Genomic DNA, 264858 nt, shown 5'->3' on the forward strand with positions numbered 1-264858 from the left:
CTCAGTCTTTCCAGCTTGTCAAGCAGTAAATTATTTATTGAGTACTTCCTGTGTGCCAGGCACTGGCCCAGATCCTGGCGGTGTAGCAAGTAAGCTCTCTCGGAGTTTCTGGTTGGTGGGAGTGGGGCAAACAATCAAGTGAGCAATTAATATGTAATGTATCGCATCATGTAAGTGCTGTTAATAAAGAGCAAGGGGAAAGATTGAAAAAGTAAACTACTATAAAAGGTATGGTTGGGAAAATCTGTCAGGAAGTGACAATAAAATGGACCGGGGTGAAGTGAGGGGGCAAGTCAACTGATTATCTGAGGGCCGAGTATTACTGTGTGAATCAAGTGATAGTAAAGGTCTTTAGGGAGGATGTGGGAAGCCGCATATCCAACATGGTAAAAAATCATTCTGACTGCTGTTAGGAGGACTAAATGGGGCTAAGATACAAAGTGGAAATCAGGAGCCTTTTCTACAAATGGTTTTGGAGGAACTGGACATTTACAGGCAAAAAATAAAATTAAATTAAACAAACCTCCTACCTTAAATAAAAATTCAGTCAAAATGGATAATAGATTTAACTATAAAACGGAAAACTATAAAACGTTTAGAAAAAAAAAGTCCTAAGGACCAAGAGCTAGGCAGTTTTTAGGCTTGCAACCAAAAGCACAATCCATAAAAGACTAAAGTTGATAAATTGGACTTTATTGAAATTAAAAATTTTTTGCTCCTTGAAAGACACAGAGAAGAGAATTGAAAAACAGGCTGCAGGGTAAGAGAAAATCTTTGGAAACCATATATCCAACATAAGCCTTGTATCTAAAATACATAAAGAATTCTCACAACTCAACAGTTACAAAAAAAAATCCAACTAGAAAATGAGCAAAGACAAGAATAGACATTTCACCAGACAGGCTATACAGATGGCAAATAAACACATGAAAGGATGCTCAACATCATTAGCTTTAGGAAAATGCAAATTAAAACCACAATGAGATAATCCCTACACACTGGTCATTAATGGATAAAATAAAAAATAGTGACAATACCAAATGCTGTCGAGGAGGTGGAAAAACTAGATCCACTCATACACTGCTGGTGAGAATGTAAAACGATACACCCATTCAGGGATTTTGGCAGTTTCTTATAAAACTAAACATGTGCTTAGCATATTGTTGCCAGGCAGCTGTGTCTGGGGAGGTCTATCCCTGCACACTAAGTGGAACCTCAACCAGATGGGGGTACATTCTAACTCTGATCAAGAAAGAATTCACAAACTGGTCAGAGGAGTGTATAGGCAAGGAAAGAATTCATTAAAACAAGAGTAGAAGTGGATGGCAGCAGCTGTGCAGGCAGTAGAGAGCAAGGAAGAGCAGAGGGAGGAAAGGAAAGTCTATTGAACTCTTGCTCCACATAGGGCATCCAGTGTCTGCTTAAATCTGCATGGCATGGAAACTAAGCCCCTACAACCCCAGAATTTGAGGGAGCTGCAGAGCACTGGATGGAGTCAGATGTTCTGAGAACTTCCCCAAAGCAAAGAAAGGAGATTTTTCAGGCAGGCTACTAAAAAGCATCATTCTACAGCTACAGTTCCTGTTAGGGTCACATAGGTGATGGCAACTTGAAAGCCCACATCAGAAATCCTTGTAGCCCTTCCCTGCTTGTCTGAAGTAGAACAGAGAAAGTGAAGACTTGTGCTTAAGTCTAGAAAATTGAAATAACAAAGTAACAAAACACCACTGGGAAAAGGGGTCTCTTACCAACCTCCCAAGAGGCATGGGAGAACACAGAGACAGACAAAATGCAATTAAGTTGAGCAGCAAGAAGTCTTTACTTAAGGCAAAGTACACACTCGAAGAAAAAGGTGGTACAGGCAGGCTCAGATAGGAGAGCACTTAAAGCTTAGGATTTGTGTCTTTTAAGGATTTGAAGAATGGGGCAAAGGGCCCAGGCATGGTCGGGGGAGGGACGTAGGCTTGACATGTGGACTCACAATGTCTACTCTGGTGAGAGACATTATGTCACCATCCATAGTCAGTCCTCTAGATATTCTGTAAGATAAACTTAACACAAAGAATTTATTGATTCTATTCTTCTCTAAGGTAGTGGTGACCCTCAAGCTGTGGGGACACACCATTTAGGACTGTTTGCCCAGCCCCAAGATAGATAGGGTTGGTTGCTGGCTAAATACCATAAAGTATGTTAGGAATATTACCTCCTAACTCCCTGCTTTTTAAAGTGGAATCTTAGCCTTAAGATGGAGTCCCTCCTGTTCTTACTATACTATTTATATCTTGGCATTTTTTATCATAGGCAGGAAAAATTAATCATGATGCTTGTCCCATGTCCCTGCTCTACCTCAGCATGACCCAGCAACTGCACTGTTGGGTGTTTATTCCTAAGAAATTAAGACTTCTGTTCACACAAAAACTTGTTCACAAATATTCATGCTAGCTTTATTTCTAGCCAAAACTGGAAATTATCCAAATGTTCATCAGGTGAATGCTTAAACTATGGTCCTTTCGTACCATGGAAGATTACGCAACATAAAAAAAATAAAAGAACTGATACATATGCAGCAACTTCGCTAGATCCCAAGGGAATTATGCTGAGTGAAAAAAGCCAATCGCAAAAAGTTACATGCTATATTATTACATTTATACAACATTATTGAAATAACAAAAATAAAAAAACGAAGTTTAATTACATACATATCGGGGAAGCCATAGACATGGGTTCCAAAGACAGGGACAATGAGTATATTTGTTTTCCTGAACCAGGGAGAAGGGGTAGGTATATGAGACTTCAAAGGAAAAGGGAAGTAATTCACAGGAAAATGAAGAGAGTAAATGTTTGATAAACAAGACATTTGATGGGCCACACAGAAACAGCGAGACAGACAGGAATTTTAACAGACGTAGCCTCATCCCTCCCTGTCTACCACACCTGGCTCACATTATAATACAGCCCTCTGTGGTGATAGCTCTCCTCCGGGAGTAGCTCCTCCATCTAAATTCTTCTGGTACATTGTGGGGTGGGGGATGGTATTGATGCCGGGGTTCTTGTTTGCGGAGCCAAAGAATGAGCTTTACAAACAGCCAAGGTAGGAGAGCAAGGTACAGGCTTTTATTTAGAGATAAAGTGAAGGGACAGAGCTCCCGGCTCACGCCAGGAGGGGACAAGAGAGTCCGTAGTGGTGCGTTGTCTAGGGGGTTTTATAGGCAGTTGAGGATTTTTCGAAAACATGAGAAAATCTAGGGGTGGGGACTTGTTAAGTGGTCCCTGAACATTAAAAATTAACTGTAAGGAATTTCCTGCTTTGATTTCTCTCTGGGACACCGGCGCCTTAGTCTGGGAGCGTATTAAAAGGCTGCCTGCCCAGCCCCCAAGTTGGGCTGAGGTATTGTCTATTTGCTAAAGAATCTTGCCTCTTGAACTTCCTAGGTGTTAAAATGCAATCTTATCTTTAAGATGGAATTCTTCCTGCCTTTTACCATGCCGTCTACAGCTGGGTCTGCAGGCTAAGTTAGTTGCTCAGTTTGCAAAATCACTTCATCAGATCTGAAGGAGAAAGACAGCACATAGGCCTGGGCCTTTTAGCATGCTAAAGAAACGTTACACATGATTATAAATGGTTAGCATAATAAAACATGTGCTACTCTACTTTATCTGGGGAACATTAACTGATTTTACTGAAGAATGATTCTAGAGCTCAATGTTTAACATAGAGTTTTAGCAGGGGGGTTTCCTTGTATGTAGTTACATTGCTCTCCCTGCCCCCTCCAGAGACCCTCACCCTACTCTGACTACATCTGTGGTCCCTGTCTCAGTATCAAAGTATCTTCCTGAGTCTTTTGGGACTTGATGGTTTTCAGTTCAAAATAATTTGCATGTCACAATGGCACATCTTGGGGTGGCCTCCCCTTGGTCCCTACAGGGCTACTGTGCTAGTGCTTCTAAATCCTCTATGTGCAAATGAATCACCTGGGGATTTGTTAAAACAAAAATTCTGGGTCAGTAGGTCTGGGATGGAGTCTGAGAGTTCAATGATTCTAATGCTGTTGATTGATAGACTCTACAAGACCATGTTCTAGAGCCAGGTTATTTTAAATTGATGATTTAAGCTTTAGTAGTTCGGGAGGGTCTTGCCCAGGTAGATGCTGGAGAGGGAGTGTGGGTATTAGAAATGAGGAAGGTATCATCTCTTCCTGGAAACTATCCTAATTATATGACTCACCCTAACCTTCCTTTCTCAACCCTACACACAACCTTCCAGGTTTCCACAGGTAAATGTTTCTGCAAACCAAATCAGAAAACAGTAAGAATTTAAAACTAAAAGTAATCTTAATGAGCATATAGACCAGTCCCCTCTCTAGAAACCCTAGCAAGAAGTGTCAGTTTCTGAGTTTCTGTTCGAAACCTCCAAGAATGGGAATTCATTACCTCAGACACCCTCCCCTTGGTTAAAAAAAAAAGCTCTGTGCTAATTGAATATTTACCCCCCAACATAATATAGGAGTAATGTTTAATGAACTGCACTAATGATATCAACTGTTGTGGTGAGAGAACTGGTTCTTGGGCTGCCTTGATAGCATAGGGGAAGATTTTAGAAAGGAGTTAGGATCTGAATACACAGAAAGAAGATTGTACATAGGTAAGTCTGTAGATGTTGAGAGATCAGAAAAATAACAAAAGCAAAGGATGCAAGCAGGGAAAAGCAGAAATGTCTAATAAAATGATTAGACACTCCCAACAGAGTGCTATAACAGAACAGTGGAAGATAAGACCACCAGGTTAGTGACAAGCTTTGAATGCTAGTCTTAAGACACTGGGATCGTCCACTGTAGTTACTGGAAAGTCAATGAAGCTTTGGGAATAGGATACTTACATGAGAAACATCTTTAAATTCTAGAACTCAAAAAAACTTTCGAGGCCGTCTAATTCACTCACTTCACAGAGTTGCAGAGATGATGCAATTTATTCCAGATTACACTGTTGCATGGGGAGAGCTAGGTTTTAGATAGTGAAGAATCTAGCTGTAATCTGGAGGGTACATTGCACAGGAGAGGCTGGAAGCAGAGACCCATTAGGAGGATGCTGACATCATCAATAATCAAGGTATGAGGATTAAAGTAGTCAAAGGAAAGATTATGATAGAATTCCTAGGATAAACTGACAAGAGTTGGAAATTGATTGAATGTGATTAACAAGAGATAGCATTGATAGTGCTTAAGAGCATGGGGCTGTTTTCAAAAGATGTGGAGGTGGTTCTTGGCCCAGCCACTTATTAGTTATGTGACCTTGGACAAGTTCTTCAACATTGCTAAGGCTCAGTTTCTATTATTTGCTAAATGGAAGTAACAATAGTCACTGCATCATAAGACCATTGTGAGGATTATATAAAGTAATCAACAAAAATTTAACATGGTGTCTGGCACATAGTAAATAATAAATGTCATGTGTTTGGGTTTCTTTTTTAATAGCTATGTGACAGAATTTTATACCTAAGAAACTGAGACAATAATGATATTAAGAGAGATAGGGAAGACCAGAGGGATCCAGCCAGAGGAAGATGAGCTTGGTATAATGCTGTACCTGAAGGAGGGTGATAACAAGAGAAAACATGCAGTAATCAATTGAAGACACTTACCTGGGGGTCAGAAGACATACTAGGCCTAAAGTGAGACAGTGGGGATTAGCTATGTAAAGGTAATCTGTAGGTATTAAAAGGTTTTTTAAAAGGAGCAGTCATTACCATTCCTTTGTTACACAAAAATGAATAAAATAGCCAACATTTATTAAAAGATTGCTCTGTGCCAGACACAAAGTGCTTTATTATAGTAATCTGCACAACTACTTAATGAAGTAAATACTACATTATCCTTATTTTTTAGGTGGGGAAGCTGAGGCTTACAGATAGTGAGTAACTTGTTCAGACAGCTAGAAGAAGTAGATCCAGGACTTAAAGCCAATGCGTGCAGCACCAGAGCCTGGGGTCTAAATCACATGTGTGGTTCTTTGTTATTCAACAGGCTTTATTCCTAGGTCTCATTTTTGTGGAGGCATCACTATGGGGTGCAAAGAAGTAATTTGAGACCAACAAGACAGCTAGCTAGCTTTGCTGTACAGTACAAAGAATAGAATTGATTCAGGTGACTGTCCTGTTATTAATGATTTAAGGAATCAGAGCAACTAATGCATTATGCCCACGTGTGAGAAACAGAAAGGCATCTTGGGTTGCAGGGCAAAGAGAGAACATTCATAGCACTAACTGGGAATGAGCCCCAAGGGAATCTTCACTACCCATAATCAAGAATGAATTATGAACCTTCTCACCTTTGACTCCAGAGTCAAACTGTAAATCAAACAGCAGAATCATTTGGTGAAGGTAATTGCCTCTGTTTCAGAAAAACTACTCATAGGTCATCTGTCTGCTTCTGGCTTTAGAGTATGGATAGGGAAACTACTTCTTCAATCTTCTGAGGGAGGGAGGAGAATTTTGGGGGAAACTTGCCTTTCTTGCTGATTGGGGAGGGAAGTCATGAGAGACTCCTCACAGTCTGGTACACCAACTGTATGCAGCAATCTAATTCCAATTTTACACATGGGGAAACTGAGGCACGGGGAGATCAATTTACCCAAGGCCACAAAACTAGTTAAGTGGCAGAAACTGGCTGTGAATCCACCTTACTCTTGCTCCAGAGCTTAACTACCATACTCTGCACCATAGACTATGTCCTCAGAAATCATAGACTCCCCGGACCCAGTTAAGATCTTTAGGATCACCATGCAACCCAAATTGTATCAGTCATGTTTTTTCTTTCTATTCAACTATATCACCTTCCTTTGACCACCGCCACCCCCCATTCTGATCAGAATGAGCATTAGTGCCATGCTTTTGTTTTCAATATGCGTTGTTTTTAATGTTTTGTTTATATGTGTTTTCTGCTCTTGCATATGAGCAATGATGTTAATACTATTCATCTTTTCTCCTTAAACTCCTTAATCCCATTTATTTTTACATTCTCTTACAAGCCTCTACTTTCTAAACTTAGATACATCAAAGCCTTTAGCAAAAACATAGCCTGTTTACTCCTCACAGTCTCTTTACTTGTCTTGACCCTTGTCTAGCCTTTCAGGTTAAATCTCTCAGTGGAAGGATTACTGTGGCTGAAGAAGCTCAACATTCAGCAGGGATTTAGCATTAATCTCCCTCTTGCTTTCATGTGGTTTGACTCTCCAGGACCCCTACCAGGAGTGTCTGACATGTGCTGCTGTCTTTTGTCTTTACTGATGATGATCATGATACTACACTGGTCAGCATGTCTTGCTCTCCTCCCCTCAGCCTCTCCAGATTGGGGCTACATGTAACATAATCTGTAATTTCTCTAATACTATGATTGTAGTGCTTTTTGTAACAGTCAGGATAGGCTAGGTTGTGGTGTAGAAAAAAATTCAACCCCCAAGAGGCAGTGGCTCAATGTCTTAATCCATTCAGGCTGCTATAACAAAAATACCATAGACTAGCCTATAAACAATAAACATTTCTTTCTCACTGTTCTGGAGACTGGGAGGTCCAAGATCATGGTGCTGACAGATTCAGTGTGTGGTGAGAATGTTGATAGGGGCCTTCTTGCTGTTACCTTGCATTATGGAAGCACAAGGGATCTCTCCAAGGAAGGCTTTCTTGTGAGGACATTAATCCCATTCATTAGGGTTCCACCTTTATGATCTAATCACCCCTCAAAAGCTCTACCTCCTATACAATCACCTGGGAAGTTAGGATTTCAACATATGAATTTTGGAGGAATTGCAAACTTTCAGTCCATCACACTGAACAAGACCAAACTTTCTTGCTTATCCAAATTTGCTTCAGGCTTGGCACCTTTGCAGTTATCTCTCCTCCTATAGTGACTCTGGGAGCCCAGTGTTTTCCAGGGCGCAGTTCTACCATCTCAGTTCAAAGCCTATGTGCACTCTAACATAGTAGAGAAAGCTGGAGAGTCACACAGCAGCTCTTAGAGGGTTGGTTCAGCCAGAAAATGATACCTATCACTGCTCCTTCCAGGCCATTGACCAGAACTAGAACTAGTCAGATGGCCCTGTGTAACTCTAAAGGAGTGAGGAAATACAGGGGAGCACACAGCATTCTGTGAGCGGGAAATGTTTTTGCCTTGTTATTCATGTATCGTACACTGCAATCTTGTCTCTTCCTTTCCTAGTCTAGTCAGAGCCCGTCTACTTGTACCTTAGACTTTAACCTCTACCACCAATTATACTTTAATCCAATTCATGTTCTTTAGTGTGTTTATCTCCTGCCAGATGACCCTGCCTCTGCCCTTCCACTGGCCTGCCTAACACCTGTAATGTTTCCCCTTGATCCCCATGCCTAGTTTTGCATCTAGTCATGTTCCAGGAGCTACCCAGCCAAGAGTGGTCTGGAAAGACCCCCTAAACTTTCTGCAGTTAAAATTGAAGTCATTAAGAGAAGGAAACACTTTCTCTGAAGCGGGGTGAAGAGAGGGAGACAGGAAACACTGACCGGATAAAAGCAGGTTGAACAAACCCTCTGGAAGCCAGGTCCAGGGGCTACCCCTGGTCCACTGTCTCCCTAGGATAGTTTGATACAGGTCGGACAAAAAGACCTCTCAGGAAGAGCCCCAGTGCTCTCTGGTAGAAATGTGTCTTCCTTTTCCACAGTCCACTCATGTTCTGATCAGAATGAGCATTAGTGCCATGCTCTTGTTCTTAATTAACCTCATTATAAGAGTAATACTTAAAGAAACTTAAAAGAAAGATTAATCCTACCATCCTAATAATTATTGTTTGCATACTTTTTTCCAATATCTTTTCCTTTGGGCATCTTGGATTCTCCAGCTGGGACCCTATACATTAGACTTGCCAAAGACAGATTAACAAAAGAAAAACAAACAGGAGTTTATGTGCATATCACATGTGATGATCAACACCAAAAAAGTGATTAGAATTTGGGCTTGCATACCATCTTAGGCTAAACAAAAGAAACGGGGTTTTGCCCTTCCAGGCAGAGGAGACAAGCTATGGAAAGATGACCTGAAGAACTATGGTACACATGTTGTTTGGTAAGGTTTGTTATGCAGATTTAAGTGAGTGCATTCTCCATTAATAAGAGTTGTTAAGAGTCCTACTCTTCCTGGTAAGGGGGAGGGAAATTTTCTTTACAAAAGGAAAACGTGTGTCCTCTTTTTAGAGCTTTTCCTGAGTCTGCTGGTTCTCAATGGCCTTTAGCTCAAAATAATCCTACACCAAAGGGGCATTATTTGGGGTGGTATATTCTGGTACCCTTATAGTTTATCTTTATATATTTGCTTATCTTTATATGTTTGTAAACATACCACTAGCAAACAAGTATTTCTTTTTAAAGGGATGTATCACTCAGAAGAGAACACATAAAGTGAATGACTTGGTCATTTATATTTAAGTAAGAATTCACTTGGATAGCCATTTTTTGTTTTTTGTTTTACTTTAACAACTAGTTGGGATCAGGACACTACAAGTCAGGTACAGAAAATTTAACAGGAGAGCTGGTGGGACTGTGGCTACACAGTAGCATAGACATGCTGTGTGTGATTTTGAAACAGTGACCCGTGGTGAGGAGAGATGTCTATAGGAAAGGGAAATGGGCTGCTTGTCTCTTTGCTAATAATTCTATAAGAATAATCTTAACTAAACTAACATTTATTGAACACTTAGGTGCCAGGCACTATTTTAGGGGCTTTATGTTTATTATTTCACAAACTTTCAGAACTACCCTATGAGATAAGTACTTTTATTCTCAACCTCATTTGACAGAGGAGGAAACTGAGGTACAGAAAGTAACTTGCCCGAGGCAGCACCGCTAATAAGGGGCAGAAGCACAATTCAGACCCCAGAAGCTAACTCCAGACCCCTTGTACTCTCTCAGTCACTGTTCTTTATTGTTTCATGCTTGGCTGAGATTTTGAATTTTAACATTTTTACAAAGCAGTAAAAAATACACCCCTCTGAGTTGACTTCTGCTAATCTGATAGTGAACAACAGAATGTGATTTCCTTTCATGCAACATTTACATTACATTAAAATGGAACATCAGCACAGGACATGTCCTCTTCTTCCAGACCTATGGGCTTATGTCAAATGCACGGTATTATTTGGCTTTTGACTCAGGAGTTTGAAAAAATGTAGGTTGCATGAGGCACTGAGCCCAGAGTCCAGATTTCTAGATAGGAGCTCCAACACAGACACAACTTTACACGTGACTATGGATGATTACTCAGTCATAAAAGGAGGGAAGTGGACTCCACTCTGGATTGGCTAAGGGGCTGCCTAATGCTGAAATCTCATGTCCAAAAGAGTAATCCTCCCATCGGGAGTTTCCAGCACTGTGGCAGAAGGAAAGAGTGAATGTATCTTGAAATAGGCAGACTCTCTGGTGCCCCACTGAGTCACACATATCAAACTGAAATGAACAAAGGAGTATCTACCTGTTCCTGTTTCTGATGTGTGAGGCTGGCAATTAGCAATGGTTACTACGCTTAGATTTTCAACTGGCTCTGTTGCCCCTTCTAAAAATAAGCCACCCGTGTTAGGATTGAGTCATTTTCATACATGGACAAGTGGAGGAAAAAAGTGGCAAAGGTCATAGAGGCTCAATGGATTATTTCCCTTCTGACCACACCTTGTTCCCAACCAGCCCTTTTTTTTTTTAGTTTAGATGAGTTATATACCTTAAATAGAAAACATATTCAACAGTATGTTATTGTGTTTTAGTTTGTTCATATCCTGTTCTCTGTGGATTGGCCTTGTCCTTGGGGCTGGCTTTTTGTAATTTTTTGAGAAATAGAGGTTGATGTTAACAACTCTTGTAACTGCACATTACAGTTTGCAAAGTACTTATATTTACATAGCTTCTTTTGAATAGTCGGCCATCCTCCCTGGTGACATGGCAACCTGAGGATAGTCTCCCAGCATTCTCTAGATAGATCAGACATAATCTATCCTGGGCAAAATTATGAAGTGATTCTGCCTTGCTTTAAGGTAGCCTTCCTATTTAGTTTTTGAGGATTCATTCTCACCTTCTCAGGCTTTGTTTCTTCACCCTGGTTCCCTGTGGCCAATGCCCTCATTTTATTTTCTACTCAAATCTTCTCATTGTGTAGGCCTTAGTCTCCTTAGCTGTAAAATGGGAGGAAAGTTGGGGGAGGAGAGCACTAAAGTTCTTTCTTAATCCAACTTCTTTTTCCAAATCTGCCTTCCTAAGGCACAGTGACATAAATTCCAAAATTAGCTCAGGCTTCTTTCCCTTACCCAGTAAAATGCCCATCCTCTAAGGGCTGTTGATTTCCACTGGCTATTTGGTAGAAAACAGTTCACTAAACAAAATATAAAAGATGAATATTGGATCATATATTTCAAAAAATAATTCTTCCTGGGAATATTATCCACTAACTAGACTTAACAACATTCATAAATTAATGACTGTGAATCATTTGTTCAGCTACTATCCAATGCAGAAGCACCTCAAACCAAAAGTGTTCAAAATGAATTTGTTTTATGTTAAAAAGCTAATTTCCTTCTTGAATTAGGTTTCTTGATTGGTGGAACCACCATTTACCATTTGCCCAAGCCAGAAAACTTTCTGTCACCCTCTAAATCTACTAAATTGTGCCAACCGGATCTCTCAGATATTTTTCACACTCATACGATTGCCATTTCCTTATCTCCATTTTTTCAAATTCCTAAGTCAAAAGTCAAATATCATACATTTGACTTAAGACTGTAGGTCTGAAAGAAGAGGACATATCCTGGGCTGATGTTCCATTCTAATGTAACATGGGATGTGGGGAGGCGGGGAGGCAGAGAGGGAGATTAGATAGATAGAGATAGAATGTGTTGGGGAGGAATAATTTTCCTCTACCCTTAGAGATTCTTCATGCTGGTCTAAGAATCGTCTTGGGACAGCTTGCCTTTGGCCCCTATAATTGCAAAGAGAAAGATCTAAGTAAGATCAGTTTAAGCATATATGCACAAGATATTAGCTGGCAAAGCAGACAAAGTTCTGGATTCCTACGCACAGCCCTCTACCCTTGCTCCACCTTCTCAGCATATTAGTAGTTAGCCTGCAGGCCTCCCAAGATGGAGAGAAAATACATCTGCTTACTATTAAGATTTTACTGGGAGTTGAAATTGAGATAAAAAAAGAACATATGGGGGAAAGGCCCTCATTTTCAAACTAGATTAGTATAGAATGGAGAAAAGGAGGACAAGAATGAAGAGAAGAAAACTATCAGATATGTAGCCACATTTTTGGAAGTCCAGGCTTTGTCTCAAATAAGAGATATGTTAAATAAATGAAAGTAACACTGAGGGCCCTACTCCCTCTAGTCTGGAGCTCAAAGCTGTTGCCCTGAAGACCACCCTATACCACCCCATGAAACAAGTAAATCATGTTGGCTGTGCTGTGGGGTTAGGTGGTGGGAGGCCCAGAGTTTTAGCTTTCCAAGCCTAGTCTGGGAAGTTGGGGTGGGAATGGATGTTAGGTAGCAGGTGGCTCTGAAGGCTACCATCACAATTAGACTTCATACACATCTCATGTAACATCAAAGTCAGAGACCAAGTTGGACAGGGAATGATACCAAAAGAATGAACCCTGAGTTCCAGTAGCTCAAGACTTCCACTTCTAGAGATCAGGCAAGCAAGGAACATTGCTTAGAGACCAGAAGACAGAGAGCAAAGGTCACTACATGGATCCAAAGACCCCATTCACACTCTTCTCCCCCATATACTCTAAATATTCTTAAGGGGAGGGCCAGGAGGGAGAGGTTAGCTGAAAGACTCAGCGTTCTTATCCAAGAGAGACTACTAATCACCTAAAGGGACTGTTTCAATAAAATCTAAACAGAGCTTTCCTTTGAACTAGGTCGTTCTGTGGGTGGGGTCTCAGGAAGCAGGCCAGATTAGGTTTAGACAAAACAAATCAATCAGTTTTCTCTGCTTATCTGAAATCTGTGAGTTAACCTTCAAGCTAAACCTCTGCTGAGATTACCTTCCCTTTGCAAACTCCTTGAGGAAGCCTTCAACTAATCTCCAAATGGAGTTAGGCATTCTTTTGTCCTTACTGTCATTGCACTTTAGACACATTTAGATTGTTGCACTTGCAGATGACTTTAAGTCCGGGAAGAGGAAATCCCAGGGCAAAATACCTCTAAAAACCAAAATCAGTCAAAGGCAGAAATAAAGTTTAAAGCCCATTTATTGCTTACAAACTGCATTCCAGAGCCAGGTCTCTCCTCTGCTCCAGAAGAAGCAAGCCGGCCAGGCAGCCAGCTCCTCCCTTTAAATTCTCAGGTTCAGACACACCCTTGGTTGCCCAGGTTATTACCCACTGACATGGAGATGAACTTCTCCCCACCCCTGAGGATATGCAAATGCACTAAAGCCAGGGGAGATACTCTGGAAATGTTAGTTTTACCCACAATGACCTATGCTTCTGAGGCCTTCTCCCTTACTAGGCTGCTTGTTTTGAGAGCAAGTGTTGTGCCTGGTTCATCTTGACTTTGGCCTAACACCTTCACCTTGTGCCTAGCACAGGACCAAGATTTAATAGGCAACAAGTGTTGACTGAATTGCACTGAATTCTTAAAAATGGTGAATTTTAGAAGTGATGTTTTGGGTCATTGAGACCCTCCCCCAAAATCATATATATAAACTAATTACCATTTAGAAAAATTTGACAATTTCTTATCTCTGAGACAGGGACTGTGGGTGTAGTCAGAGTAGGGTGAGGGCCTCTGGAAAAAACAAGGCAGGATATTTACCAATGTAACAATGTAAAGTCCCTATCCAAACTCTATGTTCAACATTATGCAAAGTCAAGGTCACACTAAGTCTCTAGGGTAAAGATACCAGAGACTAGGAATATAGACATCTTCAGTGAGATCAGTTAAAGGTTAATAGTCCAGAAGCAACTTGGCCTGGAATGTTTGAGTGTTCTGCAAGGATATCTCAGCATAAACTGTGACTTCACTGTAAACAGTCCTAGCAAACAGACAACAATCCAGCCCACCTTGAGAGCAGGGCAGTGGTACAAGTCCACACCCTAAACCCTCAATTCCCAAAAATCCTCAACTGCCTACAAATCCCCTAGACAACACACTACCCCCGGCTCTCTTGTCCCCTCCTAGCGTGAGCCAGGAGCTCTTTCCTCTCACTTTATTTCTAAATAAAAGCCTGTACCTTGCTCTCCTACCTTGAGTGTTTGTGAAGCTCATTCTTTGGCTTCGTGAACAGGAACCCCGGCATCATCTCCATTCCTTTCCTAAAGTGACTGTTAATAAATCCATCAAAATTTCTAAACTAGAATGGATTTGCAATGTCATCCTTGGTGAAATCTACTTAAAGATGCTTTTGGAAATGGATTCTGGGTTTGTCTGCTATTTCCTAAAATTCTCATACTTTTCTCATCTATTTACTTAGGAGACTCAAGTGAGGGAATTGGGAAGAGGCACAAAATTCAGGTTTATTTAAGTTTCACTAGATGCTGATTTGCTCCAGTCGAAAGCAAGTCCCCTCGAATTTGGCTCCTCTTCCACAAGGACAGTGAAGACTTCCTGGATCACTTTACAGATTATTAATTATAAGCATGTGATATCTGGGAGATGGAATTATCTGGGTGATTTTAATTTTTCTGTGCTTTCCTGTATTTAGCAAATTTTCTATATTAAGTATGCATTTTGTCTATAATCTGGGGGGTGGAAACCCAACCAACTCACTGTTCTGCACATGTCTTTTATTCACAGAGTGAACTTCAGCTCTATGTTTAAAAAGTAAACTGAGGTGGGTGGTGGGCCTCCTCTTCTTCCACTAAACTCAACTCAGGAGGTGGAGAGAAAATAGACCTGAACATAAATATGACCAATATACCCATCAAAAACCGCATCAGCTCCTGGGACTTTGCTTCAGCAATATATTCAGCCTCCTCTGTTCGAGGCAGTTGCTGGTGGTCCAAAGTTTGGTGGAAGTGAGGGAGGATGTTGAAAGGGAATAGTTCATCTAGAGGCCTTCTTGCAACTTTAACTTGGACATCTTATCCTGAGACCTTCAAAAGATTTTCAAAGGTATAACTGAGGGCTGAAAAAAGTCCTCTGGCACTTTTCAAGAACCCCAGGTTCCACATCTAGACTAATCTAGACTACTTCACCAAGCACATTCTAGTTTGTAAGGGGTGATGAATCATTATTTCATACTGCCATAGGTGGAGGGCCTTGGACACTGCGAGCCCTCTTTTCCCTTCCTCTTCCAGTGACCTTCTCTCTGTGTGTGGGAAAATGTAGTTTGTGAAACCAGGGAAATTGATTCACATAGAAGTAACTGTAAGGCTCCAGAAGGCTAGACAAACATGGGACTAGTAATTTCAGTCTTCCAGTGATTATAGTTACTGGGTTTAGGAAGAAACTCCTCCCTTCTGCTGCTCTCATTAATGTCCTCACTATTTTTGCAAGACTTAAGAATCTCTTAAAATGAAATTTCTTTCCTTTAGGAATAGAGTAAACATTTACTCTAAAGTCCATAACATGACCTGTTTTCCTGAATGACTTTTAGTCTTTAACAATCTCAGCTTTTGGGGTTAGAGGGGGGTGCTGGGAATTTACCCAGGTAGTTCAGTATAGGAGGTAAGTATTACTACCTACATAATTAGGAATTGACTAACTGCACTCAGTCTCAAAGCCCTCTTCCCTGTCTTTCACTCCCACCTACAAACGAGAATCACAGGATTTGGGAATTGCAAGAAATCTTTACAGCAAGAAATCTTTACAGATTCTGCATCACACATCTCTTCATTGTCAAGAGGAAGAAGCTGAGGCTTACAGTCCTTATTGCGGTCACTAGCACACAGTGGGTATTTATTTTTTTGCTTTGTTTGTATGTTTGTTTCTGGCCTAGGCTGTTTAAAATGACCAGTCCATATGAGAATACAAGGTTTCCAATTTAAAAAGCTGTTTTCTTTCCACTCTCTCACACTGAGTTCTATCAGCTTCCTTTGGACTTACAATGAAGTCTTTACAGCCATAAATTTTCTTTCTTTTTTAACAGCTTTATTGAGATATAATTCACATACCATACAGTTCATCTACTTAGAAGTGTACAATTCAATGGCTTTTAGTATTTTCAGAATCCTGTATCTATCACCACAATCAATTTTAGAACATTTCATTACCTCCAAAAGAAACCCCATACCCACCAGCAGTCACTCTTATTTTCCCTCATTCTCCCAGCCAGTCCTAGGCAAACAGTGATCTTTCATATGTGATCCTTTGACTGGTTTCTTTTATGTAGCATAGTATTTTCAGGGTTCATCCATGTTGTGCCATGTATTTCATTCTGAATGTACTCATCGCTGAACAATAAATATTTCATTATATACATATACGATATTTTATTTATCTATTTCGTCCATCTATTGATGGATATTTGGTTGAATTTATTTTAAACAACTAAATGTGATCTCTGATAGCTAGAAGAACCTTAATATAAAGACATAAATATTTCATATCTTCCTATTTTGAATTTATACCTAAAGAATTTATAGCTAAAGAACTTACATGGAAAACTTTATTATATCATACTTGAAAATCAACAGTTTCTCTTATTTTTCTGATGTATACGATAATGTTATGAAAAGACAAAGCCTTGCCTTAAGTTTTCCAGCTCCCAGGAAAATAGAGGCATATATATGTATATATGGATGGCTTAAGTGACAGCCCTCAGGAAGTGAAAAAAGAAGAGAAAGATCCAGAGCAAGACTCTTTTTTTTCTTGATTTTCAAGTGTTTAGAAAAGAAAGGGCATTTGGGCTCACACTCAACCAGGTGATTGGCATTCCTAACACCCGAACATATACACAAATAATTTAAGGTTAGATGAGGGTGAGAAAGAAAAAGGGACAGCACAGGCCACAGATTTATTCTTGTCTGATTTTGTCAGACTTAGTATTTTCATTATTGCCCCTCTGGGTTTATAACTTAGCCCTCGCCCAACCTCCATACTGTTTTTGAAGATCTCCAAGTGGGTTCAGATTGGGAGACTTTGTGTGGCTAGTTCTGCTTGGTAGGGGTTGAGGGTATTTATGATCCTGAGAGGTAGAAGATTCCCATGCTAAACCCTTGTTTATACAAGTCCTGCTTTCCCTCCCCCAGTTCTTAGAAAATTAGGACCACAAAACTCCTGAGTCAACTACCGAGGAGAGAAGGGGCTTTTGGGAGTGTCTTCCGCCCCATTTAGAAAGGCTAGATGAGTGAACTGAGAAGGGGTTCTCAACTCAGGCCGCCTGAGGCTTGGGTGTTGTGTCATTCCCCACACGTGATGCTCTCACAGGCTGCAGAGATCTCGTACGTCATGGACTTATTCATTCCAATGACTCCACCCCTTTCCCCTCTACTCCCCAACCCCACCCCTCTTGCCCACTCCGCTCTCTTTTAAGACTAGAGGAAAGGAGGGTGACTGAAGCCAGGAAATGACACTATCTTAAATTGGCCGGGAGAAGCAGAGAAACTCGTGTTTGGAATACTGCAAGATATGGCGTTACAGTTTTACATTCCTCCAGAATGCTTTGCACTTCCTCTGTTTTAGGCTATCTTTATTATTATTATCCCCAAATAGTTCTACTTTATGCGAGACCACCTCATCACTTGGGCAGGCTTTGTCCTAGTTTAGGTTGCTTTCCTCTCCCTGTTTCCCACTTCTCTCTGAGCCCGGAATTCTCTATCAACACTGGTTTGAGTCCGGGATCAGCTTCCTTCGTCTTCTAGCTGCGTGACCTTGAGTGAACCACAACTTTTCTGGGCCTACTTTCATCGCCTGTGAAACGGGGGCCAAACGTCTCCCGCACCGCGCCTGCTCTGAGGAACAAATGACAAATCCCTCTGTGAGCTGTAAAAAGCAATCGAAAAGTTAGCTATGTTAATTCTGGGCGACCACTCTTCCAGAACCCTTCCCTTTCCTTTGGGAGCAGCCCGGCAAATCCCGCCTGGAAATGACAGTTCTCGCCACCCTTCTCTCGCAGCCTTCCCCATTGGCGAACGCACATACCGCGCGGCGCAGATAGTTGACGCCACCCGCGCCCCCTCCGCCGGCGCACGGTGACGCACGGGCCCCGCCCCCGGCCGCGCCTGGCCTCCCGCGGGGCTCCGCCCGTCGGGCCGACGCGGCGCGGATCCCGCCCCGCGGGTGACGTGTGGCGCGCGCGGCTCAGCCGCCCCGGCAGTTGGTGCAGCGGCTGTTGGGTTGAGTGCGCTCACCCCACCCCTCCCCTCCTCCGACCGGGGCCCCTAACCCCGCCGGGCCCAGCCCGAGCCCCAGCCCCGGCCTCAACCCCAGTTGGGCCCGTCCCGTGCGGGCTCGTGCCTCCCCTTAAGCCGGCAACGCCCCGGGCCGCCCTCCCGCCCGCCACCATGGAGCTGGAGGACGGGGTGGTGTACCAGGAGGAGCCCGGCGGCTCCGGGGCCGTGATGTCGGAGCGGGTGTCCGGCCTGGCCGGCTCCATCTACCGCGAGTTTGAGCGGCTCATTGGGCGCTACGACGAGGAGGTGGTCAAAGAGCTCATGCCACTGGTGGTGGCCGTGCTGGAGAACCTGGACTCGGTGTTTGCACAGGACCAGGAGCACCAGGTGGAGCTGGAGCTGCTGCGGGACGACAACGAGCAGCTCATCACCCAGTACGAGCGGGAGAAGGCGCTGCGCAAGCACGCCGAGGAGGTGAGGGCCGGCGGGGAGGGCGGGGACCCGGGGTCGCGGGCCCGGCCCAGGAGCGGAGGCGCGCGGGGCCTCCTGGGGGCGTGCCTGAGGCCGAGGGGTCCCCGGGACCCTGGCGGCGGTGGAAGCCGAGGCGGCCAGTGAGTGTCCAGGAGAAGGGCACGAGATGGGGGAGGCAAGGCCCGGGGAGGAAGGCGCAGTCTGGCTGGAGGGCACCTGAGATTGGCTGAGGGCGAAGATTTTAGAGTGTCTAGTTGCCTCTCATAGTTTAGGGAAGTTTTTGACCACCGTAGGGTAGTCTGATGGCGGTTCAAACTTTTACCGTGGTTGGGGGGCGGCGCGCATTTAAACACTTATGTCCTGGATATGTAACTTCCGCTGGTTCCAGTGTCTTTCCTGGGGGTTGCTGCTTTGGCAAGTTAGAGATCTCCCTCTTTCGGTCAGTTTCTCCTTGACGTTTTAACCCTGTTGAGAAAGAGGTTTTATTTATAATTTTTCTTTATGGTGTATGTGCCTTGGTCGGTATTTTGTCGACACCTTGATGTTATATAGCAATACAACGTAAATACTTATTTTACTAGTATCTCACACGAAAGCATTCCTCCATATCAGGTGGTAACCTTGGACAGTTCCCTTTTAAAAACCCTCTGTTTATAAAGAAGACTGGGGTGGAGCAGGGGGCGGGGGCGTTGCGGAGGTGTAGGTGGCTGTTGGCAACCCTTTTCAGACTGCAGTTTACAGGTGCACTTGGCGGGCTGTTGACTCTAGTAGCTCAGCAGTGACCTCGATGCCCTCACCTCGTCTGTGAACCTTTTAAATCTCTGGAATACAAGTGATAGGTCTTTGCTCTCTTGGGGCAGTCAAGGATTTTAGCTTTCATGCTGTGTTGCCGTTATGAAGTGCCCTAGTCATCCTTGTTTCCTGAGGGTCTAGCACATCTGGCTAAATACATGGTGATTGCAGGAAGCTAAATAAATATCGAAGGAAGGCTACGTTATCTTTCAAAAATACTTGAAAAGTGTTTAGGATGTGAGATTTGTTTAGCAGCTCACTTATACCGCTGCTGTTTAAACTTTTTGTTTGTCACATGTATCTTTGTACCAGGTCAAGTAGTTTTTTTTTTTAAGCTTGACTGTAGTGATGGTGTTTGGTTCTGCTTTGTGATCCATTTATCTTAGAGGAATGCCATTGAATTTGTTAAGCAAAATTTACTTTATTTCAAGAATATTTCCAAGTATATAAGGAAGGAGGAGTTGAAAAGATTCTAAGGATAGGATACCATTTCCATAAGTTTATTAGCACTGTTTATAGAAGAGAAATCATGTACTACTTCTGAGATGGCATGCCATGTCCTCATGCTCAGACAGGCCTTTGCCACCTGGGAAATTAACCGCAGGATAGGCCCAGCACACCCTATCACCTTGTATAAAAGAAATGCTCCTTCCAGCTTTAAATGCCTGTCAGTCCATGTAAACATGGGAAAAATGCTAGAGTCACACGTGCCAGAGAAACATCTGCCACAGGTTGCAGAATTTGAAAAAAAAACTAATTGTTAGGCTCTGGATTGTCTATTAACTTCTTGGGTAAATGACTTTTTAAAAATCGGTTATCCAGTGACTTTCTTTGTAATTTACACTTTTTCAAACGTGTCTATAAGTTTTCTATAATGACACCTTTGTCCAAAGGGCCATGACTTGAGAAGAGAGAACACTGATGAAATGCTGGATGAGCCAACTCCCAGACCACAAACATAAAACCACCTTGTTATCAGTCTTCACGTAGGATCATAAATCAGGTTTTACCCAGTAACCGGAAATTCAGTCTTTCTTAGGCCAAAGTAAATGTGTTTTAATTTTCTGTGTTTTATGCAGAAGTGAATTCTATGTTTAATTTTCTGGGAGTGCTTTGTTTGTGGCCTTTAATATGGAGACTAAGAGTCTATTATAGCAAAAGTGCCTCAGGACATTTACATCAAAAGTATTTGAAAGCGTGGAAATGGTTCATCACCAGAAAGTGTAACATAAATTCTGAGTACCCTTGTGGAAATGTAGGAGGGTATGTAGATGCTGAGGATGTTTTAGGAGGTATGAAGTGCTATAATCCCTTGCCTGTAGGAATTCCCAGCAAGGAATCAGAAATTTCATCTTCATTAACATGATATTACTTAATTTGAATACCTTCTGTCTTTTTCTTTGCTTTAATTTGAAATTTTTTATGGAGTTAGCCTGCTGTTTTTGTGAGTCTTTAAAAACAACCTAAAGGAAGCCTGACTTTAGACAGTTTTGTGATAAGTTTCAAATGCCAATCAAGAAGTCTATCATCCTGTGTGATAAGTTTCAAATGCTAATCAAGGAGTCTATCATCCTGTTGCTCACCACTCTCCCCTTTGGGCTCCCAGCTCCAGCTGTGTATCTTTTCATTCCTTAACCAAGTCCTGTTTGATGCCTTCATCCATGCTGTTCCCTTTGGCCTAAAATGCTTTTCCCTCAGGGCTTCACTCTGGCTAGCTCCTCACTTTTGCCTCATCTTAAATTTCACTTCTTCAGCTAGACTTTGCCTGTCCTATGCAAAGTAAGCTCTATGAATCTATGAATAATTACCTTGTAAATCAGTGATTTTTAAAAACAAAAATCTGGATAGAAAATGACCTGGAGGGAGATGTTATTCTTGGGAAGAATATGTTAGTGTTTTTTGTGTTTTGTTTGTGCAAGCTCTGATTCTTTTAAAGTAGACATGATTTGCCTTTGAGTAATAAAAAAAAAAAGGAAAAAGAAAACTTCCCAGATAAGTAAGCAGATGAGTTAAAGAACCTTTTTCTTAGGAAAAAGTGATATTGTGGAGCTTGTTTTCTTATCACCATTATTTTCAAGATGAAAGTTTATTTAGCATGATTGGGTGGAAGGAGATTGCACATAAAAGTGTGCACACCCTTTTCAGCCTCCCTTTCTTCCCTCCTTGCATGATAGAAGCATATATGAAGACAACGGGCTGAAGAGAGGAAGAATATCTTTGCTGGGAGGATGTTATGATTGTGTGATTTTGTAACTGCTTTTCTGTGGCTTTTTGCCTTAAAAGTTGGAGTGATCAAACACAGAGGTATAGATACTACTGAGAATTTTCTGATTTAACTCTTCCCCTATTTAAAGCAGTAACAAAGTTGATATTTTATATGAAGACTTTAATTAAATTTTTTTCTTTGAAAGTGTATGAACACAGGAGTGCTAAGATTCTTGGGCAGGAAACCAGGCATTGGTGTTCAGTGTTCTTTTTATTGGTATAGTTCTTATTCATTCATAGAAAATATTTAATCATTGTTGAGGAAATTGACTTTGATTTGTTTGCAAAATAATTTATAATGACAGTTAAGTTTATCTCTTTAATAAGCACTTTAAAAGGAAATTTTGAACTTCATTGAGTTTTGTAGCTTTTTAGTAAGTGACAGGAGTGCACAGTAATTTGCATAATTATAGCTTAAAATTTTTAAAAATTTTTTATTAAGGTAGTATTGATATACACTCTTATGAAGGATTCACATGAAAAAACAATGTGGTTACCACATTTACCCATATTATCAAGTACCCAACCATATCCATACCACAGTGCAGTCGCTGTCCATCAGTGTAGTAAGATGCCACAGATTCACTATTTGCCTTCTCTGTGCTACACTGTTTTCCCCGTGATCCCCCACACCATGTGTACTAAACATACTATAATTCCCTTCTCCCTCCCTCCCCACCGCCCTCCCTCACCCCTCCCCTTTGGTAACCACTAGTCCCTTCTTGGAGTCTCTGAGTCTGCTCCTATTTTGTTACTACAGTTTTGCTTCATTGTTATACTCCACAAATGAGGGAAATCATTTGGCACTTGTCTTTCTCCACCTGGCTTATTTCATGGAGCATAATATCCTCCAGCTCCATCCATGTTGTTGCAAATGGTAGGATTTGCTTCTTTCTTATGGATGAATAGTATTCCATTGTGTATATGTACCACCTTTTCTTTATCCATTCATCTACTGATGGACACTTAGGTTGCTTCCATATCTTGGCTATTGTAAATAGTGCTGAAATAAACATAGGGGTGCATGTGTCTTTTTGAGTCTGAGAAGTTGTATTTGGGTAAATTCCAAGGAGTGGGATTCCTGGGTCAAATGGTATTTCTATTTTTAGTTTTTTGAGGAACCTCCATATTGCTTTCCACAATGGTTGAACTAGCTTACATTCCCACCAGCAGTGTAGGAGGGTTCCCCTTTTTCCGCATCCTCACCAGCATTTGTTGTTCTTAGTCTGTTCGATGCTGGCCATCCTTACTGATGTGAGGTGATATATCATTGTGGTTTTAATTTGCATTTCCCTGATGATTAGAGATGTGGAGTATCTTTTCATGTGCCTGTTGGCCATCTGAATTTCTTATTTGGAGAATTGTCTTTTCATATCCTCTGCCCATTTTTTAATCGGGTTATTTGCTTTTTGGGTGTTCAGGCGTGTGAGTTCTTCATATATTTTGGATGTTAACCCCTTGTTGGGTATGTCATTTACAAATATATTCTCCAATACTGTAGGATGCCTTTTTGTTCTGTTGATGGTGTCCTTTGCTGTTCGGAAACTTTTTAGTTTGATGTAGTCCCATGAGTTCATTTTTGCTTTTGTTTCCCTTGCTCGAGGAGGTGTGTTCAGGAAGAAGTTACTCATGCTTATATTCAGGAGATTTTTGCCTTTTGTCTTCTAAGAGTTTTATGGTTTCATGACTTACATTCAGGTCTTTGATCCATTTTGAGTTTACTTTTGTGTATGGGGTTAAACAGTAATCCAGTTTCATTCTCTTACATGTAGCTGTCCAGTTTTGCCAACACCAGTTGTTGAAGAGGCTGTCATTTCCCCATTGTATGTCCATGGCTCCTTTATTGTATATTAATTGACCATATATGGTTGGGTTTATATCAGGGCTCTCTAGTCTGTTCCATTGGTCTGTGGGTCTGTTCTTGTGCCAGTACCAAATTATCTTGATTACTGTGGCTTTGTAGTAGAGCTTGAATTTGGGGAGCATAATCCCCACAGCTTTATTCTTCTCAATATTGCTTTGGCTATTTGGGGTCTTTTGTGGTTCCATATAAATTTTAGAACTATTTGCTTTAGTTCATTGAAGAATGCTGTTTGTATTTTGATAGGAATTGCATTGAATCTGTAGATTGCTTTAGGCAGGATGGCCATTTTGACAATATTAATTCTTCCTATGCATGAGCATGGGATGTATTTCCATTTATTGGTATCTTCCTTAATTTCTCTCTTGAGAGTCTTGTCGTTTTCAGAGTATAGGTCTTTCACTTCCTTGTTTAGGTTTATTCCTAGATATTTTATTCTTTTTGATGCAACTGTGAATGGAATTATTTTCCTGATTTCTCTTTCTGCTAGTTCATCATTAGTGTATAGGAATGCCACAGATTTCTGTGTATTAATTTTGTATCCTGCAACATTGCTGAATTCAGATATTAGATCTAGTAGTTTTGGAGTGGATTCTTTAGGGTTTTTTTATGTACAGTGTCATGTCATCTGCAAACAGGGACAGTTTAACTTCTTCCTTACCAATCTGGATGCCTTTTATTTCTTTGTGTTGTCTGATTGCTGTGGCTAAGGCCTCCAGTACTATGTTGAATAGAAGTGGGGAGAGTGGGCATCCTTGTCTTGTTCCCGATCTTAAAAGGAAAAGCTTTCAGCTTCTCGCAGTTAAGTATGATGTTGGCCATGGGTTTGTCATATATGGCCTTTATTATGTTGAGGTACTTGCCCTCTATACCCATTTTGTTGAGAGTTTTTATCATGAATGGATGTTGAATTTTGTCATGCTTTTTCAGCATCTATGGAGATGATCATGTGGTTTTGTCCTTCTTTATGTTGATGTGATGGATTATAGCTTAAATTTATTGATGGTGGTTATTGAGGACTTTAGGAGCTTGAAAAGTGGAATTTCACTTTTGCTTCGAAATTAGTAAATTTAGGTAATGGATATACAGATTACTGATGTATTTTTAATTTTTCTGTATGTTTGAAAATTTTCTTAATAAAAACCTGGGGGGAAAATTTACTGAAGAAGTTGACTGACCTTAAAAAAATAAAAATAGTATTTTTAAGGTCCTAATAATAATTCTACACCCTCAACTTGGAAATGTCTCTATTATACTGATTAATATGAAAAGCTCCATGCCTCAGTCAAACATTTTTGGGGCTATCTATTATGCCAAAAATTAGACATTAGAATTCCTAACTGAATACAATAGTCTAGTATTCAAATTAGTAACTAAATATCACTGGCCAACATTCCTAAATGTACAGTATTTACATGCATGTATTTCTGCATATCAGCTTTTTTTTTTTTTTTTTTTTTTTTTTTTTTAGAGGGCATCTCTCATATTTATTGATCAAATGGTTGTTAACAACAATAAAATTCAGTATAGGGGGGTCAATGCTCAATGTACAATCATTAATCCATCTCAAGCCTAATTCTCGTCAGTCTCCAATCTTCTGAAGCATAACGAACAAGTTCTTACATGGTGAACGAATTCTTACAGAGTGAATAAATTCTTACATGGTTAACAGTACAAGGGCAGTCATCACAGAAACTTTCGGTTTTGATCATGCAATATGACCTATAAACCATCAGGTCAAATATGAATATTCATTTGATTTTTGTACTTGATTTATATGTTCATCCCACATTTCTCCTATTATTATTATTATTTTTATTTTTAATAAAATGCTGAAGTGGTAGGTAGATGCAAGATAAAGGTAGAAAACATAGTTTAGTGCTGTAAGAAGGCAAATGTAGATGATCAGATGATCAGGTGTGTGCCTATGGACTAAGTATTAATCCAGGCTAGACAAGGGCAGCAAGACATCCACGGATGCAGAAGATTTCTCTCAAAGCAGGGGGGGTGAGGTTCTGAGCCTCACCTCTGTTGATCCCCAAATTCTCACCTGATGGCCCCCCTGCGACTGTGCCTGTCTTAGGTTGTTCCTCCCTTGAGGAATCTTACCCGTCTCTGGCTAACCAGTCATCTTCCGGGGCCATACAGGGAAATGTAAAGTTGGTAAGTGAGAGAGAAGCCTTATTGTTTGCAAAGGTTAGCTTTTTACTTCTTTGCAGATTTATGCCCTGTGGCTTCTATGCCCAGCACTTGTCTCGAGGTATCTTTACCACCTGGAGGAATTATGATACTCGGTAAATTCGATATGAGGCACGAATTCTATTTAAAGTTTGTAATTAGGAAGGAAGAAGAAAAGCTATAGATGTAGCATATGAAGGAAACTTGGGAGGATTGATTATTTCTTTGACATATCTTCTTGTATTGTACCTTAAGTATGTATAGGTTTTAAACTACTAACTAATTTGCACACACATATTAACATAATAGGAATATGGTGACATAAACAAAGCAAATCTATAATTACCAGCCATCTCCAGTGAAGCCAAGAAAACCATTTAGGCACCCTAGGCATTTGTGAAAATTTATCTATGATATGATGGATATTTTCCAACTGTACTTGAACCATCAGACAAATTAAAGCAGCCCATTTCTGGGATCTGTTCACATCCCATATGTTCTTTTAACCATAGATAGTCTATAGTCATGAGATTTTGGGGTGCTACAACTTGCACCCCTCCCAACTCCTGGTTGAGTTCCAACAGTACAGATCCAGTCAAATTCGTTGTCTCACTGTATGCACATGCCAGCCTAGACATCTCCCTCCTCCTTCTTATGGCAAGTCCAGGAGACGGTGGGCTGGATGCAGCCACAACCGCAGCATCGTCCGGATCCCTGTGGAGGCTTTTTTGATGATCATCCCCCGGCACGAGTCCTCCAGAGAGTGCTGATGCCGGAAGCTCCTCCTCATATCGTATCTTAGTTCATTTTCTGGGTATCCAAGCTAGGCCTTGATCTTCTGCGTAGAAACAAACAGACCCTTTGCCCACACTTTGACATGCCCTCTATACCACTGTGCAGAACTCATTGGAGGTCAGCACACAGTAACTGCTTTTTTTTTTTTTTTTTACTTAAGAGAAAGGAATATTATCAGAAAAGAGTACCTCCATAGCTGATCATCTGACACCCTTTAAGTGATCAACATTAAGGATATTTAAAGCATGCGTTGATCTTTGATTTACCAATAGTTTTATCCTGTTAAGGAGTAATCCCCCTTTTCTTTCTTTCTTTCTTTTTTTTTTTTTTTAAATTTTTAATCTACACTTACCTGAAGAATACTATGTTTACTATGCTCTCCCCTATATCAGGTCCCCCCTAACAACCACATTACGGTTACTGTCCATCAGCTTAGCAAAATGTTGTAGAGTCACTACTTGTCCTCTCTGTGTTGTGCAGCCCACCCTCCCCTTTGCATATCAGCTTTTTGAATAGAAACATTACATGTATTATTAAACTGGGTCTATGTTTATCTTTTTTATCTCAACCTAATTATTTAGGTAACAGCTGCATTCCTTATGAGTGCTGAGCACGGCAAAAAAGGTGTTTTTAAAATAACTCAGCCATTAGTCAGCAGAACAAAAGAACACATATTTGGCTAGATTCTACTACCACTCTTGTAGGAACCAAAGGTTCTGTATGATTCAAGTATGCAGAGTGTAATTAAAGGAGTCCAAGCAACAGGAACCAAATTTAAGCACCAAATTGGATCAATGACACATACCATAGTAATCTAGTGAGTAGTCCTTAACTCTACTCAGCCATCCTCTAATTTGAGGTATCTGATCCAGTTGGTTAGCTCACACATTTTGAAATTCCCTTTTGTGATTTTAACTAAGTAAAAATGTGAATTTCACTATCAAGGACACATAATGGTATCATACTCACCTGATGCCTACATTCAGAATCTCTGAAAGTAAAGCAAGGGTAAGACCTGTCATAAGAGCCAAACAACGGTTAACTGATTACCATTCAAAAGGCAACACCACCCTCATCACCACCATCACCTCCAAAAACACACTCCCCAAGAGAACAGATTGTTCATTTCAGAAAGTGTCTGAAGTAGGGACTGACGAGGGGCAAGGACATATCTACTCTGACCAGAGCAGTGTGAAGCTTATTCAAATGGTTCAAGAATAAAAAATATTCTTAAAACATGAAAATATGTGTTTTTTAATGTAAAAAGTGTGTTTTTAAGTGTATTTGTTTTATGTACAAAATAACTTCAGTAATACAGAGATCAATGAAGCACTAAAATGCACTTGAACATTCTAAAACTTAGATTTGAATGAAAAAATTAAGATGTAACATAACATTCCAAAAAGCTGCTGAACCAACCGAGAAATTAAGTCAACACTCGAGTCAGTTCTTGGACCAAAAATCTGTAGTTCACTGAGGATACCACAAGATAGTAGTTTTTTAAAAACCACCAAAGTGGCACCACAGAGGGGCTTCACTTTTAAAAGGAGTTTGGAAACTTCAATAAATCACATATATGAGGTCAAATGTTAACTCCCCATGGACCAGCAATTAGTTTTCCTGTACTAACAGATCAACTGCACATATAACTAAAACTATCCTTCCCCTGCTGCTCTACTTCAGTGAAATAAAACCTACATAATAGTGACAACAAATTCCTTAGGACACCAGAGATGACAATTAAGGCTACAAATATGAAGAAGCATAATAATTACTAATTTAAATAACAACTGGGCTAAAGGCACAAAATATACTTAATGTTTATTTACATATGTGTGTGTTTGTATGTATGTGTACACATACACATATTTTTAATTGCTGAATCATTTCAGAGTAGGTTACAGATGTTATAACATATCACTCTTCAGTACTTAAATTATTAATCTCCTAAAAAATGAGAGGATTCTAACGTAACCACAGTGTTATTTACATTTGAGAACATTTTCTAATATCTGCTATACCATTTGAATTAATTTTTACTGCAAGTATATGTCAGTTACAGAGATGAGTAAGCTGTTAATATGTTCATAGTGAACTGATGTCACTCATCTGGAAAAGAAGAATGATTGCAGTTTAGGTTATTTTCTATAACAAATTAAATCTGAGATTTATAAAACAATTCAAATTGGTTAAAATTTTTAGTTTTAAATTACAACAATAAAAATATGAATTTTTCTTCCTTTTGAACTACATTTAATGTTTTCTCTATTAACTTTTTTGTTTTGGTCTTACATGTTTTCCAAGATAGTTTGTTCATGACTGCTTAGTTGCCCCACTAGGGTTAGAGAGCCTGAGAATTTTTTACTTGTAATTTGAGGTCCTACTGATTGGATTCACTAGAGGCGGATAGGTCTAGAATTTTTGTGATTGCGATTCTGTTTTTGTCCTTTAAAATGTATTTTCACTTTTCTTCCTGCAGTTATTTTTAAGGGCTGGGAGGAAACCATGATCTCTCTCTACCCGCGTCCATTCCTATAGGTAGTTAGAAACAGACACAGACACATGGATGATCAGAAAGAAAAAATACTTACTGAGTCAGGCGCTATTCTAGGCCCTGGGAATGTAACCACAAACAAAAAAAACTCAAGGAGGGTAGCCTGTGCTTTCCTGGAGTTTAAATTGTAGTAAAAAATAAACAAGCCAGTTAATTACAGCTTATAGTAGGTGCCACACAGGAAATAAAAAAGGTGATGTGGTAAAGAGTAAAGAGGCAGGGACTTTAGATGGAACAGGAAAGTTTATGAAAGGGTAAGCTGCCCATGCAGGAAATAAGTTATCTCTTAGGAGTAGTTATTTAGGTATGATAATTTAGTCAAAAATATAGTCAGAGTTTATCCTATAAATTATACTTGAAAATTCAAAAAAGTAAGTAACTTTCATCAGTACATTTCTTCTGTTTTCTGTCTTACTCTTTTTTATACCTAACTTCTCAGCAATGTTTGAATTTTTGTCTCTCCTTTAAGCAAATTATATTTTGGTTCTTTGACTTTGAACTCTCAGTTTTCATCTGACTTACCTGACCACTCTGTGGATTCCTTTTACTTTGATGAACACTGGTGTTTCTTCTGAAGTCCTCTTTTAGTTCCCACTCTGCACAGTGTCCAGCTGATATTAACCACTCCCGTGGGTTCAATTATATTTGTTGACTATCCGAAAATGTATATTTCATCTACTCATTTAACAGAAATTTATCAAGTGCCAACTATATGTCTGGTACTGTGTCTGTGAGGGATATAGTGGTGAGTAAACAGACACGATTCTTCCCTCATGGAGCTGAGCTGACATCCTATTAAGAACTGTAAAGGCCAGATGTCTCTCTGGAGTTACAAATGCATTTTACTGTTGCTTATTGGACATGAGTGTCTCCCAGCATGTCCAGAACTGAACTTATCTCCCAAGCCTACTCCTTGTCTGTTCCCTACGTTTATGAGGGATACCACTATCCACCTGGCCAGATACCTGGTCACCATCCTAAACTCCTCTCTCCTGCATCCTCATTGCTACTGTTTCCAACTTTTAAATATTTCTGGAATCTGTTTCTTTCCAGATCCCTTCCTGCTGCTCTGATATGGGCCACCAGCATCTCTTGCCCCAAATCCATACTCCATAGAGCTGGAACTTTGTGTAATTCACACTATACACCAGTGTCTGGCACATAGGAAGTACCTAGTGAGTATTTCTAAGTAGGTGATTGGACAGCTAATACTGTTCCAAAACTGATGTTTGCTTCCAGTATTGCCAAGCCATAAACTGCCCATCACATTATATTGAGATCTTTCCAAAATGGAAATCTGATCAGATCCATTTCCATACTGAAAAGCCTCTACTGGCTCTGTCTAAAGTTTTTGAAATGACTACATTCCTAACATACAAGGCCTTGTAATCTGGCTGCTCCTTATTTTACTAGCCCTATCTTTTCCTTTTTGAGCCAGGTCATTTTGTAAAAAGTATTCTCTCCCAGCCTTCTTAAAAGCTATGTCTTTGCTTGGCACTGTTTTTGTTCTGCTACCTGGCTAATATTACTCCTTTTCCAGGTTGCAATTTGGAATATCTTTTCTGAACACGCAAGTATGGATTGTGCCCATAATATATTTTCCCACGATATACTGTCCTTCCTTGCTCACGACACTTCCAATGTTCTGTCAAACTAACCTATTGCTTTAATTCCCCCACTACATTACTGGGATGCATTAGGTGTTTAATAGATATTTGTTGGTTGGTTGGATGGATAGATGAATGAATATGCTAAAGGTCAAATTTCTAAGCCTAACTAAAGTTCTCTTTTGTGCATTCAAGTTACTGTCCTTACTGTTGGGCCAAATCATGTTAAAACTTCCAAAAAGTTCTTCAATAATTTCTTTGACTTCTGTGTATGCAGAAAAGCCATGACTTCTCCCGAGTATAGTTATTGCAGATACTTTAACTACATTGTCCTATACATAGTAGGTATTATAGAAATATTTGCATTTAAAAACTTGAAATATTAAGATCATTGGAATTGTCAGAAGTATTGTAGGAATTACTTTTGCATTTGCAAAGGTTGGGATTCATAATCTTAAAAGTCAATTCAGCATGATGATTCTCTGATTATTTTGAACTTAACAGTGGCTTTCTGTTGTATTTTTTATTCATTTTAACCACAAATATTTGTTTCTAACTTACTCATTGAGAAATAAGTTAGTCTGTCTGAATAAATTTTCCACACAAATGAAGATTAAGTGCCAAACTTAATTTTAATTATTTGCTTAGAATCTTTTGATAGACATTTCCAGTTAGGATACAGCAGTAGTACTCTAGAACTAACAAATAAAATGGTGAGTAAAACATTTATTTTTGAAGAAAAATTCATTCTAAAGAATAGTAAACATTAAACATTTATTTCTTGGACATTAAAATCTATATTGGTTAAAAGCCTCTGCTGGGATATTCTGATATAAATAAAATTTCTAATTTTACTGATCAGATCCTCAATTTGAATTTCTGTTCAGTTGCCTGTTCTAGCCTTGTTTTTGTTATTGCTACCTTTTATAAAACAAATACCTTTTAAAAAGTTAAACCGGTTGAACAGAAGTGTGGAATCAAATAAACAGGCTTTGTAAAACCAGGAGGGTAACTTTTAAAAAAGACTTGTTCATGGTTCTACTGTAAAAGTAGTCTACTCGGTCTTGTTTGATGTGATTTGGGAAACATTTGACAGAAATTACCAACTCATTTGTGGCTCTGTTTAGTTATAACTCTGAAGAATCCTTGTATCTTCAGTTAGGAATTCAGTCAGTAATTTACTGAATGTTAACCATCTCTAAGTTAGTTGAGAACCAGGAAACGAATAGAGATGATTTCTGAATGGCTAAAATAAATGTCTCAAGCTCTGCAATAAAGTTCATCATCTTGACCTATTTGAAGAAACTTTTAAAAACAAAGTACTATTTACCCTTATTTCAAATGAAACAGTTTCTTTGGTTATAAAAAGCACATTAAGAGGGTATCTGTTAAGATACAAGCACTTAAACATAACAAATGGCTGCTGTCTGAAGCAGGATACTGAAAATTACAGAAAGTAAAATAGAGCAGCGGCCAAGAGCAAGGGCAACAGGGTCAGATGGCCTTAGTTCAAATCCTGCTCTGTTACTTCCTATCTGTGTAGTCATGGACAGGTTTCTTCATGTCAAGACTCAGTTTCCTTATTTGTAAATAGGGATAATAAAACTAACTTTCACATAGGATTGTTGTAAGGATTATACATGAAAAATGAGCTTTTCAAAGTCCCAGGCATTTCATTAATATGCTAAATGTTACCTAAATGTCATCTATCTACCTATCAATCCAATTTATTCCTTTATAAAACAGATGTTAATTAAATACTTTGTACCCTGAGTTGGTGAGTTGGGGTACAAGAATTAATAGTCCAGGGTCCTGCCCTTTAGGAACTCATGGTCTATTGGGGGAGGCTGATACAAATAACTAGAGCAGCCTTATGTAAACATTCTAAACAAATACTGTACCTACAAGGTGCTAAAAGCCTAACTAAACCTGAGAGATGGCTTCACAGAGGCAGGGTGCCATTTATCTGGCTTATGTGTCACAGAGTCAAAGTCTGAGAGGTTTGAAGGTGTGTGACATATTCAGAAAGCTACAAAAACATGACATTTTATTTTGATATATTTAAGTAGTATATATTAGTTTTCCATGTTGTTTAAAAAAACTATACCACATTAAAGATGGTGGTGTGAGAGGAGAGACAGAGGCTTCCTCCTAAAACCTTATACAATTTTAGAAAATATAGTTGGTGCAACTAATCCTGAGAGAGCAACAGGAAAGAAGACTGCGCCAGACTGCATACACCTGGAGAAAAGAGCAGACCTCACCAAACGGGATAACTTACCAGAGCTGTGGCCCGGCGGGACCCAAGCCCTTCTGCCACCCCAGCTCACTGGCAGGAGTAAGAGAAACAGAACAGGGAGGGAGTGGAAGGCCCGGGACTGCTGAATACCTAGCGGTGGAGATCTGCTCTGGGAGCACAAACCTACATTTCATGGTGCTTTCATGATACTCGTGTGATTATGGGGTTAGAAAGCTAATAGAGGCAGAATTCCTGGAGAGACTGAGATTCCAGCCACTTGTGGAAAGCAGGGATCCATATCCGGCTGCTCTGGGACAAAAGCTTATACCTGTGTGACCAGCCCACTGGCTCAGGCAGTGGAGACAAGCATAGCAGCCGGGAAGGAGGAAACAGCTCTTTCCTCCCCCCAGGCACCAATACCGCTCTCCTGCGACCCCTGACATTGCTTAAGGGGCTGAGCAGCTCCAGAGTAGAGCTTCTGGACATGAGAGGGCACCATATATAAGTATGAAATGCCAAAGAAACCTGGTCCAGAGTAAAATTATTAATACAACTCCCAAGAAAGATTTAAATGAGATGGACCTCGTGACTCTTCCTGAAAGGGAGTTCAAAATAAAAATCATTGACATGGTAATGGAGGTAGGGAAAAACATCCAAGAACTCAGGAATGAATTCAGGTCAGAGATACAATCATTGAAGACCATGATGGGGAGGGTATTAAAAGCAGGCTGGATACAGTGGAGGAGATGATAAATTAAATAGAAACTAGAGAAGAGGAATACAAAGAAGTGGATGCACAGAGAGAAAAAAGGATCTCTAAGAATGAAAGCATATTGAGAGAACTGTGTGACCAATCGAAAAGGAACAATATTCGCATTATAGGGACACCAGAAGAAGAAGAAAGAGAGAAAGGGATAGAAAGTGTCTTTGAGGAGGTAGTTGCTGAAAACTGCCCCAATCTGGGGAAGGAGATAGTCTCTCAGGCCATGGAGGTGCACAGATCTCCCAACACAAGCGACCCAAAGAAGACAACACCAAGACTTAAAATAATAAAATAATAATAAAATCATAAAATAAAAGATGAAGGATAAGGACAGACTCTTAAAAGCAGCCAGAGAGAGAAATAAGATCACATACAAAGGAAAGCCCATCAGGCTAACATCAGACTTTTCAGCAGAAACTTTACAGGCCAGAGGGGGGGGAGCATGATGTATTTAATGCAATGAAGCAGAAGAGCCTAGAACCAAGATTACTTTATCTGGCAAGATTATCATTTAAATTTGAAGGAGGGATTAAACAATTTCCAGATAAGCAAAAGCTGAGAGAATTTACCTCCCACAAACCATCTCTGCAGTCTATTTTGGAGGGACTACTATAGATGAAAGTGTTCCTAAGGTTTAATAGCTGTCACCAGAGGAAATAAAACCACAGTAAAGAAAATAGAACAGCTAATTACTAAGGAAATGCAAAATTAAAATAACTATCCCCAAATTCAATCAAGGGATAGACAAAGAATACAGAATATGATACCTAATATATAAAGAATGGAGGAGGAAGAAAAAGGAGGAGAAAATAAAGAACCTTTAGATTGTGTTTGTAACAGCATATTAAGTGAGTTAAGTTAGACTCTTAGATAGTGAGGAAATTAACCTTGAACCTTTGGTAACCACAGATCTAAAGCCTGCAATGGCAATAAGTGCATATCTTTCTATAATCGCCCTAAATGTAAATGGACTGAATGCACCAATCAAAAGACACAGAATGATAGATTGGATAAAAATGCAAGACCCATCTATGTTCTGCTTACAAGAGAGTCACCTCAAACCCAAAGACATGCTCAGACTAAAAGTCAAGGGATGGAAAAAGATACTTCATGCAAACACTTGGGAGAAAAAAGCAGGTATTGCAGTTTTAGTATCAGACAAAATAGACTTCAAAACAAAGCAAGTAACAAGAGGTAAAGAAGGACATTACATAATGATAGATAAAGGGGTCAGTCCAACAAGAGGCATTAACCATTATAAATATATATGCACCCAATACAGGAGCACCAGCATATATGAAACAAATACTCACAGAATTAAAGGAGGAAATAGAATGCAATGCATTCATTTTAGGAGACTTCAACATACCACTCACTCCAAAGGATAGATCCACTGGGCAGAAAATGAGTAAGGACACAGAGGCACTGAACCACACCCTAGAACAGATGGACCTAATAGACATCTATAGAACTCTACATCCAAAAGCAACAGGATACATATTCTTCTCAAGTGCACATGGAACATTCTCCAGAATAGACCACATACTAGGCCACAAAAAGAGCCTCAGTAAATTCCAAATGATTGAAATTCTACCAACCAACTTTTCAGACCACAAAGGCATAAAACTGGAAATGGGTTGTACAACGAAAGCAAAAAGACCCACAAACACATAGAGGCTTAACAGCATGCTCCTAAATAGTCAATGGATCAACAACCAAATTAAAATAGAGATCAAGCAATATATGGAAACAAATGACAACAACAACACAAAGCCCCGACTTCTGTGGGATGCAGCAAAAGCAGTCTTAAGAGGAAAGTATATAGCAATCCAGGCATATTTAAAGAAGGAGGAACAATCCCAAATGAATAGTCTGAAGTCACAATTATCGAAATTGGAAAAAGAAGAACAAATGAGGCCTAAAGTCAGCAGAAGGAGGAACATAATAAAGATCAGAGAAGAAATAAATAAAATGAAAAGAATAAAACAATAGAAAAAATCAATGAAACTAAGAGCTGGTTCTTCGAGAAAATAAACAAAATAGATAAGCCTCTATTCAGACTTAATTAAGATAAAAAGAGAGTCAACACACATCAACAGAATCAGTAATGAGAAAGGAAAAATCATGACAGACCCCACAGAAATACAAAGAATTATTAGAGAATACTATGAAAACCTATGTGCTAACAAGCTGGAAAAACTAGAAGAAATGGACAACTTCCTAGAAAAATACAGCCTTCCAAGATTGACCAAGGAAGAAACAGAAAATATAAACAAACCAATTGCCAGCAACGAAATTGAAGCTGTAATAAAAAAACTACCCAAGAACAAAACCCCCTGGCCAGATGGATTTACCTCGGAATTTTATCAGACATACAGACAAGACATAGTACCCATTCTCCTTAAAGTTTTCCAAAAAATAGAAGAGGAGGGAATACTCCCAAACTCATTCTATGAAGCCAACATTACCCTAATACCAAAACTAGGCAAAGACCCCACCAAAAAAGAAAATTACAGACTAATGTCCCTGATGAACATAGATGCAAAAATACTCAACAAAATATTAGCAAACCGAATTCAAAAATACATCAAAAGGATCATACACCATGACCAAGTGGGATTCATCCCAGGGATGCAAGGATGGTACAACATTAGAAAATCCATCAATATCATCCACCACACAAACAAAAAGAAGGACAAAAACCACATGATTATCTCCATAGATGCTGAAAAAGCATTCGACAAAATTCAACATCCATTCATGATAAAAACTCTCAACAAAATGGGTGTAGAGGGCAAGTATCTCAACATAATAATGACCATATATGATAAACTGACAGCCAACATCATAATAAACAGCGAGAAGCTGAAAGCTTTTCCTTTAAAATTGGGAACAAGACAGGGATGCCCACTCTCCCCACTGTTATTCAACATAGTACTGGAGGTCCTAGCCACAGCAATTATACAAAATGAAGAAATGCAAGGATTGATAAAGAAGAAGTTAAACTGTCACTATTTGCAGATGACATGATATTGTACATAAAAAAAACCCTAAAGACTCCACTCCAAAACTACTAGAACTAATATCGGAATTCAGCAAAGTTGCAGGATACAAAATTAATACACAGAAATCTGTGGCTTTCCTATACACTAACAATGAATTAATAGAAAGAGAAATCAGGAAAACAATTCCATTCACAATTGCATCAAAAAGTATAAAATATCTAGGAATAAACCTAACCAATGAAGTGAAAGACCTATGCCCTGAAAACTATAAGACACTCTTCAGAGAAATTAAAGAGGACACTAACAAATGGAAACTCATCCCATGCTCTTGGCCAGGAAGAATTAATATTGTCAAAGTGGCCATCCTGCCCAAAGCAATATACAGATTCGATGCAATCCTGATCAAATTACCAACAGCATTCTTCAACGAACTGGAATAAATAGTTAAAAAATTCATATGGAACCACCAAAGACCCCGAATAGCCAAAGCAACCCCGAGAAAGAAGAATAAAGTGGTGGTGGGGATCTTGCTCTCCAACTTCAAGCTCTACTACAAAGCCACAGTAATCAAGACAATTTGGTACTGGCACAAGAACAGACCCACAGATCAGTGGAACAGAATAGAGACTCCAGACATTAACCCAAACATATATGGTCAATTAATATTTGATAAAGGAGCCATGGACATACAATGGAGAAATGACAGTCTCTTCAACAGTTGGTGCTGGCAAAACTGGACAGCTACATGTAAGAGAATGAAACTGGATCCCTGTCTACTCCATACACAAAAGTAAATACGAAATGGATCAAAGACCTGAATATAAGTCATGAAACCATAAAACTCTTAGAAAAAAACATAGGCAAAAATCTCTTGGGCATAAACATGAGCAACTTCTTCATGAACATAACTCCTCGAGAAAGGGAAACAAAAGCAAAAATGAACAAGTGGGACTATATCAAGTTGAAAGGCTTCTGTACAGCAAAGGACACCATCAATAGAAGAAAAAGGTATTCTACAGTATGGGAGAATATATTCATAAATGACAGATCTGATAAAGCGTTGACATCCAAAATATATAAAGAGCTCATGCACCTCAACAAACAAAAAGCAAACAGACCAATTAAAAAATGGGCAGAGGAGCTGAACAGACAGTTCTCCAAAGAAGAAATTCAGATGGCTAACAGACACATGAAAAGATGCTCCACATTGCTAGTCATCAGAGAAATGCAAATTAAAACCACAATGAGATATCACCTCACACCAGTAAGGATGGCTACCATCCAAAAGACAAACAAAAACAAATGTTGGCAAGGTTGTGGAGAAATGGGAACCCTCCTACATTGCTGGTGGGAATGTAAATTAGTTCAACCATTGTGGAAAGCAATATGGAGGTTCCTTAAAAAGCTCAAAATAGAAATGCCATTTGACCCAGGAATTCCACTCCTAGGATTTTACCCGAAGAATGCAGCAGCCCAGTTTGAAAAAGACAGATGCACCCCTATGTTCATCGCAGCACTATTTACAATAGCCAAGAAATGGAAGCAACCTAAGTGTCCATCAGTAGATGAATGGATAAAGTAGATGTGATACATATACACAATGGAATATTATTCAGCAATAAGAAGAAAACAAATCCTACCATTTGCAGCAACATGGATGGAGCTAGAGGGTATTATGCTCAGTAAAATAAACCAGGTGGTAAAAGACAAGTACCAAATGATTTCAGTCATATGTGGAGTATAAGAACAAAGAAAAACTGTAGGAACAAAACAGCAGCAGACTCACAGAACCCAAGAATGGACTAACAGTTACCAAAGGGAAGGGGACTGGGGAGGATGGGTGGGAAGGGAGGGATAAGGGTGGGGAAAAATGAATAATGTGGGGTGGGGGGGGCCATGGGGAGAGCTCTGCAGCACAGAGAAGAGAAGTAGTGATTTTACAGCATCTTGCTACGCTGATGGAAAGTGACTGTAATGGGGTTTGTGGGGGGGACTTGGTGGTGGGGGGAGTCTAGTAAGCATAATGTTCTTCATGTAATTGTAGATTAATGATACAAAATAATAATAATACAATAAACAAACAAACTATACCAGTGCTTTTACCACACAGGGCATCAAGAATTAAGGTTGAATAGATAATCAGGATCAGGATCAGAGTGTAAAGGAATGTATTGTCAAATTTGGATTTTTATCTTGAAGTCATCATATACTATAACCATCTATAGTATACTATAACTATAACCAAGGCATCATATACATATACCATACTATGCAGCATGGTTTATAATTGTGATTCACAGTGATTTAGAAAAATGGTTATTACCAATAAAAGACTGCGTTTTATTTGATATGTTTTTTTTTAAGGAAGTAGGTATGTTTGAAATTCTAGAAACTTTTTTTTTCATGACCAATGTAAGTTATCTATTTTAAGCCATGTCCTGCCATAAGCAAAGGGACGGAAGGTAAGTATTCTGGTCATCATTTGATACAAGAAGGTGAGCTTTTAAGGTCTCTGACACTTTTCTGGTCCATGTGCAAAGTAATGGTCCAAACCAGTACTGGGTAGTGGTTCATGTTCTCTTTATTCATCATAACAGCCAGTCAGAAGTGGATTCACTGGAAGGTTATGGAATAGAATATTGTTGCCATCTCCTCAGGGAAAGGGCGTGGACTTGATGTGGAGATGGGGGTAACAATGTATTTGGATCTCTTGTGTTCTACCTGGTGCAATTTCAGGAAGCCATTCAGCATGCTCACTCCCACTCCAGGGAGCATGATGAAGTAGGTGAGGACCTTCCGCGTGCGAGCTGAGTGCTCCTCACCATGGGCCTCACTCAACACAGGCTGCCTAGCTGTGGTGGGCCGTGACCTGCAGCCCAGAAACCCAGGACCCAGCTTCTGCTGCCATTTTCGACCTGAACCCAAGAAACATTTTTATTTAAAATAGTTACAATAAAAATGTTTTGGTGCTTCAATTTTTCTTAAAAATATGGTTATCAGCAATACTTTATTTTTTAGTAATACTAATCAACTGACAGTATTAACATTGTTGACTTTGAAAATTTTCATTCCCGCAACACACTGTAATTCTGTGGTGTTAAGTGCACTCACGTTTTTGTGCAACTGTCACCACCATCCATCTCCAGAATGTCTCATCATCCCAAACTGAAGCTCCGTACCAATGAAACAATAGCTTCATTTCCCCCTTCTCCTAGCCTTTGGAAACACCATGCTGTTTTCTATCCCTATGAATATTACTATCTAGGTACCCCCTAGAGGTGGAAATATACAATATTTGCCCTTTTGTATCTGACTTATTTCACTTAGCATGTTTTCAGGGCTCATTCATTTTATAGTATGTAACCTAACTTCATTCCTTTTTAAGGCTGAATAATATTCCATTCTGTTTATATATGTCTCTTTTCAGATACATGACTTGCTAATAATTTTTCCTATTCTATGGATTGTCGTTTTACTTTCTTGATGATGTTCTTTTGAAGCACTAAAGGTTTTAATTTTGAGGAAGTCCAATTTATTGTTCTCTTTGATTGCTTGTGCTTTTGGTGTATATACAAGAAGCCATTGAGGTCTAAGGTCACAAAATTTTACACCTATGTTTTCTTCTAATAGTGTTATAGTTTTAGCTCTTACACTTAGATGTTTGATCCATTTTGAGGTATTTTTTATTATGGAGTTCAAAATAATTTCTTTGTATGTGGATGGATATCTGGTTGTCCAGCAGTATTTGTTCATGAGACTATTCTTTCCCTGTGAAATTGTCTTGACACCCTTGTTGAAAATCAATTAACTATAAATGTAACTTTTATTTCTGGACTCTAAATTCTATTCCATTACCTATATGTTATATGTCTATCCTAATGCTGATAACACTCTGTACTTACTGTAGTTTTGTAGGAAGTGTTGAAATCAAGAAGTATGTCCTCAAACTTTGTTCTTTTTCAAGATTGTTTTGGTTATTTTGGGTTCTTCCAATTTCCATATGAATTTCAGGGTCAGTTTGTTGATTCTGCAAAGAAACTAGCTGGCATTTTCAGAGATTTTGTTAAATTTGTCAATCAATTTATAAATATTAAGTCTTCTGATACAGGAACATGGGATATCTTTCCATTTATTTAGATCTTTAGTTTCAACATAAATATTTTGTTCTTTTGATGCTATTGTAAATGGAATTGTTTTCTTAATTTCATTTTCTGATTGTTCATTGCAAGTGTCCAGAAGTACACTTCATTTTTGTATAGTGATCCTCACTCAGCCTTGCTGGACTCATCTGTAATTCTAATAGATTGTTGTTTTATTCCTTAAGATTTTTTTTATATGCAGTATCGTCATATGCAAACAGAAGTGGTTTTACTTTTGTTTCCTACCTGAATGCCTCTTATTTCATTTTATTGCCTAATTGCCCTGACTAGATCCTCCAGTACAAAATTGAATAGAATTAACAAGAGTGACATTTTTGTTTTGTACCTGACCTTAGGGGGAAAGTAGTCTTTAACCATGAAGTATGATGTTAGTTGTGGGGGTTTTGTAGATGTTCTTTATCAGTTTGAGGGAGTTCCCTTCTATTTCACATTTGTAGAGTGTTTTCATAATGAAGGGATGTTGAATTTTTATCAAGTGCTTTTTCTATAACTATAAAGATAAGCCAGTGCTGTTCAGATACATTTTTAGTCATAGGTTTTTTTTTTAACATATGGAAATATATTGCTTTTTACAAGACAAGTCTAATTTTATAACTGAGATTAAGTTTGAGTGGTATAAAGTTAATCATTAAAGGCATATGTGTGCACTTGAAAATTAAAATAATTGTTGAAAAACTAAAATAATGACCCTATCCCTTCTTTGACAGAATGGTCAAGGGAAGGGGATATAACATTTCAGTTGTGACATGAAGGACTAAGGAGACCATCAGAGAAGAGGGTCCTAGACAAAGGAGATGAGGCTGTAAGGTAGATAACAGTTTAAAATCAGGAGTCAGCCAGTCTAGAGGAAATAGAGAGGATGAGGTAGGAGAGTCATGGAGAAGCTGATCACTCACTGGGCTTTGTGAGCCAAGGAAGAAGAGTTTGGGTTGTAGTCTAAGATTGTATTCTAGTAGGAAGCCATTGATTATCTTCAATCAAAGCAATAAAATTGTTAAATACACACACACATACATATATTTAAGTATTTACTGTGAAGTCATAATACTGAGGTTTTTTCGGGGAAAAAAGGAAGAATATAGATAAAACAAGATTTGCCATCTGGTGATAACTGTTGAAATTGGGTGATGGTATGTTGGGGTTTATTATACTATTTCCTCTTTAATGCATGTTTGAAAATTCCTATTGAACATTTTTCAATGAACACAAAAATAACTGGGAAGAAATGGTTATCCACTATTTTTTTCTTTATAGATATTTTCTAAATTTTCTTCAGTAATATACTGCTTTTCTTCAGGATAACATTGTCAGATTCTTTTTCTTTAGTAACAGAAGAATGTTTTTATAATAGGTCAATTGTTGAAATACACCACAGTGTTGTGCTTTAAGATCTCTAATTAAAGTCAGAAATGTAAACTATTGATCACATAACTACAGAAACACAAAACTGCATAACGAGGTCAGCAAAGCATTATGTGGCTGATTCAGCAAACTTCACAGTGCTCTACTTTTTCAGGCTTTATCAGTGTAGTAATCAATTCCTGCTTTGATAGCCTCTGTCATAGGCCACTGAGTTTCTCTTCTTGTGTTTTTGGATGAGATGGTGGAAAATGAATGTTCTCTGTTTGCTGCGGTGATAAAGTCACAAGCACTCTGAGGAATATAAGATGTACAGATGGAAGAAAGTGAAGCTCATGTTGAGTAAGTGGTCATGTTCGACTGCATGTATTCAACTGTGGATTGTACTTTGGGCAAGTGAATAAAATTCTTTCACATGTATGGTACTTGTTTATTATTTCATCTAATGGTTTTGTTGTTTATTTACTTATTTTTCCTGTTTATAGACAAAATACATGCCCTTTGTAAAAACAAAACAAAACCAAAGCATTACAGAAATACAGAATCTTGCCTGTTGGAGAACCCTCATTATTAAACAGCTTGATACACATTCTTTCAGATGCCTTTTCATATGAGTTTATTTTAAGTTAATTAGATCACAGTGTATGTCATATGTTGTAACTTGCTTTTATTTTTAACTCATAAGATGTCTTGAACATACTTCCTTGTTTATCCTAAGCAATTGCATCATAACCATCTACAGGCAGAGGGTTGTTAGGAATTGGTTTGAGACCTCAAGGAGAGTTTGAAAGTCAGGACCCATCCTGGATACAGCTGCCCTTCCTGACTACAGTAGGACATAACCCCCAGCCACTTGGAGGAAGGTTCCCAAAGTTACCAATTCTCTAAACTCTTCACTCACACACCACAGGTGTCTTAGACTCATTGGAAGATGTGCTGCTAGGCTGGGCCTCTGTGTTTGGGAAAAGTGTCTCAGGGTGTTTGTGATTACAGTTGCCTCCCTTCCCCCTCAACCCTGTGAGAGAAAACCATTGCTGAAGGGAAACTCCAGTGTATGTGCACGAGAAGGACTCGGCTTTCTTCATTCTTTAGAAACAAGGTGCATACATGCAGAAGGGTATGGAGATTAATATACCATCTATCCACTACCCAAGGTTACTTTATTTCTACTTAAAATATTTATCTTAAGTAAAAGATACAGGGCATTAAAGATAATGTCACCCTCTGGGGTACCTGGTACTGGAACGAGAACAAAGATGACCTGTGGATTTGGTGTATATTCTTCTCTTGTTTTTAGACATTTACTACAGATCTATTGTATCTATAAATTATGTACAGTATTGCTTTGGGATTATTTTGGGGATAAATACTGTTCTATTTTTACATAGTTTTATAGGTTGCTTTGTTTACTCATTGTTTTTCAGACCTGTCCATGATGATACATACATACTTACCTAGATATTTCAATGGCTGTGTATTCCATTAGATGAATATACCACTATCCATTTTTCTATTGATGAAAGTTTTGAGGTGTTTCCTACCTTCCTACATTATGTAGTACAAGCATTCCAGCAATAATGTTCAGTGCTTATGTAGGAGCTTCTCAAAGATACTTACTTTAGAAATAAGGTGCCAGGTATTAAGATATGTATTTATAAACTTAGGTATGGCCACACTGCTTGACAAGGGTGTAGTAATTTATATTCCCACCAGTAGTATATAAGTTATTTCCCTGTATCTCTGCCAACACTTGACACTATCAGTCTTTTTGGTTTCTGTTGCCAATTTGATATGTGCAAAACAACCTCTTCTAAATTGCTTTTCTCAAATCACTAGTGCAGTTGAGTGTATTTTCTTACATTTATTGATGATCTACTTTCTTTTCCTGTGAATTGCCTGTTCAATTTCATTTACTTATAACTTGCAACAACCTGTCTGGATAGATCTAAGTTATACTTGTCCATGGCTTTACAGTATTCTCTTACTTGATTATCAATGCCTGCTAGGACCACTGGGAAAAACAGACTGAGAAACCTGTAGTTTGAAAAAGACCTAAGAGATCTGTCATCCATATAGGGGCTTTGTTTTGATTTTGACTATAAAAGCATTTATGAAACAACCAGAAAAATCTGATTAGTGACTGGATATTCCCTATTTTTTCATTAAGGATTGGGAAACTATTAAAACTCAACAATTCCTTTAGCATTTATTAGCTGAATTTTCTTACAGACGAGAACTTCCCCCTCATCAACTTTTTGGTTACCTTAAGGTATTCTTTGTACGAGAATGATAGGGTAAGTGCTAGGCTCTTCATACACATGATTTCCAAAAGCTCTTCCTTGCTCTTTCCCACTCCCCCACCCCACCCTTTTTTAAAAATAGTATACTGTTCTGGTTTCATAGATGCAATATGAATTTTCTTTGGTTTCTGAGTATATTAATTACAGTTTTCATTTGTTCCTGTTTTTTCTGTTTCCTCAGGGTCCCATTTCTTTTCTGATAGTTTTGGTCTCTTTTAGGTTGGAGCTTCAAGTGCCTGACAACCCTTAGTTATCCCTTCATGTTTTTATTTTAATTTTAATTTTGGTATCATTAATCTACAATTACCTGATCCCTTCATGTTTTAACAGTGAGGACTGAAAAAGGAGGGCCAGAAGCTTTGTGTGCCTGGATGCAGTTTATTGCCTATTGGAAACCAGATTTCAGTATCCCATGGTCTTTTCTCAGAGATATTTGAGTTTTCCCAAAGAAAGCTAATCTCTTTGGGAGTGAAGGGAGAGGAGTGGTAGATAAGCCAAGTTATTTATTATGGGAATCTGGGTGAGGGCAGGAATGTTTGGTGTATAGCTTTTCATGTAATTTCTCTCTTCGTTTAGTATCTGACCTGTATCTCCTAGTCTAGAATCTCCTACTGAATTTATTCAGAACACAAACCTCCTATCTTATGTGTGAGTGGGCAAGGTGGGGCCACCTGGCTGTTCTGGGATGGTGCTGAGACCTGTGAGCGATCTACTAACCAGTGCTTTTACTTACAGTGCATTTTGACTTGCATTCTTTCTTTTTGTTTCAGCCCCACCCTCACCCCAGTTCTTTAACTACATAGTTTCCATAATATGAATCTATCATAATTTGCTATCCACCATCTATTGTTGGACATTTAAATTATATTCCAATTTTAAATTATTACAAATAGTGCTTCAATAAATATCCTTGAACATGCCCCTTTGTGCATATATGATTTTTAATGACAGGGCGCTCTTATTACAAAATTTTGTCACATTTACTTAAATGTCACTAATAATTCTATTCCAAGTTACTCTTTTAACTTTTTATTATGGAAATATTCAGGTATTAGAATAGTATAATGAACTCCCATGCACCTATCACTCAGCTTTAACAGTTCCCAGTATCAAGCCAGTATTGTCTCATGTTTCCCTCCCTAATTCCTCTCAGCATCTCTGCCATAATTTTAAAGCAGACCAAAGACTATATCTCAGTCTATTTCTAAAATATGGAATTTAAAAAAATTTTCACACCTAAAAGTTATACATGATTATTTCTTAATATTTAATTAGTATTCATATTTCCCCAAGTTGTCTCTTAAGTGTAGTTTTAATAATTGGTTGTTTCGATCAGGATGGAAACATGATGCACATATTTTACAAGTAGTTTAATATGTCTCTTAAGTTTCTCTTTATCTGTAACAATTCTCCTTTCTTCCTCCCCCACCCCCACTTGCTATTTACTTTTGAAGAAACAGAATCATTTGTATTAGAAAATTTTCCACATTTTTTGGATTTAGTGGGGGGATCACATCCTTAAGGCATTGTTAAATATGGCCTATCCTCTTCTTGAAAGATACTACATTGGAAAACAATTACATTTTTTATGATAATGCAAATATTTTCCATCCTCCACTCACAAACGAGTGGAGGATAGTATCTTGGTGGATACTTAGCATAAGCCGTCCTATTATTTGGTGGTATTATTTTTTAGAGAACAACTATAGTCAAACCATTTTAAAGGGTTTTTTTTTGGTTTCTTGTTTTTTTACTGCAATAAGCAACAATCTCTAGGGTTTTTTTTTTTTTAACTTCGGGGCTTGCCTTTTCAAAGTATTCATTTGTTTTTTTCCCAGAACAGTGGGGCAAAACAGTGCCTGTAAGCCATCTGGACTTGAAACCATTTTGCTTCATCACAAAGGTTATTCTTTTTAGATTCTGACATAAGTCTGAATTGTCTACTGCTTTTTTTTTTTTAATAGTGTCTAGTTTCTCCCAGGAGAGTTCTGTCTGAAGTTGTGTCAATGTTGTTGCTGTCTGATTAGTTATTGAGAGGTGAAAAGGGTATCTAGGGAATATGTATATATCATACATGCTAAAAAAAGCCCATTCATGGGCTCTTACCTCCCACCTCCAACATCCTGAAAAAAGTTTGTGTGTGTGAGAGAGAGAGAGAGAGACATAAAGACAGAGAGACAGAGGGGAGAGGATGGGGGGAGGAGAAGGATACTCTGTAGCAGTATACATCAGGGATCTAAGAAACTCCCATCCTGTGCTGGGTGGGTGGGTGAGGCTTGCCAGAATTTTCCAGGGGTGAGATGGTTTTATAATTTGAAAAAATTCCCATCTACCACCTGATTTTTATATTGCCCTAATCCCATCATTTGCCAAATGTAGTAGAGGGTGACTAACTACAAAGTCATGCCACTGGCAAGTTAAGTCACATTAAATCAATTATGAATGCCTATAGGTTTCTTATGAGCATTCATTTACTTTTATTTTCTCCTTCAAAATGTCTCTGCCTACATAGGGTAAAGCCTCCAAATCCTATTTGCTTCTATAAAAATACTGTGTTACATGCAAATTATAGTAATAAAAGCAAACCTTCTAGTTGTATTTAGGAGCTCTTTGTTGTAAATAACTTTAAAATATAGGAAAGAATGAGTCTATAAAATGAATCTGTTTTGTAGTCTTTCTACAGGCTTTTTGGAATGGATCCTCACTTCTGTATTCTAGTCCTAAAATATATCACTCTTGTATTTTAGCTTTCGATTTCAACAAATCTAATATACTGTAATGACATATAACATGAATTGTATATAATTAAAATGAAATTATGCCTTCATATTGATTTCACTCTCCCTCAATATCCCATTTGATTCCAGAGTTTGATTTTGATTAACTGCATTTAGAAAAATGTCTATAATAATTTTTGGTTGGAAAAATGGTATGTCAAGCTTTTCTAAGCTGAAATGCAAATGAATTAAGGTTCATGTTTTACTTTTCAGCTATTGAAGTGGTGTAGGTCTGTGATTTGCATTTCATTTCTCCTCTTTCCTTTATTATTTTAATATACATAAAGATCCATGCTTATTGTAAAAAAACGACTACACCACTTGTGAACAGCCATTACCAGCATTTTAATATGTGCCTCCAAATTCTTTTTCCCCATTTATTCCTCCAGTTACCTTCTTTAAGGGCTTTAATCTACTTGCTCACCTCCAAGATAGGTTTTATCAGTTCCACTCTAAATAATAGGATACTTATTTATAAGTAAATATTTCATATGTACACTTGAATACCTCACAGGTAGCTCACTTTGATTAAAATCAATTCAATTATGTTACCCATACTTTCTACTTATCCCTCCCATCCATTTATCCTAGATAAGTAATACCATCATGGGTCAAACCAGAAATCTAGACTTTCCCCTGACCTTTCCTTCTCTCTTCCTCCTCGCATTCTTTCACCAGCCCTGCTACCTCCAAAATATCTTGAATTCAATCTTGCCTCCTTCCCGTTGCTCATAATCATGTCATTTGGACTAGTATGGTAACCTTCTCCCTTCAGGTCCTCTTTTTCTCTTCTGAAACACCCCTTTTCCCTGCCATGGCATTCCCTGCATCCTCCCAGACTAAGCTTTCCAATGTTGCTGGGCAGTCCAGTCTGGGGAGATGTCCCCCAGAAGATGGCTCTTGACTCTGAATGAGAAAGAATTCACCAGCAGGTCAAGCAGGTACAGGGAAAGAATAGTTTAGTAAAGCAAAAGTACATGCTCAAGGAGGGAGTGCACTGTGCTCCAGAGGTGAGCAGGACAGTGGGGTTTGGGTTGGGTGGTCTTACAGCTGGAGTTTAAGCAGGGGGCTGAATATTCGTTGGGATGGGTGGAGTTTTCTTGGAATAGTGAGAGGATTTCTGGGAAATAAAGTGATGCCCCCTTTTTGTCCTTAGATATTCTGCCTTGGACCTGTCCTGCCAAGGGGCATGATTTTTAATATGCTAATGAGCATATAATGTATTCTGAGATGAAGTCAGGGTCAATTTCTCCTCCATGTTGGAAATAGTCAGTTTTGGCAGGTTTGTAATTTATACCCTCATTCCCCACATCTCGAGAGAACAGTTTACATGGAGTGTTTAGAATATAAACAAGCGTCTAACCTAGTTTTAAAACCAGCCAAAGTCCCCAGCCCCCTCCCTGCTCATGTCTGGCCAGCTACCTACAGTAAAGAAGGACGAGTGTCCCCAGCAGCCTTGGTGAGGCCCAGGAACGGTCCCATATGATTTGGTCCTCGTCTGTTTTCCAGCTTCATCTCAGGCCATCATCTCTCCCGTGTCTGTAAGCTTGGCCATTCTGGACTGCCGTGGTTTCTTTCAGCCCCTCTTTGCTTGATGAACTTTTATTTATCTTTAAGGTTTCAATTTAAATGTCTCAGGGATGTCTTAACCTTTTCGAGTTAGTTCCCCATGATACACTTTGTGGTATCTTCTGCTGTTTCTTGTGTCACACGTGATTACAGTGTGGTTGCTTTTGTGTGTGTACTTGAACTGTGTGATTTTTTTAAAGTCTCATTTTGTATTCTGAGTTTGAAATGCTAACTCCTCCTTTTTGGCAGTCCTGCAAGAATCACATCATATACAAGCCCGAGACTGAGTTGTAAGCCAAGGTTCTGCTGTTATCCCATGTAGATGTCACTTGAGTGGTGTTAAAAAAAATTCAAGTAAATTTGAAGATCTAATTGGCTTTTTATTAAGTGACTCATGAATCAGGCATCATCCCCTCTAGAAAGTTAGAGAGGTGTTCTGAGGAGCTGTATAAAATGGAAGGTTTTTATAGACAGGAAGGTGGGGAAAGTTATTAGCAAAAGAAAATAAGGGATTTTTCAGACTAGTGCACTTTCTCTTAGGGGACAGAGCAGGGAGTCTTATAATGCCGGTTACCCCATCTTTTAGGGAAGATGGAGAAGGCTCATGTGACAGATTATTTTATCAGTGATGCTACCCAGAAAATTCCTGACTGACTACATTGCTGGGGGATGTTGAAACTGTAATCGGATTTAAGTTTTAGGCCCTGATTTGGTGACTTGGCCTCAAAGAAGTAACACTATGTTGGGCCTGTGTCTTTCCTTTTAACAGTAGTTACAGAAATGCCAGCCATCCTTTATCAGCATTAACTTCAAATTAAGTGACTGTGAATTACTTGAGATCCTTCAAAGTCCTTTTTTTTTTTTTTGTCAGTTACCCATATTTAATGTCTGTTTTCTTATGTTAAATTTCAAGCACTGGAACATAGGGACCAGGGCTGTCTTCTAACCTAGTATACTCCCAGCATCTTAGAATACTTAAGACAGTAGGGACTCAAATTGCCTGTTGAAAAGATGGATGGCTGAATGGAACCTTATTCGCCCACTTGCTTGCTTTGTGAATCAGAGGAAAGCTTCCCAGCTTATTCTTTGGCTAATGGTTTACCTTTTACATCAAATTATTCAAATTCCAATCTCAAATTACATTTCCCTGGGATGCCGTAATCTATGCCTCTGCCTTTGCATGTGCCTTTACCACTGCCTGGAATGTTTTTATCCCATTTCTTAACTTCCTTTAGAGTCAGCTGAAATGACTTCTCTTTTCTAAAGCAAATTTAGTCACTTATTTCTCGGTTTCTGTTGCCATTTCTACTTGTTTCAGTTATAGTACTTAACATGTTATACTGTTAACTGTTTACTGTGTTTCTTTGATATGTCTATCATGAAAGAAGTGTGTGGATTGGAGGGTGGATCAGATGGGTGAATAATGAGTTTTAGTTTTCTATTTAATGTGTTTACTTTAAGAGCAATCTCATGAATGACATTACTTGATAGTTTGTAATAAATGACTTTATACTGCCTAACTGCTTATTCTGTACTTCTGCTGACATCTGGAGAACAGTCATTGTAAATAGGTGTATCACTTTTATTGTGGCAATTTTTTCTTTGATTAGAAAGTGACAGAATGAGATGTGTTCCTGTTTTTATGTTATCTTAATTAGTTTCTGTATAAGTCAAAATTACAGGAGTATGAAGACTTTTTTTTTTTTTAAAGTAAACTTAGAGTTTAAAACAAGTCAGTCATGTTTGTAGCCTACACAGCTAGTAATGAAGTTCAGAAGTATGCACACGTGCTTCTAGCTTATCTGGGATCTCTTAAGCATAGAAGAGAAGTGGAAAGCCTTGGAGAACTTTTTTTAGTGTAACCCATGCCACCTATTGTGTAGTCATTTTCTCTGCAGTATGAGAGGGTGGTATAGAAAAGGGAAACATTATCTTCTTTATGCTCTACTCCCAACCTCTGTCCAGGAAAAAGAACTCTCCTGTTAAGACCATAATGCCAAACGTTTTTCTGCCAAGAGGCCTCATTTGGCTTCCGATTTAATATTATGGCACCTTCTCTATTTCTGTTACAATTTTCTTTTTCTTAAATTTGTATATCAATGTCTCTTACTTTCACATTATTGCCAAGTGCCATACAGAGGTAGGCCATTTTCTGAAGGTTTTTGTACTTACTATCAGTGTTCTGTTTCCTGGGCTGCTCTACCCTATAGCAATTTCTGTCCACAAAGTTATCTGTCTTATCAGGGATATTTCACAGACCAACAACCCCAAACTAGCTTATTTGATAGATATTTTTCTTGAGTAATAGTTTAGAAAATTTCAGTCATTGATTACTTTTTCTTGATTAGTCTTTGGAAGGATACTAGTAAGTGTTTATCCTAAAAGGATTTCAGTGCCCTGTATGATCTAATGACAAGCCTTATCAGAAATGAGGAATATTTACTTTTCTTGTGTACTAGTGATTAGCATTTTAAATGGCAGTGACAGTTGTACATTTGCAAACCAAGAGGTAATATACATTTAAAATTCGTAATTTCAAGAGCAGAGGGAATTTTTTAATTTTTAATTTTTAATTTAAAAATTTTTTTTAATTTTAATTTTTTATTAAGACCAGAGGGAATTTTTAAAATTACTTTCAAAAATGAACATTTACAGTTGTTATTAAATGGGAGAAAATCATTCTTGATTTCTTTTTAAAACATTTTTTATTAAGGTATTATTGATACACACTCTTACGAAGGTTTCACATGAAAAACAATGTGGTTACTACATTCACCCATATTATCAAGTCCCCACCCATACCCCAATGCAGTGACTGTCCATCAGGGTAGTAAGATGCCATAGATTCACTGTTTGCCTTCTCTGTGCTACACTGTTTTCCCCGTGATCCCCCACACCATGTGTACTTAAACATAATACAATCCCCTTTTCCCTCCCTCCCCACCACCCTCCCACACCCCTCCCCTTTGGTAACCACTAGTCCCTTCTTGGAGTCTGTGAGTCTGCTCCTATTTTGTTCCTTCAGTTTTGCTTCATTGTTATACTCCACAAATGAGGGAAATCATTTGGCACTTGTCTTTCTCTGCCTGGCTTATTTCACTGAGCATAATATCCTCCAGCTCCATCCATGTTGTTGCAAATGGTAGGATTTGTTTGTTATGGATGAATAGTATTCCGTTGTGTATATGTACCACCTCTTCTTTATCTATTCATCTACTGATGGACACTTAGGTTGCTTCCATATCTTGGCTATTGTAAAAAGTGCTGCGATAAACATAGGGGTGCACATATCTTTTTGAATCTGAGAAGTTGAATTCTTTGGGTAAATTCCAAGGAGTGGGATTCTGGGTCAAATGGCATTTCTATTTTTAGTTTTTTGAGGAACCTCCGTATCGCTTTCCACAGTGGTTGAACTAGCTTACATTCCCACCAGCAGTGTAGGAGGGTTCCCCTTTCTCGCATCCTTGTCAGCAGCATTTGTTGTTCTTAATCTTTTCGATGCTGGAAATCCTTACTGGTGTGAGGTAATATCTCACTGTGGTTTTAATTTGCATTTGCCTGATGATTAATGGTGTGGAGCATCTTTTCAAGTGTCTGTTGGCCATCTGAATTTCTTTGGGGAATTGTCTGTTTCATATCCTCCGCCCATTTTTTAATCGGGTCATTTGCTTTTTGGGTGTTGAGGTGTGTGAGTTCTTTTTTTTTTCTTTTTGGTATCATTGATGTACAATTACATGAGCAACATTATGATTACTAGACTCCCCCATTATCAAGACCGCACCACATACCCCATTACAGTCACTGTCCATCAGCATAGTAAGATGCTATAAAATCACTACTTGTCTTCTCTGTGTTGTACTGCCTTCCCCATGCCCCCCCACCCCCTACATTTATGTGTACTAATCGTAATGCCCCTTTGTCCCCCTTGTCCTCCCTTCCCACCCATCCTGCCCAGTCCCTTTCCCTTTGGTAAATGTTAGTCCATTCTTGGGTTCTGTGAGTCTGCTGCTGTTTTGTTCCTTCAGTTTTTTCTTCTTGTACTCCAAGATGAGTGAAATCATTTGGTACTTGTCTTTCTCTGCCTGGCTTATTTCACAGAACATAATACCCTCTAGTTCCATCCATGTTGTTGCAAATGGTAGGATTTGTTTTCTTCTTTGGCTGAATAATATTCCATTGTGTATATGTACCACATCTTTATCCATTCATCTACTGATGGGCACTTAGGTTGCTTCCACTTCTTGGCTATTGTAAGTAATGTTGCAATAAACATAGGGGTGCATATGTCTTTTTGAAACTGGGATCCTGCATTCTTAGGGTAAAATCCTAGGAGTGGAATTCCTGGGTCAAATGGTATTTCTATTTTGAGTTTTTTGAGGAACCTCTGTACTGCTTTCCACAATAGTTGAACTAATTTGCATTCCCACCAGTGGTGTAGGAGGATTCCCGTTTCTCCACAACCGTGTCAACATTTGTTGTTTGTCTTCTGGATGGTGACGATCCTTACTGGTTTGAGGTGATATCTCATTGTGGTTTTAATTTGCATTTCTCTGATAATTTTTTTTCTCATAAGACCATAGGAGTCCATCAAAAGTCGCTCAGTAAAAGATGTGGAGCATCTTTTCATGTGCCTGTTGGCCACCTGAATTTGTTCTTTGGAGAAGTGTCTGTTCAGATCCTCTGCCCATTTTTAATTGGATTATTTGCTTTTTGTTTGTTGAGGTGCATAGCTCTTTATATATTTTGGATGTCAATCCTTTATCGGATCTGTCATTTATGAATATATTCTCCCATACTCTAGGGTACCTTTTTGTTCTGTTTATGGTGTCCTTTGCTGTACAGAAGCTTTTCAGCTTGACATAGTCCTACTTGTTTATTTTTGCTTTTGTTTCGCTTGCCTGGGGGGATATGTTCATGAAGAAGTTGCTCATGTTTATTTCCAAGAGATTTTTGCCCAAGTTTTTTTCTAAGAGTTTCATGGTTTCATGACTTAAATTCAGGTATTTGATCCATTTTGAGTTTACTTTTGTGTATGGGGTTAGACAATGATCCAGTTTCATTCTCTTACATGTAGCTGTCCAGTTTTGCCAACACCAGCTGTTGAAGAGGCTTTCATTTCCCCACTGTATATCCATGGCTCCTTTATCATATATTAATTGATCCTATATGTTTGAGTTAATGTCTGGAGTCTCTATTCTGTTCCACTGATCTGTGGGTCTGTTCTTGTGCCAGTACCAAATTGTCTTGATTACTGTGGCTTTGTAGTAGAGTGAAGTTGGGAAGCAAAATCCCCCCTGCTTTATTCTTCCTTCTCAGGATTGCTTTGGCTATTCTGGGTCTTTTGTGGTTCCACATGAGTTTTAGAACTATTTGTTCCAGTTTGTTGAAGAATGCTCTTGGTATTTTGGTATAGATTGCATTGAATCTATAGATTGCTTTAGTCAGGATGGCCATTTTGACAATATTAATTCTTCCTACCCAACAGCATAGGATGAATTTCCATTTGTTAGTATCCTCTTTAATTTCTCTTAAGAGTGTCTTGTAGTTTTCAGAATATAGGTCTTTCACTTCCTTGGTTAGGTTTATTCCTAGGTGTTTTATTCGTTTTGATGCAATTGTGAATGGAATTGTTTTCCTGATTTCTCTTTCTGCTAGTTCATCGTTAGTGTATAGGAATGCCACAGATTACTATATATTAATTTTGTATCCTGCAACTTTGCTGAATGCAGATATTAGATCTAGTAGTTTTGGAGTGGATTCTTTAGGGTTTTTTATGTACAATATCATGTAATCTGCAAGCAAGGAAAGTTTAACTTCTTCCTTACCAATCTGGATGCCTTTTATTACTTTGTTTTGTCTGATTGCCATGGCTAGGACCTCCAGTATTATGTTGAATAGAAGTGGGGAGAGTGGGCATACTTGTCTTGTTCCCGATCTTAGAGGAAAAGCTTTCAGGTTCTTGCTGTTAAGTATGATTTTGGCTGTGGGTTTGTCATATATGGCCTTTATTATGTTGAGGTACTTGCCCTCTATACCCATTTTGTTGAGAGTTTTTATCATGAATGGATGTTGAATTTTGTCAAATGCTTTTTCAGCATCTATGGAGATGATCATGTGGTTTCTGTACTTCTTTTTGTTGATGTAGTGGATGATGTTGATTAATTTTTGAATGTTGTACCATCCTTGCATCCCTGTGATGAATCCCACTTGATCATGGTATATGATCCTCTTAATGTATTTTTGAATTTGGTCTGCTAATATTTTGTTGTGTATTTTTGCATCTGTGTTCTTCAGGGTCTGTAATTTTCTTTTTTTTGTGGTGTCTTTGCTTGGTTTGGTATTAGAGTGATGGTGGCCTCATAGAATGAGTTTGGAAGTATTTCCTTCTCTTCTATTTTTTGGAAAACTTTAAGGAGAATGGGTATTATGTCTTCTCTGTATGTCTGATAAAATTCCAAGGTAAATCCATCTGGCCCAGGGGTTTTGTTCTTGGGTACTTTTTTTATTACAGCTTCAATTTCATTGCTGGCAATTGGTCTGTTTAGATTTTCTGTTTCTTCCTTGGTCAGTCTTGGAAGGTGGCAGTTTTGTAGAAAGTTGTCCATTTCTTCTAGGTTATCCAGCTTGTTAACACATAGGTTTTCATAGTATTCTCTAATAATTCTTTGTATTTCTGCAGTGTCTGTAGTGATTTTTCCTTTCTCATTTCTGATTCTGTTTGTGTGTAGATTCTCTTTTTTTCTTGATAAGTCTGGCTAGGGGTTTATCTATTTTGTTTAATTTTTCGAAGAACCAGCTCTTGCTTTCATTGATTCTTTCATTCTTGATTTCTTATACAACTTGAACATGCAGTGAATTTGAATGCATAGTTTTTTGTTTCATATATTTATCTCCCTGCGAAAGGATCTGTCTTTCTAAGATCTCAAAGGAGTTCACAATTCCAAAAAGCTTAAGATCCACTGTTTTAGTGTAAGAAAGGGGAAAACCTATATGCCCTTTTAAAAGACAGCATTTAGTTTTATAGTCTTAAGTTATCTGTTTACAGTAGCCTGAAGGAAAGGCCTGGGATTATGTATTTTCTTTGGAATATTTTCATTATAGCTTGTGCTGGTAAACTGAGAAACAAGAGATTTCTATTTGGAGATAAATTGCCCTGTCAACCCAAGCACTGTCACATCATTTTGAAAAGAAAAAATTCTCTTCCTTTTGCCATATTTGCTTAAGGTAATATAGATATAAAGCGTCAGTAGTCATAATAAAATGTGAAAAATTCTGAAGCTTGAACCATGTAGGTAGGTCTAAGTAATGATTGTAGAGTAAGCATATAGTAGTGACCACTAAACTTAAGGATTATTCATGCCTCTCTCTAACCAAAATTGGGTCTCTAAGACCAGACATGCAGCTGTGTGTCCATGATGTTTCCTCTATCAGTCAGAAAGGACTTCTGAATAGGCTGAATAGTGGTAAAGTTTTGTGGGTAAAATTGTAATATTCCCAGAATATCTCGCCTGGTTTTAGTACATATGCATATCAATAGGAGCTCAAGGGTGGAGAGAAATATGACTTTAGTGTATTTGCATCATTCCTCAGGGGTGGAGAGAAGTTCATCTCCATATCAATGGTAATTACCTGGGTAATGGAGGGCTTATCTGTACCTGAGAGGTGAAGGGGAACACCAGTTTTGCTGCTGCTAGAGCAGGAATGTGAGAAGTCCCCAAACTGCAGTTTGTAAGCAATAAATGGATTTTTAACTTTATTTCTCCCTTTGACTAATTTCGGTTTTTAGAGGTATTGTGTTCCAGGATTTCCTTTCCCCAGACTTAACAGTTTGTAGGTTTTTTTTCAGCTTTATTGAGAAATAATTGACATAATGTACAACATTGTGTAAGCTTAAGGTGTACAGTGTGATGATTTGATATATGTATACTTTTCAAAAATTATTACCACAATAAGGTTAGTTAACACAGCCATCACTTCATGTAATTACAGACTGTGTGTGTGTGTGTGTGTGTGTGTGTATGTCTATGTGGTGAAAACTTCTAAAAGTCTACCCTTAGCAACTTTCAAACATGCAATACAGTAGTACTGTTAACTGTAGTCACTGTGCTGTATATTATATTCACAGAACTTACTTATCTTACAACTGAAGTCTTTACCCTTTGACCACCTTTACCCATTTCACCTTCACCCAGCTCCTGCCCCTGGCAACCACCAATGTAAGTGGTAGAATTTTTTGTTAGGAGTTTAGTAGCATAGCATTTTAAGTGTTAACTTGGTAAACATTTGCTGTATATTCTTTAAGATAGCACTTTATCCATAGCACAAATGGAGCCTAAAATAATTTCTGGTTACTTACCTAGATAAAGCAGGTCAGTTAGCCAAGAGAGCATCATTTTCAAAGCAGGCCAAAAAATAATTACATTTTCGCATTAATTCTTAGTCTTTGTTTAATTTCTACACAAAATGTTGAAATAACTTGCTCAGACTTCATAGCAACATCCTGTTATATAGTTGCTGCTTTTCTTTTCAGTATAACATTTATATCATCTTCTTGTATGTAATTTGTAACCAGTGAACACCCTTGGATGGCAAGGATAGTGTAATACTTAAGCAGTCATATTCCATGTGTCTACCATATAGTTTTTTCAATGAATTAATTAATTCTTTGTATTGGAAACAGCAGCACACAAAAACAAACTAAATTCTCTACCCTCATGGAGCCTACATTCTAGTGAGGCAAGGCAAATGGTAAATAAGTTACTAAAACATATAGTATATTAGATGAGGTAAGTGCTATAGAGAAAAAAAGCAGGAAGGGAAAGTAAGGGATGGGTACTGCACTTTTAAATATGATGGGTAAGGAAAGTTTTAGTAAGAAGGTGACATTTGATCAAAGATGTTAAGGAGGGAGCAAGCCATTTGGATATCTGGAGGAAGAGAATTCCAGGCAGTAGGAAGCAGGTGTAAATGCTTAGATTATAGGAGGAATTGCATGGATGCTTGATCAGTGTGAAGGAGGTGCTGGGGATGGGGAGAAAGAGTCGTACAGGATGATGTCAAATAAGTAAGAAGATGGTGGATTGTGTTGGTCTTGGGAGGCTGTGGTAAGGACTTTGAAAGAATGTCATCAGAGGATTTTGAGCAGAGGAGTAAACTGATCTGACTTACTTTTTAAGGGGTTTAATTACTCTATTTAGATTGCATTGTACAGAGGGGCAAGAGTGGAAGTAAGACTAGTTAGGAGGCTGTTGCTGTTGCATTAACCCAGGCAATAGATAATGGTGGGTACAGACCAGAAAGATGGTGGAGATGATGAAAAATGGTCAGATCTAAAGATAGATTTGCTGATGGATTGCATATGAGGTATTAGAGAAGGAGATGGGTCAAAGTTGACTCCAAAGTTTTGGGCCTGAACAGTTGACCACAGTAATTTAATGAGCTGCGTAAAATGAGGGGGAGCAAGCTTTAACGTGTTAAGGTTAGGATGTTTATTAGACATTCAAATGAAGTTGTCCATTAGGCTGTTGGACATGCAAATATGGAACTCAGGTCTGGGCTAGAGACTCAGCTAGAAATTTGGAGGTTTTCAGCATATAGTTAGTATTTAAAGCCATGAAAATGGATGAGATCACCAGGGATTAAGACTAAACAACAAAGAGAAAAACTTTTCAGGGATTGAACTTGCTGATGTTAAGAAGTTGGGGAGAAGAGGAAGAAGCAACAAAGAAGACCGAGAAGGAGCAGACAGTGAGATAGAAGGAAAACAGAAGAAGTCCTGGAAACCAAATGAGAAAAAATGTTTTAAGGAGGAATTAGTAATCAGTTGTTAAATGATGGTGATATAACAATTAAGATAAAGTCAAAGATTTAATGATTAGATTTAATGATAATCCTTGACAAGAACAGTTTTAGTAGATTAAATTTATTAGTAGAACTATTTCTAGTACATGCTCTTTTTCTTAGGAATTTAAACTCCATGGTTCAGGTAATCTGGAAGATTAGTCTATTAATCAAATAATTATTAAAGAAATATTCACTGATATTCCATCATTCTTTACTTTTCTGTTTTATACATGTTAAGTAAAAATTATGTGAAAAATTGTGTCTTGCACTCAGATAAACATGTAAATATACTAAAGGATTTTATGTGTTTGGAGTAGGATATATGTAGTTCCTTTGCAATTCCTATTATATGGAGTGGAAGCACTTTCATAAACAAATTATCTTGTCAAATTTTCCCTTTTGTATTTGGAACTTTTAAAACTTAATTTTTTAGGAAAACTAAAAATCAGCCTAAGTTCATGATTCTGAGATATTTTAAGTAGTTAATGCCTAATTGTGATTCTTCATACCAAGAAATACAAGAGTTGATAATATTAAAAAATTTCATTTCTTTAATGAAAATAACATATTTTTCTTTATTAGAAATTCATTGAATTTGAAGACTCTCAAGAACAGGAAAAAAAGGATTTACAGACACGAGTGGAATCTTTAGAGTCTCAAACAAGACAACTTGAACTCAAAGCAAAAAACTATGCCGACCAGAGTAAGTAGAAACACCTCTCCTAAGCACACATCAGAGTGGGCTCTTATGGTGCAGTGGCTCCTCCTGACGGTTCACTAGGGCTTCAGATACATCTTGGAATTGTCATCCCTGAGTCAAGAGTGAGACCTGAGAGCTAGGTTTAGTCTTCCTTTGTTCACATTTTCACATGTTACCCATTGCAAGATAAATTCTAACCGAAATAAGCAGGTGACGAGAGGCAACAAAGGGCCAGGCAGTTTATTTGAGCGCAATCCTGGGCGAGGTCCACCAGTCTGTGCTAATACAGGCTGGGGAAGTCGGGCACAACCAGACAGGCGGGGAGTTTTTAAAGAAGGTAGGGGGAGGCAGAGCTTAGATTTACAGTGGCGCAAGGATTGGCTAGCCTAAGGCACATTTTTCAGGTAGGGAGGGGGCAGCAGCCGGGGACTTTGGCACATCATCAGTGTCCGATGTGCTCACCCCTCCCTCTGGTGCCTCCAACCTTACATTCTAGCCTTTTGGTTATAATGGGCGCCATCTCGATCTGGCTACTTCTGACTGAGGAGGGGTGGCACAGGTAGGGTTGAGGTTGGTGGGAGGCCAGAGGAGGCTTAGAGGGAAGGGGTGAGTACTGATGTACCCACATGGTCTTGTTCACTTCTACTGTCTACCTTCTCTGTTGGTGGCCAGAGGTTCTAGCAGATATGTTGTCTTTGTCTCTCAGGACAGATGGATCTAGCATGATCACCTAGGCTTTGCCCCGTGTAGTACTGTAGTCCGGACGATGAGAGACAGACTGAGGCTTGTTCGTAGCAGGCAACCTGGACAAAAGAATGGAAAGATGAGCATTGGGCGGGACAAGGGGGTATCTTTCTTAGGAGTGAGAAGTAAGGTAGGTAGGAGAGGTATCCGGGGGAACTTGAGATAAGAGAGTATAAGCACTGGGGGTGACTGGGTGAAGAGTGACTACAGCTTTGTTGATTATCTGCAGGTCTTGAACAAGCTGGTAGGCCCCCGATGGCTTCTTGACTGGAGGGATTGGAGTGTTCAGGGAGAATTAGTTGGTACCAGAAGCCTTTGGGAAAGAAGATGGTTAATGATAGGTAGGATGCCCTTGCGATGGGCTTGGAAAATAGGAAATTGGGGTCTAGAAGGAGAGGAGGATGGGTCTTTGAGGTGGATGAGGACTGGAGCATGATGGGTCAACACTACAGGAGTAGAGGTGTCTCAGACTATCGAGTTAATGCCGGTCGACGGTACAGGAGGGTCTGTGGAGGGTTCAGGGCTACAACTTATATTGGCTAAGATGATGAGTGAGCTCGGTTGACGATGACTGAAAGGCAGGGAGATAGAGGCACCAAGCTTGGAGAGGAAATCTCTCCCTAACAAAGGGAAGGGACAGGATGGAATGACTAGAAATGAGTGGGTAAGAGGATGGCTCTCAAACATGTAGCCTACTGGACCTGTCTCTAGAGGCTTAGAGGGGGTTCCCGTGACACCCACGACCGAGACCTGGGAAGGATGTAAATGCCCGTGAAAGGAAGGTAAAACAGAGTAGGCAGCCTCTGTGTCTACTAAAAACGAGATGGACTTACCTGCTACCCACAGCGTGGCCCTGGGCTCGGCAAGGGTGATAGGGGTGTTCGAGTTTAGGCATCGGCTTAGCAGGTCTGGAGGGGAGTCCCTCAGGGGGGCCTGCCTCCCACGAGACTCTGTTACCAAAGGATGACCTTCCCCAACTGGGCACTCTACTTTCAAATGACTTCTCTTACCACAAAATGGGCAGGTTTTAGTCGGCTTGTTTGTTGGGTTGGGGCATCTCTTTGCCCAATGGTCTTCTTGGCCACACCGGAAGCAGGGTCCCGGAGGCTCACGAGCTCCGGACCAGTCTTTGGTGTGATGAGACTCCTGTCCTGTTGGCTGCAGGGCTGCCGCGAAGGATTGGTTTTGGGACACTGTCCTCCTCTCATGTTCTTTATTATGGGTATTAAAGACTTTAAAGGCCATGATTACCAGGTCAAGGAGTGGAGTCTGGGGTCTCTCTTTTGCCTTTTTAATTTACGTCTTATGTAACTAATACTTGCTCTGGTGAAATCTAGTTCTTTACTAGTTTATGAGTAATAAAACGGTGACTATAAATGACAAAAGACTTACAAATGACAATGGTTAAAGATCTGATGAGAGCTTACTGTAAGACAGTCGAGATAAGGAAATTTGGATATTTTTCTAACACAGAACATTCAATAACAAAGTTTAGCATTATTCTCTTTGACTTACTTTTTAGGTAATTTAGCAGGTAATTTTATATCAGATAAATAAGCCAAATTGGCTAAATACTTTCTCTAATGAGAAAAAATTCCTCTGACATGTTCCAGGGGCCCTCTGGAAAATATCAGAGTTAACTAGATGTAAAAGCACCTTTTTGAATTTGAGTTTGGGAAGCTGTTAAAGTTTTTTTTTTTTTAAGGTATTTGTCTAAATAGAATCATAAGTTACTATGAAACAATACTTATCTATTTAACTAGAATGACAATAAAAGATTTTAAAGGCAAATACAGAAGGTTACACAGTTATTAGCAAAGCTTAGCTTTTAGTGTTTTCATATTAAGATCTTATTATCTTAAATATTCAGACAACTCATTGAGACTTTAAGCATGAGAAACTGTTTTGATAAAACAATTAGAGAACTCTGCAATCTTTCAACATTGAGAGCAGACTAACAGTTAAGAAAACTTTGTCTTTTTAACTGAAAACAAAATTCAAATTTTGCTGTGTACTTGATACTGAGATTCATTTGCTTTAATTTTATATAGCATGACCATATCAATTCTTCCACAAACTTTCTACTTCCTTTTATATTGTGTTCTCTCTCTTTAAATACATAGCTGTACTTTAGAACAATTACTTTCTTTTACCCTCAACAAAATGAATTTCTATTCTTTATACTTTCTCTTATTAAAACATACATCCTTTTACCAAGTAGAGAGGTTTTCTTCTTTAAATAGCTTTAATTAGACTTTAAAACTATTAGGAACTTTAATTTTCAGTGAACACTGACAAGTGAGCTATTGTAAACTATTGCACTAGCATTCTTTAGATTAACAAATTCATGAACACACTTTATGATTCCTGACACCATGTGCTTTACAGCATAATCTCTAAGCACAAAATATGTCTACTTAACTTAGCAAAACTCTAAGATTTTAGGTCACCACAAAAATTTTCAGGCTGCAGGCAGGCACACACACTGCAATACACAATCACTAAGATATTTACTTGCTACGCCTAGCTCACCGACCCCCAACAACCATGCCAGACCACTTTCAAAACCGTGGGTGTGTGGTGTAGGGTCGGGAGAGAAAGGAGGCAGGTCTGTGCTGGGAGGAGTCTTGTCTGTGGCTTCCAGAACCGGAGGGCGGGAGCAGCATGTTCTGGTGGGGGAAGAGGGCAGTGAAGGCGGAAGGAGAGGGGGAGGGGTGGTGCAGCCACCAGAAGAGGAGAGGAGCAGGAAGAATGTAGGACTTTAAGATGGCAGCAACACGGGGGAGGACAAAGAACTTAAAGATGGTGGCAGAGAGGGGTGGGGGTAGCGAGCTGAGAGAGGTGGGAAACCAAGGTTCTCCGGCGGATCTGAAAAGGAAGAAGGACTGGGCAGAGTAAGAGGCTGACAATCTTTAACTGGAGATCGAGCCAGGAGAACCTGAGTCGTTGAACACTTAACATAAAGGTCTGGGCGGGAGTGCAAAATCCAAAAAGCCTGCACATATGGGATTTCACCCTACTTTCCGCTCTGGTGGCAATAATTAGTCAAGTCAGTGAGGAGGCCAAAATCGAAAGGTCCCTCAGGGAGCCAGCGAGATCGATTGTCCAAGGGATACTGAGGCCCAGCCTCAGAGCAAAGAAAGACTAGCTTCCATTTGCGAACTTCCTGGGACAAACATAGAGTAGCCAAATTAGAAATGAGACACTGCGGCGGGGTCTGAGCCTCTGCTTTCGAGGGCTGGTTCCCCATGTCTGCGCCACTCCCCAACTAATCCTGCTGAGAGGAGTGCCCAGCATCCCAAGTGCGCCAAGTCAGGGGAGACAGCCTGGGAGCCTGGGTGAGGGACATCTCCTCCACCACAGGGCCAGGGGTGGGCCAGATGCCCGCAGCGGATGGGCTGGATGCCCAAGGGGCCGGATGCCCCAACCTGGATGTAGCTACAATTTTGAACGGACCCGGTGAAAATGGGTTAGGAAGGGAAACAGTCTGGGGGAAACTGAGGGACTCACTGGAAAATAGTCCACGCAGTGGAGAGCAGGCTGAGGTCCCGGGTTGGGGAAGGAGGGGGCAGGGCTGCCGATGGCCAGTCGGGGCCCCTTGCTCAATTTCCTTCCTGGGTTTTGGCACCAAATGTAAGATAAATTCTAACCAAAAAAAGCAGGCGAGGAGAGGCAACAAAGGGCCAGGCAGTTTATTTGAGCGCAGTCCCGGGTGAGGTTCACCAGTCTGTGCTAATAGAGGCTGGGGAAATCGCGCACAACCAGACAGGCGGGGAGTTTTTAAAGAAGGTAGGGGGAGGCAGAGCTTAGATTTACAGCAGCGCAAGGATTGGCTAGCCTAAGGCACATTTTTCAGGTTGTGAGGGGGCAGCAGCCGGGGACTTTGGCATGTCATCAGTGTCTGACGTGCTCACCCCTCCCTCCGGTGCCTCCAACCTTACACCTGTAGCTACAGAGAAGACTAAGTCAGAGTTATCTATAAGACTTTTTCTGCATTTCAGTTCTCAGATTTGTTTGTAGTTAACCTTATGCTCTATCCATTGTGCAGGATTCTGTGCATGTAGATCACTTCTTCTAATTTTGATCAGCCACTCAAAGTTCCATTGGTTCCTGTGTTGCTTCGAGATTTAAAAATGTAAGAAAAACTCCCTAACTTTGAAGTATGTATAAAGAAATTACTGAACTCTCTTTTTCATTCCTTTTTAGTGGAAAACTGAGGGCAGTTAGGGAAACAGAATATCATTTTTCACTTCCTTTTTAATATAATTCCACTTATCATTCTTGATTTTAAAATAATTATTATTTCAAACCCCAAGGATGAATTCCCCTTTTTGACTAATAAAAGTGGACCTAATTAAGTAGAAATTGGAAAAAGAAATAGGGAAAACTTTGTGGCCTCTTTTCTTTTTTTTTTCCTAATTCATTTTTTATTTAACTATCATTGATATAGAATCTTACATTGGTATCAAGTGTACTACACAGTGGTTGAACAGTTACCCGTATTATTAAATCCTTACCCCCACTAGTGCAGTCACTATCTTATCTGTCAACATAGGAAGATGTTATAGAATCATTGACTGTATTCTCCATGCTGTACTACTATCCCCATGACCAACTTATATTATGATTGAGAATTTTTGTGCCCCTTTATCCTACCCTAACCCCTCCCCCATGGTAACCACTAGTCACTTCTCTTTTATTTTTTTTCTATTTCTTGGCTTTTAATGGCACTCCTCTGATCCCCCCAAAATGGGGGAACACCCACACCTTAAAGGGATGGTAGAACAGTCCATTCCCAGGATCAGAGAGAAATGCAAAAATGGGGTCACCTGGATTGTTTTCTGCCATGAATGTTGCCAGTCTGTACCCATACCCCTTGTTTCTCTACTTTTGGTTATGAATGTTGGGGTTACCACTGCATTTAGGGGAATACTGTGTTCTTTGCTTTCCTGATATCTTGTTCTGAGATACTTCAGTTCAGTCTTTCAACCAAGAAAATAGACTTGTGGTGTTTCTTCTGTTGAACTTTTAACAGTCTCTTTAGTAAATACAGGTAGTTGAGTAATTGTTTTAAAAGCTCAACAGATGACAGGTTTCTTTTCTAGAAATAAGGCATTTCTTGACAACTTTATCATGTATAACAGATCTTTTGTTTTTTTTCTTTTTGTTCTTCCAAGCTTCTGGTTAGAGAAAAAGGAAAAAAAATGTGTCTAAATTCCATCAGTGTTAATTCCCTGTGGCAGAGATGAAGAAAAATACTATAATAGTTCAAAAAATAATAATACTAAAAGCTCTCTACACAAGACTAAATGTAAAAGTGTACATAGTTGTAAAAAAAAGGAGTTTTTAAACAAGTTTATTTTCTATGCACTTAAAATTTAAATGATAGAGGTTAATTAATAAATATGTCAAGTTTATTGCTGCACAAGGTTGTTGGACTTCCTTCTGGCTCTGACAAGCATAGAGAAATGGGGTGGGGTGGTGTGGCTTGTGACCTAATTCCAAAGTGCCTTCCACAATACTTTATTTTATTTTATTTTTTATTTTTACTTACTTTATTGGTGTACAGTCTTGTTTTAGTTCAAGTATATGCAGCAGTGATTCAACAGTTGCCCAAATTATTAAATCCTCACCCTACTAGTACAGCTGTCTGTCAACGTAGGAAGATGTTACCATTGGCTATATTCTCCATGCTGTACTACTGTCCCTGTGATCAAGCTATATTATGATTGAGAATTTTTGTGCCCCTTTATCTGCCTCACCCTCCCCAACCACCCACCAACTGACCCCCCCATGGTAAACTTCTTAGTGTCTGTGAGTCTACTGCTGTTTTGTTCTTTCTGTTTTGCTTTCTGTTTATATTCCACAGATAAGTGAAATCATATGGTATTTGTCTTTCTCTTACTGGTTTATTTCACTGAGCGCAATACCCTCTAGATCCATCCGTGTTGTTGCAAATGGCAGTATTTCTTTTCTTTCTATGGCTCAGTAATATTCCATTGTGTATATGTACCACATCTTCTTCATTCATCTACTGATGGACACTTAGGTTGCTTCCATATCTTGGCTATTGTAAATAATGTAGCAGTAAACATAGGGGTGCATATATCTGTTCAAATCAGTGATTTTGTTTTCTTCAGGTAAATTTCTAGAAGTGGAGTTAGTGGATTGAATGATATTTCTTTTTTTTGTTTTTTGAGGAACTTCCATACTGCTTTCCACAGCTGTTGCCCAATTTATATTGCCACCAAAAGTGCAAGACTGTTCCCATTTCTGCACATCCTCACCAACACTTGATATTTTTTTGTCTTTTGGATAGAGGCCATTCTCACTGGTGTGAGGTGATAATCTCATTGAAGTTTTGATTTGCATTTCCCTGATGATTAGCAATGTGGAGTGTCTTTTCATGTGCCTGTTGGCCATCTGTATTTCTTCTTTTGAGAAGTATCTGCTCATGTCCTCCGTCCATTTTTAAATTGGGTTATTTCTCTTTTTTTGGTGTTAAGGCATATGAGTTCTGTATGCATTTTGGATGTTAACTCCTTATTGGATAAATCATTTACAAATACATTCTCTCATGCTGTAGGTTGCCTTTCTGTTCTGTTGATATCCTTTGCTGTACAGAGCTTTTTTGTTTGATATAGTCCCACATGTTGATTTTTGATATTGTTTCCCTTGCCTAGGGAGATGTGTCCAGGAAAACATTGCTCATACTTATGTTCAAGAGATTTTTGCCTATGTTTTCTTATAAGAGTTTTATGGTTTCATGTATTAACATTAAGGTCTTCGATCCATTTCAGGTTTACTTGTGTGTGTGGAGTTAGACAGTAATCCAGTTTCATTGTCTTGCATATAGCTATCCAGTTTTTCCAACACCAGTTATTGAAGAGTGTCATTTCCCCATTGTATACCCATGGCTCCTTTATTGGATATTAACTGGCCATATATGTTTGGGTTTATATCTGGGCTCTCTATTCTGGTCCATTGTTCTATGGGTCTGTTCTTGTACCAGTACCATACTGTTTTGATTACTGTAGCTTTGCAGTAGATCTTGAAGTCAGGGCGTATAATCCCCCCAGCTTTGTTCTTCTTTTTGATGATTGTTTTGGCTATTTGGGGTCTTCTGTGGTTCCATATGAATTTTAGAACTATTTGTGCTAGTTCACTGAAAAGTGCTGTTGGTATTTTGATAGTGATTGCATTGAATCTGTAATCTGCTTTGGGCAGGATGACTTCATGGCCTGTTCTCATGTTTAATTCAGGCATAGCTCTCCAGTTTTCCCTCCCAGCATTGCAAACTTTCAGAATCCTAGGAAACAAGAGCTGGCCAGTAGTTATTCTTCTTACAACACCCATTAGAGATACATAGTGACACCTGCTCTTAAGGGACTGGCATTGATGATGGAAAACATTCATTACCAGGCTTCAGAGTGTGCACGTTAACTGACTGTTCCTTCCAGTTCTCTGAAAGAACTTACTTGAGCTAAACCTAGATCACTGGTCAATCTGGAGTTCAAGCATTGTAGAATTCAACGAGAAATCCCATGGCTATTAAGTAGATGTCATAGATGGGAACCAGTGGATGCTTGGTAACAGAAGCCAACTCGAGTGAAACAAAATGGGCCATGTGTCTCATCTTTATACCTTTAGGCTTGTAGATAACTAGAGTGCTGTAGCCTTCCTTTGTTAATTGAGCCCATCAAGTGACTTCTTCTGTGTGCAGCTGTAGCAATCTTGAGGTCCTGCATGATGGACTTCTCAATATATACGCTAACAAATATATTACTGGAGTCACATTACTATGAGTATCACTCATCTATGGAAACAGTCTTGTAGCAGTTGCAAGGTTTTGGTACATTTCAAGAGTTGAGCATTCCCTATTCAAAGAAAAAGAAAAATTAGTTTTGGAGATGATATTTTAATCCTAACTTGATTGTATTTTCATATCAGGGATTATATGGTTTTAGAGCTGAACACTAAAGATACTGTTGACAGAACCAACCTCTCATTGTTCTACCTATTAACTTTTTCTCTTGATTTCTGAAGAGCACCAAATTTTTGATAAGGAAATTTTCTTTTGACTTAGGAACTCCTTGGCAGAGTCCTTTGATGTATTAGGTAACTGATTCTATGATAAGGGAAATATTAAAGAAAAAATTACTTGTATTCAAAATTGCATTTTTGATATCAAAGTACCTTAAAACATCTCATACATTCAAAGGAGATACTATTGTTTTTTCCAAAAAAATAAATAAATGAATTACTGATTTTTTTCACATACACTTTATCCCTCCTTACTAAACTTAAAAATCCTGCTTCCTGTTCCTTTCTAGTAAATGTAACAAAATACAGTAGTCTCTTAATTAAGATTTGTCATCCAGTCAAGTAAGTCATGTCCAGTTCTTTTTGGAATTGACATGTTCTGTGGTATCCACCCTCTCATTCCTCTCTCAGATGTACTCATTACTATGTTTTCCATCTTAATACAAAGTAATTTTAAAGAATAAGGTATCGTTTAAAAATGATTGATAATTCTCTAGGGAAGAGTTGAGGAAATTATTCACTAAGTAATGGATATAGTCTTAAGTGAAATTTGATCTGAAAATTTTAGTTTTGTTATTAATATACTGACCTACCAGGAATTTCTCCTTTGGGAAGTTGCTATACTATTTTGAAATAAAGTTTGGTGTCTAAATAGTTAAAGAACTTAAAACTGTGGTTAATCAAAATTGACCATTCAGGTGCACAAAGCTAATAACACTAAATCTCATGGTCCATAAACTGAGGCTATTAAGAATATTTATTTATTTATCTCTCCATTTATCTATCTATCTATCTTTATTTATTTATTATATATGTATGTATGTATGTATCATTAATCTGCAGTTACATGAGGAAAGTTATGCCTACTAGACTCCCCCCATCACCAAGTCCCCCACCACATACCCTGTTACAGTCACTGTCCATCAGCATAGTAAGATGCTGTAGAATCACTACTTGTCTTCTCTGTGTTGAACAGCCCTCGCTGTGCCTCCCTCCCACATTATACATGCTAATCATAATGCCCTCTTTCTTCCCCCTCCTCCCCTTATCCCTCCCTTCCTAACCATCCTGCCCACTCCCTTTCCCTTTGGTAACTGTTAGTCCATTCTTGGGTTCTGTGAGTCTGCTGCTGCTTTTGCTCCTTCAGTTTTTTTCTTTGTTCTTATACTCCACAGATGAGTGAAATCATTTGATACTTGTCTTTCTCCACCTGGCTTATTTCACTGAGCATAATACCCTCTAACTCCATCCATGTTGTTGCAAATGGTAGGATTTGTTTGTTATGGATGAATAGTATTCCATTGTGTATATGTACCACATCTTCTTTATCCATTCATCTACTGATGGGCACTTAGGTTGCTTCCACTTCTTGGCTATTGTAAAAAGTGCTGCGATAAACATAGGGGTGCATATATCTTTTTGAATCTGAGAAGTTGAATTCTTTGGGTAAATTCCAAGGAGTGGGATTCCCAGGTCAAATGGTATTTCTATTTTTAGTTTTTTGAGGAACCTCCGTATCGCTTTCCACAGTGGTTGAACTAGCTTACATTCCCACCAGCAGTGTAGGAGGATTCCCCTTTCTCGCATCCTCGTCAGCAGCATTTGTTGTTCTTAATCTTTTCGATGCTGGGAATCCTTACTGGTGTGAGGTGATATCTCATTGTGGTTTTAATTTGCATTTCCCTGATAATTAGTGATGTGGAGCATCTTTTCATGTGCCTGTTGGCCATCTGAATTTCTTCTTTGGAGAAGCATCGGTTCATATCCTCTGCTCATTTTTTTAATCAGGTTATTTGCTTTCTGGGTCTTAAGGCATGTGAGTTCTTTATATATTTTGAACGTTAACCCCTTGTTGGATATGTCATTTACAAATATATTCTCCCATACTGTAGGATGCCTATTTGTTCTGAAAAGCCCCTTATTTTTTAAGAAAGTGGTGGTAGGTGGTAATCTTAAGGATCATCAGTACCCTATTGTTTTGAAAAACCAGAACTGGGAGTATATATTTTTTTTAATGAAAACAAATGTAAATGGATGTATGTCAGAGTATATTTGTTCTTTTTCTATACTAGAAACAGAATATCCAGATAATTTAAAAATAATTCTATTAATTTTTGTTTTTTAATGAGTTTTAAAAAATTTTTTATTAAGGTATTATTGACATGCACTCTTATGAAGGTTTCACATGAAAAAACAATGTGGTTACTACATTCACCCATATTATCAAGTCCCCACCCATACCCCAATGCAGTCACTGTCCATCAGTGTAGTAAGATGCCATAGTTCACTCTTTGCCTTCCCTGTGCTACACTGTTTTCCCTGTGATCCCCCACACTATGTGTACTAAACATAATACAATCCCCTTCTCCCTCCCTCCCCACCGCCCTCCCACACCCCTCCCCTTTGGTAACCACTAGTCCCTTCTTGGAGTCCGAGAGTCTGCTCCTATTTTGTTTGCTTCATTGTTATACTCCACAAATGAGGGAAATCATTTGGCACTTGTCTTTCTCTGCCTGGCTTATTTCATTGAACATAATATCTTCCAGCTACATCCATGTTGTTACAAATGGTAGGATTTGTTTGTTTCTTATGGATGAATAGTATTCCATTGTGTATATGTACCACATCTTTATCCATTCATCTACTGATGGGCACTTAGGTTGCTTCCATATCTTGGCTATTGTAAATAGCGCTGCCATAAACATCAGGGTGCATATGTCTTTTTGAGTCTGAAAAGTTGAATTCTTTTGGTAAATTCCAAGGAGTGGGATTCCCAGGTCAAATGGCATTTCTATTTTTAGTTTTTTGAGGAACCTCCATATTGCTTTCCACAGTGGTTGAACTAGCTTATATTCCCACCAGCAGTGTAGGAAGGTTCCTCTTTCTTTAATGAGTATTTTTTAAATTGTTGTTATGACCCAACATTTGTTGTTGCTTTTGTTTTTTTAACTTACTAAATGTTTTAAGTGTTCATAACATCTGTTTTTAAATAAGCACCTAAGGCCACAGAAATTATTTGATTATGATACCTATAGTAGAAGGATAGATATAATTTTTTCTGTTTGTGCTCTTTTTTGAGTGCTATATGATAACAGTATCTTGTCTAATTTCCATTTTTTTATTTGTATAGTACTTTACTGTCTCTTATTTTAAGAGACTTAGCTCTGATTGACGTGTTTTATGGCACATATCCATTTAAAAAGTAGCCACAGTAAAAGTCCATGTTCTGCTTTGTAAACTACTTCCTTGAAGAAGGGAAATTTTGGTTGTAGTTAACTTGCTATTTGAGAGACAAGATAATGTCAGAGACTTGAAACTGAATTAAAGGATACACTTTACAGCTTTTGATAATGGGAACTATGTCAGGTTGTGGTATGATTTCACAATGGGAGAAGTTGTATCTATGAAAATATTGTTACAATTTTGTGGTCACGTTTGATTTTGAAGATTTCTTGTTGCTCCCTTCAAAATTTGACTACCTAAGACACGTTTTTGGTTTTTCCAACATGAATACGGCATTTCAACAATGCTGTATGTTATTTCTTATCTGGCGGTAACAATAACATCCTTGGTAGTTAACATTTTGTGAAACTTAAGGAAGACTCTAAAGTATATGTGGAATGGAATAAGGAAGTTGTGGACTGAGAAAGGCATATTGGTGCCTTTCAGTTATGTAAGGAGTCTACAGTTAACCTTGCTATGGTGTGTCAGTAATGGCTTCTTTGTCAGAAAATATTTATATTTATTAGTTCTGTTGTGTATTGAGTAATTCTCTCTTGTAAGCCAAATATTATCTTGAATGAGTCAAGTACATAGATATTTTAATACAGTTAAAAATATTAAAATACTACTATATGCCTAGCATTCAGCCTACGTATTCTTCTACCATACCAGAAGAACATGGTGTGTTAATTACAGTCAAAGGAATCATAGTTTTGTTGGGGGGAGAGTTGTTTATGACCTTTTAGTCTTTTTTCAATATATACCATGTTTTTATATCATTGTAGATAGAGTGTACATATAATTTTGTATCTTTTTCTTAACATTATCAAAAATATTTTCCTTGTATAATCTTTAATTATTATTATTTTTTGAAGTATCATTGATATGCAATTTTATCAAATATAGAACAGTGGTTCAACAGTTATCCATATTATTAAATCCCCACCCCCTCTAGTGCAATTATTATCTATCAACATAGTAAGATGTTACAGAATCATTGACTGTGTTCTCCATGCTGTACTACTATCCCCATGAGCAATTTATAATATGATTGACAATTTTTGTGCCCCTTTATCCCCCTCACCCTCCCTATAATTATTTTCTTAAGTATCTGCCTACATCTATCGTCTAGAAGCTGTGCCATCTATTAACAATTCTTATTTTCCTTGAGGAACTATGCTTTCTCTTTTTCTCCAAATCATTTAATGACCATTTTGTTTCTTTGCCTTGGCTACTCAGAAACGCAAAAAAACTTAGAAGTGCAACCATAATGACTGGTTTGGGCCTTACCTGGTTGGCATATTTAAATTGTCTTCCTTGATCACATTTTATACATATATATAATAATTGTTAAATATATTCTTATAAGCTATCTCAAATCCTCTGTGGAATGAAGTGAATCAAGGTAAAAATAAAGGTAAATTTTTAAAAACCCAAAAATTTATTCTGCTGGCTGTTTGGACATTTTTTCCCAATGTTGTGAATCATAATGCAGTGGGTATTTTTCACATTACAGATTTTTCTCCCTTTTGATCATTTTTTAGAACGTATTTAAGGAAGTGGACAAGGAATATGAACATATTAATCTTTCTTGGTATATAATTTGTTTAATCAGTTTTTAATGTGAATAGAATTGGAGAAGTAAAGTTTAGTAGCATATTTCATTTTGTTTACCATAACTTATGAATTTGAATCATTTTTTATAACATTAGCATGAAGAGCTGATACAGAACCACTTGCTATTGGATTTTCTCTTGGGAAAATTCTGTTGCCTTCAATCCCCTTTCCTTGAGTTTGTAATAGATGACTTTTCCCTTGAATTGTGGGGAAGATGGCAGATTTTGTTGACAGTAATATTAAGCTACTTAAAGATTCTTTTCTGATTCTGCCCTTCCTTCCTTTGAATAAAAATCCATTTTTAAAAATTAAATGAACTTAATGACATTTGTGGTAGAACCTTATACTCTGACCCTTTAACCCTTTCCGTCCTCCATATAACATTCATTTGCTTTTTAAGTTTAGTATCAAGATTGTCATCTAATACCTCCAAGCCTTTACCTTGAATCATTGGAAGGAAAATACTTCTTTCTTTTTTGGTCATAAAAGTTAGCATACCACTAGATGGAAAGTATGGTAGTGTAATCATTAACTTAGTTTTATTTTAAAGGAATAAATGTCTTAAAACAAACTTCAAATTTGGTGATTATTTACAGGCAAAGTGTCAGTGATGTGGTTGATAAATTGAGAATTTTCATAACACGAAAGAAAAATAAACCATTTTGAAATTACCAGGTATAGTTTCATACCATAGTTAACAGTTGAAAGGGCCTGAGTATTTTGTCACTTTTTTAAATCACTTAAAAAAAATACCTTCAGGGCAGTAAAAAGCTCTATCAGCCCCTTTGTTGTGCTTTAGAAGTGGCAATGAATGTTAATATTCTGAAAATTTGGGTAATACTTTAATAGGTGGCTTTTTAAGTTTTAATTTTATCTTGTTAATTCTTGTATATTATTTTTAGAATTAAGTAGATAACTGATTGTATTTTCATTGGAAGCATATTTTTAAATAAGACAGTTTTAACAGTTTCAGATTCATAAGTCATGATTTTTAAAAATGGCAAAATGAAATTCACTATACAGAAAGTTAAAGTTCTAGTCCATTCAACTCAAATATAATTCTTTGCAATATCAAGAATATCTGCATATTTAATAAACTTTATGTAAGGGTTTCTTTTTTCAGAGTCTATATATGAGATGGAAAGAAGAAAGTTAGGCAGAAGATAATCTATGCAAACGCTAACATTGTATTACTTCTGCTTCATTAGGTAACAGCCTATGTCCTCTTCATATCTGTTCTATGTTTTAGTGTCTGTATTTGGATACTTTCATTTCTGTAGTTGGTGTTGTCTGTTGAGGACTTAAAGCTGTAATACCAGTTCACATCTAGAACTAAAGTTTTAATAGAAAATTTTATGAGTAAGGGTTAAAAGAATTATGGAGATTTAGCTTAGAGAACAGAATAAAGATGAATGATTTAATTCTCTTTTAAACATGAAAGGATGGGTAAGGAAGATACCAAGTTGTTTTTCTGTGATTTTGGAAGATTAGAGAAAATGAATTTGCTGGTTTTAGATGGTCATGATATTGTCCATGAAGGTGAGAGAGAGGAATATGTGCTGAGGGAAAGCATGGACCCTCCCTCCATAGAGACTTGAGATAGTAGAGTAGTCGGCGTTCTGTCGTGGATGGCTTAGTATCTTCAAGACAGTGACTAGGTCAGACCTTACAACTGGGGATTCTTTTAAGTTTTCCTACCTTTTTTTAAAGGATATGATCATTGATTCATGAGAATACTTCAGCATTTCATATTTTGTCATTGATTAATAATATATATCTGTAAAAATCTTTCGAAATTTAGAGACATGGTGAAGGATTTAGTTGGCAGAGGAGAGGTTTTAATACTGCTTTGATGTGGTAGTCTGAAATATGTTTGATCTCAAGTCAGCATTTGATTCTTGACTACCTGTTAAGACTTTTGATCCTAAATTGCTCAAAGAAAAGCTTCCGAAAGACCAATGTCAATCTTCTGAGGCCAAGTAATAGTTGGATTATCTGCCTTCCAGGAATAGTAAGAACTGATGATTCCTTTTGAGAAGGCAAATGAGTTGGATATGGCGTGCTAGCAGGTCTGTTTCTCTTTCTTCCCCCCATAGGCCTATCAGCAGTCTGATGGGGCAGAAGACAACAGAGATGGAAGGTGTTCCAAACTTGGCAAAGGCCATCAATCTAAGGAGGTAAGCTCTGATTTTGAGCAGGCAGAGCAGGTGGCTCTTCCTGCCTTAATCATATCCTCTTGCTATTTGGAAAGATGGATAGAAAGAGCCATTAGCTATTACAAGGGGAAGATTTTGATTTAGTCTTTTGATTCTTCTCTTTCTTGTCCTTTCCCCCCTTTTTCTTTTTAGATGCCTTGATATTTTTTTTCTCCCCAGAATATTAGCAGTTAAAAAAAAAAGGCAGATTAGTTACCTGTTGTTTTGGCATAGGGAAAAAAAGAACAAAATCTTGTTTCTTTCTAGTTAATCTTAGACTGTGGCTAGTTTGATGAATAAAATGATAACGTTTTAAGGTTTTTTTTCCTGACATAATTTTGAGGTTTGGGTTCAGATGGGAAGTATTAAACAAGAAATCATCTCTTACTACATTTCAGGTCTAATCAATGACGTAGGCATAGGTTAGCTTCCTGTACTGGAGGCTTTCAGGAGTGTCCGCCGTCCCTGCCCAGATGGGCCTTTCTTTCCTGCTTTCCCCTTCCCTTCTACTTCCCTTTTCTTTTCCCTTTATTGAGTGGCATTCAAGACTTGGAAGAGATGGCTCTTCCCAGCATTTAAAGGTATTTCTTAGTTAAACACTATACATCTCATGTGACTTAGGCCTTGAGAAAATGAAATCCAATGACTATGTTGTGCTGACTAGTTTTTAGTATTTTCAGAAAAGAGTGAGAAGTTCTGAGTTTATATTATATGATCTTGGAGGTTAACTTAAATATCTAAAAAGATAATATTGTTATTTAGAACCACAGTACAGGTAAAGAAAACATGAAATTCAGAAAGTCATGGGCAGTTTCTGTCAAGGCACCTGCTGGAGGTATTAGATTGGAGAAAATAATCAACAGAAAATCATCCAGAATAAAAAAGACATAAACTATTTTTAAATAATCATTGGGGTAATGATCATTTAGAATGCCTTTTTGGAGGACTTAATCCATGTTTATAAGCTAATGTATGAATTAAAGTAACTCTAGTTGCTGTAGCAAATAAGTCAGAAAAAACATGTATAATGACTCAAATGTTATTTCTTGTTGAAGTAAAGTTTAAGATGGAATTTCTAACAGGTGGGTAGCTCCTGTGGAGAAAGAAGGTCTTTCCAACTTGAAGTTCCAAGTGTGTCATACTCACCTGTATCAAGTTGGAGGAAGGGGAAAGGGAACGGATGTTTGTGTGGGAAGTTCTTATTGGGCCAGACCCAGGAGTGGTGCACATACCTTTTGCTTCTACTTCATTGGCTGTAACTCAGAAACTAACTATAGAGTCTGGGATATGTACTCTAGCTATGTGTCTTAGGAAAAATAGGAAACTGCTTTGGTTAATATCTGGTCAGTCTTTGCCTTAGTAGGTGGTATATGATTTTGCTCAAGTGTTGAAGCAAGGGAGTAAATATACCTAAAGCTTACTAACCAGCTGCCTATTCTGTCTACTGTGAATTATCTGAGAGAGAAAAGATGAGGAAATTTTAATGAAATCAGCATTTACAATTTGTGCTCTTTATAATCTGAATTTTAAATAACTTCAAGGTTGCTCTGGATTAATTTTTATTTCCATTTAAAAACTCTTCATTGCATATTCATTCATTCAACAAATATTTAGTAAGTTTTGATATTTTCTTTTTGTTCCCTTATCTTTTGACCTCCCATCTTTTCCTTTTAAAAAATAGGTTACTATTACATTTAAGATGTAATTTTCTGATGCTTGTGTTAGGGGATAGGTTTTGAATGACACTCCTCCCTCCAAAATATAATTGACATGCCATAAAACCCACCATTTTAGAGTGTACAATTACGTGGATTTTAGTATACACACGAGGTCATGCAACCACCACCACTATCTAATTCCAGAACATTTTCATTATTCCAAAAAGAAACCCCATACCTGTCAGCACTCATTTCTCATTTCCTACTTCCCCGTAGCTCCTGGCAACCACTAATTTATTTTCTGTCTCTATAGATTTCCCTATTCTGGACATTTCATATAAATTGAATTTTATAATACATGGTCTTTTCTGACTGGCTCTTTCACTTAGCGTAAGGTTCATCCATGTTGCATCATATATCAGTACTTATTCCTTTTTAGAGCAGAGTAACATTCCATTATATTGGTATATTACATTTTGTGACCACTCCCTCCCACAACCCTGCTCCCCTTTAATTACCTATATATACAGCTAGTCTCAGAACTAGAAACATCCCAAACTCTAAATTGGCTGCCTGAAAGCGTATATAGTTTTACAGAGTTGAACATAATGAACAACCACTTTGGGAAGATATCCCTTGGTTTTCTAAGTGGCATCTTGTCTTGTTTAGTTCTAAATTCATAAATGGGAAAATAAGAATATTTGAACCATCTTTGCAGTGCTATGGTTGTCTGTTAGTAATAGGTAAAATATTCTTGTTTTAATTTGTATAATTAGTTATCAAAGATACATCTGCATATAACTATACAAAATAACAAACCTGTTTCATTTTAATGAGCTAGAGAAAGAAGTCATTTAAGGGCCTTCAGTGACTGGTGAATAGGCTATAATTTATTCATATAATAGAGTAGAAAGGAGGATGGATTGGATAATACTTATACTAGAGGATGTGATTGTCATTTCTACAGATTCAAATCTTATGTAGGTAGATATTTTAACCATAAGATAATTTGCCTACTTTTATTTTAAAATTTGGGGTGGATAGAATGTTTTAATAGCTATGACCAATGAATTACCAGATAACACCCAGGGATGATTACTTAACATAGTCCCTTAGATCACATGAACAAAAAAATGTTTTAAGAAGGTAGTAAAGATAAAGGTGTTGAAACTTCCTTTTCAGATGGAAGTCAATTTCTGAATCATTGGTTAGGTTTTGCTAACAAGATAAATATGTTTATGACGACAGATTTTTTCTTCCCCAAGGAAAATTAACAGTGGGAATGAAGAATACATTAAAATTTTTGGAGGGACATTTTGTGCCACCCAGACTTCATGAGCAAATGAAGTGTCTTATCCTAAGAAAGACCTCTGGACTTGACTAAATAGTACAAACATCTAGCTCTATAATAAGAGTAGAAAATACTTCTTAAATATAGTTGTTCCAAATTTTATTTTGTACTTTCATGAGATAACACTCTCAAGTTAGCAGATAATTTTATCATACTGTAGTACACCATAAGGTAAAATTATCTTCTCTAGGGGTGTAAAATAGTAAAAATGGATATGAAAAAGAATAAACTTTATATTATTATATCTTGCTTTAATAAAATAGTACATTATCTCACAAAATGCCTTATACAAAGTTATATTACTAGTCATTTGTTTTTGTTAGTTTTCAGATGTTCAGGTTTTCCACTGCTTATTTCCATGTCTTTCTGCATTGCCAGCCTATTGTAATTAAATTTAAAACATATGGTACTAAAAGGGAATATTTGGAGGCAAATAGAATGGGAAATGGTCTAACTATAGAGAGTTTTCTGTTTCTATCTTAAAGATAAATAGGTGGAAGAACAGTCAATTTTAGTTTTGTCTTTTTGTGAATGATACCACTTAAGAACACTTTTCAGTCTTGTTAGGGTAGTGGTTGTATTTGTGAAATTTTGAAAAACAGTTATTTTTAAGTGGTCGAAGATACCATTTGGGTTTTAAAAAGTAATAGTTATGTGTGAGAGATAAAACGAAATGCAATAATGATGCATCATTCCAACAAAAAGTATAGGTTGCAGTAAATTGCAGGACCATCAGTGTTGTTAACTTATATTTTCACATGAATGTGTTTTACCTTTGGTCTGGATCTTTTGCTGCCTGAGAAAATAAAATCGGTTGTGTTAAATATACTTACATAAAAAGTAAAAAATATATATATAAAAATATATTTATAAAAAGTTAAGAGTACTAGGTATAAGCATACTTGTCATATATGTATTAACATACATATATGTATGTTAAGCATACAGATGAAAATCATCTGTCAGCATTTGGTTCTGTAATATGCAACAATACTAACTGGACATGCCACTTTTTCTGAATTAAGAAAATTAACTTTTGTGCCTAATTGAAGTGGTGAACATATAAGACTTGTAACTTTAAGACTGTAGATCTTAGGAAAATAACAGCTAGGAATAAACTGTGGTACATCCATACAGTGTAAAGTTATTCAGCACTAAAAAGAAATGAGCTCTCAAGCCATGAAAAGACATGGAGGAACCTTAAATTCATATTACTAAGTGAAAAAAGCCAGTCTGAAAAGGCTACATACTGTATGATTCCAACTTTATTGCACTCTGAGAAAGGCAAACTGTGGAGATAGCAAAAGGTAAGTGGTTGCCAAGATTAAGGTAGGTGGAGCCCTGAGAGTTTTTAAGGCAGTGAAACTATTCTGTATGAAACTATAATGGTAGATGCATGTCAGTATACATTTGTCAGTTCTGCAGAATATTCAACACCAAGAATGAATCCTAATGTAAACTTAAGAAACTTTGGGTGATAATGCTGTGTCAGTGCAGTTCACTGATTGTACCAAATGTATAACTCTGGTGTGGAGTAGGTAGTTGGGGAGGATGTGTGTGTGGGGGAGTGGGTATATGGGAACGCTATACTTTATACGAAGGTTTGCTGTGAACCTAGAAACTGCTTTAAAAAAGTATTAAAAATAATAACAGGATAAAGGAGCAAGACATTTATAACCATATGTAGTTTGCATGTGCTAAATGCTCTTTTTTGTGTGATATATGCTTGCTAGGGAAAACAGATACAGATCATTTCTATGAGATCAGTAAGTGTATTTTGAAAGAGGTGGTTAGAGAATAGGTCGCTAGTTTAGCAAATGTTATTTTTTAAGTAAAAGTAAGAATATGATGTCAAATGGAAGTTAAGCAGAAAGTCTAGTGGGTTAGACAGTTGGGAATGGATGGAGGCTTAAGGAATTTATAGGGAAGGATAATCCAGAATGCTTAAGGGGAACAAAATGATTAATTGAACTTGAAGAAATTTCTGTAGATGAAACCAAGCCAATCTGAGCAATAGGTCATGTTCATTTAGGTAAATACAGGAAATCTGTGGCAATCAGTGGTATGTTAGGGCTTTATGTTTCCTTCCCCACAATCTTGCTATTAAGTATAGTACTTTACAACAAAACTACACAAACCAACATTGATTAGAAAACTGTCACAAAATCAGTCAGGACCTGTTTCTGTAAGTAAGCTACAAGCCCAGTCTGTCCAAGTCACTTGATAAACGTCTCGTGTAAAAGCTTCTCTCCAAGGTTAACTTAGTGATACTTTGTTCCTGCATTAGTCTGCGTAGGGCTGCCATAACAAAATACCACAGATTGGGTGGCTTAAAATAACTGTGAAAAATTTATTTTCTCACAGTTCTGGAGGCTGGAAATCCAAGATCAAGGTGCTGGCAAGTCGGGGTTCTTCTGAGACCTCTCTGCTTGGTTTGCAGGTGGCTGCCTTCTTTCCGCCCTCATATGGCCTTTTCTCTGCATGTGTGGGGAGAAACCTCTGGTGTCTCTTCCTCGTCTAATATGAACACCAGTCCAATTGGATTAGGACTCCACCTTTTGGCCTCATTTAACCTTAATTACTTCCTTAAAGTCCCCATCTCCAAATATTGTCATATTGAGGGTTAGGGGTTCAACATATGAATTTGGGGACAGTTGGGGGTCAGGAGACCAGAGTTCTCCATGGAAACAAATGGTGGTGTGGGTTGTCATAGTAGTTCCTAAAGTATCTTGTAGACCATAAGTATTTTTTTTTCTTCCTTTCTTTCTCTACTTTTTTTTTTTTTTAATATAACAGGAAATCATTGAGTGGTTTTGAGCAATCAGTCAGATCTGACTCCACCCAGGCTACTATTTTGAGCATACTGGGAAGTGAAGGCTAGAGTAGAGACATAGAATGTAATTTTGATAATCCAGGCAAAAGATGTCTTGGGCTAAGGTGGGAGTCATGGAGGCAGTAAAAAGTTCAGATTCTAGATTTATTTTGAAAGAAAAACAGAACTTGCTGTTAGATTGGATATGCAATCTGAGGAGACAAGAAGAGCCAAAGGATTCCTGAACAAGTTTTGCCCAAGCAAAGAAGATTTATGGGAAAGAGCAGGTTTGAGAGAGACGATCAATTTAGATTTGGCTGTGTAGATATCATAGTGGCATCATACTGCACATTGTGTTGTATTTTTTATTTTCAGATACAGCACTGTATATTCAATATCCTCCCATTCAGTTCTAGGCACCATCCCATTTTGCTGCATATAAATATACTTTATTCCTTTGAGCCATACCTTTAATGTATTCAAAAAAACACCTGTGCCAGGCACTGTTCTATGCCCTTTACAGATAATAACTCACTTAATTCTAGTATTGGCTCTGATATACTGTCATTATTCCTCAATTACAAATAAGGAAGCTGAAGTCCAGAGAGATTAATATACCAGAGATAACATAAATTGGAAGTAGCAAAGCCACTGCATTGTTGTCCATTATATGAGTGTCACAATTCACTTCATCAACCACCTGATGCTAAATTTGTGGGTGGTTACTATAAGACATATTGCATAGAACATGCATTTTCACTTCTTTGGGCACTGATATGTTTCTGTAGGATAAATAAGAATAATAATACTGGGTCAAAGGATACACACATCGCTTATTTTGATGTCACTAATATGACTGTCAAAACAGTAACTCTAATTTATCCTCCCATAATGCCCATCTTTTTTCCTTCTCCTCTTGTAATTCCCCAATCTGGTAACCTTTTTGTTCATTTTCCTGTAAAATTTATGGTCCTGAATAGTCTGTTTAAATCCTTTGCCATATGTTGAACTCATAGCAGTTGCTGGAGAACATAAAGAATAATGAGTATTGAAGCCAAGAAAGTGCCTATGCGAGTAGGTACAAACAGTGTTTGGACTGGGTGAGTGGAGCTGCACCAGGCCACCAACTCCTTTGGAAGGCAGCCACTGTCCTGACCTCCAACACTTTAGATTAGCTTTAGATTAATTCTGTGCATCTTTTGAACTTCGTATGTTTCTGCTTCTCTCCCTCAGTATTCTTTGTATGAGATTTGTCCATGAAGTGTGTAAAGCAATAATTTATTCATTCTCATTGTTAGTGCCATACCAGTATGTTGAATATTCTATACCAGTATGTTGATGTACATTTGGATTGTTTCCAGGTTTAGATTATTACAAGTAGCGCTGCTTTGGCCATTGTTTTAAATGCCTTTTGGCAGACATGTATATGCATTTCCTAGCAATGGACTCATTTTGTCATGGCTGGCAACTATTCAGCTTTATTAAATCTTGCCACAGTTTTCAAAGCAAGTATACCAGTTTATACTCTCAGCAGCATGTGAGAGTTCTGCTTACTCTACATCCTTACAAGCACTTGATATATTGTGTTTTTCATTTTGGCTATGCCAACAGGTATGCAGTGGTGTTGTGTCTTTGGTTTTAGTATTTGTCTGCCTGGTAATTGATAAAGTTGGGTACGTATTTACTTGGCAGTTTGATACTGAGTGAAAGTATTTGTGACTAGGTCCTTTCCATAAGAAGAGAGAGGGGCTTTTTTTTCTTTTTTTAGATAATTATTTTTTATTGAAGGGTAGTTGACACACAGTATTTCATTAGTTTCAGGTGTACAACACAGTGATTGAACATTTATATACATGATAATTCTAGGTACCAGCTATCACCATACCAAGTTGTTACAATATTTTGACTATATTCCTTATGCTATACATTACATCCCGGTTACTTATTTATTTTACAATTGGAAGTGTGTACTTTTTTTTTTAATTTTTTTTTTTGTGAGGGCATCTCTCCTATTTATTGATCAAATGGTTGTTAACAACAATAAAATTCTGTATAGGGGACTCAGTGCTCAATGTATAATCATTAATCCACCCCAAGCCTAATTTTCGTCAGTCTCCAATCTTCTGAAGCATAACAAACAAGTTCTTACATGGTGAACGAATTCTTACATAGTGAATAAGTTAAATGGTGAATAGTACAAGGGCAGTCATCACAGAAACTTTCGGTTTTGATCATGCATTATGAACTATAAACAGTCAGTTCAAATATGAATATTTGATTTTTATACTTGATTTATATGTGGATACCACATTTCTCTCTTTATTATTACTATTTTTAATAAAATGCTGAAGAGGTAGGTAGATGCAAGATAAAGGTAGAAAACACAGTTTAGTGTTGTAAGAGAGCAAATGTAGATGATCAGGTGTGTGCCTGTAGACTATGTGTTAATCCAAGCTAGACAAGGGCAATAAAACATCCTCCACAGATGCAGCAGATTTCTCTCAGAAAGGGGGGGGGGGGGATTCTAAGCCTCACTTCTGTTGATCCCCAATTTCTTACCTGATGGCCCCCCTGCAACTGTGCCTGTCTTAGGTTGTTCGTCCCTTGAGGAATCTTACCCGTCTCTAACTAACCAGTCATCTTCGGGGCCATACAGGGAAATGTAAAGTTGGTAAGTGCGAGAGAAGAGAGGGGCTTTTTGAAGCAAAAAGTTGCACTGTCTACTTTTTTCCCCCAAGTGAAATTTTAAAGTAGCCTCCAATATATAAATAATATATAAAATCCAATATACAGATTAAAAGTCTTTCTTGAGAATGGAGACAGCATGATAATTAAAACAGATTTTGGACCCAGATTCCTCCATTAGGATTCCTAGTTTTGCCATTTCCTAACTGTGTGACTTTGGGCAAGGTGCTTAGCTCCTATTTGTTTCAGTTTCTTCATATCTAAAATGAATAACAATATTTTCATCATAAGGTTATTGTCAGGCTCAAATAAGTTTATGTAAAGTATGTAGGACAGTACATGGTACATAACAAGTACTACATAGTGTTAGCCTCTATTAGTGGTAGTGATGGTGATACTAATTTTATGAATGCATATAAGTTACCTGATGAGAACAGAGAGGCTCTGCTGTTGAGCACAAATTTGAAATTGAGAGTTATGGATGACTGGATTTTAGTTTAGCCTCAGTCTCCAATTTTTTGTTTTAATTACATAATAACAAGAAAATCTTGATTCACACAGATTAGCAATTAGAAGTAGATAAGGTTTACCCAGTAGTGTCAGGATTAAGCTTTTGGATCTTTTTAGTTGACAAGAAGTAGTAGAAAATGTTTGTTTTGAAATTATTACTAAGTATCTATAATTTTCCTGATTTCCTGTTTTTAAATAAAAATAAGAGAAGTGCCACTAAAAATTATGGTTTCATTATCTGGTATGTTGTCACAACACATCTGCATTACAACTTTGCTTATTATTGCTTTCAGTCACAGAACTACATTAACTCCTAATTAATGACATATTTTCAAGATATTCAAGTGTGCCCAGTAAAGCTACACAAACCAAAGATGAATTTACTGAATAGCACAAGTTATGTGTTGTTTGGTATTCGGTGTGTTAACACTGGACATTTGAAAACATTCGTATTTGTGCTTTGATAGTTCATAGTAGTCACTTCTATAGCCATCTGCCATAGCCACAGCTGGAACTCAAAACAGCCTTTCATGTTTGCAGTTAGCTAGTCCTTACCTCAAAAGAACATTTCCACCTAATCTAAGGCTTTCAAGCAGACCTAAATGAGTATTTTGACAAGCTCCTCTAGCACCAGCTTTGTTTTTCCCCACCAGATTGTCTCTCACGGCTCCTTGGCCAGTGTGGGCTCCTCCATACTGGCCAGTGTCTCCTCCACCTCACCACCAGCAGGGCCTTGTGTTCCCCTCTCTGTGCTAGCAGTCCCGAGTACACTCATCACCACCTATCTTGAATACTGTGATTGTGAATTTCTCGGGGGTTCTGCCCGGACTCCACGTTCTCTCAGAATCTCTCCTCTAAAATCTGGTCCTGACATTCTGTATCTCAGGATCTAAAATTTATATATATATACATAAATTTATATATATATATATATGTGTGTGAAGTTGTACTATGAGCACTATCCCAAATCAGTGCCACTCACAAACTCCCATCAGCAGAGGGAGCCAAATAAAAGAAGATCAGTCCCTGAAAGTAAGACCTGAAGCAAAAAAAGTACTTTTAAACAATGGGATTGACTTTCACATACTGCTCAGAAATGAAAAAGAGCTATAGAAATCAGTGATTTGAGCCTAAGCCCAGGATAAAGCTTCTGTGATTTATAGAATAGAGGTGAATTTTAAAGTGTTTCTGAAAGAGAATTATGTATCATGTTAAAAACCTATATAGGGGTATGACCTGTTAAACATATGCATATTAGAAGCAATCTGATGGGTAGTTGTTTTTTTAAATCCAGTTTATCCCCCTCTGAAAGTTTATTAAGGATGATGAAGTAAGGTTACTAGCTTTCAAATAATTTGAAATGGAACACTGAATCCTAAAGTTGCTAAAGATTATGGATAACCCATTCAAGTTTTAAAGGTGAATTTTTAAGTAAATCTCTTTTATATTTCATTTTGATTAAGTGTATGTATCTTAATTTCAGTTAGCAGACTTGAAGAAAGAGAAGCAGAATTGAAGAAGGAATATAATGCATTACATCAAAGACACACTGAGGTGGGTTTCTGGGTTATTCTTACCATGCTAACACTAAGACAAATTAACCTTAGAAATTATGTCTTAATTTTTTTTGAAAATCATCTAGTATAATTTTGGGGGTTTATGTCCAGAAAACATTAAATTTCATGTAGCTTTCATCTAGTTATCAAATGTTGACTTCTGTTGTGTTTTATCTGGAATTAGCTTTTCATGTGGTGAATTAGTATGCCACAGAGTAATGTAATTATTAAGGCAGTTCCAATAGTTGTTTCTTTGGCTGGTTAAATTAAAACTCACATGCATAATAAAAAATATCTATGTTGCTAATATGACAGAATTTAATTTATATTTTGTTACTAGTTGAGAAATGATGGATTGGTAAGACTATAATCCAGTGTGAAGGATTTATTTGCATTAAGCTCATAACAAATAAACACAAATTGCAACATATTACATCAAAATGACTCTAAAATACGTTTCTGCACATAATGTTTCCAGAGCAAATTAGAAAATGTACTTGTGGGTTTTTTTAGCATCCTTTTTATGGCTGTCAGCCATTCATATGCTGCCTTTGTTTCTGTCTCCTTAATGTGAAAATTGTTTTTGTGCATTATGGTCAGTCTGGGGTACACACACGTCATTAAACAGAATGTTCATAGACTCATGTACTATTTTGCACATGAAAAAAAAATTCCTTTTTTCCACTTTTTCAGCCGGATCTCTCCCATGATACAAATGTTTCCGTCTTCAGCTTCTCTCTTCCTTTCACTAGTTGGCGTGATCTCTTACGTTGCCACTGGTGGAGACCTTAATGTTATCTTTTAAAGAAGATAAAACTCCACTGAACTCAGTTTCATTTGCTTTGGAATAATATACTTAAAACTTTCTTGGGGAGAGGTTAGAATTTTTTCCTGACATGAGGCTTAATTATTGCCATCTGAGCTTGCATAGTCACGCATGAAGCATGAACTGTAAAGGGGAAAAATTGGCCATGGAGGGCTGGAACCGCAGCACTCTGCAAAGATTGGAACAGCTTAAACAGCAACCTTCCACATTTTAATAAGATGGCATTTGGTGGATATTAAGACATAAAAAACAATTGATTACTAAAAGGCCTATTGTTGGTTCTTTTTACACCATTCATTTCAGGACCTGAACTGTGCTCTGTATTGGTAGTGCTTATCAATGCTGATAAATATATTTGGGGGAATATTTTTATGTGCCATGAATAATTGATAGTGATGAATAATCATGTTGTTTTTTCATTGAAGTCCTAACCTTTATACTAATTGAGAATTGTTAAATTGAGGTATGTATAAAATACATGCATTCTTTAAAAGTCACCATTAAGTGAAATTTCATATTTTCCTTGTATATTTATTTAGTAAAAGAGAAGGTGTGTTCATATAGGAAAAACAGCCTGACATCTTAATTTCAAATGAAAAGATGATATTCTTCTATTTTTATTTCTTCAGAGAAAGACAACCTGGGAAGAAAAAAGATCTTAAATAACAAAGTCAGAGAGCTGGGCCTGTCCAGTAACCAAGGCAGATTTCCTCATGCAACACAACAGCTCTCTCATGGGATCCCCTCCCTCAGTCATAAGCAGCTTCTGTCCTCTGTCCTGATAGGCTCCCTTTATTTTGCTCTGTCCTTAACAAGGTTTATGTAATACAGATATAACCACTTTAAAAAATGGGTCTGTTCTACTGTAGCCCACATTTTTCTGTGTGTACACATCTGTGCTAGAAATGCCATTCAATTAGTAATTATAAATAGCTGTCCAGTGCTAAAGAACTCGATGTCCTTTAAAGGCAAATTCTGGAAGTCATCAAAGGAAGGAAGTCCAAAGGATTTAACCTTAATCTTTTCACTATTACTTCCGACTAAGGTAACCTTTTTTACAGGCACACAGAAAAGTTGTTTGAAAAGCATATCTATCAAACACATTGATTGCTGCTAAAAGGAAATCTATTGCTCTTTTAGTAATGTAACTATTCTCTAATCAAGTCCAAAATTATATATATATATATATATATATATATAATATATATATATGTATGTATGTATGTATGTATGTATATTAGAGCTTTGCTTAAAGAAGACATGCCTTAAAGAGGGTAGTGGAGGAAATAGAAACACCAAGTAATTGTGAGGTACTCAGGTCATGTGTACATAAAAAAAACCCTGAACTCTGGTCCCACATCAGGGTATGTTTAAATGCATTTTCATTTCATCCTCTGACCAAACTCTTATCATCCATCCCCATCTTACAGATTAAAATTTAGAAAGAGAATATGGAGTGATTTGTCCCAAATCTTGTGCTAGAAGGAATCCTAACCTAGGTCTTGTCTGATTCCTTCCATTGCCTGAATTTTCAATAATGCTTTTATGTTATTTTTCTGTTCTTATTTGCTTTATGGCACCTCAACAACTTTAAGAATAGTGGCTTTGTGAGTATAGATATATGATTCTGGGCTGCATATGAAAAGATTTAAGGTCAACACTGTTAAAGGGATCCATGCCACTAATTTCCAAAGCCTCACTATTTCTTTGCTTTTCAGTTTTAGCCAAAGCTGACAGTCAACCTCTGCTGTGAAGATTTCTCTAAGTGGGAGGGGAGTTGGGATTTTCCAGACAGAGTACTTGGGATCTTTCTTCATGACTCTACCTGTTTGCTGAACTGATTCCTGAGTATGTGTGAATTAATGTCATACCTGAGAAAATTGAGAATTGCAGTTCTGAGAATGAGGAGGAATGGGGCTGGCAGACCCAATAGTAGTTTATCTAAAACATATGTCCTGTGTCTCGTTTGCTCTCTTATCTCTCTTCCATCTGGCAACACTGATCCCACTCACTTTTTCTTTTTTTAAACAGAACTACATTTGTGAAGCCCTGTAATTAAAATTATGATTTTTATGTACAATTTATTTTTCTACTTTCTTGTGCATTAATAGGAATATAGTGCATATTTTTTTTCAGACGTCAGGAAATACTTTAGGGTGTGGGGTTTCCTTGTGGGTGTGAGGAAGAAAGGACAATGAGCTTTTTGCCTGTCTAGAAAATTGACCGAAAGGGCAGATACAGCATGAGTACTATAATGCTTAATTGCTCAGATGTCTGAGTCAGACAGACCTGACTTCTCCCCCCACAGCCAACTAGCTAATGGCAGTTAGAACACAGTTGACTATTAACTCACTGGTCAAATTGGACAAGTTATTTTAACCTCCTTATCTGGAGTTTAAAATCATAATACTGTTATGAGGATTAAATGAAACAATGGCTTTAAATGCACTGGCTGACTTGTGTTTAATATGTTAGCTGACATTTTGTTAATTCTACTATTAAATGCTAGTTCAGTTGGGCTGGAACCAGTTTCATTATATAAACCATTTTGAATGTCTAAATACTTTATCTGAGATTACTTGGGATCAGTCATTTGAATTAGGTTTAGAATTCATTATTTTCTAAATTAAAAACATTTTTTATTTAAGACAACAATTAGTCAATAGAATGGACTATTTGGAGGTAGAATGATTCTTGGCATTTTATTTGCAATTCTTTTTATTTTTCTATATTGAGTAAATAGACTAAAAGCAATCTAAGCGATGATGTTTCTGTTCATCTGAATTCTTGAGACAAGTTTTTCCATTCTAACCTATCAATTTCTTATGACCAATATATAAGAAGTCAAGTTAGGTTTTCTAAAACCTTTTGAAAATTTAAATTGATGTCTGTTTTGGCCCAGTCATCACTCTATTACATTAATTAGTCTCATTTTAATTTTTTTCCGTAAAGTTCTTCCTGATAAAAGAAGAAAACAGCTCATTATTTCTGATTGCTGACACAAAGACAAAAAGTGTATTAGTGCAAAACTATTCTTTCAATGATGGTAAAGAGAAAATCTGTAAATTTAAAATAAAAAATATATAAATGTAAAAGTTTTAAAAATGCTTTAATATACCATATTTATGCAATTCTATATTCATTTTTATTTGCCTGATGAATTTCTTATTTGGGCTAGTCTTAGCTGAGGAATAGCCTGATTAATTCTTTTATAATGTTTGATTTGATAGAATTACTTGTCTTAACTCTTGCATCAGAGTTCAGCTTTGTGTTTATTTGAAGTGAATAAGACTTTGAAGTTGATTTATATATTTCTTAATTTTTGTATATGCCTAACAAGTAAAATTTTCACAACAAAAGCATGCTTTAAAAATTTAAGTTAGAATTTTGTTTCTTTCAGTAGTTAACTCTTTTAATATGCTACAATGCATGAAGTTATATTGAGATTGAAACCCATCTTCATACAGCTAAAGATTAAAAAGTTCCAAAGCTATCCCATACTATAGTTTTAAGAATTCAAGGACTATTCTTAAGAAAGACACCAGTCTTTTCTTGCCTACTCTTAATATTTACATTTTTAAAAATTGCTAATATAACTTTTCTTATTTTAAAAATTCATTTTATTCTTAATTTGTATCATGTTAGTGTCTAGCAAAGGCTTTTTGATTTCATGATTGAAATGTGTTGCATTTTACATGTTTTAATGCCAGATTTAGGCTTCTTTAAAGTGGAGCTATAAGGTTATCAAGAGTCAAACAGGACTTAAGAATTTCTTGGCTGTTTTTATACTTAATGTTCTTGAAGTTTGTATATCATATTCAGCTTGTATATCATATGGTTTGTTATCCAACACTCAGAGTGCTCTGGTTTTTCATTTAATTTGCTGCTATTGCTATCGATGATTATATTAAGTAATGAGACCAATAAATTAGTAGTCAAAGGAGAAAATATTTTAGCATTCCTCCAACTAAATCTGTCTTACAAAAGGAACATGTTGGTATTTCATTAAATTACTTAGTTACATTGTGATCTTTACTCTGAATCCTTTGCAAAATGGAAAAGATCACCACATAAGGGTATGGTTTATTCTTGTTTCATGTGAATTTCTCAGTTATTTCCCATCTTAGTGAATGGATTTCTCAGATGCCTGCTATTATTTTTAACCAATAGTCTCTTATCACTTCCTTCCCACTGTCTATACCCTAATTGTGTTACTTATGTAAAAAATCTATCACTTAATATTATCACATACTATAAAAGAGTTTTCTGTCAAGCTGAACAACATGTTGGCTACTTTTGTGGGCACCAGTGTCCTTTTTAAACTTATTTTCATATTTCTTTGCCATTAAAATTTTTTTTCATCCTTAATAATTCTTCTACATAGAACTATGGGTAGTCTGATAAGTAAGAAGTCTATATAAAAATGGTTTCCTTACTAAAGCACTATTGCTTTTTTTATTCCAGGTATTAGTCTTAAAATTTTGTGTGTTTTTTTTTCTTTCTTCAAAATAGATGATCCATAATTATATGGAACACTTAGAAAGAACAAAACTTCATCAGCTCTCGGGGGGTGATCAACTAGAGTCCACAGCTCATAGTAGAATTAGGTAAGCTTTGTTATACATTTTGCCTTGAGAAAAACTGAAATAAATTGTCTGTTTCTGTTTCTAGAAGCAGCATATCGAGGTATTTTGATTGTTTTCTAACACTTCTTGGAGATTATTATACTAGGTTTAAATTTTTCTAGTTTGTAGGATAGCTGAACATTGTTCATTTCTCCTGTATAATTGGTTTAAATTTCTTTTTATTACAGACAGGCGTGTTTGAAAGGGTTAGCTAGACTTCTCTTTGATGTAGCAGTGTGAATAAATTATGTAGATCTCTAAGCATTGTAGCCAATGAGCTAAGCCAGGATTCTCAGTGGAGAGGAAAAGAGTTAATAGGCTGGCTGTGGCTCTGGTTGCTGCATAAATGCTAGGAGCAGCAGCTCTGTGGTTTTGAGGTGCGGAGAGCGGGATGACGTCATCGCTTCAGAGCTGCTGCAGGATGGAGTGGAAAGCTGCTGCTGATGGCATTGTTTTTGTGGCAGCAGCTGAATGACAGATCCTCATTACAAAGATACCCCTTTGGCCCCCGTGTAGGCCTCCTGGTTCGGGCGTTTCACCATGCCAGCACAGCGCCATGAGTCCTGGATGCATGCTGCTGTTTGTGTTTGGCTTTGTTGGCGGGGCGGTGGTCATTAATTCTGCTATCTTAGTATCTCTCTCTGTTTTGCTGCTTGTGCACTTTTCTATTTCTACCGGTGTGCCAGCTCTGACGCAGAACCTACCAAGGATACTCAGGTACTCCATCCAGTCTGTCTTAGACGTCCCCGTTTACTTGGCTTTTCTCAAATTTTTAACTTCATGGGTCTGCTTTGTAACCATTTCTGTTGCAGTTTGAAACAATGGAAAATGGCCTGAAGCTGGGATTTCTGTTCTTATTTTTAGTAATTTCTAGGCCTTCACTTATGGATACGGCTTTATGTTTGGAAACCACCTACTTAAGAAAAGGCTTTTCATATTGTACTTATACACAAGTACAAGGTCAGGGTGGTCTTATTTTAAGCAGAATGCTCAAAGAGTAAAGGGGGGGGCAGCAAGAGTAGAGCACCAGGGCCAAGTTCATACAACCTCTGCATTTAGCTTCTGAGCATTTAGGGGCAAATATCTTTCATGCTGGAATTGTAGTGGATTAGATACAGACCATAGGCGTTCATTTTATTTAACTTACCTCTGGATTGGAGGTTCAGGCATCATTTTTGCGATTTTTGCAGTTTTTATTAGCAGCTCATAGGAACTGGCATATATAAATATTTTTCTCCTGAAAGAAAATATATTTTAAAGTGAAAGGATTTAAAGCTTAAAGGCTTTAGGGCAAGGAGTGCATTTTTTCCCTGTTATTTACACATCAAAGTTGTGAAGGCTTTACAAAGCCTATTCACTATTGTTTTGTCAGATGTTGCCCTCTCTTTGTAGACTTGGGTGACAAATATCCATGCTTGCTTGTGGGGGTAGTAATTAATCTCTGTAGCTCTTCTGCTGTTCACTCTACTTGCACCCTGCAAGAGCCATCTTCTGCATTTTAGAAGCTTAAGGTTTTGGTTTCATTTGTTTTCTAACTCGTCAAATTAAAACTGTCAGATTTGTTCAGGTTTCTGCTTTGTACATGGTTTTAAGTGAGGGTTCATGGTGTATAGCTTTTATTATTTGAACATTTACTTGAAGTACTCAGTTCCTTGTTGTGGATTTAGATAAATTAAGATGAATTAAAGTAGTAAATTGTTCCTTTTTATCCATAGATCATTCGTGTCTAACATTAGTTTAAGACCCAGAAATTAAATTTCATCTGTGATTTAAAACTAGATATTGGTCATTGATTTTTTTTTTTCCTGATTTTATAAAAATTAGGAACAATCTTACTACTTGTGCATATCTTAGTATGTAAACGATTTGTGTGTATGTCTATATAAGCTTTTAGGAAATTAAAAATGCCTTAACTGAAAAATATGTAGAATATTAATAAGACTAATTTTAAAGGGCTGTCTTTGGTTTCCATTCTGTTTGAGAAGGCAGGCAGGCTGTGCCAGGTAGTGCTGCGTGGTGGGTTGGAGGCTTTGGAGCTGGACTGCGTGGGGGCAGCTGCTCGGCCACATGTCAGCTGTAGGCCCATTGGCAAATTGCTTAGTCTCTCTGTGCTCCGAGTTTCCCCCTCTGAGATTCTTGCCCTATTGGATGGCCTTAAAAATCAGGTGACATTGTTCTTTGTATTTATTCAGTTGCAGGACATAGAGTATCTTCAACTAGTAAATGATTTTCGTAGTCACTTATATGTACCCCATTTTTAGCAGAACTATTTTAGCTCCTGTTATTTTAATGACAAAATAACTTGAGTAAATTCTGAAAGTTCCTTGAAACAAAAATGGCTTTTGATTTGACTAAATAAAAATATCAAAGTCTTCGGAAGATGACTGGTTAGCCAGAGACAGGTAAGATTCCTCAAGGGAGGAACAACCTAAGACAGGCACAGTCACAGGGGGGCCATCAGGTGAGAAATTGGGGATCAACAGAGGTGAGGCTTAGAACCTCACCCCCCCTGTTTTGAGAGAAATCTTCTGCATCCGTGAATGTTTTGTTGCCCTTGTCTAGCTTGGATTAATACTTAGTCTATAGGCACACACCTGATCATCTACATTTGCCCTCTTATAGCACTAAACTATGTTTTCTACCTTTATCTTGCATCTACCTACCACTTCAGCATTTTATTAAAAAAAAAAAATAATAATAATAAGGGAGAAATGTGGGATTCACATATAAATCAAGTATAAAAATCAAACGAATATTCATATTTGACCTGATTGTTTATAGTTCATAATGCATGATCAAAACCGAAAGTTTCTGTGATGACTGCCCTTGTACTGTTCACCATGTAAGAACTTATTCACTATGTAAGAATTTGTTCACCATGTAAGAACTTGTTCATTATGCTTCAGAAGATTAGAGACTGACGAGAATTAGGCTTGGGGTGGATTAATGATTGTGCATTAAGTCCCCTATACAGAATTTTATTGTTGTTAACAACCATTTGATCAATAAATATGAGAGATGCCCTCTCAAAAAAAAAATATCAGAGTCTTCAATATTAAGATCAAATTGTCAAGATGTAGGTGGTTCCAAGGAAAGTACATGGTCTTGAATGGAACAGGTCTGACTTTGAATCCCATCTCTGCTAGTTACTAGTGTCTGAAGTCTCTGAGCATCATTTCCCTAATCTGAAAAGTGGGGAAAATAATCCCTATTTCCTTATGAGAGTGAAATGACATTATGTAAATAAATCACCTCTCTCAGTGCTTGGCACATGGTGAGTGTTGAACAAATGTAAAAAAATTTTTTTACTGCCCTTTGTGTGTGTGTATAGTAGATTTTTTTAAACAGTTATTTGTTTTAAATGTGAAGATAGCCCAAAAACTATTTCAAAACATTTGCGAAATTGTTTGTAAGGTAACATTTAAATGCCCAACTAAAAAAGGACATATAGAACTAAAGCAATTAAAAAAAAGAATATAACAAGGATTCTGATAATTGAGGATAACTTTGTTTCTAGACAGTAATAGCATATTGCAACATCTGGGGTTTAAACCTGTCATTTGATATTTTCCACATGTCCCACTCTTTGGTTTTTGACGTGTTTTACTGAAGCATTTAATTCATAGAGTACTAAATATACATACCAGCATCATGCAGCACTGATGTTCCCCTTTCAGGGTTTCTTTTCAGAAGTATGTTTCAGTGGACTTGCATAATTACATGTCCATTTCTCTCCCCAAACTCTTACATAATCTATCAGCTCAAAAAGGAGAGAAATATGTAATAATACTATTTTTCCAGAAGTTAGAACAGTGTAACTCAGAGCATCGCTGACCCTCTTGACAGCTAGCTACCAGTCTCTGAAGAAAAGTTCCCTCTCTATAGAGCAGTTTCTAAATGATTAGTAAGAAAGAATGTAAGGGGGTGTGGATTCTACTTCTATTTTGGGTTGTAGACATAGTTAACAGAAGTAGAAAAGTAAAACTTGGATCCACAGGAGGCCCCTTCCCCAGATACTTTTGTACTTTTTTGGTATCTGATATGTGTGAAAATGAGTGTGTTGTCATTAGTACAGGATGAAAATGACTGGCCTATATTTTGATTTCTGCTAGCAGTGTGATGGATTCTCAGGAAGTCTGAGTCACCTTTCTGGTTGTCTTTGCATTATGGGTTAGAGAGCTTTCCACTAAAGTCTTACCTGATTAATTAAATTCACAGTCACTTTTTTTGCTTTAGTCATTAAGATAAATTAAAAAATAAGTAAGTCACCTAGTAGCTCTTAGACCCACAGATTTTTGTTTCCCAACATACATTCCCCCAAAATTGAGGTTATAAATATATATGTTTATCACACACACATGCACACAGACACACACACACACACACATCTGGTTAACAACTTCTTATTTTGTCAAGTGTGGCATTAAAAGACATTCACTTTCCCATCACTACCAACATCATTTGATGAGAGAACAGGCATTTTAAATTTAAAGAAGCAGAAAAGATGTACAAGGGTAAGTCATTTTCAAGAAAAAACATTCATATATGAAATGTGTATGTATACAATATGTACTATATTACCCAACAAGGATATAATAATGCCTCTTCTCAGCATACACATAAATGAAAACTATCGCTAAACCAGCATTTAGGAATAATGGCTATAAAGGGAATAGCTGACTGATTAATTTACACAAACTTAAATTTGATATTAAAACCTAGCCTTTTATTATGCTGCCTACCTAAGTTTGAATTTTCCTCTAAAATCAAATAGGAAAAGCACCCCCAAGTGTAAAGAAGTGAGTAATTAGCTTTAACTTACAGAGAAAAGTCCTGTTTTATTTCCTTGTGCATATAACTTTAATAAGATAGAATTTCTCAACCCAGTCTTTGAATCTTTTCTGCACTCAAACTGTTCTGACAGTTTTACTGGTCCTTTATGGTTGTCGTTAGGAATGGAAGAGTGTACCCTTTGTGCTAAGTGAGGGCACATTTCAAAAGTGGCTTAAGTTTCTTGGCATAAAAATGAACTTACAGAATAAAAGATTTATGCAGCAAACTGAATATTTTCTCACTTCTGTTTATAAGTGTTTAGTGTTTGAATCTAACTTACACTCTTATCAGTAGAAGTATGAGTTCTAGGAGGCCTCAGACCTTTAGTGTCTTGTTAGTTTGCACTCTTCTGAGTTAGTGACCCAGGATGACCTATTAGTAGGCTTATTTCCAGCCTCTAAGAGCCCTTTGATTTAGAATCTTCTGTGCATTAACAAAGGATATGTTTCTTGTTGAAATTCTATTATTAAAGTTGTAACTCTTGTTCATTGAAATTTCCCACAAAGCATTGAAAACTCTACAGTCTTCTCATAGAATTTATTTGCCTCCTTGTTTAGAAAAGTTGACAGTGGTTTTCTCATATGTACTTGTGATTGAAAGGAACTCATATACTGTTTTTGTAGAAGAAAATAGCTTTTATGCTTTAGGGGATAAAACTTTTGAGTTCTTTTTACCATTTAATCAGTAGCCCTGATTTAGATCATATATTGATTTTCCACAAGGCAGAAAAGACATACCCTGAAGAGGTTTGGGTAAACATCTAAGAATTAGTGTGAGGACTGGGGAGGTTTAGAAGCAGGGGTTGGAGTCACTTCCAAAAGAGGAGGTTGCAGCTAACTTAAGCATGACTGAAATTTAGCAGCTCTTCTCACTGTGAAACCAGAGCACAGATTGCTTTCCTGGGCAGTGAACTCATCAGTAACTTAGAAAATTTCCTAAATTATTTCTTACTACTTTTTAAAGTTTATTTCTTGGGGCTCATTTAAACTTCTGTGACTCTATCCTATTTGGTAAGTCTACTTCAGACTAACCAGAAGTATTATTTAAGAGTGATGATTCTAAAGCAATGACACCCCAGGCTTATTACTTATTATCATGATGAATAAAAATTAAAAAATGAATGAATGCTTTTTTCCCCCCCTCTGCAAATAGAAAAGAACGCCCTATATCATTAGGGATTTTCCCATTACCTGCTGGAGAGGGATTGCTTACTCCTGACACTCAGAAAGGCGGAGAGACTCCAGGATCAGAACAATGGAAATTTCAGGAATTAAGTCAACCACGTTCTCACACCAGCCTGAAGGTAAGCTTTACTCTGCTGAAATCTTCAGTTTACATATCATAAGCTTTCTTTTCCAAATTGGAGTATACTAGACAACTAAAACAAAAATGGTGTAATAAAATGAAATGGTGTACATTTTGGTTGGTGAAACTAATGGCTTTTTAAAAATTGGAAATGAGCTGTTCCCAAAGAGTTTTAATTATTTTCTGTTCTCTTTCAAGTTATGTAGAAAAACATAGTTAAGCATTATTACATCTTGATTAACATTAGTGGCACTAACGACCAAATTTCTATTTGATTTAGGCTACATTATTTGAATTTAGGATGGGGTGACTAGTGAACCTAATTGTTTTTTAGAATTGAAAATCATTGCCACTTTAAATCCTTGGTTCACTGCTGGAAGCTTCACAATTTAGTGGGGCTTCACTTTTTTGAAAGAAGAGAAAATGGGTTCCTTCCTCAAAATTCTTCATAAAGTAACACCCAAAAATGCATTGTGTTTAGCTAAAAAGGCCTGGTGCTAGTTCATTATAGGTAATATTCTTGACCAAGAACTTGTCATCAAGTAAGTTATAAATATAATCAATAATGTACTCCAAGATTGGAGGTGATTTTTTTTAAATGTTAGTGTTTAAAAAAAATTAAAGTTATAATGTTGATTATAAAAGAACTGTTACATTATACAGTCTCTCATAAAATGAACAAGCCACCTACAATGAATACAAATGAGTTACTTGCATTTTATCTCCTTTTCTTGTTCTTTTCTGCAAAGTACTTTTATCATGGTCTAGGTTCTTAAGATACTTCTAAAATATTAAGTCATTTACTTACTTATTTTGTCTCTTTATCTCTACAAAGAACATAAAGTCCATGTGATTTGTTTGCTGCTGTATGCCTAGTATTTAGAAAAGTGCCTAGCACTTGCCACTTGGAGCATGTTTATTGAATGAATTATTTGTTTTAGATGTTAAAACTCTTAGGATAATATAAATGGTCTCTCCCTCAGTTCTAGTAGGTAGAAGCATTTGGAATCATTCCACTGACCATTGAAATGTGCTCAAAACAGTAAACAGTCAATAAATATTTGATAGCTTTCCCCCTACTGAAAAGTATTTTAGCAGTAAGACTAATCTCACCTCTCCCCCTTCTCTTTTCCTTGTTGCTCGGTTTATTAGAAGCTAATCATACAGCTTCTCAGTGTCAGTCCACAGCGATACCCACACTGGCTTTTTAGCCTGTCTATAGGTTTAATAGATGTTCCAAAACACCCATCCCTCTCAGTCGCATACTTGCTGAGTCCCTTTCCCAAAACAAAATTAAGTAGGAGGGATGCTTTTAGTACATCAAAAATGTCTGCCACATAGTAACTATATTTTACTTACTATCCAGAAAGGCACCTTAAAGAGAAGATTATTATAATTATCTTAACCCAGTGACATGTTGTGACAGAACTTAACTGGCAATTTATAAACTGATTAACAAGATTATTAATACGGATTTAAGCATAGGAGTTTTTTTGGGTCCTTCCTAGATATACTAAGGCAAGTATTTCCTAGAGAAATTTCTAAAGTAAAATCCTCTCCCTCTCTTTACTCTGGACATGGAAGCACTAAATGAGATAAAAGCCTATCAGATAAAGATTTCCAGGAACAGAGTGGTACATTAAAAAATGGTAAAAGTCTAGTATGTAAAGCAAGTGTAATATATTTGTTTATTATTTACCTAAGCCCTTGTTATTAACCAGATGTTGTTCTCTAACTTTACAAAAGTCTGGGGATTGAGGTTTAGAGCCCATTTGCGGACTGTCACACGGACCACTAGTCTTGGTGTCCATGTGTGACAGGAACTGCCTTAGACTGTCTCTAAAGTATTATGTAATTTTCATTTCTCTCAGAACTTTGGAGATGACCTAGCTATATTTAGGGCATGCTTTGTCTTTGTTTTGAAAGAATTGAAGGTGAGAATTATAGTTAATATTAATTTTGGGCCAATCACTATGTTGTACACCTGAAATTAATATATTATACATCAGCTGTACTTTAATTAAAAATAAAATTTTTTTAATTTGAAATATTTTAGAAATAAAACTAATGTGCACAATTTTTCTGTGAAGTAAGATTAAGGTGAAAATGTTATGTGAGAAAACCACATGATGAGTTATAACCAAGGAAACAAAACTGTAGGAAACTCTGTGGCATAAGAGTGGCAGAAAAGGGGACTCACCAGTGACTGCAGAGATGTGGACCTTCGCTGTTGCTCTGTTGCGGATATCCCACTCTGAGAGAGTCGTAGTGAATGAGGTTCTTTCTTCAGGTACTGGAAAATCTGCCAGGAGTGATACACCTAAAAAAATGTACAAGTTGTCCTTAAAATGAAGTATCTGTGCATATTATTTCTTCATTTCTCGTATTCTTGTGGGGTGAATAACAAATAAGTGAAACAGTAGAATTTCAAGCATTATTGTGTACTGTTTGAAAAGGCCCTGGAAAAGGGCTGGAGAGTAACTAGGAGGAGGGATGTTTATTTCAGCGCTGTGAAGGAAGGCCCTCAGAGGAGGGGACTTACACCCTAACAGGAGGGATGCACAGGTGCATGGAGAAGTCTAGAAGATGTGTTTCAGGATGATCAGGTAGCATCTGTGAAGGCCTTGAGGTGGGGACGCACTTGGGCATGTTTGAGGAGTGGTTGTTTTGTCTTCATCCTGTTCCTCTGAGACCTTGATTCCTACCTACTGCACCAACATACTTTTGTCACAGTTATCCAAAACATCCAACTTTGTAAATGTAATGGAAAATTATCATTCCCAGCCTGCCTTGTAGCAGCATTTGACACATCTGAATACTTTCTACTTCCTGAAATGCTTTCTTCACTTTGCTCCCAGGACACTCCCCGCCCCCCGCCCACCCCACCACCCTGGTTCTCCCCCACCTCTCTCCCCCTCTGCTCTCACTCTTGCTCACTTCTGCTCTCACGCACACTGGTTTTCCTTGCTCTCCTTTTCCATTGCTGGTTTTGGACTTCTACTTGTTAAAGTTCCCCAAGGCTTAAAGCTCAGCCCTCCCCTCTACTTAAGCTAGGTAGTTAAGTTCCATGTCTGTATATTCCATCCATACATCGATGTTTACAAATTTGAATTTCCAACTTTGGCCCCTTCCTGAACTTAAACTTCTGAATCCAATTGCTTTTCTTTATAGTTTTCCCACATATACATTTGTATCCTGCTTAGGTTACCACCAGTAGAAAGGCCCTCTTTCAAAGCCAGTCTAAATTCAACAGCTTACATGACACCTCACCTGATACCCTATTAATGGTCCTCAAATCTAGTTCAGAGATCATTTCAAGGCAGAGAATGCAAAGAAGTTTTATGTTGCATCATTAACAGAAATTTCTGACTTGGGGGGGGCCTTCTTGTGAAATTGGTAAAAGTGATTATGTTAAATGACCAAAGCTGTTCTATAAAAATGGATTATGAAAGTGCTAAGGCTGGAAATGGGCAAAAGTGTTAAAGTAGGATTGTTCCTCCAACTGAATTATGTTCATGAATGAGCTTCAAATAAAGGAAGAACTGAAGAACAAAAGGCCAAGAATAACCCAGGTAAGTACTGAAGATTAATAAGTACAAGAACTTGCCCTACTGGACATCAAGACTGACTGTAAAGCTGTAATTATTAAGGCATAGTATTGCATTATCTACCCTTTCTCTTTCTTTTCTGAAATTATGTTCTAAAGCTACTACATAGGGCAGGGCAAAGTAAGCATCCACAGGGTGGGGTAGAGTGGGGCTGGGGCAGGTATATGACCTGAGCAAGGTTAGGAGAGTATATCCACGTGGGGAAAGCCTGGTGCAGAGTCAGGGCTCCAGCAGTGTGAAGGGCATTCTGAACCAAGTGATGAGGGCCTCCCCAGGGAAGGGTGCCAGGCACAAGGGTGTCAGAGTCTAAGCAGTGAAGGAGGCAGCATCCATGGTTGAGGGGTGGGCAGGAGGCAGCCTGGAATGGAGAGGCAGAAGGTATATAGGGAAAAAAACACGGCATGGGAGAGTAACTGTGGTGGCAGAGAGGAGAAACGGTAAGAGGCTCTGGAAGTCAAGGGACAAGAGAGGTTTAGAATGGAAGGAGTTGTTAGCAGGGTCAGCTGGTGTGGAGATGTCAGTGAGGACTGAATTTTCTAAAATTGTAGGCGTAGGTTTGAGCAGTCTGAATTGCTAGGCCAATAATAGGAGTGAATGTGAATCATGAAAGGAGAAAATAGAAAGTGTAGGTTACTCAAGGTGGTTTAGTGGGAGGAAAGAGAAAGGGTAACTTCAGTTGGCAGGATGGAGGGAAAGGTCTCTTAAAATGGGAGAGACTGGGGTTGTTTGTGTGCCTAGAAGAATCCAATAGAAAGATCAATTGAGAGCGAAGGAAGATAATTGATACATCAGAATCATAGAGGAGGGCAGGGGGAAAGCAATTTCATATCCCAGCTGCAATTAAAATCTACTTTATTGATGAGACTCCTCACTTTTTCTTAGTTTTTTACTATTACAAACAATGTGGTGAATAACCTTGTACATAATTTTGTACTTGTGCCTATAATTACTGCAAGTGGGATTGCTGGATTGAAGCATGTCTTTAAGATTTTGGTAGGCACTGCCAAGTTGCCTGCCAAAGAGATTGTAGCCATTGTACTCTTCACTGGCAATATATAAGTTCTTTATTGCTTTGCAAGTTTGGAGTTAAGATATTCACTTCCTTATGCCCAAATATGGAAGTAAAGAAAATGAAATGTTTTAGATATCATTTAAAATATCCTATACATAGAAATTTCTCATTGTTTTCTAGACCTTGGCTGGTATCAATTTGCAATGATTTCAAATTCCAAACTAGTTTCATATACACATATGTATGTATATAAACCTGTATGCATATATACACCTGCACACACATAAAGACATGTCTGTGAATGTTTGCATATGGATATATACTCCCTGAAAGTATTATTTTTTCCCTTAAAGACTCTCCTGGTTTGTTGATTGTTAGTAGAATGTGACTTTAAGAATTGAGAAAAACAATTTTAATTAAAAGCACTTGTATTGGTACCAACTTGTGAAAGTTTTAAAGAGTTCTTTTGAAACCATATGACTTGAAATACTACAGTGGAACTGCTGTGAGAAGCTCTTGTTAGGTTTGGTATGTAAAGCCATTGGTCAATGCTTGCTGCATTCTTCGGGGGATGTGCTTAGCATACAGAACAGGAATTGGCTAAACAGAGCCAGCATTCTTGTTTAGAAGAATTTTCCAGCCTCCTCCATTTGTGGTTAAGTTTTTTAATTGTTCCTCCTATTTCTTTTGTTTTCTGAACTTGAATCTATATAGTAATTGAACTTTATTCCTTTATCTTCTGTGATTAAAGATTTCTATTATAAAATACATATGTAATGTTAAATTTTAAAACAGTGAAAACTCTGTTTTTTAAAACTTTTTTATATTTTGAAATATTTTAGACTTACAGAAAAATTGCAAAAATGGTACACAGTTCCCATATACTTATCACATGGAGTCTACCAGTGTTAATTTACCATAGTACAATTATCAAAACTAAGACATTAACATTGATGCAACAATAAATTTAACTAAACAACAGTGTTATATTCAGATTTTGCCTGTTTTTCCCCTACTGTCCTTTTTTAGTTACAGGATGCAGTTCAGGGTCATTGCATTGAGTTGTGTCCTCCGTTTCTTCCAACGTGTAACAGTTCCTCATTTTTCCATGATCTTGAGGAGTAAAGAGTTCTGGTTAGTTGTATTGTATAATGACTCTCAATATACGCTTCTCTGACAATTTCTAATGATTGGATTGAAGTTTTTGGCAAGAATACCGACTGCAGAAGCATATGTCCTTGTGGTGATGTTAACTTTGGTCACTTGGTTCAGCTGGTGTATGTGAGATTTCTCCATTGTAAAGTTGCTATTTTCCCCCTTTACAGTTAATTAATATCTTGGTGGATATACTTTGAGATTGTGCAAATACCCTGTTTCTCCTCACACTTTTATCTGCTGATTTTAATATCTATCAGTGAATCTTACCTTCGTTATTAACTGTGGTATTCCAAAGGTTTCTTCATCCTTGTACATTTATTAACTGGAATTTTTCCGTAAGGGAAAGCTGTCCCTCTGTCCCTTCCTTTCCCATTATTTTGTAGGTTATACAATGCTATCATTTATTTTTTGCTCAAATTCTTCTGACCTTGGACATTGGGAACTCTTTCAGGTTGACGTCTACACCCTTTGGATACTCCCATACTTTTTGAGTACTTCCTTCTTTCCTTCGTGGCACCATAAGATACTCCAGGCTCTTGTATTTTCCCCACCCAGCCCAGCAATTGACTGCTTCTCTCAGGAGCTCTGGTTCCTTTTAATGCAACTTGGTATTTAAGACCAAGATCTAGGCACTAAATGTGCTTATTGCTTGGAATATGATTGCTTCTTTGATGTTTATGTCAAATTTTTCCATTTTTAAAATATTATACGTTACCTCCTTTTAGATTTGTATATTACTCTTTGCAATAAGGTAAAATAAAAATAGAATTTTAAGAAGAGTGGATTATATATTTTAATACTTCATGTTTTTGCTTGTGACAGAGATAAGGAATTTCTCCTATAATTTCAATTTTTATTTATAAACTTTTTCCTCACATATATCCTCATTTGATAATTTCAGAAGTCATCCACAGCTGTTGGAGTTTGAAGGAGAAAAAGGTTGAAGATTTACACTTTGCTCCCCATTCATTCATTTATTCATTCATCTTACTTGAGGTATAACTGACAAAATTGTAAGATAAATACTTCTCCCCCTTTAAACTCTTGCATGGAGAAAGGGGAATTGAATTACAGTTGACCCTTGAACAACATGGATTTGAACTGCTTGGGTCCTCTTATACATGGATTTTTTCAGCAAATATATTAGAAAAATTTTGGAGATTTGCCACAATTTGGAAAAATTCACAGAGGAATCACTTAGCCTAGAAATACTGAAAAAAATTAAGGAAAAGGTTAGGTACATCCAATCCAATACTGTTATGAATATGACTGTAATACTGCATGCCATAAAAATTTTATGATCATTCATTCATTTGTGTACAGGCTAGGCTACTGTGAAGCAGCTGTGTCAGTAACACTTGGCTACCCTAAAGCAGTCACACTGCCACTGCTTTATTATCAATGGATGAATTGTGCCTGTAAATAAATATGAATTTCTTCTTTACATTATCTTTTCATTTCTGATGTCTGGTGTTAGTAATACATGTATCTACAATGTTTTGTATCATATAAGATAATATTGATGTAAGTACTGACGATTCATCTTATAAACAGATGCTGTAAACAGCACAGTACTGTGAATGTATTTTCCTTACTACCTAATAACATTTTCTTTAACTTTATCGTAAGAATACACCATAAAATACATGCAACAAGTAAATATACCATATAATACATGTAACATACAAAATATGTGTTAATCAACAATTGATGTTTATTGGTAATATATCTGGTCAACAGTAGGCTACTAGCAGTTAATTTTTTGTGGACTCAAAAGCTGTATGTGGATTTTTGACTGGACAATGGGGTCAGCGCTCCTAACTCCCACGTTGTTCAAGGGTCAGCAGTAGTTCCTTCTCAGTAGGTCTTTATAAGTGAGTGAGTTTTGTTTTTCTTTTTGGCATATTTATTGGGTTGTTTGTTGACCAAGATGGTAATGTATGTTGAGAAGTAAAATTAATAAAAATCTAAATAAACACTGATTGAAAGTGATACCGCTGAAAAACTTATATTTTAAATATCTCCTTTTGAAGTATTTGGCACGTATTTATTACGTACTTACTGATATTTAATGTTCAAACAAGATTTTAGAATAGAAAAAATAGCTTTAAAAATATCCTGTTGAAGAAAAATACCTTGCTTTTTTGCATTAAAAATATTGATGTCCACAATGCCAGATACTAAAAATGCTGTTAAGGTGTTCTAAGTCCACATATTTTATAAAACAGGCTTAATAATTTTTTTTAATGTTAAAGCAGTTTCACAATTTTAAATAATATGGAAGAATCTGGAGTAAAAATATAATTTCTCCAACCCTAAATTCCCCTTCTTCTCTCCAGTCATTGTGAATAGTTGGTATATCCTTCAGACCCGTTTCTTTATTTATATACATAGATAATACATGTTCATAATGTCTTTGTAAGATGAATGGGATTAGCTCTAAGTATTTTTCTGTATCTTTTTGTTTTCATTTAAAAATGTATGTTCACAGTCTTTCCATTTTTATATATAGAGAGCCATCCAATTTTTAATCTAGACTTTGATGAAATGAATAGTTGAGAAGTGTTTGAAGATGAGAATCCAGAATCAAAAGATCACAGAAACAAACATTAAGGGAGAGGCCATCTGGTTTCTATAAAGTCAATCAGGCCTTGCTAATCTATGGTTTTTTTTGAGGGAATGAAGAGAGCTAGTGCCGTATTTTAAGCTTTCAAAAAGTCTTTGATGAATTTCCAGATGAAGAATATTTAAAAGTTGGAGTTGCATGGCATTTAAGGGAAACACTTTTTTCTCATGGAGCAAAGGTACAATAGAAAGAAAGAAATATGAATAAATAGAAGTTTTTGTGAAAAAGGATTTCATTCTTGGTTGCCTTTTGATTATTAGTGTTATCTCACCATTTCAAACATTTCTAAGTATGTCAAACTGGAATATTTTGTATGTTAAACCATTTTTTGCTTACACTTAGAGGCTTAAAGGGGAGTAATTTTAAGTCAAAATAAAACCCCAAATCCTTAATATAGTAGATTAGAGAGGGATGGGTTTTGTTACCTAAGAGAGATTACAAGTCATAGATACTTAGAAGTAAGCTAACTTAGTAAATACATTATTATTTTTTTCTCTTTTATAATCTTTCCCTCTTCCCAGGTCAGCAGTAGTCCTGAAACTGTGAAGGCTGTAGAATAGGAGATGGGAATGGTGTTTCAAAACATTTTTCAAAATGTAAATAATAAAAGTGATTAACTATTGGTTACTCCCTCAACTGCTGTTCTCAAGACATCAAGTGCTCAGTTTAGAAGACTACTGTTGTTATTCACTAAAATACACAATTATTTCCTCTACAGTGGTTTCCAGGGCTTTACTGTAGTCTATAATTTACTCCTCCTCTAAAGTCAGCATTTTGAAATTAAAGAAAAAAAATACAAGTAAATCCTTTGGAAATTCAGCCTCTTTCCATTTATCCAGGAGGAAAACAAGTATGCTTTACACAAAAACCTTCCTCAGGACAGAATATACATGATTTTTTGTATGTATCTTGGAAATAGCTCAGTATATCATGTTACCATGGGCAGTCTGTCTTATTCAACAGATTTCTTAAGCACCCGTACAACTTCACTTCAACAAACATCTGTTGAGAGCCCATTTAAGGTCAGATTTGATATGCTAGACACTGGGGATATAAAGACAGACTTCTCCCACACACTAGGTCAGGATTAACCCAAGTCCACAGAAGGTCTGTGGCAGTGAAACAGTGTCCTCAGTTAGGACATTGATCACTCTCCTTTTATAATGACCCTAAAGTGTAATTTACATCTAGATTTATTTCATTTAAGTGTGTCTAGAATAATGGTTCTCAGTGTTTCTTTGGGTCACAGACTTCTCTAGGAATCAAAGTTATGAAACCCTCCAAAAAATATATGCATGCACAGAATTTTGTGATTCTGTTATGCCATCGAGTTGTAAATGAAAAGAGCTTAAGAACCACTGCTGTACCTTTTAACTTTTGCTTGGGGAGAATAAAGTGTAAACATAAAAATAAAATATGTGGGGATAAGTGTTATGATGGGGATCCCAAGGGCTAATTAGTTACCTTTTGTAATCGACTTTACTTTCATTAGCTTAAAATGTTTGAACATAAAAGACAGATTTATGTAGCAGAGTAGTTTGCCCCTTTATTTAGCTTATTTCAGATGAAGTCAGGTTGGCTACATAGGAAAACAGGTACATTGGAACAATTCTAAGTTGTCATTAATGAGATAATTTATTTTCTGTAGTTGTGAACTTGTATTCTTTCAGAACATAAATTGCTGTGGGGCAATGCCAATTAACGTATGACATGTGTTCGGTACAGCATTCAGCACATGAGATATTTGATGAATGAAGCAGTTAATATTTTGTAGGTGGGGGGAAGAAAGATGGTGGTGTGAGAAGTGAGGCAGGAACATCCTCCCAAAGACACATAAAACACGAAAATATAACTAATAAAACTAATCCTGAAAAAGCAACCTGAAGGTTGGAGAACAGACTGAGGAAAAAGAGAAGACCTCACAGAAAAGGATAGAATAGCAAAGCCACAATCCAGCAGGACCCAAGCCCTTCCCCCACCCAAGCCCACAAGTGAGAGGACGAAAAACAAGGCTGGGAGGGAGTAGAAGTCCATAACTGCTGAACACCCAGCCCTGGAGGTCTGCTTCAGGAGCACGAACCCACATTACGTGGTGCTCTGGAGATTATTGGGATTGAAGAGCAAAGATGGATGAAATACTTAGAGAGACTGATATTCTAGCTGCTTGTGGAGAACAGGTATACACAACTGATGCCCCAGGACAAAAGAAAGATGGGCAATTTGAAAGACTTCCCAGCAGTGAGAGGACTGCTGAAGAGGCAAGGATTACATAGAACTTGCTGCTCAGGAGAAAGGACAGGTGGACAAAATCTTCCCGGCACACCAGCCAGCAGGTTGAACTTTCAGGAGCTTCAGACATTCCATCCCCTGGCTGGCAATGCAGTGCCAAAGCCCCCCACTGTGATATGCAGCCTGTCACTCCTTCCTCCTGGCAGGAACTGGTCCTGCTCAGCTGCCAAACCCACCATTGCTCTAGGCAAGCCAGAGGGTGGCTCCACCCATGGCAGCTACAGGGGCGTAGTACAGAGGCTCCACTCTGCACGCAATGCCCACTGGCCCTGGCAGTGGAGGCAGGCATTGCAGTCGGGAAACCAGGAAATTCTTCCAGTCAAGTTCTTTCCTCCCTGCAGGTGCTGGTTCTGCTCACCTGTCCCCCACCATTGCTGCAGCTGCATGGCAGCTCCAGAGAGTATTTTCCCTGCTTGCACAATCAGTTGATGGTCCACACAGCTCACTACAAACAAGGTAAAGCAATACACCCACTGGCTGGCAACCTCTGGGGCTCCCACACAAGAGGTAGAGCTTCTTGGCACTAGAGGGTGCCACCTACAAAAAGTATTATTCCATAGGAAACACTGAAAAAATGAAGCAGCAAAGGAATTTGGCCCAAACAAAATTACAAGAAAAAATAACAGAGGGCTTAGTAAAACAGAAATCCCTGAACTTCTTGATAAAGATTTCAAAATAAAAGTCATAAACATGCTCATGAAGCTACAGAAAAATATTCACGATCTCAGGGAGGACTTCAACATAGAGATAGATATTTTGAAAAAATGCAGTATCTGAAATGAGACATACAATGGAGGGATGTAAAAGTAGATTAGATGAGGTAGAGGAGATGGTAAATGAAACAAATTAGAGAATGGAAAAACAAACTGAGGCACAGAGAGAAAAAAGGATCTCTACAAGTGAAAGAATAATGAGATGTATGCAACCAATCCAAAAGGAACAATATTCATATTATATAGGGTCACCAGAAGAAGAAGAGAGAAAAAAAGGGGGAGTCTCTTTGAGGAAATAATTGCTGAAAATTTCCCCAGTCTGGGGAAAGAAATAGTCCCTCAGGTCTTGGGCCTCCAGAGATCTCCCAACACAAGGGACCCTAGGAAGACAACATCAAGACATATAATAATTAAAATGGCAAAGATCAAGGAAAAGGACAAACTTTTAAAAGCAGCTAGAGAGAGAAAAAAGATGACATACAAGGGAAAACCCATCAGGCTATCATCAGACTTCTCAGCAGAAACCTTACAGGCCAAAAGGGAGTGGCATGATATGTTTAATGCAATGAAACAAAAGGGCCCTGAACCAAGAATACCCTACCAAGCAAGATTATCATTGAAATTTAAAGGAGGGATTAAACAATTTCCAGATAAGAAAAACGTTAGAGAATTTACCTCCCACAAACCACCGTTACAGTGTATTTTGGAGGGACTCCTATACATGGAAGTGTTCCTAAGGCTAAACAGCTGTCACCAGGGGAAATAAAACCAGAGTAAAGAAAGTAGATTAACTAATTACTAAGCAGATGCAAAATCAAATCAACTATGCCCGAAGTCAATCAAACGATAGACAAAGAGTACAGAGTATGATACAGAATATATGAAGAATGGGGGAGGAAGAAAAAGGAAAAAATAAACAACCTTTAGGTTGTGTTTTTAATTGCATACTAACTGACTTAAATTACACTCTTAGATAATAAGGGAATTACCCTTGAACCTTTGGTAACCACTAATTTAAAGCCTTCAATGGAAAAAGTACACACCTACCAATAATCACCCTAAATGTAAATGATCTGAATTCACCAATCAAAAGATACAGAGTCACTAAATGGATAAAAAAACGATACATCTATATGCTGCCTACAAGAGAGTCACTTCAAACCCAAAGACATACACAGACTGAACATAAAGGGATGGAAAAACATATTTCATGCAATAGGGAGAAAAAAGCAGGAGTTGCAGTACTTGTATCAGACAAAATAGACTTCAAAACAAAGAAAGTCACAAGAGACAAAAAAAGACATTACATAATGATAAACGGGTCAGTCCAACAAGAGGATGTAACTATTATAAATGTCTGTGCACCCAACACAGGATCACCTACATATGTGAAACAAATACTAACAGAATTGAAGGGGGAAATAGAATGAGATGCATTCCTTTTAAGAGACTTCAACACCGCTCACTCCAAAGGACAAATCAACCAGACAGAAAATAAGTAAGGAGACAACGTATTAGAACAGATGGACCTAAGGGACATCTACAGAACACCCCATCCAAAAGGAATAGATAAACATTCTTCTCAAGTGCAGATGGACCTAAGGGGCATCTACAGAACACCCCATCCAAAAGGAATAGATACACATTCTTCTCAAGTGCACATGGAACATTTTCAAGAAGAGATCATATACTAGGCCACAAAAAGAGCCTCAGTGAATTAAAAAAGATTGAAACTGCACAACCAGCTTCTCAGACCACAAGGTATGACACTAGAAATAAATACACAAAGAAAATGAAAAAGCCCACAAATGCATGGAGGCTTAATAATATACTCCTAAATAATCAATGGATCAACAACCAAATAAAAACATCACACAATATGTGGAGACAAATGACAAAAATAATTCGACACCGCAAAAATCTGTGGGACACACCAAAGGCCATGCTAAGAGGAAAGTATATTACAACACAGGCCTACCTCAGGAAAGAAGAACAATCCCATCTGAACAGTCTAAACTCACAATTAACAAAACTTAAAAAAGAACAAATGAGGCCTAAAGTCAGTAGAAAGAGGGACATAGTAAAGATTAGAGCAGAAATAAATAAAATTGAGAAGAATAAAACAATAGAAAGAATCAATGAAAATGAAAGCAGGAGCGGTTCCTCAAGAAAATAAACAAAATAGACAAACCCCTACTCAGACTTGTCAAGAAAAAAAGAGTCTACACACATAAAGAAAATCAGAAATGAGAAAGGGAAAATCACTATAGATACCACAGAAATACAAATAATTTTGAGAGAATACTATGAAAAATTATATGCTAACAAACTGGATAACCTAGAAGAAATGGACAACTTTCTAGAAAAATACAACCTTCCAAGGCTGACCAAGGAAGAAACAAGAAAATCTGACTAGACCAATTACCAGCAACAAAATTGAATTGGTAATGAAAAAACTACCTAAGAACAAAACTCCTGGACCAGATGGCTTCACTGCTGAATTTTATCAAACATTTAGTGAAGACCTAATACCCCATCCTTCTTAAAGTTTTCCAAAAAGTAGAAGAGGAGGGAATTCTTCCAAACTCATTCTATGAGGCCAAAATCACTCTAACAAAACCAGGCAAAGACACCGCAAAAAAAGAAAATTACACACCAGTATCCCTGATGAACATAGATGCAAAAATACTCAGCAAAATATTAGCAAACCAAATTCAAAAATACATCAAAAAGATCATCCATCATGATCAAGTAGGATTTATTCCAGGGATGCAAGGATGGTACAATATTAGAAAATCCATCAACATCATCCACCACATCAACAAAACACACATGATCATCTCCATAGATGCTGAAAAAGCATTTGACAAAATTTAACATCCATTCATGATAATAACTCTCAACAAAATGGGTATAGAGGGCAAGTACCTAAACATAATAAAAGGCCATATATAACAGACCCACAGCCAACATCATCCTTAACAGCGAGAAGCTGAAAGCTTTTCCTTTAAGATCGGGAACAAGACAAGGATGGCCACTCTCTCCACCTTTATTCAACATAGTTCTGGAGGGCCTAGCTACTGCAATCAGACAACACAAAGATATAAAAGGCATCCCGATTGGCAAGTAAGAAGTCAAACTGTCCCTGTTTGCAGATGACATGATACCGTACATAAAAAATCCTAAAGAATCCACTCCAAAACTACTAGATCTAATAGCTGAATTCAGCAATGTTGCAGGATACAAAATTAATACACAGAAATCTATTGCATTCCAATACACTAATGATGAACTAGCAGAAAGAGGAATCAGGAAAACAGTTCCATTCAGAATTGCATCAAAAAGAATAAATACCTAGAAATAAACCTAACCAAGGAAGTGAAAGGCCTTTGTCCTGAAAACTACAAGAAACTCATGAGAGAAACTAAAGAAGATACCAACAAATGGAAACACATCCCATGCTCATAGATAGAAAGAATTAATATTGTCAAAATGGCTATCCTGCCTAAAGCAATCTACAGATTCAGTGCAATTCCTATAAAAATACCAACAGCATTCTTCAACAAACTAGAGCAAATCATTCTAAAATTCATACAGAACCACAAAAGACCCTGAATAGTAAAGCAATCCTGAGAAGGAAGAATAAAGCTCTGGGGGATTACACTCTTCAAGTTCAAGCTCTACTACAAAGCCACAGTAATCAAGACAATTTGGTACTGGCACAAGAACAGAACCATAAACCAATGGAACAGACTAGAGAGCCCAGATATAAACCCAAGCATATATGGCCAATTCATGTATGATAAAGGAGCCATGGACGAACAATGGGGAAATGACAGCCTCTTCAACAACTGGTGTTGGCAAAACTAGACAGCTACATGTAAGAGAATGCAACTGGATTATTGTCTAACCCCATACACAAACGTAAACTCAAAATGGATCACAGACCTGAATGTAAGTCATGAAACCATAAAACTCTTAGAGGAAAACATAGGCAAAAATCTCTTGAATATAAACATGAACAACTTTTTCCTGAATGCATCTTCCCGGGCAAGGAAACAAAATAAAAAATGAACAAGTGGGACTGCATCAAGCTAGAAAGCTTCTGTACAGCAAAAGACACCATTAACAGAACAAAAGGACATCCTACAGTATAGGAGAATATATTTGTAAATGACATAACTGACAAGGGGTTAATGCCCAAAATATATAGAGGCTCACTCGCCTCAACCCCCCAAAAGCAAATAACCCTATTAAAAAATGGGCAGAGGATATGAACAGACAGTTCTCCAAAGAAGATATTCAGATGGCCAACAGGCACATGAAAAGATGCTCCACATCAAAACCAAAAGGAGATATCACCTCACACCAGTTAGCATGGCCAACAGAGAAAAGACTAGGAACAACAAATGCTGGCAAGGATGCAGAGAAAGGGGAACCCTCCTACACTGCTGGTGGGAATGTAAATTAGTTCAACCATTGTGGAAAGCAGTATGGAGGTTCCTCAAAAGACTCAAAATAGAAGTACCATTTGACCCAGGAATTCCACTCCTATGTATTACCCTAAGAATGCAGGATCCCAGTTTCAGAAAAACATATGCAGCCCTATGTTTATTGCAGCACTATTTACAATAGCCAAGAAATGGAAGCAAATAAGTGTCCATAAGTAGATGAATGGATAAAGAAAATGTGATGCATATACACAATGGAATACTATTCAGCCGTAAGAAACAAGTCCTACCGTTTGTAGCAACATGAATGGACCTAGAGTGTATTATGCTCAGTGAAATAAGTCAGGCAGAGAAAGACAAATACGAAATGATTTCCCTCATTTGTGGAGTATAACAATGAAGCAAAACTGAAGGAACAAAAAAGCAGCAGCCTCACAGACTCCAGGAAATGACTAGTGGTTACCAAAGGGGGAGGGGTGGAGGTGGATGGGTCGGGAGAGGGGGAGGGAGAAGGGGGTTGTGGGTGTATCATGATTGGTGCACATGGTTTATGTGGGGTCACGGGGAAGCAGTGTAGCTCAGAGAACACAAATAGGGACTCTGTGGCATCTTACTACACTGATGGACAGTGACTGCAATAGGGTATGGGAGGGACTTAAGGGTGAATGTAATAACCATATTATGTTTCTTGTGAAACCTTCTAACCTTCATAAGAGTGTATATCAATGATACCTTAATAAAAAAAATTTTTTTAAATTTGTGCACCCTATATAAGATCATGTAATATGTAAAACAATTACAATTAAAGAGCAATATATAATGCAGTGCATTCATTCTTGGAGACTTCAACACACCAGTCACATGAAAAGACAGATCAACCAGACAGAAAATAAGTAAGGAGACAGTGGCACTGATCTACATGGACCTAACATATCTGTAGAGTACTCTACACAAAAGAAGCAGGATACACATCTTCTCAAGTGTACATGGAAGATTTTCCAATATAGATCATATACTAGGCCACATAAAGAGCCTCAGTAAACTCAAAAAGATTGAAATTGTGCCAGCCAACTTCTCAGACCACAAAGATATGAAACTAGAAATTGAAATTATGCAAAGAAAACAAAATCTACAAACACATGGGGGCTTAACAACATTCTCCTAAATAATCAATGGATCAAACCAAATAAAAACAGATCTAGCAATATATGGAGGCAAATGCAAACAACTCAACAGCCCAAAACCTGTAGGATAAAGGGAAGGCAATTCTGAGAGGAAAGTATATAGCAGTACAGACCTGCCTCAATAAAGAACAACAATCCCAAATGAACAGTCTAAACTCACAATTATTGAAACTAGTAAAAGAAGAATCAATGAGGCCCAAAGTCAATATAAGGAGGGACATAAAAAAGATCAGAGCAGAAATATGTAAAATTGAGAACAGTAGAACAATAGAATCAATGAAACCAGGAGCTGGTTCTTTGAGGAAATAAACAAAATAGATAAACCCCTAGCCAGACTTATCAAGAAAACAAAGAGAGTGTACACAAATAAAGAGAACCAGAAATGAGAACAGAAAAATCAGTATGGACACCACAGAAATACAAAGATTTTTAGAGAATACTGTGAAAAATTATATGCTAACAATTTGGATAACCTAGAAGAAATAAATAATTTTCTAGAAAAATATAACATTCCAAGACTGACACAGGATGAAACATAATCTGAGCAGACCAATTACCAGCAATGAAATTAAATCAGTAATAAAAAATCTACCCAAGAACAAAAGCCCTGGACCTGATGGCTTCACTGCTGAATTTTATCAAACATTCAATGAAGACCTAATACCCATCCTCCTTAAAAGCTTTCCAAAAACTAGAAGAGTGAATACTTCCAAACTCATATGAGCCCAACATCACTCTAATACCAAAATTGGGCAAAGACACCACAAAAAAAGAAAATTACAGACCAATATCCCTGATGAACATAGATGCAGAAATCCTCAACAAAATACTAGCAAACCAAATTAAAAAATACATCAAAAAGATCATTCAGCATGCCCAGGTGAGATTTAGTCCAGGGATGCAAGGCTTGTACAATATTTCTAAATCAATGAATATTACACAGCACATTAAAAGAAGGATAAAAAATATGATCATCCAATACATGCTGAAAAAGCATTTGTCAAAATTCAACATCCATTCATAATAAAAGCTCTCAACAAAAAGAGTTTATATGATAACTACCTCAACTTAATAAAGGCCGTATATGACAAACCCACAGCCAGCATCATACTTAACAATGTTGAAAGCTTTTGCTCTTAAGATCGGAAACAAGACAAGGATGCCCACTCTCCCCACTTTCATTCAACATAGTACTGGCTGTCCTAGCCATGGCAATTAGACAACACAAAAATAAAAGGCATCCAGATTGGTGAGGAAGAAGTTAAACTGTCCCTGCTTGCAGATGACATGATATTGTACATAGAAAACCCTAAAGAACCTACCAAACAACTATTAGAACTAATAACAATTCAGCAAAGTTGCAGGATACAAAATGTATACACAGAAATCTATTGCATTCCTATATACTAATGATGAACTAGCAGAAAGAGATCAGGAAAACAATTCCATTTACAATTTCATCAAAAAGAACAAAATATCTAGAAGTAAACCTAAGCAAGAAGGTGAATGACATGTACCCTGAAAACTACAAGATGTGAAAGAAATTAAAGAAGACACCAAAAAATCAAAATAGATCCTGTGCTCATGGATAGGAAAAATTAATATTGTCAAAATGGCCATTCTGTCTAAAGCAATGTACAGATTCAATGCAATCCTATCCAAAATACCATCAAGCAGACAGTGACTGTAATGGGGTATGTGGGGGGTACTTGGTGATGGGGGTAGTCTAGTAAACATAATATTCCTCATGTAATTGTAGATTAACGATACAAAAAAAAATACCGTCAGCATTCTTCAACAAAGTGCAACAAATAGTTCTAAAATTCATGTGGAACCACAAAAATCTCCGAATAGCCAAAGCAATCCTGAGAAGGAAGAACAAAGCTGGGGGGATTATGCTTCCTAACTACTTTTAGCTTTACTACAAAGCCACAATAATCAAAACAATCTGTTCTGGCACAAGGAGAGACTCACAGATCAATGAAACAGAAGAGAGAGCCCAGATAAACCCAAGCATATATGACCAATTCATATACAATAAAGGAGCCATGGATATACAGTGGGGAAATGACAGCCTCTTCAGCAACTGGTGTTTGCAAAACTGGACAGCTACATGTAAGAGAATGCAAACCCATTCTCTTACATGTGACTGGATTATTGTCAAACCCAATACACAAAAATAAACTTGGAATGGATCAAAGAACTGAATGTAAGTCAAGAAATCATAAAACTCTTAGAGAAAAACATTGGCAAAAATCTCTTGAATATAAACATGAGCAACTTTTTCCTGAACACATCTCCTCAGGCCAGGGAAACAAAAGCAAAAATGTACAAATGACGCTACTTCAAACTAAAAGCTTCTGTACAGCAAAGGACACCATTAGTAACACAATAAAGCATCCTACTGTATGGGAGAATGTATTTGTAAATGATGTACCTGACAAGGGGTTAACATCTGAAATTTATAAGGAACTGACTTGCCTCAAAACCCCAAAATTAATAAGCCAATTAAAAAATGGGCAGAGAAGCTGAACAGACACTTCTGCAAAGAAGAAATTCATATGGCCAACAGGCACATGAAAAGATGCTCCACATTGCTAATTATGAGGGAAATGCAAATTTAATCCACAATGAGGTATCACCTCACACCAGTTAGGATGGCCAACATCCAAAATACAAGGAACAACAAATGTCGAGGATGTGGAGAAAGGGTAACCCTCCTAACACTGTTGATGGGAATGTAAATTAGTTCAACCATTGTGGAAAGCAGTATGGAGGTTCCTCAAAAAACTTAAAGTAGAAATACCATTTGACCCAGGAATTCCACTCCTAGGAATTTACCCTAAGAATGCAGGAGCCCAGTTTGAAAAAGACAGATGCACCCCTATGTTTATCACAGCACTGTTTATAATAGCCAAGAATTGGAAGCAACCTAAGTGTCCATCAGTAGGTGAATGGATAAAGAAGAGGTGGTATATATGCGCAATGGAATATTATTCAGCCATAAGAAGAAAACAAATTCTACCATTTGCAACAACATGGATGGAGCTAGAGGGTATTATGCTCAGTGAAATAAGCCAGGTGGAGAAAGACAAGTATCAAATGATTTCACTCATCTGTGGAGTATAAGAACAAAGAATAAACTGAAGAAACAAAACAGCAGCAGACTTACAGAACCCAGGAATGGACTAACAGTTACCAAAGGGAAAAGGACTGGGGAGGATGGGTAGGAAGGGAGGCATAAGGGGGGGAAAAGGGGCATTATGATTACCACACATGGTGTGTGTGTGGGGAACGGGGAGGGCAGTACAACACAGAAGACAAGTAGTGATTCTATAGCATCTTACTACACCCTGTTGGACAGTGAATGTAATGGGGTATGTGGTGGGAACTTGATAATGGGGGGAGTCTAGTAACCATAATGTTGCTTACATAATTGTACATTAGTGATACCAAAATAAGAAAAAAAATGAATTCCACTCCTAGTAGTTTACCTGTAGAAAACAAGATCATAGATTCAAAAAGTTATTCATCCGTAAGACGAAAACAAATCCTACCATTTGCAACAACATGGATGGAGCTGGAGGGTATTATGCTTAGTGAAATAAGCCAGGCAGAGAAAGAGAAGCATCAAATGATTTCACTCATTTGTGCAGTATAGCAACAAAGCAAAACTGAAGGAATAAAACAGCAGCGAACTCACAGACTCCCTAGAAGGGACTAGTAGTTACCAAAGGGAAAAGAAGGATTGGGACAGTGGGTTTGGAGGCAAGGGTAAGGGGATGAATGGGCCCCATAACTCGCAATCACAGTATAGGTATCCCTTTCCCACTTCCCAGCCCTAGTAACCACCATTTTACTTTCTGTTTCTATGAATTAAACTATTTAGGTACCTCACATAAATGGAGTCATTTAGGGTTTGTCTTTTTGTGACTGTCTTACTTGGCATAGTATCCTCAAGGTTTAAACATCTTGTAGCATGTGACAGGATTTCCTTCCTTTTAAGGCTGAATAATATTCTATTGTGTGTATATACCCTGTTTTGTTTATCCTTTCATCCCATCCCTCCATGGGTTGCTTCCGCCTCTTGGCTTTTGTGAATAGTGCTGCTATGAACATGCATGTGGAAATATGTCTTTGAGATCCTACTTTCAGTTCTTTTGGTTATATGCTCAGAACTGGTATTGTTGGATCATATGGTTGCTATATTTTTTATTTTATGAAGAAATATAATGCTATATTGCCCAGCAGTTGCACCATTTTACAGTCCCTAAAGGTGCACAAGTGTTCTGATTTCTCTGCATCTCATCAATCACTTGTTATTTTCTCTTTTTGTTGTTTTGTTTTTTAAAAAAATAATAGCATCCCAATGGGTGTGAGGTGGTATCTCTTTGTGGCTTTGGTTTGCATCTTCGATGGTGATGTGGAGCACCTCTTCATGCATGTGGCCTATTTGTATATACCCTCGTTGAGCGGCACCTGTTCTTTTAAAGTACAGCTTAAGCATGCATAGAAGTGCCATTCCTTTATGAGTAGTGGAAACACAAATCAGATACCTGATATTTTTGGAAATTCTGTAGTGACATGCACAACCTACAGTGTGAGAGTCCCGTAAGGACTGAAGAGAGGAATGGGGTTACAAAATAAGCACATTCATCAGAAAGAGACTTCTGACAACTGTAAAGTCTCATTTGACACCCAGATCTGTCATTGAAGAGGATATCTTAACGACATTAGGTAACTGGAGTCAATATTCCAGCAGTCTTCAGATAAATAAAGTGGCATGATAGCCAAGACTAGTTGTCAAAATAGTGCATCCTGGCATTTGGCCCACATGAAGTAGGAATTGGAGGTCTCCAGAAGCCACAGATTGGGTGTGAAATAATAGCATGAAACCCTACCATCCCTTTCGTGTTGAATAATTCACATAAATGCTTCCAGTTTCCATTTAGGTCCTAGTAAGAATTTTCTCTTGTTATGCATGTGGTATCTTATGAGCTTACTGTTGACCAAAAGTGACATATATTATTTTAACAGGTTAATATTTAGGATTGTCTTTTCTTCATTCTGTTTTTAGCTGTGGGCATTGCTAATGGTAGAATTTCATAATTTCTTCTATAGGAGATAAAATACAAGAGTATTGTGTCTCTGCCAAATACTGTAGAGAGGCTTCTCATCTCAGTGCTTTCCTGCTAATCGTAGGAACTTCATGTCACCACTGCCTTGGAGACCAAAGAGAAATATCTTTTGATATTAAGAGCTTTTTCATCCCCAGCTCTCATGCTCTATCCCTTGGATCCACTTGTCAGAAGTACAGCCCATCCAGTAAGCTATTTAAATGAGTGTAAAAAGGAAATAAGTTACAGATAATAAGTCTCGTGTTATTTGGATAGTCTAGGACAAATTTAAAGCCATTTTTCTTTGCAGATCCTAATTTATACTTTCTTATAGCCATAAACTTGAAGATCCCTAAGGCCTCATAGTCCTCCACCTGTTTTAGGTTCAGCCCTCTGTTGATTTATTTCATACTATAAGATCCAGGAATGAATTCTGGGACCAGGACTTTTGCCAAAGTATTGTGAACTGATTAGTTACTAGGTAATTTTTTTAAGGTAAAAATAACTAGACCTTGGGAGTGGGGTGATAGGAAGAAGAGAAAATAATTTCTTTACAACAGTTTTTAATTGCTGTGAAGTATTCTGCTATATTAGTGCTGTATAATTTGCTAAATCTATTTGGGAGCATTTAAGTTGTTTGCAGTTTTTTTGTTGTTATAAATGACATTGTGTATACATTCTGATAATTTTTTTAAATGTACACATTTTTACAATTTAACATATAAGCATTTTCCTATGTCACTGAAAGTTTTTTTTCTTCATTTTAAACAAGAAGTTTATTTAAACAAGTTGCTTGACTAGAAGGGAAAACTGTCTACGATTCACTTTTAGAGTAATTTATACCTACTGAGAGAGAGAATGCCCTACATGTAACAGCTACATACATAAAAGTTATAAAATTGTCCTTGGTTTTACAATGATAAATAAAAAACATTAAAATTCTCCAATCAAACAAGGTGTGCAAGATTTTTTATGTCCTTTTTTGTTGTTGTGAAACAGAGAAAAGTAACTTACTTGGAAGATAGCTAAGAGCTGGGTGAGCATGCCACTAATGGAGAAAGGGGGGTTTATTCACAGAGCCGGTATTTTTCCCCATTTCCATCTTCATTTGATGTTGATCAAACATACTATTGGCCATTTAGTTAAAAAAAAAAATGTAGCATGCTTGTATACATACAGTTACCTTATGTACAGTAAAGGAATGGGGGAGGGGAAAATGAAAGAATAGATAAAACTGTACTCTAGTAGTCAGGATGTGGTGGAACCAAATTGTGGTTTTCTAATTACAAATGTCTTCTTGGTCTGTTGGCACCGAGTTCTGGAGTACAGTAGCAGGTTCCCTTTTTAGTAGACACCTTGTCTGCAGCTGGAACACATCAGTGGTATTTTCACCCTCCATTTCCAGCTGTGCAGGTCTCTCTGTTGCACTGATTGGCTGCCTGTCAAGTCAGAATCTGATCTGCCTCATTGACAAACCCTGTGGGTTCACAGTAGGCTTTCGTTAGTTTACTAAGTGGTGTGCCTCTTAATCTTAAACGTGCACCACAGAGACATCCTGACCCGCCACCTTCACATTAATATGATCGTTGTTCTTCATCTTGGCTCCCTCCGCTCACTTTTCATCAGCCATGGCAAGTGCCTGAGTTTCCTCAGCTGCCACTTCACAAAAGAGGCACCAGGTCCACACTGAATGAGCCACAAGCAGCACTGGGAGAGGAGGAAGGAGTTCATTTTATCTACATGTCATATGCTGACATGGAAATAGCATTTTATTTTTCTTTTGATACTTTCCAAAATCTCAGAGGAAATTTGTTTTTTGTGAATAGGTCACAAAAACCTCCTCTGGCATATATGTGTTTTATAATATGAGCAATAAAACAATCATCTGACCAACTCTTGTACAAATCCAAGTACAATATAAACTGTCAGAAATTGAGAATAGCAAGGGTTAAATAGGATGAAGGTCTTCAGCAAACATTTGTGTTTTATCCATGTGTTGGATCTCAAGCCCATCCTTAGAACTAAGATACTGGACACTCTTAATTAGTAACTCCAAGCTGGGTACAGCATTCACATTCTGTGACTCTCTATATTTGTCATTTAAAAACAAACAAGACAAAAACCCCACAAACATACAAACAACAAAAAGAAAACAACCCAAAAGCCTGGGGTAAGGATGATGAGCCAGAGGGGAAGCAGGGGTAACTATTGAAGGAATTAGGAGCTCTTAAGCTGCCAGAGTAAATGGATTCCTTTGGTGTAACCTATGTTTTCATCTGGTAATTTATTTTATGAGTTCAGCCACTCTTGGTAGTGAAATTGATGCTACATCAAAATTCATGGTAGTAAATTAATATTAAGAGAAGATAATGGAGATGAAAATGTTTTAATGTTGTAAAACTAAGTTTTGATGATGAAGTTTCCCAAGTGTGGTTAATTTCATTGTATTGCTGTCCATCCATCATAGCTTGTGTGCCCAAAGAGGTTTTTTAATACTTTTCAATTTGAATTTGAATACTCTTGAGTCTGAATTTAAGTACTTCTCAGCACCTAAAGTAACCAAAATCTCTCAGCTGTTGTAATATAAAGCTGTGGAATGTGTATGTAATCTTGATTTGTATTGTGTTAGTTCTTTTTTAATTGACTTCTGCATTCTGTTCTATTATTTTTATAGCCATTATGTACTTTTAACAATGTTCTTTATGAGTTAAAAAATGGAAATTTTTTAAAATTTTGTATCAAAGTATCATTGGTATACAGTGTTATGCTGGTTTCAGATACACAACAACATGGTTCAACATTTACCCATATTTTCAAGTCCTCACCCCCTCCAGTGTGGTCACTGTCCATCACAGTAAGATGCTGCAGGATCGTTAACTATTCTCCATGCTTTACTACCGTCCCCCTGATTGCAAATTATTGTGCCTCTTAATCCCCTTCCTCCTCTCCCCTCCCTCTCCCAAACCCCTCCCCCTTGGTAATACTAGTCCCTTCTCTGTCTCTGAGTTTACTGCTATTTTGTTCCTCCTGCAAAAATGGAAATCTGAAAGAAGGAAATAAAAATCACTAACAGTCATCCCCTGCCATAGCACAACTTAGTAGGTTTATATATTCTCTTTTGTATCAGGCCAAAAGCACACATTTCAGAATTTTAAAAGTTGTGCATAATGCATTATTATAAATTGCAATAATAGCTAACATTTCAAATACTTAGTATGTCTAAACATATTTCTAAGTGTTCACATAGAATAATGTATAATTGTATCTATGAATTAGATACAATTATCTCTATTTTACAGATGAGAAAACATAGTTAAAAAAGAGAATACATGACTTAACTAAGGTACATTTAGTGAATGGCAAATAACATCTAGTGAATGGTAAATATACTAAATTTACCCCAGTCCTCCTGCTCCCTAACTACTATTAGTGGTAAACTTTTTGTCAAGTTCTCTTTTTTTTAAGATAGTACTTTGTTGTACAAAAACTGCCTTATTTTTGGTAGCCATTAGACAACTATTTTAATCATTTTGGAGTCACAAACTCCTTTGAAAACCTCATGAAAGTTGTAGATTTTTTCCCCAGAAAAATGCATTGTACACTAATTTTGGCATAAAATTTCAATCTGGTCAATTACTTCTTGAAGCTGATTAGTGGAATCTAAAATAGTAGTTATCAAATTTTAATAATCATATAAATCAGTTGGGTTGCTTATTAAAATGCAGATTACCTGATCTTACTGCCTAAAATCTAGAATTGGATTTAGAATCTGCTCTTTTAAATACTCCTAATGATCTGGATAAGAGGATGTTTTAAGAGCACTGTATTCAAAACTCTGTCCTGAAATAAAGAATCTTGTTACTCCAGTGCTGTTTTAGAGTTGCTACTACAGTATATGCACTGTTTTAAAAAGGTCCTTATTGTCAAATGATTGTACAGTATTACAATTGCTATTAAAAATTCTGATGATGACAGTCAATGCGTGTTATCTTAAAATTTTCTATTTAGAAGAATCTCATCTATGTCTGGAAAAATAGTTTTCTTAAATATTTCCCAGTTATTTGAAAATAGTCTGAGAGATTATTTTATTGGCTTACTTTGGTAATCACTGACTATTCCTGTTTTTTCAATAGCATTCTCTCTTGTCAAGTTTATTTCATAGCCCACTTTAAAATGATTTAAGGTAAATTCCATGTTTAAAATTTTTCCTATAATTATTTTTATGTGTAGGATGAACTTTCTGATGTTAGCCAAGGAGGATCTAAAGCTACCACTCCAGCGTCAACAGCTGCTTCAGATGTGGCAGCAATTCCTGTTGATACTCCCTTAAAAGAGGACAATGACGGATTTGTGAAGGGTGCAGACACACCAAATAAGTCAGAGATAAACAAACATATTGAAGTACAGGTAGCCCAAGAAACTAGAAATGTATCAACAGGTAACTGGCTCTAGTTCTTTACTTACTGGCAAAGTAGTCAATAAATCCAGCTGATGTGGGTATGGGAAGATACATCTTTGGGATGTTTCTGCTTTAGATTTATACAATTTATTCCATTGTAAATTGAATTACAAAGCTTAAAAGAGGTGATGATTCAATAAAGTTTTGGAGACAGAAATTTGGGAGGCTGTAGGGTAGAGAGTCTGAAAAGTCAGGAGGGCAGTCCTTTTCTGTCCCTTGCCGAAGGCCATTAGTCTTTGTTTTTAATTTCTCTATATTCTGTCCTTTAAATAGGAGTGAAAACAGGGAGTTCTAGCCTGGGATACACTACACTGTGTCTCAGGAAACACAAATGAAAATTTTCTTTAGTCACTTACCAGTTCCTGATACTGACTGTTAATTGACTATATGACATATTACCCAACACTTTATTTCCTAGAATTCAGTCTTTTAAATTTTTTAATGATCAAATGATGTATTTACAACCATAGAAGCAATAGTATTTTCATATTAGGAGCAGTATATGATATATGCATTATTTATGTCATCTTGTCCTTTGCTAAGGCTCTGCTGAAAATGAAGAGAAGTCAGAAGTACAAGCAATCATTGAATCCACTCCTGAGTTGGATATGGACAAAGATCTCAGTGGATATAAAGGCTCAAGGTACTGTAAATGACAGATGAAGACATTTATCCTTCCTTTTTCCCTTTCCCAGAAGCACCCTGTTGTCTGGTCTGGGACCAGGCAAACTGTATTAAAATGTTCTGTTGAAGAAATGTTGGTGTTATATTCCAGTTTTTATTCTTGAAAGTGGAAATTGTACAGCATTTAAATGTTTTGTAAAATGTTACCTTTGCAGCATTAGGTATTAGGAGTATATGGAAGGATAAGGAAAAAGACAGCCAAGGGGTATACCATACTTTCTGGAGGCAGAGGAAACAACCAGGAGTGGGGAAGTAACGATTTGAATAGAATTTGATCCTTCTTCTGGATCAAGAAGAGACTATTCTCCCTTCAAAATTGTAATGATCTCATTATTGGAAAGAATTAGTTGCATTTTAGTATCATTTTATGTGGAGAAGCTGTTAGGTGGTGGGAAGGTAATGGTTATATATCATCTTAATTAAGGTTGTCTGAAATACGTAAGTGTTCAGGAATGTCACATGGGAGCTGCTGCTTTTCTTTTTAATTTCTTCCATAAATGTTATCCTTTCATGAATTAATAATGACTATAAAAATACATGCCATTTATTGATCACTGTTAGACATTGTGCAGTATGCAGTAGTGGTGAAAGCATGAGCCTAGAGTAAGACTATGTGGTTTCAAATTCTGCCTTGAGTTTGAATCTGAGGTAAGTTTCCTTATCCATAAAAGGGAATCACAATAGTACCTCAGATGGTGGTGAGAGGCAAATGAATTATTACATGTTAAATCACTGGCAAAAGGCCCAGTGCAATAAATGTTAGCTAATACTGTTACCATCATTATTTATTTATTATTATTTTATTAATTACAACCTTAATGAGGTAGATGTGTTCATCCCCATTCTGTAGATGAGGAGGCTCAGAATTATATAGTGACTTGTCTGAGATTTCCAAGAGGTAGAGCTGGGATTCAGCCTAGGACTCTCATTTCAAAGGCTCTGTCCTGTTAAATATATTTTTCCTGTATTATTTTATTTAAACAATGCAGAGTGTAAAAAGTAAGTTTTGCTTATTCATCCTTTTGTAAGCCTAGGAGCTTCCACTACTTTTTTGTTTTATTTGTTTGTTTGTTTGTTTGTTTGTTTTTATTAAGATAGTATTGATATACACTCTTAATGAAGGCTTCACATGAAAAAACAATGTGCTTACTACATTCACCCATATTATTGAGTTCCCCCACACACCCAATTGCAGTCACTGTCCATCAGTGTAGTAAGATGCCACAGAGTAACTACTTGTCTTTGTGCTACACTGTCTTCCCCATGATCTCCCCCATGCCATGTGTGCCAATCATAATACCCCTCAATCCCCTTCTCCCTCCCTCCCTCCCCGCCCTCTCATATCCCTCCCCTTTGGTTACCGCTAGTCCCTTCTTGGAGTCTGAGTCTGCTGCTGTTTTGGTCCTTCAGTTTTGCTTCTCTGTGACACTCCACAAATGAGGGAAATCATTTGTTATTTGTCTTTCTCCACCTGACTTATTTCACTGAGCATAATATCTTCCAGCTCCATCCATGTTGTTGGAAATGGTAGGATTTATTTCTTATGGATGAATAATATTCCATTGTGCATATGTATCACATCTTCTTTATCCATTCATCTACTGATGGACACTTAGGTTGCTTCCATATCTTGGCTATTGTAAATAGTGCTGCAATAAACATAGGGGTGCATATGTCTTTTGAATCTGAGAAATTATATTCTTTGGGTAAATTCCCAAGAGTGGAATTCCTGGGTCAAATGGTATTTCTATTTTTAGTTTTTTGAGGAACCTCCATATTACTTTCCACAATGATTGAACTAGCTTACATTCCCACCAGCAGTGTACGAGGGTTCCCCTTTCTCTGCAGCCTCGCCAGCATTTGTTGTTCATAGTCTTTTTTGATACTGGCCATCCTAACTGGTGCGAGGTGATCTCTCATTGTGGCTTTAATTTGCATTTCCCTGATAATTAGTGATGTGTAGAGCATCTTTTCATGTGCCTGTTGGCCATCTGAATTTCTTTGGAGAATTGTCTGTTCATATCCTCTGCCCATTTTTTAATTGGGTTATTTGCTTTTTGATTGTTGAGGCATGTGAGTTCTTTATATATTTTGGATGTTAACGCCTGCTTCCACTACTTATTAACAGGTATGTTTTTGTCATTCTGAACCTCTTTTTAAAAATTAACAAAATATTTTTATCAGACAAATACATGTATGCAGTATTAAGGAAAGTATGATAATAATACAAAATATGAAGGGCAATAGTAATCCCTTGCCCCTACCATCCCTCATTCCCTCTTTCAGAGGTAATCTTTATCTCTTCTTAGTTCTTTTTTGTTATTTATCTTTGGGTATCTAAATCACACCTTTATGCGGCTATTCCTTGATGCCTCTTTCTCAGCTGGGATTCTTTGAGAAAAAATATTAAGTCCTAACACCCAGTGGCATCCCTTGTATATAATAAATTAGGTACCCTCCTGTGCATCTAGCATAGTACTAGCTGTTTACCTTCTTTGGGAAATTGGGAAGATAGCCTCTCTATCATTTTCTGTATTCTGTGGATGAAATGAGGAACACTGGTTTAAAAAGGGCTGTGACTTTAGCTATTGACTTTGCAGTGGAAGATGACAAGCATATAGCTCCTTCAACCACCATCCTTCCTTTAATCCTCCTAGTATGTATCTCAGTTTTGTTAACATTTATGAATAATAAATATTATACATAGTATGCTATAAATACTTACACAGCTTAGCCATAGACTATACATACTGTGATTATACATCCTTTCTTTTGCAACTTTTTTCTGGAATTAGTAAAGCCTTGGGGTTTTTTTTTTTGTTTTGCTTTGTTTAGGTTTCTATGTATTTAATAGATACTCTTCATGGAGATACCCTAAACGTTCTCAAAATGGCCAAACATAAAACCAAGTTTCCCGACACACAGTCCTGTGGCCTTCTGTTCCCATTCTCTAATACAGACTATTGTTGTGTTTGCTCTGGTCTTAGAATGTGCCCTTACTCTTGTGTCAAGATTCTCTTTATCTCTCACCTCTGTTGGTTGTATCTTCTGTTTTCTGGATCCCATGTCATCTTGCTTTTTGATTTATGCCTTCATTTTTTTTATTATTAAAATGATGTTTTTTCCTGATTGCTACCAGTCCTGCGCCTGGTGGCTGCACCCACAGGTAGAGTAAGCTGGGCTTGAGTCCTCTAGTGAGGCTGTTGGTTAACCACAGTGCCTGAACAGACAAGGTCTAAAAGCTTGGCAATTCTTTCCCAAACTGGAAATTCCACCCTCCAATTTTTAAATCAGAAAAGCATCTTCCTGTTTGTCTTTATTTTGACACTACATATTCTTACTTTCTGGGCAAAGGCTGCAAGGGAAGTAAATTTTTTGAGAACTTGATTGTGACAAATGTCATTTGAAGACATAGTTGATAGTTTGGCTAGCTACAGAATTCTGGGTTGGAAAAGTGTCAGAAGTTTTCCTTCAGGATAATGAAGACAGCGCTTCATTGTCATGATGAGGTTGGAGTATTGCCATTTGGGTTCTTGCTTTTTTTGTATATTTTCTCTGGAAGACTTTAGGATCTTCACTTTATCCCTGTTCTCCCCTGCCACCCTCTACCCCGCCCCCCCCCCTTTTTTTTTTTTTACAATTCATGGTGATGTGCTTGATGTAGGGGTCTTATGCATCTTCTTATATGTAGTAAGGCCTTTCATTTGGAAATTCATATTTCTCAGCTCTGAGAAAATATCTCTTCCTGTTTATTGTTGTCTTTTCCTCTCTCTTTCTGAACACCTTTTATTTGGATAATGAACCACCTAGACTGACACTTAAAATTCCTTTGTCCCCCTCTTGTCCATCCCTTGTTTTTGTTCTCCACACCCCTGCAAAAAAGGACTTACGTACTGTTTTGCAACTTGCTTTTTAAAAAACACCTCAATATAATGGGTTTCTTTTTTTATAAAGCTCTCTTTTAATGTTTTAAACTATAAAGTGAAAATCTTTAGCTTTTATGTGAATTCATAAATTATTTCATCTTTGCCCTATTAATGATCACTTAGGTTCTTTCAACTTTTTGCCACTGCAGAAATGCTGCTTTGACCATCCTTTTACATAAACAATTGCCTTCTTATGACAGGGTTTTTGTAGGACTTTTTTGACATCAAATTCATGGGTCAGTGGGTATTTATCTGCATTTTAAATTTTAATAAATACTGTCAAGCTGCTTTTAAAAACAAAAATAAAATGGCCTTGCCAAATTATACCCAGACAGCATATAACATGGCAGTTGAGATCGTGGATGCTGAAGCTTTACCGCCTGGGTTTCAATCCTGCCCCTTTCACTCACTTGCTGGATGATCTCTGCAAATCCCTTAACTTCTTTGGTTCCTCTCCTGTAAAACTGAGATAGCGGCAGCACCTCCTTGGTAAAGTAGGTGTGAAGATTCAAAAAAGTAATGTAGGTAAAGCCTATAGACTAGTGCCTGCTACAGTGCAGAGCAGTGCTCTGTTAGCTTCCCTTTACTGTTTGTGTTGACTGGGATCTCAGTGCAAAAAGACTGCATTTTCTTCACCAGTTCTCTTTGTGGAGTTTAATGGGAATTTCTTAGGAAAGTTTTGAGAGATCTTTTAAAATTACATATTGTATTATATGTAAACTACAGGTAAAAATTTCCTAGATAAAAGTTTATTATGTTCATTGTATGCTGTTAAAATGTTTCTAATATCTGTTGACTTGATTTTGTTGTTCTTGTTGCTTAGCACTCCCACCAAAGGCATAGAGAACAAAGCTTTTGATCGCAATACAGAATCTCTCTTTGAAGAACTGTCTTCAGCTGGCTCAGGCCTAATTGGAGATGTGGATGAAGGAGCAGACTTACTAGGTATGGTAGTTTATTTGAAGAAGTATCATACTGTTTTAAGAATAAATTTTTGAAAATTGATGTAATTGAAAATTCTTCTAAAATGCCCCCAGTTGCCCAGTGGTATAGAATTATACTTTTAGGTAACTAATAGGAATATATTTGAGATCATGAACATTTTCAATGAAAACATCTTCACATATGGATATACCTAAAATTGAATTGCATTTAAATTTGTATTTTCAATTCATATAGTACAATTTATATGAACTCCTGCTACATTCCAAGACTAGTACTACATATAAGGAGCAAGGTGATAGATGGGTACGTGCATGTCTGTGTGCGTGTGTATGTAGATGTATAGATAGATAAGTTAGCTCCTGGCTTAATAAATTGCACTAAATTCTGTTGACCTTCATTAAGAATTATAACCCTTGCTTTTTCTGAGATTTCACAGAATATTATTCTGTCTTATATCTATGGGAAATGTAGTCATTTTAGAGTTTGTCTTGTTGAAGAATACCTGATTTGAAAAGAATACTAAATTTGGTTCACCCAGTATTTGTCTGATGATATTTGCCAAATAGCTTAACCTCTTTGGGCCTTAGTTTCTTGTGTATAAAATGAAGGAAGGACTCCAGTTCAGGGGTTGGGCAAACTGTAGTTCACAAGTCAAAACCAGCTCATATGTGTGAGTAAAGTTTTATTGGAACACTAATTTACTTAATGTCTGTAGTTGCATTTGCACCACAACAGTAGAGTTAAGTAGTCTGCAACAGAGATCAAGATAGTTTATTTTACAAAGCCTAAAATATTCACCAGCTGGCCCTTTACATTTAAAAGTTAGCTGACTTGTTCTAGGTTGAGCTCTAAAGTTTCCTTGAACAATAATTATGTGATTCTGATTGATGTCAGTTAGCTTTGGTGTACCTTTCTTATAACTTAAGACCTTACAGAAATTGAAAACCTTACAGTATTCAAACACTTAGGCCTTTGGAATAGGCACTGGTCTCCAAAAATTTTTATATCTATACAAAATACAGACTACATATAATACAGACCACATTATTCTCAAAAGATGCTGTTTGTCAATTCTTATGAATGTAGATTGGCATTGCTTGCATTAATTTATGTTAAATTTACTGATTACCAGTTATGTTTTTGACAAGTATTTTTTGAAGTAAACACAAGTTCTGTCTAATTAGAGCTGCTCATAGTCTACCTAATAAGACAGTTTTGAAGTATATAAATAAAACTATTCTGAGTTAGACATAGACTACCACCATTAAAGTCTTAATAAAACATTGGAAGCATTTGAATGAGTTTGCATTTTGTTTATTAAAGTATCATTGATATACAGTCTTATGAAGGTTTCACCTGAATAACATTGTGGTTTCAACATTCACCCATATTATCATGTCCTCCCCTCCCTTCCAACCATTGCAGTCACTGTCTGTCAGTGTAGTAAGATGCTATAGAGTCATTACTTGTCTTCTCCATGCTGTACTGCTTTCCCTGTGATCTACCTGTATTGTGATTGCGAATTATAGTGCTCCTTAATCTGTTTTCCCCCTCCCCACACAACCTCCCCATCTCCTCCCTTTGGTAAGCATTCTCAGGGTCCTTGGATTCCTTCAGTTTTGTTTTGTTTTTGTACTTCACAAATGAGTGAAGTCATTTAGTACTTGTCTTTCTCTGCCTGGCTTATTTAACTGAGCATAATACCCTCTAGCTCCATCCATGTTCTTGCAAATGGTAGGATTTCTTTTGTTTTTATGGCTGAGTAATATTCCATTGTGTATACGTACCACATCTTCCTTATCCATTCATCTACTGATGGAAACTTAGATTGCTTCCGTATCTTGGCTATTGTAAATAGTGCAGCAATAAACAGGGTTGTGTGTGTCTTCTTGAATGAGGGATCTTGTTTTCTTCAGGTAAATTCCTAGGAGTGGAATTCCTGAGTCAAATGGTATTTCTGTTTTTAGTTTTCTGAGAAACCTACATACTGCTTTCCACAATGGTTGAATTAATTTACATTCACACTAACAGTGTAACAGGGTTCCCCTTTCTCTACATCCTCACCAGCATTTGTTGTTCCTAGTCTTTTGTATGTTGGCCATCCTAACTGGTATGAGGTGATACCTCATTGTGGTTTTAATTAGCATTTCCCTGATGATTAGTGATGTGGAGCATCTTTCACGTGCCTGTTGCCCATTCACATTTCTTCTTTGGAGAAGTATCTGTTCAGATGCTCCACCCATTTTTCATTTCGGTCATTTGTTTTTTGGGTGTTGGGGCACGTGAATTCTTTATGTATTTTGGATGTTAACCCCTTATTGGATAAGTCATTTACAAATATATTCTCCCATAATGTAGGATGCCTTTTTGTTCTGCTGATGGTGCCCTTTGCTGTACAGAAGCTTTTTAGTTTGATGTAGTCCCATTTGTTTCCCTTGCCCAAAGAGATACATTCAGGAAAAAATTGCTCATGTTTATATTCAAGAGATTTTTGCCTATGTTTTCTTCTATGAGTTTTATGGTTTCATGACTTACATTCAGATTTTTGATCCATTTTAAATTTACTTTTGTGTATAGACTTGGACAATAATCTAGTTTCATTCTCTTACATGTAGCTGTCCAGTTTGCTCAACCCCAGTTGTTGAAGAGGCTGTCTTTTCCCCATTGTATATTCATGACTGGCTTCTTTATCATATATTAATTGGCCATATATGTGTGGGTTTATATTTGGGGTTTCATTTATCTATGGGTCTGTTCTCATGCTAGTACCAAATTGTTTTGATTACTGTAGCTTTGTAGTAGAGCTTGAAGTCAGGGAGCATAATCCTCCCAGCTTTGTTGTTCTTTCTCAGGATTGTTTTGGCTATTTGGAGTCTTTTGTGGTTCCATATGAATTTTAGAACTATTCTAGTTGGTTAAGAATGCTGTTGGTATTTGATAGGGATTGCATTGAATCTGTAGGTGGCTTTAGGCAGGATGGCCATTTTGACAATATTAATCCTTCCCATCCATGAGCATGGGATAGATTTCCATTTATTGGTATCTTCTTTAATTTCATGAGTATCTTATAGTTTTCAGAGTATAGGTCTTTTGCCTCCTTGGTTAGGTTTATTCCTTGGTATTTTATTCTTTTTGATGCAATTGTAAATGCAGTTATTTTCTTGATTTCTCTTTCTGCTAGTTCATTGTTAGTATGTAGGAATGCAGCAGATTTTGTGTATTAATTTTGTATCCTACAGCTTTGCTGAATTCAGTTATTTTAACAGTTTTTTGGTGGAGTCTTTAGGGTTTTTATGTATAATATCATGTCATTGTCAAATAATGACAGTTTTAACTTCTTCCTTACCAATTTGGATCCCTTTTATCTCTTTGTCTTGTCTGATTGCTGTGGCTAGGACCTCCAAAACTCTGTTGAATAAAAGTGTGAGAGTGGACATCCTTGTCTTGTTCTTAATCTTAAAGGAAAACCTTTCAGCTTTTCACTATTTTGTATGTTGGCTGTGGGTTTGTCAGATATGACCTTTATTCTGTTGAGGTAGTTATCCTGTATACTCATATTGTTGAGGATTTTTATCATGAATGGATGTTCAATTTTATCAGATGCTTTTTCAATATCTGTTGAGATTATCGTGTGTTTTTTATCCTTCTTTTAATGTGGTGTGTAATATTGATTGATTTATGAATATTGTAGCATCCTTGGAGTAATAAATCTGACTTCGTCATGATGGATGATCTTTTTTGATGTAGGTTTGAATTCAGTTTGCAAATTTGAGTATTTGTTGAGTATTTTTGCATTTGTGTTTATCAGGGGTATTGATCAGTAATTTGTGTGTGTGTGTGTGTGTGTGTGTGTGTCTTTGGCTTTGCTATTGGAGTGATGCTGGCCTCATAGAATGAGTCTGGAAGTATTTGCTCCTTTTCTTGGAATACTTTAAGGAGGACTGGCATTAGCTCTTCTTTTCGTGTTTGGCAGAATTCAGCTGTGAAGTTGTCTGGACTGGCTTTTTGTGTTTTGGGGAGTTTTTGGACTACCAATATGATTTCATTGCTGGTAATTGGTCTGTTCAGATTTTCTTTTTCTTCCTTTGTCAGTTTTGGAATGTACTTTTCTAGGAAGTTGTCCATTCTTCTAGGTTGTCCAGTTCATTGGCATACAAGTTTTCATAGTATTCTCTAAGAAGTTTTTGTATTTCTGTGGTATCCATTGTGATTATTCCTTCTTCATTTTTTATTTTGTTAATGTATATACTCTCTTTTTTTCTTACTAAGTCTGACTAGGGGTTTATATATTTTGTTTATTTTCTAAAAGAACTCCTTATTTCGTAGTTTTGTTTGTATTGTTTTATTCTTCTCTTTTATTTATTTCTCCTCTGATCTTTATTATGTCCCTCCTTCTCCTAACTTTGGGCTTCATTTGGTCTTCTTTTTCTAGTTCCAGTAATTGTGAATTTAGACTGTTTATTTGTGGTTGTTTTTTTTGAAGTAAGCCTGTATTGCTATGTATTTCCCTCTTAGAATAGCCTTTGCAGCATCCCACAAATACTGAACTGTTGTATTTTTGTTTCCATTTGTCCCCATCTATTGTTTGATTTCTGTTTTAATTTGTTCATTGATCCATTGATTATTTAGAGGTACTTTGTTTAGCCTCCATTTGCTTGTAAGCTTTTTTATTTTCTTAGTGTAATTTATTTCTGCTTTCATACCATTGTGGTCTGAGAAGCTGCTTGATACAGTTTCAGTCTTTTTTAATTTATTGAGGCTCTTCTTGTGGCCTAGTATGTGATCTGTTCTGGAGAACATTCCATGTACACTTGAGAAAAATGTGTATACCTCTGCTTTTGGGTGGACTGTTCTGTACATGTCTGTTAAGTCCATCTGTCTGATCTAATCTATTGTTCAGTGCCTCTGTTTCCTTATTTTTCTCTGTCTGGTTGATCTGTCTTTTGATGTGAGTGGTGTGTTAAAGTCTCTTAAAATGAATGTGTTGCAGTATATTTCCCCTTTAATTCTGTCAGTATTTGTTTCACATATTTAGGTTCTCCTATGTTGAGTGCATAGATATTTATAAGGGTTATATCCTCTTGTTGGACTGACCCCTTCATCATTATGTAATATCCTTCTTTGTCTCTTGTTACTTTGTTTGTATCTATTTTGTCTTATATATGTAGTGCTACTCCTGCTTTTTTTCTCCCTATTATTTGCATGAAATATCTTTTTCCATCCCATCATTTTTAGTCTGTGTATGTCTTTTGGTCTGAAATGGGTCTCTTGTAGGTCTTGTTCCTTTATCTGTTCTGCCACTCTCTATCTTCTGATTGGTACATTCAGTCCATTTATATTTAAGATAATTTACTTGTCATTTTATTGTTTTCTGGTTTTTACAGTTCCTCTCTGTTTCTTTCTTCTTTCTTATACTCTTCTCTTATTATTTGATTGTTTTCTTTGGTGTTGTAATTGGACTTCTTTATCTTTTTTTTTTTTGGTATATCTGTTGTAGGCTTTAGTTTTCTGGTTACCAAAAGTTCAAGGATACCTTCCTTACTGTATAACAGTGTATCTTAAGTTGCTGATTACTGTTTCAAACACACTCTAAAGGTACTTTCTTCTTCTACTTCTTCCTGCTCCTCCACATTTTTTGTATTAGATGTCATATTCTGCACTTTTTGTTTGTCCCATGACTGATATTATGTATAGTTGATTTTACCTCTTTTGTTTTGATTTAATTTCATACTTGCTTGGTAATTAGTTGGTCTACTACCTTTACTGTGGGTTTATTGTCAGTGGTGAAAGCTAGTTAGCCTTAGGAACATTTCCACGTACAGCAGTCCCTTTAATATATCCTGTTGTGGTGAATTCCTTCAACTTTTGTTTGTTTGGAAATTGTTTAATCCCTGCTTCAAATTTAAATAATTGTTTTGCTGGGTAGAGGATTTTTGGTTGGAGGTCCTTCTGTTTCAGTACATTAAATATATCATGTCCTTATCTTCTTGACTGTAAAGTTTCTGCTGAGAGTCTGCAGATAGCCTGATGGGGGTTCCTTATAAGTAATCTTTTTTCTCTTTCTGTCTGCTTTGAACACTCTCTCCTTACCCTATATCTTTGCCATTTTAATTATTATTTGGCTTGGTGTTGTCTTCCTGGTTTTCCTTTTGTTAGGGGCTCTCTGCAGTTCTGTCACTTGTCTGTTTCCTTTCCCAGAGTGGGGAAGTTTTCAATAATTATTTCTTCAGAGAGGCTTTCTATCCCTTTATCTCTCTTCTCCTACTGGTACCCCTGTTATGCAAATATTGTTTTATTTTGATTGGTCACATAGCTCTCTTATCATTCTTCCATTCTTTAAAATCCTTTTTCTCTCTATTCATCAGCTTCATTGTGTTCCGGTTCTCTAATTTCCAGCTTTGTTGTGTTCTGGTTCTCTAATTTCCATCTCATCAAGTGTCTCCTCTCCTTACAGTTATCTACTATTAAATCTCTCCATTGTGTTTCACCTCAGATAGTGTATTCTTCAGCTCTGAGTGGCTCTTTTTCAGATGTTCTTTTTGTTGAAGTCCTTCAATATTTTTCTGTAAATCTATAAGCATGTTTATGACTTTTAATTTGAAATCTTTATCAAGAAGGTTGGTAATCTCCATTTCATTTAGTCCTCTGCCTGGTGTCATGTCCTATAGTTTTGTTTGGAGCATATTCCTCTGCCTCCTCATTCTGGTAGGGTTTCTGTGTTTCTTCTTTGTATTAGATGGCTCTGCCATGCTTCCTGGCCTGTAGAGTATTAGCTTAATGAGAGAGGTGTCTTATGGTTCCAAGATGCTCAAGAGTTTTTACTCTTCAGTGTCTAGTGTGCGGGAGTTCTAGCTATTGGCATGCATTGGGTGGGGTCACCTTTCTGTCTGTGTTCTGAGTTTGTGTGGGTAGTTTGCTTCAGCTGTGCCTTTGTGAATCAAGCAGAAGCCTCTCCTGGAATTGGTGTGGACAGGGGTGCAGGGTTAATGGGATGGTCAGGCTAATGTCTGGCTCTGCCCGGGCCTGATGTATAGCACTGGGCTTGGACCCCCACAGGGAGGAGGGAGCTCCTGGTGCTGGCTCCTGCATGCCCTCCCTGATTGGGCTAAAATGGAGCCAAGACCTCTGCCTGCCAGGCAGCAAAGAGTGACGCTACTGCTGGGCCAAGTGGGTTGACTTGCAAACAATGCACACAGAGAGGCAGCTTGGGGCTGTGTTGCCAGCAAGGGAGATGGAGCGTCCGGGACTCCCGAGAGTTCCTGACCTGTTGGGCTGAGGGAAGGCTGGGGAAGTATCATCTACCTGCCCTTTCTCCTGATGGGAGAGTGCTGTCCAACCCTCACCCCTCTAGTACCCCTCTCATTGGTGGCAATTCTTTCAGACTGCTACCTCTGCTTTTGTTGCAGGGACCTGTCTCAGGCAGAGCTTGCCTGTTCTCCACAAATGGCTGGAGTCTCAGCCTCCCAGAGTGTTCCACCTTTCCCTGGTGTCCAGCTCCGCTGATCCTCAGAATCCAATGTAATGTGGGCTCATGCTCCTAGAGTAGATCTTCAGGGCCAGATGTGCAGCAACCCTGGACTCCTATCTCCTTTCCACTCTGTTCCTCTTTCTCCCTCCTGTGGGCTGGTTTCGGAGGAGGGCTTGGGTCCTGCTTGATCTTTACCCTTTTCTGTGTGGTCTTTTCTTTCCCCAGGTATTGGTGGTCTCTTCTGCAGCTTTTAGGTACTTTTCAGATTTAGTAATATTTGCTGTATTCTTTTACATGTTTTTGGGAAGAGGTTTCTGACTTTCCTTCCTACTCCACCATTGGTTTTTGAAAGCTTCCATATTTAAGTCAGAAAATTAAGCATAATAAATAGGTTTATGGTCAAATTCTGATGCTATGGTTTCCTTTCCACTTTGAAAATAAGAAATGGACTGTAGACTACCATCTTTTCCCTTTTGCAGATATTGGTATATTTTTCTCTAGAATGTTCCAGATTAGAAGGGTAGTGACTTATTCCAATATCAATACTTTTTTGTCAAAGATGATACATGAAATTTCCAAAGCAAATATTTGTTCCTTTGATTTTTTCTTGTACAATTCAGTGATAGTAATTAAGGTGTAATACTCATGAAGTGGAATAAATTAAGCTAACAAAATTGTTTCCCAAAGTTCTTTAATTGATCGTGGGTTGATAAATAGTCCATTTTTTATAACTCATTATTCATTTTTCTAATTACCATATTGTTGTAAAACTTCTCTCTTATTCAAATATAAAAGCTTTTGTAATTACTGTGCATGTACTCAGTACTGAAATTATTTTTGTCTGATTTTAATAACTTTAAAGGAGAGACCCCTCCATAGATTGTCCTTCATCTTGGTTGGTATCTCATTCCTTGACTTTATTTTCACTGGTCCTTTTCTCCATTCACTTTAGACATTTACCCCCCAGGGCCACATTCTAGAACTTGGAAGTCATGCATTCAGGCATCCAACTCTTGAGATTTTCTTTCTCTTGATTATCTTCTGTATTTTCAATTTCACTGTCTTTACTAACTTCTTCCTATTAAAACATGTTCAGGTCTTTTCCATTTAAAAATAAAAATACTACCTTTCTGTGACTCTGTGTTTTCAGAACCTTCCCATCCTATCATTCACTCTCCTCCCATTTCTAGTCATGCTTTTATGCAGCAGTATTGATGATGTGCCTGGCACTATTCTAGGTGCTTGTGGTACATCAGTGAACCAATCAGACTTATCAAAAGTGGCTACTTTTAATCTGGCCTGCCCCAGTCCAACTTGCACCTCATCCTACCACAGTATATGTGGGCATTCTCCCCCACACTCACCTTGGCTGAGACAACCTTTTCCTTTGCTATATCCAGTGGTTCCTTCTCTGTTATTTTACATGACTTCTCAAGTAGCATTTGTCTTTTTTTTTTTAAAGCTATTTTTTTTGACAGAAAGTTGTAGAAATGGTACAAAGATCTTTTGCCATTTAAATGCAGATTTCCAACATGCTGCCCCTTCACCCCCAAACACTTTCTGTGTTTCTTATAAACAAGCACATCCTCCTACATAACCACAAAAGTACCAAAAAATCAGGAAATTAACAATGATACATCTAATTCTCAGACCCCATTCAAGTTTTGCCAATTGTCCCAATGACACCCTCTTAAGTGGTAGGATCTGGACTAATATGACATGTTATGTAGTTGTCACGTGTCTGGTTTCCTTCAATCTGGAACAGTTCCTCAGTCTTTTACTGACTTTCATAATATTTTTTATTAAGGTATCTTTGATATACACTCTTACGAAGGTTTCACAAGAAAAACAATGTGGTTACTACATTCACCCTTATTATTGAGTCCCCTCCCATACTCCATTGCAGTCACTATCCATCAGTGTAGTAAGATGCCACAGAGTCCCTGTTTGTCTTCTCTGAGCTACACTGTCTTCCCCATGACCCCACACACAATGTGCACCAATCATAATACTCCACAATCCCCTTCTCCCTCCCTCCCCACCTGCCCTCTCCCACACCTCCCCTTTGGTAACTGCTAGTCCCTTCTTGGAGTTTGTGAATCTGCTGCTGTTTTGTTCCTTCAGTTTTCAAGTAGCATTTGTCTTTAAAACTGTCTCTGCTGGGTTTCTGTGTTCTTTCCTGCTTCTGACTGTTCTTTTCAATCTTCTTTGTAGCATCCTGTTCCTCTGCCCATCCTTCAGTTATCAGTATCCCAGGCCTACTTCTCTTGGAAGTCTCATTTGCTCTTGTTGTTTCTTGGCTTTCATGGATAATTGCTTCAAAATTTTTATCTCCATCCAAGATCTTTTTCTAGCCCCCAGACTATTAGTTCCAGCAGTCCACTAGACACTTCTAAGGTGGCTTATAGGACTTTATACTTGATATGCCTAAAGCTCAGTTCATCAGCCTTATTGTCCTGTTCCCAAAAGCTGTTCTTACACCAGCATGTACTGTCTCAGTGAATGAATGACCTCACCATATGCTTCAGTTTTCCATCCTAAATCATTTCCTCTTCCCTCACAACCAATAATCAATGCTTATTTGCTCCCTCTCTAAAACAAACAAAAAAATATATTTATCTTTTTTATATATCTGTCTTGCCCCTGCTTTGCTCCCTCTCTAAAACAAACAAACAAAAAATCTATCTTTTATATATATATATATGTATCTGTCTTGCTCCTGCTTAAGTAGTGTATCCTCCTCTTGGAATTCTGTCTGGATCCTTTAGTTAAAGCTTAGTTGTCCCTGAAATGTATTCCATGGCACTGCACTTTATTCATCATGCCACTCTTCATACCATATTATAAATTTTTATGCACTTGTCTCCTGGGATAGACTAAAAAAGCTCACTATGGCCAAGTCAAGTATGTCTTTTGCTCACCATTAAGTCTTTAGCTCAAAAAACAACAACTAAGTGACTGGATTGCTAAATAGTTCTAACAGTTTTGTTTTACCTCTAAATATGTGATTCTTTACCTTTTGGAATTAAAACTCCTTTATGGGAGAAATTGTGAGAGAGCAATGTACTTTTGGAAAAATTCACATACAGAACTAGATAAAATTGGGCATGATTTTTCAAGTGATTAACAAATAATTTGGAAGCCCATCTATAGGTCTGGCTTGAGAATCTGTGCTAAAATCCAAATGAGACTTCTGTGATTTTAAAAACTGCCAGGCCATCCTTTTTTTGTTTTAATAGGTAACGTTTCTAAATATGTTAGACTTAAGTTGAAGTCTTCAGTAGAAATGGGGCCACTTCAAGTTTTTTTCTTAGAGTTATAAGTTTTTATTGATACATTTCGGAGTGAAAATTTTGGACAATCCTATTTGTCATATATTAAATTTATACACTAGATTTTAAGAGAACTCTTCATTGAGAATGTGTAAACAATAGTAACTACATTATAGCATATGATTTCCATGTAGTACATATTTTTTTTAATTTCCGAATTTATAATATTTACACTTCATTGTGTCAATGGTTTCTCTACATCTTTTTAATTTTGTTGTCTCCTCTCATTTTGAAATAAAGGAGTGTAGATCTTGCTTTATGAAAACAATCTAATTGAGATTTTCATTCATTTTTCTCTTGGGCTGCTTACCCAGGGGAATATTCTGGTGTGTATGATTTTTAAATACTTTAAAATTACTGCTTTTTAAGCTAGGAGTTCTTGGCTGCTATTCTCATTTAATGCTTTCTCATCTTTTTCTTTTCCCTGCTGAACTTTTTTTTTTTTGCCCTGCATATATTGTCAGCCTTTGTGCTTATCTTTCTATAAGCTTGAGAGTTTATAGCAAACATAGTCATTATATAAGCTTTTTTCAACCAGTCTAAACCCTATTTCTTCTGACTTTATAGCTTTATTGAAAAGTCAACATTAGTGTTTAAATCAAATATTTCAGCCAGTCTTTCCAAATTTTGGAATTGGAATCTGGAAACTTTCTGTTTGTCTTTATTTTCAGTTTCTGGAAAATATATAGATGATTAATCTACTATTTCTGATACTTAACTATTTCTGGTATTTAATTTTTCATGGTAGAAGTATCCTGATCTTTGAGAATACTTCAGATAGTTACAATACAGACAACATATGAGTCCACATGTCAGCATTTAATTTTTAGCATTCCATAGGTTGGTTTTAAATTAACTTAAAGTCATTTGATACATTACCTTTTTAAAAGTAAAGGATCATGTTAACTCCTTTGCCTCATAAAGTTTTCTTTAGAAATATTTCTTTAGGATATTTCCCTCCTGTTTAGCTTAGGTTAGGAGTATTACTTCTTACATTGTATGTGATTTTCCAACATTAGCTTAGGACAAGTAAGTAGTGAGTTTTGTGGTGTTTTGCTCTTCTTCTTTTTTAACTTTTTTAACTTTTTGAAATATATTCCCTAGTATGGTTGCTTCATTTCTGCAGTTTCTTATGAGTAGTGGATTAAATAGCTTTATTCTCCCTAAAGATCACCGCATTGGATCTTGTATCAAATGTTCTACCTGCCTACCTGACAGCACTCATTAAATTTTTAGACAGAATTCTATTAAGTAACAACTGAACATTGTCATTTCAGAGGTGGCACTTTGAAGGAAACTTTGTATTATTTATCTGAGGTTTTCATTCTCATACTCAATTTTATTGTACAAAAGAATTGGGAAAGCATTTTTTTTTTAGGTTTATCAGAGACATCTTTATGAATGAAGGAAATCATCTTAGTTTCTGTCTTTTGCACATCATTATGCGTTAAATCATAACATTGTAATTCCAGATGTTTTTCATATTCATGAATAAAACTTTACAGTAATTAATAACCTATTTCATGCTGTTTCTTATATAAATGTAAAACATTTCTTGTTCTTTGTTTTTGCTTTACATGGAATGCATGGGCTTTAAGACCATAATTTCTTTGGTAAGGTTTCATCTACATTGGGGTTCTGTCTTTCTTTGGTCTTATTTTTCCTGTTCTCTTATTTAAAAAAAACAATTTTTAGGCAAAAGCCTACAATACCAACTTCAATTTGGAAACGATTTCTGATCCTGCTTATTGGTTTTTTTTTTCTTCTAAATACTGCTACTGTTTAGAACATTTGGCAGAAAAGTCTTGATCATTTTGAAATACATTTGAGAAACAAATACAGACTAACCATTACAAAGAATTGGCTAGTGAAATCTTCAGCTTTTTTTTGTGATGGAAATTATTTATAATTTATAATCCACACAAGTAAATAATATCAATTTATAGAATTTATAAATTAAAATTTGTGGCTGCAACTTATTATGTTGATATAATTTCTGATAAATTTATTTTTAAAGTTTTTATTCTTTTGATAGGAATGGGTCGTGAAGTTGAGAATCTTATATTAGAAAATACACAACTGTTGGAAACCAAGTAAGTATATACAAAATTTTAACAAGGAACAAAGATACTGAATTTTCTTCTTATCCAAGTCAATGATATGTCTTCAATTTAACATGGCAATTATGCAGTCTCACTACCCCATTTCATTCCCTTTCTCTGCATGTGGGCTTGTGTGTGCATACATGTACACAAGCAAATAGGTAAGAGGACTTAGTCTTACTGATATGGTTCATTGCTCTATGTTTTGCCGGATCAACAGATTTTCATTTCCTTTCTACTCTACAAGTATCCATGCCTTTCTCTTAATCTTTTGGATGTGTCCTGTGCTTGTTTTGCTCCCTCCTATGGGATGCCTATTTTCTTATCTCTTCTTCTGGAGTTTTTTATTTCTGCATAGATGTTTTGATCGACACCCAGCTTGCCTCTTCAGAGCTCTTCCCTGTAGTTGCAGATTCTCAGGTGTAATTCATGGATCTGAGGCCCTCAAATACATTAATAGTCATATTTAGTGGGACAGGTCTTAAATCATGTGGAAAAACAGATTGGGCCCTTTTGTTCATTTGCTGAGTCAGAGCAAATTTGGAACATCTGAATATATCCAAACCAGAATGTAGCTATAATGCATTCTCTATACCCAAAAAGAAGGAGGGTTTAGATTTTTTTTCTTCAGTTTTTTCCATTGTAGACTTTTTTCTCACTAATTATTAAATGTAAATTCAAGGATGAATTTTACTTTATTGATTGGATAATACCTTTTCAGAACTTACTAATAGAACTCTTTGGGATATTGCTTTTTAAAAGTTTAATCTTCATTCTGGCATTTTGATTAGTTGGTGGTCTCCCTTGATTTATCCACTAATTCTTTGGTAAGTCAGAAGAGTAACTTAGACCATTGCTTTGTGTTATTGGGTTTTTTTTTAAATCTACAATCAACATCAGGTAGACTGTTTTTTAAGTATTCAATTAGCTGTATAATTGTATAGTTACTGTAGTCTACAGGAGAATAAGGAGAACAATGGAAAGAATATTTATTTGTAATGATGCACTTGAAATGTGTTTCCTAGAAATGCTTTGAATGTAGTAAAGAATGATTTGATAGCCAAGGTGGATGCACTGACCTGTGAGAAAGACGTGCTGCAAGGGGAACTGGAGGCTGTGAAACAAGCCAAACAGAAGCTGGAGGAGAAGAACAGAGAGCTGGAGGAAGAGCTTAGGAAGTAAGTTCTCATTGTTGCCAGGCCAGCGTGCCTTAAAGGATTACAGGGGAACCCTGAGACTCATGCCTTCACCCTCAAGCCAGGAAGGCCCCAGAGCTGCCCGGGATAGGGTGCAGTGCCTGAACACTTGCCCCTGCTGTGAGCACACCGTTCCACTTACCCAGTATAAGGTTTTGTGTCTGTCATGGTGTGAAAAAAGTTAGAAGAAATATTCAAATATTGCTAATCAGAAAATTAGAAATGTTATTTTCCTTTGCCCAGCTTCTTTAAATCCTTTTTTTCTGATAACAGTGCTATGATAATGTTCCCTTAAATGAGGGCAATGAAATACCCTGTTTGGGGAAAGAAAAACAGCCATTTAATGGTGGCTAAAAGTTTTGACCTACTCTTTCATTCTTTGAAAAAATGAACTCAACTCAAATAACATGTTTTGTTTTGTTTTTTCTCCACTAGAGCTCGTGCAGAAGCTGAAGATGCAAGGCAAAAAGCAAAAGATGATGATGATGTAGGTTTATAATTTGGACCTTTTTTCTTGCCACCTTTGTTATTTTTGGAAAGTCTTGCTAATTAAGCTTTGGATATAGCATTGTAAAGGTAAAGCCAGAAGACATGTTTAGGGTCACGAATAGGATAGCTCCCATTCCCACATGGTGCTGAGTTCTGTAGCTGCATGTAGTGTGCACAGCCGTGGCTCTGCTGTGACCCGTGTTGGTGCATTCAAGCTTGAGGACCAGCTGGGATATTAGGGTTTTTTTTGTTGGTGGTGTTTGTTCTGTTTCACCTTTTGACATAGAAATGTGAAAGCTTAATAATAAAAAGTTGTTTAAATAATAAGAGTTGTACTAAACATAAAAAGATGAAGCGTACAACTTTAGTCCTAAAAAGTTAGCTCATATTTTTGTCGACATACATAAATAAAAATGAATAACTATAAGCTTCTTGCCAGTATAATTAGCAGGCTAGTAATTTTGTTGGTAGCTAGATGATCATTCCTGTAATGTATGTTTGCTGGTCAAGCATCAGACTTGAGATATGTGGGTGTCTTGCACAGAATGAACATTTGGTGCCCCTTCAATCTCTTGTTTGTTTTCATTTTATGTAATATTTTTTGATACATACAAAAAATATATGTAACCTATGTAAGTCATGAAACTTAATACAATAACATTATGAATCCACCACCTCACCTAAGAAGTAAAACTTTCTCAAACACTGAAGCTAACCTGTGCTCCTGCCCTCTAGAAGAAAGTATCCTTTATACTGTAGTTAGTCTTGTAGACTTGGTTCTTTTACTTAGTGTTATATTTTTGAGATTTACCTGTATAGAGTAAAGAGCTGTAGTTATAGAGTATAGAGCTTTAGTTCCTTCATATTCACTGCTTTATAGTCCATTATAAGAATATACTGTAATTGGCTGCTCCTTCTCTCTGTGGGCAGCCATTTTCTCTTTCAGATAATAAAATCTCTAAAAAAAAAAGAATATACTATAATTAATGTATTTGCTTTCCTATTAATGAATATTTAGGTTGTTCCCAGCATTTTACTATCACAACAGTGCTGTTATAAACAGCATTACAAGTCTCCTGGTTTTTCCAGGGTACACATCTGGCAGTGAGATTGCTGTGTTGGAGACTCAAAGTCCTTTAGTCATTTGACTTACATTTAAAGGAGAAGCTAAGTTCTGTGACAGGAGGACAATGGAGATTGCTAAAGGCTAAACTCAGCCTCTTTCTTGCTGTCCAGTACCTTTCAGCTTTAATCCAAGTTGTGTATGCTCCATTCAGCAAAACAAAAGCCCTACAGTTAAACAACCTTCCTCCTCAGAAGAGCACTTAAAATTATAGTAGAAGGAAATTACAGCACATGCCCCTTTGGGGTCTTACCATACTCACATCCCTTTTCTTCCTAAGGAAATTCTGGTCAATACAGTTGTCTTCGTCTTGTATTTCTATTGGTGTTTTCGTGACCCTTGAATTTGGGTACTTTGGTAACTAGCCAATAAGTTTGCACTTTATGCTGGTGGTGGGTAAGATTGGTAGTTTCAGATAAATGAACCTTTTTGGAAACTACTAATAATTAGTTTCTGAATAACTAACATATGTTATAGAATGTGAATTTTAAATAATGTTAGAGCAACATTTCCAAGTGAGTATATTAAATCTTTATAGATAATAGTTAACATTTTTAGTTTTAGTTCAAAATTTGTACTACTTATATTTCTTTTACAATATGTTACAATATCTGTATATTCAGAAATTAAACTGTCTACCTCTTTTTAGTCATAAGTAATCACTGTATCTCTATTGATTTTTTTTTTTTGTAAGACCATTTTTCTTTAAATGATCCATTCATTAGATTGGAAGTTACGGAATGTTTAAATTTTAAAGATTTTGCTCACGTCTAATACGAAACCAAAACAGACAGGGGCTCCCAGACTGATCTCTACTCTTCTTTTCACTGTAGAGTGATATTCCCACAGCCCAGAGGAAGCGGTTTACTAGAGTAGAAATGGCCCGTGTTCTAATGGAGAGAAACCAATATAAAGAGAGATTGATGGAGCTTCAGGAAGCTGTTCGATGGACAGAGATGATTCGGTTTGTATGAGAAATACCTTTGATGTTTTTCTAGTATTGATTCCTACGTTTGAATATTATTTCTTCATTTAAAACTAGAGTCCTGTCTTCGGGGTCCAAGTCACTTGCTCTGTTTACTACGAGAGACTTTCTAAAGTAACAATAGGAATCAATAACAGAATGTGATGGAAGCACGGGGTGCCTTTGGGGAGTACAGGCTCCTGAAGAATGTTCCTATGACCTGCAAAGGCATGTTGTCATTTAGGAAAGACGGTCATCTTTCAAAAGAACATAGAAGTTGACAATACTAGTACAATAATATCATGAAAAGATAAAAATGTCACACTCCACATAGGAAACTAAATTATTTTTACTCAGTGTCTTCCTGTAAAACACCCTTGCCTCTTCGTATGTTCCCCCACTTTGATGCACCGTCCATTGACATCTTTGTCTTGGATCTTAAGTCTCGTCTAATGCTGCCATCTAACGGCCATATTATCAGTATCAGTAGTCCTTTAATAAAGAGCTCATGAAAAGTTTGTAAATTAGTTGTCCCTTAATTTGTCCATATTTTTGAGTTTGGGTTGTCACATCAGATTTACCAATAACGGTACGCACTGACACACTGTTTTAAAGTTTATGAACACTTTTTTTTAACTTTCAGCTTTTACTTCCTCATGATCACATCATTTATTTAATAATTTATATATCCTTTACCAAAGTCACACTAGAACAAAGTGTTTTGTGTAGCACATTTATTATCTGCTAAAATTGTAATTGTTTATAGCTGCTAAAAAGGAGAGAGATGAGTATTCTAACCCTCATTTGCTGGACAAAGAAATGAATGTACTACAACGTGTGTCCTTAACTCCAGCATTTAATGGATGTTAAATAATGAATAAATATTTTAAAAACTGAGGCATATAGGGAGGCTCCACTTTTCAATGCTATTTTTAATTCTAGTAGCCAAGTGAAAAGATATGGTAACTTATTTTTAGCATTTTCATTGAATTAGAGATGTTTTAAATTCCGTTCTCAAAAAAAAAGAAATGAATAGTGGGGTCTGATAGTGATGGCAGAGTCCTTACCTATTAAATCATCTGGGAGTGCCTTATTTTCTGCGGTTTTGTTGAATTGTCTTTCCGTCTAGTTTATCCCCTTCCCTCGTCTTCTTTTCAGTGATAGAAAAGTTTTAGTCTTCTGAAAAATGACCCATCAGAACAGTAAAGTTACAAGCTATTTTTTCAAAGCTGAGAGCATAAGACTAGAGATCTTTATGTAAAGAAAGGGATTTACAAAGTAGTAATACTTTGATAAAAGAGGGAATTGGAGGATATCTCTTTAACAAAACCTTTTAAATACTAACATTTGGACACACTGGGCATTTGTCTAGCACAAATAACTTTCTTGTCTGAGTAGACTGAACTGTTTGAGGGAGGGATGGTGTTTACCTTACTTGTATTAGCCTTGGCAGACTGACTGACACATGGTAGGTCAAAGTCACTATTTACTAAACTTAATTGTTGGTTCTCTGTGTAGCCCATGAAGTTCTTGGGTCCCTTATTCTTCACATAGAAAGCTAGAACACCTCAATGATAACACATGTTTTTCTTTCTTCCTTTTTTTCTCTTTTTTAATGTAGAGCATCAAGAGAAAATCCAGCCATGCAGGAAAAAAAAAGGTCAAGCATTTGGCAGTTGTAAGTATCTAAAAACACACAAAGACATTATACAGTACTTTGGCCCAAGAAGAATACAGTCAAAATTTATTTTCAAGAACGATTTTATGTGTTCTTTCTTATTTCTTTTTAAAATTTGGGGTGTAAAGCTAAACTGAACTTTTTCTTTTTGATATGTAGTATGCCAGCTCGGTAAGGCTGTCCTTAACAACAAATATGCTGTCGTAAGCTGCATCATGTTGGCTATGCATTTAATGGAATCCTCTTCCAAATTAAATAAAATAATGGGAAATATTCAGAATTGATAATTACCTGAATTCCCATTAAATAAATTATTGATTCACTGGTTGTGTGATTGTGTACAAAGTGAAATTTAGTGTTTGTGGAGTTTGAGTAGTGTGTGTTTGTTTTTTGGACTTGAATTATGTTTGTGCTACAAATACTGTGTTTTTACTGTACTTAAAACTTAACCTTTTTTGGTAAATCTGCTGTTTAATAGAAGTGCTGTTTTTAAGTGGATGTGAAAGCAATTACTTAAATTGAACTTAATAACAAAATGTGTAAGGTGTATATTAAAATGATAATACATGTTCTAGTAGTTTATTATAACTATTTTTAGAACGGGTATACCAAGCTTCTGTTCAAATCCTGCAGCCATAACCTTGCTGTTTAACAGCTGCTCCTAGGTTGCACCAAGTAGGAGCTAGCTAAAGAAAGCATCTTATTTCTTCATTAAGAGAGTTTCCCTGTACTTAAGAGTTTCTTCCTTTCATTATGTGAATTGCAAATTAAAGAACAGGGATCTGTCATTCTAAGCAATTGTTTCTTTTTCCTGAATGTCTGAGTTTGGCTATGAGTTATTGCTAAGGCACTAACTACAGAATATTTTTCTGCCAGTTTCTAACTCATTGCCTTGTAAAAATTTTTCTGCCAGTTTCTAACTCATTCGTTGCCTTGTAAAACCACTCTGGGATTTATGGAAAACTATGGATTGTACTTCACAGTGCATGTAAAGTACTTTTATTTATTTTAGTTTTAGCCGACTTTTCAGCTCTTCAAGTAATACTGCTAAGAAGCCTGAACCACCTGTTAACTTGAAGTACAATGCACCCACTTCTCATGTGACTCCTTCTGTCAAGAAAAGAAGCAGCACCTTATCTCAGCTCCCTGGAGATAAGTCCAAAGCCTTTGATTTCCTTAGTGAAGAGTGAGTATTTTCCAAACAAGTGTTCATGCCCTAAATAAATTAACAGTTCAGAATATTCTTGCCCCTTAAGAGATCAGCTATCAGGGTTCAGATAAGACTATAAAAAAACTATTTCTGTAACTTGGCTACCTTTAAGTAAATTACTTGTAGTCAACACCTTTTATGAAAATTACATTTCACACTTTCATAAAGAAAAAGAATTTAGAAAAAACACAAATGTCTCCTTTTTACTGGTATGATAACATTGATAAATATTAATAGATATGGCCTATATAAGCCTTTACCCTAAATGTTTGAACATTCCGTTTGGTATCAGAAGGACTTGGTTTTCCATCCTGACTCTGCTAAATTCTTCTATGAATTTGGGCAAGTTAACCTCGCAGAGTCCCAGTTTCTCTCCCTGTAAAAGGAGTATGATAAACTATCTCAAAGATGTTGGGATTAAATTATATAGTGTCTACAAAGTATCTGACACGTAGGTAGATTTGTTAACTACAGTATACACACCAAGTCAGCTCACAAAAATTTAAGTAGCCCAAAGAAAAACATTAATTTCAGGATCATTTTCATAGTATTTTGCTCCATAGTCCTAAAGTTCACCAAGTTAGCTTGACTCTTCATCTTGAGAAACATGTTAGTGGGATCCTAAATTTAACCTGTATTATCTTCCTAAGAAATATTGATTTATTGATTTTAGTCACTTCTAGCATATTCCCTGGCATTAGAAAATTCTCAGTAAATATTTGACTGGAATGAATAAAAAAAGAAGGAATCAAAAATACTTAAGAATTGTGCCCTTTCTATGGCCGAAATCTGAAACCTGATAGAAATTTGATGGCTGATGATTCAACATACTATAACTGAGTGCTTGCTAGTCTTTTAAAGCTTAGACATCAAATTCAATGCACAACTTTTTTAAAAGACTAACTTTAGTATAATACTTTTTAAGGAAGAATTTTAGCCTGAAGTAAACCACTCTGAAATCATGTAATTTCTTGTTACTTTTGCTATTTTAGAGGGAGGGGGAAATAAGCAGTTGTTCTATTCACTTAACTTAAAAAGGAAATTTGTTTTCCTTTTAGAACTGAAGCTAGTTTAGCCTCACGCAGAGAACAAAAAAGAGAACAGTATCGTCAGGTGAAGGCACATGTTCAGAAGGAAGATGGTAGAGTGCAGGCTTTTGGCTGGAGTCTGCCTCAGAAGTACAAACAGGTAATGAGACTGTGGTAAGAGCATCTACTGAGAAATGCCCAGGGAGAGGACTCTGCATGGGCATGAAGGAGTCAGACACACACCCAAAACCTGCTTGGTTCAAGAGGCATGGACTTGGCACACACTTAAGAAAAGTATTGAGGGTAGTGATTTTCAGACTGTTGTTAGAGCCCGAAAGCTCAAAAGAAATGCCTCTGAGCCTGGGAGGAGGGAAGAGGGGTCAACAGGAGGTGGCCGAGTGCATGAAATGTGAGGTATCCTGATTGTTTGTTTCTTGCGTTTCTGTCTTGTTTTGTTTGTATTGAGGTATAACTGACATACAACATTACATTCATTTCACATGTAAACATAATGATTCAATATTTGTATATATTGTGCAATGATCATAAGTCTATGATCGTTTGGTTCCATTGGTCACCATACATAGTTACAGAATGGTTCCTTTTTCTTGTGATGAGAGCTTCTAAGGTCTCTGTGCAGCACAGTGTTACTAACTATAGTTACGCTATATGTATGCGATATCCCCAGTGCTATATGCGATATCCCCAATGACTTATTTCTTGTTAACTGGAAGTTTGAACTTTTTGGCTCCCTTCACCACCACCACCACCCTGCTGGAAGCCAGTCTGTTCTCTGTATCTTTTAGTTTGTTTGTTTGGTTTTTTTTTAAGATTCAATATGTGAGATCAATACTGTATTTGTCTTTCTCTGTCCAACTTATTTCACCTAGCATAATGTCATCAAGGCCCATCAATGTCACAGATAGCAAGATTTTATTCTTTTTTATGGCTGAATAATATTCCATTCTTTATATATACATTTCCTTTATCTGTTCATCCATCAATGGACACTTAGGTTGTTCCTATTTTTTGGCTATTGTAAATAATACAGTGAACATGGGAGTGTAGATATCTTTTTGAATTAGTGTCTTCATTTTTTTCTGATAAATACTCAGAAGTGGAATTACTGAATCATATAGTTCAATTTTTTTATTTCTTAAGGAAAACCTCTACTGTTGTCCATAGTGGCTATACCAATTTACATTCCCACTTAACAGTACATGATGGTTCACTTTTCTCCACATCCTGACCAACCCTTGTTATTTTTTATCTTTCTGATAATAGCATTCTTCCAAGTGTGAGGTGATAACTCAGGTTTTGTTTTGTTTTTTTTGTAGATAATTATTTTTTATTGAAGGGTAGTTGACACACAGTATTACATTAGTTTCAGGTGTACAACACAGTGATTCAACATTTATATACATTATAATTCTAGCTACCAGCTATCATCATACAAAGTTGTTACAATATTTTTACTATATTCCTTATGCTTTACATTTCATCCCAGTTACTTATTTATTTTACAACTGGAAGTCTGTACTTTTTTTTTTTTTTTTTTGAGAGGGCATCTCTCATATTTATTGATCAAATGGTTGTTAACAACAATAAAATTCTGTATAGGGGAGTTAATGCTCAATGCACAATCATTAATCCACCCCAAGCCTAATTTTCATCAGTCTCCAATCTTCTGAAGCATAACAAACAAGTTCTTACATGGAGAACAAATTCTTACATAGTGACTAAGTTACATGGTGAACAGTACAAGGGCAGTCATCACAGAAACTTTCAGTTTTGATCATGCATTATGAACTATAAACAATCAGTTCAAATATGAATAATCGTTTGATTTTTATACTTGATTTATATGTGGATACCACATTTCTCTCTTTATTATTATTATTTTTAATAAAATGCTGAAGTGGTAGGTAGATGCAAGATAAAGGTAGAAAACATAGTTTAGTGTTGTAAGAGAGCAAATGTAGATGATCAGGTGTGTGCCTGTAGACTATGTGTTAATCCCAGCTAGACAGGGGCAATAAAACATCCACGGATGCAGAAGATTTCTCTCAGAACAGGGGGGATGAGGTTCTAAGCCTCACCTCTGATAACTCAGGTTTTGATTTGCATTTCCATAATGATTAGTGATGTTGAGCATCTTTTCAATGGCCTGTTGGCCATCTGTATTGCTCCTTTGGAAAAACATCTATTCAGATCCCCTGCCCATTTTTTTTGTTGTTGTTGAGGATTTGGGGTTTGTTTGTTTGTTTGTTTGTTTGTTTGTTTTTGGGTATCATTAATCTACAGTTACAGAAAGAACATCATGTTTACAAGGTTCCCCCCTTCACCAAGTCCCCCCCACATACCCCTTCACAGTCACTGTCCATCTGCATAGTAAGATGCTGTAAAGTCACTACTTGTCTTCTCTGTGTTGCCCAGCCCTCCCCGTGTCCCCCACGCACTATACATGCTAATTGTAATGCCCTCTTTCTTTTTCCCCGCCCTTATCCCTCCCTTCCCACCCATTGTCCCCAGTCCCTTTCCCTTTGGTAACTATTAGTCCATTCTTGGGTTCTGTGATTCTGCTGCTGTTTTGTTCCTTCAGTTTTCCTGTGTTCTTATACTCCACATATGAGTGAAATTATTTGGTATTTCTCTTTCTCCGCTTGGCTTATTTCACTGAGCATAATACCCTCTCATTGTGGCTTTAATTTGCATTTCTCTGATGACTAGTGATGTGGAGCATCTTTTCATGTGCCTGTTGGCCATCTGGATTTCTTCTTTAGAGACTGTCTGTTCAGCTCCTCTCCCCATTTTTTAAGCACATTTTTTTTTTTTGCTGTTGAGTTGTATGAGTATCTTGCCCTGCTTTAATATTTGAAGATTTCTTTTTTTTTTAAATGGCATCTGTTGTTTGAAAGTTGTAGGAAGCCTTCGTTGTGGAGCCTTTTAAATCATTGACTTAAAATTCAGTTCAGGTTGTCAGGAACTTTACCTGTCTATTCCGTATTCCCTACCCCTAAAAGACTCAGCACCTGCACATACACACACACATGCACATCAATTGGTGTGTCTTCTGGGCTGCCATAGTATCTTGTATATTTTCTCTAATTGCCACTGTATTTTCTGCTTATTTTACAAATATTAATGACAAAATTAACTTGAACTTGATTTCAGAGAAAATATGTAATACACGTGCTTGCTTATGTCTCAGTGGTGCTGTAAGTTACCTTTTGATGAGGCTTACCAATGCCTTTTTCCCTCCCCTCCCAATTTTTAGGTAACCAATGGCCAAGGAGAAAATAAGATGAAAAACTTACCTGTGCCTGTCTATCTCAGACCTCTAGATGAAAAAGATACATCAATGAAAGTAAGTTAATTTTGAAATTAAAAATATTTCATGAGCTCTGGGTAGATTTTTTTTCTAAAGCTAAAAATGTTTCAGTTCTATTTCTGTGGGTGAGGTTATCCATTCCTTTTCAGTTTTAGACTAGGATGCTCTGAATATGTGATTTTTTTAAGAAATGTGAAAAGCTCTAAAAAAAATGTGAAAAGTTCTAAATATTTTTAGAGAGAAAGCAAGTTAATAATACTTATTCTTTTTTTTCTTCTTAAACAAAAAGCTGTGGTGTGCTGTTGGAGTCAATTTATCAGGTGGGAAGACCAGAGACGGCGGTTCTGTTGTTGGTGCGAGTGTGTTTTACAAGGATGTTGCTGGTTTGGACACAGAAGGCAGTAAGCAGCGAAGTGCATCTCAGAGTAGTTTGGATAAGTTAGATCAGGAACTTAAGGTAAGTGTGTGCATTGACATTTGACTTCCTGGTTTCTGAGACTATTAGTTTAGCTCTTTGATCCAAAACTTACTTCTGGGGCCAACTTATGATCTGGACTATTAGGCCCTAGCTTACACTTTAACCCTCTCTCTTTTTTAGAATCAATTTTACTAAGGTATAGTTCATATACAATAAGGTATACCCTTGAAATGGGCATGGTTCAGCGTTTTGACAAACATATACACCTGTGTAACAACTAACACAAAGAAAGATACAGAATATTTTTATCACTGATCTGCCTTAACTGCTAGTTTTTAGTCTACTGAAGTTAATATTGAAAGGTAGTTGGGTTTTCAGCCCTCTAGATAATCTGTAAATAAACTTGACGTAGTATTGCCCTTTACCATAATAGCACAGCCTTACTGATGTTTACACACACATGCCACTGTAAACATTCATTCTGTTTTGCCTATAGGAACAACAGAAGGAGTTAAAAAATCAAGAAGAATTATCCAGTCTAGTCTGGATTTGTACCAGCACTCACTCAGCTACGAAAGTTATTATTATTGATGCTATTCAACCAGGCAATATCCTAGACAGTTTCACTGTTTGCAACTCCCATGTTTTGTGTATAGCAAGTATACCAGGTAAGAGTGAGCCATGCCTTTCTCTTCCCACCTCCTTACTGACAGGATCTGATTTAGTTACAGGAAATATAGTTATGCCTTGTTCTCATGGAATTTATGTTCTAGTTGGGGAAGATAAAAAATAAACTGAAATAAATGACTAAATAAGATATTTTCAGATACCATGAATAAGACAAAATAAAGGTAACAGGACATGACTCGGAGGCAGAGGGCAAGGGGGCTATTTAGACTGATTACTGAGAGAAGGCCTTCTAAAGTTCTGGACTAAATGTTACATGATGTTAAAACATTGGTGTGAAATATAAAGAGGTTCATGATAAATCTATACAATGGACTGTTATTCAGTCATAAAAAGGAATGAAATTCTGATGTACAGGTACAACATGGATTGACTTTGAAAGCATTATGCTAAGTAAAATAGCCCAGACAAGAGGGACAAATACTGTATGTTTCACATTATATGAGGTGTCTTGACTATGCAAATTCATAAATACAGAAGTAGATCAGAGATTACCAGGGATGGGGCGGGGAGCCCTTGGTGAACAGGGTGTTGTTTAATGCATACAGATTTTTCTTAGGTGATAGTTGCGATGGTTGCACAATTTTGTGAAAGTAATTAATGCCACTGAATTGTATGTTTAAAAATGGTTGAAGTGGCGGATTTTAGTTACATGTATGTATATATGTACATAAAAGGTAAGTATATTTTACTACAGCAAAAATTTTTATTGTGATATAAATTCAGATTATTATAAATAAAAGTGAAGAGATTTATCTTTATATTGTAAATGCTTAGTTTTTAAATGTCTTATGGCACTTAATACCTTAAGGCATTATATACATCTAGGGTGATTAATCTTGAATAGTGGTGGAAGACCGTATTTCAAATAGTGACCTTGAAATATAAAAGAATTTTTTTGCCATCTTGTCAGATATATTTAGACTTCATTGTTTTTAACCTCACTAAGTGGCTGCTGAGGCACTCATTAAAAACAAGTATCATTTCTGTTATTTTCATGTTTATTTGTGCTTGTATTAATACAAGTATTACCTTAATTTCTAAAGCTTCTTCCTCATTTTGTGAAAATTAGTTTATATAAAATTTAAACTTACTGTCTTGGCAGTATATTTGAATAGCTGTTTGTCTCATCTGCACACTCTAAAGCTTACAGTTGTCTTAATGGAAAAAATGCTATGTGTAGGAGTTTCGTTGGCTATTAAAAGAAGGTTTATCTTGTTTTCAGGAGCACGAGAAACAGACTACCCCGCAGGAGAAGAGCTTTCAGAATCTGGACAGGTAGACAAAGCATCCTTATGTGGAAGCATGACAAGCAATAGCTCCACAGAGACAGACAGCCTGCTGGGGGGCATCACGGTGGTTGGTTGTTCTGCAGAAGGTGTGACAGCAGCTGCCACTTCGCCCAGTACCAACGGTACCTCTCCAGTGATGGAAAAACCACCAGGTACATCTATCTTCTTTCAAAACCACCTGTATATAGAGTCTGAACCAATCCCAGATGAACTTAATTTAGATCTTAATGAAAGAGCTTGAAAGGTGATGCTGTGATGACTGTTATATGAAGTCAGGAACTCTCAATTTCATGATACAGTGTAGAGAAGGAAAGGGTAGGTGGAGTGGAATTCCATGTTGGGGGTTTGTATGGGGAAATTATTAGAAGAAAAGCTCAATCTCAGAATAGTATGTTTTATTTCTTTTGTAGAGAAGGAAGCAGAAAGTAGTGAGGTTGATGAAAATGTTCCAACAGCAGAAGAAGCAACTGAAGCCACGGAAGGCAACGCAGGGTCTGCTGAAGACACTGTGGACACCTCCCAAACCGGCGTGTACACCGAGCATGTCTTTACAGATCCTCTGGGAGTTCAGATCCCAGAAGACCTCTCACCAGTGTATCAGACAAGGTATACAAATGGGTAAACAACTTAGGAAACTAGATAAGTGCACATGCAAAAGGAACTAAAATAATCTCAAGCAGCCACAATTATTCCCATTAATTGGCATTGTTGTGACCAACTTAGATATTATTACTTATTCCCACTATATCTTTATCTATTCTTCTACTGCATTCTCTCACAGTATATTTTTTTCTATTTATCCTCTTTTCCTTCCAACTTGAAAAAATCTTGCCTATAAAGTATATTAGCCAAAATCTTCCTGGTCATTTTCTCCTCCAGTATGATTAAAAAAGAAATTGTGCTCAACTGCCTTCTACTCTATTAATAACCCTTTGCCATTAAATCCCCACCCCTACTGTCACTCCCACTCTAGTTATTAGCAAAATAGGTTGTTTAAGTTTCACATGTGGGCTTGAATGATCTTTCTGAGTTTAGTTTTCCAGAAAACATTTTGCTAGAAAATAATTTGTTTTAGGCTCTTCTTTTAACACTTAAAAAGTTATTTAGTCTAGGCTCATTTGATGAATTTTTAAGTTTTCTTTCTTGCCTTCTCTAGGCCTTTGAGAAACCTGATGGAGGTCTATCTAAAATCTAAACTGGATTTTTTTTGTGTGTAATTTAATATTCTTCTTAGCGTATAGAGCAACCAAGTGTTTATTAACATTTAATTGTTAATTTAAGAATAAAGTCATCTTTTTAAATTGTATCTGTGTAGAGTCTGAGCCTATCCCAGATGCTTCATTATGGGCTTAATTTAGATCTTAAACTAACAAGGACGAAAGAGCTTGGAAGAAAATGCTGTTCCTTTGTCTCTTGAATTTGATAGCCCAGTTACATCTTCTGTGAAATGTGCTCTGACAGTCAAAAAGAAAGAAGGTTTTTGGGGTAGAATACAAGTGTGTTTCAGCATACCAATTTATTTCAGAAAATTCTTTATACTTCACCCTCCTTTGTATGTGTATCTGGTTTTAAAAGAAAGCATCCCTTGCTCTTCCCCCAGAAGAAATTCATAAAACTCAAAATAACTGTAAGAGGGAGCCATGATTATAGTCTGGGTATTAACTGCTGTATTTTATTACCATGTGTTAACTCCCTTACTCTGCACCTCAGGCCTTGATTTACTGCTGGTATAATTGTTGAAATATTTAATGAAAGCATTTAACTTTGGCTTTTCTGGAATTTTAATGTTTGATTTTTTGTTGTTTTTATAACTGTAAACTAAAATATAGAAACATTCAATCCCTGAAAACTATAGGTAAGCATACTCAGCCTTTTTCCTTTTACCCTATCTTTCCCAGTAATGACTCAGATGTGTATAAAGATCAGATATCAGTATTGCCAAATGAACAAGACTTGGTAAGAGAAGAAGCCCAAAAAATGAGTAGCCTTTTACCAACTATGTGGCTTGGAGCTCAGAATGGCTGGTAGGTGCCAATTCATCTAATATTAGAGTATCTTTAGTATTTTGCTTTTGAAATCAGAAGATAAATAAGTAAAATGTGCTATATATGAATACAAACAAAAATTTTATATACTTACAAATTTTGAGTTTATGTTGCAATTACCTCATAAACTGGACTTGCATTGGTTCTCAATGGTAAACCATATGTTTCATTGTCACAGAATGTTCTCTTTATATGATGTTCCTGGAAGAAGAGATAAATAAAACTTGAAGTCTGTGTGATTCAGAAATAGAAGATCCTGAACAGCACAGAGAGAGAATTGTTGATGAATAGAAGGTTTATGTGGGCTAGAATGTGTTCAAGAAGTATGAGGGATTAAACTAATCTATTTGGCTGCAGGAAGGCCCAATTCTAAATAAAACTTTTTAGTAGAGTTACTAGGTAAACCAAGACAAATCAGTCTGAAAGCTTAGGAGACAATAACTATCATTACATGGTTTGTTCATTTTATAGTAGTGTGGGGAGTCTTAAAAAGTTGTGCTTTTCCAAAGGTTAAGCAGGGTGACTAGTACATCTTTTCTGTAGAGGGTCTGCTAGTACAAAATGAAAGGTTGGCAAACTTTTTCTATGAAGGGTCAGATAAGAAATATGTTAGGCTTTCTGGCTATATGGACTCTGTAGCAACTTCTCAACTCTGCTATTGTGGTCAGAAGCAGCCATTGCATTGACTATATTTGAGTAAATTAGTGTGGCTGGGTTCAAGTAAAACTTCATTTATGGATACTGAAGTTTGAATTTCATATAAATCTCACACATCATGAAATACTTTTTATTTTTTCCGCCGTCTAAAAATGTAAAGACCATTTTTAGCTTGCAGGCTAACACAGGTGGAGGGCTCTCAGTTTGGCCTGAGGGCCATAGTTTGCCACTCCTTGATGTAAACCACTCTGTCATCAGAAAGTCAGAGTTCAGTGTAGTGGAAAAGTAAAATAATTTTTAAAAAGGATTTTAGCCAAGAACTTTGAAGTCTGGGGTAACCTAAAACTGACTGTTCATGTATTATCTAGTTCTGGCTTTTCGTTCTTTCAATGTTTCTGCTTGCTTAAGCAGCTTTTTTCTCTGCCTCAGGCCTACCCTTACTCTCATTGTTATTTTTTTCCTAAGATGTTTATGTTTCTCTTTGCTTCTGAAGGAACTCCGTGGTCATTATTAGATATAAGCAGCGACGTGATGCTCTCTGTTCCTCACCAGTCTTGCTTTTGTTCTTGCAGTTTGTATGTCCATTCATCTGTAGCCCAGTGGCGGAAATGTCTCCATTCTATTAAACTGAAAGATTCGATTCTCAGTATTGTGTAAGTTTTATTTTAGAAATTCTCCCCCTTAGTATAAACTAGATTTTAAGACCTTTAAAGCCAACATGTACTTCATGACTACATCATTATCCACATTTTTTTAAACCCTTTAAGAAGAGTCTTAGAATTAAAGAAGCTGAATAAGGTTGAAACTCTAACTAGAAAGTAAAACAGAAAACTTTCCAGGTTGATTCTTCACCATACTATGAGTTCTATAATACTTCATGAAAGGACCAATTAATACGTATTAATTAATACTTGTTTCAGAATATTCTGTATACTTTTGTGAATATGTTGATTGGGACATTAACTCACTAGTCCTTTTTTATATTTTGACTATCATAAATCAGCTTGTTTCTTAAGCCCACAGAGCTCCTAGTTCTACTCAAGGTGTATGTCTGGTGTGTGGACATTTTTGTCAACAGTCTGTGATGTGAGGAGAAACATGGGCCAGAAAATGGAACAATTGATTTGCCACACAGGCTGTTTATTTAGATCAGCTGCCATTTTCATAGGAAGACTTTATCAGTGAAGGAAAGAGTATGCTCGTGTAGGTTCTGGTATAAGCTCCTCATCTATTATGATTGGCCCTCTGAGAATGTTTGAACTAGTTGAGTAGCATGTGGTCCCTTCTGTGTTCCCCAGTGGAGAGTTCTGAAATCCCTTTTCTTATTTGCAGACATGTGAAAGGAATTGTGTTAGTGGCCCTGGCTGATGGCACCCTTGCAATCTTTCACAGAGGAGTTGGTAAGTTGTTATAAATATATAACACGCACCAATTTGTTGGTTTGCAAAAGCATTTTCAAGCAGATCGGCTTCTTATGTTTAAAGAAATGATACTTGGTAGGAGAAAGAGTAAAGGTTCAAACTGAATACTAACAAAGTATGACATCAGTAAATATGTGAGTGACTGCCTGGAGGCATTCATTAGTGGTGTACCTCATTGAAAACACGTTTAGCATAATGAGCAAGTTTTATCACTTCATGGTACTCATAAAATATGATATGGAGGCATTTGTTTTTCCTTCATATACTTACTCAATTAGGAAGAATTTAGTGAGAGTATGGGTTTTTGTTTGTTTGTATAGTATTTTAAAAACAATTTCGGCATCCTTCCTTGGAGCCCCTCCTGGGTGGCCGGAGCTTTGTCTTTTCATTCATTAAAAGAGGTTTGCTGGTTGCTTTAAAAAAAAAAAACAATCTGCAAGCACTCACATATGGAAAGTTTTTAAAGAAATTTTTAATTAAGCAAGGTTCAATCATTTTCATGTCATGTCATGTTATTTTTATTTATTTATTTATTTTTATTCTTCCCCTCTAAAACTAATATTTTATCTACAGATAGGGAGGGCTGTGGTGGTATCAGAAAATCTGCTTTGAGTGAATTAAATTAAGGGAATTGAGCATGTACTAATAAAAAATGATTATTCATTTCCTACAAACTAGATTGGTCAGAGAAATATTCTATAAATGCAGGTACGCTGAATTCAGATCTTATTAGCAAGGCTTTTCATAAAGTCTCATACCCTTCTGGGTTTAAGAGAAATGTGGGATAGATGGTACTTAGGCACTTTTGTAATTTACTGACACCTAGAGATTACTGGTTAATGACTTTATGTCATCAGGGAGTAAGAAGCCTATGTTTTACCTTGTTCAGCCCTTTATGTACTTTATCTGAGTTTAATCCTCACAGCTTAGAAGGAAAGTTCTCTTGTCATCCTCATTTTATGAGTGAGGAAACTGGGGCACTCAGAGTGTTTTAGTTGCTTGTTCATGGCTCCTCAGCTAATAAATGGGAAAACCTAGAAAAAATGAACTAATAAATGTTTTTGTAAACTGAATCCAAAATTATATTGACAGAACAAAATACATTTAATAAGGATTAATGTGAAATCCTCCTTTTGGAATCAGAAGAGTAAGATGGAGGAGACATGTCTGAAGAGTGAGAATTACCTAAAGGCTGACTATAAACTCAATATGAGTTAGTTAGCATCCTAAGCCACATATAAATTAGTGTTCAGAATAGGGCCGGTGGTAACTGCTCTCCTCTGATAGTTAGACAGCACAATAAGTGAACATGAACACAGCAGAGTCAAGATGAAGACTCCATAAATTGTGATAATGTACAGAACGCATGCCAAGGATGCTTGGTTTTGAAAGAAGACAGGGTGGTAACAAGTGGGACTGGATTTATTCTGCTTGGGCAAAACGCCAGACTAATGGGCGATTACATACAAAGAGGCCGACTTTAGCTAGGTATAGGGTATATTTTTCAGATTTGCAGCTTTCTGAAAATGGCACAGCTGCTTTCTGGGGCAGTACATTTTCTTTCACTGAAATTGTTCAAGCAAAGTTACAACACAGTCTGCCATTGGTATGTCCTCGTTTGTATCTCTGTCATCACTAAAGTTATATTTTTAGTGCATAATTCCTGAAGTGTTAGCAATGAGTTGCCCTTCTACCCATGAAAATACATCAAAATGTAACTGAGTGAGGGAGATAACACTCAAAAAATAATCTAAAATTGATTCTAACTTGTAAAATATTATTATAAACAGGTAACCTATTACTGATTGATCACATCACTGCTGAGCATGGGGGTCCAGCAGATACTGAGTGGCAAACTGGACCGGATGACCTTTGAGGCTTCTTCCCCATCTTTGCAGTTTATAGAATAAGAGAACTCAGGCTCTGCAAATAAAAGATAAACTTCATGTTTTAGCATGCTTCATCAATAAATTTACTTATCACCCAAGTAGAATGTTTCTTGTGTTAAAATATAGTAAAAGGTGGTGTGCACTAACTAATAATCTATTTCTTTTTTGTAAAGATGGGCAGTGGGATTTGTCTAACTATCACCTGTTAGACCTTGGACGGCCTCATCATTCCATCCGGTGCATGACTGTGGTGCATGACAAAGTCTGGTGTGGTTATAGGAACAAAATCTATGTGGTTCAGCCAAAGGCCATGAAAATAGAGGCAAGTCAATCCATGTTTCCTGTACTTACAGAATTTTTATTATCTGAAGACTCTAAGACTACTTATTTTCAACTTCTTTAGAAATTGTTTTCTGAATCTCTTTGTTTTAGGGCACTTCAGTGATAATTGGATGACATCCTAGCTTTCTATGTTATTTCACCTCTCTTGCCACTTTTGACTATGGAAGGTGGGAAGTGGCTTTTTTTTAAAAGGAAGGAGGATTTACCCATGAATGTTTAATGTGTGCCTGCATATCCCTCAGTACACATGTGTATCATTTGAATACATGGTTCTTGATATTTTTTTTTTCCCCACGCAAGAGATTTTATTATCTGAAAGAGAAAATGGCTGCCCCCAGAGAGAGGGAGCAGCAGCTCATGGGTGAGGAAGGGCGTCTTTAAGGACTAAGGGTAGGGTGTGTTCTGCGTTGGTGTTGGATCTTAAGGGGTGGGGATCTTAGCGCACCAGAATTTGCCTTCATTCCCATCTTTTTCTTTTCTTAATTGGGCCTCTGGGGAACTGGGCGTAGAATCTCATTCTCTAGCTACTTCCTGCTGGAAGCGGGCACAGATTCTGGGGTTAGCGAGGCCATTGCTGTGGAGTTGGGGAAGGGCAGGCATCCTGAGATGATTCGTGATGTCATCTAGCTGGTTTCATTATTCTTCGTGAGGAGGCCCTGATAGCCCTGGAGGAATGACAAATTGAAGGCTGGTGTTGGGCGAGAAGACGAGCGACTGGAGAAATGGATGGTGAGCCCGTGGAGGAGGATCAGGCAGTGAGGGTTCCCAAAGCAGCTCAGGTTCCCCAGAACAACTCAGGAGACACAGGCCCACGCAGGAGATTTTATTATCTGAAAGAGGAAATGGCTGCCCCCAGAGAGAGGGAGCAGCCGGCTTTTGATATATTTAATTACACATGGGTTGTTTGGGAGGACTCCCGAGTCCCCAGTACCTAATGTGTGTTTGGGCAAATCCATGTATGTGTCATGGAGTGAGAAATAAGATTGCAGTGGGAATTTGTTGTAAAAACCTCTTTGCATTGCTTTCTTAAAAGTTTTGCCCAGTTAGCCAGAGACGGGTAAGATTCCTCAAGGGAGGAACAACCTAAGACAGGCACAGTCGCAGGGGGGCCATCAGGTGAGAATTTGGGGATCAACAGAGGTGAGGCTCAGAACCTCACCCCCCCTGCTTTGAGAGAAATCTTCTGCATCCGTGGATGTCTTGCTGCCCTTGTCTAGCCTGGATTAATACTTAGTCGATAGGCACACACCTGATCATCTGATCATCTATATTTGCCTTCTTACAGCACTAAACTATGTTTTCTACCTTTATCTTGCATCTACCTACCACTTCAGCATTTTATTAAAAATAAAAATAATAATAATAATAGGAGAAATGGGGGATCAACATATAAATCAAGTACAAAAATCAAATGAATATTCATATTTGACCTGATGGTTTATAGGTCATATTGCATGATCAAAACCGAAAGTTTCTGTGATGAATGCCCTTGTACTGTTCACCATGTAAGAATTTATTCACTCTGTAAGAATTCGTTCACCATGTAAGAACTTGTTCGTTATGCTTCAGAAGATTGGAGACTGACGAGAATTAGGGTTGAGATGGATTAATGATTGTACATTGAGCATTGACCCCCCTATACTGAATTTTATTGTTGTTAACAACCATTTGATCAATAAATATGAGAGATGCCCTCTCAAAAAAAAAAAAAAAAAAAAAAAAAAAAGTTTTGCCCAGTTTATAAATTCATTGTAAATGTTAAAAAAAAAAAAACCTATAGCAGGAAAATTTTAAGGTAAAAATTCTTCTCCCTTTATTTCAAATCCTTTTTCCTTCCTAGAAGTCCTACAGTTAACCATTGATGGTTTTTCCTCCGCAGATCTGTTCTTTACATGTAGAGATACCAACACACATACAACTGTGTAGGTTCCTTTTTGTTTAATTATAAATAGGATCTCATTTCATGCATTGCTCTACAACAGTGCAAAATTGTGAGATCAAATTCATTCTTTTTATTGAACACCGTTACATAGTATGGATACGTTAGTATTGCTTTCATAAGTCTATATTCTATATCCTATATAGTACTGAAATCCAGCATTCTTCAGTTTTTTTCTTCTTCATTTGTTTTGCAGTTTAGGATAAAAGCAATTGTGTATATTAGAGTAATCATACTTAGTAAGCAATATTCAGACTCCTTTCTTGATATGCAATCTGCTAGATTATTGTACAAATCAACAGTTTTTAAACATGAGCTCCTATGCAATCAAAGTAACATTGTGACTGAACACTCTTTCCTAGAAATCATTTGACGCGCACCCCAGGAGGGAGAGCCAGGTGCGGCAGCTTGCATGGGTGGGTGACGGTGTGTGGGTCTCCATTCGTTTGGATTCCACACTTCGTCTCTATCATGCACACACTTACCAGCATCTACAGGATGTGGACATTGAGCCTTATGTAAGCAAAATGTTAGGTAAGCTTCCAAGGCATTTTATCTTTATCAGTCCAAGACAATGTTTTATTTTTAAATGGTCTCAAATTCTGGGTAGAACCAGTGAATAGTTGCCTCAGGAACAGTGAGCTTTTATCACACTGGAAGTGCCAGGCAGAAGTGCCATTCATTCTGTGGTTCTTGACAGAAACTTGGGATCATTTTTACTCCATCTTTGTTATTCCCCAATCTAGTCAGAAACTGTCAAGTGTGCCTCCAAAAATATCTTCCATCAGTTACTTTATCTCTACGCCTATACCCATGGGCCAGGCCACCATCCTTCACCCTTACATAATGCCAGCCACTTTGAGAATATTTCTGCCTCTAGATGAGTTGACATTTTATGACATGACCAGAAGAACTGAAGTGGCCTGGACCACTCTCTTCATTCACTCTGTTCGCCCACACTCACCCAAACTCAGCGAGTTCCTTCCTATTTCATGGTCCTCACATGTGCCGGATCCTCTGCCGAAGAAGTTCTTGGTCCTTTTTTACTTGGCTCTTGGGTCGCAGCTTGCCTGTCATATCCGGAAGGACCTTTCTTGATTCCCAGTTAGATTTAGGTCCTCTCATATTTTTTCTTCATGAGCTTATCATTGTTATGGTTGGAAACTGGTATTATTTGAAGAGCATTGTCTCTCTCCCCAATAGACTGTAAGCCCCAAGAAGGACAGGGACCATTTCCAGTGTATTCCCTGCTGTGTCCTTTACACCTAACCCAGTCCTATATGACCCTTAGAGATGTCACAAAGTATACCTTTATAGAGAAAGGTTGAACTGCATCAGTGATTTATAACCTGAGGTCTTTGCCCTCAGAAAACCTGCTGATAGCTCTCCCTAGAATTAGGGTTACACACACACACACACACACACACACACACACACACACAAGCTCATTTCAGGGATATGCTTTCACCATATGTTAAAGATCTCCAGCTTCATATATATACAGACAAGGAAAGCATATAGGGTTTATTAGCAAAGATTGTTTTTAAATGTGCAAATACATTTTAAGGCAAACCAGAACTCTTTCAGCTTTTAAAAATGAAGGCACTTGATTTTCCTTGTTTTTTTTTAAGGTATTATTGATATACACTCTTATGAAGGTTTCACGTGAAAAAACAATGTGGTTACATTTACCCATATTATCAAGTCCCCTCCCATACCCCAATGCAGTCACTGTCCATCAGTGTAGTAAGATGCCACAGATTCACTATGTGCCTTCTCTGTGCTCCACTGTTTTCCCTGTGATCTACCAAACCATGTGTACTAAACATAATACCCCTCAATCCCTTTCTCCCCACCTCCCCACCCGCCCTCCCACACCCCTCCCTTTTGGTAACCACTAGTTCCTTCTTGGAGTCTCTGAGTCTGCTACTATTTTGTTCCTTCAGTTTTGCTTCATTGTTATACTCCACAAATGAGGGATGATTTTCCCTGTTCTTGCTGAGGTTTTTCAGTTTGATTTTGTTTTAGAACTCCCTATGTCATATTTTCTGATCAATGATATCTTCTTTCTGAGTGATAATGTAATGGCAGCCGCTTTAGTATTCTCCCATTAACCATAAATTGTCAGAGAGATGTCACAGCCAAATGGGAGTTTGTTTTGAGGTGCACCTTCAGGAAGCACCCCAGTTCTGGTTACATTTTCTCTGTTACTGTTAACTGTTATGTTAACCCAGCCACACTGACAGACTTGGAATTTAAAACATCATGTGCTTCAGTTCCTCAATAACATGTTCCCTCCACTATACAGGTACTGGGAAACTGGGCTTCTCTTTCGTGAGGATCACAGCTCTTATGGTGTCTTGCAATCGCTTGTGGGTGGGGACAGGAAACGGTGTCATTATCTCCATCCCATTGACAGAAAGTAAGTATATTTTTAAGCTAACTGTCCTAATGCAAATAGGAGAGCCGCAGGAAATAGTTATGTCCAGAGTTCAGGCAGAAGGAATTGTTGCAGTATTGGCAAAAGTGTGGTAATTCAGAAAATCACACTGATAGCTTCACTCTATGAAACTTATAAACTGTAGCAAATTACAGTTACCATGTACAAGGACCAATATTTATAATGAAAAGTTTTTCATTGTGAGACTCTGTCTCTTAGTTTGGGAATCAGAGTTCTACTATCTTCTAAATAAAAGTCAAAGTCCATTCTTCTTCAGCTTTTATTGTACCAATATCCAGAAACACTACCTAACATTCACCCAGGTTTTTCCTATATCGCTGACAGTTTGTTTAGGATATTCCATTTGGCTTATTTGAGTTTTGGAAAAAATTGTGGGAGAAGTTTCTTCAGAGGTCAGCAAGCCTTTCCTTAGGCTGGAGAGAAGCTCTTTACCCATTATTTGAAAAGTATGTGAACAAAATGTACAATGTATGTTTTTAATATTTTCCATTATTTTGTGAACAAAACGTACATTGTATGTTTTTTCCTACTATGTTCCATTACACTGATTGTTCCTATTAAACAAGTGTTTTCATGTTGCAAAATTCATGGGCAGAGAATGGTTTGAAAACAAGTGCCATTAAATCCATAAAGTAAGTTAATAAAGAAACACCTCAGAATTGCCCTACCTATTTTCAGGGGAAAGGAAGAGAACTAGAAGGTGGTATAATATATCTGGAACATTTAAGGACCTAAATTCTTAATCCCAGCTGTCTTTTCTGAGATTACTTATAAATCTACGTGTTAGACCACTTCTTACATCCTAAGAAATTCCACATCCCCAAAGTTCATTTCAGTCCTCTATAAAACAGTTCCATTTTGGTATAGTTATTTGCACAGGAACTTCTGAAAGAAAAAGGGGAAATACTAGCATATAGGCAGTGCTCCCCAGTAATTTCTTACTCACTGAAATTGCTTTACAAGTTAAGAAGAGCAAAATCACAGTAAATCAAATTGTCCTCTTGGAACAAAGTGTTCTGTAGAGGCTTTGTAGGAGCTGAGTGTGTTACCTGGCATCATACCAAGTTTGATTTTGTTGATTTAGTTAGGAGCTTTGAACACCAAGTTACCAGCTAGAAGATGCTGAGAGTGGTGGCTCATAGTAATTCTTTTCCTCCCTGTCATGCACCTCTCCATGTCCCCTTTCCTCCTCTTTCACTTTAGCCGTAATCCTCCACCAGGGACGTTTACTGGGGCTGAGGGGTAAGTGCAGATTCTGAACCAAACTCTCCTTCCTGGCTTCTGAGAGCCACTGTGAGGCTGTTCTCACATCTCTAGATACCCTCTTGAATGTTCCTAAATGTCACCACTTGCAGTCACTATTGCAGCTAGTGTTCTTTGTTTTTTTTAATGTTTGTTACATGGCCACCAAACTACTGCTCAGCAGCTTAGTCTATGTATCATCTTTTGTTGCAGCTGAACTTTCTTTCAGACTTTGTTTTCCTGACAATAAAAACACAAAACATCTCTTAAACTGCCATTAATCTGTATTGTTTACTCTAGTTACCAATCATGTTTCTTTCTTATTCACTCACTAGTGCATGGAATGGGGATGTTTTGTGAGTCTGGTCATTCTAAAATAACCCAGTAAACCATCAGTGTGGTGTAAATAAAAGCCACTCTATTGTAGTGGCTGGGTCCTTTTAAGCACAGCTTTTTATTATCCCCTCAAGGGAGATAGTCTGATCACTGGGAAGAAAAGTCAGAAGACACACAAAAAATTTTATTTAAAAATATGCCTATTACTTTACACTGTATAACTAGTTAGTTTTCTAAAATGGAAATTAAAAAACAAAATAAAACAGACATACCTAAGAATCAAATCTGTTTTCTTTTGTTAATGAAAATTTTGGTTTTTTAAATTAATCTGTTTAAAAGTAAGCTTAGGTATTGCTAGACTGGCAAAATCCCCTACTCCACTTACTGAGGTACCTAAAAATAACCAGCATGCTATACATCCTTTTTTCCAGCTTTGTCTTGAATTGGCATTGCTGCCCTTGATTTATCTCAACTGGCTATTAGCTTTTAGATAATACCATAAGGATTAACCAGTAACTTCCTGCATCATTACTGTTTTCTAGGGGAAAGTATTTGATACTTGGTTTCTCTGTTACAGCAAATAAAACCTCAGGGGCACCAGGAAATCGTCCTGGAAGTGTAATCCGAGTATATGGTGATGAAAACAGTGATAAAGTGACTCCAGGGACATTTATACCTTATTGTTCAATGGCACATGCACAGCTCTGCTTCCATGGGCACCGGGATGCTGTGAAATTCTTTGTGGCTGTTCCAGGTGAGTTAGATTATTCTGTTGAGAAGTTGCATATAATTGTCTTCTGTTACTTGACTACTACCTAGTCTAATGCTAAGTACTAGAATTATAGGTAACTCAAGTATAATATATGAAATATTCTAAAATTAAAGGTATAAATAAAGTGCTAGTAGGGATATTTGAATGAATTTGCTTTGGTATCTCTCTTACACTCTCAAAAACAAACATTGATTTTTATTTAAGAAACTTGCTTACTTTTGAAAAGCAATAGTGTTATTTTGTCACCAGAAATGGTCTTGGCCTAATAAAGGAGATTGCTAGAAATAAATAAATAAACTCTCTTACACTCTCAAAAACAAACATTGATTTTTATTTAAGAAACTTTCTTACTTTTGAAAAGCAACAGTATTATTTTGTCACCAGAAATAAATGGTCTTGGCCTAATAAAGGAGATTGCTAGAAATAAACCCACATCATCAGCGCTGCATGCAGGGAGAGATAGAGAATGTGCTCTGGTACCTTTTCTCAGGGTTACGGCAAAGAGCAGTAGACTAGAAGTCTGGGAAACCTCTGAATAAATGCCCTGCACTATCTAAGTGTTCCTCCACCACTCACCTTATTTGTTATCTTGAGCAAGTTGCTTAACCCCTGAGATTCATGTCCTCATTTCATACATGGAAATGATTAATATCTGCTCTGCCCACCTCATTTGTGGTAAAAATTAATGAAAAAGTGCTTTGGAAACTAAGACACAACCCAGAGGAAAGGTGGTAGTGGTGATGGCCAATGACATGCTCTGCCCACTGAAAGTACTAAAATGATGTCACTGACCATCTGTAAGCAGGACCCTTTTTTTTTCCTTCCCATAAGAGTCAAGTTCAAATATGACTTTGCCATACCAGCTAATTGTATGATACTGGACCTGATAGTGTCTCAGTGTATTACGGTTCTTCAGTTCTTCAGAGAAACAGAACCAACAGGGTGTGTGAGAAAAAAAAAGAGAGGGGGGAACAAGAGAAATTGATTTAATTTAAGGAATTGGTTCATGTGGTTATGGGGCTGGCAAGCCTGAGATGGGCACAGCAGGCTGGAGGACCAGGAAAGAGCTGATCTTGCAGCTCGAGTCCAAAAGCAGTCTGGAGGCAGAATTTCCTCTTCCTTGGGGGATCTATCATGTTCTCTCTCTTAAGACCTTCAACTAATTGGATGAAGCCCACCCACATTTTGGAGATGGCCTTTACTTTTCCTTACTCAGAGTCCACCAATTTAAATGTTTATCCTCTCTAAAAAATAGCTTTACAACATCTAGACTGGAGTTTGACCAAACATCTGGGCACTGTAGCCCAGCCAAGTTAACACATAAAATTAACATCACACTCATTTTCCCAAAGATCAAATTGTGTTGCAAAGATCAAATACTTACATGTACGTAGTGTAGGGCATTTTTTCAGTGTTCTTAATAGCATCGTAATGAGCTTCCTGAAACATGAATCTTGTACATTTATATAGTTGTTTCCTTAGGATAAATTCCTAGAAATGGAATTCCTGGTAAAAGTGTTTTTTTGCTTTTTTAAAAAAAGAAATAAAATGTCAGAGTCCCTTTTGAATTCCCTTACTTTCCTCTCATCCCATTGCCTAACCTTTTTCCTCTCCAACTCTAACCACTCTCGTGAAGCTAATGTGTGTCCTCCTGCCCATGTTTTTATATTTACTACATTTGAACATATCTATAAATAACCATATAGTATTATAAATATACAAATATATAAATATAAACAGTATAGTATTTTTTTGGTTTTGAACTTAAATGTTCTGTGCAGTAGACAGTTGACCCTTGAACAACACAGACTTAAACTGTGCAGGCCTACTTCTATGTGGATTTTTTTCAATAAATATATTGGAAAATTTTTTGGAGATTTGCAGCCTTTGAAAAACATTTTCGTTTCTCTAACTTTATTGTAACAGAACAGTATATAATACAAATAACATACAAAATATGTGTTAATTTACTATTTATGTTATTAGTAAGGTTTCTGGTCAACAGTAGGCTGTTAGTAGTTAAGTTTTAGGGGAGTCAAATATTATACCCAGATTTTTAACTGCACCAGGGATGGTGCCCTTGACCCCTACATTTTCAAGGGTCAGCTGTATGTTCTTCTGCAGTTTGCTTCTCATTTTTTGAGACTTGCTGATGTTTATATGTAAAAATCTGGTACATTCATTTAACCATAGTATTCTAGTATCTGAATAAATATAGTACATTTTATTCATTCTGTTGATGGAAAAAACCTCTAGGTTTTTTTCTTCCCTTTGCCCCCTTATTAAAAAAATAATACTCCACTGGACTTCTTGCACATATGAGAAAGACTTGCTGGGTATAAATCTGGAAGTGGAACTGGCAACGTTGTTTGTTGACCAGTTGCACCTAAAGATTAAATTATTCAGGTTGGCTTTATAATCATACCGCTATGCTCTTGCTTGTGTGACAGAACTATTTTGTCTGCTAACAGGAGTTATTTCTGTCAGGCTTGAGTAATGCATGAATGAGGCACTCTCCTCTCTATTTTAAACATAAATTTTTAAAAGTGTGTCTTATCAATAGGCCTGTGTCCTGCTCTCTCCTGAAGCATGGTCTGTGTATTGTGACCAAAGGACAACAGATTCTGGCAAGAAAAATCAAATACTTCACAACCAAAACTTTCTAAGAGGAATGTCATAGAGATTATAGTGTGAATAATATTTAAAGGTTTCTCTCTACTATTACACACTCAAGAATTCTACTTTAGAGCTTAAACTTTAGAACAAATAGCACATATACCAGTAATTTTATTTGCATAATCCATATGAAAAATAAGAGGTACTTTTCTTAAATATGAGAGAAAAACCATGGATTTGAAATAAATGTAAATATTAGTTATGAATATCCAAACTCATAAGGCTTCAGTTGAAGACTGTTCTCAGTCTCTCACATAAACACACATACGCCTTTTCAGGGGAGAGACCTCTCCACACTGTCCCTCAGATCAAAGGATGTAGATTGGAATGGTCTGAGACAGGCAGCTAAGACCAGCCTGGCCATGCACAGATTCATACAGGATTTGGGGCCTGTCCCTGCTTTGGTACAAAATGGCTCTACTTAATTTTCATATTGTACTTTATGACCTTTATAGATATTTTCTGATCATGCAGAGGCTTCCAGCATCCCCAGTAATTTGGTTGTATTAGAATGTACTTACCTTTTTGCTCAGCTTTCTGAAAATATTCAGAAGAAATGAATCTCCTCCACCCCAATCTATAGTAAGTAATATTCACTTCTGTTCCTGTATAAATAGGTCAGGTCATCAACCCACAGGGTGGCAGTAGTGGCACAGATCTAGCAGGTGACAAAGCAGGGCCGTCTGCACAGGAACCGGGCAGCCAGACACCCTTGAAGTCTATGCTTGTCATCAGCGGCGGAGAGGGCTACATTGACTTCCGGATGGGTAAGTCACTGGTTCTGGGAACTCAGCTTCCACTGTGCTGTGAGACTGGAATCTTCACCCACAGTAATAAGAAACCACTCTGATATCTAAGTGATTTCTAAGAGGTTTTCTTCTAATTCTTTACTTGGAAAATGACTCTTTTTCTTTTTCTTTCTTTCTATTTCTACTTCTTTCTTTCTTAATTTTTGTTTCTTCTTAATTTCTTTTTATACCAAAGTATATGTGTTTGAAGGAGCATTCGAAGACAGCAGGGTTTGGTCACATATTGAGATACTTGTAAAGAGCATAAGATAGGGAACCAGAGGCCTTGGACAAATCATTCAACCTCCCAGAACCTCAGTTTCCTCACCTGCAAAATGTAGAAATACAAATAAGCTCCTAAAGTGTTGTTTGTGTCAAAATTTAGTCAATTTGTTTTTTTCACCTCATAAGCATTAATTATCTACTATGTGTCTGTCAGCTGTCGGGGCCTGAGATACAGAAACAAATCAAAGCCTCCCTGCAGAGATAGAACATATTCATAAGTTAGTGTCATAGATTCTCTGATGGGGAGTAGTCATTTGTTCCTAAGGGTAGGGAGAGAAGAGTGTAAAGAATAGGGTTGGGGAATGGAATGGAGAAGGCTTGGAGGATAGGCATTCTGAGAAAGGAGAACAGCTTAACCAAAGGGGTAGAAATGTGAAGCCATCTTAACTAAAGAAAAGCTATTTCAAAATGACTGGAGCATGGAGTAGAAGCAAGTGCAGATTCGAGCAGGCAGAAGTCTAAACAGGGAGGGAGAGTCTGGCTTATGGAAGTCCTTTGCATACCAAATTACAAAGTTTGCACATTTATCTTTGAAGCAAAGGAAAACTATTGGAGGACTTGAAATAGAAGAGCAATATGGTTAGATTTGTGTGGAAGATGGATTGGAGGTGTAAGACTAGAAATAGGGAAGTGAATTAGGGGGAATATGAGTAACAATAGGAATAGATGAGCAGCATTCTGAGGAATTGGTCACCAATAGGATGTGGGTAAAGAGAGAATGACCCGTTTACTCGGAGATAAAGACTACTAGCACAGGAGCAGCAGATTGGAGGCAGGAAGAGGAGCTCTGTGCTGCACATGTCGATCTTTGAAGAGCATGGGAGTTGGGAATCACCTAGCTGAGAGATGTTCACTGGGCTTTGGGGTGTGAAGGTTTTATATCTCAGTAGATTTGGGGGCTCTTGGCATGCTGTGGTACTGAAAACCACAAGGACTGATGAGTTCACCCAAGGAGAGTATGTTGGGCTAAAAGAAGAGGTTGTAGGATAGAACCCCGTATTAATACTCCATTTAAAGAATCATTAGAGCTTATTAAGGGATCTAAGAAGGAACAGCCAGAGAGGTACAAAAATAACACAGAAAATTGATGTTTGTGAAAGTGCTTGTGAATTGCGAAGCACTGTGATGTGAAGTCATTTGCTCTTATTACAGTCATCCTTTAGACTGGCCTGAAAACACAGTGATTGAAAGTGATCCTAAAACATAAGATTTTAGAGAAGGTACTGTTGTAGATAGATGACAAATACTTTAATTATAAATTCTGTAAAAAGGAATATAAAATTTAGGGTCACTTAAATGACAGTGTGCCACATGCATCTAATATGAATTACAATATCTGATGCAAAAGGCTTATTGACACATTTTAAAGGATGGGTGTTAAGTTTAGAAATTGGTTGATTCTGGCAATGTCTGCAGGAATGGAATCACTTCAGGTGTTTTAAATAACTGACTCAGTGCAGAATTCCTTTACAGAGAGGGACTTCACTTAGCTGGGGTAATTTTGGGAGCTTTTTCTTGGAGTGTAGCATGACAGTTGGAACTATACTAAAGTGTATATTAATAACATTTCTATATGGTTTTTCTATTTCTACTAAAAATAGCTTCCATTGTGAATCCTGAAAATAGCATAAAAATTGCTTAACCAGTTCTGTCAGTGTCACTTGTTAGTCCAGCCTCAAACCAGACTTGTTTAATAACACAAGTTAATTTTAATAGTAAATAATGTTACCAGCAACGAATTTGAATTGGTAATCAAAAAACTACCTAAGAACAAAACTCCTGGCCCAGACAGCTTCACCGCTGAATTTTATCAAACATTTATTGAAGACCTAATACCCATCCTCCTTAAAGTTTTCCAAAAAGTAGAAGAGGATGAAACACTTCCAAACTCATTCTACAAGGCCAACATTACTCTAATATCAAAACCAGGCAGACACCACAAAAAAAGAAAATTACAGACCAATATGCCTGATAAACATAGATGCAAAAATACTCAACAAAATATTAGCAAAGCGAATTAAAAAATACATCAAAAAGACCATCTATTGGGATCAAGTAGGATTTATTCCAGAAAAACCACATGATCATCTCCATAGATGCTGAAAAAGCATTTGACAAAATTCAACATCCATTCATGATAAAAACTCTCAACAAAGTGGGTATAGAGGGCAAGTACCTCAACATAATAAAGGCCATATATGATAAACCCACAGCCAAAATCATACTTAACAGCAAGAAGCTAAAAGCTTTTCCTTTAAGATCAGGAACAAGACAAGGATGTCCACTGTCCCCACTTTCATTCATTCAACATAGTTCTGGAGGTCCTAGCCACGGCTATCAAACACAAAGAAATAAAAGGCATCCAGATTGGCAAGGAAGTTAAACTGTCCCTGTTTGCAGATCACATGATATTGTACATAAAAAAACCCTAAAGAATTCACTCCAAAACTACTAGATCTAATATCTGAATTCAGCAAAGTTGCAGGCTACAGAATTAATACACAGAAATCTGTCGCATTCCTATACACTAACGATGAACTAGCAGAAAGAGAAATCAGGAAAACAATTCCATTCACAGTTGCATCAAAAAGAATAAAATACCTAGGAATAAACCTAACCAAGGAAGTAAAAGACCTATACTCCAAAAACTACAAGATGCTCATGAGAGAAATTAAAGAAGATACCAATAAATGGAAACATATCCCACGCTCATGGATAGGAAGAATTAATATTGTCAAAATGGTCATCCTGCTTAAAGCAATCTCCAGATTTAGCCAATTCCTATCAAAATACCAACAGCATTCTTCAGTGAACTGGAGAAAATCGTTCTAAAATTCATATGGAACCACAAAAGACCCTGAATAGCCAAAGCAATCCTGAGAAGAATAAAGCTGGGAGATTCTGCTCCCCAGCTTCAAGCTCTACTTACTACAAAGCCACACTAATCAAGACAATTTGGTACTGGCACAAGAACAGAACCATAGACCAATAGAACAGACTAGAGAACCCAGATATAAACCCAGCCATATATGGTCAATTAATATATGATAAAGGAGCCATGGACATACAATGGGGAAATGACAGCCTCTTCAACAGCTGGTGTTGGCAAAAATGGACAGCTACATGTAAGAGAATGAAACTGGATTGTTTAACCCCACACACAATAGTAAACTTGAAATGGAACAAAGACCTGAATGTAAGTCATTCTTAGAAGAAAACATAGGCAAAAATCTCCTGAATATAATAAACATGAGCAACTTCTTCCTGAACTCATCTCCTCGAGCAAGGGAAACAAAAGCAAAAATGAACAAGTGGGACTACATCAAACTACAAAGCTTCTGTACACCATCAACAGAACTATCAAACTAAAAAGCAAAGGACACCGTCAACAGAACAAAAGGACGTCCTACAGTATGGGAGAATATATTTATAAATGACAGATCCGACAAGGGTTTAACATCCAAAATATGTAAAGAACTCACACACTTCAACACCCAAAAAGCAAATAACCCGATTTAAAAAATGGGTGGAGGATATGAACAGACACTTCTCCAAAGAAGAAATTCAGATGGCCAGCAGGCACATGAAAAGATGCTCCACATCACTAGTCATCAGGGAAATGCAAATCAAAACCACAATGAGATATCACCTCACACCAGTAAGGATGGCCAGCATCGAAAAGACTAAGAACAACAAATGCTGGCGAGGATGCAGAGAAAGAGGAACCCTCCTACCCTGCTGGTGGGAATGTAAACTAGTTCAACCATTATGGAAAGCAATATGGAGGTTCCTCAATAAACTAAATAGAAATACCATTTGACCCGGGAATCCCACTCCTTGGAATTTATCCAAAGAATACAAGTTCTCAGATTCAAAACGACATATGCACCTCTATGTTTATTGCAGCACTATTTACAATAGCCAAGACATGGAAGCAACCTAAGTGTCCATCAGTAGATGAATGGATAAAGAAGAGATGGTACATATACACAATGCAATACTGTTCATCCATAAGAAACAAATCTTACCATTTGCAACAACATGGATAGAGTTGGAGGATATTATGCTCAGTGAAATAAGCCAGGCAGGGAAAGACAAGTGCCAAATGATTTCCCTCATTTGTGGAGTATAACAACGAAGCAAAACTGAAGGAACAAAACAGCAGCAGACTCAGAGACTCCAAGAAGGGACTAGCGGTTACCAAAGGGGAGGCATGGGGGAGGAGGGAGGGAGAGGGTATTAAGAGGTATTATGTTTAATACACATGGTGTTGAGGGGCCACGGGAAAAACTGTAGCACAGAGAAGGCAAATAATGAATCTGTGGCATGTTACTGCACTGATGGACAGTGACTGCATTGGGGTATGGGTTGGGACTTGATAATATGGGTAAATGTAGTAACCATATTGTTTTTTCATATGAAACCTTCGTAAGAGTCTATATCAATAATACTTTAATAAAAAATTTTTAAAAAAGAAAGAACAAGCAATGACATCCTAGAGGTTATAGTCTATATGATGGACTATATTCTAGAGAATAAAAGTTTAAAATTTGGAAGGTAACTTGGAAAAAAAATTGAATTTGATCTTTTTTTTGTTCCATTTCCATTTTTATTTTCCTATAATATTTTAACAATGAGAATTTGATCCAAACTCTCATTTTTTAATGGCTTATTAAGTAGACTGTAGAGTCCTTAGGAAACGGTAATTTTTTAAAAACAACTTTCAAAACAAAACTCAAGAAACAAATGCCAACGATCTTATCTTCATTGTTATTTTTTTTTAATTTAAAAAATAAATTTAAGTTTTTACTTTCTAACCACCTGATATATTTTATTTCAGAAATTAGATTTGTCTTGAGCATTTTTAAGGCATGCTTTTCTCTCACCAGTTTGACATTGCTGTGAAAGGCCACTAGGGGTTGGTGAGGCATTTGACCTGTAAAGAAAAATGCTGATTTTTAGAGGTTTTTTTCTCTTCCACTCTTTCCTTTCTTCCATTTGACTTTATCAATGTTTTCTTTTGCCCAGCTGAAACTCAGGTGAGACAGACATATTATGTAATTCTACTAGATCAGCATTATATTTCTGTCCCTTGGTTTATAAGTTTGTAGGAATCTGCTGAAGAACCTGTCCTTTCAACTTGATTTCTTCATCTCCACCATACACTGTTAATTCGTAACGTATCCCAAACTTGAAAATCATGGGAAGAAAACCCCAGTATATTATGTGACGAATCTGCCATCTCGCAGTGCTACAGGGAGACAATTTGAATTTCCATGTGCTTGTATCAGTTACCTTTGATTGGAGGACTTCACTGTTGTTGATAGTACACATGACTTGTTTGGGTTTAGTTTTTGAGCTCTATGTTCATACTTGCACATTAACAGTACTATCTAGTCACAATTCTTAGTTTGAAATAAACTGGAGTAGATGCCATCCATTTTGAATGAACACAAGATGGGACAGCTTTGTTTCCTTAGCTTCTTCCCAGTTCTGCTAACTTCAGTATGCAGATATATTGGGATGAGTTTCCAACATAATATAGTAAACTCCCTTTTATAAATATAATCTGAAACATGAATTAACCTTTCCAGAAGTTAGGCGCATGAAGATTCTGAGTCAATGCATATCTTTTACTTTGTTCTCTGAAATGGGATCAGACAAGTTTGTGCATACTGCTCATAGACTAACGAACATCATGTCTGTTGTACATCAGCCTGCATATTACATGCTTAACCTAACTTGAGTCTCCTTATCATCCACCAGGTGATGAAGGTGGAGAATCAGAACTTCTTGGAGAGGATCTTCCACTTGAACCTTCTGTCACCAAAGCAGAAAGGAGTCACTTGATTGTGTGGCAAGTGATGTATGGCAGTGAGTGAGCCCATAGGAAACAGGCAGAGATGGGAAGCTGTCTCTTCTGCATGGTTTATTTTCCCTTTTCCCCTTTATTTAATGCTCTCTTTGTGAAATAAGTTTCACCACATAGTGTGTGAGCATTTTTTTCCTGTTAACTTTATATTACAAAATCTCTCCTACTGTAACAATACAGGAACTAGCTGTTTTACTGCACCAGTGTTATAGGCAATTTCAGTATGTTATAAACAAATCAAAAAATGTTTACTTTCTGCAAACTGGTGAATTACAGAAAGCAATCCAGATGTGGTTTACTTGCCACAGCTAATCTCACTCACTTCATTTGATGGGATCACTTTTTACCTGTCACTAATAATGGAATTAATGGAAACACTTGCTGTACCATTAAGTACAATAGTAGAGTTTTCCCCAGTGTATTATAGAATTAACACAAACTAATACCAGGTGGATTATCATGATTTATCTAAATGTCCCTCCAGGGCTAAAAGCTAACTGTAAATTACTTAAACTTTCACTTTCAAATCTGACAAATCTTGTTTATATGGTATATAAAGCTTTCTTTCATCAGATTTTGGGGGGTTTTATATTAAAGAAATTAAGACTACACTATTTAAATAAAAGTTTCCTGTTTCTGACTTATTAGATCTCTAAAGTTTATGAGGCCTGCTCTCTGACTATTGTGATTTTTCTTTTTTTCCTTTTTTTTTGAGACTGGTCTCAACTCACTTTCATACTGACATGTCTGAAAACTATACTATTTAAAAGGCTTAGAGATAGGCTTCAGCAATGGGAGGATTAATTTTTTTTAAGCAACTTGTGTTTGGTTACTTGTACCAGCAGATGGTGGTCATTGCTCAAGTTTTTCCCATGTAAAAAATTCACCTGTTTACCAGTTGTTCTTGGATTGCTCTTCCCAGCTGAGTAAGGCTGTCATAGTGATGGAGTGTGGCCTGACAAACCGAATGAGAGATCTGATTAGGAAGAGTATTTTCTCTTGTTCTGCATAAAACTGCGGAAGAGCTACATCATGATATTTTATATATAAACGATGCATTTAAGCTTTTGTGCCCTTTTGAGATTAAAATGCCATCTTCAAAGAGGGAAGCCATGAAGGGGAAGAAGACAAAGCCAAGACACCATAAAGTAAAAGTTGATGTTAATTTCTTTTCACTCACAATGTCTATTCCAAAAATAGAGTCTGGGTTTAACTGATGTTCTTGTGTAAGTTTTTAAAAACCATTATGCTGCATTTTTTACCCCCCTCAAGCTGCTTGAAAATGTGTGCTTTTACCATTTCTTATTCATTACTTTAAGCAAACCTAAATAAAAATTTAAGTGCTCTTTTTAAATAGAAACCTATTGGGTAAATGCCCTCCAACCCACAGAAAGACTGCTTCAAGGGAAAGAAAACAAACACATGTCTCAGCCAGCGTACACATTCTGAAGTAGCAGGGGTATTTTTCCCTGAACTTCCATGCAGAAATATTTGTAAAAAGTATACCAGTGTCTCTTAAGTATATACATGATCAGGTTGGATTATAAGATACATGGATCAGGTTTGGTGAGCCCCAAAGGCCTTTGGGCCCATTGGGCCACAGGAGTCTGTGCACACATCGGGCACACAGCAAGACTGTGGCCACTTTAGGTGATGAGGAGAGGAAAACGCTTTGGGTAAAAGCTATAGTGAAAGGATAATTTTTTGCTTGAGCTACTTAGTCACTTTTCTTCAGGGCACCAAAATTTAGGCCACTTTTCCGTGGCTTATAAACTGTGCTTTTATTTTAAATCTGAGCCATTTTTGGCAATACCTAAAAACAAACCCACATGAGTAAATATTTTGGGGGGGTTGTCATACAGTTCACAGAAAAGAGTCACCAAAGTGTTCGGGAATTTTAATCCCAAGAAGTGAACATCCCAGAATCCGACCTTATTTGCTGTTCAGTCTTTAATTTAGGAAATCAGGAGTTAAAGGTGAAAAATGCAAACAGTGGTTGTAATTACTTTTTTAAAAAACTTGATTTAACTTAAGGAATATAGTTCTGTAGTTATTTTATCGCAAGCTGTCACATTATCTGTAGTCCTGTTAATTAAACTTCAGGGACTAAAGAAAATATAAAAATGCTTGTATAATTTTTTTTAAGGGCTTGTCCTTGTGTTTGTAATTTCAGTAAAATATTTCTACAGATTACTTTACTTCCCTAAAAATAGATTTATATTCTTGTAACAGTCACTTTGATCAAGGTGATAACTTTTACAGGCAAATTCCAAAATGTAAGCTTCTTATACACAGCAGAGTGGTTGGTGTGAACTGCATGCAGCTATTGAGTCCAGGGCAGAGAGGTTGGTCTCTCCGTGTAAAAAAGTTTACCCCTATTGAAAGAAACAAGGAATCCCCAAGAATTCTCTTATTTGTTATGCTTGGGGGATGTACGAGGTTGAGCCATGTGCAGTCGCTGTTGTTCAGCCATTGCTGATCTGCACAATGGCAGTGTCATCACACCAGCCTAACACTGGAATGCTGCTTCAAGTCCCTGTGAGGCAAAGGGAGACTATTGTCCAGCAACCCAGTTTTGAGAAAGTTTTTCTCTAACTCATACAGATCTAAATTTTTTAAATTGTGAAGGATATCTTACTAGCTGCAGCTTGTTGAGAGTGTCAAACATTTGAGCACAAAATATGCAGCACATAACTTTGCAGATTAAATGTGTTTGCACAGAAAGATTAAAATACATTCTCTCAGTTGCTGCATTGCTCATTTCTTGTAAAGGTCTCCTACATTTGAGAACAGACCCTTTAACACTGGCTGCCATAGTAACAAAACAAAGCAAAGCAATTGTGTCTCATAATACTAACTGTCCTAAAGAACGTGTGTCTTACAAATGCTGTGGAACTGAATATTTATTTCCTTGTGAGTATTATGACTGTTACCAAAGGACTCAGCCAGATTTAGGGCTCTTCTTAATTGATCATGTTGAGGAAGGGACTCATTTAGTCCCAGTTTATAACATGGAAAGAGTAGAGAGAATTAAATGTGGAAGTCATAAATGCTTTTCTAACAGGGTTATGCTGTTTTGTAACACTAATGTCTTTTTCTCTTTAAAAAGTTAAGTTTTTATCAGTTTTGTCATACATTTCTCAGTATTTGAATATGTTTTAATCATTTTATGTTCTGAATTTGTTTTTTGTCCTAGACATTTATTACCTGCCTCTGTAATCTGAAGAATGGGTTCTAGAATGTCCCACTTGCTGTCTCTTAGAGGCTGAGGCCTCGTTGCTATGAGCAAAAAGCTGATTTAGCAATGTAGTTATTTCAGTATTTATTTCTATTATGGAATCCCTGGGGTTCAGATTGTAACTTTGTACATGAAATATATATAAATATGTATATGAAACATGTATGAGGTCCAGTGTGTTTTGTTTTGTTTTTGCCTTTCCTAGGGGTCTGAACTTGATTTTTATTTGAAAGTCCAGTAATCTTCCCCATCAAATGTGTCATTTCTGAGGGTCAGGACTGTCACCATTCACCATTTAGCACTGGCTGAAGGTGAGCAGTGGGGAGTACACGAAGAACATGTCTGCCTGGCTCACATGTCCACATGAGATATGAGCAATAAGCAGCAGGGCTTTCTAGAAACGTGGGCGTGCTGAGTAACAACCCACACATGGTAAGAGGCGCTCCATTCGCCAGACTGTTCAATACTAAGAGGCAGTGTAATATAGATGTCAATAATATGGTGGGCTTATTTGTGATCCACTTGCTTAGGAGAGACTCCGGAAGGAAGGGCAGTTATAGAAGTAATCGTGTGAATCCATAGTCAGGGGTGTTCAGTCTAATCCAGTGCATTTTGTTTACGTGCAGTGTGGGGTTCTGACGGAATGGTAAAAGCAGCCTGATGGGCATGGCCTGTTACCAGGCCGGCTCACTAGATGAAGGCACAGTGTCTCACCAGGAGGTTGGAAGCTCTAGAATATAGTGATGGCCCAGCTGTCACTAGTGATATTCTCGTGATTTCACGGCTGCTCTACAAAACCTTAGATAACTGCCCTTAGTCCTCTATGGCATCCCGAGTCATTGTTTTGGAGACTTATTAAGTCTTTTCAGCCTCATTCAGTCATCTTCCTGGTCCAGCCTGTCTCTGGTGAGAAGCCAGAGTAGCGCCACAGGACAGGAAATGTTCATTTTAATGTTGAGGGACAGGACAGGAGTGCTGTCCTCATAACTGGAGCTGTTGGTGAAATTGTCTCCCAAACCTTAGGGAGAGGTATTGCATTGGCCTCCAAACTCTTCCTCATCCAGCCCCTGGCCACTCGCGCTTAGTGTAGGCATGGGAGCCTTGGCATCACAAAAGGCTGTGGATTTCATTATCAGCAGTGGCCAGTTTGTTAGGGAAGGCTTTGGAGTTAGGGGGCTTCTCAGAATGCCTTACATATTCAGTAATCAATACAGTTCAGTTTTAAGCTCATTTCCTTTAGAGTCACAGTTATATTGCCGGAAGGAAGGCCACAAACCTGTCCAGTTCTCTATAGTGACCCCAGGCAAGTCACTTTACCATAGCCCCCAGGGTCACCCGTAACGGCATGGAACTCCACTGAAGTCTACAGGTCAGACTCTCTTATGGGGTCTGGCCGCCCAGATTTGTGAAGTGTCTCAGGTAAGTGTGATGTGTGGCCTTGGTTGAGGAATACTGCATTAACATCTTTGGATTTCAGTTGTTAAAGCCCTGGGTGGTTCATCAGGTGATCTAAAAAGAAGTCCTAGCTCTAACCCTCTGTGCGTCTGTGACCCTGGCTCTAATTGGCCTCGGTGTGTTGTCTGTACAGGTACCAGCCATACCTGCCTGCAGATTCAGAGTTGCCAAATCTCCTGTGAGGCCCAGATGTTTAGGGGGTGGGATTTGATTATTAGAATTTCCAATTCAGAATGACACTGTACAAAAGGAGCCAGATTAGCTCTTTGCTTTTATGTCCAAGCAGAACATTGGCACTCACCTACAGAAAAAATTAGTTATGATTTGATTCGAGGCCCAAAAGAGGTGGAACAGCAAGAACCAGTTGGGCTGGGGGAGGGGGTGCAAGGCAACTTCCAGTACAAGCTGCAGTTCTCAGCCAGGCCAGGAGAGAGGCCAGGAGAGGGGAGTATGGCCAGACACCCAGGAACTAGCTTCAGAATTTCCTTCCTCTCACCTCGGGAGTATGGGACTCTACTGGTGTGTTGGAACAGTTACCCAGGTGATTCTGATCCTTTCATTGGGAACTGCTGCCTGTGAGGAATGCGAGCAGCCCACATGGATTCACAAATATCTGTTTCCCAGGAGCACAAGGCTCTGCTCATTTTTTTTTTTTTTCTTGGAGTGTTGAGGTTTTATTTCACACCGGCGGTCTCAGAGAGGAGTAATCTCCCAAGGTCTGAGCCCTGAGCACAAGCAAAGGGAGCAATTATATTATTTTGATATGTGGCATTTTGGCATGTGCAGGGCACAGGAGGAGCCCGGAGGAGGGGAGGAGGCAGCTGGGAGGGCTTTGCCAGCTGGAGGAAAAAAGCAGTTTGCTGACCTTGATGGCTGTGTTGAATATTTTCCTTATCACTCCCCCCTCTGATGCCCCTTTAAACACTTCGTTTTAGGGGGCATCATCTTTTTTGGTTTATGATAGGGTTATAATGGCTTGTATTTATACTTTTAATTGCTTTGAGCTAGGATTTTTTCCTTGTGACTTTTTCGTTGAAGTCCTGAGTACTTTGTGAAGAACACAAATGATTATGTTTTTATGCATTTGTCTGTATGGGCTTTGTGTGTACAAGTTGAAATGAGTCCTTCAGACTCTTGATAAGCCTGTGCTTAACAAAAAATACCCAGTTTTTCTCAGTCTTAATTTTTTTTTTGGTATCATTAATTTACAATTACATGAAGAACATTATGTTTAGTAGGCTCCCCCCTTCACCAAGTCCCCCCACATACCCCTTCACAGTCACTGTCCATCAGTGTATAAGATGCTGTAAAATCACTACTTGTCTTCTCTGTGTTGCACAAGGGCTCTGCTCATTTTTAGCTGGGTATTACCAGCACATGGTGACCTACCAGCAGGCTCCACTTGTATTCTCCCCTTTTTGATTCATGGATACTCGAAGCTTTGAACTTACTGCTACGTTAAAAGCTTAAAGGGAATATTTCATCTTACTGCTCTCTTTATCAGGCTTTTTTTTTCATACAAAAAAGTCATAACCTTTTAGTTGATATTAAGACTAGCTTGCATTTGCACAACATTTAATAGTTTTTCTCAAGTATTTCCTCCATAAATTCATCATACTCAGGTGATCCAGGGGCCTGACTATAGGAGGGGCCTTGCTTATTAGTAAACAAGCCCAGCTGAAGTGAGTGAAGGCAGACCAGTAACCAGATGAACTCCACCTGAGAGACTTCTGCAGGGCATGTTGGGGAAGGGATGGGATCCCCACTCAGGAGACTGGGGTCTGCATCCTGGGTCTCCTGTTGCCTGATTTTGTGACCCTTCACTAGGCAACTATTCTTTCCTTACCATAAAAAGAGAGTGACACTCCAAGAGGTTCTTGTCATGGCCAAGTGAAGGGATGCATGTGATAGCAACCAACATACCACCCACCCCTTGTGGGCTGTCAACAGCAGAAGTCAGGTTCCTAGGTGTCAAGTATGTGAAGGTAAGACTCCCTCAGGGAGATTAAGGTAAGAGAAGGAACATAGATGGCGAGGTGTAACCAAGTATTGTGGTTGCACATTAGAAGCAGTAGTTGAACAAATGATATTGGTATGTCTGGTTAGGCCGTTTTGCTAGAAACAAAAGGAAAGCTGTCTTCACTGCTTATTTAATAGGAATATTCTCATTTCCATTCTCTATCATGTTCTAGACTTATCTGTCCTAAAAGAACTGGGTTAGGGAGAAGCAGAGGTACTTTGGGCTTTTGGGCCTTTCAGGGAATACCCTTTCTCCATTGCCCCACTTTCCCCGATGTAAGGAAAACAAGTGCTCCCTGTCAAACACAGGAGGACTCGACCCATTTTCTCTTCTGCATCAGAGTCATTTCATTACTAAGTAGGCACACTGAGGGACATACTGAACCATGAAAATAGTGGTTAAGGTTGACATATTTAGATACATCAGGACATTCAGTATCTGTTGCTTATGATGCTTTATGATAAGTATTAAGTTTCCAGTCACTGCACATAAACAGGTAAAAAGCAGACATCCAGCACTAAATAAAATATTAACATCAGATGCACAAAAGGGTGTGGAGTGGTGGCAAGAAGGGTTGTATGCTCTCCACATGATGAAAAAGCTGGGTGTGACTGCCCAAGCCAGGAGGCCAGCCTCCATCTGTTGAGAGGATTGCAGGACATCTCGGGTGTAGACACACCCAGAGTGGAGCAGTTTTTCCAAAACTTGAATTTCCTCATGGGGTTTGTAATAAGATGTCTTAGTCATCTAATTAGTCAAGATTAATGAGATAATGTAAAATACTACTCAACAGTAAGCAAACATCTGTGCCCTTCCCCCACTGAGGCCCATTTCATTTCTTACTGACCTTTCCCATCAAGCTCACTTTCCCTTACCTTTGGCTAGCCCAGACAAGTGACAAACCCCGGAATGAATCTTCAGCCGCTTGCCTTTTGCTGCACTTGGCCTGTTAACGCTCCTGTGGAAACAGGCTTTTATTTTGCAGGTAATCTACATTTCTATCTTGGAAAGTTTACCTGGGACTGTAAGTAGGAGCAAAAGTTGGGCATGTTCTTGAGCAGGAAGGATTCCAGTATTGAGGCTTAGAGGCATCTCCAGCATGTGTCCTTCCTGGAGGAGTCTTGGCTGGAGATGAGCAGAAACAGGGCAGATGCCTCCAGGCAGTCTTTGGCTGATTGAAAGACCCAGTCCTGGGCTTTACTCAACTGAGGTCTTACCAGACTATACTGTGCCACATTAAGGCCATGTTTCTGGGGCCCAAAATGATAGCCCTTTCTTCCAAAGACCCCTCTGGTGTGATAGATGTGAACTAGGAGTCAGCATCTCAAAAGCCCAGACTCAGTGAGGAATCAGTTTCTAGCCCCTCCCTGCTACCCACCCACCAGAAGTCATTTATCTTTGACCCTCTGTTTTCCTTATCTGTAGAAGCTGGGGCTTGACTCACACGACCTCTAAGTAAGGCTTCTGGGGTGACACTAACTGAAGGTGGGTCACCTTATGCTATGTGAACTTTGAGTTGTGTGGATTAGTAGTAGCCTTCATGCCCAGCCAGATTCTTAATGGAGCAGTTCATGTCCCTGAAGCAGCGAGGCAGCACGTCCATGAAGGGGAGGAATATGTCTTAATTAGAGAGAGAGGGTAACTTGAGTTCTTTGGGTCCTGCACTTTTCCCTGGGTGTCCATCTTTCCCCAGGGAAGAGGTCTGCAGGTCTACGGCAGGTTGGCCACTGAGTCTTCAGAGAGCTTCCCCAGGGCCCCTTTGGCATCACTTGGGGAACAAAAAGAAGGGCTGAGAGGTGACAAGGATTCGGGAGGATGCTTGGCTTATACCACCCTCCGCCTGAGTAGAAAAGGAGGCGGGGGCGGCGGGAGACGGGCGGGGGCGGAAATGAAATTAGAAAGCTGCCCTGTTAGAGAGGCTGGGCTCCGCTGCCTTGTGAACACAAGGTGGCGCCATGTGGGTATTAGCCTCCCGTCCCGAGTGAGTACCCAGAGACTGCCAGCACCCGTCTCCTCCCCTTAATCCTCGGAGGGCTGTCCACCTCTGCCCTGCAGGCCAAACCAGACCGAGGAGGGTGCCTACAGAGGGGTCAAGTTGTACAGATAAGATAAACTAACCAGTTCAATTGACTAACAAGCAGGCTGTGGCCCAGAGTGGCTGTTACCCAACAGCCAAGATCGTCCTAGAACTCAGTTTTAACAGTTCGGTGCTATCTTGTAGACTGCTTCCAGTTTCCCACAGCCCTAAGCTCGCCCTCCTTTCACACCAGGGACAGGCAAAGCACCTCTTTTCAGCCTTCCCACCAAAGCGGCCCAAAGCCCAGGGACCCAAGGAGAAGGCAGGTGGCTGGAGTCTGAGACCACTGCTGAGGGGAGCAGGGGTTGGTACGGGTGAGATGGCCCATGGGATTAAAGAAGGGAATTTTTTAAAGATCCACACCACCCATTTCTGGTCTTTGAAGCTGCTGAGGAATTTCTGCCCCAGCCACCCCTGGACAAAGCTAAAGGAAATGTCAGGGAATCCGCTCAGTGGGTTGCCTCAACAGAAACTTCATCTGAGGCTGATGATAAACAGGAGTTACGTAACTCAGCAGGTCACAGCGCTACCTAAACCCTTTGTAGGCCATCAATCCACATATTTCCTGGATTTTATAACTCCTGCTGAAAAGGAAGAAAGGAGGGGGTGAGGAGTAGAGGGGGAGAGTCTGTGTGACCGGGCGCACCTTCCAAGGGCGCTGCAGCCTCCTCCCACCTGCTCTCAGCCAACTCTCGCAGAGCTCAAGGAAGTTACAGCGCAGCCAGACTCGGGGGCCTCGGGCCGGGAAACGCCGACCCCTGCCCCAGGCTGCTCGGAGTAGCCAGGCCTTTAGACTGACATTTTCTCTGGCCCTCATTTTCTATTCCTAGTGACAAGGTTGGACTAAAAGTGTTGTAGGAACCCTTTCCACCCCATGATTCTAAACATTAGAAACAAAAGAATGAGGATCAAGGTGTGTTTGTTACCCCACCTCCATCCCCAAAGAAGTGGCAAGAAATTGTTCGATCCTCTTAATGCGGAAGGGGGACAGTGAGATGCTGCTGTATTAGTGGGGCAAGCAGGCCAGGCCGCAGGGAGGAAGAGAAGGCCAGCCCGCACTGGGGTAGGGGGTGGACTGACGCCAACCTGGTGGGGCCAGGAGCCAGGGAGTGAACTGGAAAGAAGACCCTTGCCGCCTCCCCTGCTCTCAGGTACTGTTCACGATCCTCCAGCCTCGGGAGTTCAATGCCTGAGAGGGTTCAGGGTTGCCCAGGGCTCCCAGATTGGTATGAATGTCCCACACTCCAGCCAGCAGGCCCCACACGCAGTTTCCATCCCTCGCCCACCAGGGTCAAGGAGACAGCTCCCAGCACCCACCCACCGTTCAGTTTCTCCCTCCTCGCCCAGCCTCCTGTGCACACCAGCCGGGAGTGCCCGTGAGGCTGCCCGAGGAAGGAAAGAGCCTGAGAGGCTGTCAGAAGGTTTATTGCTTCAGAAAAAGACAAGAAAGCTGGATGGGAGCTGGAAGAACCAGAAGGATGAGGGTCCTTGGGAGGAGACAGCCAGGCAGCCCAGCCCCGCTCCCTTGGGGCCTGCACCCAGGCTTGTGATGAGACCACACCTTGGGCAGGAAGCCCTGGCCCAGGTGCCCTCCGCAGCTGTGGAGCCCCTACAGGAGAAGACAGACAGGAGGCAAGATGGCCTGCGGCCTCTGAGCACCTTTGGGAGGGAACAGAACATGGGGGTGACGGAAGCTTAGGGGAGGCAGCCCCCACCCCACGGCAGAACTAAGCAATAGAACAAAAGGTAAGGGTCAGATGTCTCCCATCAGGAAGAAATTTCCAATAAAAGCAAAAAGGTTTCCTCAGAGAAGAGACTCCTGCGGCAGGAGGCTGCTCCTCCCTGGAAACTGAGTGCAAACCCTGCTGTGAGGTCCTGAGGCCTGCCCTCGGGGCCCTGGGTCTCCTCTCCCTGTCCCTCCCACCCCCAATGCTGTGCCCCTCCCCCGCTGCTGTCACTGCCTTTTCAGGAACAGCTGCATGTCGGGGCTTGTCCATGGAGTCAGCTGGGTTCTTGGACACAAGCTGAAGCCACACCCCGACCCCAGCGGGACACCATCGCTGTGTTTTGGAAGGTGGGAGTGTCCCCCCATTAAACAGTGCCTTAAACAGACCCAGAGAGGGCACATGTGATTTTAACCCCCCGGATCCCTCAGGCCCAATAGGTGAGCAGCCAGAGAGGGGTCTCAGGGTCCCATCTGTGCTGACTGGCCCGACCCACCCACCACCAAACACGACCCCATAACCTGTAGTACTTGAGTAGGGCAGACCAGCAAGGCAGAGCCAGGGGCCAGGGTGTGGGGGTTCTGATCCGGCAGAAGGCGGCGCCTAACTTGAGAATGAGTTTTGTAGAGAAGACACTTGACCCCGTGGCTGCTGAGGCTGAGGGAGAATCAGGCGCCTGCCGAGGTGAGAGGCAGGGCACCTGCCAGCCCCTTGACCGGGCTCCACGCCACGCCCCTGCCTCTGTGCAGGGCTGCTCCCAAACACGCCCTCCTCCCCATCTGGGGTGAGGGGGAGCTCCTGAAGGGAACTTCTGCCTCCCATCTCCTCTCTCTGCCTCACAAGTGCAAGTAAAAAGGGTGGGCGGGTCGGTCCCCCATGAAGACCACAGCTTGGGAGAGGGGGAGTGGTAAGTGCCTGGTTTCAAACAATTTATGGGCTTCGCCTTCTAGGGCCTGCTTTTTCCTTGCTGAAAGGGTTGATAAGTGAGCCCTGAGTGTTCCAGAAAGTCTACCCCAACTTGGCAGGGCAGAAACACAAAGATCATTTCAGAAAATTCTGTGATGGTGAGAGAGCAGAATATGTGCCCTCTCCACCTCTGCCCACCAGCAGGGTGTCTCAGGCCAAGAAAAGGCCTCGAGGAGGCAGGTCCCCTGCACACATGGAGCAAGAGCTTGGCTGATCCCGCATCCTTCGTGCTTATCGCTTCCCTGAACCCTCAAGGCAGCCTCATGGTGGGGCTTTTCCTCACTGGACAGGCTTCTCACCCTCCGCACCACTGACAGGCGGGGCCGGGCACTTTCTTGCGTGTGGCCTCTGCTGTGCATGGTAGGGTATTTAGCAGCATCCTTGACCTCTACCCCCTAAATGCCAGCTGCACACGCACACCCCAGTTGTGACAACCAAAAGTGTCTCTTGACATTGCCAAATTACCCTGGGAGTAAAACCATCCCAGTTTTGAGAACCACTGTCTTACACAGTATGTGTCCAGGGGCCCTAGGATAGCCCCACGTTGAAACCTGGATCATCTCCTTTTCTCACTGACGCTTCTGTGGTTGAAAATCCCCTTTGAAAGTCTCTTCCCAGAACAAGGCTCCCACCTTCAATTTCAGGGAGTTTAGTAGCTGTTAAGGACATCTGCCTGCAGGGAACACAGGCCTGGATGGAAAGCCGGCTCAGGCAGCCTGCCTTCCCCCCTCGGACCCCTGCAAGGCCCCCTGGGGACTGGAGGCTAGCTGAGTGGGGGCTGGGACAGCGATGCAAAGGCAGGGTTGCTGCAGGACAAGGTGCCTGCCCCTTTGGGATATCTGACGTGTGGACACCCCTGCTTGCCCAGCTCCCCGAGGCCAGCCCTCACTCATCACCTTGCAGATGGGTCACCTTGACTCACGGCCACTGGACGTGACCTGTAGTTGTCTCATTCCAGAAGATGTTTGCTGGCTGAATGACCTCAGACTCACCCAGGCATACCTTCCCCTGAAGGCAGGTGGGTGGGCCCAATGAACTCAGGAGGCGGCCTTCAATCCTGGGGTCTGGAATGTGGTGACAGAGGCAGGTGGAGGAGCTCCCAGACTCCAGGCGCCCCCACTGCCCGTGCTGTAAAGACACCTGCAACTCAATGCCAATTATTAGCTTTCATCCGGCTCACTGGCCTCAGTTTCCTTGTTTGTAAAGTGGAGGGGTTGGCTTAGATAATTGGTCCTTAACAATTCACACACACTGAGCATTTCCTATGTGACAGGGCCTTACACACACACGACCATTTAATTCATGCTGTGCTCTGTGAGGTCAGGACTGTGATTATTGTCCTCATTTTACAGCTCAGGAAGCTGAAGTCAAAGAAGTTAAGTAACTTGCCCAAAGTCACAAAGCCAGAATGTGGAGGGGGATGGTCAGGTACCCAGTGACCCAGCGGCATTGCTGAGGATGGCAGTGGCTCAGGGGAGATGCCAACTGCCCGGGGTAGTGACAATGAGTGTCAAGGAGGGAGGAGAGGCAGGACCAGGCGCCAGCCTGGGGCGGAGGAAGTGGAGGTGACTCCAGGTTTGGGGCCTGAGGGACTGTGAGGGTGGCGGCGCTATTAATAGAAATAGGAAGGTCAAGAGGAGGAGGAGGTTTAGGGCTTAGATGGTGACAAGTGCATTCGTAGACATGTCGAAGCTGATTTGCTAAGAGTGGGACATCCAGGCCGAGATCCAGTTCAATTAGGATAATGTAGCACGTATAAAAATACCTCCCAATGCCAACCCTCCTGCCCACCCCCCCAAAACCAAGGCCCTAAACCTGATGTGCCCTGGCGTTCCTCAGCCACTGGCCCCAGGGGCAGGCTGCAGGGCTGGTCTGCAGCCACTGTGCCCGAGGCCTCGCTAAATTCAAGTCCCACAATGACCGCTGGGGGTCGCCACTGGAGCACAGACGGGGTGCCTGCCTAGGGACGGCCTGGAGGGACACAGCCGGTTCTAGGAGGCCAGGCTTCCCCTGGCAGGGAGAGCGGAGGTGCCTTTCTCCTTTTTTAGGAGCGGAAGGGGGAGGCTCTCAGCGCTGGACTGCTGCTTCTCCCCAGTCCCCCAGGCACTGGCAGCACCATTTCACGGGGATTTCTGATTAATCTCAGTCAAATTCTAAATTGACCTTAGAACCCAGAGGAAGGACAGGGAGCGGAGCCCCCTTCCCTGAGGACACGTTGGAAGCCACCGGCTCTCAAGGCCCAGCCTGGGGGACAGCGTGTCCAGGGCGCTGGGAGCCGGCGACCTCAGGCAGCAGAGTCCCGGGAGCAGGAGCCCAGCTGCTTGAAACCGCGTGTCTCCCCTGACATTTGCGTCAGCAGCTCTGCCCTTTGACTTTTAATTCCCGGGAGTGGAGGGTGGAGGCAACCTTGGCGATCAGGACTAATTATTTGCAGTTCGATTCAGCCAGCAGTTTATTGGGGTTCTGCCTGGCCGCCTGCCTCCCACGCCCCCGGGTTTATGTCCTCGGTCACCTTCGGAAGCTGGAAGAACAGACGGCAGGAGGTTCCTCTCCACCTCCTGATGTCGGGAGCAGCCTGTGGGAAGTGATGCTTATGAAGGTGCTTTGAGACCCCCAGACAGAGAAGGTGCCCCCATGCCCCCACCCAGCCCAGGCCTGGTGCCCCTGGGGCCGGCCTCCAGCTCCATTCTGGGCTTGTGGGGACACATCCCAGGGGAGGGTCAGCCAGGCCAGGAGGTGCTGGCCTCCCAGCTGCCCTGTTAGGGGTGCAGGGCTGGGGAGGGGCAGGGGCGGGGCAGGCACTGTGAGGCCGTCAGGACCCCCCAGGTCCCAGGTCCCCACTAGTGTCCTGTATCCCTCTATATTTGGCCTTGGCATTACCGACATGCCCTCTTGGAGGGGCGGGCAACCAGCCGGACCCATGACGTCTCCTCCAGGGCCTGGGCTATTTTGGAACAAGCCTTGGGGGGCTGGGCGAAGCAGGGGTGAGGTTTAAGGGAACATTTCCTCCTGGCTCCAGGTCAAAGGAGAGGCTGAGGGTGTGTGGCATGGAAACTGGCCCTGCTGCCTTCCTCAGAATCCCCATACAGTTACTCAAATCTTCCTTCTTGTTGGGTTTCCTGGGCTCTGGGGCTGTGGGAGCCAAGTCTGGGCAGGAACAGAGACCCCTTCCCCGCTTTGGTTTTTCCAGCAGTTCGGACATCATCCCTCAGTTAAAAAAACAACTCCCTCCATGCCAGGTCTCACCCAGAACCCGAGCTAGCTCAGGGGTTCCCAGTCCTTCAGATTTCTCAGATCACTAACATTTCCAAAAAAAACAATTTCAGATCTGCTGTGGTCACCAGTTTCTCACTGCGCTGAGTTAAGGACATTCTAAGGAAATGTCAAGGAAAAGGCCCTTTTAAACACACATACACACACAACTGAAAATACGTAGCTCAGGAGAAAGGGCTGTACTTCAAACTAGGTCTAGCTTTACAAAAATTTCACTATGTTCTCCCTATTTTTCTCATTTTGCCACAAACAGATGAGAACATGGCAGCAGCTGGCACTGAACACCCCATCGATGGGCTCATGTTCCAGGAACTGCTGGTCCCTGGCAGTCCTCTACCTTGCCCAAAGCCAAGGGCAGGGAGACCCCTCCCCAGGGGGACCCCTCCCCAGCACTATCTCCAGCCCTCCCATGCTGCAGACACCTTTGCTTCTTTCCATCTCTCCCCGCTCCCCACAATATTTTCCGGAGGGGAGGACAGGGAGCAGCTTTCACACAGCTCCCACACGAATTGAGTGGATTCCAGTGGCCTTGCTGGCCAGCCAGTGCAGGCCTGCCCCTGGAGAAGTCCTGCCATGGCCATGCCCCTCGGAGCCAGGTCTGGACCGGGACTCGGGACCACTGGAGCACCTGCCACTTCCTGGCTGGGAGATCTGAGGCTAGTCCCAGACCCACCCTCCCTGAGCCTCAGTTTCTTATTCAATAAAATGGGTATATTAACTCCTCATCACAGGGCTGGTGTGAGGATAAAATGAGAGTGTTTGTGAGAGCACTCGGAACTATGAAGCTAAGGCAGAGTAGTCATTACTATGGGAAACTAGTAAACGGCTGAAGAAACAGCACCCCAAAAGCTCATCTCGTCTGCTGGGGGCAAAGACAGTGCACACCCCCACCCCCAGGTCTGTGATCTTGGGGCCCCTCCAACCTCACAAAGGAACGACACAAGCCAGAGCAGTGAGTTGAGGCGGCCTGACCTGGACCAAGGCATTCTGCCCTAACGAGGGCCCTGCTCTGGCTGGCCCTGGGAGAAAGAGCCTGCCACTCATAAAGGCTTCTGTTTATTTGTGGTGGCCCCACTGCATGGTGATGGATGTCTACCACCCCCAAATTATAGAGACGTGGGTAGAGGGCCTCCCCAAGAAGTGGGATGGGGAGCACCAGGTCTGAGTCAGAGCAGGTCCAATACCTATACTTCAAAGCATCTCTAGAGGGGTGTTTCTAAGGGCCATCCCCGCGCTCCAGCCCATGCGGCTGCAGGGTGGAGGGTGAAACACACCAGCCGGCGTTCCCAGGCCAGCGCCACCATTCACCCTAGCTCTCTGCGGACACATCCCTTTGCCTTGCTGATGAAACACATCGGTTTCCTCGTCTGCAGAACAGGGATGAGAGTTCCTACCTCATGGGGCTGCTGTGAGCTCATACGGGATCACATGTGAAAGCCCTGGGGGGCGCTCAGTCCTGGAGAGGTCCCCTCCCCACCTTCCCTGGAGGCCCCAGCATGATCACACCCCCACAAGGAACCCACGGGTCCCCAGGAAGCGTGAGCCTCTTCTCGGCTGCCTCCCCCACCCACAGTGGCACCCAGCCCTGCCCCAACCAGGGACCAACAGGGCAGGTTTCCCCACCCAGCCAGTTGTCATGAAGTCCCTGCAGTTCCACACTGCAGCCTCAGCCTGGCCTTTCTAAGCTCGCACCCCCTCCTCCGCCCCCGTGCTGACATCCCATTTGGCAAAGAGGTCAGAAAAGCCGCTGACTCTTCCAGACCCTGAGTTCATTGACTGGTCAGGGCCCGCCAGCCACAGGCTGACCATGTGGACAGAGGGGGTTTGCAGGGTGCGGGAGAGGCCTCTCCAGGCCTTCCAGGACACCCCCCCCTCTCTCTCACACACACACACACACACACCCTCCATATGCATATCTGGGCCTGCATGTGTGTGACCCCCCCACTCCACACATGTACACACGCTACCTCTTCCCACCCCATAAACAATCCTACATGTACACCAAGATACACACCCCCTCGTGTACATAATGTTTTATACAGCTACCTACCCACAAGGCACACTCCTACCCACATGGGGGTGTGAGCACACTCTACACGCTCACTCAGGTACACGTGTGTACACAGCACTTCCTCACACGCTGGTGTGGAGTGCTGGCTGCCACTAGCTGCTTCGGCCTCCCCTGCAGCCTGTGCCCTCGGGCGTCATCTGGCCAGGGGAACACTCGCAGGTGAACCAGAACTCCCGCTGGGAGGGTCTCTGAGCCCCTGGACCAGAACCCAGGGCAGCCAGTGCTGAAACAGCTCATTCCAGCCCACCCCTGCATTCTTGTAGAGACTGTGGCCCAGGGAGGGCGAGGGGATGGTCAAGTCACGCGGCCAGCCTTCTTCCAAGTGCTGCAAGGTGTCTGCAAGCGTGGCAGAACAGGAAGGAAGCATCCAGACTCTTTCTTCCCCGACGGCCACCCTCCTCAAACCTCCTGACTCAGTTTCTCCTTGCACTGGGAAGAACCAGCACCTTATCTGGTCCCAGTCCCATGGCTTCCTCCAGGACGACTGCTAGGATTGTGTGCCATATGAGCCTTTCACCCTCTGGGTGCAAGGTCACTGAAGCTATGCAGGGGAGGGCTCCCACTGTTGAGAAGAAGCCTTCAGGGGCTTGGGATGTTAACACACTTCCCCTCGGCTGCCTGCACTGCAGCCTCAGCCTGGCCCTCTTGCCCATACCTCAGTCTCCGTCCCCAGGGCTCTAGACCCTCAGCAGCTGGCTGGCTGTATCTCCATCAGATGACCCCAGGCTCCAGGGATTGACTCTATCCCTAGACTATCAACTCCACAAGGATAAGAATCTCTACCTAGAACTTGCCTGGTGCCTAGTAGGTGCTCAGAAAAATGTGTTGAATGAATGAACAGGCCAGCCTCCCTACCCCAGACTCCTTTTGCAATGGTTCCTCTGGTTCATAACCAGGACTCCTGGCATCCAATTGCTTCCCATCAGCCAAGAACTAGGGCTCTGCCATGGGCAGCTGTGTGACCTTGGACCAGTCACTTCCCCTTTGAGCTTCAGCTGCCATCTAGGAATGAGAGGCTCTGCTGGGGAAGATGCAGTTTGTCCTGTGTGATTGCAGGGACCACGTTGGGGTGGGGGTGGGGATCCCATCGCCGGTGCTCTCTCCTTCCCACTGACTTTGAAGGGGACACCCCTTTGTGCAGACTCAGGCTTGGGAACCCTACACTGTAACTAAAACTGCCACAAAACGTTTTCAACCTGGGAAGCCAGGAACAAGTGTAGTTCTGAGAATGTCTCACACCTTTCCCTAATCCCCACTCACCTCCCCCACTCACACAGGGCTGGGGCGGTGGAGGGAGCCGCAGGGCACTGACTCTGGGTCAGCAGCCTGCTTCCTGCCCGGCCCTGAAGTGAGGCCCAGGAAGGCACACAAAGGGGTGTTTGTTGCAGGGGGCAGTGAGGAGCTGCTAATCGCTGGATTGCTGGGCCCCAGCTGAAGGGCAGGCAGTACTGCCAGCTGGTTATAAATAACTCCAGCCCGCTGATGGCCTAGGGCAGCACTGGGGCCGAGCCCCTCTCCCAGCAGGCCGCAGGGTGCAGATTGATTACTGCCCTCCTCCACTCACCAGTGGTGGCAACCTGAACCCCAGAAACCCCTATGCAGTGACCTGTGGGGGCAAAGTGTGAGGTCAGGTGAGGCCCTTGGGCTGCGCTTGCCCAGGTAGCTGCCTCTGCTCCCTGTCCTTGGCTCGGGGGTGGGTACTGAGTGCACCACCTGTCAGCTCCCACCCCTGCAGAGCTGCTTACAGACATATCTCAGGGACCCAGGAAGCCTGTACCCCTGCCCGCTGACTTCCCCCACCAAGCCTGCCCCGAGCCCTCAGGTCCTGGCCCTGTCTCACAGTGGGTGGCCAGTGGCATAGAGGCCCAGAGTTAGCCAGCCAGGCAGGTATAGGCCGCAGGCTCCCCTCTCCCTGCAGCCCCGCTTCTCAGGCCTAAACTGTGGTAGTGGAGTCACCCTGGGACTTGACGCCCTTGCTGCTGGCACTCCCAAGGCTTGATGGAAAAGGATCCCCAAATATGGGGCTCTGCAAGTCTCAGAGATTGCGGAGGGAGGACTCTTGTGGCACCAGGGAGGAGCAAGCCCACCAGGGTTCCTGGGCACCTGCACCCCACCTCCCTTTGGACAGAAAAGAGAGGTAGATTTAACCTGATCTAGGATGGATGCCTTTTTTTTTCTTAATTTATTCATTGGAGTTAAATACACATACAGAAAATTGCATAAATCAGAAGTATACAATGGCATGAATTTGCACAAGCTGAGCGTACCCATGGAGCCAGCTCCTGGGTGGAAAAACAGCACCTCACCAGCTCCCAGAAGCCCCTTGTGACAGGTTCCCCTCTACCCTGAGTTAACCTCTCTCCCAGCTCCTAACTCCATAGGCTGCCCCAGCCTGTGTCTAAATTCTACATAAGTGGAGCCATACCCCATGATGTGCTATGCTCTTCTGCATCTGGTTTCTTTTGTTCAATATTGTGGTTTGTGAGATTTGCACATACAAAGGTTGTTCATCCTTACTGGTAGCTTGCCAGTGTGTGATTCTGTCATAAGGTTTTCCCCCATTCTACTGTTGATAGGCATTTGGATAGATTCCAGTTCCCAGCTATCATGACTAGTACCACCAAGAACATCCTAGTTACTGTCAATTGCCAATATAGGGGTGCGTTTCTATTAGGTATACACCTATGAGAGGGATTGTGGGGCCCTGGGTATGTGTCTGTTCAGCTTTGGACAACACAGGCAATGTTACTTCTTAATCAATGTTTAAATAAAAATGATTTTTCAAGGTAAGTTTTGTGTTTCATTCTAAAAAGCGAGAGATGTGTATTACTTAAAAAAACTGGAAATTACAGAAATATAGAAAGAAATCACTCAGTGATAGTATTTAGAGTCAACCGTTGAACCAATCTTAGGCTCTTTCCTCAGAGCCTCTCTGTGTCAGACCCTGGACCAGAGAGACCCTCATGGAATCTAGTGTCTGGGGCCAGGTCCATAGTGGTGGCGCCAAGGGACAGGCCAGGAGGCCTCAGTGCCCTCCGTGACCTCCATTAGCCACATCTCACCCATGCAGCCACTGTGCCCCATGTACATCCAAGCAGACCAGCAGGCTTACCATGCTGTCCAGCCAGGCTGCCCCGGAACAGAAAATGGGCTGTCAGGATGGCAATAACACAGTTCACTGCAGTCAAGCCGGATGCGGGCTGGAGAGAGGAGGAGCAGGGTGTCGGGGCAGCATGTGCAGAGGCTGATCTGACAGGAGCTCCCAGAGGAAGGCAAACGGGGGGGGTGAGGCAGAGGAGGCCGTGGGCCCAGCAGACACACCTGGACTTTGGACTTTTATCTTGAGGACTGCTGAAGGGGGTAAGCCAGGGAGGGAACAGGTCAGATCTACTTGGTAGCAAGATCACTGTGGTTCCCCAGAGAAACTGGCTTGTGGTAAGACAAGAGAGGCCAGAGACCTCCGGAGGCCTTGAGCTGATAAGCAAGGGAACAGGAGGGCAGGCAGGAGAAGACGCAAGCCAAAAAGAGGCTTAGGAGGTGACCTGGAAGGATATGGAGCCTGGCTGGTCCTGGGGCGTTGGGGAGGAGGAGGCATCAGGAGAGTGTGAGGTTCCACCTTACAAAGGGGTGGGGGAGGCCTGGGGGAATTGCAGAATTGCAAGAGCCATGTGATCCGCTCTCCAGGTTTTGGTGATTTTCCTTCCCATCTCTAGAAGGTTCTACTCAGGCCTAAGAACTTCTGCCAGCCAAGTTGCTTGGGCACAAGGAGGATGGCCTGAGCCAGCCCTAGGGGACTTTAGGAGGTGAGAGGGTCCTTCCTTTCTTTGACAAATATCTATGGAGCACCTACCTGTCTGGGGGTGTGTCCCAGGTGCTGGGTAAACATTGGTGGGCAAAATAATTCTAGTGGGGAAGACTTACATAAATATATATAAAGTGGTGATAAGTCTTAAAAAAAACCAAGCTGGGTAAGGTGGTACTGGGTGATGGTGGGGGGGGCGGGTCTGTCTGAGAACAGGTGCTCAAGGAAGGCCGCTCTGAGGGGGTGGCCCGGCAACGGAGAGCTGAAGACAGTGAAGGAATGTGCACTGAGACAGCAAGTGGAAATAGTCTGCCTGGAGGACACAGCAGGCGCAAAAGCCCTGAGGCAGCCGGCGGGTGCTCGGTGTGCCCGGGGAGCAGCAGGGCTCTGGGCACCAGGGAGGATGAGGCACATCAGGCGTGTGTGGACAGGACGCAGAGGGAAGGCTGAGCAAGGCCAATGTGGGGCCTTTCCTTTCCGGGGGAGGGAGCCTGTGAGGGTCTGTGAAGGGAGGGCCTGGTCTTGCTTCTGTTTTAGGAGGGTCACCTTACTGCCCTGAGGACAACAGGCCCCATTCGGGCAAAGGTGGGAGGAAGCTCTCACAGAGACACCAGGGCAGAGGTAGTCAGGGTGGGCAGAGGTGGTCTGACTGTGCGCACAGCATTTGCTGACATGCAGATGTGGGGCGTGAGAGGAAGAGATGACAAAGGAGGGTCTTGCTGATGGCTCCCACTCACCAACCTGAGAATCTGAGATGGACCCCAGGTGACAGCTCCCCCTCATCAGTCTGAGGAAAAGCCACAGTCCTTTATGGTGGTCCCTATGCCATCTGTACCACCCCACACACATTATCTCCTAGACTCTCACTTGGTTTCAGCCACACTGGTCTCTTGTCCCTTGCACACAGCACATGCCTGCCTCAGGGCCTTTGCACTTGCAGACCTCCCCACATCTCCCCTCTCCTCTCCTCCCTCCAGGTCTAGGACCCTCCCCACTTCCTCCTCCCCTCTCCCCCCTTCTGCCCTCTCCCTTTCTCCTCCCCCTCTCCATCCTTCCCCTTCCAGGAGTCCAGTGACCTCATGCTGTCACCTCCCACAGGCAGAGATGCTGCCCTCAAGAATATGTCCTTCATTCACTCTGCAGTTCTGAGGACTGTGGCCAGGGGTCAAGGGACTGGGAGTTGTAGGAAAAGTACATACCTCCCCCAAGTCCCACCAGGGGGTGCCCTGCTGGAGAGAAAGCCTAGACCCCACTTCCCATGTCCTGAGTCCAGATGCACAAGGTGGATCCTGATTTAAAGCCAAGCCAAGGGTTCTCTGGGACCTGAGCAAGCATTCACCAGGACCGTGGGCCAGCCCTTCGCAAAGCCTCCTCTGTCCCCTCAAGGTTCAGTGCTGCCTCCCTGGGCCTGCGTCCAGCTCAGGCCGAGGGCATCTGCACCATGCAGGCCGAAGCCCATTGCCTTGAGGCTGCCTGTGCGGAAAAGAGCTGGGCTGGGAGGCTAGAGACCTGGTTCAGCCTTGGGCCTTGTTCTCATTTCCTATCTCCATGAACTCCAGACTGGATAAACGATGGGTGTCTCAAACTAATGTGTCCAATATGTGAACTCCTGAAACCCCTCCCATTCCGCCTTTCCTCCAGTCTTGGCTCAATGTGGCTCATTACAACTGCCTCCTTCCAGACGATCAGGCAAAAACCTTAGCATCATCCTTCTAGCTCTCATCCAACATCCAGCCTGCCAGAAAATGCAGACAGCTATGCCTTGGAATCTGAGCTCCTCACCCCACTTCCATTGCTATGACCTGATCTAATCATCCATGGGATTCTTACAGTGGTGTCTGCCCTTGGCTCCTTCATTCTATTCCTAGCACAGCAGCCAGAGTGATTTTATTAAAACATAAGTTAAATCATGTCACTTGTCTGCTCCCCTCAGTCTGAGGAAAAGCCACAGTCCTTTATGGTGGTCCCTATACCATCTGCACCCCCCAACACATATCATCTCCTAGCCTCTCATTTGGTTTCAGCCACACTGGTCTCTTCTCCCTTGCACACAGCACATGCCTGCCTCAGGGACTTTGCACTTGCAGTGCCTCTGCCTGCAGTGCCCCCCTCCCCCCAGCAGCTCCATGCTTCCTTCCTCACTGTCTTCAGGTCTTCACTTACACATTACCTTCAGAGAAGCTTTCACTAATCACCATATCAAAATTACAGAGCATACTTGGTGGCTAGATTCCGGTTTCTAATGCCATTCTCCAATAAAAGGAGCCAGGGATTCTAAGAGAAATGGCTGATTCTAGGACTAGGGCTAGAGATACACAAGGTGAGCCTGGAGTATCTTGTAGTGACAGAAAGTAAGGAACCACCCCGAATGCACGTGCACACACACGCACACACACACACACACACACACACACACACACACACAATACACACACACAATGAAGTATGTTGGAGGGGCACAGGAGCCACACGAAAGAGCTCCCAATAGCAAAAGCTGAAACAATCTGAGCAAAAAAGCAAAATATTATTGGATTATGACTCAAATCTATAATGAATATCCATGCGTCCGTTATAAATAAGTGGTGGAATAAATTAATAAATGGAAAAGAAACAAATCTCCCATGCAAAAGAATCTATTAAAAGTTACAGCTCCAGGTACGCCACATCCCTCATCCTTCCCTTTTCTCGTGTATTCATCACCGTTTAACATAGTGTGTGTTGAACCTAGGTGTTTCATTATTGTCTGTTATCTCTCTAGAATATAAGATCCTTAAGGGTTTTGTATCTTCGCTGTTAACAACCCTAGCACCTAGAACAGAATGACAAACAGTAAGCCCACAATAAATATTTGTTGAATGATAAGTTTCTAAAGATAGTTGCTGTTTGCTTTTCCAGCTTTTTCCTCTGCCTAAATACATTTATGATTGTTTTAAAACAAACACAAAGTTACAATGCTTTGTTTATCTGTGATCCTCACTTGATAGCCCCTGATTATTTTTCCTTGTTAGTACTCTCTCACACCATCATGTTTTAGAAGGTGCTGATGTTTGCAGGCCTAGTGCACAACGAATGGCTGTGATTCAAGAGATGAAGCTTTGGAGCTCCTCTTTCTCCCTGTCAGCTCCACCGCGCTGCCATGTGGGCAGGAAGGATGGAGCTATGCCAGAGCCGCCCTCTGACATCAGATCCGTGGGTATTAGATCCTGCTTGGTGGTGAACCGTGTGCGTCAGAACCCAGGGATTAAACAGCTTTCGAAATCCACCAGCTTGTCTGCAACCAGCCAGAGGGCCACGGGGCACATGCCCAGGCCTCCTGCCAGCTCAGGAATAGTGGAAAACACCATCCACACATATGTTTGGGGGAACCGGCGAAAGGCCTCCCACAATTGGCCCCAGCCCAGGCCCAAGGCCAATGGAGAGCAGAGCTGAAACTGGGGCAGAGGGGAGAGTATGGATTAGGATCTGGGGCTGTCAGGCCCTCTCCAGGCACCTGGGTGGGGTCTGGGGAATCTGCCCTGATGGCCATTTTCCTGGGGAGAAGGGGGCCTTCCAGGCAGGCTCCTGGAGAACCCAATCTATTGAGGAGGGAACTCTGTGTATGGGGGCCAGGTGGGGACAGGAGTATCCTTTCTCTGCACCCAGAGGCTATTTGCTTTCAAATTCAGCCACTTGTCCTCCTTCCCGGTAGCAGCATGGAGCCACCCAGACTCTGCTAGACATATGAGTGCTAAAGATAAAAATACTCGAAGGACATATGCCTTCAGCGAACTGCTTTGCTCAGTGTGGCTCAGGCGTCCTTCAGCTTCCCTGCAAACCACAACTTCACTCCACCCCCGCTGGCCCCACTTAGAGGACACAGGGCACCGGCAGCAGCCTGAGAATCCACTGTGCGTGTGAGGGCCTGAGTGCGGGCGCAGGTGTGCTCTGGGGCGCATGCCCGCAGTGTGTTCCGGTGACCTGCAGCGGGCTGCACCCCAGAGCACACCCCGAGAGGCAAGTGTGTGGGTGTGGTGGTGGCTGGGGATTTGCGGGTGTGTGTATCTCTGTTTGGGCTTCGGTGTCTTTTGTGTGCTTGCCTCCTGTGCGAGGTCCCGTGAGTTTGCCAGGACACGAGTGTTTGTGTGGGTGTGCAACTGGGTGTGGATACGGACCTGTGCTGGTCGTCTTACATGTGGCGAGCGTGCTTGTATGTGAGCTGGTGCGTGCGAGTGCATAAGTGTGCTATTTTTCACGTGAGGAGCTGTGCGAACTCTCTCACGGGTGCACCTGTGTGGATTCGTGTGCGTACATACTTGTGTGTGAGCTTGTGATGTGTGTGGGCCCTCCAGTGTGTGTGCGCATGTACTCAGGCTCTGAGGAAAGAGAGTAATGGTGGTCCCTGGCAGATGTGCTCCACCCCCACACCCCACTGACAGGACATCTGCTTTAATCTCTCACAGATGAGGTGACCTCTGTTTTTCTCACACATCCTTATACTTAGTCATCTTGTTAAGTGTCCCCAAACTGTGCCCGTGACTGTCCTTCACCCTCCACATCTGTCTCCTGCTTCACCTGCTCACTGGTCTGTAGCCCTTGAGGCCCCCGAGAGGCTCTGGAAGGAAGGGCTCCTTAGCCACAACGCAGTTTGATGAAAGCTGCATTCATTACACCCTCGCGGATGCTCTCCAGTGTGCCTGAGCAGATCGAAGGCCCAGAGAAGTCCTGCAGTACAGAAGCCTGATTGAGTTAGCCCCTTACAGGGATTCCTGGAATTATTTGGAACCCGATTTGAAATTCTAACACCTTACTGGAATCCGTGTACACTTGGGGATGTCTGCCATATGTGGTAGAGACACCCCGTTATACATAGGTAGCTCCTTGCTTCTTCTCTAGCCACTGTGTGGATACCTCCATTTGTCCGGTTGACTGGTGCCGTGTGGACACAGCCCAGGCCTGTCTTAGGAATGGGATACCAGGCTTGGGAAACAGGTCCTGGCCTTCTGAATCTAAGACCAAGGGCAGTTCTGGCTTTGCCTGGAAAAGCCAAGTCAGGAGACACCCTCCGGAAGTGGCTGAGGCCTCACACTTGGCCCCAGCCCTCAGAGCCAGTGGTGGAGGGACCACACCTTCTTCCCACCAGGACCTGGACTGGCCTTCAAGCAGAGGGTATAAGGAAGACTCAGCCATCTGAGTGAAACTTCTAGGACTAGAAGTCCAGTTTCTGACCCTGGTCCAGTGCTCTGTCCCTCAGCATCCTCCCTGCCAAACCAGTTGCCCATCCCTTCCTCAGCCCAAGATTTCCTGCAGCCAAGACCACAAAGTGCAGTGGACAGACATCGTGATGCCCCAGCCCAGGGACAGGTGGTGAGCAGCCGCCCAGCCAGTCCCACTCCTAGAGAGTAAGATAAGAGTACAGGAAACTCCCTGCTTTCCTACCCTGCTGCCCCATAACATTGGAAGCCAATATTTAAAAGTATGGAAGTAATACACGAATGTAGTCTATTCAAATAACACCAAAGTACAGTAAAACCCCAAAGTCTCTTTTACCCTTCCCCACCCGCCAATCCTACTTTCCACCCAAGAAGTAACCATGTTAACAATTCAATGTATCCTTTCATTTCCACATGTATGGAACCATACTCTATTTTTCTGACTTGCTTTTTTGTAAGTTAATGATCTGATACACATCAACACATCTTTGACCCACTGTTTTTTTTATTGGTTACACAGTATTCCAGAGTGTTGAGTTCCCATTTATTTGATGACTCCCCTGTTCGTAGACATGTTCTTTCCAATTTTTCGCTATTACAGAGTAAACGCTGGAGTAACAAACCTCTTCCAACAAACCCCTGGGTGCGGGCACATGCGGGGAAACGGGTTCCTGCTGCTTGGCACACAGGAATCAGAGGCAGAGAATAAAAAACCAGGGAGGAGGCAGAGGTTCCGAGAGGACCCCAAGCTCGCCGTGCTTGCACTCCCTCCTTCCTCCCGGGGCAAGCCCAGGCCCTGCCGGCTCCGGCGGTCCGGCCCGCTCCTGCCCGTGGCCCCCGCGCCTGCAGAGCTGACCGCGCCTCGGAGGAACCAAAAAGAGTCGGCGCGTGGTGCGCGCGCGAGCGGCGCAGGGCCCTGGCGCTGCCGTTTTTAGTGTGCCTGGAGCCCAGAATACAGACTTAATCACCCCCAGGAAACGTGGCCATAATATTTTTGGTTGCATAAGCAAACTAAATTAGAAATCTGGAGCGCGCTCAAGACCTTTAGTTGCGAGCGCGGGGGGCCAGGGGAGAGACAGATGGGGATTAGGCGAGTTGAGCATCAGGAGAATAATTTCCTCTTTTAATTTGGGTTCCAATGACAAGCAAAGCAGCATTAGCGGCCCAGTTACGTAACCGGCGCCAGGCCCGGCTCCGATAAGCGGCGAGCCGGCTGGGTCTCTGCCTCCGCTCGCCCGCGGGGCCCGGGGCTCGGCGGCCCGGCTCGCGGGCGCCTCTGCAAGGCCGCAGCGCTGGGTAGGAGGGCGCGGTTACTAGCTTGTTCCAGCTGGGATTCTCCGGGAGCCCAAGTGAGGCCTCCCGGGCCGCACAACGGGACACTTGCACGCAGGATTTGGATTTGGATTGCCTAGAGAGGGGCTCTCCGCGTCCCTTCGTAGAAATGAAACTTTCCGCAGCCCGGCGACCCCGGGAGCATGAACGCAGCCTGAGGCTGCCCACTGCGGGATTGCGCGGAACAAGAGAGAATTGGAAACTACCAAAATGTTTGACACTGCAGAGAATGGGAGCATTTACACTCTGGCATATTCCAAAGCAGTACTCGGACCGGGGTGATCACTCCGTTCAGACCTGGAAAGGTGTCCCTGACACAACATTAAATGAAAAAGGGCAAGCTGCAGAACATCAGCAACAGCATGGTCTCGTTCACGTGAAAAGAAAAAACAAAACACGTCTCCCCAGCAAAGCTAACTCTTTCTGCATCTGCTGCGTACATGAAAGTAGATACCTTTAAAAGAGCCACAAGTGTGGTCACTGTCGTGATGGGGACAGTCCCCTTCGGAAGGAGGCAGGACATAAGGGAAGGTGGTGAGGAAGTTCACATTTCACTCTGTATAGTTCTGTATTCTTTGCATTTCTCACATCAGAATGTCCTATGTGGACTTTTATCATTTAGAAACAAACTCCCAAAGACAAAAGGCTGGGGGGCAACCCTGCAGATGGAGGCTACACTCCGCTTCCAACCGCCTTTCCAGAAAACAAGAAGGAAGGTCTGGACAAAAGTTAGAGAAGGAGGGTCTTAGAGAGCATCTGGCCCAACACCTTGTTATCTGAACTGGGAAACTGAAGCCCAGGACTGGACAGGGACCCCAGCATCTCGTACCAGCTGGCAGCAAGTATATGGAGGCCAGAGCTGGGGGTTGTTGGCTGTGGTTCTTCCACCACCTGGCTGCTCTGCCCTGCCAGTTCTCAAATATGCCAGGGTCATGTGGGTGCAGGAGGAGGCAGGAGGGAAATAACTAGGTACTCATGGAGCAGGAGAGGTGGGGGCAGACTGGCATCCATCCATCCATCCATCCATCCATCCATCCATCCATCCATCCATCCATCCGTGATAAGGGCTATGTCAGGTTTAAAGCATGTCTTCAAATTCTGTGGCTCTCTTCCCATTGGGAAGTGGGGGTCTCTGTCTCCTCCCCTTGAATCTGGGCTGACCTTAGTGACTCACTTGTAACCCACAGAACATAGTGGAAGTGACACCACCTGACTTCCAAGGGTAGATCACAAAAGGCAGGCAACTTTCTTCTGGCTCTTTTGGGACCCTTGCTGTGGGGGAAGCCAAGCTAGATAAGAAATTTGCCACGCTGGAGAAGCCAGGTGTAGCACGTTAGTCAAAAGCCCCTCTGAGGCCCAGCCAACCGCCAGCATCAGCTGCAGCTGTGGGCGTGCACTGTCTTGTGCATCCCATCCAGTGGAACCTGCAGATGACCACAGACCCCATGTGAGAACTGCCTGGCTGGGACCTTCCCCAATTCCAGATCCACAAAACCACAAGCAAAATAAAATAGCTATTTAAGCCACAAAAAATTGTGGGGTGATTTGTTACATAGCAATAATATCTGAAAAGGAGGTTACTCTCCACCAGGCACCATGCCCAGAGGAGCAGAATGATGAATAAGCATGGTCTCTGCCCCCAATAAACTAATAATTTAATGGCGAAGCTGGACACATAAGCAGTTAATTATAAAATAATGTGGTAAGCACAACAATGGAGTCATGCATGGGTAACATGGCAGTAGAACTAGAGTCTGTAATCTGGTCTGGGTGGGGTCTGAAAAGTTTCCTGGAGGAGGGAACATTGAGCAGGCTTTGAAAGGTGAATAAGGGTTGTCCAGGTAAGAGATGAGGTGAGGAAGGAGACAAATAGCAGGAATAAGGCTCAGAGGTGGGAAATAGAATGACGTCAGCCAGGGGCTCCTTATGAGGTAGGAGAAAGGAGGGAAGGAGGTGAGACTGGGCAGGTGCTGGGGTCAAGACGCTGGGAGCTTTGAAGAGCAGAGGACAGCTGGGAGGCACTGAAGGCCAAGGCAGGAGACGGAACCTCCCGGGGCAGCAGCTGGAGGATGGACAAGATAACAGGGAGATGGGAGGTGGCTAGACAGGTGAGCAGGCAAAAAGCTAGGAAAGAGTTGGGGGATCCGTGAGCTAGAAAAGGCTGGGAGGCATGAGGTATGCAAAACACACAGGAAATAAATTATCCCGTGGTGACTGACTGGCAGCACGGTGGGCAGCTCCTGGGTTTCTGTCTTGGGCGTCCACATGGACAGTGGAATCAGTAGCTTAGAGACCCCAGAGGAGAAGTAGGTATGAGTTGGCCTTTTGTAGCATTGTGGCAGGTCCATGTGGAGATGTCAAGCAACTCATCAGGTGTTCTCTCCAAAACTTGGGGAGATATCTGGAGGGTAGCTGTGGTGACTTGCAGACACTCAGTGAAATGTGTTGGATGAATGAATGAATGTGCACCAGTGGGTCGATGAGTCCATTTGGTGAGGTGAGATGTTGAGGCATGCAGGGTTGGCCCTGAGGGATGGCTCTACTGCTGCAATTGACTGAGGAGGTGTAGGTGGGAGCTAAGTGTGATAATCAAGGGCCTGGTGATCCATGGTCAGAGTTCCCAGAGTGCGTTGCAACATGTAGGGCACAAGCGAGGGTAAGGAGGACAACGCAGAAGTCCAGGGAGGCAGGTAGGTTTAGATCCAAGAAATACTACTTTAGCACCTACCGTGTGCCTAGTACCTGTGTTCCACATATATTATCCAGTTTAATCCTTAGGCCAACACATCCATTGATTCAAATATTTGTTGAGCACCAACTATGTGCCAGGTGCTAGACTAGGTGCTGGGAATATACTGGTGAATAAAACAAACACTGTCTCTGCCCTTGTGGAGCTTAGGCTCTGTGGAGGTTACTATCCCCATATGACAAAAGCTCAGAGAGATTAAGTCACTTGTCTAAGGTCACAGAGCTTGCGAAGAGCGGACTGTCTGACTCCATGTCTGGGATGCTTCAGGGGGCACCGAGGCATGGCCGCTGGCAGAGGAAACAATCAAGCAGGGGGCATCCTGATTCCAGGGGCCCAGGTCTTCGGGGAGGCTGAGGAACCACCCAGGTGAACGTGAGCTGGATGAGACCCTCATTTCAGAGCTCGCAGGAACTTGAGAGAGCAGAGGGATGCCTGTTATCAGGAGACACGTCTTGGGGCTGGGACTGTTTCAGGGAATGAACCAGGCCCAGGGTGCAACTTGGTTGTCTCTTCTAGAGGACGGTGATTAGGGTGAGCCCTCTAGCACCTACTCCACACAGAGCTCTGTGCTCACACCACCCATCACTGGCCCCTCTCACACAGGAGAACACAGAGATTCCGGGGGCTGGTAACTCTCCAGAGACCAGGTAGCCAGGGAGGTGGCAGAGTGGCAGGAATAGACCATCCGGCTACGCACAGTGCCTCACAGTGGGGCTGGTATGGAACTGGGTGGGCCTGAGCCCACGGATGGGGGCCCAGAGAGCCCAGTGTGGGGACCTGAGGACAGGACCTGGCGCACACCGTGACTGCCCGGCTGCCTCCTGTCCCTGGGGCTCCTCCTCCTCCTCCTGCTCCTGTGGCAGGACTGGACTCTCCTCCCAGCTCCTAGAAATGGGAGGACCCAGGGGTCAACAAGTCTTAGCCTCTCACCCTGAAGGTGAGGAAACAGAGACCTAGGAGAGGGTGTTAGTTGTCAAGGGCACCCTGCAAAGTGGTGACAGAACTGGGATTAGATTCTGGGTCTCCTGAGATTCAGGCCAGTGTCCCATCCAAACCTAACTTTCTAGGCTAAGAGCTGGGACTAACTTCGCTCCCCAACACGCACACATACACACACAGTTCTTTCCCTAGGTCTCCTGTTTCCAGTTGAAGGTGCTGATCTGAGTTCCCACTCCCAGATCACCTGTCCACTCACACCTACCCACTAACAGGGGATGGGTGTAAAGGGCTCTAAGCAGCTAAAATCAATGACCTTCTCAGGCCAAGAGGAGCTAACACACCAGGAAGCGATGGGAACTGTGGCAAGCTGGCGAATGTGTGCCTATCTGAAGGGGTGGCCATGCCCGGCTCCAGCCCAAAGCTGCCACATGCCCATATGCTTGCCCAGAAGAACCAGAAGGCTTGGTTTTATGACATCTGATGTAAACATTGGTAATAGGCTTACACATTTTTTCCAGCATTAGCAGTTTACTTGGTTTCAAAGGTATGGGGATGAAAGTGTGGCTTGCATGGGACAGCTTCCCTCTGACCCTCAGAGCCCCACTGCCTGGCAGACCTGATCTGGGGAGACTGAGGAGGTTGTCCCTGAAACACAAGGAGCGCCTCCAGACCCAGACCCTTAATTGTGTCTGGTAGCTTCTCCCACAAGCCCCAGTGGTTGTGAGGCTTGTCAGTGCAGTAGAGTAACCAGCTGAGCTTTGGCAATCCTGATACCTAGGTGGCCCCCAGGACAATTAAATCAGTCCTTGGGGAGGGCCCAGGCACCAGCACTGTAAAAGCTCCTCAGATAATCCTCAGACCAGTAGCGTCTGCATCAGTGGGAGCTTGTTAGAAATGCAAATTCTCAAGCCCCACCCCAGACCAACTGAATCAGCAGCTCTGGGGTGGGGCCCAGCAACATGCGGTTTAGCCAACCCTCCAGTGATTCTCAGTCTGGGTAAAGTTTGAGGCTCATCGTTTGAGAATGAGGAGGTGTGAGGCACAGGTGGTGCCCGCCAGGAACTCAACACGTCTGAAAACAAGCCGCTTAACAACACAGTTGATTTGAAGGTGATTTTTTGGGGGGAAAAATAATCTTACTCTGGTTTATTAATTCCTGAGAGTTGGGACCATTACTGGTTGGACTATTTTCCCCAATTCAGCTGGAAACCTTCCCCACTCTGACCATGGAATTGTTAAACCTCCCTTCCTTTACAATCTGGAGCCAGAAGACCTCCACGTTGCTCAAATCTCCCAGTGCAAGTCTGCCACATAGTAGGTGTTCACAAATATTAGCTTCTTTTCTTCCTTTTTCTCTTGGAATGTATAGAGCAGTGGCTTCCAAACGTCCTACTGCCGTTTGGATTTGTACTGAAGTTAGTCACATTGCCCAAGTGCCCTATGTAGGGGTAACCAGCTGGCCGGGATTATGAAATACTGGGTCTCATCCAGCTGGGGCGAGTTGTCCTTACTTTAAAACCTTTGCTGATGCCGAGAGATCTAAGGGGAAGTGAATGGAGAGGGGAGCAAACTTACACCAATGATTTTACCACATCTCTGCAAAATGACCTATCCTATCTCCTTAGTTCTATGACACAAGAGATTTACCAAGCACTTTTTTTGGCAGAAAAAAAAAAATACAGATGCATTATATGTAAATACACTGATCATAAAATTCATGTGTATTTTAGAAATGTGAAAAATGTGTATCTCAGGGCAACAAAATACGATTTTCCTATAAAGAATGATTGGGAGGAAGCATGTGGAAATACGGCAGAATGATGCTCGTGGTTTACAGATTATCTTTTGTTTTTTGGGGGGTCTTGGCATGGGAATTAACATGGGGTTTGTGTAATGATTACAAAATAAGGTTTGCAAAGGGAAAGGAATCCCACCAGCCACAACTGCCATAAAGTCTTCTGGGGCAGATACCACAGTCACGCCTTTGGGAAATCTATATAACATGGTCCTAGTCTTTTGGGCTTGAATTGAGTCCCCGTGCAACCTTTGTTAAATCACTCTTTGAGCTTCAGTTTCTTCACTTGTAATGGGAATCATGATCTCCTTTGCCTGGCCTGGTTAATGGTTGGTTAGAGAATGAAATGTAGAGACCATGGAAGGAAAGAGCAGGTGGAAACCCTAATCTCCTTAGTTTGGGAAAGGGGGTGTTTCTGGGACCCCAGTCCCAGGATTCCAAGCCACAAAATTGCAGTGGATTCTCCTCTGCACATGCAGAGCATAGCTGATACCCTCTGCTTCCAGATAGGCCCCCCTCACTTGTTGACAAGAACTCCATGCCTTAGACTGTTGGCAATCTTGAATCCACCAGTCCCTGAAAATGCACTCGGGGGAGATCAGATCAGTCAGCACAGGACAAATAGAAGATACCTGGTGTGACCGGGGACAGGCCAAGTGCCTGAGATTCCCTCCACTATGGTTGCTCCTTTCAGAGGAAATCAATCCCTAGGAAGGCAAGATCAATGCTAAGATTTAGAACGCAGATTGTAGCCTGCAGACGGACTTCTACTTTGGGCCTTCACAGGGTTTCTTAAATGTTTGAATTTCCCACAGAATGGCCGTAATCCATTCATTCCTGTGGCTGCTGCTCAGGGTGTGGTGGGAATGGATGTGGCTGTTCTGACAGGAGCTGCCTGGGCCGCAGGGCACCAGGAGAAATTGTAGAGAGCCAGACCTCATGGCCTTTTCAGCCATGGGCTTCCTGCAGCAGCCCGTGCTGGAGAATGTATGGAACCAGAGGGCTGCTCACCCAGATCATAGAGAAAAGAATGATTTACAGTTCCAGAGTCAGAGTGGGGAGGGTTTCCAACCCAATACAGAGAACAGCCAACTTGTGCACCCGACCGCTTAGTCAGCGGGCCTTACTGAACACTACTGTGTGCCAGGGGCCCTCTGGGGTCAAAGAGCAGTTATCTCATTTAATGCCCTCAGCAGCCGGTGCAAGAGGGGTTATCATTCGCACTTAGAGGTAACTAAACTGAGGCCAGGGGAGGCTAGTTCACATGGTGCCCCTAGTCTCCAGGAAAGCTATACCCCCATTTCTCCCCTCTGCTTCCCCAGGGCCAAGGAGGGGATCAAAAGGCCTGTGGTGGGTGTTGCCCACTCATTGCCCTCTGGTACCTGGGTTGTGCTGAACTCCCCAGCTGGGGTCAGAGTCTGCAGGGGCTCCCTGGGCCTGGCCTCTCCACCCAGGCAGCCTCACCCACCCTGCAGAGGGAGGACTGGAGAACCTTATTGACTTGCCTGGGTGTGCCCTGGTCAGGAGAAGGGAAGGCCCAACTGACCTCTAACCCACCCTCCAGAACCAGACGCTGCAAATGGAACAGTCTTAAAGCGATCCCAAGAAACACTCTTCTTTACTGGGGCAACTCTGCTTTCATAACTTACATCTTATAGAGTTTGGAAAACATGGCAAAGTCACCCATAACGCCACCAGCTCAAGAGGAGCTTTGTTAGTATGTGGAGGTATCTTTTCTTTCTGTCCCAAAGGAATGTGAAACTTGAATTGCAACTCAATTGTGTTCATCTGGCGAGGGGTGGGGGGTGGGTAGGGATCATAGGTATTTCATTGTTTGGGTTTTTTTTTTATCCCCTCCATCCTTTTTTGGCTTGTTGGGAGACTTTTTTTTTTTTTTTTTAATCCTTCCTAGTACATAGCACTGACTTCAGGAAATACTTGTTCAATGAAAGAATGACAGGCAGAGCCTGGTAGTGGTTGGAGCCAGAACACTGGCTGGCTTTAGGCATGCCCAGCTCAGGGCTGAGAGGCCCATCATCTTCACCACCTGACAATTGCTGGTATCGCTGGTGTGCGTCCCTGGCGTGCACCCAGCCCTCATCTGACATCACTGGGGTTTGTTGACCTTTCGTACAGGAGATGCAGGTGGAGAGGAGGACTCTGCCCCCAGGGGAGCTGTGGTGCCAGGTGCCAGCCGGGATCTCAGCCTCCTCCAAAGCCACAGGCAAAGCAGAACCCCAGGGCTAGCATGTGGGGCTCCTCCCCTTTGAGCATCCTGAGAAGTTGTTCAGAAAGAAGGAAACAGCGCTGGAGGAATGAATCTTCAAAGCAAGCAGGAGAAGTGAGGGCTGGACACAGGAAGGCTGTCAGCTATCAGCCAGAGGCTCTACGATGCCAGCAAAGGTCACGGAGTTTTTCTTCCTGGAGACTTCCAAGAAGGGGGAGCGATCTCTGTGGACTGGGTCCCTGGACAGTGGGGGTGGGGGTGACCAGGGACTTCAGGAGGCCTTCAAGACAGCAAGGAGGCCCGGGGGAGACTGCAGACAAAAGAGTGTGGCAGGAGGGCCGAGGTGGGGGAAGGGCATGGTTTTCCTTGGCAGGGCAGGCTTTCTGAGCCTCTGCAGGCCGCCTTGCCTGCGGGGAGGGGCCCAGCTTTGTGGTTATCCGTTGGCTCAAACCCCTTAGATCCGGGAGCTGGTGGGAGGCTTCAGACAGAGCTGGCCCAACTCTACAAAGGTACTTTAGGATTCTTCCTGGAAAACCAGCAGGAGGAGGAAGCTAATGATGCCAGGCTGCGGGCCCATGCCCTGGGCCACTGCCAATGGGGAGGCAGCAGGGTAGGGCGTCAGGTCCCTGGGTTTGGAATCCAGGCTTTGCCGCATCCAAGGTTGGTGACCATGGGTAAGCAAGAGATATCATCTCTTTTGAGTTTTAGTGTCCCCCTGTGAAATGTGGATTAAAAAAGAGAAACCCAAAAACCTATTTCCTCTGTTCACCTACCTACCCCAGGGTTGCTGAGAGGATTATGCAAGATAAATTAGGCAAAGGGCCTGACTTATGTAGGTGCTCAATAAACCTCATTTTTCCCTAAATGGCGGTTCTCAGAGTTGATTGCATTCCGAAATCGCCTTGGGGACTCGATTATACCACAGCTCCACTCCCACCTCTGACTAGCAGGTCTGTGGAGGGCCCTGAGTTATCTTCATAAGAACCTGGTCCAGGTGATTCTGTGGTGGCAGGACCCCAACATAGTACTAAAGATGTTAAAAGGCTACTGCCAGGCAGGGGTCGTAAGCTGGGGCACAGGGTCTCCCCACCACCCTCAAGGCCTCGGCCTTGGGGGCGGGCCCATGGGGCCTGGCCTGCAGCCCCTCCCTCCAAGGGTGCCTTGGGCTTTGCTGTAAACTGCTGGTTGCTGGGATGCAGTGTGGGTTTTCATCTGCTTTCCCCACCCCATGCCAACCCGCCCAGCAGGCCCCACTGCCTTGGCAACGCATTGCAAAGTCCACACAAAGGGAAACTGTGCCGAGGAGGCTGGTCCTGCCCGACGCCCGGGGAAGGGTTTCCATGACAACGCTGACATCACCGGGCTCAGCTGTTGGCAAAGCCAGGCCCTGAATGAGGTGCCTGGGTGTTCCACTGCAGCCCCGCAGAAGATGGCAACACAGGGACTCTGAGTGATATTGGGGTGGGCCTACCCTAGTCTGGGGCCCCATACAGAGATCCAAGTTCAAAACCCTGCCAAATCTTTGATTTGCCAGGTGGCTTTGAGTGAGCCACAGGGCCTATGATGCAGTCTCCTCATCTGTAAAATAGAGCTGACAATATTTCCTTTGCTGTGAGGATTAAATGAAACCACGGAAAATATGCAGGTGCATGGTGAATTGTAAAGACCTAGTCCAGTGAGGAGTGGCAACTCAGCTTGTTTCCAGGGCAGCCCCCTGACTGCCAGGCCCCTTGATGTGGAATCCTGGAGAGGAGCCTGGGAACTGGGGAGAAGGCACTGTTATTCATCTGCTCCTCCCCCCACGAGCGACTGATGTCTGGTGAGGGAAGTCACGGAACAAGGAGGCGGTAGGGTCTGGGTGTCAGCTCAACAGTTTCTGGTTTCATGCCTGGGTTCAGAGATGAGGATTCAGGGGTCCAGGAAGCAGGGGTGACTGGCCCGATCATACCCTGCATTATGGTGGTGCTGGGATGTTGACAAAGAGTCCCTGTGCCCGGGGATGAGCTCTGGGGATGGAGCCACCTCTGCTCTCCGTGCAGTGGGAGTAACACCGCTCTGCAGGAAATCAGCAAGCAGGAGCACAGGGCGGAGAGGGTGTGACCTGCTGCGCAGGGGAGATGTGGGTTGGAGTCGCCCCAGTGCTGGGGGCAGGGAAGCCAGGCAGCAGAGGGCTGAGACAAAAGGCCACACCAGCTTCCTCTTCACTGTCTCCTCCTTGGGGGCTCTTGGCAGGGGCTGGGCAGAAGGTTCAGGAGGTTCTCTCAGCTATTTGCTTTCCCAAGCTCTGGCCTGGGGGCTCAGTCTGTTCTCCAGCCATCCGCCCCAAACCTCTCGTCCCCTCCACTCCAGCTCACACGGTGAGGGCAATTCTGGGAAGAGGCCCCAGGCCCCACTGAGCTTGCTGCGCATCCAGTTCACCCGCCGCAAGCTTTTCCCCTTCCAGTCTGGCCCCTGCCAGTGTCCAGGATCTGCCCCTCCAGCTCTCTGTCTCCGAGGGAATTGCTGGGGCCTGACCCACCCACGATGCTTGCCTCAGGCCTGGGCTCTGGTCCCCTGTTCTGCCAGACTTCACTCAGCTTCTACTTTGCTTGTGCCTCCCTCTGGCCCAGGGAACCTCTGAGGACTCTCAGCTCCCTTAGGGGGAGGGCATCCTCCCTCCACACCACACCAGGGGTCCCTCTTCATCTCTCAGGACGTTTCCATGTATTCTAGACAGCCAGTTGGACCTAAATGCTGCTCTCTCATATTAGGAAGGCTATAGCCACTCATTCGGGCTCCCCTTTCCTCACCAGGTAGGAGGGGGAGGTGGTGTGTGTGCCGCGCAGCAGCTGTGCTGGGGTCCCAGGAGGAAAAGGGAGCCACCAAGGTCACTTTGCCAGGCCAGTTCGCCTCTGCAGCCCAGGGGTGGGCGGGGAGGAGCTTGGGCACTGTACACATGCCATGGTCTGCCTTGGGTTCTATAAGGGCAGTGCCCGCCCAGTGTCCTGGGGATGGCAGAGCTCCCACTGGAGTGCCCTGCAGGAGGCACCCATCTGGGAAGGTGCAGGGAGAAGGCATGGCCCTTTTCAGATAGAGCTACAAGGACCTCCTAGAAAGAGAACATGGTGCCCACTTGAAATACCTGTCTCTCAGCAGAAGAGAGCTGCCTGTCTCCATCAAAGGATAGTGGGTGGACTTGTGTCTCTGGGACACCAGCCACACCCAGTCTGGCTCTCCCTCAGAGGAAGGAATTGGGTCAAAGGTTGGAAGCACCTGTCAGGAGAAGCTCTCCTCGCAAACCAGGTAATGGGCTTTCCGAGGTTGCACCCTTCAACTTCCTTTGCCCCGGGGTCAGGGCCTGAGGCCTCAGGTCCTTCTCCCAGGACACACTCAGTTCACTCAAGCCTCCTGTCTGGCCTCGGTGAGGCTGCCAGGGCTGGCTGGCTGATCAGTGTTGGCCCTGGCCTTCTGACACCGCGGTGGCTCAAGCCTTGACTCTGACTTGAGTGTGCTCAACTCAGAACCAATATGCATACACAGGTTTTGTGGGAGGAAAATAAGTCAGCCTTCAGTGTGTGGAGAGCCCCAGCTGTGGCTTGCCATGCGCAGCTGTCCTCAGCCTGCCCTCCCTGTGACCCTGGCTCCTGCCTCCACTGATGCCTGTGGTTTCCTCAGTAAAGCACCCGCAGCCTCAGGGTGGCATGAGGTGGCCTCGATGGAGCAGAAGCCAGATACTGAGGGCGAAGACGCCACCCCGTCCTGGGGAGCTCCGGGACCTCCCACCCCTCAGAGCCTTGAAGGGCAGCCGAGATACATGGGAGCTGGCGGGGCAGAGGCTGTCAAGCCCCCACTGTGAGCCAGGCCCTCAGGAGCCCTTCACATACATCACGTCTCTGCACCTTCATGGGGCCTGCTGAGGTGTCCAGGGTGCCAAGAGGACAGGGAGTCCCAGCAAGGACTCCGCAGAGCCAGCAGTACTCAGGCCCACTTCAGGAGGCACGTCATTTCTAACCAGGGAGCACTGCCCACACTGGGGGACTTGGGGCTCACACGGACTGTCTGGGAGCAGGTAGGTGGGCTTCTGGCTCCCCAAGGTCTCCAAATGCTGGAGAGAACTCCCTCTGCCCGCCTGGGATTGTGGGTGATGGGGGCCTCCTTCTTCCTTCTCAGTAGAGGGTTGGCACCCACCGAGCCCACAGTGACGGGTGAAACCCTCCTTGGGAAGCAGCCAAGCTGGCAGCAGTAAGCATGGCCAGCACCAACGTCCTGGTAGCCGGCAGATAGACTGTTTCAGGGCTGAGGCAGGCCACAAGGAGAACATGAAGGGCTGGTCCAAGGCCTTGCTCTCAGAGTGACTGTCCAGCCCAAGACCAAGCTGCGTGAGTCCTCAGCCTTCATCAGACCAGGAACATTGCGTCCCAAGGTCCATCTGCTAGAAGCAGGATTAAGCCTGCTGCAAGCCGGGAGCCGCAGGCAAGTCTGTGTCCCAGGCTGGCGTCCGGAGGCCTGGTCTCCCTCAGGCTGACCAGCTGTGGCACTTTGAACAAGGGCCCTGGATCTTGCTGACTCTCAGATTCCTGTTCTATAAAACCTGCTCTGCCTGCGAAGGTTGTTGTGGGGGCAGAGGAGATCCCATGGGCCCAGCCCTGTAATCAGTCAGGTGCTAAATAAAGGGAGGAGGGTAGCCCGCGCCCTGTGACCACACAGTTGGAGGGACTGAAGGCCAACAGGGACATTCGATCCTGTTGGAAGAACCAGAGATTGTAAGGTGAAGCCCGGGCCCCCGGCCTGCCCTGTCTCTCTGGCTCAGCCATACCGAACCAGGTCTGAGTTAGCCGGAGAAAGCCAGTGACTCCTAGTGACCTCACTCTTCTCAGCCTCTGTTGCTCCTCCTGTAAAATGGGCACAGAAATGCTTGGTTAGGCAATCTCCAGTGACGGGTCCTTGATGGCTGTGGAACTCTGCTATTACCATTATCACCCCTCCTTGCCCTTACTCATCTGGCTAGGAAGATGTATGAAAGCGGGACATTCCAGAAGTGAATAAAATATAAAGAAAATAAGCTTCACTCGCGGTCCAGCACCCAGAGCTCCAGGGGTCTCACTGGCTCCTCATCAGAGCAGGTAGCCCTTTCCCTACCACTTCTCCACAGACAACCAAAGGCACGTTACTTTTCAACCAACCCCTGCGAACTGGGGCCAAACTCTCCAAATGGCAAACCAGCAGGACCTGTTCGCTGGGGTGAAATAACCACCCTGGACATGGGACATACCTGTCCTCCCACCAAACCCCGCCTCCTGCCATGCCCCACCCAGCAAGGTGACCTTGGCAATTCTCCTAATTTTCCCAGCGGCACGGCTCCTGGGTGGGCACGGGGGGAGGGCCCATTGGGAGGAGCCGGAGCCATGCTTAGACGCGGAGCACACAGGGGTTCTGAGGGGAGGGCAAGCAGTGTCCCCTAGGCTTGGCCGGACAGTCCGGAGCAGTCTGCAGTGCACTGGAGAGGCAGGAGAGGGGGACGGAGGGGGAGCTTCAGGGAGAGCAGAGGCGGAGGGAGCCCCCACAGAGTACTGGGGGCTGTGGGCCCCAGTGAGGAGGTAGAGCCCAGCCGTTTCCCTCAGCCCTCCCGGAGCTCGGAGCTCTGAGGCCAGGTCAGCCACGGGAGGTTCCCCCTCTTGGGTTTCTCTTGAACCGGGGTCAGGCCCTATGCACCCCAGGGGTCCCCTCTTTGATACATGTAGGTACAGTCAGTGCTTACTGAATGATTGCTGGGCCCTAGTCCTTCTTCCCAGGGCCCCCAACCCTTGTAGTTCAGCACCTGGATTCCTGGACTGTGAGAGCAAGAAGGGTAGAAGGGGTCCCGGGGATAATAGGGGCAGGAGTGGGGAGGGCAGGAGGGAACTTACATTTTACTTTACTATTAAAAAAAAGTTCTTTGCTTAAGGTGACATCAGATTATATATGTTTACCCTTCTTAAGGTTAAAAAATTAAATTATAAACATATCAAACATATAGAGAAGTACAGAGTAATAGCCACATACCCACAACTAAGCTTGAACAATGTTAACATTTTGCTATATTTTCCTTAAGTCTCCTTTGGCCAAAATGTTAAATGTTGACAATACAACTAAAGTGCCATCTCTAGCCCAACCTCTCTGCCCTCCTCAGAGAAAGCCACTAACTTGAAACTGATACATTTTCCCATTTGTGTCTTCAGACACTTGCTGTACATATGTGTCCATAAGCAGCCTACAGTGTAGTTTTGCATGTTTATAAAGTGATGTGTGAAAATGTGCTGTGGACTGGTACCTGGTGCCGGGTTTTCCTTCGCTGTACTAAGGGGCCTGCCTGGCTGCTGAGTTACCTCCATGGCAGGGGTTAGAGGAGGCCCTCTTCCAACAGATATTTATGCATTGATTTATACATTGGCCTTCTGCATGACATATCCTTTGAAAAAAGGTTCGTCTGCTTGAAAGTCACAAGTATAATGGAAACCCCTCACCTCCTAGAGGAGGAGACTAGAGCCCAGAGAGGGAAGGTAACTTGCTCAAGGTCACACAGCAGGCTGAAAAGCAGTGCCTTCTGATACCCAATCCGGGGCTCTCAGCTTCCCCACTCTCCTCTCATTATACAAAGGAGAGAGAGCTGGGCGCCCAAACCCAAAGGCTGATTTGCTCTTGCATCAGAGAAAGGCAAACCAGTCCGCACCTGGGGCCTGTGAGGAGGCCAAACCACAGCCCCTTGTGGCAGGGCACAAGGGGAGCCCTACACCTGTGCTGGCCAGTATGGCAGCCAGGAGCCACCAGAGGCTGTTGCGCACCAGGAATGAATCTAGCCCAAACTGAGATGTGTTATAAGAGTAAAACTACACACTGGATTTTGAAGACTTATAACAAAAAGGAAGGTAAAAGATCTCATTAATTTTTATATTGATTTCATGTTGAAACGATAATATTCTGGATATGTTGAAATAATCAAAATATCTTCCTAAAATTAATTCTGTTTCTTTTGCACTTAAAGAAATGTGGCTATAGAAAAATGTTGAATTATACATATATGTTGGCATTTCATTTCTGCTGGACAGCTCTGCTCTAGGCCTTATGTCCAGCGGCCAGAGGCAAAGCTTCCAGACCACGGAGCATAAGGCTGGGCCTGGAGGAGAAGGACGGTCCTCAGGAGCACTGATGGCGGAATGCCTCACAGGCCACGCCTGGGGGCTGGCTTCTGGCTGAAGGGAACACAACAGGCAAGTGTTCTCCCCCTCCCTGTCAGGGGCTCCTCTCTCTGAGGTCCTCCCACCCCAGAGCTCCAGGATCCAAGCTTGCCCTTGTCTCTGTCCTTGAGAGCCAAGTCTGAATCAGAGTGGGCCGTCTCCACCTGCGTTTCCATCCTGCACCTGTGGCCTGGATGTGCACAGACCCCGGGGGATCAGGACGGTGGGAGAACCCTCTCCCCGATCTTGGGCTTCCCTTTTCTGTAATGATGACAGGGGTGTTGCTGCCCCCGCCCCATCGTCCCCTCCACAGCGGAGTGGAGTGCTGGAGCTGGGCTCTTCCTCCCCACCACCCCCTACTTGACCTCAGGGTCCTTGGGGTCCAGTGTGGCCTGCAGAGTCTGTCCCACGTGGCAGCAGGCACACACCGGGGCTCCAGGGGGCCAGGAGGGCTGCTGAAGGGTCTGAACCTTCAGATACAATGCCTCTGGACTGTCATTGTGGGGGATGCCCAGCCCGCCCCCCCGGGAACCCCCTCCCCAGCTCTGTTTTCTTTTGCACCATCTCAGGGCTGTGATTCCAGCCAATTATTCTGTCTTCGCCAGAGTTGGCAAAGCATGACACTTCCTTATTGGAAATTCTCAGCTATCTCCCTGTGCAGCTGGGAGCTGTCAGCCAGCAGCTTTTCTCTGTTGAGGTAGGGGGAGGAGTAGGGGGAGGGGGCTGCGCTGCCTATCAGAAAATGAGAAAAATGTCAGGCGCTTAAGTGCCTATGATAGATAGCAACCTTTTCTCCCTGAGGGGAAATAGAACCCAGGAGGTAACAAATTTGGAGTTTCTAATGTATTGGGAAAAACACTCCACACCCTCCACTACTACAAAAGGTTACAAATGCACATAGTAAAAGATTCAAATAATACAGAAGCCCCCAAAGCTTTTAAAAGACCAACACATAGTTCACCTTTCCTGACCCGCCTTCACAGGTCCAAAGGCGGACTGTGACAGGAGGTACCAAGACTCCCCCACCCTGCGCCACCTTGTTTGGGGAATCAAAATAACTGAATTTTACAAGACACTTCCCTGCAGATATACCTTCTAATTTAGAAAAAGTTGTCAACAGAGGACTGTGCTCCAGAAACCACAGACTATGAAGAATGAGCATATGGGTTGAGAGTTCACTGTTTTGATCAAATAAAACCTACAACAAAGTTAATCTGACACATTGTTAATGAGATAATCATTGTTGCGCTTCATGGGAATTAGGCATTAATGGGAAGCAGTTTTTATAAATGATGGTAATTATATTGTTGCCTTTGCTCGGCCAAAATTTTCAAGTTTTTTCTTCTTGTTTTGTTACTTCCCTTGCATATGCTGTCAGTCTCCGTGATGAAGTTTCCTGTGGGTTTCTGTGCCATTTCGTCACATCACTGCCCCAACCCGCCCCACCCAGGTCACAGAGACTGCAAGGTTTTCTTGAGCACCTATCATGTGCCTCTATGTGAAGCACTTGGCTAGGGTAATCTCATTAATCCCCACCAGAGTCCCTAGAAATAGGTATTTTTAGCATGGAGTTCCCAGAAAAGAGAACTGAGGTGCAGGTTGGTTACTCAACCCATGGTCACAGAGGCAGAGGGAGCCGACCCGGCAGGTCTGACCCTGCTCTTGGGGCAAAACCATGGTGCTGGGCAGCCCCTCTCTCTTGTCCCTGGCTGGCCTCTGCTCACTGGGGACACCCTGCACCCAGCCGTTTAGGGCAGCCAAAGTGGCAGGCTATGTGGCTGTTCCGGGGGAGCAACAGCCTGATCCCTGGGTTGCCCCAGGTGGAAAGGGGGATCAAAGCAGCAAAGATTTTCAGCCACATGGACAAAGTTCAGATCCTAGCAACTCACACACTCACTGTTATCCTATCACTGAACCCCTCTGAGCCTCAGAGCCTTCCTCCATCGAACAGAGAGGAGTTGCAAGCTCTTGTGACAACCCAATGAGCCAATGTCTGCAGAGGCCTGGTACAGGGGAGGGACGCAGGAGTGGTGGCAGGGATGGGAGGTTGTGCGGCCCTTGTATCTGTGAGCCTTGGTACAGGGGCTCTAATCCAGCAGGGGCAATGAAGGAGAAAGCATGGTTTCCCACTGAGCTTTGTGACTGGGGGGCACCCAAGGGGCAAAAAAAATCACAGGCTCTCCCTGGAACTAGCTGTAGGTCGGTCCAGGTCTCATGAGCAAGGAGAACCCCCATATTCATTCCCAGTCTTCCCAAAGAGGCTGCCATTCCCCTGGTGGTCCTTTCATGCCACTCTCAGTCATATAAAGGTTAAACTCCAGCGTCCAGCCCACAGCATGGGTAGGGGTCAGCCAGCAGGAAAACCCAAAGGAAAGGGAATGGAACAGAGAGGCCGCGAACGCCGTCCAAGACAAACTCCTGCCACCTTACCATTTTGCCCTGGGCCTGCCCTGTTTGCTGTCACCATCAGGGGACAAAGAGGTTGTGTGCAAAGGTACTTTGTGTTCCTGTGGCAGGGGGCCAGCAGGGAACTCTTGTCACCTGGCCAGGCTAGGGATTCCAGGGCAGGATCTAAACTGCTGGGGTCAGCAGAGCAGTCCTGAGACGAGCCTCTTATGACACCTGGAGGTGCTTTCATCCCCAGGCCCTGCACCACAGAGGTCACCAAGACTGGAAGGGCCATCTGGGGCTGGCAGAGCCCTGGAGCCCTGGCCAGCTCCTCAGCGGGCCCAGGGGCACTGTCATTTTGGCTGCAGACAAAGCACAGAGATGAAAAGTCACAGGGCTGCATCTAGGCTTTAGGGTCAAGATCCAACTCTTGCAGTGAGAACCAGAGCAGGCTATGTATTTCCACTGAGTCCCAGTTTCCCCTACTGTGAAATGGGGCTAATCACTGGGGCTGTTAGGAAGACACGTGTGCTCTGACTTGCCTGCTGACTCAAATGAGAGCTCTGTCAACATCAGCCGTTCACGACAATAAATATAATGATAATTCCTTCCAGAAATACCTGCCGAGCACCTGCAGCAGGCCAGGCACTGTGCAGGGTGCTCTTGGAATCAGAAGGTAAATAGGATGAGCACTGCCCCTCCTCAGGGGCTCGTACAGGGTAATTCTGACCTAAGTCTGAGAGTACTGAGTGACGTGAGAGGTGTGCCAGGATAGGCATTCAGGGAAGGCTGCCTGGAGGAGGCTGCATTTCAGCTGGGCACGGGCCAGTGGCCAGGACTGTGGAGGATGGGGAAGAGAGGAAGGGCATGACCGCATGAGGAAGGAAGCAGAAGTGTGGAAGGGCACTCAAGGTTAGGGCACACAGAGCTCTGTGAGGCTGGAGGATAGAGTTCAGTGTGGACGTCGGGGGAGCATCGCTACCCCCCAAACATGCCACTCTGCCTCTGCCATGCTGGGTGCCCTTGAGCCAGTCATTTCCCATCTCTGAGTCTGTGAATGTTCCTCCACCTTTCCCTCCAAGAGCTTCCATTTTTCCTTCATTTCTCCCCCGTCTCCCTCCCACAGTGCCAGGTCTTCGGGGACTTCCTGACAGTCACTGAAGGTCTGACCAGGGCTGCATGTGATCAGTCGCAGCCCAAGCTCAAAAAGCCTCCTCTGACTCCAGTGTCGGGCTGGCGGGGGGGAGGACGGCAAGAGGACGGCCACCAGGATGAGGTCTGGGCAGAGGGACATAAAGAGAAGGCAGGCAGGCTGTGGAATGGTGAAGGAGAAAACACTAGGACAGCTGGAGCCCTCACCTGGGGGGAGGCTGGGAGCAGGAGGTTCAGGGAGACCGGATTCCTGGACCGGAAGCTGAGCCTGGCTGATGTAGGTGCAAAGCCGAGAAACCCAGCTAGGGGGCCACTCCCCGGCCAGAGGGTGGGTAACGAGTTGGTTGAAGCAGGTTGAGCTTGAGGCACCTGTAAGGTGGCGGGTCCAGAGGGGCTGGATGTAGGAGCCAGGGCTACAGATCTGGGAGTCACTAGCACGGGCTGAGCCTGGAAACCCAGGTCACCCCACCCGGCTCAGGGCCTCTGCTGATGCCATGGGGACCTGGGCTGCGAGCATGGGTGGGGGGCAGAGAGATGGAGAGAAAAGGAATGGCAGGGAAGTGATACCCCTGGGATACTTCTTTCCCCATCTGTGAAATGAGAAAAGGTGTTGACAGGGGGCTCAGGACCAGCTCTCCTCACACCTCTGCTTTCAGCCCCATGGGAGTGTCTAGGGAACAGCCTCTGTTCCTAAGTACAATCTCCTTGCCAAGACACCTGGACTCTCTCCCTTGGGAAAATCCTAAGGTGCCCCCAGCTGTGGCCTCTTCTTGCTTTCACTGTCACTAGCTCCGAATTCTTTACTCACTGGTTGGGCTGGCAGGTGAGGAGCAGAAGGACTTCTGACAGACAGGTCTGTCTTGTGACCCAGGCCTGGGTCCTGCTAGCCATTCCTTGTTATCTGTTGGGAGGCCAGGCATTGGAAGGTAGGACCAATGACACGGGGGCCTAATGAGTGACAGATGTGCTGGCCAGTGGGACCCACTCAGGCCTACTAATCCAGCCATACAAGGGGTCTTGAAGATCACCTGTCCCAGGCTCCCCACTTCCCACCCTGGCCAGAAAAGCACAGGAGGAAGTGACCTAGAGCTGACTTTTTATCTTTTGAAAAGCCTAACAGAAATAGAATATTTATGTGTGTGAAGGGTATATAGGCTTACCTAAAATGTCAAGTTTCTTTGCTGGAATTATAACAGGGAACATGATAAATGTATGTTTATTCAGTAATTACTAATTCGGGATCCTGTTTTATATGAAGCAAAACTATGGCATGCAGCTCAGAAGCTCTGGTTGGTTTTGTTTCATGCAAAATAGGTTCCTGAATTAATAATTACTGAATAAATATAATTTGATAGCCCTAACTTTTAAAACATGGAGTGTGTATGTGTGTGTGTGTGTGTGTGTGTGTGTGAAGAGAAAACTGAGGTGCAGCGGCATGTGCCCAGCTCATTGTCACATTGTGTGGCAGGGGTCACATCATGTGCTGGGGTCGTATGGCAGGGAGGGCCAGACCCCACACTCCTTGAGGCTCTAACCCTGGGTGCTCCTTGGTGTTCTGCAGCCGATGGTACAGCAGGTGGGAGGAGAGGGAGAGAGAAGTGACTCTGTACCTTCAGGCCAGGGCCCACTGCTGCCTGGAAGATAAGGGGAGGGAACCCCTGGGAATAAACAGTCTGGATTGGGGAGATTGAGCAAGGCAAGACCAACAGGTGCAGGTGACAGCAGGGAATGAGGGAGGGGAGACAAAGATGGAGAAAGAGAGACAGAGACAAAGAGAAATGAATGGAACCAGACTGGGCAGAGGAGGTGGGCTCCTGGGGCCCTTAAGGATCTCATGTGGTCCAAGGCAGATCTCACAGGGAGCAGAATGTGGCCCCAGGTCCATCACCCTCATGGCCCCACAGAGGATTGACTGGGCCCCAAAAGGCCCTGACCTGCAGAATCAGAAGGGTCTGAAGGGCACACCTCGACCTCAGCCAGCCGTGGCCTCAGCCACTGGGCAAAGGGGATGCCCTCCACAGGGGCAGGGTTGCTTTTTGACAAGCTGCCTCCCACAAGGGCTGCCTAGCCTGTGGCAGACAGTCCTTTGTTTCACAGGCCCTACCCTGGAGAGGTCTTGCTCAGAACCAGCCCCATTTAAAAGCCCTCCCCCAGAGAGTGTCTGGGAGCCCAGTCTAGTGTGGGGAAAAGGGCACCCAGCCACAAGCTCAAAGTCCACAGCTCCGGGGCTGGTCCTGCTGCCATTTCCCGGCTCTCTCTGGGGACTGCTGAACCATCCCCACTCACATGGAAGGTCTCTGGTGACTGTCTGAGCTCCCCAGCCCAGATCTTGGTGGGGGGAGCTGGGTGGGTGCTGGAGTGCTTCTTCCTTCCCCCAAGACTTGCTCTGCAGGCAGAGGCCCGGCCAGCCACAGGCGGTGGGGGCAGAGGGCGGCCTGGGCACAGGGTGGCCTCCCTGCTTTGCCTGCAGCAAGCTGTGGGGACCTGCAGGGCCCTTGGGTCCTGTGCTCAGACAGCAAGCCAGCCCCTATGTAAGGGGTGGCTGGGCGGCCTGCCCAGAGCTGAGGAGAAGCTGCCCAGGGACTGGGCCCAGGCCCTCTTGTTCAGCCAGAAATTCCAGCCTTTTAAGGATCAAGGGCCAGAGAAGGGCCTTTTCCAGGATGCCAGGGAGCAGGTTTTCCAGCATGGCAGTATCACTGGGCCTTCAATGAGCCTCCCTTGATCTTTGATTGGGTTTTCTGAAAAGGCATTTGCCTGCACCTTACAGGAGGAGCCGGAAGGCCTATGTCCACTTCTGACGCAATGGAGGTTCCTGCCCCCTCACCCAGGCCCCTGGGAAGGAATTACTTTTCAAATTAACTCTACTGAGGCCCAATTTACATACAATAGAATGTACCCATTTTAGATGTACTAGCCAATGAGTTACAAATGTATGTGCTATGTACCTACCACGATATCAAGTGCAGAACACCATCACCCTAGAAGGTTCCCTGTGTCCCTTTCTAGTCAATCACTGCCTACCTGGCCCCAGGCAGCCACTGATCCACTTTCTGTCCCTATAGATTAGATATGCCTATTTCACATGTATCAGCATACAGTTTGTACTCTTGTGACTTTTTTTGCTCCACATAATAATGTTTAGATTCATTCACATCACTGTCTGTCGGTGTTCTTTCCTTTTTTATTGCTGAGTAATATTCCATTGTATAGCAATATCCTAGATGGTCTGTTCCCTTGTTTTGGGGTGTTTGGGTTGCTTCTTGTTTTCAGCTCTTATGAATAAAGCTGCTGTCAACATCTGTGTGTAAGTCTTTATATGGATGCATATTTTCATTTGTCTTGCTTTGGTACCTAGAAGCAGGATTGCTTCTGGGTCATATGATACATGTGTGTTTAACAGTCTTTAAGAAATTACCAACCTGTTTCCTGATGTGGCTGTGAGGTTTTACAGCGTATGAATAGGAAGGCGTTTTGAATGCTGCCCTTCCCTGCTTGATTTCTTAGCCTTTTCTCTTCCCCAGAGACCAAGTCTGAGAGGGGGAGGGGGCCCCCTTGCTTCACCAGAAAACATTCCCCTCCCTCTTGCCAGCGGCTGCTCATGGCTGAGATTAAAGTGGCTGTGCTGAGCAGAGGAGGGCTTAGGATCTATTTATACCTTAGTTTAAGCAGACACATTGTTGGCTAAAATGCTGTAATTATTTCCTTTTGCTAGTTCATACCATTCCATTAGAGTGTTTTTAAACAGAGCTACTGCCACACTGTCGGCCTCACCCCGAATCCCTGCCTGCCACCCCCTCAAGGGAAAGCCATTACTTTCCAAGGCCAGGCAAGAATGAGAGCTTCTGTTCCTGAGTCCTCCCTTTTCCCCAGGGCAGGCTGACGACTGAGGTAGGCAAGGTGTATGGCTAGAGAACTTGGCTTTTTTGGCTGCCCATGGCCCACCCCAGCTCTGAGCCCCCTGTCACCTTACTCCACCTTGTCGAGAGTCACCAGAGGACGTTGAGCTCCCCTAATTCCAGGGGACACAGCTCCCCACAGAGAAAGGATGGAGCTTCCTTTTCGTGCGCAGACACCTTGCAAATTCCCAAGAGGTGGGAAAGTGCAGGAGGAAGAAAGATCTTCCATTGGAGCAAGAGTTACGGACACCTCGGAGCCTGGCGCTGCATATCCGCTCAGCTTGTCTTACTCCTGCCCCTGTCCTAAAGACTTTAGGCCTGAGCCAACAAACAGCTTCTTTGGGATAAATTAAGATCTTCATTGTAAGACTCTTGGGCTCTAATCCCTCTCAGATCTCGGGATACCTAGGAAACCACTCTCCCCAGCTGGGGAAAACACTGCTGCCGTTTCCAGAGTAGCTCACTTGCCGGCTTTCATGCCCTGACTCCTTAGGCAGCCCTTAGTGGCGAGATTCCTCCAGTCCCAGCATCTTTTAAGCAAGTCCGCAGATGACATGGCCCTGGACGTGGAGAGAAAGGGGCAGATCAGAGGGGCTTCCAGGTCTAGCCTGGACAAGGCAGGTGGAAGGGAACACCTACTATGCCTGGGAAGGTTTCATGAAGGAGACGCACTTCTCGGAATTGATTTAATGCTATGGGCTCTAAATTCAAAAGGCTCCTACAGTAAACACCTAGGCTAATTGGTCCCTAGAAGATCAGGGCTGCCAACCTTGATTCCTTCCAAACAGTGATGTGTGGAGATTCTCTGTGACCTCAGATATCTGTTTGAGCCACTGAAGCAGCAAACCTATTGTTGGAAAATGGGATTTCCAGGGAGGGTACGGGGGGGCGGGGGGGGTGCCTGCCTCATTACAGTACAGAATAAACACCTGCTGGTCATCTCCAAACTCTGTGCTTGGCTTTATTTATAATCCTAATTACACCCTCCAGGAAGAACAACTGCTGATCAACCCAGTTACAAATTAAAGTTAATAAAATGAAGAAACGGCAGTGAATGATCCACAAAAATGTGATGATCAACCTCCGAGGAGCCCACTGTGATCTCGGGGCTCCAGCTGCCTGTTCTCCCCAGTGCCCCTCAATCCTTCCAGGTCCCCTTCTTTCCCTCGTTGGCTCAGTTGATGTGTTGTCATCTCCCATCAGGGGCTGTCAGTTCACCAGGTGGATCCCCAACTCAGCCCTCTCCCTCGTCATTGCCTTGTCAAGGGGCCACATCGCTGTCTGTGCCCTTGTGTGGGGTGAGGCTGCTGGAGGTGGAGCCGTAAGAAGCAGAGACAGGGAACAGGGCCCGGACATCTACCCTCCTTCCCAGGTCTCTTCTGTTCTCCTTTGTCGCTCCCTTTCCTTCTCACTGGGTCCCTCATTTCCCCTTATTCTCCTGCACCCTGGGGCTGACCTCATCCATGCACCCTGAATGTTCTGAGAGGGGCCCTGAATTCTGCGCATGTCCCACGTGGTAAAGCAGGCACTATCCGCTTTGCTTAACAGCACGGGCAGCTTAAACACAGCCTCCAGCTTTTGCTGAACCTTTCATTCTTCTTTTTGTAAAGAGAGGAAACTGGAGAAGGACAGTGGGGGACAGTCCTCTCCTCACAGGCCTGTTGTCTGTGCACTGGGCTCCTCTCTGCCTCCGAGTCTCCTGCTGCAACATTTAGAGATAGCAAATCTTCATTCCTTGCAATCCACAGCACACCCGGATGACTGGTGTAGTTTTACCTGGGAGGCCAGGGAAAGCATGTGGGTACTGGGCCTCTTATCTACAGCATGCAGGAAGGCACACAGTCTGGTGTCCTCCCTCTGAGCCTTTCTGCCGGCCCCCGGAACTCAGGCATCATACGCATACCAGCCCATCAAGAAAAATAGCAAGTCCCCCTAGGGTTTGTGGTGATCCTCCAGCATGTCCCGGCTTGCTCTCGCCTCATATTTGCACGACTCCAAACTCTTGGCTCTGTCTCCCTAGCCCTGGCCCTTTGGACTAGGGGTTTCTATCCAGTCCTACTAGCCTTTGGCTCTTAGAGTTTCTAGATGGGTGTTGATGTGGCTCACTGGGGATGCCCAGGTCCTGCTCTGCCTTAATAGAAGCTGTGCCCTGGCTCCAGCCCTGCCATCCCCAAATATCCACACCAGACTCTTGGCCTCTGCTGTGAGGAAGCCAGACTGGACAGCCCAAGTGAGGGGGAGATAGAGTGATCCGCAGAGGGGCAGAGAGGAAACTAGCGCTGCCTCCAGGCACTCATGCCAGTGAGCGCTGATGTCAAGGTGTTCCCCCTCAGACTGCAGGCACCTGACTCTGGGTGGCCACCCACCCCTTTGTACCTGTCTGTCTCACTGGCTGGGTCTCAGGCTCTGTAAGGGCCGGCTCACGTCTGATTGGCCGCTGGACCTGCACCACCAAGTGTGGGTTGGGACCCAGTTTTTGTTGAACAAATAAATAGATGAATGAACAAGCTCTTCCTTCATTTCCTTCCATGGTTAATGTCAGCCTGGTTACATAAGGCCCGAGTGAGAGCTTTAGGGTCATCAAGTCCCACTAATTCTACTTCTTAAACCATTCCTCCGACCAATGCCTACTGCTGGGTACTGTGCATTTCTTGCCACAACCAGGATCTGACTGACTGATTGCCTGGACTCCTTTTTTTAGCTCTTTTCTCCCACCTGTCCATCTTCCCCACTGCTCATAGTTATAACACACATCTAATCATGCCAGTCCTTTGTTTAAACGCTTTCAGTAACTTTCAATTTCTCACAAAATAAAGTACAATTCCTTTAGACCCTCCAGGATTTGGTCCAGCCTACTGTTCCAGCCCATATCTTTCTGTGTTCCTCTGTGGACCCAGTGAGCCAAGCCCTTGGAGTTCCTCACTGTTTTTCAAGCAAGTTCTTTCCTCTCTAGACTCCACACCTTCTATCCCCTTTGCAAAAGCTGCTCTCCACAACAGACCCACCCTTTTGGACTGACTGACCCGTACTAGTCCTTTAAGACCCAGATGAAATGTCACCTCTTCTATGATGCCTCTAATATTGTCAGCTCATCATCAAACATTGCTACATTGCATTCTTATACATCATTGCATCTTGCAAATATCTCTAGAATGGTGGCAGCTCAGAGGACATTGCAGTTCTTTGCTCCATGTCTCTTCTGCATGAGCACAGAAACTCCTAGAGGGCAGGGCCTGTGTCTGCACTAAAGGCTGGCAGAGAGCCTTGTGCATGGTAGGAGAGGCAGTATACTTTAGGCTGTGTGTCCTCGGGCAAGTCTCTTACCCTCTCTGTCTCTCAGTTCACTCATTTATAAAACTGTCATAATAATAGTTCCTGCCTGAGGGAATCCTCAACAATGAGAATTAAATGAGTTACTACTCGTAAAGTGTGTAGAAGAGCAGTGCCTCTCACACATAAAGCCCTCAAAAATTGTTAGCTACTGTTATTAACTATGGTCATTAGGCCCCCATAAATGTTTTCTGAATGAATGAGTAAAGGAGAGCCTACGGAGTCAAACAAGGTACTTTTCTACCCATAAAGAACATTCGATACCAGAGTCCTTCTGCTGAGATCCTAAAGCCAGTTCAAGGTACCACCTGTGTCACCTGGATTGACAGTATCTCATCTGTGGGTAACAATTCACCACTTCTTCAGGTTGAGCAGAAAATTTTTGGCTGAGGAGAGGCGACTAGAGAAAGTCTGTCATGCTTGTGGGGTGAAGGATGGAAGGACAGGCCTTTGCAACTTGGTGACGACAGTGGTTCTGAAAGTCAGCAGGAAAGTGGTACCAGAGTTGCCCATCGATCTGTGACTTATTCACAAATCCCTCCGTGACCTTTGTGAAGGATGTGAACCCATGTTTATTCAGCTGCTAAATGACAACGAACTGCAGGGGCAAACAAATCCCCATGTCTAAAAGCCTTAAAGACAACTGAGACTCCTCCCCTGCTGTTTCCTCAGGGAATGATTATTACTTGGACCTTGGTTCAAATTCTGATCTTATTATTCACTATTTGTAAGATGCTGCTATATCCCTGAATCTTGCTGACTTGTCACATGAAAAGAATTGCCATCTCACATGGTTGTTGCAAAGTTGAAATGAAATTAAATGGAACAATTTACACAAAATAAAGGTTTTGTGATCAAAGGTGTGTACAAACGTAGCGTCTCAATCAATTTTGAAATGATGCTGTACCCAGATCTAATAAAAATGCTCACCTCCTAAGCAAGAAAAACAATGGCAGCTACAGGTATATTTCTCATCCTTACATTCTAGTCGGCAGAAAAAAAATCTTGAACTGAATAGGTACTGTGGGCTAGACATCTCGTTAGTGGCTAGAAACACAGAGTTAAAAAACACAGTACTTGCCCTTACGTAGCTAACAGTCTAGGGAGAGACAAGACAGCAAATGTTTAGTACTGAGTCAAGTTCTGTAGGTAACATGGGTGTCCTCACAGAGAGGAAGCCCTGAGCTGAGATGGGACAAGATGACTGGTGAGGTGGTTCAGGAATGCTTCTGGAGGAGGTGATGTTCAAACTAAGTCTTCAAGGAAGAGTAGAAATTATCCAGACAAAGCAGAGGAAAGGGAAGCTCATTCTAGGTGGAGGGATCAGCATATGCAAAGATTCTGGGGGCACAACCAGCAGTCCCCCTCTAGCAAGAGGAAATTGCCTGACAAGGGTAGAGAGTGAATACCTTTAGCAGGGAAGCAAATGAAGATAAGGGGAAAGCAAACCAGCCTCATATCATGAAGAGCCACTGTCACCAGGCTCAGGAGTCCTGATTCTATCCTGAAGGTGATGGAAAGCCATTGAAGCTGGCAAGTAGAGGGATGACCTGGTGGCATTAGTGTCTTGGTCTGTCCACTCTGAAGGCCATGTGAAGGATAGGATAGAGGGCAGAAGACCAGGAGGGGACTATTTCAGAAATGCAGGAAGACATTCTCATCTGCAGCTACACTGAGGCCACGAGGAAGATGACTCCATGATCTAGATCCACAGGCAAGTTGACAAATACATCCCATCATGTAGTGGATTCTCATTAACAAATGGCATCTGCGTCCTTCCAACACACCAGGCTGGGGGAGCCTATTACTGGTGCTCCCACCAGAAAAGAAGGACGTGGAGGTAAGATTTGGAATGGAAGATGGAGGTCCAAAAGGATGCATCTCCAAATGTTTATAGAGATTATTTCTGGGTAGCAGGATTATGGGTTATTTGTATTCCTTTTCCTGTAATAAACATGAGTTTATTGAGTTTATATATACATTTTTTTAATTAAACATTTTTAGAATTAAAAAATAATCAACCCGAGATCTTTGGATCAATGGGGAATTTGAAGATCCAGAATATTCACAATAGATGATCTAGATTTGGTCTGGAATCAGTGAGCACAAGATTTAGCAGGAGGGAGCAACATCTTCCACATGAGGACAGAAGTGCCTGTTTCAGCGGGATCCTGGTGAGCAGCGTCAAGATCCTCAAGAAGGCAGCAAGCAGACCCATCAAAGTCACAGGATGACCAGTGAGTCGGGCATTTGGTAGCGGGATGGGGAGCAAGAGCTCGGCGTACAGACAGATTTTCAGTAGGTGGCTGAAAGACGCGAGGGGAAAGGTTGTGTAACCAGGTTGTGGGGAAGGAGAATAGTGGCCTATTGTTGAGACCCGATAAACAAAATGAGAGCGTTCATCTTGGGGGCGTGAGCCTGAAATAAGTTCCAAGACAGCTTAATGATCCATCATAGGTCCTCTCCTGGGCTGAGTCACTGGAGAATTATATTAACCCAGCTCAGCCCTCATTGCCTCAGCGCCTGCAACAGAGCAACAGAGATACCGCGGTTGAGCTGCTTCATGATAAAGTTTCCAGCCTGTGCAACAGGAGAGATAAAACCAGCCAGCCTCATCAGTCGTCTTCGGACAGGCCACAGTCCCCTTCAGTGGTCTTGTTCAGGATTTGCATAATTAGGCACCCAGTGGAGGTAAATGCCTTCCTTCTCCACTGATACCGTACTCTGCTGCGCTCTCACTGACGAGGTGTAGGTGGGCAGCTGCTGAATGGGCCCAGGTCTGCTCCGAGCAGCAGCAGTGCCCGTGAGGAGGAGCCTGACTTTTGCAGGAGCAGCTTAATGGCTGGAAATGAGCCTGGGAATCACAGGCAACTGCAGTCCCATCAAAAATGGAAAAAAGAAACTACTGGAGAAATGGAGGAGCTTGCAAGTCTTTCCCTGATGGCTCTGGATTTCAGTTCTGGGTCCACCTTGCAAATGCTGTGTAATGTTGAACCTATTATTCAATCCCTGGAGGCTTCATTTACTTGGTTGTGGAATGGTGGTAATATACCAGGTCTCTTACCCCAGAGACTAGTGACAGTGTATCCTTATGCAGATGCCCTGCACTGTTCTAAAAGCTTTACACACACATACACACACACACACACACATACACACAAACTCTATAGCAATAACTCTCCAAAGGGGCTGCTCTTATTGTGATTATCATCCTCCTTAAAGATGAGATAACTAAGGCATGGAGACGTTAAGAAACTTTCCCAAAGTCCCAAACTACTGTGGAGTTTAGACTTGAACATGGGCAGCCAGACTCCAGAGTCTATGCTTCAAACCATGGCATTCACCTCATCCATCAGCCACAAAATGCTTTACAAATAGAGGTGGGTTTATTCTTCTCAGCTGTGACTGACATTTCCAGAGTAGTGAATTAAATACCTTAGGCCCCACTCACAGCATGTCTGTGGAAGCCAGGGTTTCAGCCCAGCAAAGGATGAGGGTAAGGATTGTGTGCACTGCATGCTGAGTGCCTAGTATCAATTTTTACAAAATCATGGAAAATGTAAGAGCATAGACCCAGAGAACTTGTGACTTTCCACAGCCTTGGAGCTCATAAGCCAGAAAGACTCATCTAATTCCAGATCTTCAGTGCAGGGACTCTTGGACTTTAAGGAAGAGCCAGGCAATGTGGTGTGAAGGGCTGGGCCTCTAGAACTTGGCTTCAAAGGCCATTTATGCTACTTCCTAGCTGTGTGAACTTAGGTGAGGGACTTTAGCACTCTGGGTTTGATTTGCTCATCTGCAAAATGGACATACAATAGAATCTACCACCAAAGGTTATGGTGAGGTATCTTTGGGTTAATACAATTAAAATGTGGAACACTGACACGTGGTATGTTCTCAGTGGTTATGAAAGCAACAGCTCCAGGCCTGGGACAGAGTGGAGTATTTGACTCAAGGTTTGCTTTGCTTACAGGAGGCATGATAAGGGCTATGTCCAGAAACCACAAGATTCACATAGTAGTGAGCCATGTGTTCGGGGAAGATTCTATCAGGAAGCACACAGGAAGTCAGGCTCCAGAGAGGATGGAATGAGGGCCCAGGAGGGCCCAGAAGGGTCAGATGCAGGTAAATAGGGAAGGGGTCAGTTGGACAGGTGATTAGTTTCTGAGACCCAGAGTCGGGCAGCAGGTGGATCTTCTCCCAGGGCTTGTGCTCAGTATTCAGTGACTCTATTTTCATGATGGAATCTGGTAGGAGTTCAGCCAGGTGGTCAGTATAAGGGTCTGGTGAGGATTTGACAGCAGGGAGTAGAGGTGCAGCCACTGGCTAGGAATTTTGAGCAGAACTCTACTTCCTAGGTGGCTAGGGGTCAGGGAGGAAATTATGAACCTTATAGTAGGGGAGCCATCAGGAGTGGAGTTCAGTTGACAAATCCACATATTAGGTAGGCACAGGTGCGCAAAAACATGGTGGGGAGTGAGTCAGCATATGCAAAGGCTTAGGATGGTGCTTGGTTCAAAGGGCACACATGCCATCCTCGAGCTGCTGGTGTCCTGGCAGCCAGGATCTGGGGTTCAGGAACAGGACTTCAGGTCCTTACAGCAAAAAGAACAAGACTGGGATTTGATGCTTCCCCCCTAAGTCTGGGTACCAATATTGCCAACTTTTTAATTTAGCCAAGTGAGTCTGTTCAAACAACCAAAAACCTTATTACCTACCTTCCTTGTGATTTGATAAAAGAAAAGCCCTCTCATCACCAAAAGCCAGAAACATAATCTCAGAATAGACAGCCATTTAAACTGGAAACAAATGAACTTTACAAAATGCTCACTTACATTGTCTTTCTCTCAGTGTTCCCGGGGTTGGAGGGAAACTTTGTCATGGGGCATGGCTAATGGGCAGGGCAGAGTTTAGGGTGTGTTCATGCCCTTATTGGGGCCTGGCTACCTTGTGGGGCTTGGTTGTGGGACTGTGACAAAGGCTCTGTGGTGTGTACGAGGTGTCTGTCCTGGCTCTGAGCTTTCATGCTGACCTAAGCCACCCACACCTTCACAGCTGGTACCTCTGATGTCCTGTGGGGATGTGCCTGGCCACCGGCCTCTGGCCCAGCCTGCTCCCTCCATTCCAGGGACACCTGGGTCCTTTCCCACTTATGGCCCTCCTCTTGCCCTTTGGACCTGACACCTGAACTTGCTGTCTCCAGTTCCACCTTTGGCACTCGTCAAGGGCCTGGACTGGAGCCTGGCTTCTGCTCCTCCTCCACCTGCCCACCCAGTGGACTCCCTGCCCCAGCCCCAGCCCTGGACCTCAGCCTTAGCCCTCACCCTAAGGGCCTGTTGAGGACCTGCGCCTAACGTTAGACGTTAGAGCAGCCCTTGCAGCTGCTGCAGTATGGACCCAGCAACCTCTTTGTTCTTCCGAGGGTAGGCTGGAGTGGCCCCATTGGGGTGAGGGACAGAGGAGAAGACCGGGTCTCAAGTTTGGTAATAACTTATAGAAATCAAAGGCCCCAGGGCAAGGAGCTGAGTGGGTAATTAACCCCTATCTGTGTTGAAGTCTGTCTCTTGGATTTACCTGTAAGCTCCTTGAGTGGGGACATATCCTGGTCACTTTTTATTTCTCACCTGTTCCCAATGCCCCATGCCCAACCCTCCCTGCCACACCAACTAGTAAAGTCCATCTGCAACGTCTTTGTTGCCGTGGATTTAATTCCTTCATTCAGCACGCATCCACTGGTCACTTGCCAACAACGAGCTACTATGTATGATAGGCACTTTGAGATACTGGACAAATGAGGTATGGACCCTCCCTCAAGGAGCCTGCCAAGGACGACATATACCCACAGAACTAAAAACGTAGAAAGCACAGAAGGTTTCCAGAAAAGCTGAGGCTGAACTGGTTTCACCTCCAAGTGCTTGGGTGGTTTGACCTCTGTGGGTCAGCACAGCCTGGAATAGAAATGTCCCCACTGGGGCTCCAAACATGTTCCATTCAGCCTTGAACACGGCTCTGAGCTGAGGGAGAGTCGGCATCACAACCAGGCAACCGCTTTGTTTTGTTTCCAGAGAGGTTTTTTATTTCTTCAGTTTTCCATTCGTCTTGGTCTGTGGGTGCCCGTCTCCCTGACCCTCCTCCCACACTCACCCCCAACAAGACAAGCAAGACCTTTCCTTAAAAACAAACGTCTCCTCCCATTGCAAGATAAGGGCGCCCTTTGTGTGTTATTTTCATTAATTTATTGACACGTGTTTTCATACCACATTTGGTTGGCCTTGTACGTGGCTGAAGCCCAAAGGTTGTTTAAGCAAAAGTCCACAAGGAAGTGGAAAACAAATCAAAGAAACACTACGCTCTCCAAAAGACAAAAAAAAGGTAAATTTTCAAGAGACCAATTTCATACTAATGATGGTTTCCCAAAAGGGAAGTCCAGAAATAGGTGGGGTGGGAGGACCTCTCAGGCCGATGATGGATAGGGGATTTCCGTACTTGCTTGCCTTCACCGCTAATGACACCGGTGGTCAGTCAGTTTCCCTATGGGGGCCTTGTGATGAGCTCCTCGGGCTTCCACGCTTGGCCTTTGGTGGCCTGCCACGCCTGGAAGCTGCTCCCAGTGAGTTGCTTTCCAGTCTATGCCCAGTGTCCCAGAGTAAAGCTCTACCATTTTGGTGGTAGAATGATCACTTTCTTTCCCATTCGTAGCTGCATGGAGGCAGGACAGCCTGAAGGCTGTGGGAAAGAACCGAGTCAGAAGTCAGGAGACCTGGACTGTATCCCTGACCGGGGCAGATTCTCTGATCTCTCTGGGATTATGTTACCCTGACTAATACACAGACTATGTTACACAGTCTGTAAATTTCTGAGTCTATAGTATGCTTATTTAGTTTTAACTGTTAATTATAAATTGAATGCAAAAAATCACACATTTTTTTACGTTTACAATAAACATTGTAAAAAAGTGAAGATGGTATAGAAATATACCAAGACAGGTCCCTCACCTCCTCCTACCATCACCTCCAGAAATAACTGCTTCCAGAAATTGCCTGGACTCACACAAGGATACCACTGGGTATGTTTAGATCCCATTCAGTTGCCACAGTTGCCACAGCCTGCCTAATAGCTGTGGAATTCCCCACCTTACAGGACAAGACTCTTCACATATTTTATTCTTTTGGCATCAGGAAAACTTTTGCTTTTTTTTTTTTTTAATGTATTCACTTCTAGAAAATTCTAGAGATAAGGGAAAGGTGTGGAGCTGACTTGTATAAGACTGAGAATCAATTATGCATATCTATTCTAAATTCCTCATTCAGTGATGTCATATTGGTAGCTGGAAGCTGGCCGGTGTAGGAGTATTTACACCTCAGAAACTGGCAAATGCTAAAAATCCCCACCCACTTCCCAATCTAGTTTACCAGCTTATCAGTGCGCCTGGTGAAGAACATGCTTTAACAACTCAACAGGGTCAGACAAACAGTGCTATGTAGTTTGATGTGCTCTGTGGAGTCAAGCCAACTGGATTTGCAGGCTATACCCTTATACACAAAGAATAATCTGGACAAGGTCATGAAACAGATGTTAGCAAAGAACAGGGACTTACTACACCTCTGCCCTCCTGTCCTGAAGTGAACTCCTCATACTGCACATCTTTTAGACCTCTGTGGTAGAGGGTCAGGATAACGGCCTCAGCAAATCACCCCTCCTTGTGTCTACAACCCTTTGCAATGAGATGTTGCTGCTCCTCCATCAAGAGGTCAAGTCTATTTTGCCATTTCCTTGAATCTGGACCGGCCTTATGACTTTTTGACCAATAGGATGTGGTAGAAATGATGTGCAAATTCTGGGGTCTTCCAGCTTCTACTATCACCCTCTCATAACCCTAAGACCACCGGACTTTGATGAAGTTCAGTGAGTCTTTTGAGAAGCCGCTTGGAGAACTGACAACCAGCACCAATTGCCGGACATGTGAATGAGGCCATGCAGGACCCTCCAGCTCAAATTCCACCTCAAGTCAGATGACTGTAGCCACAACTGGTTGTGGGTGAGGCCAGCAGAACCATCCACACAGCCACCCCAAAGCCTTGTGAGAAACAATACATTGCTGTGCCTGGTTATACAGCAGTAGCTAATTGAAACAACCTCAAAATCTCAAGAATACAGCAGGCCCTGAAGGTTGGCTGCCCCTTCTTGCCGTAAATAAATCCCCATGAGAGGTAAGAAGTGGTCAGGATTTATTTAAGGTGTGATGCTCCTCAGAGGTTCATGCACCTGCCAAGGAATAGAACAGAGGGACTGCAGGCCCTTATAAGCACATTTTTGTGGCCAGGCACCCCATTGCCTGCTCTTTAGAAACCATATCCCGGCTGCTCCTTCAGCAGCTTCCAGCCCAGTTGGGAAAGGTCTGTCCTTCCCAGGTGAGCAGGAGATGGGGCGGAGCTAATTCAGCAAGACAGAGCTAGTTGGTAACACAGAGGAACTTTCGAGGAGACTCTGAGGCACATCTAACCTTCTTTGTAGCCAAACCAAACAACCCCGAAACCCCAAAGGACTGTAAGCCTCTTGAGAGCAGGGCTCATGAATTATTCATCCTCGTGACTGGGAGCCTAGTACGGGGCTTGGCACAGAGCAAGCACTCAATGACTGCTGTTGACTGAAGTATAAATTCAAGCACAAAAAGCAGGGTAGGGAATGTGGAAGCCAATAGTCTCGTGGTTTTCAGTTTTGAAAGACTTGAAACACCTGCAGAGGAGCCAGGAGAGCCGGGTTCTGAGCCCATGGGAGGCTTTTGGGGGGCACTTCCTTTCCATCCAAAGCATACTGTGTGGCAGTTGGAGACTTTCTTCCCTGTCTCCAGAGGAAGGAAAAGAGGGAAGGAGAGATGGAAAAAGGGACTGGGGAAAGATTGCCTGACGACCTTCCCAGCTTTGCACATCACCTACAGAATAAAGGGAAAAGCGTTCCCTGGTCTGCACGGCTCTTCCTGAGCTGGTGCCCCCACAATCTGCCTTGCCCCCCTGGCCTGCCAACCACAGGGGTCCACGCCAGGCTTCTGCAGCTTCTGAGTCTGGGATGTCCTGCTCCCTTCCCTACCTGGGGAACGATACCACCCTTCAAGGCCTCCCTCTGCTCTGTGATGCCTTCCCCACCTTCCAGGCTGACAGCCCCAATTGTGGCCTTGTCACAGTCTGCCAGATAGCACAACAGGATCACACACTCCCTCCCACCTACCCTCCTTCTTCCCTTCCTGCCTTCCTCCCTTCCATCCTCCCTTCCACAAGAGCTCAGTGAGCACCTGTGTGAGCCAAGCTCTGGGCCTGCTTCAAGGATACCACAGGGAACAAGATAGACACAGTCCCTTCCCTTATAGACCTCACAGCCTCACAGACAACTATTGAATGAATACCTGCAGAGGAGTTCGGGGGTTACTCTAATAGTGAAGGCTGGGACAGCTTCCCCCTGAAGAAGTGAAATAACACTGGACGCTAAGTAGAGGTTAATGAGGTCGGGGCGGGGGTGGTGGTGAGGGGCAGAGGCAAGGCATGGAGCAAGAGCCCCAAAGTGGGAGGAAACCTGGCATATTTGAGGAAGTAGAAGAGGGCTAGGGAAGGCTGTGCAAGCTCTGCATGTGGCTGGAGGGCAGGCAGGGAGCAGGTCCTCCAAGGGCCTTGGAGAATTTCAGTTTTCCTCCTAGGAGAAATGGGAGACTGATAGGTTTACCCTGGAGGGAGTGGGGCGTGGAAACATGTCTGGTTTACATTTTATAAAGATCCATCCCTCAGCCTTGGGATGACAATTGGGTCAGCAACGGGGGCAGCAGTGAAGGCAAAAAGCCAGCAGGGGGTTGGTGCCGTGGTCCAGGGAAGGGCGCTCAAAGTCCAGACAGTGGTACACAGACTAGATCAACAGGTAGGAGGTCAGACGGATGGGCTCAGTGGCAGGTTGGAAATAGGGATGAGGTGAGTAAAAGGGGGTGTCCAGATGGCTCCCCGGTTTCTGACTTGGGAACCTATGGGCTTTGCACTAGCCTGGGGCTTACTTAACCTGCCAGCCCCCTGCATTATTCAGCATAGCACCTTCCAAAGAGCTCGTGGAAGGGAAATCCAGACAGACGGGCAAACTCTCTGTTAAATGTAACCACCTTTTCCTATGCACCAGAACATATTTTCCAGTTTTAGTAAAAATAAGATTATGCAGCTCACTTTTATTCCCAGCATACCACAGTCATACGGAAGCATGGTTTAGGGTTCTTGGTCAAACCACAGGCTATGGAGTCAGATCACTGGGGTTCAAATCCCAGCTCTGTCACTTACCACCTGTGTGAGCTTAGATGAGTGACTTACCCTACTGTGCCTCAGTTCCCTTGTCTGTGAAATAGCACAAATTGTGGTAACTTCCTCATTGGGTTTCCGTGAGGGTTAAATAGATATAAAGCACGGAGAACAATGCCTGGTGCACATTCTTTCCCCATCACTATGGGTCCTTCTCATCAATATTTTCAAAGTAAAGGTGTATCAGAATGATTCAACTATCCTTTATTGAGGGGCATTTAAGTTGCTTCCATTCTTTCACAATTCTAAACTGTATCTTTAGATATATTTTTCTGCACATATGTGGGCATTTTTGTGCACACTAACAAAATGGCATCTCTCTTCACTCCCACCCTCAGACTTAATCAATTTGAATTCCTGTTAGAAATCTTTTGTCAACACTAATAATCAGCAATTTGTAGTAAGTTTTTTCAAACCAGTGGACAAAATAACAGACCTCATTGTTTTGGCTTTTGTTTTCTAGGTTATTAGTGAGACACAGTATCATTTTATGTGTTTATTAATAAATTGTATTTTTCCCTTCAGTCAAGTGATCCCATTTTGTTGTTTATCAATTTCCACTGGGTTCACATGTTTTCAATTGTTGATTTGTAGAGTTCTTTATATATTATGGGTATTAATATTTTGTTCTCTGCTTAAGTTGCAAATAATTTCTTTCAGTTGGCTATTTTTCTTTTAATGTTGTTTATGGTTTCTTTAGTTTCACCAAAGATTTAAGTGTTTATCTGTTAATCTGTTTATTTATAAGATAAATTTGTTTATGTATAGTCAATATTTCTTTATGGCTTTTAGGATTGAGGCTTTCCTTAAAAAGTCTATCCTGACTCAACATTAAAAAAAACATGTTTTTATATTTATCTCTTATTGATTTATAGTCTTTAAAAGCATTTTGATCTTTAAAGCACCTGGAATGTTTGTGCATGTTGTAATACACCATTTTCTCCCTAAAATTGATAGTCAATTGTCCTAATACCATTTTTCCCACAAATTGCAATTGCATTGTTATTAAACTAAGTTCCTATTTATGTAGGATAACTTTAGGACTCTCTGTTCCCTTTCCTCACCATTTGGTTATTCCTACATCAATACCACATTTTTTATTATTATATCTCTGAAATTTTTGTTGTTTGTCTCCCTGTATAATAGGAGATGCTCCTCTCATTGTTCTATTTCAAAACGTTCATGGCTAGAATCTATGGCATCTTACTACACTGATGGGCAGTGACTGCATTGGGGTATGGGTGGGGACTAGATAATATGGGTGAATGTAGTAACCACATTGTTTTTTCATGTGAAACCTTCATAAAAGTGTATATCAATAATACCTTAATTAAAAAATTTTAAAATAAATAAATAAAATAGAACTACCCAGATGGATTAAAGATCTGAAAATAAAGTATACATATTAGATGAAAAAAAATGTTCTTGGCTATAATTGTATATTTACTCTTCCAGATGCATTTTAGAATCAGCATATCCATAAAAAGTCCTGCTGGAATGTCAAAAGAGATTATTTTCTGGGGGAGAATTAATTTTGTCTCTTCTTGGGTTGAAATATACCTCTTTTTATTATAATGACTAGGTACTCTGGGCTTGCTTAGTAATAACAATGGTATCAACTCAGTTTGTCTCAATCCTGACCTTAAAGAAAATGCTTCTAATGCTTCACCATTAAGTAAAATATTTGTTGTAGGTTTCTGATGGAAACTTTATAAAATTAAGGATGTTTCTTTCTCTATTTCACTTAAAAAAGGGGTTTTCTTCCCCCAATCATGAGAAGGTATTGGATTTTATCAAATGTTCTTTTTTAAAATTTTTGAATTAACTGAAATGATTATTTCCCTCTCTTTATTGTATTAATGTAGTGAACTGCATTAACAAATATCCTTCCAATGAACCATCCTTGCATTACTTCTAGTATACTGATTCAATTTGCTATTTCATTTAGGCTTTTTAAAATATGTGTTTATGAGTAAATTTAGCCCTTGGTTATCTTTTCTTGTTGTTTTATGCTCCTTCTCTTTGGTATTAGCATTATGAAAGCTTCATAGAATGAGTTTGTAAGATCTTGCCACAAAACCACCCTGACATTGATTCTTTTCTGTAGATCTTAAACTGTTGGGTTTAAAAAAATTTTTTTTCCCATTGCTGGTGATCTTTTTAGGGTTGATATTATTTCTTCAGTCAACTGGGATCATTTACATTTTCCCTGAAAACTGTAAATGTAATCAGGTTGTGCATAGTACTCTCTCTTTTAACAATCTCTGTTTCTATAATCATGTTCTCTTCTTAGTTCTAAAATTATCAACTTGAATCCTTTTCCCTTAATCAGACTTGTAAAAGTTTTCTGTATTTTACTTGTCAAACATCAGCTTTTGATTTTAGACATGTGATGTTTGTTATTTCATGAATTTCAGTTTTTATCTTTATTAATCATTATGCTCTATTTAGGTCTATTTTGCTTCTCTTTTCCTAGCATTCTGAGTTGAATGCTTATATAACTTAGTTTCAGCTTTTCTGATTGTCTAATAAATGTGTTTAAAGTAATACATTTTCCTCCAACTATCACTTTATCTGCATTCTAAAGAATTTGCTATATAGTTTCCACAATGGCAATACTCTAATCTGTTGTTTCTACTTTGATTTCCTCTTTAACATAACAACCATTTCAAAAAATGCTTTAAAATTGCAAGTGAATAGATTTTTTTGCTACATTTGTTGTTAATTTCTAATGTTAATGTTCTTTGGACAGTTTGAGTCATAAGGTTTCTATTTTGGGGAATTTATGGGAATTTCCTTTGTGATACACAGGAAATTTTAATCCATCCCATGGACATTTGAATGTCCATCCTTAGAAAGTCTTACAAGAACATAGATATCTATTTAATCAAGTTTATAATCCAAATGTTTTCTTTTTATCTAAATAAAATAACGAATTTTCTCCTATGATTCAATTCTTTCCTTCTGGCTGTTCTCCCCATTCTTAACTTTTGGAATTTCTATTTTGGTTTATATCAAATTTCCTAGAGTTATTCTACATTTCATTTAATATTTTTTTCATATTAGCCATATTAAGAATAGAAGAACAATGATTTAACTTTAGAATCCAAATGCTACTGAGCATGTGAAATCATCTGGTGGTTCACTGTGTAAGTACTGCCCAAATGATAAAACTTAACAGGTCAGAAAAAATAGCATGAACGGGGAAAAGCACATTGGGATGCAAATAACCAAATAGTAGAACGCTGAGTTTTGTGAAACTTGAGAATCAGTTCAGTTCATTGTTTGTTAAGCATTCTGTAATGGCATCGCTCCTATGGCCCTGCTCTCGTGGCCAGGCAGACCTGTGGAGAGACAGGACAAACACCAACACAATAAGCTGAGTAACAGAGAAGGCAGCCCACGCTCTCATGCCAAAATGGATGGCCCAGGCAGTGAGTCCACAGCCGTCCGGGAGATGGGGGTGTAGACAGACACAAGATTGCCTGTGTAGAAACCTAACCTGACTGGCTTTAGCCAAAAAGGAACTTATTATTAGCTCATGACCATCTGATACCTTAGGTACCATGTCAGTTTTTCTTGGCCTCATCTTCTCTCTTTCCAACTGCTGCTGCTGTGGCCAGATCTGCACAGGCTCCGACTCACTTCTCTCAGGCACAGTTTGCCTCTGGACTTCCCAGTTCGTTCTGAGGTACAGGACACTACTTACCTTCCAATATCCCGAACCCGGAAATGCAGGAGTTACCATCCCAGAATGTGACTCCTTTAACCAGTGGGTGAGGGGAGCAGTGAATAAATTCTTTGCCTTTTCTTTCCTGGCTTCTTAGAGGACTGGCCCGTGGGATCTAAACAATTCATTTCAACATGCAACCTTGGATTGGTTCTGCCTCCTTGACTGGTCTATTCCCTCTGTCCCTCACTCCTATGCCCTGGGATTTCACTCCCACTAAATTGGTAGCACAAGCCGTTTGCTCAGGCTCTGCTCTGTTGGAGGCCCACGCTGAGACTCCTATAGCTGAAAGTCCAGGTAGAGGTGATGTGGGGGTCAAAGGCTTTTCCCAAGACTTGGTTTCCTCCATGTTTTGCCTGGATTAGCGGCATTCTCCAACACGCTCTCTCCTGACGGTACTAGATAGTCCAAGGAACCTCAACAACAGATGTTTCCAAGTTCATATTTCACAAAAAAAGTCCTTATCCCCTATACCTCAAGCACAAGTCCCAGAATTGAGACTTATTGGCTCCAGTTGGCTTAATTAGGTCAGTGGCCATCCCTGAACCCATCACAGTGGCCGGGGTGGGGGTGGGGGGGACGCCATGTTCTAGTTGTTGTCTGCGTAGATGTCAGGTCCCAAAGGAAGCAGATGGAGAGTGGGAGAGGGATGGATGCTCAAACGAAAATCAGGACTTTGACTAGAGGAAAGGGGAATGGATATTGTCTAAAGGAATAACAAATACAGCACAGACAGGAACTGAAGAGGTAGAAGAAACAAATCTTCCTGGAGCCCCATTAGAATTTTCCACTGAAAGTTTTTAGGTTTTCCAGAAACCAAAAGCTTTTGGATTACACTCTGCCATAGAATTATTTCCTTTTATTTTGTTCCAGGGTGGGTAGAAATGCTGTTCTATAGGCAGAATTACATAGGAGATAGGACATAAACACAGGAAAAGTCAGATAACCTAAGAATTAAGTAACAATAAAACACCAAGGCATGAGATTCTAAGATATTTTAAAAGTGGGAATGGCAGAACTGGGGACCCTGCATATGAGAGAAGAGAGTGTTAATAATACTTGCATAGTTTAAAATCAACTTCACAGATTTTATTACTTGAGCTGAATCAAATTTCCATCAGATATAAAAAGCAAAGAAGGAGGAGGGAGAAAGGGGGAAAGAAAGGAGAAAATATTAACACCTAGGGTTTTACAGTTCACAAAGCATTTTCACAGGCATTGTCTCATTCAATTCTCACACAGCTTGGAGGGTAATTACTGCTTCCACTTATTACATGAAGGCTGAGACTCAGTGTAGCCATACCCCTAATATCAGGCATAGCAAGACTCAAACGCGAATCTAATTTCAATTCTCTAGTTTTTCTACCACGTTCAACTGCAGCTGAGATAGCTAGGAAGTGGGAGCCACGCTGGGCACTTCCCATGTCAGTGCAAGAATGTACGAAGTCAAAGGGAATGTTTCAAGTACTTACCAGTAAACAGTGCAAAATGTCGTGGAAAGATCAAGGAGAAAGAGGACTGAGTAAGGAACATTAGGATTGTTTTGTTTCATCTTTTTTTTTTAAAGCATTCACCAAAAACCTTTGCTTCAGGCTGAATGTCAAAAAGTTAAACAACGGGTCAGAAATCAAGGTTCTAGGCATCAAAATCACATGTTTAAAACATTTGGTAAGTTCTAGAGTGAAATTTAAGATCAGAATCATGTTCAGCCACCTATCTGGCACATAATTTGAAAGATGCTCACACAGATTGAAGAGAAAAACACAAAGCCCTTCAGTAGAAATACGCAGAAAGGTATGGATAGAAAGTTCAATGAAAGAGTACTACGAGGACCTGGTAAATACTTGAAAACATATTCATGTTACATATAATCAAAGAAATCCAAATTAAAACAACAAAGAGATGCCATTTTACCTATCAAGTTAGCCAAGAATAGAAAGAAGTTTTAGTGGGAATGTTGGCTAGGATGTAGTGAGACAGACATGATTATACACTGGGAGTGTAAAACAGTACAATCTTTCAGGAAAGTGGATCATCATTATGTATTAAGAGCCTTAAAAAAAATCCCTTCCCGTTGACCTGGTAAATTCAATTATAGAACTATCTTACAGAAAGAATCAGAGATGTAGTTAAAGACTTACATATAAAAGCATTTGTTAAATATGATTGTTTTTAAGACAGAAAAATTCTCAACAACCTACGTGCCTAGCAATGATTAAATAAATTCTTTAAAATCACAGAATGCAATCATTAAAGATGATGATTATGACAATGCTTACTGTTAGGGGAAAACAGGAACAATGTAATGCTAAGTGAACTGCAGAATACAAAATTGAATATGCAGTAGAAACTCATTTAGAAAAAACAGCAGGATGCTTACAATGGTTATCACTGCATAGTGAGATTAAAGATGATTATTATTTTCTTCTTTATTTCTGTTTTTCAAATTTTCTACACTGAGCATTTCCAGGTTTTATAATGAGAAAGAAGCCCTGATATTTCAGACTAGAAAAAAAAATTTATTTATTTATTCTTTTATGATTCAGGTTCAGGTTTCCTTAAAAGATGTTCAGTTGATATTTTTTATTGAGAATCTGTTCAGTTGGAAGACATTGGGGCACTTAATGTGATTTAAAAGTATATTAGACCTAGGCAGTTACTAGCTTTGGTCAGAGCCCTTATCGCTGTGATTGTCTTGCATTCTGTTCATGGTTGTAAGAAGGCTGCTGCAGCTCCTGCCATCAGATCTGTGTTAGGGCAGAAAAATTATGGATGTGTCCCAGTGACATTTTTAGAAATGATTCCAAATTCTTTGATATTCCTACCTTAGGAGGTGGGGGCCTATGTGCTTTCCTCCTGAATCTAGGCAGGTTTATGATTACTTTGATCAGTAAAGTATGTCACAAGTGGTGCTTTGTGACTTCTGAGGCTGAGTCATAAAAGGCTATGCAGTGTCCATGTGGCTCTTAGAATCTTCATTCTGCAGAAACTCCCTCTTGGGATACTTCCCCTCAGAACCAGCTGCCATGCTGTGAGAAGCCCACACCATGGGGAGAGTTCAGAGGTCATGTGAAGGTGCTCCACTCAACAATGCCAACTGAATCCAACCTTTGGGTCGGTCATCCCAGCCTAGGTGCTAGACATGTAAGTGAAGAGGCCTCCAAATCCATGCTGTGCCTTTCAGGAGCCACTGACCACATGTGGTTATTTAAATTTACATTTAATCAAAACCAATTAAATAAAAACTTCAGTTTCTCAGTCACACTGGCCACATTTCAAGAACTCAATAGCCACATGTGGCCAATAACTATTATATTGGACAGCAAAGATAGAGCATGTTTCCATCACTGGAGAAAGTTCTACTAGTGAAATCTGCTCCAGATGATTGTTGAGCATCTGAGAGTTCCCAGCTGAAGCTCCAGACATTGTGTAGAGACAAACCATCCATGCCCCTGTGCCCTGTCTGAACTCCTGACCAACAGGACCCAAGAGTATAATAAAATGGGTGTCACTAAGTTGTGGATAGTTTGTTATGCAGCTGTACTAACTGGAACAAGCTCCGAAGGATAGCTTTTTCAGGTACCATTCCAACTAACTTCTGTTTATATCTGATTGGCAGAACAGTGTCACAATGCCACCCCTAGAGCAATGAAGGCTGGGAACATACAGATTTAGCTCTTATGACCTCTTTAGTCAGGAAGTCAAGGAAAAGGGGATGGGACATTGGAAATGGGTGAGCTAGCAACAGTGTCTGCTACAATTTGCATAAGTGTGTGTGTGTGTGTGTGTGTGTGTGTGTGTGTGTATTCTTGGTATATAGATATATCCAGAATTGCAGGACCATGCATCTGTTTTATAAAATTCTATGTATATAGAATTAAATGTATATGTATGTATGTATGTGTGTGTGTGTGTGTATATATATATATATATATAAATAAAATTAAAGCAGAGCTGCATAATAACAGATGAAATCTATGCTTTAAATTTATGTATCATTATAATACAGCACTTCCAATTTTCCTTAACATCATGTGCAATGGATGAAATCTAGAATTCATGTATTTAAAGTACTCTAATAACATTGGTTCACAGAGACTTCAAATAAATGTCCTTTGCACTTAGAATGTTGTAAACACTGTATCACTCCTAGAATCTGCAACTCTATTATCTGGCTGAGATCAAAATCCTCATCCTTGGCTAATGGAAAGAAATTTCAAGATGTGGGTTTGGATTTTTGCTTATGGAGGTGACAGGGAGTGAGCAAGTTATAAGGAGACATTTTCCTATCAGACCAAGTTGCCTCAGTGTATGCTTGCTTCAAAGATAAATGGGTTTGTTCAATGTTATCTAGTTAACTTCCAATCACAAATGTCTGTGTTTTCATCTCTTCTGAAGAATTCATGGCCCTCGTCCACTAACTCTATGAGAAGCCACAGAAAACCACACTGAGGTTTCCTCAATCATAGGTGCACATCTTCCTTTGAGAAACGTTTAGGAAAGAATTGGTTCACTTGATTTTTAGCAACTCAATGATGAGTTTATAATTCTTAATTTTTAAAATGTGCATGCTATGGTTTACGTTGCATGACTGTTTAAAAGAAATGATAATAATTTAAAAAAAAACATTACATTTGCATGTTGCTTAATTTTCAAAAAAAAGGTAAAAGTTTGATTCCTTAGAAGTGAAATGACCCTTAGTAAAAAACACACCAAGTGATGGTGATTTTCACATAATCCTGTCTCAGGTTACAGGGAACAATAAGAATCAGAAAGTTTAGAACATATCTCATAGAAATCAAGGTAATAACTCAGGGCACTTTCCAGAACTCTGTTTTACAATGATATTGAAATTTACTCATTTACCAAAGAGTCATAGTCTTTATCATAAAGTCCCACTCAAGGATTTTTGTGGTATGCAAGGATGCAAAAGGCAACGGCTATGATTTCCAGTTACTATCAGTTGCCCAGAGAGCGGAACAGTTGATTGTGAAACCACCTGGAGCCTAGTATCAAATTCTTTTTTTCCCTCCATATTTCTAAATGATCATTTAATAGCCCACTCGCCTTCGTAATTTCAAAGTAAATGTTAAATAGTAATAAGCTATATGGAGGTCCATTAAAGTACAAAACTTGGATAAAGGGAATTTTAGACCTTGTGACTGGTAGTGTTGGAAGGACATGAATCTCGTTTCCCTTTTATTTGCTATCTATATTTGAAAAAGAACTACAGTATTTATTGAAAGGGTGTTGAGTTTTAAGTGCGGAATTTTTTAATTAAAAGGGATGTTAGAAAAAAATTAAAATAAAAAATAAAAAAAGAGATGTTAGAGATTATTTAATCCAACCCTTCTTTTAAGTGGGGGAACTAACAGTTCACAGTGAAATTGGTGACATTCTGATCTCCCGCTACCTGCTCTTCGGTACTTTTTCCAGGATGCCATGGGGTCTCGGTTTGTGTTTGTGTGTTTATATTTATTTATATTTATATTTGGTTTGAAATCCTCTCACACTCTGGGGCTGAGCAGCAATAACTCATACATTTTGACATTTAAATTTCTGGTTTAAAAATTCTATTTGCTGTCATTGATATTTAATCAGTACCTATTGGAAGACCGCTCTCAAATTTTAAACCTGGGATTTTAGATTGGGAGCATTCAGAAAAGAGAATTTGTGGTGTCCCTTTAGAGAATTCTTGAAAAGTATAGATAAGCTTGACAAAATTTCAATTCATCTATCTTTAGTTTGACATTTTAATCTCAACCAAGCTAATATATTCCTCTAATTATAGTGATATATTTTCCAAATTACAAATCAAGACACATGGCCCAACACATGGTCCTACAATTCTGGATGTTTGGTACAGTAATATTATTTGCCTAATGGTAAGAGAAATTATGCTCAGGGGCACATGAAACATCAAGTGTTTCTCTCAGCAAGCCATTCCCAAAATAACCTACCTTTTTTGCAATTGGTGTACTCAATTATAAAATTAAATATAACTAATTTTTTAATAATAAATGGAATGCTTATTATAGAAGAAAACAAAATACAAATGAGCAAAAAGAAGGAAACAGTGAACGAATAATAAAATTTTTTTTGATGCCGAGGAAGGGGCCTTTTAATGTAAAATGTTTCCATACTTTCACAACCAAATCTCACTCCTCCTTGTCTACAGCTAAAAACCTAAAGCACTAAAAAAATCAGAATTTAAAGAGTCATTGAGCAAAACTTCTCTTCTTAAAAAACGCTGCCAGAGTTTTAGCAATCTGTACAATAAACATAAAATCGGTCACCTGACCACTCCCACCCTCCGCCCTTTCCACAAACCCATCTTCCCTCCCCCTCTCACACACGTTGGGAGTTTAGAAATATCCTTTTTCAATTTGGTTCCTTCTAAAGGGGGAGGGCTGTGGGAGGAGAGGGTGGCAGGTAGGAGGGCAAGAGAGTCGGGATGGAGAAAAAGGCTACAGCTACATTTTGTGTTCATAAAGCGCAAAGCCTCTAAGCCTAACACGTAAAGCGGGCTTACGCCAGAGGAGCACAGCTGGTCTACACAGCCGGCTCTGCGGATACACCACTCCTAGGTGAGTTGCATTTTAACTTCCTTATAGCAGGTTGAAAGTGCAGGTCCCTCAGGTTTGAAGGGAAGGAGGCGCCCCAACTGGTGTTTTTCCAGGAGGAGCTCCAGTGCAGAGAGGGAAGAAGGGAAGGCAAGGCCACGGGCGTTTCATTCATCGCTCCTTTTTCTCCCCTTCCCTCCCTTACCACCCTTAGGATTTTCTCTCCCCAGCTCCCAGGGCGAGTTTGACGTCGGTCTCCTGGATACCATACAGCCAATCGCCTAGTTACTGTGGGAGAAGCATGGCCAATCAGGCGTCGTTGCTACCTGTGAGTAATATTTTTAGCCGTGAGGGACGCTCCGTTCCACTCCCACTGTAACTCCGTGCATTTCTCTGCTGCAGATTGTGAAAAAGGGTTCTTACCTGCCCCCCTCGAGTCTCTCTCGTTCCCTGCTCCCTATATACCCATATTTCAACCGAATATTATCTTAAACGCACATTACAGGAAGGCACCATGTTTATTATGCGTATTTATGTTCAAGTAGGCACTTGAAGTACAGCCATGCACATATATACTTAGATACGTGCAATTTGGCACAGAGGTCTGGGTTGGCACATTTGGAATAAAATGTGATTCTTTTGCGGGAGGTCTGATGTGGGGTGCGGAGACAGTTAAACTGCCGCCTGGGCGGGAGGTGTGGCCAGGTGGTCTCCCTTCCCCACCCCCAGCCTGCACGGCAGCTCTGAGTTCTGCAGTTGCCACTCTCAGGGTGGCAGTTGGCTTCGGCTCCCGAGGTGATTAAATATTCAATTAGTTGGGTGCACGAGTCCCGGTCACTGTTCGCCCTTTCCCTCGGCCCTCCTGGGTGCACTGGAGGCTCTTTTACGAGTGGGGTTTTCCTCGGCCACAGTTCCATTCGGGTAGGGCATATTTTTGTAAACACTCCTCTCGCTCCCGGCCTTAGTGTCAGGATCCTCCCCAGTTTCCCCGGTCGCTCCACCTGCTTTGCTCCCCTTCCCCCTTCTCCCCAACGCTCTCCCCCTAGACCTACGACAGCCGTCCCACCCAACCTCTGGCCTTCGCTGGCATGTCTCTCCCCCAATCCCTTTCCAATTTTTCTCTTGATCCCGCCCACAGTGACTCCAGGTCGTCATCTCATTGGCCATTCTAGAGGCCGAGAGGTGTGGCCTTGCCCTTCCCGGTCCTCCACCGTCCATCAGGACATGGGCAGGCGGAACTTGGCCAATGGCGTCGGGGGGCAGGGCAGGGGTGGAGCCAGCGGGCGAGGCTCTGGGGTGCGGGTTGGCGGGGCGGGGAATGGTTACGGCGCCCCGAGCTGTGTGACGCAATCGGGCGCGCGCGCACCCCTACGGGAGGGGTTGGTGGGGCAGGGAGGAGAATATAAAACGAGAGGCGGGGCTCGCGCCGCGATAGAAGGAGTGAAGTTCTGGCCCGGTGCGGTGTGGGCACACTACGGGGACACTGGCCGGGCACCGGGCTGTGTGGAGAAGTGAGCGCGCTCGCCTGACCCCTCCCCGCCTCCCTGAGCCAGAAGGGGCGAGCTTCTGAGCCCGCGCCGAGGCCCCCGACCTCTGCGCCCTCGCCCGGCGGTGTCGCCTTGCACTCAGCCAGCTCCCTGCTGCCGACCCTCCGGTGCCATCTCCCCCGCCCAGCGGACAGCTCTGTGGTGAAAGCAGCCACGAAGCAGCCCGTAAGTATCGAGGGGCGGCGGGCGGGGTCAGGGGGAGGAGAGGCTGCAGCGGCGTCGAGCCCCGGGCCCTCGGGGGCTCGGGGACAGCTGCGTCGCGGCACGGGCGCGGAGGGAAGCGGCTCCGAGGGGCCCCGGCGCGCCCTGGAGCCGGAGGCGGGGCCGGCCGGCGCGTCGGGCTCAGCCCGGGCCGGGGCGGGCGACCGGGGAAGGGCGGCCCGGGACGAGCTGACGCGAATAGGGGATTGGGGTGCACGCGACGAGCTGCGAGCTTGAGGGGAACGCTGAGGTGCGCGGGGCCGAAAATGGTGCCGGGGAACCGGTGCTCCCCGGGCTCTGGCCGGGTCCCAGGAGCCACGGGGCGGGGGGTGGGGAGCGGCGGGTCAGGTTACGGCGCGGGGGGGAGGGGAGCGGCTGACCCTGGGCGGCGGGCGCCGCGACCTGCCGGCTGCCCGGCCTCAAGTGGCTGCCCTCCCCATTGCTTGTGGCCTTCCTCCTCCTCCTCCTCTCGCTGCTGCTGCTGCTGTAGCTCCTGGGCTCCCGGGGCTGTGAGCAGAAATCTAATGAGACCCAACTGGCTGTTTACGTAATTCACACTCCTGTCTTAAGGCGTTGCTTTAAAACTACCTTCCGCCGAGCCTGAATTTCGCTCGGCTGCACTTTCAAGCAGTTTGGCTTAATCAGCTGCCTTTGCCGACGCTTAGGCTTTTGGCTTGGAAATTGTAGTTTGGGGGCAGCCAGGGATTCCTTCCCCTTTGTCACCACCAATGGGGAAGATGGAACAGATGGATTAATACCAGCTTGAATTTTAAATGTCCTTTTAAGTCAACCATGCTGTACACATAGATCCCCTTTGCAAATATCTTCTGTTTGCCCTTGATCTTTTCTTATCCCCACCCAGTGCTGATCCAGCAGACGTTTAAAGGTCGACTTTATCGTTCATACCTCTCTGGCTGTTCTCTTATCGTGAGGCAGCGAGGTGGTTTTTGAAAATGAGAAGAAAACTAAGAAACTGCCATTTAAACAGAACAATCAGTTTTGAAATTAATTATTGCTTTTGTGGTACTTGCTGCAAAAGAGGTATTTTCAAATTTAGAAAAATACACACTGAAAAAGCACTGAGAAGCTCTGTTGTTACATTGCATGCCCTTAGTATGTTTCAGACCTCAACTACTGTACATAAGATAATTTGGTTCATAATTTTTGTTTAGTACTTTAAATTTTAGCACGTGTACTTTGGAAATTAATTTTCCAAACTTCTCAAATTTCTAAGTGTGTAATGATAAAGCAGATTTAAGCAGTACGTATCCAAAATGAACTAAAAAATAGAATTCACTTCTAAATTGCTGAATAGGAAAGAATATGACCAACTTCTAAAAGTGACATATATATGTGTGAAGGTGGGTGGATGGGTATGCTGAGGATAGGATAGTTTCCAGTAAATGCTGTTGTAAGAACTGAAGGAAGAAAAAAAAGGAATATGCTACATATTCTGGAAATACTTTTCTTCTTGTAATTCTATTCAGAAACTAAAGTAAATAATAGGGTTAAGAAATACTGTTTTAACTAAAATAGTCTTAACTTTTCTCATGAGATTTTGAGCTTTAATAAACAATTTCCTATTGTATGTTCCTTTATTTAATGCTGACTATACTTTTTGTACTTCTAGACTATTAGACTTTTTCAAAAGTGAAATTACTACTGGGGTTTAAAAAAGGTTATGGGACTTAGATTTATCTTACTTGGACATGTTTGTTTGTTTGTTTGTTTTTCTTTAAGGAGCAAGACCACTAGAGGTAAAGAAGAATCTACTAATACCAGCACTTTGAATGAAAATTTTTTTCTCTGCCGCAAACTGAACACTTTTTTTTTTTGTTGGTGGGGGAGTTGCAACAGATCTAACTTTGTGGCATAGCAGCTATGCAGCTTGAAATCCAAGTAGCACTAAATTTTATTATTTCGTATTTGTACAATAAGCTTCCCAGGAGACGTGTCAACATTTTTGGTGAAGAGCTTGAAAGACTTCTTAAGAAGAAATATGAAGGGCACTGGTATCCTGAAAAGCCATACAAAGGATCAGGGTTTAGGTGTATACACATAGGGGAGAAAGTGGACCCAGTGATTGAACAAGCGTCCAAAGAGAGTGGTTTGGACATTGATGATGTGCGTGGCAATCTGCCACGGGATCTTAGTGTTTGGATCGACCCGTTTGAAGTTTCTTACCAAATTGGTGAAAAGGGACCAGTGAAAGTGCTTTATGTGGATGATAATAGTGAAAATGGATGTGAGTTGGATAAGGAGATCAAAAACAGCTTTAACCCAGAGGCCCAGGTTTTTATGCCCATAAGTGACCCAGCCTCATCGGTGTCCAGCTCTCCGTCGCCTCCCTTTGGTCACTCCGCTGCTGTAAGCCCCACCTTCATGCCCCGGTCCACTCAGCCTTTAACCTTCACCACTGCCACTTTTGCTGCCACCAAGTTCGGCTCTACCAAAATGAAGAATAGTGGCCGCAGCAACAAGGTTGCACGTACTTCTCCTATCAACCTCGGCTTGAATGTGAATGACCTCTTGAAGCAGAAAGCCATCTCCTCCTCAGCGCACTCTCTGTACGGGCTTGGCCTGGGGGGCCAGCAGCCGCCGCCACAGCAGCCAGCCCAGCCTCCACCTCCACCACCGCCGCCACAGCAGCAGAAAACCTCCGCTCTTTCTCCTAATGCCAAGGAGTTTATTTTTCCTAATACGCAGGGTCAAGGTAGTAGTGCCAGTGGAATGTTCCCCGGGGACAGCTCCCTCAGCCTCAGCCCTCTCCAGTACAGTAATGCCTTTGATGTGTTTGCTGCCTACGGAGGCCTCAACGAGAAGTCTTTTGTAGATGGCTTGAATTTTAGCTTAAATAACATGCAGTATTCTAACCAGCAGTTCCAGCCCGTTATGGCTAACTAAAAAGAGAAAGAAAATGTATCTGCAAGTTAAAATGCTCCAGCCCAAGGGGAATTTTTTTTCACCTCCTTGAGATTTTTTTTTTTAAAGCTCATTGTAAAGATACATTCAAGCTTGGTTACAAAAATAAAACATGCATCATTTTTCGTTTGCCAACCAAGCACAAAGTTATTTTATATCGACTGTATATTTTAAAGTATACTCTCAGATATGGCCTCTTACAGTATTTAAGATATAGCAAGGACAAGGCTGGTTTTTTTTTTATATAAAAAATTGGCACTAATAAGTGGGTTTATTGGTCTTTTCTAATTGTATAATTTAATTTAGTACAAAGTTTGTAAAATATCAGAGGATATATATATTGTTTCTACGACATGGTATTGCATTTATATCTTTTTACTACAGTGATCTGTGACAGCAGCTTCATGTTGTATTTTTTTTACTGAAATTGTAAAATATCCATCTTAAAGACATCAGCTATTCTAAAATTGTGTACAGAATATTCCTTTAGTGGTGGAATTAAAAAGTACGAATATTTGCTTTTTCAAAAAAAATGTATTTTCTGTTAAAAGGTTTAAAGATTTTTGCTATATATTATGGAAGAAAATGTAATCGTAAATATTAATTTTGTACCTATATTGTGCAATACTTGAAAAAACGGTATAAAAGTATTTTGAGTCAGTGTCTTACATGTTAAGAGGGACTGAAATAGTTTATATTAAGTTTGTATTAAAATTCTTTAAAATTAAAAATGCTTATTGTGGTTTTTCTTTTTAAGCCTTTGCCAAAGAGCTCCCTCTGGAATTATGATGTTATAAACGCTAATGTTGCAGAAGGTCTGACTCACCGAATCGCAAAGGGATAATGGAAAGCAGCCTCCCTACTAGTGCACCAGAGTAGTTTGCCACATGAAAAGCTAACCAAGCTTGGGACAGCTTCACTCTTCAGCAGCTCCCTGCAGTCCATGTCTGTCTCCCTGTGATAGGTAGGGATGGTATATGAAGGCTAGTCGACCCTGTTCTATAGCAAGTTTTATCATGTGTTGTGTTGATCTCTAAGAGACAAGTGATAAAATGAAATTCACTCATGTAACCTGAGTGGATTTATTTAAAAATTCTAAATGTATATGGAGAGAGACCATCAGATTGGTGGTGTGTTTCTGCATGGAAGAGGAACAGCTCAGAAAAGCTGCTTGGACACAGCAGCTGACCTACTTAAAAAGATTAAGGTCTGTTTACTAATACATTTACAGTAGCTGGAGGATTTATGGTCAAAATCTATTCAAGATTGGACAGGTTGCTAAATGTTAGTATTTGTGTGCATTTTCCCAGCAAAAATTTCTTTTTTTTTTTTTTCTCCACGTGGACAGCCAAGCCAACCTGCTGGTTTGGGGGGTTCAAAGATTAGTCATCTATATGTGTCAAATTGTAGTAGATTGTTTAGAGTTTTTAAAAACTGATGAGTTGGAAGGGAGAGGCTATTTTTAAAATACAGTGATGAGTCATTTCACTTTAAATGTCCGTTGATTCGGTGTTGACATAGTATTGGTGAGAAAATTGTTGGGTTAAAAGAAAAAATGAACTTTGTCTATTTTTATTGTAAACCAACACTAGGTTCCTAATGAAATAAATTGGGTCTTAAATGAGTTTTTTGTGTACTAGGCTACAAAGGCCTTTGTTACCCAGCAGTTCAGTGCAACCAAAGTGCTAAGGAATACTAGCACTGGAAGTAGCTAAGCTGTGCTTTCGGCTGTATGGTAAGGCCTTTGTCCTTCAGTGGACAGAACGAGGCTATGCAGAAGTATTGGGAGAGCGAGGACCTGGCAGAGATCTGGTCTGCCGTCACTCGATGTTCTTTTTTCACCATGAAGTCTGAATAGCTGTAAAACAGGAGAGTAGATTTTAAGCACTAGTTTCTGCTATAGATTTGAGTGAAGTCATAGGCTTGGAAGAAAACAGCCTTTTTATAAATGAAGAAAGGCTCAAGTTATACTTTTCTCTCAACATAAGGCAGCCGGCAAGTAGGTACACAATAGAATTTGTAATAATCTGGAACACTAACATTTTAAATTGAGCTCAATGTAGTATGAATATCAGATGGACAAAAATTTTAGGGAAATTTCTATTGGTACATAGTTGATTTTGTACTGAAAAACATTTTATCTTAATTGGTTTTGAGGAAATTAGTTTGATTTGAACTTGGTATCCTTGAGGGCTTTGGGATTTTTTTTTTTTAAAGCATGAACAAAGGCTATTTGCATGCCCATTTTGCTCACTAGGAATGGAAAATTTTTTTAAGGTGCTTGTATCTAGCACATCTTAGAAAAACTTAACACTTTAGCCCCAAATCTTTTTCTCCATACGGCGCCATCATGCTTTTGACCCCTGTGTAAAAGTATCCTGAGTTTAAAATGTTTTTCTCATGGGTATTTGTTTGCATTCATTTAATTCTCACAGAGACGTCTTATGTAGTCGCATTTTAATTGAGAGTCTTTTACAAATCTTCAGGACTAGGTTATTTTAAAATAAGTCACTGTGACAAAATAAAGAGTCTTCAGACATATTTAAGCTAATGCAGTAAAATGGTGGTTGGAAACCTTCCTCCACATCCTTTCCCCACAAAAACAACAACGTAGACATAAGACGTCAAATATATATCCTTGCTTGACTAGAATGCATGCTTTTGTCAGAAACAAGGTAACTCAAAATTAGACAAGAGAACCTTATTAGACAACAAGTATGTAGAACTGTCAGTGCTGAATAAAACCCACTATACTTTTAATCAGTTTGGCCCAAGAGGTCACTTAAGATCAGAGTTTTTCAGTTTTGTGTTATATTAGGAAGATACTGTCTTCATGTTTAAATGACCTAGGATCAATATCTGTGTGGATACAGTTGGAAAATTAGCACAACACTTGTGTAGAAACCATTTTTTAAAATGTTTTAACTCACATAGTACTATGTGCCTCGCACAGTTCTAACCCTGTTTACAGAATGGGAGCTGAGATACAGCTTAATTAATTCACTCATGATTGCATGGCCAATAATTGGCAGTTGGGATTTAAACTCAGTCTGGTTTCAAGTTCATGCTCTCAAGCTCTATGCTTTGTTCCTCCAATAAGTTACTATTCTGAAGTCAGCAATAGTGTTGTTTTGATGTATTAGCCACATGACTTGTAGAACCCCTATAAGTGTTAATGAGAACAGTCTAATGGAAGACTCTTAACAATGCTCAGAAGTCATCACAATGTTTTGAGAGAGATACATTGTATTTCCAATGGCCATAAACTATAATCACAGGCTATCTGGAAATGTCTTTGAAAATTGTTAAATTATATCAATGCTCTTAATTTTGTTGATTTTCTTGACCTAGTTGTGTAAATTCTCATTTTAGAACCACTGGATGATTCCCTTAGACTAAATAAGGACTATAGATTTAGTAGCCCTGTTACATTTAAGTAAAATTGTAAACATTGACCTGCAGCTATTTTCACACATATTCCTTACCTGTGCTATTGATAGACATGATAAGGAAAGGGCAAGTAAGGTACCAAAATAGACAACAATATGTTTTCTAGAACCTGTGATTTGTTTTTAAATTACTTTGAAAAACTATCTTAAGGAACAGCTTTGAATGCATTATTTCTGTATGTATAGATGTTGTGATAAATGGTCTTTTTTACTTTTATGTTGAAACATTTAATGGACACCAAATGACCTCTTACTTCAAACTGGTTCTGAAAGCCTTTCTTGAAAAAAATCAAAATATATTTTGGTTTAAAATAAAAAATCACATTTTATAAGTGTAAGCTATTATGGGTGAACTTACACTTGCTTCAGTGTTGCTATTAGTTTTGAACATGTTTAAACTGCACAGTAAATAGAAAAACCCATTTTAAAAATGGCTCAATTTCTGTAGTTTCTGTGTGGATTAAATCTTGTTACACTAAGTGCCTACTATTTAGATTTTGGATTAGTTAGAATTTGATTGGACCAAATATTGTTGAACCCTTATATGGGCTTTTGGAGGTTTAGATTGGGCTAAAAGTCTTGTGATTAATGAAATTTGACTTGTGAGTAGAAAACCTCCACTAACCATTTCTCAATATTTGAGTTTTAAGATCTATATTTTGGAAGATTTCCTTTTTACATATAGTCTGTAAGTGGAGCTTTGAGATCATCTCACAATTAGGCAAACCTTAGAAGAAAACATTTAATCAGGCTGCAGCTTATGTCTGGAAGCTATTTGAAGTTAGGGATCTAATCCCTTCCTTAAGTATATCAAGTCAATTGACTCAGCCCAGTTTTCTTTGCAAAATGGATACAGTGCTATCATTATGTTTCCTCAGGGAATTATGGGGAACCAATCACCTTACTATAAAGAGCTGTCAGTGAGCTAATGGAACATGTGTTCTTAGGTGCTTACGTATTTAGAAGCCATAAGTCCAGAACTTTATATGTTTGTTGATCTTTGAAATCCGAAAAGTAAATGAAGACCATAACTGTCTTTATGTATCAACAAATTGTTGTCCAGTCTGTTATTTGCATCAATACAGAATTAAATAAAAATTCTACGATAATATCCTAAAAGCTATTCTCTTCATTTTTCATTGAGTTTGTATTCCTACTTTTGAGGCACTGATAGGGGACATGACATGTGTTTCAGTATCCTTTGTCATACGATCCGTAAGTTGATTTAAACCCAGTACACAAGTAGACATTCCCTTTGGCAGCAGCCAAAAATGTTTGCTAAAGTATCCATGCTGTTGTGAAGGTGCTGAAATGCTTGTTCCTATTTGAACAATACTGTCTCAGGAATAGAAATAGTTAAAATATAGCTCTGGTGGTAGATACGTCATATGGATAATGGGGCTAGCTTTATTTTAGTGCAGGTAGGAAAGAAGAGGTTTGCTTTACAGAAGGGAAAAACACTGAGGACTTGGAAGGAAAAACACATTCCGTCTGGCATTGTGAGTACTTTACTTCACTGATAAAATATGACCAGTGTGCAGAACAGAGAACAGGTGTAAAATATTTTTAGACAAACCTTGGCATATACTGTAGGTTGTATCCCTTCTGCCTATACGCTCAAGTGTTTCAAAAATAATTGTAGAAAACCACATCTACAAAATAAGCTAGACATTGCTTTTCTGTCTTTTTTTTTTTTTTGTACTGAACGTTAAAGTCAAACATAAACTTTCCTCCCAGACATAAGGTTGCAGCTATTTTTAAATGCTGGGTCTCCACATACCCTACAGCTCTTGAGTTTCCTTTTCTCTTCCTTCCAAAGTGCTGTTGAGAAATCTGGGAGAATATGGCTCCATAAGCCTGTTTTAGAGCACAAAGCTAGATGGTAATGTTCCCTCTAAACCACACTCTGATTCAAAACAATTTCATTATTCAGAAAGGAATGTGACAATCATGGACATGGTATCCGTCTACCTTGGTTTCTAGCAAATGGGTATAAATGGATGACTTAATGTATACTGATAGAGGAATACTGGGTACTCCATCTATGAGTATGGTGTAAAGAATGGAATCACAGGACCCTACAAATATTGCCCATTTTAGCCCGGAGTCCAGAGGCCCTGTGACACAGGCTCAGTGGTTCCAGGCATAATCCCTTTTTCTGTTTTGAACTGAACGCAGGTACTCCTTTCAGATGACTTTTCCTTACCACCCTCCAGCTCCACCACTGTCCGTCAGTTCATTTCTAGTAAGGATGAAGGTTGCATTTTGATTTGTTTTATAATGAGCATGCCTGTTCTTTTTTCACTCTGATCATCCAGATCTGCCTATTGACCTCAGAGCTCTTTTCCCAAAAAGAGCGCTTCTTGTTTTGTGAACTACCTGCCATTCTCAAGTTCTGTAAAGCCCATGTGATTTGCTTTCTGCAAACTCCTTTCTATTTCCAGGAAACACAATGGGGATCTCCAAACCATTTCAATCCATTGCTTAAGATAGCTGCAATCCCTGAGCAGACTTTCTAGAAACTAGGGGGTCACCAGAGGCCCTTTAACTAAAGACTTTGAGAACAACCAAGTTTTCACACGGTATTAAATGGTTTTACCTGGGGAAATTTCATCTTTCTGAATCTTACAATAGATTGAGAGGAAGGAAGGGGAGTTCAAGGAGTTTTTTGTAACTTAGGAAGAAATGTTTTTGGAAGGAGACTTATTACCTGAGACACAAAAGTTCAAAGAACTTTTCAGATTCTGTGTAAAAGGAATGGAGAGATGGAAGCAAGAGCCTCTGCCAGAGGAGAAAGGGGGCTAGGGTGTGTCTCCTCTATCTGCCCCTCCTTGGAGTCCTGGGGAAGGAGAAAGAAGAGTAAAAGGGGAGCCCTTGCATACACCGTCTTGGGACTTGTCCTAGAGACTGGTTCCCCTTGATGGAGGCTTTGCATAAGTTTGGAAGAAACCTGGGACAAGAAGCCCTAGTCCGGGCACCCACACTTTCTGGTGACTGTGTGTTTTCTTCCACACTTTGAAGGAGATTAGGTAGCTGCAGCCATGACTTGCACACTGCTTGTTTGAAGGATGATGATTTTGATATTATCAAAAGTCTTACAGAGTCTGGAAAGAATAACCAGCCCCAGAAGATCAATGGTAATAGGCAACCCTTTATACTATTTACTATGTGCTAGATATTATTCTAAGCTCTTAACACATCTTAACTCAACTTTCCTAAGAACCCTCTGAAGCTTGTGCTATTTCCCTCATTTACACAATAAATGGAAGCAGAGAGTTTGTGTCAAAGTTACAGCCAGTAGAGCCCAGATTTGAACTGTAGGATTTTGTTTTCAAAGTACCACTCCTTGGGTTGACCTAAGTAGGAAAGCTTTATAAAAGCCCCACACTTGATTATTTAGAAGCTATCTAAAATAAACTTTGTGCCAACTTTCCCCCTCCCGTGTACCCAGCATGGTCCCGTAGGGGTTGTTTGCTCAGCAACCCCAAACTCATTTTAATATCAGCCTTTACCAGGCACAGTTAGTCAAGGTTGCTCTGCAAGAACACAGTAGGATAGGATGGAAGAGCTCGGGACCCATGTGCTGCTTCACACGCCCAGGCTTCCCTAGTAGGGTGAGGTTGACTCTAACTGCTCTGGGGTCAGATTCCATTCGGACCCCTACATTGTCTCAAACAAAGAGATCATTGAAAACAGCCTACTCAACTCATTTATTGAGCATGTACTAGGTTAGGAACTGGTGGTGATATATATAAACCTTTAAGACCTTTCAGCTTACATTCTAGCAGAAGGCAACACACACTCCCAAATAATCATGACACAGCAGAATGTGGAGGTACAAAAAAGGGGGGTGATCATGCCCATCTGGGGTCTCTAGATGGGGAGGAGTCAAGGCATGAAGAAGGGGTCACCTGGGAAAGCATGGGCTCCCTCAAATTCCCAGACCCCGTGGAGCAAAAACTTGGTCCTGGTTTTTTTCTTCATCTGATGTGTGGAAATGGGAAGGATGTGTGGGAAGAACCCCTGGGGATCAGAACTAGTAGCTCTGCTGCCCGCCCATCACTCCTGGGAGAAGCTGCCTTTGGATGTTTCGATTTTTTTCATTATTCCAAGCTTTGAATGGAAACACTGAAAAAGTGCTGGTTTAGAACATCTTTATTTATCAAATACCAGCAGTGGTATAGGAAGGTCAGGTAAGAGGTCCAAGGGAAGTGGGTGTGCAGGAGGATGGCGTCTCTAATTCTTTTCTCTTCCAGGTGGTTTCAGTTTCAGGCTCATCCTACAAACCTCCTCAGGCTAGAAGCTCCCTCTAGAGGTCATCTCACTTGTTTTCCTACCTTTAGAGACAAAACCTCTTCGGTGTGTTTGTAATTATCAGGGTTTCACAGCAGTAGCAGCCTTCCAGCAAGTGCTGCTGGAACGCGTACGTTCGCTGCACAGCCTCAGACAGGCCCCGCTGCCTCCTCGGCCGCCCCCCATCACCGTACTCTACTGCTGGCCAGCGGAACAAGCCTCATCCGAGCTCACCTGTTCTGTTTTCCACTTTGGCTTTTTGGATGCTTACAATATCTTCCCATTTGAGCATAA

General features: G+C 40.8%; 2 protein-coding genes, 2 long non-coding RNA genes and 1 pseudogene across 11 annotated transcripts; 4 read left to right on the top strand and 1 right to left on the bottom strand.

Annotated features, from left to right (window-relative positions):
• Nucleotides 1-18277: 18277 nt before the first annotated feature.
• On the top strand, nucleotides 18278-182119 carry SPAG9 (sperm associated antigen 9). 6 transcript variants are annotated; one of them, XM_036999026.2, is made up of 30 exons: nucleotides 18278-18757; nucleotides 59404-59524; nucleotides 85842-85912; nucleotides 91253-91347; nucleotides 97351-97501; nucleotides 123892-124099; nucleotides 124664-124763; nucleotides 129554-129675; nucleotides 142511-142568; nucleotides 143603-143755; nucleotides 144209-144260; nucleotides 146219-146349; nucleotides 147971-148027; nucleotides 149040-149213; nucleotides 150296-150425; nucleotides 153543-153632; nucleotides 153886-154053; nucleotides 154511-154682; nucleotides 155927-156145; nucleotides 156404-156599; nucleotides 157892-158017; nucleotides 159268-159348; nucleotides 160028-160095; nucleotides 162179-162327; nucleotides 164649-164820; nucleotides 166595-166708; nucleotides 167951-167989; nucleotides 168903-169079; nucleotides 172391-172540; nucleotides 178613-182119. In XM_036999026.2, exons 1-30 carry the CDS (start codon nucleotides 18455-18457, stop codon nucleotides 178726-178728), a joined length of 3963 nt encoding a protein of 1320 aa, XP_036854921.1. In that variant the 5' UTR covers nucleotides 18278-18454; the 3' UTR covers nucleotides 178729-182119. The 6 variants fall into 6 exon arrangements, with proteins under 6 accessions (XP_036854921.1, XP_036854924.1, XP_073091529.1 ...); XM_036999029.2 differs by lacking the exon at nucleotides 167951-167989; XM_073235428.1 differs by lacking the exons at nucleotides 18278-18757; nucleotides 59404-59524 and adding an exon at nucleotides 75244-75324.
• LOC108402771 (small ubiquitin-related modifier 2 pseudogene) lies at nucleotides 114636-121291 on the bottom strand (annotated as a pseudogene).
• Nucleotides 182120-189557: 7438 nt separating the features above from the next.
• LOC140849115 (uncharacterized) lies at nucleotides 189558-194361 on the top strand. 2 transcript variants are annotated; one of them, XR_012130690.1, is made up of 3 exons: nucleotides 189558-189582; nucleotides 192643-192797; nucleotides 193725-194361. It is a non-coding gene; the product is annotated as an uncharacterized lncRNA (long non-coding RNA). The 2 variants fall into 2 exon arrangements; XR_012130689.1 differs by lacking the exon at nucleotides 189558-189582 and adding an exon at nucleotides 192011-192226.
• Nucleotides 194362-220212: 25851 nt separating this feature from the next.
• On the top strand, nucleotides 220213-221981 carry LOC140848764 (uncharacterized). The gene is made up of 3 exons (XR_012129880.1): nucleotides 220213-220459; nucleotides 220640-220801; nucleotides 221752-221981. It is a non-coding gene; the product is annotated as an uncharacterized lncRNA (long non-coding RNA).
• Nucleotides 221982-252373: 30392 nt separating this feature from the next.
• Nucleotides 252374-257553, top strand: TOB1 (transducer of ERBB2, 1). Of its 2 annotated transcripts, none has more exons than XM_073235430.1 (2): nucleotides 252374-252480; nucleotides 255641-257553. In XM_073235430.1, exon 2 carries the CDS (start codon nucleotides 255782-255784, stop codon nucleotides 256802-256804), a length of 1023 nt encoding a protein of 340 aa, XP_073091531.1. In that variant the 5' UTR covers nucleotides 252374-252480; nucleotides 255641-255781; the 3' UTR covers nucleotides 256805-257553. The 2 variants fall into 2 exon arrangements, with proteins under 2 accessions (XP_073091531.1, XP_017525027.1); XM_017669538.3 differs by lacking the exon at nucleotides 252374-252480 and adding an exon at nucleotides 253569-253864.
• Nucleotides 257554-264858: the final 7305 nt, after the last annotated feature.

Source organism: Manis javanica, chromosome 4, assembly GCF_040802235.1.
Source record: "Manis javanica isolate MJ-LG chromosome 4, MJ_LKY, whole genome shotgun sequence".
Classification (NCBI taxonomy): Eukaryota; Metazoa; Chordata; class Mammalia; order Pholidota; family Manidae; genus Manis; species Manis javanica.

What these genes read in the sequence shown, in the direction of transcription:
- SPAG9 (XM_036999026.2), top strand. Translation starts at nt 18,455, where the DNA reads ATGGAGCTGGAGGACGGGGTGGTGTACCAGGAGGAGCCCGGCGGCTCC. An exon ending in CTGGAGGAAGAGCTTAGGAA is followed by an intron (nt 143,756 to 144,208) that starts GTAAGTTCTCAT and finishes TTTCTCCACTAG; the next exon opens with AGCTCGTGCAGAAGCTGAAG. An exon ending in CGATGGACAGAGATGATTCG is followed by an intron (nt 146,350 to 147,970) that starts GTTTGTATGAGA and finishes TTTTTAATGTAG; the next exon opens with AGCATCAAGAGAAAATCCAG.
- TOB1 (XM_073235430.1), top strand. Translation starts at nt 255,782, where the DNA reads ATGCAGCTTGAAATCCAAGTAGCACTAAATTTTATTATTTCGTATTTG.